At 37.3% G+C, this 252,040-nt stretch overlaps 4 protein-coding genes and 1 pseudogene across 7 annotated transcripts; 2 read left to right on the top strand and 3 right to left on the bottom strand.

Annotated features, from left to right (window-relative positions):
* Nucleotides 1-43,054: 43,054 nt before the first annotated feature.
* LOC110742099 (syncytin-1-like) lies at nt 43,055-47,811 on the bottom strand. The gene is given in 4 exon segments (XM_021932498.2): nt 43,055-43,605; nt 43,608-43,766; nt 43,769-44,480; nt 44,482-47,811. Coding segments are annotated over 4 exon segments (1,620 nt in total). The 5' UTR covers nt 44,725-47,811; the 3' UTR covers nt 43,055-43,099.
* A 258-nt stretch (nt 47,812-48,069) lies between these two features.
* RBM41 (RNA binding motif protein 41) lies at nt 48,070-106,306 on the bottom strand. Of its 2 annotated transcripts, XM_021932499.2 has the most exons (8): nt 103,117-106,305; nt 100,329-100,445; nt 99,549-99,741; nt 99,027-99,231; nt 97,076-97,147; nt 74,557-74,960; nt 55,501-55,648; nt 48,070-53,918 (listed from the first exon to the last, which is right to left on the bottom strand). In XM_021932499.2, the coding sequence occupies exons 1-8, from the start codon at nt 103,407-103,409 to the stop codon at nt 53,752-53,754; spliced, it is 1,599 nt and encodes a 532-aa protein (XP_021788191.2). In that variant the 5' UTR covers nt 103,410-106,305; the 3' UTR covers nt 48,070-53,751. The 2 variants fall into 2 exon arrangements, with proteins under 2 accessions (XP_021788191.2, XP_021788192.2); XM_021932500.2 differs by lacking the exon at nt 97,076-97,147 and having other exon boundaries at nt 103,117-106,306.
* Nucleotides 106,307-108,022: 1,716 nt separating this feature from the next.
* LOC103880839 lies at nt 108,023-118,279 on the top strand (annotated as a pseudogene).
* Nucleotides 108,127-228,892, bottom strand: NUP62CL (nucleoporin 62 C-terminal like). 3 transcript variants are annotated; one of them, XM_021932501.2, is made up of 10 exons: nt 228,787-228,892; nt 224,745-224,803; nt 154,681-154,785; nt 146,991-147,126; nt 139,808-139,958; nt 139,166-139,215; nt 138,886-139,020; nt 136,727-136,838; nt 133,699-133,765; nt 129,393-132,953 (listed from the first exon to the last, which is right to left on the bottom strand). In XM_021932501.2, the coding sequence occupies exons 2-10, from the start codon at nt 224,746-224,748 to the stop codon at nt 132,943-132,945; spliced, it is 771 nt and encodes a 256-aa protein (XP_021788193.2). In that variant the 5' UTR covers nt 224,749-224,803; nt 228,787-228,892; the 3' UTR covers nt 129,393-132,942. The 3 variants fall into 3 exon arrangements, with proteins under 3 accessions (XP_009196337.1, XP_021788193.2, XP_021788194.1); XM_009198073.4 differs by lacking the exons at nt 129,393-132,953; nt 136,727-136,838 and adding an exon at nt 108,127-108,971 and having other exon boundaries at nt 228,787-228,879; XM_021932502.2 differs by lacking the exon at nt 136,727-136,838 and having other exon boundaries at nt 228,787-228,881.
* On the top strand, nt 190,491-228,075 carry PIH1D3 (PIH1 domain containing 3). The gene is made up of 7 exons (XM_003918099.4): nt 190,491-190,721; nt 198,679-198,819; nt 202,473-202,545; nt 204,738-204,843; nt 208,749-208,845; nt 222,731-222,816; nt 226,990-228,075. The coding sequence occupies exons 2-7, from the start codon at nt 198,682-198,684 to the stop codon at nt 227,117-227,119; spliced, it is 630 nt and encodes a 209-aa protein (XP_003918148.1). The 5' UTR covers nt 190,491-190,721; nt 198,679-198,681; the 3' UTR covers nt 227,120-228,075.
* Nucleotides 228,893-252,040: the final 23,148 nt, after the last annotated feature.

Below are 252,040 nucleotides of genomic sequence, written 5' to 3'. Positions count from 1 at the left end.
AGGATGCTGCCCGGGAAAGAATGAGACCCTGACACATGGTTTGGGGCTATCTAGATTGATGCTACCAAAATCTTGAATCCTTAGATTTCCCTGAACCAGCTGAGCCCATAGAACTGGTGCAATTTCCCTATTGGTAGTACCCACGCCCGCCCCATCCTCTTGCTTGCAGACATGCAAAGCTTCTCGCCAACAAGACAACATGTGCTTTCCCCTCCCCTCCATGCCATTAGGCCTATAACAAGGGCTAAGGCACAGCATGGACATGTGAGACCTGATCAAGGAGAAGAGCGATTGTACGTCAAGAAGCTGCAAGATACCCAGCATGGATCGGCAGGAACTGGAAGGGTTCACATGGAATTGAATTCTGAGACTGCTTGATCAAGAGAGCTAGACTATAAGGTGGGACAACAGGCAGTTTATCAATTTTGGAGCACTACTCTGGAATACAGGATTTAACGCTCTGGAAAGGACCACATGAGGTAAAGCAGTCTCACAATTAGATGACCCCTTGAAATACACAAAAAGTGATGACCAATGCTAAGTGAGGTTGAAATGCCAGCATTGCTGTGATAGTAGTAGAAGAAAGGATGAAAAGATTCAGAAGTGAGCCTACTGTAGTGGATAGATCAAACAAGCCTGGAAAACTCAAACAGAAAAACCCAGGATACACCATTTATCAAGGCGATAAGGAATGTGCTAGCAAGAAGGGCACTAGCACCACTGAGAAATTCACTGGTGGCTCTCTCTGTAGGTCAGGCTTGATGGTGGAGAGACCCTTCCAACTACGTTCATTATAGCAGGACTCTGAAATGGTAGAGATCCTATGGCTGAGTTCACTATCTAAAGTCAGGTAGGGGCATGATCATAATGAGTGGCAAGATTGAAGGAGCAGCCAGAGGAGACTGAAGTACAGTTATGGAAATGGTAAATAGAATATGGCCTCCCTAGGGGAAAAATAGATAGGCAGGGATAATAAGTGTCTATTCTGGAGAAGTTTAAACCAGAACCCTTATGTCTGGATCAAGCATTCATAGTCTTCCTTGCAGAGTGACCCACTGCCATTTCTTCCTCCCTAAGCACAGCACAACATGTTGAAAGCTTTACTTAGCCCTCACTCTTGTTTGACTCAAGACTCTTCACCTCTAGAAATGCCCATTTACTGCCTTCAAAAAGATGTGCTTGCATGGCCTGTCTTGCTTGCTGTCGGGCATGGTGTATCAGCGTGTTTACTATTATACTTGTGCGATTTGGTGTTTAAACAAAAGCTTTGTACCCACCTGATTGGCAAGTGAGGTCAGAGCCCCCCTCTCGGCTCCTCTCCAGCTCCCAACGACAGAGGCAATTCTGAGGGGCCAAGGCAGCTGCTGAAAGTCCAGGGTTTGGCCTTCCCAAGGTCCTGCTGCCACTGCCCAGCAATAAACAGAAGCAGCAAACAAATCAATACAAATCCATCACTGTGGCTCCACGGGACCCTAAAAAGGCCATAATGCAAAGTTCCTCATGCTTCACCACCAAACAGGGCTCTAACAGCAGCTGGCACATCTGTGAGGGAGGATCCCAATGAACAGAACCTGGAAGTTGGTTCAGCATGGGGGCCTGTGGTGAAATCCTGAGTTTTCTGCAAAATGAGGAGCAGGGAAATGCTTCAGCAGGGTGTGGCAGAGCCCTCTGAGAATCCCTAGCATGACTCTGCCTTGGGGCAGAGCTTTGGACCTCCAGGCCAGCCTCCACTACCCCTGATCCAGGGCCTTGGGTCTGAAGCACTGAGCTGTCTGTATTATGTTTTTATTTCAAGCTGTCCCTTCTCCTAGGCCAGGCTGAGTTCCCTTAGCTACACTCCCATTACCTGTGGAGGAACCCTGGAGGAGCTGCAGAGGCGCTTGGAATTTCCTCCTGGTCAGTTAACCCTGTAACAAGTAGCTCCAGTTGTTTGACACATGCATGTAATCAGTACGACGCAGACCGTTCCAGCATGTGTTTGGGGGGGCGGGTGTTTCTCCTAACACCTTTTGACCCACTGGGGAAGTGTCACAGGCCACGTTCCCAGGGAAGCAGGCTCTGAGAACTTCATGGGTAGGAGGTTTATTGGGGAACACTGTCAGGATCAACAACTGTGGGGAGTACAGAAAGCAGAACTGGGCAGAGGAGGAAGTGGGACCGGAATGCAGCCATGACAAAGGCCTCAGGGGATCCCAGGAAAAGCTCAGAGTTTCCCAGAATTGTGGCAAGGGGCTAGGCATTTATGCTCCTCCATCAAGCAGTCATGGGATGCAGGCCACCAGCTGGGAAGGATACATGACCTTCGACATGGCGGCTGTCTTCAGTCAAGGGCCATTCCCAGAGACGGGCACAGCTGTGCGCTGTCAGCCATCAGTGCACCCTACAGCTGGGAAATGATACTTCAGTGCTCAAGGGGAGGGGTGGAGGCGGGCAGTGCCAGGCATTCAGTTCAGCAAGTTGCTTCCCCTCTCTGGGTCCCAGTTTGTCACCTGTAAGTTAAGTGGCAAGGGTGAACTCTAGGATCCCTTCCAGTTCCAGGGCTCTATGAATCCACTGGCCATCCCCTCTGGCTCCACTACCACCCCCTTCCTAATAAGCTGTCCCCAGTTTGGCATCCCACCTCGTCTTACATGTTTGCAGCAGCTTCTCATTGATTATGACACAGTCCAAATTCATGAGGTGACTTGCAAGGCCCTCTACAATCTAGCCCAATGCTTCCCTACAGCCTCCTTCCTCATTACTTATTCTCCACTGTGAACATTGTGTTTCCATCACGCTCTCCTCTCCTTTTCTCTGCTCTTTCAATAAGGATGTGTCTTTTATGCATTCATGAACAGGGTATAATGGAAAGAGTTTGGAGCCAGACCTGGGCTGGAATCCAAGTCCAGCTCTCATAAGCTGTGTGAAATTAGGCAGGTCACTTAAGCTCTCTGAGCCTATTTCCTCCTCTTCTGATGGTTGTTTCAAGAAGCAAATGAGATAATGTAGGTGAAGTGCCTAGCACAAACCTTAGTAGAGCTCAATAAATGTGAGTTCTCTTCCCTTCTCCCTTTGTTGAAACGGTTGAACCTAAACAACATCATCCAATGATTAGTTTCAAAAATATTTTAGAAGAATAAATGCTGTATGTAATTTGGTACCTTTCTTGCTAATCCTTCACTCAAGAAAAATCAAGTCACTCTGAATTCTTAGTCTGGCACCAGATAAATTCCCAGACTATGTTCAAACTGCTCGCTGGACTGCAACTGTCAGTGTCCAAGCCCTCTCGGCCCTAGTCATAAGAACATGAGAACATAGATGCCTTTTTATTCCTTTTGCTAAGAAGCATCAGCCGGCATTACCTGGGAACTTGTTGAAAATGTACATTCTCAGGCACCATCACCCCAGACCTGTGATCACAAACTCTGGGGATGCACCCAGTAATCTGCATGATATCCTGGGTGATTGTGATGCTCGCTGGGGTTTGAGAACCGCCACTGGTCTAGGGCTTGGGGCTCATCTTGGGCCACGTGCTCCAGGGTTCCCTCCACCACCCTCTCCCCACCCAAGAAGAGGGAGGCATGTCAGCAGAAGCTGGAGAACTCCAGAGGAAGTCGAGCTTTTGTCAGGAGACCTTGGGGTAGCCAGTGCTCTTTGACAACTGTAGGAGCCTCAGGAACAGGTTGTGGAGTGCCACCCATAGCCCCGCCTCCCAGAACTAGAACCTCCTCCAGGTCACATGGTCAGTCCCCACCTCTGCACGAGGCCTCGCAAGACCAGAGACCCCTGACCTTTAGGCCTACTCTGCACAGCCCCTAAAGCACTAGTTCTCAAAGTGTGGGCCCCAGACCAACAGCTTTCCACCATCTTCCCACCTGGGAAGATGTTAGAAAAACAAATTATCAGGCTCCACCCCAGACCTACTACAGGTGATTCTGATAAAGGCTCAAGTTTGAGAACCACTGGCCTAGACTTTGCAAATGAGTTTAACTTAGTTTGCTTTTTATGCCAGATGCTGTGGCTCATGCCTGTAATCCCAGTACTTTGAGAGGCCGAGATGGGCAGATCACGAGGTCAGGAGATCAAGACCATCCTGGCTAACATGGTGAAACCCCGTCTCTACTAAAAATACAAAAAAATTACCTGGGCGTGGTGGCAGGCACCTGTGGTTCCAGCTACTCGGGAGGCTGAGGCAGGAGAATGGTGTGAACCCAGGAGGTGGAGCTTGTAGTGAGCCGAGGTTGCGCCACTGCACTCCAGCCTGGGTGAGAGCGAGACTCCATCTCAAAAAAAAAAAGAAAAGAAAAGAAAAGAAGAATACCCGAGTATGGTGGCATGCACCTGTAGTCCCAGCTACTTCAGAGGTTGAGGTGGGAGGAGTGCTTCAGCCCAGGAGGTCGAGGCTGCAGTGAGCAGTGATCACCATTGCACTCCAGCCTGAGCAACAGAGCGAGACTCTGTCTCTTAAAAAATGCTTTTAAGACCTTCCCATTCTCTGGCTACTTCTTCTTTACTACACAGGAGATAAAAAGTAAGACAAAGACTTGCTGATGAGAGGATCTAGAAAGCTGTGCTTCCTAATTAGGCGAAACTCCCTTTCCACTCTTCTCTTTGGATTTGTCTATTCTGTCCACTTGTTTTGAATGGGACCTGTGGCTGGTCCAAGTTGATTTGTACTTGATACTTATTTCTCCAATGGCTTGTTGCTACTGGTAAAAGCCTTGGCACACAACACAGAACACTTGGACTATAATACAAACAAGCATTTCAAACAGAGATTTAAACCACTTTCATGACATCCACTGGCATGGTATGTTTTACAGCTCTGATTTCAGTTCCAGTTGTGAAGACTCAGGGATTTCAGAAAATAAAGAAAATAAGGGGCAGAAGTGGGGCGGCCTACTCCCCAGCTGGCAGATAAATTAGAGATCGAAACAGATCCAGGGAGCTCAATTAGTCAGGCTTTCTTATAGTGAAGGGGACAGGGGATGGGGCTTGGGCATGATTCAGCTGAGGAGCCCTTGCTGAGGAAGGAGAAGAGTGGGACATGGCCGGGCTGGCTGAGGGCATGCATAGGAGACACTGGAGCCTCAGGAGAGCTCTGTGGGTGAAGCCAGGAGGGCAGAGCAGAGCCAGGGTCTCAGGCCTAAGGTCTGAAAATGTGGCCTGATAAAGGACTTCCCTCCCCAGCCAGAGCAATGGCTGCATGAGAGCCAAGTGGGCAAAGGTGTGCCCTGAAAACAGAGGCAAAGGCTTACTGGGGGAGATGTCAGAACTCACCCTGTGTACCTGCTAGTCTGAGGGAGATGACAAGAGCAAAGTACTAGTCTCCTTCACTTCCTCTCAGCACCCTTGTGCCCCAACCAGGTCTGCGTGCGCCCCTTCCCTTTTCCCACTTGGAAGGAAACTATCACAGAGACCAAGATGAACCCCTGGAGCTCCACACCACTATCCAGCTCAATGCCAAGCATAATGCCTTCCTAAAGAAAGCCACTCTCCTGTTTGAGTTTTGTTTGTTTAAAAGGAACTCTCCCTGTCTTTCTCTTCCTAGAGTCTCCTCAGGGGCTCGAGTGGACCTGCCACAGGACATGGGCCTTGGCTCAGCACAGAGCATGCGGGCTCAGTGGTTTCTGTTTTCCCATCTTGACACATCTGGGCGGCCTGCCTCCTGGTTCTTACCTGACAAAGATCTCAGAGCATCTCAGGGGGAAGAAAAGGGAAGCCTCAGCTACCATGAGGGATGACGGGACAGGCAGAAGAAACCTATGATAGAGAGAAGGGAGGTGCAGACCAGGCAGGTATTCTGTTAGCTCACTACAAGCTGCTGTCCCTGGGAGTCCTTCTTCTTGGTGCCAGCCGGCCACAGGTGTCAGCCTTCTGCAGTGAATCAAGGAGATATGTTCTCTGGGTGCACAATGTTCAGAGGGAAGAAGGCACTTGTCTCACCTATGCACAAAGGACTAGATGAGTAGCTTGTTAGCTCATCCAGGTAGGGCTTATCCCAAGTGCAAGTGTGCGTGTGTTTCAGTGGGGGTAGGGGACATTTAAATGGTATGATACATTGATTGTATGCATTTGCCAAAGTCATCAAATGGTACACTTAAAATTTATGCATTTCATTGTGTGAAAATTTTTACCTAAGAAAAGAAATGCAAACGAACATTGATCTCCAATGATATGCAGACTAAAGTGTTTCCAGGAAAGTGTCCTCATGTCTGCAACTTATTTTGAAATGCATCAGAAAAGTAGGTGAGCAAATCAAAACCACAATAAGATACCATCTCACACCAGTTAGAATGGCAATGATTAAAAAGTCAGGAAAGAACAGGTGCTGGAGAGGATGCGGAGAAATAAGAACACTTTTACACTGTTGGTGGGACTGTAAACTAGTTCAACCATTGTGGAAGACAGTGTGGCGATTCCTCAAGGATCTAGAACTAGAAATACCATTTGACCCAGCCATCCCATTACTGGGTATATACCCAAAGGATTATAAATCATGCTGCTATAAAGACACATGCACATGTATGTTTATTGCAGCACTATTCACAATAGCAAAGACTTGGAACCAACCCAAATGTCCATCAATGACAGACTGAATTAAGAAAACATGGCACATATACACCATGGAATACTATGCAGCCATAAAAAAGGATGAGTTCATGTCCTTTGTAGGGACATGGATGAAGCTGGAAACTATCATTCTCAGCAAACTATTGCAGGGACAGAAAACCAAACACCGCATGTTCTCACTCATAGGTGGGAATTGAACAATGAGAACACTTGGATACAGGGTGGGGAACATCACACACTGGAGCCTGTTGTGGGGTGGAGGGATCAGGGAGGGATAGCATTAGGAAATATACCTAATGTAAATGATGAGTTAATGGGTGCAGCACATCAACATGGCACATGTACAGATATGTAACAAACCTGCACATTGTGCACATGTACCCTAGAACTTAAAGTATAATAATAATAATAATAAAAGAAAATTAGATGAGCTGTTGGATGGATAGAAGAATGGATAAATTTGTAATAAAGCAAATACAAACTATAAACTTTAGCATCTAGTTGGTGTCTATATAGATGTTGGGTATATAGTTATTTCAACTTTTCATAAGTTTGAAAATTTTCCATAATGAAATATTGGCAAAAATAATATTGTATTTGTCAGGTGGGTGTGGAAATTAGTATCATTCTTAAAGAGCTAAGTATGGAGGGGTGTTAGATCTTATTATAGCTACTCTTAATTTACTAATCTGACCCCCAGAAAAAAAAATCTTGGAAAATGACAGAGTACTGTAAATTTAACAAATAGTGGTCCTAATTTCTACCACTGTGCTTAATGTGGAATATTTTCTAGAGCAGATTGACATAGCCTCTGGTATAAAGTATGCAGCCATTAATTCGGTGACTGTGTCGTTTTTCATACTATTTGAAAAAGAGGGTCAGAAAAAGTTCACATTCATATGGGACAGACAAGAATATATATTAGTCATTTTGCTACATGGCTGTGTTAACTCTGGCCCTCTACCATAATACAGAAGAGATCTGAATATCTCAATATCTCACAGAACATCACCTGGATTCACTATATCACAGAAATCATGCTAATCAGAGCAGATGAGCAAGAAGTAGCTTGCACATTGGTGGCCTTGGCAATGTGCACTCACTCACAACATGGGAGATAAACCCTATGAAGATTGAGGGGCCTGGCATATAAACACATTTTTTTAGGTTGCCGTTGTTTAGGGGCACACAAAGCAATCCCACCCATGATAGAAAATAAATTATCACACCTTGCACCTCTCACAACAAAGAAAAAAAGTGCAAAATCTGGAAGGCCTCGTTGAGTTCTGGGAGCAGTATATTCCTTACTTGCTAATACTGCTCTGAGCCATACACTGGATGATGTCAGACAGCATATACTGGCTGACAGTTTTGAGTGGGAATCAAAGAAGTGCTCTGCAGCAGATTTATACTACAGTCTAAGCAGCCATGCTTCTTGGGCCATATGACCAGAATACCCTATGGTATTAAAGGTAGTAGTGGTGGGAGAAGATGCTATGTGGAGTTTATTGCAAACTCCACATAGTTTGCAATAATGGGATAATCACAATGAAGTCTGCAAGGCCATGCCATCTTCAGAGAATTAGATGCCTTTGAAAAAAATCCTCTGGTATGTTTTTGGGTCATAGTATAAATGTGGCAAAGTGATGATGGGACATTATGTAAACATGTAGCCACAACTACCCATCATGAACTGGGTTTCATCAAACACACCAAATCTGAAAGTGAAATGGGCCTAGCAATAAGCTACTCTAAGGAAGTGATATATTCAGCACAAGCAGGACCAAAGGACGCAAGCAGCCAAATGAGCAGGTGGCTCAGTCCCCCATGTCATCCATCACGATTTCACCAGTATCTCTTCCTAAACTCATACTTATGATATATGGGGGCATCCCTCATGACCAGCTGACAAAGGAGGAAAAGCCTGCATTTAGTTCATGGATGGATTTCCATGGTCCATGGCTGTAAGCCAAAAATGAATGACAGTCACATTACAGCCCCACTCTTGATGACCTTGAAAGAAGACGATGAGAGAGAACTCTAAAGGCCACTCTAGCTGAGACTGTCCTTTGAGCTTGCATCACAGATTTAATTCTCCTTCCATCCACTCCTGCTTCCTTCATCTCTCTTCAGTAGGTGTTGAACCAAAGGTTTCTTCTTAATGAATCATTATGTTCATTAACACCATCTCAGAGTGCTTCCTACTGCAACAGTGCTAGTTTTTCTTTACTTCTCAATTTGTAAAATCTCTTTGTATATTAGGAATGTTATTAGATGTGGTAGAGATATTTTCTATTAGTCTTTTGACTCTTTGTTTACAGTTTCATTTGCAAAACAATTCATTTTTTTGTAATTGAATCTGTTAACCTTTCCGTATATCTACCAAAAGATAGTGACTTTGGCCGAACATGGTGGCACATGCCTGTAATCTCAGCACTTTGGGAGGCCAAGGCTGGTGGAACACTTGAGCTCAGAAGTTCAAGATCAGCCTAGGTAACATGGTGAGACTCCCGTGTCTACAAAAGGTACAAAAAAAAAAGAAAAAAAAGATAATGACTTTGATGTATAGGCACTAACCTGAAAAGAACCATAGTATATTGTTAAAAGAAAGTTGCAGAATAATATATTTAGCAGCACTTATGAAACTCTTCTGGTTATAGGACTTACTAAATTTCTTCTTTGAAAACTCAGTTTCAATAAGCAGAGGGTGGGGCCCAGGATTCTGTATTTTGGTTTCTTTGTTTTATTTTGTTTTTGAGATGGAATTTCTCTCCTGTCGCCCAGGCTGGAGTGCAATGGCACGATCTTGGCTCACTGCAACCTCTGCCTCCGGGTTCAAGTGATTCTCCTGCCTCAACCTCCCAAGTAGCTGGGATTACAGGTGCCTGCCACCATGCCTGGCTAGTTTTTGTATTTTTAGTAGAGATGGCATTTCACCATGTTGGCCAGACTGGTCGCGAACTGCTGACCTCAGGTGATCCACCTGCCTCAGCCTCCCAAAGTGCTGGGATTAGAGGCATGAGCCACCTCTCCCAACCAGGAATTTATATTTTAACAACTACTCAAGGCAATCATATGATCAGATAAGTTTGACCACAAAATATCACTCAATTTTTGTAATTTAAAAAAGGGGAGAAGGAATTCTCTATGTATGTGTGTGTGTATTTGTACATACTACAGAGGAAAGTGTGTAAGAATACACATCAGATTAATATTGCTTTCCTTAAGTGGATGGAACCAGAAGAAATTAAAAGATTATGTCTTTACTTTTATCATTTTGTTATTTTTATTACAATGGGCATGAATTACTATAACTTTTTTTAATCTAGTACATTTTAAAAGCCATTTGAAATTGTCTTTTTTTCTTTTACAAGAATAAAATAAAGGCCGGGTACAGTGGCTCACGCCTGTAATCCCAGAACTTTGGGAAGCCGAGGTGGTTGAATCACCTGAGGTCAAGAGTTCGAGACCAGCCTGACCAACATGGAGAGACCCCGTCTCTACTAAAAATACAAAATTACCCGGGTGTGGTGGCGGGCACCTGTAATCCCAGCTACTTGGGAGGCTGAGGCAGGAGAATTGCTTGAACCTGGGAGGCGGAGGTTACAGTGAGCCAAGATCACACCATTGCACTCCAGCCTGGGTGACAGAGCAAGACTCCATCTCAAAATAAATAATAATAATAATAAAACAAAAAAGAAAAAGAAGCTTTCAGGAGAACTGTCTTGATTCTTGGCTAAGCCTTCTCTGCCAGTTCCACCACAGCATCAGGAATTCTCCTGTATCAAGGGAGCTACACCTGGCCAGTGGTTGATGAGTTTTACACCCATGTGATCATGAAATAGTTAACAGAGTTTCTACGTTGTTAAAATTTTGGTTCACACCAAAAATAGTTTATACAGGTTGTGTAACAGCTGCTGTTGCAATTATGTCTAATGGAAGGTTTTGATTCACACCAAAAACACTTACATGTGTTTTGAGTGGCTAAAACTTCTGGTTTCCTAGGAACTAACTACACAAGTCTCCCCTGGGGACTCTGAAATCATCCTTCTTACTCTTGCCTGGTTCACTGCCTTGGAAACACTCAAAACAGATTGCTGATCTTCTAGGCACTGGGATTATAAGACTTGCTTGTACCTTTTATTTAGAAAAAAAAGTTTTTTTCTGATTATACAAGTAATTACAAGCTTACTGTAGAAAATTGTAAAAAGATAGAAAAGTATAAAAAGAAACAGAAAAAGAATCACTCATAACCCTACCACTCAGAAGCAGTTATGCTTTCGACATATTACCTTCCAGTTTTGTTTCCATGCACTTTTTACATAGTTGAGCTCATCCTAGACATATAATTTAATATATTGCTTTTATCATGCAATGTAATAATATAAGCAAGTTTTTATAAACCATGCTTTTATAACATTCCACTTTATATAGATGCACTCTGATTTACTTTATTATTCCCCTTTTTTATTCACATTTAAGCTATTTCTATGGTAAAAGAAACATTGAAGCTTATATATTTGGGAATAAAACTATCTGAATTGGAAACCGTCTCCCATTTCTAATGCTGGTGATAATGTTGCCTAACAGCTGTACTCCAAAAAGGTACTCACGAATTTTCATCTTGTAATCATCATAGTGAATTCCAGGATATCTTAAGCCCACTAACTAAGAGGTAGCTCTCCTGAAAATATAGAACAAGGGAACAAGTGAAATCGTAGCTCCAATGACAGGGAGGACAGTCATGTTATCCTAAAACTCCAATATACCAAACTTCCAGAACTGTGACAAAAATGGTGTCCATTATATTTAGCCAAAACTCCTATGTATCTATTTCTATGTTGTGCTTTGTTCTTACCTGAAGTTAAAAAACCTTTTCCACTTTGTTTGTTCTGGCAGAACTCTTTTAAAGGGAGAAGGTCCAGAAGACACCTTGTCTAGCTGAGCTGTGTGTTGCCATAAGAAAAATTACACTAAAACAGAAATAGTGGGCCGGGCGCGGTGGCTCAAGCCTGTAATCCCAGCACTTTGGGAGGCCGAGACGGGCGGATCACGAGGTCAGGAGATCGAGACCATCCTGGCTAACACGGTGAAACCCCGTCTCTACTAAAAAATACAAAAAACTAGCCGGGCGAAGTGGCGGGCGCCTGTGGTCCCAGCTACTCGGGAGGCTGAGGCAGGAGAATGGCGTGAACCCGGGAGGCGGAGCTTGCAGTGAGCTGAGATCCGGCCACTGCACTCCAGCCTGGGCGACAGAGCCAGACTCAGTCTCAAAAAAAAAAAAAAAAAAAACCAGAAATAGTGTTTTTGAAAATCACACTGGCAATTTATTTAGGGCTAAAGACTCGTGAAGTTTAGAAGGACATATACTTTCTCATTCTAACTTTACACCACTTCAAACCTTTCTCAAAAATAAGACCATAGGTGCTTTAAAATACTCAAGAAAAAAAGGTGTGGCTGTATGAAGAAGTAGATGAGACAAGATTAGTAAAATGGTGTAATTTTTGAAACTAGGTGATGGATATAGATTCCACTATTCTCTCTACCCTTAGGTATGGTGAAAATGTCCGAGAGAGAGAGAGAGAGAGAGAGAGAGAGAGAGAGAGAGAAATGTATAAGGCATTTAAAATTAAAAGTTAAAAAAAAAAAACCAAAACAGCATGAGACCCCATATGAATTGTAACATTTCACCTTGTTTGGACTAGAATTTTCTTACCTGAAACTTACTTTCTAAAATAACTAGGAAACCACATAACAAGTTTTAAGGGACACATTTGGTTATGTCGTTTCTTGCTTATAATAATTTAGCTGTCTGTAACAAAATCCTGTTGTTCCCTAAATAATTGATGAACTGATATTGCATTGGCTTAGAAATTGTACTTCAGTTAATGACTACTACCTTTCACATCTTGCCTAAGGAAAAGGTAGATGAACACGACTGACTTCACAGTTTTTGAGAAACCATCTCACCACCATCTATTGCACACAGAAAGGCAGATATTCCTGCAGCATGGACAAAGCATGGCCTTTCTGTGGTCTGTGGTGCATGGTCTCCATTTGATGCTGGCTCCTTCAGCAGAACAAGTCATTCTACCCGGTTTTCCCAAGTCTCTCTCCCAGCATCCAGCACATATATTATGATATTTCTCTCTACTGGTCTTTCTTCCCCTCTACAATGCCAATTATTTCAAAGTCAAGGCTATGTCTTATTCTATTTTTGTTTTCATAGTAGTTGGTACAGTCTCTGGAAAGTGCTAAGGAATATAAATGTATAATAAATGAACAAAGGAATAAATATACAAAAGTACTGGAACTGGAGTATGCAAAAGTAAGGTTAAGATCTGGCTCATATTTCTTAGTTGTTACAGTCTTAAGAAAGTTTCTTAACCTATGTGACTCTCAGCTATGAAATGGAATTACAACGCCAAACTTTTCTACTTCACAGTGTTATTTCAAGACTCAAAATCAACTTGAAATAGTGCATATGAAAATATTTTGGAGGCCGGATGCGGTGGCTCATGCCTGTAATCCCAGCACTTTGGGAGGCAGAGGCGGGGCAGATCACAAGGTCATGAGTTCGAGACCAGCCTGGCCAATATGATGAAACCCTGTCTCTACTAAAAATACAAAAATTAGCCGGGCATGGTGGCATGCGCCTGTAATCCCAGCTACTCAGGAGGCTGAGGCAGGAGAATCACTTGAACCTGGGAGGCGGAGGTTGCAGTGAGCTGATATTGCACCACTGCACTTCAGCCTGGGGGACAGAACGAGACTCCATCTCAAAAAAAAAAAAAAAGTATTTTGGAAACCAAAAGGAGGGGAAGGTCACCTGTGTTGTGTTAAGGAGAAAGGCAGCATCTTGTGGTGTTTATGGCCCCTCTCATTGAGTTGCTATGAGAATAAAATGAGGTGATATATGTAAAATACTTAGAAAAATACCTGGGACAAAGTAACCTTTCCGAAACGGTAGTAGGCCTGATTATTCTCTTGTATGTGAAAGAGTTCAATTAGCTGGGGGTGATGGGATTATATGGGAGCCAGCAATATGGACCAGATGTCCTTTAAAAATTTAAAATGACCACTTGACCTCCATGATGTCATGGTGGGCAATTTGGAATCCTTGTGTAAATAACATCAAACTCACACAGTCTGTGTGAGTCTGTATGACTGGCTCATGCCCTCACTGGGCCTGAGACTGGCCCCTCCATGTATGTGTATGCATACATGTATATGTGTGTGTGTGTGTATATATATATGTATATGTGTATATGTGTATATATATATGTGGGTCTGTGTGTGTGTACATGTATCTGTGTATATTTGTGTGTGTTTCTATGAAGGCATTGTGCTGGGCCTGAGTATGTCACCAAATGAAGTGCACATATCTCTGTGTTTGTCTCTGTGTACATGTGTATCTTAGTCTGTTCAGGCTGCATTAACAAAATACTTTAGACTGGGTAATATATAAACAACAGAAATTTATATCTCACAGTTCTGTAGGCTGGGAAGTCTAAGATCAAGGCACTAGTAGATTGAGTGTCTGCTGACGACCTGTTTCTCATAGATGGCACCTTCTATGAGTCCTCACATGGTGGAAGGGCAAAGGGACTAATAACCTCCCACAGGCCTCTTTTATAAGAGTACCAATCTCATTCATGAGAGCTCCACCCTCATGACCTAATCACCTCCCAGAGGCCCCACCACCTAATTCCATCACCTTGGTGATTAGGTTTTCTCTTAGTCTGTAGTCCTGTTCAGTGTTACTATAACAGAATACCTGAGACCAAGTAGTTTGTAAAGCAAAGAGGTTTATTTGCATTTGGCGAGGGCCTCAGGCCACTTGAACTCATGAAGGAAAGAAGGGGAAGCTGGTTTATGCAAAGACATCACATGGCAAGAGAGGAAGCAAGATGGAGGAGGGGAGGTGCCGGTCTTTTTTATTTTTATTTTTTTTGGAGACAGAGTCTTGCTCTGTCACCCAGGCTGAAGTGCAATGGCATGATCTTGCTGCAACCTCTGCCTTCTAGGTTCAAGTGATTCTCTCACCTCAGCCTCCCCAGTAGCTGGGATTACAGGCACCCACCATCATGCCCAGGTGCCAGGCTCTTTTTAACAAACAGCTCTTGAGGAAAGGAATAGACCCAGAACTTGGTCACTACCCCCATCCCAAGGCATTAATCTATTCATGAGGGATCACTCCCATGGTCTGAACACCTCCTACCAGGTCCCATGATACAGTTTGGATCTGTGTCCCCCTCAAATCTCACTTTCAGTTGTAATCGTCAGTATTGGAGGTGGGGCCTGGGGAAAGTGATTGGATCACCTTCTAAGGGTTTAACACCATCCCCCTGAGTGCTGTTCTCATAATAATGAGTTACTTCTCACCAGATCTGGTCGTTTAAAAGCATGTAGCACTTCCCCATCTCTCTCTTCTGCCTGCTATGGCTGTGTAAGACACGTCTGCTTCCCCTTCATTTTCCACCATGATTGAAAGTTTCCTGAGGCCTCCTCAGAAGCCATCATGCTTCCTGTACAGCCTGTAGAACCATAAGCCAACTAAACCGATTTTCTTTATGAATTACCCAGTGTTGTGTATTTCTTATAGCAGTGTGAGAATGGACTAATACACTCCACCACTCAACATTGCCACATTGGGGATCAAATTTCAGCATGAGGTTTAGAGAGGACAAACATGCAAAACATAGCACTCTTCCCCTGGCCCCACAAAACTCAAGTTCTTCTCACATGCAACATACACTCACTTTATCCAAGAATCCCAAAAATCTTAACTAGTTTTAGCATCGACTCAAAAGTTCAAAGTCTTATCTGAGGCTCGAGTTAAGTTCCTTCCAGCTATGAGCCTGCAAAATAAAAAACAAGTGATTTACTTCCAAGATTCAATGGTTTTAAGGGCATTGGGTAAACATGCTTACTTCCCACAGCGAGAAATTGGTCAAAAGAAAGGGGTAACAGGCCCCACACTATTCCAAAACCCAGCAAGGCAGACATTAAACCTTAAAGCTCCAAATAATCTCCTTTAACCCTATGTCCCACATCCTGGGCATGCTGGTGGGAGGGGTAGAATTCCAAGGCCTCAGGCTGTTCCCTTCCCACGACTTTGCTGGACACAGCCCATGAGGTCACTCTCTTAGGGTTGGAATCTAATGCCAGCAACTTTTCCAGGCTGAGGTGGTATGCTGCCAGTATTTTACCGTTCTAGAGTCCCGACAGAAGCCCCATCCCTGCAGCTCCACTGGGCCTTTACCCAATGGGGACTCTTGGTGGTAGCTCCACTCCTGGGACAGGTTTCTGCCTGGGCACCCAGGTTTTCCAATACACCCTCTAAAATCTTGGTGGAGGGAGTCACATCTCCATAGCTCTTTCATTCTGTGGACCTGCAGAATTAACTCCATGTTGACATTATGAAGTCTTATGGCTTGTGCCCTTCATAATGGTAGCACAAGTATCTGGGGCCATCGGGGCCATCTGAGCCATGGCTGCTCCTGCCAGAGTGGCCCAGATTTTGGGGTCATTTTTTACGTGCTCTTGACTATTAGCACCTGGATCCCATTTAGTTTTGCTAATCTCTTTACTAAAGGGTAGCTCAGCTGCACCCTCAGCTGTACCAAATGGCCACTGACTATCTTAAATTCAATCTTGCATATCCTCCTTTGAGTCTGCCTTATCATCATGCTAATTCCCTCAGTAATAATTTGAATAAATCTTTGTATATGCCCACTCCTTTTTTTTTTCTTTTTTCTTTTTTTTTTAAAGCACTGAGCCAGGCACGGTGGCTCATACCTGTAATCCCAGCACTTTGGGAGGCCGAGGCGGGTGGATCACCTGAGATCAGGAATTCGAGAATGACCTGACCAACATAGTGAAACCCCATCTCTACTAAAATACAAAAAAAATTAGCTGGGTGTGGTGGCGGGCACCTGTAATCCCAGCTACTCAGGAGGCTGAGGCAGGAGAATCGCTTGAACCCAGGAGGCGGAGATTGCAGTGAGCCGAGATTGCGCCACTGCACTCCAGCCTGGGTGACAGAGTGAGACTACGTCAAAAAAAATAATAAATAAAAAATAATAAAATAAAGCATTGCTTAGATAATACTGGGTATGTAGATTAACTTGACGTGTCTGGAACATGAATATATGAACATCTGTTCTACAAGTAGATGACTTTAGTAAATTATTATGAGATGTTAAATGACAGAAAATAACTATAGATTTAGTAACTTGTCTCCATTGAAAAATTTGTAAGGTACTCAGTTTTATAAATTTTTTTAAGAGACAGGATCTTGCTCTGTTGCCCATACTGGGTGGTGCAATCATAGCTCACTGTAGCCTTGAACTCCTGGGCTCAAGCAATCCTTCTGCCTCAGCCTCCCCAGTAGCGAGACTATAGGCACACACCACCATACCTTGCTGATTTTTAAAATTTTTATGTTTTGTAGAGACAAAGGTTTCACTATTTTGCCCAGGCTGGTCTTGAACTCCTGGCTTCAAGAAATCCTCTCACCTGGGCTTCCTAATTTATAGAGACAGACAGTACATTATTGGTCGATTAGGAGTGGATGGTCACATGGGAAGAAAAGTGAAGTGACTGCTAATGGATATAGGGTTACTTTTAGGGAGGATGAAAATTTTCTAAAATTACACTGTGGTGATAGTTTCTCAACCCAGTGAATATATTAAAAACATTGGCATGTACGTTTTAAATGGGTTAATTTTTTAATGTGAAATACATCTCCAAAAACTTAAAAAACAAATTTGCATGATGCTGACATGATCCTGAGGCTAATGGAACAAGTCATATCCAATATGATGTGACTACAGATATATCTATTAAAATAAAATAATCTCTTCTAGTTTATAAGAGAAGGAAACTTACTGTATTAATTCAGTGTTTGCCCTCCCATCTATGTGTAATGAGTATTTAAAAATGCAAAGCACAGCTAAACAGATAGGTAAGTGAAACAGACCCTATTTGGGTTTTGAAAAGTTGCTTGCTCTAATGAGCCTGGTGCTACTTGGGAATAAATAGGCACTCAAATCTCCCCTATGCCATACTTTAAAGGGTGTGTAAATTCAAGTACAAATAGTCATCAGCAATTTTTCAGAGCTATTTTTGCTTTGTCTTACAGAGGGGGAAATGGAACCCAATAATATATGCTATTTATAAGCACTCTTTTTTTCCTCTAATGGACATTGCTAGGTTTTCTGCTTTTGCACTCTATGTTTCCCCCACTTTGCTGTCTTACTCTGTCACCTTTCTCTAATCTTTTCACAGTCATGTTATGTTATAATAGCACCTTACAACAACCTTGGGCCCAGATTTGTGCCCCTTGGTTCCTCTTAGTTACTTTTCAAGCACACAGTGAACTGCTGCAATCAAGTGGTTTTGATTTATTTTTTTCTACCTCCTTTGCCATCTGTTTAATGCTAGTTGGTTTGTATTATTAATCTTGTAATTAAAATCTTCCTTGGCTGGGCACAGTGACTCACGTCTGTAATCCCAGCACTTTGGGAGGCCGAGGTGGGGAGATTGCTTGAGCCTAAGAGTTTGAGACCAGCCTGGGCAACAAAATGAGACCTCCATTTCTCAGTTTTTTTTTTTTAGTTAGCCAGGCGTGGGGTGTGAAATGATACTGTCATGATAAGCCTTTTATATAGCCTATAGTCCCAGCTACTTGGTAGGCTGAGATGGGAGGATCAATTGAGCCCACGAGATCGAGGCTACAGTGAGTCGTGTTTGCACCACTGCACTTGAGCCTGGGCAACAAAGGCTGTCAAAATAAATAAATAAATAAATAAATAAATAAATAAATAAATAATAAATAAATAAATGAAACAAAATCCCCCCAAACCCTCCTTAGTCGAATTCACAGCCTCTGCACCTCCCTGAGCAGTATGTTCTTTCTGATAACTTGAAAGAGATTTTCCTTGATCTGTAAGTCTCATATCATTCCTAAACCTTGATCCTCAAAAATTGCTTTTAGGTCCACCAGCTGGGAGTTGGAAGGGCGGATACTGTGGTATCTTCCTAGGACAATTTCAAGGCTAGAGCCTCCAAGAAGAAGAGCCACTTTCAAGCTGTATGTTTGTTTCTTTCGATAATAACAGTGTTATAATGCCGGTTAAAATATATTCAGCATAATAACAATAGCCACCAATATGTGACAGGATCCCCACAGGCAGCCCTTGCTCTTGCTCCAGGTCCATGCGTGCATCCCCTAAATAAATGTAATCCAGGGAAAGGGTTTATATTATGCATCTTTATGAAACTTGATAGTTGTCAAACACCCTTGTTTTTTTTTAATATTCTTCTCATCCCTTAGCAATCCTTTCTTCTCCGTCTTCATGCAAACTGTTTCTCAAGATTATCCCAATTATCCAGAAATACTCAACTTTTACCTTTATCTTGGCACCCCATTTAGCAAAAGAAAAGCCTAGTGATCAGCAAGGAAGCAACAATCTTAGAAGCCATGCCTCATGAGAATGGCTTTCCCTCACCCTACTGGCTTTTCAAAGTACTTTATCCCAAAAAGATTATTCTCATATATCTTACACATCATTTTGTTGAAATGTTACTGCAGTGATAGGCCTTTTATATACGTTTAGAATATTTATATGTTCAGTTTTAGTAGAGACTGCCAAAAGCTTTTCCAAAGTGATTGTATCAATTTAAAATTTTTTACCAACAATATATGAGAGTTCCTTTTGTTCCATATCCTCATAATTTGCTATTGTTAGTTTAATGTCCACACAGATGTGTAGTGGTTTATCATTGTGGCTTTAATTTGAACATACTGATGATTAATGACATGGCCCAGTTTTTAATATGTTTATTGGCCATTTGTATATCTTCTTTTATTAAGTGCCTCTTCAAGTCTTTTGCCCATTTTTCTATGGAGTTTTGCCTTTTATTTATCTATTTTTTGAGATGGAGTCTCGCTCTGTCATCCAGGCTGGAGTGCAATGGCAAGATCTCAGCTCATGGCAACCTCCACTGCCCAGGTTCAAGCAATTCTCCTGTCTCAGCCTCCTGAGTAGCTGAGACTGTAGGCTCCCGCCACCATGCTTGGCTAATTTTTGTATTTTTAGTAGAGACAGGGTTTCACCATATTTGGTCAGGCTGGCCTTGAACTCCTGATGTCAGGTGATCTGCCCCCCTCGGCCTCCCAAAATGCTAGGATTACAGGCATGAGCCACCACGCCCGGCTTCTGTCTTTTTCTTACTGATTTGTAGTTCTTTATTTTGTATAGTATATGAGTACTTTGTCAGCAATATATTTTTCAAACATTTCCTACTCTGTGGCTTGCTTTTTCACTCTTGTTGTTGTTGTTTTGTTTTTGTTGAGACAGAGTCTCGCTCTGTCGCCCAGGCTGGAGTGCAGTGGTACAGTCTTGGCCTACTGCAACCTTCACCTCCTGGGTTCAAGTGATACTCCTGCCTCAGCCTCCTGAGTAGCTGGGATTATAGGCATGTGTCACCACGTCCAGCTAATTTTTGTATTTTTAGTAGAGACAAGGTTTCACCATGTTAGCCAGGCTGGTCTCAAACTCCCGGCCTCAAGTGATCCACCTGCCTTGGCCTCCCAAAGTGCTGGGATTACAGATGTGAGCCACTGCACCTGGCCAGCCTTTTCACTCTCTTACCAGTAGGTATAATTTGATGGTCAGAAGTTCTTACTTTTAATATATTCCAATGTATTAATATTTCCCTTTAATGGTTAGTGTTACTTTTGCCTCCCATTTAAAAATATTTGTTATTCCAAAAATCATGAATATATTTTATTATGTTATGTTCTAGAAGCTTTACTGTTTTGTCTTTCACATTTAGATCTACAATTCACCTTGAAATCATTTTTGTGTAGGTGTGAGGTTGTGGCCAAGATTCATTTCTTCCTTCATTCCTTCTATAGACCTAGCACAATTAATTTAAAAGAATTCCTTTTCCCACTGCTCTGCAGTGTTATCTTTGTCATAAATCAAATGTCATATGTGTGTGGACCTATTTCTGGACTGCGTTCTGTTCTATTAGTCTATTTGTCTGTCCTTTTGAAAAGGCCACAGTCTTTATTAATGTAGTTTTATAAGTATTGCTATTTGTGTTAATCTTCCCTTTGTTCTTCTACTTTAGGATTGTCTTGGCTATTCTTGGCCCTTTGCATCACTTTCTAAATTTTAGAGTGAGAATGTCAATTTCCACTCCCTGGATAAAGAATGTGCTGAGATTTTAATTGGACTATATTATTGGATTATATTATGTTTATAAATCAGTTTGGGCAGAACTCACATCTTTGCAACATTGAGTTCTTCACTCCATGAACTTAGTAAATTCCTCCATTTACTTACATCTACTTCAATTTCTCTCACTAATATTTTGTAGTTTCTTGTGTAGAGGTCTTGTTAGACTAATTCGTAGGTATTTTATGTTATTCTAAATAGTATTTAAAAAATTTTTCATTTACAATTACTTGTTGCTAGTCTATTGAAATAAAATTGATCTTTTACATAATGACTTTCTATTTAGTAAAATGGCCAAATTCACTTACTAATTATAGCTTTTATTTGTAGATTATTTTGTCTTTCTATATACATACTCACGCCGTCAATACACTTTTCCATGAATATGTGTGCCTCTGTATATGTATGTGAAACAAATGTCCACTGGGAGCCTACAGCAAAGAGATGTCTCTCATGTGACTATAAACTAATTTATCCACTGTAGTTATCACTGAGCATTCACCCTGTTCTTTTCTCCTTTTCTGAATCCCATTTGTCTACAACTGCTGCCTGACGAGCTAGTCAGAAAAGCATTACCACTGATACCACCTATAGTGTCAAGTAAACTGTCTCTGCATGCTTCAAAAATGCTCACTCTTTAGGGTATCAAACCAGTACTGGGTCCCAAGAAGAGGCAAAAAGGGCTTTTCCTATTCTGTATTACACTGTGTTGACTTAGATCTAAAGCTAATCCACTTATGCCCAGAATGTCAGGGCCTTTCTTGAATGTTCCCTGCCATTTCTGGTTCGTTCATCCTTCTCTAACCACAAGGGGTCACTCAGTATACAGGGCTGGGGACACAGCCATATTATCATCTCTGTTCTCTTTCTTCATCTCTTCTGTTTCCTCTCCCCAGAATAAACAGAAAAACACACACTTCTCATAGTTTATGAATGGTAACAAATGGATATTAGTGTGTGGAGAGTGGAGGGTAGACAGAGAGCTCATTACACTAGCTGCAGCCAACACAAGAGTTCCCACTGTACTTTAGCAATAGTAAAATATTTGCAGTCTTTTGATTTAATTGATCCTTCCTTAAAATGGTGTATGTGTGTTGGGTGGGGTTGCAGTCACAAATACAGGCATACCTTGCAGATATTGTGGGTTCAGTTCCAGAGCACCACAATAAAGTGAATGTCACAATAAAGTAAGTGACACAAGTTTTTTGGTTTCCTAGTGCATATAAAAGTTATGCTTGCACTATGCTGTAGTGTATTCAGTGTGCAATAGCATTATGTCTAAAAAAAAAAATGTACATACCTGAATTTAAAACACTTTATTGAGCCGGGCGTGGTGGCTCACGCCTGTATTCCCAGCACTTTGAAAGGACAAGGCCGGCGGATCACCTGAGGTCAGGAGTTCAAGACCAGCCTGGCCAACATGGTGAAACCCCATCTGTACTAAAAATACAAAAATTAAGGCATGGTGGTGGGTGCCTGTAATCCCAGCTACTTGGGAGACTGAAGCAGGAGAATCTCTTGAACCTGTGAGGTGGAGGTCGCAGTGAGCCAAGACCGTGCCATTGCACTCCAGCCTGGGCAATGAGTGACATTCCATCTCAAAAAAAAAAAAAAAAAAACTTTATTGCTAAAAAATGCTCACAATCATCTGAGCCTTCAGCTAGTCATTATCTTTTTGCTGGTAGAGGGTCTTACCTCAATGTCGATGGCTGCTGACTGATCAAAGAGGTAGTTGCTGAAGGCTGGGGTGGCTGTGGCAATTTCTTAACATAAGATAAGAAATGAGTTTGCCCCATTGATTGACTCTTCCTATCATGAAAGATGTCTCTGTAGCACACAATGCCATTTGATATCATTTTACCTACAGTAAAACTTTCAAAATTGGAGTCAGTTCTTTTAAACCCTGCCACTGCTTTATCAAAGTTTATGTAATATTCTAAATCCATCGTTTTCTTTTCAACGATGTTCACAGCATCTTCACCAGAAGTAAATTCCATTTCAACGAACTATTTTCTTTGCTCATCCATAAGAAACAACACCTTGTTTATTCAAATTTTACCATGAGATTGAAGCTATTCATTCACATCTTCAGGCTCCACTTCCAATTCTACTTCTCTTGCTATTTCCACCATATCAGCAGTTATTTCCTCCAATGAAGTCATGAACTTCTCAAAGTTGTCCATGAGGGTTGGAATAAACTTCTTCCAAACTCCTGTTAATATTGATATTTTGACCTTGTTCCATAAATGACAAATGTTCTTAATGGCATCTAGAATGGTGAATCCTTTCCAGGTTTTCAATTTCCAGAAGGTTTTCAATTTCCAACTTTGCCCAGATCTATCAGAGGAATCACTGTCTGTGGCAGCTATAGCCTTATAAAATGTATTTCTTTAAAAAATAGAAATTGAAAGTCAAAATTACTCCTGTAGAATGGATGCTGTTAGCAGGCATGAAAACAACATTGATTTCCTTGTATATCTCCATCAGAGCTCTTAGGTGACCAGGTGCACTGTCAATAAGCAGTCATATTTTTAAAGGAACCTTTTTTTCTGAGCAATAGGTCTCAACAGTAGTTTTAAAATATTCAGTAAACCTATAAACAGTATAGGTTTATAAACCTATAAACAGTAAAGCTATAAACAGATGTGCTGTCATCTAGGCTTTGTTGTTCCATTTATAGAGCACAAGCAGAGATTTAACATAATTCTTAGGGCCCTAGGATTATTAGAATGGCAAATGAGCACTGGTATCAATTTAAAGTCACCAACTGCACTGGCCCCTAGGAAAAGAGTCAGCCTATCTTTTGAAGCTTTGAAGCCAGGCATTGAATTCTCCTCTCTAGCTATGAAAATGCTAGATGGCATTTTCTTCCAATAGAAGGCTTTTTTCCTGCTACATTGAAAATATGTTGTTTAGTCACTTTCGTCAATGATTTTAGCGAGCTCTTCTGGAAAACTTGCTACAGTCCTGGATTACATAGGGCATATTATGCCACAACTGGAGATGATCACAGATTTTCAGAAGATTTTTGTTCTTATCAACTGGCTTTGTTCACCAATAAATTAATTAAGGATGTTCTTGGGGTTCAATGGGCATTATAGATTTCTGAAACTCCTTTATGAATTGACTTGGAGTTACTAGATTTAAAATGGTGTAGTTCAATGACCAGATAGCCAGGTCATTCTATCCCTTTAGGGATTAGCCAGAAAAGGCCTATATGGTCAGGGATGGTGGCTCCTGCCTGTAATCCAAACACTCGAGGTCAGGAGTTCGAGACCAGCCTGGCCAACATGGTGAAACCTTGTCTCTACTAAAAATACAAAAAAATTAGTCAGACATGGTGGTGGGTGCCTGTAATCCAGCTATTTGGGAGACTGAGGCAGGAGAATCACTTGAACCCGAGAGGTGGAGGTTGCAGTGAGCCAAGATAGTGCCATTGCACTCCAGCCTGGGCAAGAGTGAGACTCCATCTCAAAAAATAAATAAATAAATAAAAAAGAAAAAAAAAGCCTATAGATAGGTATTTCAATCCAGGACTGGTAGAATTGGCATTTGCCAATGAATACTTTCAGGCTTGCATTTTGCAAAGGGTTCCATATTAAGAGCAGTTATCATTAATTCTACTCCAAATTCCTGGCAAATATAATTATACCAAATATAAATATAATAGAGAAGGGGGTTATTTGAATGTAACTGTAAACACAGACTGGGACTCATCTTACCCTAACAAAGTTTAAAAGCAAGCCTCAATAATATTCCATGATTTTCCAAGTAATTTAACAACACTCCTAGACAAAACTCAATAAATAAAATAAAATAAAGACATTTTAAAAATCCATTACTCATCAATGAAATATTCAGAATGGCTGACACTTAAATTAAAAAAAGTTACTTGGGGCCGGGCGCTGTGGCTCAAGCCTGTAATCCCAGCACTTTGGGAGGCCGAGACGGGTGGATCACGAGGTCAGGAGATCGAGACCATCCTGGCTAACACAGTGAAACCCCGTCTCTACCAAAAAAATACAAAAAACTAGCCGGGCGAGGTGGTGGCCGCCTGTAGTCCCAGCTACTCAGGAGGCTGAGGCAGGAGAATGGCGTAAACCCAGGAGGCGGAGCTTGCAGTGAGCTGAGATCCGGCCACCGCACTCCAGCCTGGGCGACAGAGCCAGACTCAGTCTCAAAAAAAAAAAAAAAAAAGTTACTTGGCATGCAAATAAGCATGAAAATGCAACTCATAATGAGAATAAAAGTGAATCAATAGAAAGACACACTAAGGAAGCATATGATAGAACTACTGGGCACCGACATTGAAACAGCTATTATAACTATACTCCATACATTCAAAAAAGTAGAGGAAAGTGTGAACATGTTAAGAGACATGGAAGACCCAAAGCGCACTTTATCAGAAAAATACAATTTCTGAGATGAAAAATACCTAATAGCAGATTAGATATTGCAGAAGAAAGATTCGTGAATTTGAAGACATAGCAAAAGAAAAAATCGTAATACAGAGAAAAAAGAGACTAAAAAATTGATAGAGCATCATTAAGTTCTGTGGGACAATTTAAAGCAGTCTAATACATGTGTAATTAGAGTTCAAGAAAGGAAGAGAAAACTATTTGAAGAAACAATGGCAGAAACTATATGATAAAAATCTGTAAGTTCACAAATCCTAAAAGCTCAATGAATCTCAAACACAAGAAATATGAAGAACAATACACCAAGGCATATCTTAAACTGCTTAAAGCCAGTGATACAGGGAAAATCTTAAAAGCAGTCAGAGAATACATTACATTCAGAGACACATTATTTACACAAGAATAAAGATAAGAATGACAGTAGATTTCTCATTGAAAACAATGCATGCTAGAAGAGGGAGGATAAATATATTTAAAGCAGTGAGAAAAATACACTCTCAACTTATACTTAGGCAAAATGTCTTTCAAAACCAGAACGAAATAAAAATGTTTGCAGACACACAGGAGCTCAAAGAGTATGTCATCAGTCAACCAAAAGTTCAAGAAAGATTTTGCTTCCATCAGATGGGAGCAAAATGGCAGAGGAGGCACCTCCAAATACCTGCCTATTCAGAGAAACATTTTTTTAAAATGCAGAGTTGTCAGAATCAACTTTCTCAGAGCTCTGGAAATCAGTCAAATGTTTATAGCAACCAACCAAACACTGAATCAAGAAAAATATAACTTTAAAATGCAAGGAAACACTTTTGGTGTTTTTAATTGCCCTTGTCCTGCCCGCTTCCCTGCTCCACAGTGGTGTTGAAGACAGCAGCTTATGGTTCCATGCACATGCCAAAGACAGGACCATGCTCAGAAAATACCTGACAAGACCTTGTTTTCAACACTGGCTGATCTATAGGCTCAGTGTAAGTGAAGTGAAGGCTGAGGCAGAATTATAAATCGCCTAGCTAAGTTTTAAAGAAGGGTCCAGCACAAAACCAATCTATTATGACTGGGGAAGGTTTATTTTTGTTTTTTTATTTTTTAAACTCCTGGTATTCAAGAAAACTTCAATCAAAACATATGGAATACAACTAAAGCCTTCAATAATCAAGATTAACAAACCCTGGGGAAGAGGGAGCAAATCTGATTTCCAGAGCTACCACATTGTGATATTTGAATGTCCAGTTTTCAACAACAACAAAAAAACACACACAAAGCATACAAATAAACAGGAAAGTATGGCCCATTCAAAGAAGAAAATAAATAAACAGGAATTGTCCTTGAGGAAGCCCAGACATTGGACTTTGTCTTAGTTCTTTGGTGCTGCAAATAAATAAATAAATAAATAAATAAATAAATAAATAAATAACTACTACAGACTGGGTAATTTATAAACAGAAATTTATCTTTCACAGGTCTAGAGGCTGGGATGCCAAGATCAAGATACCAAGATATCAGGTGAGGGCCTGATATCTTCTTGTTGTCCTATACTCCAGAAGGGAGGAAAGCTATGTCCTGACATGGCAGAAGGGCAGAAGAGAATGAATGCACTCTCTCAAAGCCTTTTATATTGGCCTTAATCCCACCCATGAGGGCTTTGCCGTCATGAGTTAATGACCTCTTAAAGGCCCCACTTAATACTATCACATTGGCAATTAAGTGTCAACATATTAATTTGGGGGAGATACCATTATTCAAACTATAGGAGGCTTACTAGACAAAGATTTTATTTTTTTAATTGACAAAATTGTCTTTATGATGTATAACATGATGCTTTAAAATATGTAAACATTACAGATTGGCTAAATTGAACTAAGTAACATATGTCTTACCTTACATACCTATCATTTCTTTTGTTGTGAGAACACGTAAAATCTACTCTCTTAGCAAGAGACAAAGGAGAAGAACAGATACTTTTGAAAAGAAGACATTCATGCATCCAGCAAGCATATTAAAAATGTTCAACATCTCTAATCAATAGAGAAATGCAAATCAAAACCACAAAGAGCTATCATCTCACACCAGTCAGAATGGCTATTATTAAAAAGTCAAAAAATAACAGATGCTGGCAAGGTTGTAGAGAAAAGGGAATGCTTATGCACTGCTAGTGGGAATGTAAATTAGTGCAGCCATTGTGAAAAGCAGTTTGGCGATTTCTCAAAGAACTTAAAACAGAATTATTATTTGACCTAGCAATCCCATTATTGGGTATATATCCAAAGGAATATAAATTGATCTACCATAAAGATACACGCACATGTATGTTTGTTGCAGCACTATTCACAATAGCAAAGACATGGAATCAACCTAAATTCCCATCAGTGGTAGACTGGATAAAGAAAATGTGGTACAGGCTGGGCATGGTGGCTCATGCATGTAATTCCAGCACTTAGGGAGGCCGAGGCAGGTAGATCACCTGAAGTCAGGAGTTTGAGACCAGCCTGGCCAACATGGTAAAACTCCATCTCTACTAAAAATACAAAAATTAGCCAGATGTGGTGGCATGTGCCTGTAGTCCCAGCTACTCAGGAGGCTGAAGCAGGAGAATCACTTGAACCTGGGAGGCAGAGGTTGCAGTGAGCCAAGATCACGCTATTGTACTCCAGTCTGGGCGACAAGAGTGCAATTCTGTAAAAAAAAAAAAAAAAAGAAAAGAAAAGAAAACAAAGAAAAAAAGAAAAGAAAAGAAAAGAGGTACATATACACCATGGGATATTATGCAGCCATAAAAAAGAATGAGATCGTATCCTTTGAAGCAACACAGATGGGGCTGGAGGCCATTATCAGCCTAATAGAACTAATGCAGGAACAGAAAACCAAATATTGCATGTTCTCAAGTATAAGTGGGAGCTAAACATTGAGAACATATCGATACAAAGAGGGAAACAGCAGACTCCGGGGCCTACTTGAAGGTGGAGGGTGGGAGCAGGGTGAGGATCGAAAAACTACCTATTGGGTACTAAGCTTACTACCTGAGTGATGAAATGATTTGTACACCAACCCCCATGACATAAAATTTATCTATATAGCAAACCGGCACATGTATGCCAGAACCTAAGGTAAAAGTTTTAAAATATATATAAATAAATAAATATATATTCGATATAACAATTATATATATACTGTGAAAAAATCTACAAAAATGTGTTTTTAATGAGGCAACGGATAACAATATAACATGGATTGTAAGTAATAGTTAGAAATGTATTTTGAGTTTAAAATTTAAAAAATAGAAATTAAATAGCACACTTCTAAAACAATAGGTCAAAGAAGAAATCACAAGAGAAATGAGAAAATACCTTGAGGTGAACACAAAGGAAAACACAACATAACAAAACTTATCGGATGCAGTAAAAGCAGTGCTCAGAGGAAATTTAAATGGCTATAAACATCTACATTAAAAATGTAAAAAAACAGCTGGTCATGGTGGCTCTTACCTGTAATCTCAGCACTTTGAGAGGGTAAGGTGGGAGGATCACTTAAGGCCAGGAGTTTGAGTCTAGCCTGGGAAGCACAGTGAAATCCCATCTCTTAAAAAAAGAAACAGAAAAATTATCCAGATGTGGTGGCGCATGCCTGTAGTCCCAGCAACTCAGGAGGCTGAGGTGGGAGGATTGTTTGAGTCCAGGAGTTTGAGGCTGCAGTGAGCTAGGATCGTGCCACTGCACTGTAGCCTGGGCAACAGAGCAAGACCCTGTCTCTTAAAAAAAAGGAGAAGGAGAAAAAGAAAGATAAATATTAAATCCATAACCGAACTTTAACAGCTTAAGGAACTAGGAAAAGAAGAGCAAATTAAATCCAAAACCAGCAGAAGGAAGGAAATAATAAAGATTAGACATGGATAAATGAAATAAAAAGAACAGAAAAACAATAGAGAAAATAAAAAAAAACAAAAGTTAGTTCTTTAAAAAGATGAACAAAATTGACAAATCTTTAGCTAGATTGACTAAGAAAAAAAGAGAAAAGACAAATTACTAATATCAGAAATTAAAGTGGAGATATTACTACCAAATTTATAGAAATAAAAGTACTATAGCAGAATACTATGAACAACTATATAGCAACAAATATGATCACCTACATAAATGGACAAATTTATGGAAACATAAACTGCCAAACTGACTTAAGAAGAAATAGAAAATCTGAATAGAGATGTAATAGGTAAAGAGATTGTATCAGTAATCAAAAATCTCCCAAAAAAGAAAAATCTAGAGCTAGATGACTTTACTGGTGAATTATGTTAATACAAAACATGTAAAGAATTAATACCAATCCTTCTCAAACACTTCCAAAATATTGGAAAAGAAGAAACATTCCCAACTCATTCTATGGGGCCAGCAGTATCCTATTACCAAAGTCAGAAAAAGACACCACAGTAAATGAAAACTACAGACCAATATCCCTTATAAATTTGCATGTGAATATCTCAAGAAAATACTGGCAAACTGACTGAGCAGTATATTAAAAGGATTATACATCATGACCAGATGGGAATTATCCCAGGAATGCAAAGGTCATTCAACATAAGAAAATCAATCAATATAATAAATAACATTAATAGAAAGATAGGAAAAACCCACATGATCATCTCACTTGATGCAGAAAAGTCATTCATGATAAAAACACTCAGCAAACTAGGAATAAAAGGAAACTTCCTCAATATGATAAAGGGCATTGTGAAAAGCCTGCAGCTAACATCATACTCAATGGTGAAAGACTGAAAGATTTTTCCCTACGATCAGGTACAAGACTAGGCTGCTTGTTTTCATCGTATTTATTTATTTATTTATTTTTAGACGCAGTCTAGCTCTGTCGCTCAGGTTGGAGTGCAGCTGCATGATCTCGGGCTTACTGCAACCTCCACCTCCTGGGTTCAAGCAATTCTCCCACCTCAGCCTCACCAGTGACTCCAGTGACTGGGATTACAGGCATGTATCAACAAGCACCACGTACTACGCCCGGCTAATTTTTGTATTTTTAGTAGATACGGGGTTTTGCCATGTTGGCCAGGCTGGTCTCAAACTCCTGGCCTCATATGATTCACCCACCTTGGCCTCCTAAAGTACTGGAATTACAAGCATGAGCCACCACGCCCGACCATTTTCTCTTTTTTTCTTTCTTTTTTTTTTTATTTTTATTTATTTATGTATTTTTATTTATTTTTATTTTTTTGAGGCCACTTCTATTTAACATTGTACTGGAAGTTCTAATCAAAGCAATTAGGCAGGAAATAAAAAGGCATTCAAAGTAGAACCAAGGTTAAACTGTTTCTATTCATAAACAGCATTATATTTTTATTTTTATTTATTTATTTATTTATTTATTTATTTATTTTTGAGACAAGTTCTCTGTTGTCAAGGCTGGAGTGCAATGGCAGAATCTTGGCTCTTCACAGCCTCGACTTCCTGGACTCAAGCAATCCTCTTGCCTCAGTCTCCTGAGTAGCTAGGACTACAGGTGCATACCAACTATTCCTGGTTAACTTTTCTTTGGTAGGGACAGGGATTTGGGGGTGGAGGTAGGGGTTGACTAGAAAAAGCAGCATGAGAGGACGTTTTGGGGTTGCTGGAATTTTTATGTATCTTGATTGTGGTGGTGGTCACAGAACTTGTGCATATTTATTTAAACTCATAGAACTGTACACCAAAAAGAACGAATTTTACTGGGTGTAAAATTTAGAACATGGAAAAAATATACTTTTATGAAATGAAAATGCAAGTCACAATTTGAGAGAAAATATTTGCAAAATATTATCCATCAAGGAGCTTCTTTCTAGAATGTATAAAGAATTCTTACAATTTAATAATAGGGAAAACAATACAATTTAAAAACGGGCAAATAATTTGAGTAGACCCGCAACTAAAAAGATACAGTTGAGTGATGAAAATGCTACAGCGATAGCTGTACAACTTTGTAAATACACCAGAAACACTGAATATATTTTAAAGGGTAAGTTTTATAGTTTGTGAATTATATCTCAAGCAAAAAGAAAATATTCAAATGGGAAATAAGCACATGAAAAGATACTCAATACCATTAGTCATTAAGACACATGCAAATTAAGACCACAGTGAGATACCACTTCAAACCCATTAGGATGGCTAAAATTAAAAGGACTGACAATACCAAGTGTTGGTGAGAATGCAGAGGCAGTGAAAATCTCCTACATGGCTGGTAAAAATGTAAAACTACTTGGAAAAGATGTTTGGCTTGTTTTTTTTTTGAGACGGAGTTTCACTCTTGTTGCCCAGGCTGGAGGGCAATGACGTGATCTCGGCTTACCACAACCTCCACCTTCCAGGTTCAAGCAATTCTCCTGCCTCAGCCTCCTGAGAAGCTGGGATTACAGGCATGTACCACCATGCTGGGTTAATTTTGTATTTTTAGTAGAGACAGGGTTTCTTCATGTTGGTCAGGCTGGTCTCGAACTCCTCACCTCAGGTGATCTGCCCCTTTCGGCCTCCCAAATTGCTGGGATTACAGGCATGAGCCACCGCGTGTGGCCGGCATATTCTTAAAAAGTTAAATATATACCTATCATATGATCCAGCCATTCTACCCCTTAGGTACCTAGACAGTAGTACTTAAGTACTGTTTAAGTTACAGTAATAATAATTGTGTGGTAGTAACAAAAGGATAGACATCTGTTTAACTACCTAAGGAGTGGAATGCTATCTACAGCACTGGGCAAGCCATGCTTTGCATATCACCTGGGCCAGGCACATGACTGCTAATGTTTCCATAAGTCTTTCAGGAAATTTTCAGCTTTAAAATAATATGACTCAGATTTGTGTCATCTGTACACAAAATATATAGTACCCAGTTAGTCAATTGGATATTGGAAGGCAACTGGCAAACTCATTTTTGCAATCTTTTGAAACTTTTCAGGATGTTCTCCAACTGTAATGTATCAAAACTTTGAGCTGTATGTAACGGAAAAGTAGAAATAAATTACCTTAAATAATAAAGATAACTTATTGTTCCTTGTAACCAAAAAGTCCAGAGTTAGGTGAGGTTTCAAGTGAGGCCTAATTCAACAGCTCAGTGATGTCACCAAAGACCCAGCATCTTTTCATCTTTATTTGCTGCGTTCATTGATATCCACTTCACTTTAAGGCTGCTATCTATTCCCTCCAAACTGACTTCTGGAGGCTTTGTTTCCTCATTCACATCCAAATGAAAGTCAACACTTCCTCCTTTTCACCAAGGGAGTTTTTTATACTGAAGCCTCCAGCAACTGTCTCCTTAGACCAAATTAGCTTAAGTCAATATAGAATTGAATCTGGGCATGGAATCATTTCCCCTAAACCACATGGTCTGTGTTGGGTAACAAGGGATAGCTACCTGAGTGAAAATCAGGATATTATTACCAAAAGGATAGAGAGATGGATGCTAGGTAGATAAAAACAGCAAATGTTCACTACAATTGGGAAAAATACAGATGGGATTTTATTATCAGTATTTGTACATAAGCTCATCCCCTGCCTTTAGTAGGCCAGCTTACTTTGTGGGATCCTTGTACCTCTTTATCCAGTGGTTTTCCTTTTGAGGGATTATAAGAGGACATAGATTTTCTTTTTCCTTGAAGTTTTCATCATTTGTACCAGTCTCTATAGTCACTTCAGTTGTTTGAGGGCTTCTCTTTTTATTGGCTTAGAAGCTTAGTATTTTCGTTATTTCTTTTCCACATCATATGCAACATGGGAAGGAGTAAGAAGTGTCTGTCCTTGGTTGGAAAGCTAGAGCTTTAGCAGCGTGACTCTAGGATAGCCTCTGCCTTCACTAGCTTGATGTGGGTCTGATCTTCATTATCAATCGCTCCTCTTCTTGGTTGTCTTCAGCAGGTATTTCCAGCCTTAAACTTAGTAGATATCTTTTTTCCCATACTCTGCTAAGTAGGAAGGAGTGTACTCTGTGCATCCCTGTGGCTCTTAATGCTTTCAAATGCCAGCTCATGAGTCTTCAAACTTTTGGTCTTTCTAACTGATGCTTTGCTTCCCTGGAGAAAACTAATTACTTTATTATTTCTTTTCATCATTGTTCTTCTTGTTTCTACATCTGTTATATGCCAGTCTTGCTGCAGCTCAGTAGCATGTCCCAGTCCAAGTGTATTAGTCTGTTTTCACGTTGCTGATAAAGACATATCTGAGACTGAGCAGTTTACAAAAGAAAGAGGTTTAATGGACTCACAGTTCCACGTGGCTGGGGAGACCTCACAATCATAGCAGAAGGTGAAAGGTACGTTTCACATGGTGGCAGACAAGAGAAGAGAACTTGTGCAGGGAAACTCCCTTTATAAAACGGTCAGATCTTGTGAGACTTATTCACTATCATGAGAACAGCAGGGGAAAGACTCGCCCCCATGATTAAATTACCTCCCACCGGGTCCCTTCCATGACACGTAGGAATTGTGAGAGCTACAATTCAAGATGAGATTTGTATGGGGACACAGTCAAACCACATCACCAAGTTTCTATGCTTTTTCCCATATGCTGGTATAGGGCTCCCTTGAGAACACCCTCAGTTCACTACTAATGGTCCACAAGAGGTTAAATTGTTTTCCCCACCAACTGTTCAGCAATTGGGCCATTTTTTTTTTTCAGATGGAGTTTCCCTCTTGTCACCTAGACTCGAGTGCAATGGCATGATCTTGGCTCACTGCAACCTCTGCCTCCCAGGTAAAAGTGATTCTCCTGCCTCAGCCTCCTGAGAAGCTGGGATTACAGGTGCACACCACCATGCCTGCTAATTTCTGTATTTTTTAGTAGAGATGGGGTTTCGCCATGTTGGCCAGGCTGGTCTTGAACTCCTGACCTCAGGTGATCCACCTACCTCAGCCTCCCAAAGTGCTGGGATTAGAGGCAAGAGCCACCATGCCCAGTCCAACTGGGCGATTTTTTCATGTGAAATGACTAGGGTTTAAACTGTAGAGGTGTTTTTATACCCAAGAAATCTGGGCACATGCAAGAACATCTGTCCTTTTCTTTCTAGGCAAAGACTCAGTCTTTTAAAAATCTTAGAGCCCTGAAGAGGAGCCCTAAAAATTACTTGCCATGTACTCCACTTTCTCCCTTTCCTTTTCTGATATTTCCCAAGGTTTTCAGAATAATACCCTCAGGAAATGCTAGTAAGACCGCATACACATACTCTTCCTTCCTGAATAATTATCAGGCACTATATATTTGCTGACAAAATAAATGCGTGAATTAGTGAAAATATACTAGTTATATACCAAATGAAAAATCAAATTATGAGACATATATAATATTATTCCTTCTCTGTAAAATGTAGCATATATTTGAATAAGCCTACCTACATAGAAAAGTCTGGAATTATACATAAAAATCTATAAAATAGTTTACTTTTGAGACTGGGATGAAAATTTTTAAAACTTAGTTATTTTTGACAATGATTTTTAATTGTTTCCTTCCTTCTTTTCTCAATTTATTTCCCTTCTTTATTCTTTCATTTACTTATTTTTTTCTTTGCACCACAATCATATATTATATTCTTTAATACACTTTTTACTTTGGAATAATTTTAGATTTACAGGAAAGCTGCAAAGATAGTACATGGTTTCAGCTTCCCTTTATGTTATCATCTTACATGGTACACTTGTTTAAAGTAAGAAACCAACATTGGTACATTATTAACCAAACTCCAAACTTCAATCACATTTGATCAATTTTTCTTTAATTTCCTTTTTTCCTTTCTAGGGTCCAATCCAATTGCATTTAGTTGTCATGTCTCTGTAGTCTGCTCTGTCCTGTGACAGTTTCTTTCCTTGTTTTTTTTTTTTTTTTTTTTATGAACTTGATAGTTTTGGGGTGTACTGGGCAGGTATTTTGAAGAATGCCCCTTAATTTGTGTTTATCGGCTATTTTTTAAAATTAAACCAGGGTTTGAGTTTTTGGAAGAAATATGATAGAATTGATGTGTCCTCTTTGCATCATGCTGGGGTACATGATAACAACATGACTTATCACTACTGATGTTCACTTTGATCACTGGGTTAAGGTGGTATTTGCTGTTCCTCCACATTCAAGTTACTGTTTCTCCCTTTCCAGCATGTATTAGTTTAATGATAAAATAATAACATATTTTTATTTATTTTTTATTTTTATTTATTTTTTGAGATAGAGTTTCATTCTGTCGCCCAGGCTGGAGTGCAGGGGTGTGATCTCGGCTCACTGCAACCTCGGCCTCCCGGGTTCAAGTGATTCTCGTGCCTCAGCCTCCTGAGTAGCTGGGATTACAGGCGTGTGCCACCTTGCCCGGCTAATTTTTGTATTTTTAGCAGAGACAGGGTTTCACCATGTTGGCCAGGCTGGTCTCAAACTCCCAACCTCAAGTGATCCTTCCGCCTCAGCCTCTCAAATGCCGGGATTACAGACGTGAGCCACTGCACCCAGCCACTCATAACATATTTTTAAAAGTAGAAAAATTATACCAAGGACCAGATGACTCCCTGCATATCAGTGGCTTCTTTGAAAAGATCAAAAATATTCTTTTTTCCCCCCCCAGAGAATAGAGGAAGATGACCTACTGGAAATTTCTTTTTTATTTACTTTCCTGACAAATTCCACTCATATCCTTTCCATCTTTCTTCTCAGGAATATAGGACTTAAGTTTTTTAAAGCAGTTTTAGTGGTAATGGAAACAGAAAGTTTCCACTTTGTTTTCCAGCAATCCAGAAAGGAATGACTTGAACTTGATTCTTTGAAGTAGCTCGAAGTATTCTAGGAGAAGCCTAGAGTACAGCTGCACTGACTGCACCTCCACATTCAGGGTTTGGTATGATAGAACATTTTTCTGTTACCTTCACAACTGAAATGACATATCAAGACCTCATTCTGGTCGAAGTTTAAACATTTAAATAATTAATGCCTTTGTGAAGAAATTCCCCCGCTTTCCTAAAGGAATGTAGAAAAGTGGCATTGTTGCTCAGGTACTGCGAATCTTTCACTTCATTCTTGAAAAAAATGATCTGTGTTTTTTTTTTTTTTTTTGGCACAGAATACTATATAGTAGTTAAAAGTTTAAGCTTGTTCTGGATACATTATTTACTATCTTTGTAGGTCCCTTAATCTTTCTGAGACCTCGATTCCTCATCTGTAAAAATTAGAATAATTAAAACTATGACCTACCTCATACTATGAGGACTATTGTCTTTCTGTTAAATTAACTCTTTTAAAAATTTTTGTAGAGATGGGGTCTTCCCATGCTGCTTCAAACTCCTGGGCTCAAGTGATCCTCCCACCTCAGCCTCCCAAAGTGCTGGGATTATAGGCGTGAGCCACTGTACCCGGCAGACCCTTTCATCATTATGAAATGTGCTGGTGTTCCTTATCTCCGGTAATACTTCTTGACGGAAAGATTACTTTGTCTGACGTTAGTGTAACCATGACAGTTTTACTGTTGTTGTTGTTAGGGTTTGTATGGTATATTTTTCCATTTTTGTACTTTCAATCTGTATCTTTATACATAAAATGTGTCTCTTGTAAATGGCATATAGTTGGGTCTTGATTTTTTCCAGTCAGACAATGTTTGTATTTCGTTGGAGTATTTTGTTTATTTGTATTAATATGACACATGATATACAGCCATGCATTGCTTAACGACAGGGACATTCTGAGAACGGCATTGTGTGAACATTATAGAGTGTACTTACACAAACCTAGATACTATAGCCTACTATATACCTAGGTTATATAATATAGCCTGTCGCTTCTAGGCCACAAATCTCTACAGCATGCTACTGTTTACACCAGCATCACCTTAAACACATGAGTAATGCATTGCACTATGACTTTATGATGGCTATGACATCACTAGATTATGGGAATTTTTCAGCTCCATTATGATATTATGGGATCACCATATTTGCAGTCCCTTTTTGACTGAAATATTGTTATGCAATTCATGACTATAGCTGCAGTTAAGCTCACTAACTTGCTATTGTTTTCTAGCTGTTTAATCTGTCAGGTGTTTCTTCCTCTTATGCTACCTTATTTTGGATTAATTCAGTTTTTCATTATTACAACTCCATTTTGAGTCCTCCATTAACGTTTTGTTTATACTACTTTCCAATGTTTTCAGTGGTTATTCTAGAGCAATAGTTCTCAAACAGGAGTGATTTTGTTAACCAGGGAACATTTGACAATGTCTAGAGATATTCTTGACTGTCACATTTTGGGGGAGGTGCTACTGGCATCTAGTGGGTAGGGGCCAGGGATACCACTAAACAGCTTAAAATATAAAGGTTAGCCATACACAACAAAGAATTATCCAGCCCCAAAAGTCAAAAGTGACAAGGGTAAGAAACCTTGCTCTAGAAACCCTTCATCCTTAATTTATTACAGTCTTCCTTACTTAGTACCTTACCACTTCATAATGCAAAAAATTATACAAGAGTAAAGGTCCATTTATCTGCTCCCATCATTTCTACTATTATCATATATTTTACTTCTACATACAACTCCACAAGGCATTGTTATTATTGTTACTTTAAATAATACATAATCTTTTATATTTATGCACATGTATACCCTTTCTGATGCTCTTCATTTCTTCCTGAAGTGCTATTCTTTAATGTAGTATCATTTTCCTTCAGTCAGAAGGAAAAAGTATTTCTTACAGTGCAATTTTGATGGCAATGAATTCTTTCAGCTTTCGTTTGTCCAAAAAAATCTTTATTGAATCTTCATTTTTAAAGGATTTTCACTGGACACATAATTATAGATTAGTGATTTTATCTTAGAGTATTTTAAACATGTGATTATACTATGTTCTGGCATCCATGTATTGTGCTGTGTTGGAGTTTGTCGTTAGTCTTATTTTCATTTCTTTAGGATCATTTGCCTTTCCCCACACTCCTCTGGCTGCTTTTTTTTTTTTTTTTTGAGACAGGGCCTCACTCTGTTACACAGGCTGGAGTGCAGTGGCATGATTATGGCTCACTGCAGCCTTGACCTCTCAGGCTCAAGCAATTCTCCCACCTTAGCCTCCCACAGGTGTGCACCACCACACCTGGCTCATTTTAAAATTTTTTATAGAGACGGAGTCTCCCTGTGTTGCCCAGGCTGGTCTTAAACTCCTGGGCTCAAGTGATCCTCCTACCTCAGCTTCCTGAAGTGTTGGGATTACAGGCATGAACCACTTCATCCAGCTCTGGCTGCTTTTAAGTTTTCCTCTTTATCCTTGGTTCAGAAGTTGGACTATAATGTGCCTAAGTATGGTTTTCTTGTTTTTATCCTACTTTGGGTTTACTGAGATTACTGGATCTATGGGTTGAGGTCTGTCATTACTCTGGGGAAATTCTTTGAATAGTTCTTTTTCTGCCTCATTCTCTTGCTCTTTTCCTTCTGAGATTTTAGTTACACTTATATTATACTGGCTGACAATCTCCTACATAACTCTCATGTTGTTTTCTCTTCTTTACATTATTTTTTCTCTATGTACTTCAATTGAATAGTTTCTATTCCACTGTCTTTGAGTTCACTACTCTTCTGCTGTGTTCAGTCTACCGATAAACCCATTCAAGGAATTATTTTAAAGTGAAATACACAAACGTAAAATTAATAAAGTATAAAATTCAGTGGCATTTAGTACCTTCACAGTGTTGTCCAACCACCACCTCTAGTTCCAAAAAATTTTCAGCACCCCTAAAGTAAACCCTATATCTGTTAAGTACTCACTCCCTATTCCCTTCTACCCATAGACCCTGGCAACCACCAATCTGCTTCCTGTCTCTATGGATTTATCTATACCGGCTATTTCATATAAGTGGAATAAAAAATATGTGACCTTTTGTGTCTGGCTTCTTTTATTTAGCATGTTTTTGGAGTACAGCCATGCTGCATCATGTATCAGTATATTCAACATCTGGATCACTAGTGGGTCTACTCATACTGACTGTTCTCATTTTGATTATAGGTCACATTTTCCTGTTTCTTCATATGTCTCATGATCTTTTGATATGCTTGTTTTGCAGTAGACAAGTCCATGCAAACCTTTCCCAAAGTCCCAGAAAGCTGAGAGGCTGAAGAAAGAGGCTGACAAATCCAGTTTCTTAGAAAGAAACATTTAACAGTGACTTATGAACAGAAGCCATGTCTGTCTCAGGTGGCGATGAGACAAGATGGTGGATTCCTGTGCCATTACCTCTTAGATCCAGAGTTTATATACCACAGGGGAGGGGGTGGTTCAGAAGGGCTATGTAGGACAGTTGAAGTATAATAACATCAAAGTTGTTTGACCTAAGGACAGGATTTATGGTTAAGAACCTGCTCTTAAACAAGGAACAATAGATAAACTGGAAATCTTGGAGGCCTTCCTGGAACAGGGGTTAATTGGAAGCCAGCATGGTGGATTAGCTTCCATGATGGAGTTGGTTTAGCCTCCAGAATAATGAAAATTGTGCAAAAGTGACTATAGATTCTGATATCAGTGATTTTTTTTTCCTCCTAGAGAGAGAAGACTCTTTTGTCAGGAAAATGGGTGAGGAGTAATCACTTAAAACCAATTAGAAACAGAGCTAGGTTGTCACAGGGTTGTGGGTTTAGTTCCACTCTGTCCTAACTGAAATTCTTGAGGGCAAAATCTGAAAATAGATTCTTCCCTTTTGGGAGATAATCTTTTCCATACCCAGACTTTGTCTCCTATAAATCATGAGACTGCAAGAGATTTATCTCTGACTTTCCAGCCCATCCTCTGAGGCTCCAGTGCTACTCCAGTGCGCAAGAAGAGTCAGTGGGGAGAGACCAAGGTGAAACCTGACTTCAAGTTTGAGGCTTCTCCAAATTCTGATCTTTCATGTCAGCTCATGAGGCTGTCAAAAGTTCTACTGCTTTTATCTCCTGAGCAGAGTCTCTCTGCCTATGGCAAAAAACAATTACCAGCCCATACCCAGACTCGGCAGATGCCCATGGAAGGAAAGTGGTCATTAATCACATAGAAAGGACTTCACCCCACCCGCTCTCTCTCTCTCTCTCTCTCTCTCTCTATGTATATATATACACACACACATACATATATACATATATTGTTATCACAGTAGGAGGGAGGTATGTTCCTATCTTCTATATCCTGCAGGGTTGCACTCCATTACATCAAGTAGAAATGGGCTTATGAGAATTGTATTAATTTTATTAATTCATTCAATTAATATTTATTGTTCACCTTCTATGTGTCAAGTACTGTTCTAAGCACTACAGTTGTTTCAATATTCTTACCTTTAGCAGTCATGTGAATAGTTGGATCATTTAGGGAGGTGTAACATTGAGAACGGAACCAGTTTTTGAATAGGAAGCGTATCAAGATTTCTGTTTTGGATGAGCTCAGTTTGACATGTGTATTAGGCATCTAAGTGGAAGTATCATGTAGGCAGCTAAATATACACGTAGATATACAAGACTAAAGTGTAACAGTAGCCAGGTGAAGAAAACATTTCAAGGAGGGAGTGATCAACTGTGTTGAATACTTCTGATAGGTTAAGCGGGGACAAAAAGACGGCCATTACATCTTTTGGCAACTGGTGGCCTTGAAGAGTTGTTTCAGTAAACTGGTAGGGCCAAAAGCCTCACTAAACTGAGTTACGGAGGAAAATTGGAGATAAAGAGGTTATACTAGGACAGATGCCTGGATGACCTCAGCCAACCTAGTTCTTCCCACTCTTCCTCTTAGTTGAAGTGTGAAAAAATCTGAGCTATGTCTCTGTTTTGCAACATTTGTGCTCAGTGGGACAAGTGGCATCCAGAATATATAAATCCAGAGCAGAGCACTTTCGGGGTCACTCAGCTGTTGTGCAATGTAGGGTACGTGCAGACAAGACTCCAACCACCTTGGGCACTTTCCTGAGCCTTTGAGAGACCGGCTCACCCTGGATCCTAGGCTTCTGTTTATCCTTGCTGCCTATCTTTGGGTAGTAAGGCAGCTTTTCTTGACTTGTGCAAGTGTCTTGTCTTACTAGACTCATGCAGGTGGTAGAAATACTGGGGGTCCTTTTGCTCCTCGCAGCTGTTTTCATGTTATTGGAACTGCTGTTGCAATTGGGTCTACTCGAAGCCCCCGCCAGACTTGTGAGCCTTTACAAAGGTATAAACAACTCTGGATAAATTTTACTATTAAAGGGAGTATACAAATGGGATGCCAGCTGGGAGGACATCAAGGGAGGGTTTTTGTAAAAACGATGAGATTGTATGATATACTTATATAAAACATGTTAGCATAGCAATGGTAAGTAAATTGTTATGCTTACTATTATTATCTCACTGCAAGAATCATTTGAACTTTTCAAATAGTAGTCCATATAATGCTAGGACTTTTAGGATTCATATTCTGATTCTTTAAGTTTGGGCCAAAAAGGAAAGTTAAATTCTCAGAGAGAAAGTCAAAATCTTGTGAGTGTACTTGTGACTGATGACCCTACTCACTATGGACAAGCTTATTCCACCAGAGAACAGAAGACATCCATGGTTGCTCAGGTATTACAGGATAAATATTTTTTGGCATGTAAGTTTTTCACTATAATTGTTTGAAGAGGGAAAGACTGTAAGAATTAGCTAATGTGTCAAGTGTATCTTCTCATTCACGAATTCAACAATTGTTTATTAAGCAACTATATGACACCATTCTAGATGCTTGAAACATGGCAACTAAAAAATATTTTTACTTTCTTGGAGATCATATCCTTTGTTTTTTTTTTTTTTTTTTTTTTTTTTTGAGACAGAGTCTCACTCTTCACCCAGGCTGGAGTGCAGTGGTGCCATCTCGGCTCACTGCAGCCTCCACCTCCCAAGTTCAAGTGATTTACAGTTAATTTTTGTATTTTTAGTACATACAGGGTTTCACCATGTTGGCCAGGCTGGTCTGAAACTCCTGACCTCAAGTGATCCATACGCCTCAGCCTCCCAAAGTGCTGGGATTACAGGTGTGAGCCACTGCATCCGGCCTCTTGGAGGTCATATTTTAATAGGGGAATAGATAATCAAGTATGAAAATAATTGGTAAGATAATTTCACATAATGTTGAGTGGTATGAAGGATATACACAGGGTCATGAGACAGAAAGTGACTGAGAGGGGAGTTGGTGAAATTCTATATAAATAAGGTAGCCAAAGAAAGCTTTTCTAAGGGAAGTGACATTTGGCCTGATGAAGGAGGCAGCCATGTGTACATATGGGGTTGTGGGTTGGTGGGGGGCAACTTTCTAGGCAAAGGGAACAAAGATGCTAAGGTAAGGAGAAGCTTGACTTCTTAGAAAAGAAAGAATGCCAATATGTCTGCTGTATGTGTAAGGGCAGAGTAGTATGAGAAGAGGTCAGAGAGGTGGTCAATAGCCAGATCTGGTATAGGGCTTTGTAGACTATGGTAAGAAGTTTGCTCTTTTAAAAAATGTGGACAACACACATAACATAAAACTTACCATCTAGACAATTTTATTTTATTTTATTATTATTATTTGCAGTTGCAGTATTTAACAGAGTGAAAACAGAGCTCCCATACAAAGGGAGGGGACCCAAAGAGGATAGCCATTGCTGGCTCAAATGCCTGGGTTTATATCCTGATCATTGTCCCTCCCGCTGTGCTCTCAGGTGATAGATGATTGGCTATTTCTTTACCTCCTGTTTTTGCCTAATTAGCATTTTAGTGAGCTCTCTGATTGGTCAGGTGTGAGCTAAGTTGCAAGCCCCGTGTTTAAAGGTAGACGCAATCACCTTCCCAGCTAGGCTTAGGGATTCTTAGTCGGCCTAGGAAATTCAGCTAGTCCTGTCTCTTAGTCCCCCCCTCAACAGGAAAACCCAAGTGCTGTTGGGGAGGTTGGTTGATGACCGCTCTAACTGCTTCCTGCTGAACTGGGGCATAGTAGGGGTTGTGCAGTTGAGATTTCCTTAGGAGGGGTGCCTTCAAGGTCATTAACATCAGAGCATGGGCTAGCAGGCCAGTCCAGGGGTCCGCAGTAGATTTTAGTCATGGACGGCATCTGGGGCTCCATCTGAAGAACGATTTGTAGCTTTACAGCTTCGATTCTGGAAGAAACAAACTTAACAAGGAGGTTAAAGATACAGGGTCCAAAGAGGAGTAACAATATTATACCTGCTAGAGGTTCTAAGAAGGGGAGAATCCAGGGCATCCATTGGCTGAGGAGGTCCCAGGGTCCGGTGTTTTGAAGCTCCTCTGCTCCACATTGTATTTGATCTTCAATTTCTCTAACTTTCTCAGTGACGATTCCAGATTGATTAACATAACAGCATTCTTCCCCTAAAAATAAAGAGGTTCCCCCTCTTTCAGCAGTTAGCAAGTCTAAAGCTCTTCGATTTTGAAGGACTACTGCTGCTAGGGGTTAAGTTGACCTTGCAAGGTAACCAGGGAGTTGGCAACCCGTTCCATGTCACCATTTAGTTCTTGAGATAATTTGTAGTAGAACTGAGTAGGGGTTGTGATACCACCAATGCCAGTACCTAGCCCACCTAGCACTCCTGCTCTGATAACAAAAGGAAGAATGGTACTCTTTTGTTGTGGGGCTTAGGAACGACATGATTGTATAAAACCTGTTCAGTGTAGATGGTCACAGGGGGCGCTAAGAATGAGAGGAAGCACATAGATTCTGAAGAGCCATTCAAACAATAGTCTGAGATACCACAGACAAAAAATATTCCTGAGGGTAGGCAGACTATTCGTGTGGGAGGAGTTACCCACCTGATGCACTGGGAGTTGGTTGTGTCTATAGTATTGTTAAATTTTACACAGGTGAGGTTTGAGGTATGGGTTATTTCCAGATTGGAAACAAGAGGTCCTACTAAAACGGAAGTGGTATTTATTTCTGTGCTGAAGTTGTTCCATTGTTCAGGTACAGGGATTGAAACGTACGGCCTGAAGTGCAAGGGGAGGCACATCCAACAGTTAGTAGGGTTTTGGGCTGAGAGCTCATGGAGCCCAGTAAGGGTGGTATTAAACAGGTTCACCAGGCGAGTATGGGTACAGAGGGTTTCATGTAGTTTTGAGAGATCTAGTCCTTTGTTGGGGCTAGGGGTGCTATGCACTCGGGTCAGTTGGGAGAGTACTTCTTTTACATGTTTTTCTCTTGCCTGATCTTGAACTCCACCCCCATCAGACATACCGGTATGGGTGAAGTAAGTCCAACAGACAGTGGCTCCAAGTCCTCCAGGACAATTAGGATTAATCGTTTTCCCTGTCCAATAATGAGTATTTGCTTGCATGCATGCAAAGAGTGGCAGAGTTATAGTAGTTGCGGGGCATATGTGTGTGGGCAGTGAAGGTGGGGTTTCTCTTAGATAAATTCCTATACGATGGGGCATCAATATTTCCAGGAAGCCGCATTCTCCATAGAAACTCTTGGTAAGGGGAGCTACTGGTCATACAGCGGCATGGAGGGGGTGCAGTGAGAGTCAAAGGGGGTAAGATAACAGTAAAGAGAAAAATATGATAAGGGAGGGCCATGGGGATTTATGATTTTAATTACTTTCCTCACAGTTGTCTGACAGCCACAAGTCTCCTTTAGCAGTGAGTATGCTGTTCACATCATGAGATTCCACACAGCAAGATCTCTTCCCCGTATTATTTTAACTGCTTCAGATACTAAGACTGCTACTGCTGCCACTACCCGTAAATAATGAGGCCAACTCTTTGCCACCACATCAATTTCCTTACTCAGGTATGCCATGGATTGCAAGCTCATCCTTCGGGCCTGTGTAAGGACTCCTAGAGCTATTCCTATTTTTTTCTGTGACATATAAAGAAAAGTCTTGCCCCGTTGGCAAGCTTAACACTGGGGCTTGGGTTAGGGTCTTCTTCAGGGCCTGGAAAGCCGCTTCTGCTTCAGGTGTCCATCTTACTAAGTGAGTATTGGCTTTCTGAGTTTCCTTAATTAGTGTTTATAACGGTCTATTTCGCCGTACCTGGGAATCTATATTCGGCAGAAACCTGTTATGCCAAAGAACCCTCTTAGTTACTTTAGGGTTTTGGGATTAGGATAAGCCAGTATAGGCTGGATACATTCTTCACTCAGGGCCCTGGTACCTTTGGATAATTTTAGCCCTAAGTATTTAAACTGCTGTGAGCAGAGCTGAGCCTTTGGTTTGGAAACCTTGTAGCCACAGGTAGCGAGGAAATTTAAGAGTGCTTGGGTGGCTCAGTGGCACAAGGTTTCTGAACGGGCGGCTAAAAGTAACCATCTAGACAATTTTAAAGTGCACAACACATGGACACAGGTAGGAGAGCAACACACACTGGGGCCTGTGGGGTGGGAGTTGAGGGGAAAGGGAAGGAAGAGCATCAGGATAAATAGTTAATGCATGTGGGGGTTAACACTTAGGTGATGGGCTGATAAGTGCAGCAAACCACCATGGCACATGTTTACCTATGTAACAAACCTGCACGTCCTGCATATGTATCCTGGAACTTAAAATTAAATTAAATTAAACAAACAATGAGGAAGTTCTCGTTTGACTGCCAACATGATATTTTATTGCACAGTTGTACCTAATTTTAAACCAATCAGTTCCCTATTGATGAAATTTTGTTTCCAGGTTTATGCTATTATAATGATGCAATGAATATTCTTGTGCCTATCTCTTTGAACACATGTAAGTATTTCTACGTAATAGAGATCAAAAAGTAGATTTTCTAGATCTACATACTTAAAATTTTAATAGATACTGCCAAATGCCCTCCCCAAAGGTTATACTTATTTATACTCCCATCCAAAGTGTACAAGAGTGTCTATTTTCCATACCCTTGGCAACATTTAGTGTTATCAAATTTTATATCTGACACTCTGACAGGTTAAAAAATGGCAAATCAACATCTAGTGCCCAGATCTTGGTTTCTAAAAATCATTTCCCAATAAAAGGAAGTAGGAATCAATGCAGAAATGATTAATTCCAGTGCTAGGGTAGGGAAAAAACAAAATGAGCCTGGAACACCTTGTGGTGCCACAAAACAAGGAAGTGGGCAGAAAATGGGATATGTTTAAGAATAGAGGGGCCAACCTGAAGGAGCTCCTAATGGCCAAAGGTAGAAGAATATTAGGTTATAAGCCATAGAGTAAAATAAACATCCATGCTGATATAAATACATGAGAAAATAAGCAGGAGATGGGACATCTTCCTTAAAGAATTTCAATATAGAGAGTGAGAAAAAAAAGAAAATCACTGCTGTTGTCTGAATGTGCCTCCCCAAATTCATATGCTGAAACTTAATCATCAGTGTGATCAATGTGATAGTATTAAGAGGCAGGTCTCTAGGAGATGATTAAGTCATGAGGGTAGAGCCCTCATGATTGGGATCAATGACATCATAAAAAGGGGTTTGCCCTTTTTACCCTTCTGTACCTTCTGCCATAAAAGGGAGCAGCGTTCTTCCCCTCTGGAGGACGCAGCAACAAAGTGGAAGGAGAGAATAGCCTTCAGCAGACACATTTTGGAAGGAGAGAATAGCCTTCAACAGACACTGAACCTGCCAGCACCTTGATCTTGGACTTCCTAGCTTCCAGAACTGTGAGAAATAAATATCTGTTCTTTAAAAATTACCCTGCCTCCATTTTTTTTTGTTGTTATAGTAGCACAAACAGACTAAGACAATCCCCACTAGGTAAACACTACCTTAATAATTGCTGCTATCAAGAACCATTGATGAATGCTAAAATTAGTGGGCAAAAGTATGATGGGAAACAGAATATCTGAACAGTCTCAATGCATCATCCAGAATATATTTAGTAATTGTAAAGAGGAAAACTGTAACTTTACAGTAAAGAAATCCAGCAAACACCCCTTTAACCAAATGATCAAGGTTAACATCACCAGTATTAAAAATTATCATCAAATACGTCCTGATATAATGCACTAAAAAGGGCTAAAAATCACTTTGGTGGCATTCTCACCAAAAACACAAAACATGAAAAAACATCAGACAGACCCTCATTAGGGACATTATACAATATAACTGACCAGTACTCTTTAAAATTGTCATGGTCATCAAAGACAGACTGAGAACTGTCACAAATAGGAACAGAATAAGGAGATAACAAAATGCAATGTGGGATCCTAGATTTGATCCTTGATCAGGAAAGGACATTAATGGGACAACTGGCAAAATTCAAATAAGGTCTAATATAGTTAATAGTGTTGTATCAATATTAGTTTCCTGATTTTGATAATTGCACTATAGTTAAGTAAGATGTTAGCATTAGGGGAAGTTGAATGAGGATATATGAGAACTCTCTCACTATTTTTACAACTTTTCTATAAATCCAAAAGGCTTTTTGAAAATGAGAGCCCACTGTCTTAATTTGCATTACTACTCTGAGCATTTGTCTTAGTTTATTGGTCATTTATATTTTCTTTTCAACAAATTTCCTTTTCCCACTTTTTTATTGGATTTGTTTTGTATACTAAAAAGTTATATACATTGTACACTAAGAAATTAGCTCCTTGTATGGGATAAATATATTTTCCAGCTTGTCTTTTTATTTTTTAAAACGGTGGCCTTATATGTATATGTGTATACAAATTTTTTCCTTTCTTTTTTTTAGAGACAGTCTTGCTATGTTGCCCAGTCTGCTCTTGAACTCCCAGCATCAAGTGATCCTCCCACCTTGGCCTCCCAAAGTGTTGGGATTACTCGCATGAGCCACTGTGCCTGGCCTATGGATGTTTCTAACTGATGATTTCTGCTGACCTGTGGACAGAAAATAAGAAAAGTAGCAAAGTGGCTTTAAGTTTTCAACTGTAAACAAAAGACCACAGAATAAAAACACTACTTAATAGAAATGACTGTCTCTCCAAGTTTTTCTTTCCTCCATAAAAATAACATTTATTTTTAAAAAGTACACACAGTAAAATTCATCCTTTTTAGTGTATAAGCCTATGGGTTTTGACAAATGCATACACTTACATAACTACAATTAAGACACAGAAAATTTCAATTATTAAGACAAATTCCTTGTGCTACCACTTTGTAGTCAAGGAGCATTCCAACCTTAACCCCTGACATCCATTGAAGTTTTTTCTCCATTCCTATTGTTTTGCTTTTTGATAAAATAATATGAATAAAATCAAACAGTAAGTAGCCTTTTGAGTTTGGCTTCTTTTACTTAGTAAAATGCATTTAAGATTCATCCAAGTGGTTGCATGTATATTTCATTAGTTTTTATTGCTAAGTAGGATTCCATTGCATGGATATACTACAGTTTATCTATGCACCAGCTGAAGGATATCCTTCATTTTTATGTTCCTCAGTTGCAGTGGTCTGTAGGTCTAGTAAAAAGCAGAGGTGAGATTTTCTACCTAACAGGAAACAGTTCCTTCTAAAAAGTCCAGCTTAGAAGTATGCCCCTGGTAACATGCATCAGAGGCTGTATCAGGATAATTTATTCCTTGTCACTTAACTATGTCTGAAATTGGACTGTTAATCCTAAGTGAGCAGTATATCAAAGGAATAGGAGTTTGTCCTGAGTATAGTCAGATGATATCCCCAGAGTAGGCCTGAAAAATATTCTGGAAGCCATGCCATTGGCAGAATTTTTTTTTTTTAAATTTCTTTTTAGTTAAAAAAAAAAAAAAAAACAACACTGAAAAAAGTAAAAATCACCCCAAAATGACACCACTTTAAAAATTTTACAAAGTAAAAGTCCTCCTTCAGCCTATTCAATCCCACTTCCAAAGGTTTACAACTTTCTATGTCTATTTCCCAGCTTTTTCGTAAATTTATTCAGAAATTCTTATATACATACATACAATACATAAATGAATGCTTTTGCATAAAAATGTATTTGTACTATACATATTTCTGCATCTTGTTTTTTAACTTAATACACAACCTTGGACATGAGTATAGGTCATAATATATTCATAGATACACTTCACTATTTTAATGGCTGCATAGTATTGTACTAAATAGACGTACCATAAGTTATTTACCCATTTTCCTACTGATGGACATCCCTACTTTCGTGAGTTTTATTGAGATATAATTCATAAACCACACAATTCACCCATTTAAAGTGTACAATTCCTGGTTTTTAGTATATTCAGAGTTGTGAAATCACCACCATGACCAATTTTAGAACACTTTCATCAACCTCTAAAGAAACTTCATACACTTCAGCTGTTACCTCCAGCCCTTCCCATTCCCCCCAACTCTGTGCTAGCCCTAAGCAACCACTAATCAACTTTCTATCTCTATGTATTTGCCAATTCTAGACACTTCATATAAATAGTATCATATAACATGTAGTCTTTTGTGACTGGCTTCTTGCACTGAGCATATTCTGAGTTCTTCCATGTTGTAGTATGTGTCAGAAGTGTTCACCACTCTTCTACTTTTTGAAAGAGTTTGTGAAGAATTTGTATTAATTTTTCATTAAAAGTTTTGTAGAATTCATTTAAGAAGCTATTTGAGCCAGGGCTCTTCTTTGTGGGTATCTTTTAAAAAACTCATTTAACCTACTTACTTGATATAGGTTTATTCAAGTTTTCTACTTCTGAGTTGGTTTTGGCAGTTTGTGTCTTCCTAGGAATTTGTACACTTCATCTATGATAATTTATTGACATAAAATTAATCATAATATGCTTTCATAATCTTTTTTATTTCTACAAGTTCAGTTGAAATGTTCTCTCCTTCATTTCTGATTTTAGTAATTTGATTCTTCTTTTTTCCTGGTCAATCTAGCAGAAGGTGTGTCAGTTTTATTGATCTTTTTATAGAATCAACTTTTGGTTTCATTGATTTTTCTCTAGTTTTTTTTGCTCTATTTCATTTATACTCATCTAATCTTTTGTATTTCCTTCTTTCTCCTGGCTCTAGGTTTAGTTTGCTCTTCTTTTTCCAGGGTCTTAAAGTGTAAAATGAGGTTAGTGCTATGGTCTTTCTTCTTTTTTTATTTTTTTTGAGACAGAGTCCCGCTCTGTTGCCCATGCTGGAGTGCAGTGGCGCAATCTTGGCTCACTGCAAGCTCCACCTCCCAGGTTCATGCCATTCTCCTGCCTCAGCCTCCCGAGTAGCTGGGACTACAGCTGCCCACCACCACACCCGGCTAATTTTTTGTATTTTTAGTAGAGGCGGGGTTTCACCGTGTTATCCAGGATGGTCTAGATCTCCTGACCTCGTGATCCGCCTGCCTTGGCCTCCCAAAGTGCTGGGATTACAGGCGTGAGCCACCGTGCCCGGCCTTTCTTCTTAAGTATAGGCATTTACACCTATACACTTCCCTGTAAACACTGCTTTAGCTGCATCTTGTAAGTTTTGGTGTGTTGTGTCTTCATTATCATTCATCTCAAAGAATTTTGTAATTTCCCTTATGATTTTTTTGACAGTTTTTTTTCTTCTTTTTTTTTGGTAATGACAGGGTCTTGATGGGTTGCCCAGGCTGGTTTTGAATTCCTGGTCTCAAGGGATCCAAGGCATCCTCCCACTTCGGCCTGCCAAAGTGCTGAGATTCCAGGTGTGAACTACTGCACCCAGCCAGTCACTTACAAGTATGTCTGATTTCCACATATTTGTGAGTTTCCCAACTTTCCGTTGTTTTCTAACTTTGTCCCATGTGGTCAGAGGACACGCTTTGCATGATTTCAGTCCCCTTATATTTATTAAGGCTTGTTTTATGTTTTAACTTATGGCCTACTTTGGAGATGTTTCATATGCACTTGAGAAGAATATGTATTCTGATGTTGGGTGGAAAGTTATATAGATGTCTTTAAGGTCAATTTGCCTTACAATGTTGTTCAAGTCTTCTATTTCCTAGTTTATCTTCTGTCTAGGTGCTCTATTATTGAAAAAGGGGTAATGAATATTCCAGCTCTTTTTATGGACTTATCTATTTCTTCTTTCCTTTCAGTTTTCGCTTCATGTATTTTGGGCTGTACCGTTAGGTGCATATATATTTATAGTTGTTACATCTTCCTGATGGATTGACCCTTTTATCATTGTAACATTTTACTCTTTATCTCCAGTAATTTTTTTAAAAAGTCTATTTTGTCTGGTATTAGAATAGCCACTCCAGCTTTCTTATGGCTGTTGTCTGTGTGATATATTTGTTTTCCATCCTTTTACTTTTAATCTATCTTCTAATCTAAAGTGTGTCCCCAATAGATGGCACGAAGTTGAATCAGACTTGTTTCTGACATCTCTGCCTTTTATAGTATTGTTTAATCCATGCACATTTATTGTTATTTTGATACAGGAAGATTCATGACTGCCATTTTGTTGTTTTTGATATGCCTCAAGCTTTTTGCTTCTCCATTCCTTCTCTTGCACTGAGTATTTCATAATGTGATATTTATATTTCTTTAATAATATTTTTGATTTTTAAAAATTATTTCCTTAGTGGTTGCTCTAGGGCTTACCATACACATCTTAACTAAACTGAATAGGCTTCAGATAAATACTAACTTAATTCCAATGTAACAACCCTATTCCTATATAAACCCATCCCCCGCTTTGTGGTATTATTGTTATACAGGTTATTTCTATACATTATAAACCCAACACACATTATTTTAATTACTTAATATAATTTTACATCTTTAAAAGAAGCTGAGAGAAGAATAAGTATATGTTTATAGTTTTTTTATATTAAACTTCTTATTTCCTATTTCACATTCTCTCCATTTGTTACTGTGGATTTGTGTTACTATCTGGAGTCAGTTCTTTAGTACAAGACAGTTTTGCTTCCATTCAGCTTCTTCGTCCTGTTATTGGCAAATATATTATATTTTATATGTTATAGGCCAAACAATGCAACTATATACATATTGTTTTATACAATTGTTTTTTACATTAGTTAAGAGAAAAAAGAAAAATGCATAGATTGTTTCTGATAATTACATAATTATTTTTGCCTGTGCTCTTTTTCTGCATGTGTGTAGATTCAGATTACTGTCTGAGGTCACTTGCTTTCAGCCTGAAGAACTTCCTTTTGTATTTCCAGTAAGTCAGGTCTGCCAGCAACAAATTCTCTTGGTTTTTGATTATGAGAGATGTTTTATTTCACCTTCATTTTTGAAAATCAGTTTTATTGTATATAGGATTATTGGTTGACAGTTATTTTCTCTGAACACTTTGAATGTGTTATTCCACTGCCACTGCTACTGTTTCTGAGGGAAAGTCAACTGTTAATTTTATTTGGGTTCCTTGGTAAGTGATGGCTCATTTTTCTCGTATTGCTGCCAAGATTTTCTTTTTGTTTTTGGGTTTTAGCATTTTTCTTATGATGTATCTGTTTGTAATTTCTTTTTCTTCTGGGATGTATAGGTTAATGTCTCTCATCAAATTGGGGGTATTTAGAGCCATTATTTCTTAGAATATTTTTCTGCTCCTTCTTTTCTCTTCCTTTTTTCCTATACTCCTATTAGAAATATATAGGAATGCTTAATGGTGTCACACGGGTTCTATACTCTTGTTTAATTTTATTCATTTTTTTTCTTTCTGTTCTTCAGCCTGGATAATATCTCAGTTCATCTTCACAACCCAATGAGGTAAGTAGCATTATTATCCTTATTTTACAGATGAAAAATGGGAGGCTCAGATTAAGTGACTTGCCAAGGTCACACAATGTTAAGTGTGGCTGTACAGGTCTGACTCCAGTTTGTACTACTTCCTCTCTGCATAGTCTTTTTATTTTCCAGCAACCATAAACAAACAACTGGGGGATTTGTGACTGGCATCCTCTTTTCTAGAGAACTCTTTCTTTCCATTTCCCTTTGGTATTCTTTGCTAGTATGTTCCTCTTCTAAAATTCATATGCCTAATATTTAACATATATTAGACACTTAATCAATGTTTATTGCTTTGAATTCAATGGCTACTCAATGGTTGGTAGCTTAAATGGCTATGAGAACAACAACATTTTGATCTAAAATATTTCACTAGAAAAATATATAGCTTTTTGAAGACTGATAACTTGTGGAGGAAGCATTCATTAAATATGTCCACTGACTTATGAAACTACCTACTATTACTGCTGATAGTTCTGACTTAATAGCATTTGTTGATGCTTAGGCCTGGGGTCCTGCTCTTTTATTTACTAGGTGGATGAAATATGGACAAATGGCCTCTAGTAAATAAATATTTCAACATTTAATTAGTTTTTTGTTTCTGCATATAGGAAGCAGTCTAAGAAAGAATGTTATCTCTAGAGACAAATACTGAGGACCCCAGAAAAATTATAAAGATTTTTAAAAATCCTTAGGAATAATCCCTTTTAATTTATCCTGAGAAAATAATACTCTTTACACTCTACCCTTCATATTCAGCATATCATCTGTCCTATATAGTCTTCAATTATATAAAAGAAAATGTTTTCTACCAGTTCTCTCCAAAAGCTGAAAGGGGTTGTCCTAATTACTTTTTTTCCCCTCCCTCAGTTAGTTTTTCCTCTTCAACTCCAAACAAACTGGTGTCTATACATAAATCCTAGATCCAAGATTCCAATTCAAGAAAGACCATCCAGGACCCACAACTATATATATTCTAGCTACCACTGATTTCTGTAGTGCTACCTGTAGCACATGATATGAGAGAAGTCGCTTGGAGATTTGACCGTTGCTTTTTGTTCTTTCCAAACTCTATCACCAATATTTTCCCACGTAGTTTATATCCATTTACTAGATGCAATGCTTGCCATGCTATCTCCTTATCTAAAAGAGAAAGAAAAAATTTCAATTTACATAGGACTGAACAATTCAATTCTATTCCAGGTCTAGTTTAGGTTATTTTGCCTTGGAGTTAAATGTAAGCTATAAGGCCATATAGTCATTTGATTTTTATCATTTTTTCTATAATCTCCCATTTGCATTATTCAGCAAAATTAAATTAATGACTAAAAATAATAATAATACTACTAATAACTCAAAATGGGTGTTTGAGGGTGTCTCCTAATTCAAAGAAATAAGTAGAGAAACAAAGATATAGGTAGTGTGCTAAAGAAGTCTAAGTTATTAGTAATTATATATAAGCCTCTACCTTAGGTAACAGATTATAGGTATTATTAGAATCAATCATTTTCAAAATGAGTAACGCAAAAAAAGTTATCATGTTATTGAGAGCACTTTGCTACTTCTATTTTTTTTTTTTTTTTAGTGGGAGAGTGGTTCTGGGCCTCCTTATTGGGATAAATAAGTATAAGAACCCTTGTAGGCATATGGAAGGTTGAAATGTGAGAATATATACATATGCCAGGAGTATTCAACTTATGGGTCTAAGAGTCTGGATGTAAGAAATAAGGAAGGGATGATTTATGGCCAGGAGTTTGTGGAATCATAAGTAGACAAGTAGACTGAACCAATTTTGTTTCATATATATATGTACTACAAATTTTTTTAAGTGTATAGCTTTCAAGATTAGTAAAACAGCTATACATTTTAAAGTACTTGCTTTAAAAGCCTTTTTATTATGTATTTTTTCAATTAATACATCATATTATGTGGGGCGCCCATAAACTGTTTTTTAAATTTAAAAGGGGTTCTTACACTTGAAAAGACTGAAAACCACAGTTACAGAGCATTTAGAAACTTTCAGTATGATAGGAAAGATGACACAAGACTGTATGAAAACAATGGAGGGGAGTTTAGCAGTACTCATGTGTAAAACCACTTGCCTACATATAGATTAATAGGCTATTTAGAAATGACGATACTTTAGGGACAATGAGAGGTACAATGAAGGCTACAAAGCCTTCCCCCAAAACAACATATTATCTGGTCTGTCACAGAAACTGAAATTCTTATATTATTCTTCCCATTGGATTAGAAGCTATGCATTAATTAATATGCAAATAATACTTAGAAGACTATATCATCATCTACTAATTATGAATAAGTAATAAATTAGTATATTAGCTTGTGCTCACTTAGTCCTAAAGGAACAGTGCATAAGGCAAGTACATGTGTTCTGATCAGAATACTAATACACTAATTAATGAGTAATCTAATTATAACTTGGACCAGAAATACTGTTGTCAGTAAAGGGAGTACAGATTTTGGTAGGGTAAGAAGGAAGTACCAAGACTGGGAAAACCTGAGGACACTGGGGTAGTGTGGCCATGCACTGTCAATGGAGGAGAGGAAAGAGAAAGAAATACTGAAAACATATTTTTTGTTTCTTCTCTTGTTCTCACATGCTGTGGAGAAATCAAAGTACTATATCTAAATTAGAGAGGTTATAGGTAGTCTCTAGCGAACTGAGGGGCAACTGAGTAATCATCTGGATGAAACTACTTACTGGGAAAGGTGACAAAAGCCTGGCCCCTCATTCGTCCAGTCATCATTCGGAATTGAATTGGAGGTCCTTTTTTCTCCTGGAACCGAGCGAACAATGACACAAGATCTCTTTCAGTCACCCGAGGGCTAAGGTTCTTCAGGTATAACACCTAAAACAAATTGAGAATCAACCAAAATATCATAAAAAGGAGGTAAGGCAATTCTTTTTTTTTTTTCTTTTTGAGACAAAGTCTCACTCTGTCACCTAGGTTGGAGTGCAGTGGCGCAATCTCGGCTCACTGCAATCTTGGTCTCTTGGGTTCAAGCAATTCTCATGCCTCAACCTCCCCAGTAGCTGTGATTACAGTCATACCTGGCTAATTTTTGTATTTTTAGTTGAGATGGGGTTTTACCATGTTGTCCAGGCTAGTCTCGAACTCCCAACCTCAGGTGATCCACACGCCTTGGCCTCTCAAAGTGCTGGGATTACAGGCGTGAGACACCATGCCCAGCCGTAAGGCAATTCTTTCATTATGATTACAATTACAATTAGTTTCACATAAAAATGGTGGATTGAACACATTCATTTAATTTCATTCCATCCAGAAAACTCTCTAAAACTATGGGCACTTAAAAAAAAAACAAAAAACACAAACTAACAAGGTCAGGAGGAACAAGAAAAGGAGACAACAGCAATAATAATCTGGAAGATGAAAAATAATTGGATGAGCAGGAACCAACTCAGCACACTGAAGAAAGTTGAATTTTAAACTGGTAGTGGAGAAAGCCAAGAACACACCTGTCACCACTTAAGAATCCTTAAATAGTTCAGGAACCGATAATTTCACTTACTTTCAGAAATAAATGTGAAGGGATGGGGTTAAAATAAGGCAGGTCAGTTGAAAGCTGTCTAAAAGCCAATATGATTTTTAAATACCCTCCCTCACAACATGCTATGGGGTAAAAGATAACTTGCCGATTCTGGTAGAATACTTGAGGCTCATTGTCAGAAGATGGGGAATGCCATACATGGCTGAAGATGTGAACCCTGTTTCTGAAAGCAAGGAGACTAAGAGAACGAATGCATACTAAATGTTGAGGTCCTCCCAGACCTTTTCTGCCATTTGGCTCCTAGAATGCTGGTAGTACCCTCATAAGAAAGATTTTGGAACAGTCTTCTCTGGGAAAACTGGTAAGTCCTAGGAGGAAAGATATAAAAACACGGACTTGGGATAAGGAATTTATCTAACAAATGGTCCAGCCAGACCACTTTAAAGTAAAGCTCAAAGTCAACAAGTACCACTTGTGTGCTCAGAGATTCCAATCTGCTTTTTAGTTCCTACTTATAAAGTTGGGCATCGATTATCAGGCATCTTAGGAAATCCTCTAATGTGAAAGAGAGAACACAACAAACAAAGAAAAGAAAGCAAATAGGAAAAAACTTCAACAAACCATAACTAATATCCTCAGAAAAATAAGAGAAATTATTCTACCTATTAGCCATGGGAGGGTGGGTGCGGTGGCTTACCCCTGTAATCCCAGTGCTTTGGGAGGCTGAGGTGAGAGAATCACTTGAGTCCAGGAGTTTGAAATCAGTCTGGGCAACACAGTGAGACACTGTCTTTACAAAAGAGACAGAGTGGCATGTGCTACTTGTGAGCAAACAGCATGCACCACCACACCTGGCCAATTTTACAAGTCCCAGCTATTTGGGAGACTGAGGCAGGAGGATTACTGGAGCTCAGGAGTTTGAGGCTGCAGTGAACTACGATCACACCACACCACCACACTCCAGCCTGGGCAACAGAGTGAGACCCTGTCTCAAAAACAACAACAACAACAAAAAAAAAAAACAAAAAAACAATTCAAGAGAACAAAAATGAGCTCTTATATGTGATTGAACTTAAGATGTTATCAGCTTAAAACAAATTGTTTTACCATGACCTATACCTATAAAAGACATACAGAGGAAAATGGGAAAGATATAAAAGTATATCACTACAAAAAAACCCCAATGAACCATAAAGGAAGACAGCTGAGAGGGAGAGACAAAAGAGGTACAAGAGAGACAGAAAACAATTAACAAATGGCAATAGTAAGTCCTTTGCTAGCAATAATTACATTAAATATTAATAAACTCCCCAAAAGACAGAGTACCTGAATGGATAAACAAAATCCAACTATAAACTATATGCTAGCTATTCTATAAGGCCAGGATTACCCTGAGACCAACCTAGACAAAAACATTATAAGAAAAATACAGACCAATATCCTTAATAAACAGATGTAAAAATCCTCAACAAAATATTACCAAACCAAATTCAACAGCACATTAAAAAGATCATACACAATGACCAAGGGGGATTTATCCCTGGGATGCAAGGATGATTCAACACACAAAAATTGATCAATGTAATTCAACACATTAACAGAACAAAATATAAAAATTACACGATCATCTCAATAGATGCAGACAAAGCATTTGACAAAATTCAACACTGTTTCATGATGAAGACACTCAACTACTAATAGAAGGAATTTACCTCAACATAATAAAGGCCATATATGTAAAGTCCACAGCTAACATAATATTCAGTATTTAAAAACTGAAAGCTTTTCCTCTAAGATCAGGAACAAGGCATGGATACCTACTCTCACCACTTCTATTCAACATAGTACTGGAAGTTCTAGCCAGAGCAAATAGGCAAGAAACAGAAACAAAATGCATCCAAATCAGAAAGAAAGAAGTAAAATTATCTCTGTTCACAGTGAAATGATCATCCATGTAGAAAACACTAAAGATTCAACAACAACAAAAAATTAGACATCAGTAGAATAGGGAAAAGCTGAAAGTTTTTCCTCTAAGAACTGGCAAAAGACAACAATGCTCACTCTCACCACTCTTATTCAACACAGTAGTGAAAGTCTTAGCTAGAGCAATTAGACAAAGGAAAGACATAAAAGGCATCCAAAGTGAAAAGGAGGAAGTGAAATTGTCCCTGTTTGCAGACAACATGATCTTATATACAGAAAAACCTAAAAATAACCTAAAAGAGTCTACCAAAAAGCCCTTAGAACAGATATACAAATTCCATACAGTTGCAGGATACAAAATCAACAAACAAAACTCAGTAGCGTTTCTATATACAAACAGCAAACTAGCTGAAAAAGAAATAAAGAAGGCAATCTCATTTACAATAGCTACAAAAAGCAAAATAAAATGCCTAGAAATGAATTCAACCAAGGAGGTAAGAGTCCTCTACAAGAAAAACTACAAAATACTGATGAAAGAAAAGTGAAGAGGACACAAACAGAAAGACATTCCATATTCATGGATTGAAAGAACATTGTTAAAATGACCATACTATCCAAAGCAACCTACAGATTTAATGCAATCCCTATCAAAATACCAATTACACTCTTTATAGAAAAAGAAAAAAAATCTTAAAATTTGTATGAAACCACAAAAGACTCTGAAGCCACAGCAATCCTGAACAAAAATAACAAAGCGGGAGGAACTGCACTACCAGACTTCAAAATGTACTACAAAACTGTAGTAACCAAAACAGCATGATACTGGCATAAAAGGAGACACATATAACCATGGAACAGAATAGGTAACTCAGAAATTGACCCACGTATCTACAGCCAACTAATATTTTAATAAAGGCACCAAGAACATCAGTTGGAGAAAGACAGTCTCATCGATAAATGGTGCTGAGAAAACTGGATACCTATATGCATGAAGAATGAAACCAGACCCCTAACTCTTACCCTATACAAAAATCAACTCAAAATAGATCAAAGACCTAAACGTAAGACCTGAAACTATAAAACTACTAGAAAAAAACACAGGGGAAACATTTCAGGACACTGGTCTGGGAAAAGATTTTATGAATAAGACCTCAAAAGCACAGGCAACAAAAGCAAAAATAAACAAATGGGATTATATTAAACTAAAATCTTCTGCAAAACAAAGGAAACAACAGAGTGAAAAGGCAACCTACGGAATGCAAGAAAATATTTGCAAACTACTCACCCAACAGGGGATTAATATCCAGACTATACAAGGGACTCAACATCTTAACAGCATCAAAACAAACAACCTGATTTAAAAATGGGCAAATGATCTAAACAGCTATTTCTCCAAAGAAGACATACAAATTGCCAACAAATATATGAAAAAATACTCAACATCACTAATCATCAGGAAAATGCAAATCAAAACCACAATGAGGCATCATCTCATTCCAGTTAGGATGGCTACTACTGGAAAGACAAAAGTTAACAAATGCTGGTGAGGATGTGGAGAAAAGTAAATTCTTATAGACTGTTGGTGGGACTGTAAACTTTTACAACTACTATGGGAAACAGTATGGAGGTTCCCCAACAAACTACAAATAGAACTACTATACGATCTAGCAATCCCACTACTGAGAATTTATCCAAAGGAAAGGAAATCAGTATATTGAAAAGACAACAGCATTCTCATATTCATTGCAGCACTTTTCACAACAGCCAAGATATGAAATTAACCTGGGTGCCCAACAATGCGGTATATATACACCATGGAAAACTATTTAGCCATAAAAATAATGAAATTCTGTTATTCAGAGCAACATGGACGGAACTAGAGAACATTACGTTTAGTGAAATAAGCCAGGCACAGAAAGTTAAACACTGCAGGTTTTCACTTATATGTGGGAGCTAAAAAGAATTGATTTCATAGAAGTAAAAACTAGAACAGAGTATACTAGAGGCTGTGAAGGGTAGGAGGAAGGAAAGGATAGGGAGAGACTTGTTAAAGATGTAAAATTACAGTTTGATAACAGGAACAAGTGCTAGTGTTCTATACCACTGTAGAATGGTTATAGTTAACAATAATATATTATATAGTATCGAATAGCTAGAAGAAGGATATTGAATGTTCCCAATGTGAAGAAATGATAAATGCTTAAGGTGGTAGAGAAGCTAATTAACCTGATCTGTTCACTATATATTATATGCATCAAAACATCACTATGTACCCCATAAATATGTACAATTATTATATGTCAATTTAAAAACTTTAAAAAGAAAATAAATAAAATAATAAATCAAGGTTCACAAGTGCAGCAATCAAGACATTAATTTTTCTCCCTTGGGTACTTTGCAGCTGAGACAAACTGCCACCTGGTGAATGGTGGTACCATGTTTATTTGGCCCATAGTTCAAACAGCTTCAATGGAAGACCTCTTGAGAACATCACTTTTCTGTTTTAATTATACCATTTTATTATTGGCATGGAATTATGACTATATTAATGGAAATAATAAAGAAAAAAATTAACCAAAAAAGTTAGAACGAATTAACAAATTCAGTAAAGTTGCAGAATAAAAAATCAACATAGAAAAATTCAGTTGTGGCTTCTATACACTATCAATGAACCATATGAAGAGGAAATTAAGAAAGATATCCCATTTACAATGGTATTGAAAAGAATACAATACTGAAGAAAGAACTTAACCAAGGAGGTAAAAGACTTGTACACTGAAAACTACAAATGTTGCTGAAAGAAATTAAAGAAGACACAAATAAATGAAAAGGTATCCTGTGTTCATGGATTAGAGGACTTAATATTAATATATCCAAACTATCCAAAGCAGTTGACAGATTTAATGCAATCTCTATCGAAGTCCCAATGGCATTTTTTACAGAAATAGAAACAACAATCCCCAAATTCATACAGAACCACAGATGATACCAAATAGCCACAACAATCTTAGGAAAGAACAAAGCTAGAGGCCACTTTCTTATTTCACAGCATATTACAAAGCTACAGTAATCAAAACAGTATGGTACTGGCATAAAACTGGACACATAGGTCAATGGAACCAATCTGAGAGCCTAGAAATAAACCCATGAAGCTACAGTTAATTGATCTTCTACAAGTGTGCCAAGAAAACAATATGAGAAAAAGATAGTCTCTTTAACAAAATGAGAAGACAAGACAGCAACATGCTAACTAATGAAATTGGACCCTTATCTTATGCCAGACACAATAGTCAATTCAAAATGGATTAAAGATTTAAATATACGACCTGAGACTGTAAAACTCCTAGAAGAAAATATAGAGGAAAAGCTTCTTCACATTAGTCTTGGCAATGATTTCTTTGATATGACACCAAAACCACATGCAACAAAGCAGAAATAGATAAGTGGGACTACATCAAACTAAAAAGCCCTGCACAGCAAAGGAAACAATAGAGTGAAAAGGCAACCTATGGAGTAACAGAAAATACTTGCAAACCATATTTAATATCTAAAATATATATGGAACTCTACAACTTGATGGCAAGAAAACAACCTGATTAAAACATGGGTAAAAGACTTAAATAGACATTTCTCCAAAGAAGAGATACAAATAGCCAACAGGTATATGAAAAGATGCTCAATATTACTAATCAACAGACAAATGCAAATGAAAAACACAGTGAGATACCACATACCTGTTAGGATGGCCATTATGAAAAAAAAAAAAAAAAAAAACAGAAAATTACAAATGTTGGCAAGGATATGAAGTTGGAACCCTTGTGCACTATTGGTGGGAATGTAAAGTGGTACAGCTGCTATGAAGAACAGCATGGAAATTCCTCCAAAAACTACAATTAGAACTATCATACAATCCAACAATTCCATTTCTGGGTATTCATCCAAAAGAGCTGAAATTTGTATCTCAAAGAGATATATGCATTCCTACGTTCACCCAAGCAATATTCACAATAGTCAACAGTTGGAAAAACCTAAATGTCCATTGACTGATGAATAGATAAAGAAAATGTGGCATATAAATACAATGGGGGCTCGGTGTGGTGGCTCACGCTTATAATCCCAGCATTTTGGGAGGCTGAGGCAGCCAGATCATGAGGCTTTGACAGCAGCCAGGAGTTTGAGACCAGCCTGGCCAACACAGTGAAACCCCATCTCTACTAAAAATGCAAAAAATTAGTTGGGTGCAGTGGCGAGCGCCTGTAATCCCAGCTATATGGGAGGCTGTGACAGAATTACTTGAACCTGGGAGGTAGAGGTTGTAGTGAACTGAGATTGGGCCACTATACTCCAGTTCAGGCCACAGTGCCAGACTCTGTCTCAAATAAATAAACAAAATAAATACAAGGGAATATTATTTAGCCTTAAAAAAGTAGGAAGTCCTATATGTCATTATGCTATACCACGAATGAAACTTGAGGACTATAGGCTAAGTGAAATAAGCCACTCACAGGACAAATATTGTATGATTCTACTTACTGAAGTATCTAAAGTAGTAAAATAGAAAGCAGAATGGTAGTCACCAGGGCTGGGGGAAGGAGGAAATGGGGAGTTGCTGTTCAATAGGTATAAAGTTTCAGTCATGCAAGATAAAAAAGTTCTACAGGTTTGCTGTACAACATTGTGCTGATTGTTGACAACATTGTATTGCACGCTTAAAAATTTGTTAAGAGGATAGATCTTGTGTTTTTAAAACACAATTTAAAAAAAATGGAGGAGGAAAAAAAAACCTCATACATTACGTAGCATTAGTTATATCCTTTATAGCTTAAAGGAATTATGGAAGAATTCAGACAGAAGCAGCAAAAGCAGAGCAAGCAAATATACCTCTCTTAAATGACTTAAGTACTGAAAGGTATAAATAAATATATTAAATATTGTTAACAAGCAGTAGAATCTTTAAGTCTCAAAATCTTTAAAACCTGGATATTAACATATTTAGCATTTATGTATGTTCGTATCTTAAAGGCAAGGGCATAGAATAACTGACTTGCCTATGCTCTCAAATACTAACCATGAAAATACCAAATTAAATAACCATAGAAAGGGGTATGTGAAAACAAACTTCAAGTTTCTCATCCATTAGGAAAGACCCATACTAAGACTGTTCCCTTTGATATTAATTTTTTTTTTTTAGACGGAGTTTCACTCTTGTTGCCCAAGCTGGAGTGCAATGGTGTGATCTCAGCTCACTGCAACCTCCGCCTCCCAGGTTCAAGCGATTCTCCTGCCTCCTGTTATCCCCAGTAGCTGGGATAACAGGTGTGCGCCACCACACTCAGCCAATTTTTTGTATTTTTAGTAGAAATGGGGTTTCACCATGTTAGCCAGGCTGGTCTCGAATTCCTGACCTCAGGTGATCTGCCTGCCTCGGGCTCCCAAAGTGCTGGGATTACAGGCGTGAGCCACCACACCTGGCCAATATGAACATGTTTTAAAAAATAAAGAGGACTTCTGGTTGAGGTGGCTCTGTCAGTTCTTGCTGGGATGCATCCCCTCTGCATACATACACACATAAGTGCAGACTTGTATGTATGTATGAATGTATCCACAACATACATAACACACACACACCCACACACCCACACACACATACGCACACAGATACAGCTAGGTTCAAAAACAAGATAAAGCTGTGAAAAAGAAAAACAGAGCCTCCAAGTGATAATAGAACATAAAGCTCTTCCTGGTATCCCTATGCAATACATGGTATTATTTTACATGTTTTCACCTTTATATAATATAGTCCTTTATATAAACAATATGCATTCTTCTACAGCTACATTTTTAAAAACTTTAAAAATGGATTTTAAGTTTAGAACAGTTTTGGATTTATAGAAAAACTGAGAATACAGAGAACTCCCATCTACCCCATGGTTTTCCCTGTTATTAATATCTTATATTAATATGTTCATTAATTGTTACAATTAATGAACCAGTATTGACATATTATTATTAACTAAAGTCCATAGTTTAGATTTCCTTAGTTTCAACCTAATGTCCTTTTTCTGTTCCAGGATCTAGGTTACATTACATTTAGACCGGGGTTATGGATTATTGGGAAGAAAACCACACAGGAGAAGTACAATTTTGATCACATAATGTTAAACATACATACAATCAATATGATTCATCAATATGATTAACAACTATTGATATTGGCCTTAATCACCTGGCTTAGGTAGTGTTTGTCAGGTTTCTTCTTGCAAAGTTACTCTTTTTTCCTGCTTTCCCTTCCTGTACTCTTTTGGAAAGAAGTCATTATGAGCAGCTCAAAACTAAGCAATGGGGAGTTATGCTCTCCCTCCTTGAGGTAGAGTATCTACACAAATTGCATGAAATTCTTTTTTAAGGGAGGTGTATATTTCTTTTCCTCTATATATTTGTTTACTCAATCACTTATTTATATCACCTGGACTCATGGATGTTTATTCTATACACTGTATTATCCAACATTATTTTAGTTTATTGCACAAATTGTTCCAGCTTTAGTCATTGGAAGCTCTTTCATTTGGCTCCTGTATTCCTTTGCAATACCAATGTCAAAAAACAACATAAAATCACGTCAAAGAACAATAAAATAATGATTTTAAGATAATGATTTATTTTATTTTAGTTTGTTGCACAAATTGTTCTGGCTTTAGTCATTGGAAGCTCTTTCATTTGGCTCCTGTATTCCTTTCAAATACCCCAATGTCAAAAAACAACATAAAATCATCATGTCAAAGAACAATAAAATAACGATTTTATACTGTTGTTCTTTTTAGCACTTCCTTACTTTCTGGCACTACAAGATGCACAAGGCTCAACTTGTATATTTCCTGCCCCAGTATTAGAAGCAGTCATTTCTCTAAGGAGCCTTGGTTCATTTTATTAGAGAATGGTATTAGAAACCAAGATAAGGGTGCCGTGCAAGCTCATTGATACTGGTGTGTCCTTTCATTTGTGTCCTTTCAGCTCACAGAACAAAAAATATGTATTTATACTAATCCATGTATATATAAACACATATAAATATTTCTATATGTAACCACTTATATCTATATTAAGTTAAACATGAGTTCATCCTGATGTCTCCAACTGTAAACCATTATCACATGGATCATTTCAGCATCCTCCCTTTACTTATCTGTAGATTGCAACAGTGAGAAACCTGGCTCCCATCATCTGCCATCCATTTACTTAATTGCTCCATTCCATTATGCATGTATAACAGTATCAGAATTGTTACTCCCTAAGTAACCAGTACCCAGGGACATAACCTTATCAACAAGGATACCGTGCTTATGTGAAGTTCCATTTGCTTTTAGTCTTTCAGACTCCACGTATTTCCAAAGATGCTTAGTTCAGCGTCTTTTCCCCTATCCCTTCAACGAGGTTGTTTTACATGTATGTAATACAGTTTGACTCTCTTCTTGCTGTCTGCATCCTTTCCTAGGGTCCCTCAACCTCCTAAATGAGTTTTTAACATTTGTATACATTAGGTGTAACTCTCTGTGCTATATAGTTTAATGGGTTTTGACAAATGCATGTCTTGCCTCTACAACTACAGTATTATACAGAATAGTTTTACTGCCCTAAAGATTCCCTGTGTTTCATCTATTCCTCCCTTCTCCATTCCCCTCAAACCCTTGGCAGCCATTTATCATCTTACTGTCTAGCTTTCCCTCTTCCAGAATGTCATATAATGTAATCATACAATATGCAGTCTTTCCATACTAGCTTCTTTCAGCTATTAAGATTAATATTCATATTAATCTAAAGTTCCTCTATGTCTTTTTGTGGCTGGACCGTGAATTTCTTTTTATTGCTGAATTATATTCCATTGTATAGATCTGCCACAGGTGAATGTATCCATTAACCTATTGGAGGACATCTTGACTGCTTCCGGTTTTTGGGAATTATGAATAAAGCTACTATGAATATTCACATGGCAGTTTTTGTCGAACACAGGCTTTTCAAATCAACTGGGTAAATAAGTAGGAATGCAGTAGTTGGACTGTGTGGTAAAATAATGTTCAGCTTTGTAAGAGGTGGCCAACCTGTCTTCCAAAGAGGTTGTATTCCCACCAGCAATGAATAAAAGTCCCAGACTTCATGACTATGAAATATACCCATAAAAAACAAACAAACAAACAAACAAACAAAACACTGCAGCTGGGCACAGTAGCTCATGCCTGTAATCCCAGCACTATGGGAGGCCGAGGCAGGCAAATCACTTGAGGTCAGGAGTTCGAGACCAGCCTGGCCAATACAGTGACACCTCATCTCTACTAAAAATACAAAATTAGCTGGGCGTGGTGGCTCGCACCTGTAGTCCCAGCTACTTGGGAAGCTGAAGCAGGAGAATTGCTTGAACCCAGGAGGCGGAGGTTGCAGTGAGCTGAGATTGCACCACTGCACTCCAGTCTGGGAAAGAGAGAGAGAGAGAGACTCTGCCTCAAAACACAAAACAAAACAAAACTGCACTTGTATCTTCTACATCTGTAATTTTTTTAAAAAGTTCCTGTTGCTCTGCATCCTGAACAGAATTTGGTATTGTCAGTTTTATTGTGGACTTTAGCCATTCTAGTAGGTGTTTAGCGGCATTTCTTATTTTTCAGTTCTCTGATGATAAATAAAGATGAGCTTCTTTTTGCATACTTATTTGCTATGTATATATCTTCTGTGGTGAGGAGTTTGTTCTTATTTTTACCCATTTTTTAAATTGAGTTGTTTTAATACTGTTGAATTTTGGGAATTCTTTGTGTATTTTGGATACAAGTTTTTTATTAGATGTGAGTTTTGCAAATATTTTTCTAGTCTGTGGCTTGTCTTTTGAGTCTCTTAAAAGTGTTTTTCATATAGCAGTTTATAATTTTAATAAAGTCTGACTTATCAATTGTTCCATAAATTGTACTTTTGGTGATATGTCTGATAAATACATTATCAAACACAAGGTCACTTAGCTTTTAATCTTTTTCTTCTAGAAGTTTTATAGTATTGTGTTTTATATTTAGGTCTATGACTATTTCAAGTTAATTTTTATGAAGGATGTAAGGTTTGTATCTAGATTCATTTTTTTTTTTTACATGTGGATATTCAGTTGTTCTAGCACCATTTGTTGAAAAGACTATTCTTTTTCCACTAAACTGTCCTTGATCCCTTGTCAAATATTAATTTACTATATTTATGTGGGTCTAATCCTTGGGTCTCCATTCTGCTCCATTGATCTGTGTGTCTTTTTTTCCCCCATCAACACCATGCCACGCTACTTGATTACAGTAACTCTTGAAGTTGGGTAGTGTCAGTCTTCCAAATTTCTTCTTCTTTTTCAGGGGTGTGTTACATGTTCTGGGTCTTTTGTCTTTTCATATAAACTTAGAATCAGTTCCTAAATATACACAAAATAACATGCTGGGATTTCGTTGGGATTGTGTGGAATCTACAAATCAATTTGAGAAAGAACTAATATCTTAACAATATAAAGTCTTTCAATCCAAGAACACAAAATGTCTCTGTGTTTATTTATATCTCAATTTTTCATCAGTTTTACACTTTTGTGCATATAGAACCTGTACATACTTTGTTAAATTTATACCTAAGTATTTCACTCTTTTTTGGTGCTATTGTAAACAGTGTTGTTTTTAATTTCAAATTCCAGTTGTTCATTTCTGGTATAGAGGAAAGCAACTGACTTCTGTGAACAAACCTTGTAACCTCCAAGCTATACTAATCTACTAGTTCCAAGAGTTGTTTGTTTGTTTTTTGGCTGATTCTTTGGGATTCTCTACACAGACATATATGTTACTTGTGAACAAAGAGAGTTTTAGTTTTTCCTTCCCAATCTGTATTCTTTTAATTTCCTTCACTTGTTTTACTGCTGTAGCTGGTACTTCTAGTACGGTGTCAAAAAGAAGTGGAGAAAGGGGACATTTTTGCCTTTTTTCTGATCAAAGGGGAAAGCATCCAGTTTCTATTAAGTATGATGTTAGCTGTAGGGTGTTGTAGTAATTTTTTATCAAGTTGAGGATGTTATACTCTATTCCTAATTTGCTGAGAGTTTTTATCATGAATCGATGTTCAGATATTTCAAATGTTTTTCTACATCAATTGAAGTGACCATATGATTTTTCTTCTTTAGTCTATTGATGTGGTGGATTAATTGAATTTCAAATGTTGAACCTATGGTGGATATCTGGAATAAATCATACTTGATTATAGTATGCAATTATTTTTATACATTATTGAATTTGATTACCTAACATTTTGATTTCTCAATCAATATTTAATCAAATGTTTTGATTTTCCTAACATATAGGATTTTTGCTTTTATACACATGAGGGATACTGTCTGTAGTTTTTTTTTCATCGTAATGTCTTTATCTGGTTTTGGTACTAAGCTAAGGCTGGTCTCATGAGTTAAGAAGTGTTCCCTCTGCTTTTGTTTTCTGAAAAAAGATTGTAAAAAATGAGTATTATTTTATATGCTTCCATTTTCACCCTTCTCTTAGCCATAACAATTGTACTTCTTTATATAATTTTTTTTTAGTAATTGCCTTAGAGTTTGCAATATACATTTACAACTGATGTAAGTCCACTCTCAAATAAAACTATACCACTTCATGGATAGTGCAAATACCTTATAACAAAGACAAATTTGTATTTATATATACACTAATTCTTGCAACCTATCCCTGATATCACTGTTACTCATTTCACTTATCTGTATACTATAATTATCCAACACATTCCTATTATTACTTTGAAAAGTTTTATTCTGGATTGTTTTAAAATAAGAAAATAAAAGATTTTATTTTACCTTAATATATTCTCCTATGCTCTTTCTTTATGCAGATCTGAGTTTCTGACCTATATAATTTTGCTTATCTCTGGAGAACTTTTTTCAAAAGCATTTTTTTTTCCTACAAGGTGGGATTTACTGATGAAAAATTCCCTCAGTTTTGTTTGTCTGAGAGTCTTTATTATTTTTCCTTCACTTTTGAAGGATTTTTTTTTTTTTTTTTTTTTTTGCTGGATAAATAATTCGAGGTGGGTGTTTTCTTTTTACTTTTGACACAAATATTTCACTGTACTCTCTTGCTTGCACAGTTGCTGATGAGAAATGTAATTCTTATCTTTGTTTTTATATAGGTAAAGTGTTTATTTTCTCTGTTTTTAAAATCTTTTCTTTGTCTTTCTGTAGTTTGAACATGATATGCTTAGGTGTAGTTTTGGTATTTATCCTGCTTGGTGTTCTTGGAGCTTCCCAGATCTGTAGTTTTTTATCTGCTATTAATTTTGGAAAATTCTCAGCCATTACTACTTCAAATATTTCTTCTCCTTTTTCTCTTCTCCTTTTGGTATTCCAGTAACATGTATGTTATACTCTGAAATTGTCCCATAGTTCTTGGATATTCTGTTCCTTTTTTTCAGTCTTTTTTTTCTTTGTATTTCAGCATGAGAAGTTTTTATTGCCATGTCTTCGACCTTACTGATCCCTTCCTTGGCTGTTTCCAACTTACTGATGAGCCTATCAAAGGCATTCTTCATTTGTTAGTGTTTTTTATTTCTAGCATCTCCTTTTGATTCTTTCTTAAAATTTCTCTCTGTTTACATTAGCCGTCTGGTCTTGCATGTTATCTACTTTTATTCATGGCCTACTTAGTATATTAATCGTGGTTATTTTAAATTCCATATCTGATAATTCCAAAACCTGTGTCATATCTGAATTTGGTTCTCATGCTTGTTTTGTCTTTTCAGACTGTGTTTTTTTTTTTCTTAGCATACGTTATAATTTCTTTTGCTGAAAACTGGACATGATCTATCAAGTAATAGGAACTGATCCAAAGAGGCCATTAGTATGAGGTTTTATGTTAATCTGGCCAGGAGTTGGGCTGTGCTTAATGTTTGCTGTAGCTGTAGGTGTCAGAAGTTTCTGTTTCTTCTAGTGTCTTTTTGTCTCCCTTGTTTCCTTCAGATTTACAAACAAAACAAAACAAAACAAAAACACCTCTTTAAATAGAGTCTGATCCTTGCAGGTCTTTCAGCTATAATCCATGGTTATTATACTGAAGCCCTGTTGATGTAGTAGCAAGGTGCGGAAGGGGAGGCATTCTCTAATCCTATGATGAAGTCTCAATCTTTTAGTGTGCCTGTGTCTCCAGCCTGTAACCTTCACAAGCATTTAACAGCTTTTTTTCTCTCTTAGATGAGACAGGAAAGCTAGAAGAGCCTGGAGTTGGATAAGGCTTTGGTAAAGTTGTTTTCCTTGCTGGGTGGCCCTTTGCTAAGTAGAAAGTTCTGGATACACTTAAAAATCATAATGTTTCCTCTCTCCATGCCAGAAACAGATATTTTTTCTTAGCTCTTTACCTTGAACCTTATGGGGTTCCTGGAAGCAAACGAAACCTCTAAGACTGTGGGCCCCCAAGAGTTTTGTCATTCCCACACTAGTCTACACTCTGACTCCAGCAATTTGTCAAAATTACCACCTAAGTGTTTCTACCAGTTTATGGCTCCAGTGCCTTTTGCTCCTGATAAGCAAATCTGGGATGTGATTTTCTGTAACTGCCTGTTTCTTCAGATTTCAGGATTACAGTTTACCCTGTGACTTAAATTTTCTGCTGGGTCTAAGAAAAGTTATTAGTTATTGATTTTTAGTTTGTTCAACTGTTTTTCTTATCGTAAGACAGGAGTGACGACTTCCAAGGACTTCACATGTTGAAGCTGAAACTAGAAATTTGCAACTAGCTATTTTTATTCAAAATTATGTTTGTGAGTTTCATCCAAATTTATACCTATAATTCTATTTCATTCATTTTCTCTACTGTGTAGTATTCCATTTTATAAACATACTATGTTTTATCTATACTCCCGCTGATGAACAATGCTACAACAAGCATCATTATAACATCTCCTAATGTGCATGTCTAAGAGTTTCTCTAGGATAGATAATGAAGAATGAGACTGCTGACTTACAGTGTATGAACATCTTCAATTTTACTAGATATTGCCATGATGTTCTTGGAAGTGGCTGTATTCATTTATATTCCCCCAGAGGTATATTAGAGTTCTTATTGTTTCTTTCTTTTTCTTCTTTTTTTTTTTCTTTTTTGAGACAGAGTCTCGCTCTGTCACCCAGGCTAGAGTGCTGGAGTGCAGTGGCATGATCTTGGGTCACCGCAACTTCCGCCTCCTGGGTTCAAGAGATTCTCATGCCTCAGCCTCCTGAGCAGCTGCGATTACAAGTGTGTGCCATCAAACTCAGCTAATTTTTAGCATTTTTAGTAAAGATGGGTTTCGCCTCATTGGCCAGGCTGGTCTCGAACTCCTGACCTTAGGTGATCCATTGGCCTCGGCCTCCCAAAGTGCTGAGATTACAGATTTCTTATTGTTTCATCTGCTCACCAATACTTGGCATTGTCAGGCCTTTAAATATATGCCAGCATTCTAAGTACAAAATGTATATATCATAGTATAGATTTATTTTGCATTTTCTTGATTACTAATAAGATTTCTTAAGTTTATTGGCCACTGGTGTTTTTGCCTCTGTGAATTGCCTGTTATATCTGCTTTTATAAACACTTTCATTTTTATTGCGTTGTTTGTATTTTTCTTATTGATCTGTAGGGAAGGATCTCCTTAAAATGATTCAAAAAGCACAAACCATTGAATAAAATACTGATAATCTGATAACATTAAAATGAAAAACTTTTGCTCAACAAAAGACATCAGGAACAAATTTAAAAGGTAAGTCATCCAGTGGGCGAAGATATTTGCTAAACAACAGAAAGGATTCATATGCAGAATTTTGAAATAATCCCTATAAATATGAAAAAACAAATGATTAAATATTCAGCAAAGGAATGTAACAGGTAACTCACAGAAAGTTCCTGAAAGGCTAATAAATGTTAAGAATACATGCTTAACCTCACTGGAAATCAGAAACATGCAAATTAAAACAGTGAGATATCTTTTCAAGCTGATAAGGCTGGCAAAATAGTCTAATGCTCCAAAGTTTTGGCAAGAATGTGAAGAGGATCTCTGAAACCTTGTTCCATTAGAAATTGAGATATACACACCCTATATATCACAGCAATTCCACTCCCAGGTATATAACCTAGAACGATGATTCTTAAATTGTTACTCTCAGACCAGCAGGATCAGAATCTCTTGGGAACTTGTTGGAAATGCAAATTCTCAGGCCCCACTCCAGATCTACTGAGTCAAAAATTCTGGGGGTGGAGTCTAGCAATCTATGCTTTAATAAGCCCTCCAAGCAATTCTGATGCACACTAACATTCGAGACACTGTAATAGAATGACACCTTCCCAACACTTTTGATTGAGATCTACAGGAAGAACTGCATTCTTCATTGTGGTCCCACACACATTATCTCACATATACACAAACACATATAAAATAAAAGCTTTAAGAAACAGTAATTACCCTAACATACTGTATGGAACACTTTTTGATATTTTCTATTCTATTCCATTTCATTAACAAAACCCCATTGGTTGTAACCTACCAATTGTAACCTAAGTTTGAAAAACACTGTCCTAGAAAAAGTCTGGCATATGCACAACAAGAGATGTACAATAATACTTGTTGCAGAATTAACTGTAACAGCAAAATAACAGAAAGAACAAATCTTCAGGAAAATGGATAAATATAATAAATGATGGTCTATTTCTACAATGGAATACTACATAGTTCCTTGTATCTTTAGAAATAAATTTCAAAAGCATTATGCATATCGAGTCAAAAAGGTTGTAGAATGATAGAGTATGTCATTTATATACTTTTAAAACATATAAAACCGTATGTTATTTGTGAATATATGGCTATGTAGTAAAAATATAAAAATGGGCATAGGAATTATAAATAGCAAATTCAGGATAGTGGTTACATCTGGAAAGGATAAAGGAGAATGGGATTGGTGAGGAATATGTGGAAGTCTTCAGGAATATCTATAATGCTTTATTTTTTTTAATTAAGCAAATACAGAAAATATTAGGACTTGACAATGATTAATAAAAGTTGGCTGGCTACACAGGTATTTGCTATATTATTCTATATCACTTTTGGTATATTAACATTTCATAACAAAAAGTAAATAAAAACCAAGCTATTCTTGAACTAATAGCATAAATACCCCTGAACTATTAGAAATTCAGTCAGTCAAATAAACTGTTTTAATATCCCTCATCTAGAATGATTTTTTTTTTAAATTCAGAGACAGTCAAAAACTAACATTATATTTTTGGTTTTGTTTTTTAAATTAGACACAACAAACTATATGCTCCAGGGGCTTGTGTTGTCTCTTTGGGTAACACAGTAACGAAGAGTTTTCCATTCCAGATGTAACATATAACATGAATGTGAAATAATGATTTGATCAATAAAATAAGAATTATTTACAACGTTATTTAGTTATGCATTGGACAATTTCTTTTTTTTTTTTTTTTTTTGAGACGGGGTCTCGGTTTGTTGTCCAGGCTGGAGTGCAGTGGCATTATCTTGGCTCACTGCAATCTCCGCCTCCCAGGTTCAAGCAATTCTCTTGCCTCAGCCTCCTGAGTAGCTGGGATTACAGGCACGCACCACCACGCCCGGCTAATTTTTGTATTTTTAGTAGAGATGGGGTTTCACCATGTTGGTCAGGCTGGTCTTGAACTCCTGACCTTGTGATCCGCCTGCCTCAGCCTCCCAAAGTGCTTGGATTACAGGCATGAGCCACCACGCCCAGACTTATTGGACAATTTCTTAAAGCTTATAGGACCTTTTTCACTTTGCTGCTTTGCCAACAGCAATTTAAGTCATATGTCATATGAAAGCCAGGTAGAGCATTCTGAAGAGAAGACTCATGTGGTAGCATATACCCTACTCACAACCAGGCAGTCAATTATTGGCTAATTCTAGAGGCACCATGGCTACCAGCTATGGTGGTCCTATGAACACTATTTTATTATTACATCGTAGGAAATTGGAGGTTACTTTTCCTTCAGTTCAGGGCTTCTAATGGGTATGGACTAGAGTCTTATCAACATTTCTTTAAAACGCTAAGGGTAATTCAGGACCTTAGCAAAGTACCAAGAACCTTATAGGAAATATGCTACTTATATAGTATGCAGAGAATGAATAGTCAAGGTCAAGGACAAACACAATCACTGTGCCTATATCATGATTCTTTGGTATAATCAAAGCTAATTTAAAAGTATTACTTTAGGTAGAGGTAAATAAAAGTGAAATCAACCCAGGTTGTTTTACTTGGTTTGGCCTATACCTTGTTTGGTTCCCCTGGATTATATGAAGAAAACATAGGAATTTTTCGGATCTCTTCCTCTGACAAACGATTTCTCTGGATTTCATCTTCTGGGACAAATTCTATTGGCTGCGTCAGCTTCTTAGGCCCAGTCCAACACTGCTCAGGTGAAAAATCAATAACATTTGCCACATGGAGACTGGGGCCTTTACCCTGTGCTGCCTGTTTTCCCTTGTCCTGGAGTAATGATGGGCTCTCAGCTGTGACTCTATCACCCACTGATGTAGCTGAGACCAGTGAGTGGGAAGCAAAGGGTTCACCTCTCATAAGTTGGAACTCTTCAAGACGTTTTTTCATTATCATCTCTTGGTAAAAACTTTCCAGGTTGTTCATGGGATCACCTTTGTTCTTCTTTTGGGGTTCATCTGGATCAAGACAAAGAGATAGGGAAGTTCTACAAAGCCTACCAATACAACTTTTGACAAATTAATAAAAATTAAATCCTGGACCTCAGATAAAGAAACACTGCTGGGGCAGGTCTTTACAACCTGTGACAAATGACAATGGTAAATAGTTATCTTATTACAGTATATTTCAAGCAAAACTATAGGCCAGAACTATGGTGAGGCAAGTGAGGCATCTAGGGTCATGCAAATATATGTACCTCTAATTGATAAGGACATTTAAAAAAATATAAGCAACATAGCACTACACTTCACAAAATTAATAATTCCTTAGTATCATCTAATACCAATGTTATGTTCAAATTGTCCTGATTCCGTCAAAGAATTTTTTTATACTTGTTTATTCAATTCGAAATCTAAAATAGCCTCTGGCTGTTATATCTCTTAAGATTCTTTTATTCTAAAACAGTGTCTCATCTCTCCCACCCCTCTATTTCATTTTCTCACTCATCCATTGATTAAATAAACTACATTTGTTCTATGAACAAATGAATTTGACTAATCATTTTCTGATGGTGCTGTTTAACTTGTTCCTTAATCCCTTCTATTTCTTGGCAGATAATCTGTAACTATGCTACCTGATACAGTAGCCACTAGTCACATGTGTCTATTTACATTAATTTTTAAATATCAGTTCCTCAACTGAACTTAACAAATTTAAAGTGTTTGATAGTCACATGTGGCTAGTGGATACCATATTGGACAGAACAGATAAAAACTATTACATCATTTCAGAAAGTTGCACTGGACAGTGCTGATCTAAAGGTTTGATTAGGTTCAGGTTCAATATTTTTAGGAAAGAATCCTTTATAGATAGATATGTACTTCCTATTGTATCATGTCATAAGACACATAATGTTTGGTGGTCCCATTTTTAGTGATACTGAAATTGATCAGTGGATTGTGGTGGTAGATGGTATTAGTCTCATCCCTGCATTATTAAATTTTCCCATTCACCTTCCACCTAATGGGTTTTTTACATCCACTGATGACCATTACCTAGTTTATTAATTTATTAAGAGTTGCAAATCGTGGCTTTCCTAATTCTATTATTTCTTTTATGCTTATTATCTGTAATTCTATAATGAACTTACCGTCATCAACTATGTGGTTTCCCTAAATGTAGATCATATGGGAATGGCAGGATAAATGCTTGATTCTTTGCCATTATTTACCAATTATGAGAGTAAGAGTTGACACCTTAGAAATGTCTAACGGAGGCCAGGCGCGGTGGCTCATGCCTGTAATCCCAGCACTTTGGGAGGCCGAGGCAGGCGGATCACAAGGTCAGGAGTTTGAGACCAGCCTGGCCAACATGGTGAAACCCCATCTCTACTAAAAATACAAAAATCAGCTGGGCATGGTGGCGGGCGCCTGTAGTCCCAGTTACTTGGGAGGCTGAGGCAGAATTGCTTGAACCAGGGAAGCAGGGGTTGCAGTGCCAAGATCGCTCCATTGCACTCCAGCCTGCGTGACAGAGTAAGACTGTCTCAAAAAAGAAAAAAAAAAAAGAAAGATCCAGTGGTGAAGAATGGTTATTTTTAGTATAATAATGAAATCGTGTATTTTCATATACTTTATTTGTGTCAATGAAACATAGTCATTATTCTTTTTAGTGGCCAAATTATCCCACTTAGGACCAGTGGGAGCCCCTGCAAATCGGCTCCTGTATTGCTTCCCGGCTTTCTAGCACAGCCAAATATCCTAAGCTCATCTTGCATACCTCCTAACTCAAACCTGGAATATATTTGTAAAGATCCTTGGTTCCTTTTAGTAGGAAGTGGCATTTAGAAACCAAAGTGTGTTGCTGGTGTGTGCAGAAGCAACTTCCAAGTTGTTGTTTCCAGGCCTTTTCAGTGGACAAAAGCTAGGACTTTTTTTTTTTTTTAATGATCCACTAGAACGGTTTTATTTTATTATTTTTTTAAATTTTACTTTAAGTTCTGGGATACATGTGCTGAACATGCAGGTGTGTTACATAGGTATACATGTGCCATGGTGGTTTGTTGCACCTATCAACCCATTATCTAGGCTTTAAGCCCTGCATGCATTAGGTATTTTTTGTCCTAATGCTCTCCCTCCCCTTTCCCCCCATCCCCCCGACAGACCCCAGTGTGTGATGTTCCCCTGCCTATGTCCATGTGTTCTCACTGTTCAACTCCCACTTATGAGTGAGAACATGCGGTGTTTGGTTTTCTGTTCCTGTGTTAGTCTGTTGAGCAAAAGGAACATTTTTTAAGAGAAAAGTAAACCATGAGTTTATGTTAGTATTTCCAACTCAAATTTAAGATAACAAAATTTTTACTTAAACTCCTTTATTTTAGAGTTTTATCTCCTCTCATCTGCTTAAAATAATATTAGCAAAATTATTCATTAGCTTCTTCCTACAATATACTTACAGAATTTTAAAATGTCAATAACAATACTATCACCAATAAAACTGCTGAATATAGTTTTATGTTTCTTTGCAGTTACTTGTGCCCTTAGAATATGGGTACCATTGGAAATATACAAATGTTTTAAAGTCACTATAAGTAATTGTTTTCTTTTGTTTTCCAATTGTGTGGTTATGCTACTAACTTTATCATTAGGCTCATTTGCTTCAGGTTGTTTTTGAATTTTAGGGATTTTTACCTTTTTGATTAAACTTTTAAATGATGCAAAATATTTATATGGATCTAAAGTGAAACTGGTATAAAGCACTTTCACAGAAGTCTCACTTCCATCTCTGTCCCCTTTATCCCATTCTCTTCCTTCCCCATAAATAACAATTTTTTATTAGGTTTTGGCTTATGGTTCCATTGCTGCTTCTTTGAAAATACAAGCAAATAGGCATGTACACACATACATATAATTCATTAGTTATACCTCTCTCCTACATAAAAAGTAACTTACTATAAGCACTGGTTCTACAATTTACATTTGTGCACTTAACAATATATCCTGGAGATAGTTCCATATTAATGTGTAGAGCTCTTCTCATTCCTTCTTATAGCTGCACAGTACTCCATTGTGTGGATGTACCATAGTTTATTTAACTATTCCCCTCCTGACACACGTTGGTCTTATATCCAGTCTCATACTGTTAGGAATAATGTCCTGACAAACAGCTTTGTGCATACAGGATTTGGTATTTTTCAAGTATATGTTTGAAATAGATTCCCTGAAGTGAAACTGTTGAGACAAAGAGTAAATGTGTATGCAATTTTTCTATGTATTGTTAAATTTGACTCTGTAAGAGTTATACTATTCTATATTTCCACCAGCAAGGCATAGGAGTAGTTATGTAAGTATTTCCTAAGGCACAAAAAGCACTATCCATTAAGGAAAAGATTGATAAATTCAACTACATTAAAATCAAGAACTTCTGTTCATCAAAATGTCATAAAGAGATGGACCAAAAAAAAAAAAAAAAAAAACCCCACAGGATAGGAAAAGATATTTGCTACACACAGAATTATCAGAGAACTTAAATCTAAAATACATGAATAACTTCTACAAATCAATAAGAAAAAGATGAACAACCATTAGGAAAATGGGCAAAATACTGAAGAGATGCCTTACAAAAGAGGAAATACACATAGCTAATAAATATATGTGGGCCAGGCGTGGTGGCCCATGCCTGTAATCCCAGCACTTGGGAGGCTGAGGCAGCAGGAAAGTTCCTTGAGCCCAGGAGTTTGAGACCAGCCTGGGCAACATGGTGATACCCTGTCTCTAAATTAAAAGACAATAATAAAATAAATATATACAAACGTGCTCATTCACATTAGAATTCAGGGAAATGCAAATTAGGAAAGGAACAAGATACTAATAGAAAACAAACATATTGGCAAAAATTAAAAAGAATGCCAACACTACATGTCAGTGAAGTCGTAGTGCAACTGGAACCCTCACATATTGCTGGTGGGAATGTGTACACACAGTGCAAATCAACATGACATCATTTACTAATGTCAAAGATACGCTCAACATACAACCCATCAATTCTACTCCCACGTATATACCTTAGAAAAATGTAGGCATATATGCACCAGGACACGATAATAAGAATTTTTAGATCATTGCTATTTATAATTGCCCAGAGTTAGCAAAAATACAAATGTTCATCTAAGAAGAATTAATTATAAAATTCTGATATGTTTATATGATGAAGTACTATTATCCAAAGAAAGTCAACAAATTTCAGCTACATATGTCCAAGTGGACGAACTAATTAATACACTAAAAAATAATTAGGGATGCATCAATAAATAAGGATTCCTCCCTTTGTAGAGCTAAGTGAATTACATGGCATGTTAGAAGGTAGGAGTGCTATAAAAAAGAAAAAAATACAAGATAAGATTAGAAGAGCTATGGGGTGGTTGTAATTTTTAATGTTGGTCTGGATAGGTCACATTGAGAAGGTGCTATTTGAGTGAAGATCTGAAGAAAGCAAGGGCATCTATCATACTGATATTAGAGTGAGGTCTGAAGGTAGGAGTATGTCTCAAAAAACTAAAAAAGACTGAAATCATATAAAGTATGTTCTGTAACCACAACGGACATACATTAGCGATCCACTACTGTAAGAAATAGGGGAAAACACAAATATCTGGAAATTGAACAACAAACTTCTAAATAACCCATGGGTCAAAGAACTCATAAAGGAAATTTAAAAATATTTTGACCTCAATGAAAATGAAAACACAACATATTGAAATTTATGGATGCAGCTAAAACAATGCTGCATCCATATGACAGACACTTATAGCTTTAAATGCCTGTATTGAAAAAGAAGAATGGTTTCAAATTTAAAACCTGAGCTTCCAAGTTAGGAAACTAGAAAAAGAGTCAACTAAACACAAAGCAAACAGAAGGAATAAAACAATAAAGATTAAGAAATAAATCAATGCAATAGAAAATGGAAAAATAAAGAAAAATCAACAAAACCAAAAGCTGGTTCTTTGAAAAGTTTAACAAATGACAAACCTTTACCTAGGCTGAACAAGGAAGTAAGAGAGAAGACAAAAATGACTAAAATCAATAATTAAAGAGGAAGCATCACTACTAACTTTAGGGAATGAAAAACAATTATTTAGGAATATTATAAATAACTTTAGGCCAACAAATTAGGAAACCTAGATAAATGGACAAATTCATAGAAAGATACAAATTACTAAAGCAGTCTCAAAGAAAAAATGAATAACCAGAGGGTGAATTAGTACTCAACAAACAACCCACAAAGAAAAAACCCAGGTCCAAATGGCTTCACTGGTAAATTCTATCAAATACTTAAAGAAATAATACCAATCCCGCAGAAACACTTCAGAAAAGGGAAGAGGAGGAAATACTTTCCAATTCATTCTGTGATGTCAGTATTACACTGATAACAAAACAAAGATAAGAAAACCACAGACCAATATTCCTCATGAATATAGATGTAAAAATACCTAATAAAATACTAGCAAGCCTTATCCAGCAACATACAAAAGAATCACACACATGTAAGTGGGATTTATCTCAGAAAGGAAAGATTCGCGTAACATCTAAAAATCAACAGATTAAATCTTAAATCACATGATCATCACAGTAGGTGCAGAAAAAGCATTAAACAAAATCCAATACCCATTTACAATTTTTTAAAAGCTCAATTAACTGACACTAGAAGGGAATATCTTCAACCTGCTTGTAGTAGGCAGAATAATGGCCCCACAAAAATGTCCACATCCTAATCCCTGGAATCTGTGAAAATGTTAAATTATACTGCAGAGGAGAATTTGCAGATGTGATCATGTTAAGTTTGAGACAGGAAGATGATTCTGGATTATGCAGGTGGGACCAATGTAATCATAAGGGTCCTTATCAGAAGGAAGCAAGAAGGTCAGAGACAGAATGGGAGATGTGATGATGGACGTAGAGGGTAATGTGAGGAAGGGGTCAAGAGCCAAGGAACGCAGGTAAGCTCTAAAATCTGGACAAGGCTCAACCAGAGCCTCTAGAAGAAATGCAGTCCTGTTGACATCTTAAGATTTCTGACCTGTAGAACTATAACGGCAGAAATTTATAGTGTTTAAGCCACTAAATATATGGTAATTAGTTACATACTAATTCCCTTTCTTTTCATAGGAAAGTAATACACTGCCAAAGAACATGTGCAGAAAACCCAGAGCTAAGATCATACTTAACGGTTAAAAACTGAATACTTTTCCCCTAAGACTGGGAACAAGGCAAGGATGTTAGCTCTGATCACTTCCATTCAACATTGTACTGAAGGTTCCAGACAGTATAAGGAGGCAAAAAATAAAAAATAAATAAAAATAAATAAATCTCCAAATTGGAAAGAAAGAAGTGTCTTTATTCACAAGAAATAGGATTGTCTGTGTAGAAAACTCTAAGATACTATAATAGAACTATTAGAATAAAAGAGTTTAGTCACAGGATACAAATTAATATAGAAAAATCAACTTTAGGCCAGGCACAGTGGCTCACGCCTGTAATCCCACCACTTTGGGAGGCTGAAGACAGAGGATCACCTGAGGTCAGGAGTTTGAGACCAGCCTGGCCAATATGGTGAAATCCCATCTCTACTAAAAATACAAAAATTAGCCAGGCGTGGTGGCGCATGCCTGTAATCCCAGCTACTCAGGAGGCTGAGGCAGGAGAATCGCTTGAACCTAGGTGGCAGAGGTTGCAGTGAGCCGAGAACGTGCCACTGCACTCCAGCCTGGATGAAAAGCGAGACTCCATCTAAAAAAAAAAAAAGAAAAAGAAAAATCAACTTGACTTCTATATAATTGCATGCAACAATTGAATGAAATGTGAAAACAATTCTATTCATAAGAACATGAAAATCATTAAAATGCTTAGAAATAAATTCAAAAGGCTGGGCGTGGTGGCTCATACCTGTAATCCCAGTGCTTTGAGAGGATGATGTGGGAGGGTCATTTGAGGCCAGGAGTTTGAGACCAGCCTGGGCAACACAGTGAGACCCCATCTCTAAAAAAAATTTTAAAAACAATTAGCCAAGCATGGTGGCATGCGCCTGTAGTCCTAGATATTCAGGAGGCTGAGGCAAAAGGATCCTTTGAGCTCAGGAGTTGGAGGCCGCAGTGAGTTATGATTGTGTCACTGTACTACAGACTGGATTACAGAACAAGACCCTGTCTCTAAAAAATAATAAATAAATTCAATAAAGCATAAGATTAAGTTTGATAAAATAAATGTAACTAAAAACTACAAAACAATGCTGAAATTGTAGAAGAACTAAACAAAGGAAGAGACATTCTATGTTCTTGTATTAAAAGATTAATGATTAAAGATCAGTTTTCTCCAAATTGAATTATAGATTCAACTCAATCCTTATTAAATTCCAGCAGGCTTATTTTTCTTAAAATATTGGTAAGCTGCTTCTAAAATTTACATGGAAATGCAAAGCACCTAGAATAGAAAGAGTGATTTTAAAAAAGAGAAACAAAGTTGGAGGAGTCATACTACCCAATTTCAAAACTTACTATAAAGGTACGGTAAAAAGATTTAGAGTATAAGGATAGGCAGATAGATCAATGGAACCAAGCTGAGTGTCCAGAAATAAACCCTTACATTTATGGTCAATTGATTTTTCCACAAAGGTGCCAAGACAATGGGAAAAATAACAGCCTTTAAATAGTGCTGGAACAACTGGACATCCATATACAAAAATATGAACTTGGACCCTTTACACATAAAAATCAACTCAAATGTATAACATATCTAGATGTAAAATCTAAGACTATAAGTATTCCAGAAAAAAAATAGGAGAATATCTTTCTGTCCTTCAGTTTAGCAATGATTTCTTAGATATGATACCAAAAGCACAAGCCATAAAATAATGAATTGAACTTCACTAAAATTAAAAACTTCTGTGCTTCAAAAGACACCGTTAAGAAAATAAAGACAAGCTACAGACTAGAAGAAAACATTTGCAAATCATACACCTTATAAAGGACTTGTATTCAGAATAAAGAATTCTTATTCTCAGAAAACAACCCAATCAAAAAATGGGCAAAAGACTTAAATAGACATTTCACCAAAAAAGACATATTGATGGCTAATGAGCAGATGAAAACGTATTCAAGATCATTTGTTATTACAGAAATTCAAAATAAAACTACAACGAGCTATCAGTACACACACTGAAATGGCTGTAATAAAAGACAGGTAATAACAAGTATTGGCAAGGATGCAGAGAAATAAGAACTCATACATTGCTGATGAGACAGTAAAATGATACAACCACATAAGGAAATAGTCAATTCCTCAAATTAGTTATACACAGAATTACCATAGGACACAGAAATTCTACGCATTCAAGAGAAATGAAAATATGTTCACACAAATGTTCACAGCAACATTATTGATAACAGCTAAAAGTGGAAACAACCTAAATGTCATCAAGTGGTGAAAAGATTAAACAATGTGGTATATCTATTGACATAGTTTGGCTCTGTGACCCCACTCAAATCTCATCTGGAATTGTAATCCCCATAATCCCCACATGTCAAGGGAGGGACTTAGTGGGATGTGACTGGATCATAGGGGCGGTTTCCCCCACGCTGTTCTTGTGACAGTGAGTTCATTCTCACAAGATCTGACGGTTTTATACACGTTTGACAGTTCCTCCTTCACACACACACTCTCTCCTGCCACCTTGTGAAGAAGGTGTCTGCTTCCCCTTCTGCTATGATTGTAAGTTTCCTGAGGCCTCCTCAGCCATGCAGAACTATGAGTCAATTAAACTTCTTTCCTTTAAAAATTACCCAATCTCTGGTATTTCTTTAGAGCAGTGTGAGAATGGACTAATAAAGCTATAAAATAAAAAACAAGCAATATAAAGGAACAAATTGCTGGTACATGCCACAACATGGAGAACCTCAAAAACTTTATGGTTCCTGAAAGAAGTCAGATTCAAAAGACCACGTATTGTAAGATTCCATTCATTATGAAATATCTAGAAAAGGCAAATTTGTAGAGACAGAGGCTTGGGGTATATGTGGGAGTCATTTACTGCAAATGAGCCCTAGGGAATTTTGCCAGGTGATGGAAATGTCCTAAAATTGGACTCTGGATTTGATAGCACAATTCTATAAATTTACTAAAAATCACTGAATTAAACACTTACAATAGGTGGATTTTATCATGTGTAAATTATAGACCTCAATAAAGCTGTTTAAAAAGAAACAAATTATTCAGAATCACAAAAGGTGAGAAGAAATAGAAAACAGAAAATGTACTGAAGGTCATTAAAGGATAATTAAATTAATGGAAAGGTATCATGTTCACATTTGAAGATTTGAAGACTCATAGATATGTCAATTGACCTCAACTGACTTAAATGCTCGATAGAATCCCAATCAAAATCATATAAAGGTATGTGTACATGTGTAACTTGATAGATTTTCAAATTTACATGGAAAGGCAAAGTGTCAAAAGTAGACAAAACACTTTTGAAGAAAAACAAGTTGGAAAGAATTATTCTCCAGATTTTAAAACATCATAAAGCTAGACTGTATGATATTGATTCTAAAATGGCCAAAAAGACCAAAGGAACAAAAGAGAGAATAAAAAGAATTCATTCAAATATGAACACCTGATACTGCAACACAACAACAGTCTAGACATTTTCAATATTTGGTGTTAGGATAGAAGACTATCTACATGAGGGAAAAAAGGAACGAGAACCCTACTTTATATTATATACATAAATCAATTCCAGGTGGATTAAAGACTTAAATGTGAAAGGCAAAAAACATAAAGCTTTTAGAATAAAGAACAGTATCAGGGCCGGGTGCGGTGGCTCATGCCTGTAATCCCAGCACTTTGGGAGGCCAAGGAGGGCAGATCACCTGAGGTCAGGAGTTTGAGACCAGCCTGGCCAACATGGTAAAACCCCACCTCTACTAAAATCACAAAAATTAGCTAGGTGTGGTGGCGCATGTCTGTAATCCCAACTACTTGGGAGGCTGAGGCATGAGAACTGCTTGAACCCAGGAGGCGGAGGTTGCAGTGAACCAGGCCACTGCACTGTGGCCTGGGTGACAGGGGAAGACTCTTTGTCTAAAAAAAAAAAAAAAAAAAAAAAGATTTATTAATCAAAGAACAAAACCACTAAGTATAAAGAAAAAATTAATAAATTTTATTACATAGAGATCAACAACTTTTATTTACCAAAAGATACCATAAAAGCAGTGAAGTGACAAACTATAGAATTGGAACATACATTTTCAACATATATTACCAACAAAGAACAAATATCCATAATAATAAAAAGACTGGTACAAATTTATAAGAAAATGCACCTAAGATTAGAGAAAAAATGGAGACAGGGTATTCAAGATGTATAACCTCAACACTTTCCTACCTCCTTCCTTCCTGTAGAGAGGTAGCAATAACTGAGATGTGCTATATCTTAGTGCTTTGGTGTTTACCCACTGGTTATTTTGTTTTTAAAATTATTTATCTGCTGAATTCAAGACTCACAAGCTATTGTTTTGATAGATGCCTAAAGTGACCTCTGAACCAACACTGCATCTGGACAAAGATCTGGACAAAGATACAAACAGATGGAAAGACATTCAGATAGTAAATAGGCATTTTCATATTTGCTAAATGGGCAAAAGAACTGAATAGCCATTTCACAAAGCAGACTGTCCAAATGGCCAGGCAATGTGTAAGAAGGTATCTAACATCACTAGTTATCAAGAATGAAATTAAAACCACAATGAAACAAACAAACAATATAGGCTGACTCTTAAAATGACATCCTGAAGGGTACACACACACACACACACACACACACACACACACACACACACGAACAGGAAGGCAGGGGAACTGTTTGGGGAACTGTCCTAAAGCAAACTAAGTGTAATGTGTGATCCCTGATTGTATTCTGGATTTATAATTGAGAAACCTGATTGCAACATTAGAGAAGCAATGTTAAATTTCTTGAGTGATCATTATTCTGTGATTGCACAGGAGAATGTCTTTGTTCTTAGGAGATACTTAATTAAGTATTTAGGAGTAAATCCTTCTTATGTCTGAAACTTATTCCAAATAGTAAACAAACTATATACACACACACTCATATGGAGGAAGAGAGAGGTAAAGTAAATGTGGCAAGTTGTCAATAGTTGGTGAATGCAGGTGAAGGGTGTGGGTGTATTCTTTCAATTTTTCTCCATATTTGAAATTTTCCAAAATAAAAGGTTGAGGAAAATAACACTTGACTAAATGCTTTTAAAAAGGTGACATAAATTGGCCAGATGTGGTGGCTCACGCCTATAATCCCAACACTTTGGGAGGCCAACGTGAGTGGATCACTTGAGGTCAGGAGTTCCAGACCAGCTTGGCCAACATGGCGTGTGCCACCATCCCTGGTGAACATTTTGTATTTTTAGTCTCTACTAAAAATACAAAAATTAGCCAGGGGTGGTGACAAACATCTGTAATCCCAGCTACTCGGAAGGCTGAGGTACGAGAATTGCTCAAACCTGGGAAGTGGAGGTTGCAGTGAGCTGAAATCGTGCCACTGCACTTTAGCCTAGGCGACAGAGCGGACTCTGTCTCAAAAAAAAAAAAAAAAAGGACCATAAATAAATGTTAACTAATAATAAAGGGAAAAAAGCACAACAAAATACAAGTAAATACTCATCAGATTAGAGTCTGACGATACCCGTTGTGGACAAGGATGTAGAGCAACCTAAACATTTCCACATGGCTGGTGGAATTTTAACTTGGGTGTTTCCCTTCAGAAATTAGTTAACAGCTATTAAAGTTGAAGACATGTGAACACTTCACCACTCAATTCCACTCCTAGATATATACCCTGAGAAACTCCTGCACATGTGTTCCAGAAAACATGTACAAGAAATATCACAGTGACAGAAGTGATATACATAGCCCCCCAAATGGGAACACCCAAATGTGCAACTACAGTAGAATGGATAAACTATGGTATGTTCATATAAAGGAATATTATACTATACTTCAATGAAAATGAACTATGGCTACACATAGCAATATGTACGAATATCTCAAATATAATTGCCAGAAAACACCACAATATTGAGTAGAAAAGGAAGACCCAGTAGAATACATACAACATAATTCACTGACACAATGCTTAAGCACAGGCAAAACTAAACACTGTCTAGTGCTGCATGTACCGGTGGTAAAGATATAAAGAAAAATAAGGAAATTATCACAAGTTAGGGCAGTGGTTATATCTAGTGGGAAGAGGGTTGTGATTTGTGAGGGGCATATGGGGATTTTTTGGAGTATTGGCATGCTCTATTTCTTGATCTGATTAAAATGTTTTAAGCACTGTTTGGCATGATCTATTTCATTATAAAAAGATGGTTTGCAAAAGAGCGAATGAGAGGTGAACAAGTGGCAATAAGTAAATGTACTGGGTTAAATAGAATCCTCCCAAAATTCATGTCTACTCAGAACCTCAGAATATGACCTTATTTGGAAATAGGCTCTTTGCAGATATAATTAGTTAAGGTGAAGTCACAGGGTAGGCTCTGAGTCCAGTGACTGATGTCCTTATAAGAAGGACACGTGAAGATACTGAGACACACACAGTCAGCAACCAGAATGCCATGTGATGGCAGAGGCAGAGATTGAAGAGATGCATCTATAATCCAAGAACTGCCAGCAAACACCAGAAGCTAAGAGAGAGACATGGAACAAATTCTCCCTCAGAGCCACTAGAAGGACCCAACCTTGCCAATATCTTGATTTTGTAGCCTCCACAACTGTGAGAGAATAACTTTCTGTTGTTTTAAGCTATTCACTATAACCAGCATCCTACTTCCCGGTACCAAAGTCTGTATTAGATTCCTAGGGCCGCCATAACAAAGTTCCACTGGTACTGGGAAGTAAGATGCTGCTTTAACAAATACCTAAAAATATGGAATTGGATTTGGAATTGGGTAATGAGTAGAGGCTGGAAGAATTTTGAGCTGCTTGATCGTAAAAGCCTGTATTACATTGAGGAGATTGTTGGTAGAAATATGGATGTTAAAGGCAATTCTGGTAAGGGCTCAGAAAGAAATAAAGAGACAGTGGACAAAGCTTCTATTATCTTAGAGAATATATGTGTTCATGATTATATACATGTAATCATGAACAAATTGTTGCTAGACGTATAAATGTTAAAGGTACTTCTGGTGAGGCCTTAGAAGGAAATGATGAACATGTTATTAGACACTGGAAGAAAAACAATATTTGTTATAAAGTGGCAGAAACTTGGCTGAATTGAGTTCTGTTGGGTGAAAAGTCTAACTCAAAAGTGACAAACTGGTATTTCGCTAAGGAGATGAATGAGCAAAGTGTGGAAGATGCAGGCTAGTTTCTCCCTGATGCTTATAATAAAATGAAAGAGGAAGGAGGAAAATTGAAGAAGGAACTGTTAAGAAAAAAGGGGACAACACTTGATGATTGGGAAAATTCTCAGCCTATACAGATAGTGTGCTCTGGAAACAGGGCCAAGGGTATAGATGGACAAACTTTCATTGAAGAGATTAAGTGTTAGGGTGTCAGGATCTAATCAACCATCTCAGCAGAAGCCAGGAATACAGATGGGGTTATCTAGAAAGAATCTGTAAAGAAACTTCAAGTCTAATGGTGTAAATCTTTTGACATATATGAGACTGACAATGTTTTTGAGAATCTTATACCAGCAAAAACCACCAGTGCCAGCCTAGTGTGAAAGAGACGGAGACAGGACAAAGGAAGGATGATTACAAGAGCAAAGCCACAGACATAGAGGCCAGAGAGGATGGGGCTATAGCTGCCCTGATAGACTGAGAATATGGGCCCAGTGGACAAAGCATTGAGCCCAGACTATGACTCATAGGCCTTGAAAACTAATAGAATTTGCCATGCTAGGCTACAAACTTGCTTCAGACCAGCAACCCCTTTATTCCCTCATTTTTGCATTTTCAGAATGGGAATGTCAATCTTACGCCTGTCCCACTATTTTAAATTGGAAGCAGATAACTCGTTTTCTAGCTCCACCAGTCTCTGCATGGAGAGAACTTTTGCCCCAGGATGGACCATATCCAGAACCTCACCCATACCTGATATAGATGATTGAGATAATAAGACTTAGGACTTTTTGAGTTGGTATTTAGATATTTGGGACTTAGACTTGGTGTTGGAATGGGTTAAGACTTTTGGGGATGTTGTTTGTTTTACACGTGGATGGATGTGAATTTTTGGCACCAGAGGGCAGACTGTACTAGGTTGAATAGTATACCTTCAAAATTCATGTCCACCTGGAGCCACAGACTGTGAACATATTTGGAAACAGGGTCTTTGCAGATGTAGTTAAATTAAGATGAAATAATACTGGATTAGAGTGGGGACTAAATCCAATGACTGATATCCTTTCAAGAGAGCAATGTGAAGACACAGAGACACAGATACATGAGAATGCTATGTGATGACAGAGGCAGAGACAGGAATTATGCATCTATAAACCATGGAACACCAAGGATTGCTAGCAACTACCAGAGCTAGAAGAAGTAATGAAGGATATTCTCCTAGAGAGAGAAGAGAGAGCATGGCCCTGTTGACACCTTTGATTTTAGACTTCTAGTCTCCAGAACTATGGAGATGATAAATTTCTGTTGTTCTAAGCCACCAGATTTATAATAATTTGTTACAGCAGCCCCAGGAAACTAATACAGTAATTATAGAAAACTCTTCTAAGAATTGTGCTGTAGAAAGGGCAAACTATTGATACATACAACTACATGAATGAATCCCAAAAACATTATGCTGAATTAAAGAAACCTTACACAAAGAACATATACTGTATCATTCCAGTTATATGAAGTTATAGAACAAGCAAAACTAATCTATGGTGAAAAAAAAATCAAAACACTAGTTGCCTCTGAGAGGATAGGATGGGAATTACGGGAAAGAAGTAAGCTGAAACTTTCTGGGGTGATAATAATCTTCTGTGTTGATAGGGGTTAAGTTACACAGTGTGTCCTGGAGATGGTCCGATGATTGTCTTTATTCCTAATTTCATGTTCAGTGATAACATATTGGTAGCTTGAAACTGGCTATGGTGGTAATATGTACACCTTAGAAACTGGCAAATGATACAAATCAGGGCCGGTTTTCCCCGCCCCTCCCCACCCACCTGCCGCAGAGTTAGTTGTTAAACATTTACCAGTATATCACTACACAGATTTATACACTGGTCAAAAGTCAACAAACGAACACTTAAAATATCTTTACATTTAACTGCTTGCAAATTTTGCAACAAAAGAAAAATCATTAATAAATATTTAACTCTAATTAACAGTATACATGCTGAAGTATTTGGGGGAAGGAATTTACATCAGTGGTTTTCTAAAACACATTAATAAAGATGGATTGATAGATGGGTATGGGTATAGATAGATATGTGATAAGGCAAAATATTAATGGTAGATTCTAGATGGTAATATAATGGTTCTTTGTGATAAAATTCTTTCAACTTTTCTGTGTGTTTGAAAATTTTCACTGAAAACAAAGAATAGAAAAAATCTTTTCCCATTAGGATATCAAAAATATTAACATATTATATTACCTATTTAATATTATCTTTTTAGGATTTAAATTTTTACATTTCACTTTTTAAATGAACTGCTACTTATTACGGTATACAATAGAAGAAGAAGATCTAAATGTATTATTTGTTCAAGTAGCTAATGAATTGAAAGACATTTTTCATTTTTATCATTTTCTTTAGATAGTTCATGGCAGGCATATGTAGACCATGGAGTCTGACAAGTGATACAAGTCATGTTAAAACCCTAAAAGGAGATAAGCAATACTGGGGATGACTGAAGTTCTTTAAAGATAAAAGGGATAGGATCCAGCACAAAATTATACAAATTAGCCATAAGCTGGAAGGACTTCCCTAGCACTGAGTCAAGAGGGAAGAAAACAAGGATGAGGATACAGAAATTAACAGAGCATGAAGCAGGAAATGGATGAAAGTTCTTGCCGATGGCAGTTTCCTTTGAAATAGGATGGAAGACTGTTAAAAATGACAAAATAATAGGAAAGGAAAGAGTAATGAGGATCTAAAATCGTATTTATAAGGAATGAAATAGTGAGCTGACTAGGGAGTAGGAGATAGATTGTTGAACAAGGGAGAGGCTCTAACCAATAACAGAGACAAGAAAGTTGTAGAGGCAATAATCAACAAAGTTATGATTTCTTTCTAGCAATGCCCAGAAGCCATGATGTAGAAATAGAGAAGGCAATTAGTTTGGTTGATTTGAGTTTGAGGTTTTGCTGAGTACATGTGATACATAGACAAGGAAGCAAAGAGAATGATTCATTGTCAAGATGGGCGGTTAAATAATGGATGATAGAGTCTAAGCGAGATTTGAAAGGAAGAAGAAACAGAAAGGGATTGACAGACTGGGAGAAAATAAAAAGGTCAAGGAACCGGACACGTAAACAGGATTGAAGAGATAGTGTGTGAATTAAAGAGAGTTATGCGAGCCAGAAGGATAAGAAAAAGGTTGTAGTCACAGAGTACCATACTATAGTTGAAGATTTCAGAGGAAATATATTTCAAGAGCTAATATGTGTTTCTTTCTCACTGATTCAAGGTTAGAAAATGGAATATGTATAACTCCAGAAAAGTTTGTCTCGAGATACAGTAAAATCACACTTAATAAACCAATAAATCTTTTCCAATCACATATACAAGTGCTGTGGACAAAAGTATAGACTTTTGTGTAAGGACAGACATGGATTTAAGTCCCAGCATGGCTACTTTGATCTTAAGAAAATCACTTATGCCCACTGAAGCTCAATCTCATTTTCTGTAAATTGTATATAATACTGTACTATCTCATAGAGTGCTGTACGGTTTAAATGTGATAATTTACAAAAATACTTAGCACAAGGACTGGCACAAATAAGTCCTCAAAATTAGTAGCTATTAGGACTTGTTTCTGGGTAAGATGAAGTAAGCACACTTCACTCTGTCACTCTCATTGAATAAAGTTATAAAACCTGGAGAGAATGTGTGGTACATTTAAATGTTACGAAGAGTAAATGGTAGCAGGTGGAAGGGGTAAGAAACCAAGAATTTGAAATAACAAAGAACTCATGCCCAGAAGAGACATGGCATAATCAAATTGCTGAAAATAAAGAGAAAAAAAATTTTTTAAAGCCTCTTACATTTATGGTCAATTGATTTTTCACAAAGATATTAAGACAATTCAATGGAAAAGAATAGTCTTTTCAACTACAGGCACCAGGACAATTGGCTATCCATATGCTAAGAGATGAATGTAACTCAAACAGCCAGGTTTGTAGCATTTCAACTTTCCATCATCCCATTTCCCCTTCTCTAGCTTTGCAGTAGCCTTGAAAACCAACAACCTCGCAACAACAGAAGCTGCAAAAACCAGCGGCCTATCTGAAACTGGAGTGGCAGACCAGTTCTGGAGCACCACAAAAGCACCATCCTTGGAGAATTTTCACTATTTTACCTGGATGGAACTATTTGACCTGCCTGGCACTTCAATGAAAAGCCACATTCTGAGATGTAATTGGTATGACAATTACAGTAGAAAGTATGGGAGGTAGAGAACAGCTAAACAAAGTTTTTTAATATAATTGAAATTAAGTTGGTTTTAATACAAATTAATTTATTTAAGCCAAGAGGTTAATTGTAATCCCCAGAGCAACCACTAACACACACACACATACACACACTAATAGTAAAAGAGGCAAGAAGTTAATTAAAATGGCACATTGGAAAAATCTATTTAACATGAAAGAAGGAATAAATGGAGGAACACAGGAACAAAAAAGATACAAGAGAAACAAAACAAAAAGTAAAACAGCGGATGTAAATCCTTATTAACAGACTAATTAAATACATTAAAATAAATGAACTAAACTCTCCACTCAAAAGGCAGAGATTGAAATAATTGATTAAAAGGAGAAAATATAATCCAAACTATTTGCTGTCATGAGACATACTTTAGATTCAAAAACACAAATAGATTGAAAGCAAAAAGATGGAAAAAGATGTTCCATACAAATAAGAACCAAAATAGAGCTGAGTTTTAGAAATTTGAGTCTTCTTTCTGTTTAACTTCATCAGTCTAGCTAAGGGATTGTAAATTAGTTGATCTTTTCAAGAACTAACTTTTGGTTTTGTTGATGTCCTCTATTTTTTCCTCTATTTCATTTATTTTTGCTCCATTTTTTATTATTTCTTTTCATCAGCTTGATTTGGATTTAGTTTGCTCTTCTTTTTGTAAGTTCTTCAGGTGGAGATTTCAGTTATTAATTTGAAATCTTTCTTCTTTATTAATATAGGCACATATAGCTATGGGCATTACAGCTAAATACCCCCCAAACACTGATTTTATTGTCCTCCATAAGTTTTGGCATGTTGTGTTTTAATTTATCTCAAAATACATTCTAATGTTCCTTTTGATTTCCTTTTAATTCATTGATTGTTTGGTAGAATGTTAATTTCCACATATTTGTAATTTTCCTAAATGTGCTTCTGTTATTTATTTTGAATTTCATTCCACTGTGAACAGAAGTGGAAAGAGTGGACATCCTCGTGTTATTTTTGATCTTTGGGGAAGAATTTCAACTTTTCACCATTAATTATGAGGTTAAGTATTAACACACAAATGTGGCCAATTGATTTCTGACAAAAATGCAAAGGCAAGTAAATGGAGAAAGGATACTCTTTTAACAGTTGGTTCTAAAACAACAGGACATTTGAAGCCAAAAAAAAAAAAAAAAAAAAAAAATTAGTGAACTTTAAACTAAACTTCATACCTTAGATAATTATCAAGTCAAAATGGATCATAGATCTAAATGTAAAAAGTACAACTATATAACTATCAGAAGAAAACACAGGAAAATATCTTTTTCATGAACAGGTAGAGTTCTTAGATACATATAAATGCACATACATAAAAAGCAACCCATGAAAGGATCAACTGATGAACAAGATTTTAGAAGACTTGAAAACATTTTCTCTGAGGTAAAAGACTTATACACTGAAAACTACAAAATGTTGCTGAAAGAAATTAAAGAAGACACAAATAGACATCCCATGTTCATGAATTAGAAGACAATATTGTTAAGACGTCAATACTAACCAAAGTGATGTACAGATTCAATGTAAGTCCTACCAAAATGTCAATAACATTTTTTACAGGAATAGAAAAATCCATTCTAAAATTCATATGGAATCACAACCGATCCCTAAATATCCAAAACAATTTTGAAAAAGAACAAAGTTGGAGTTCTCATACTTCCTGATTTCAAAACTTACTACAAGGTTACAGTAATTAAAACAGTGTGGTACTGGCATAAAGACAGGTATATATAGTCAAATGATTTTTGAATAGGGTGCCAGGATCATTCAGTGTGGAAAGAACAGTCTTTTTTCAACAAGTGGCACTGGGAAAACTGAATATCAACATGAAAAAAATGAAGTTGAATTCTTACCTTAATACCATACACGAAAATTAAATCAAAATGGTTCAAAGACCTAAATATAACAGCTAAAGCTATAACACTCTCAGAAGATAACATAAGGAAAAGCCTTCATTTCATAACAATGGATTTGGCAATTATTTCTTGGTATGACACCAAAAGCATAGACAAAAGAAAAAAATCGACAAATTGGACTTCATTGAAATTAAAAACTTTGTGCATCAAAGGACAGAGTGAAAAGGCAACTCTCAGAATAGGAGAAAATATTTGCAAATCAGGTATCTTATAATTATCAGTGTATATATTGATATACTGAATATATATAGAACTTCCACAACTCAACAACAAACAAGTAACTTATTTTAAAAATGGACAAGAGATTTGAACAGATACATCTCCAAAGAAGATATACAAATGGCCAAAAAGCATACGAAAAGATGCTCAACATCACTAATCATCAGGGAAATTGAAACTGAAATCAAAACCACAATAAGATACCATTTCACACCCACTAAGACGGCTATTATTTTTTAAGAAAAGAAAATAATAAGTGTTGTCAAGGGTATGGAGAAACTGGAACTCTTATCTTGTGCATTGCTGGTGGGAATGTAAAATGGTACAGTCTCTATGGAAAATGATATGGCAGTTTCTCAAAAAATTACATGTAGAATTACCATGTGATCCAGCAATTCCACTTCTGAGTATATACCCACAATAATTGAAAGCAGGTATTCAAACAGATATTTGTACACCCATGTTCATAGCAGCATTATTCACCAAAGCTAAAACATGGAAACAACTTAAGCATCCATCAACAGATAAACAAAATGTGCTATATACATACAATGGGATATTATTCCACCCTAAAAAGAAAATTCTGACACATGCTACAACTTAGATGAATCTTGAAGATATTATGCTAACTAAAGCCAGTCACAAAAGGACAAATATTGTATGATTCCACTTATATGAAGTACCTAGAGTAGTCAAATTCATAGAGACAGAAAGTAGGATAGTGGTTGCCAGAGGGTGGTGGGTTGGAGAAAACGGGGAGTTAGTATCTAATAAGTACAGAGTTTCAGTTTGGGAAGATGAAAAATTTCTGGAGATGGATGGTTGTGATAGTTGCAGAACAATGTGAAAGTACTTAATGCCATAGAACTACACACTTAAAAATGGTTTAAATGGTAAATTTTATGATATGGATATTTTACCACAATAAAAAAATTTGCTCTGCAAAAGACACTGTTAAGAGAATGAAAAGACAAGCTACAGACTGGGAGAAAATGTGTGAAAATCACATATCCAACAGAAGATTGTGTTTAGAATATACAAAGAACTCTCAAAAGTCATCAGGAAGAAAATAAACAACCCAATTATAAAACAGCAAAAGATTTGAACAGACACTTTAGCAAACAGGATATAAGGATGGCAAATAAGCACATGAAAGATGTTCAACATCATTAGCCATTAAAGAAATGCAAATTAAAACTACAATGAGGTACCACTTCACAGCTATTGGAATAACCAAAATAAATACTGACAATACCAAGTGCTGACAAAGATGTAGAGCAACCAGAACTCTCATACATTGCTGGTGAAAATGCAAAATGGTACAGCCAGTCTGGAAAATGGTTTGGCAGTTTCATATAAAGTTAAATGTACACTTACCATATGACCCAGTAATCCCACTTCTAGATATTTACCTTAGAGAAATAAAAACTTATGTTCACAAAAAAACCTGTACAAGAACGTTCATATCAATATTATGCATAGCCATCATAACCTGGAAACAACCCAAATGCACTTCAATGGGTGAATGGATAAACAAACTTTGGAATGTCCATATGATGAAACGCTACTCAGCAAAATGAATGAACTATTGATACACGCAACAACTCAAATGAGTCTCAAAGGCATTATGCTGAGTGAAAGAAGCCAATCTCACAAGGTTACATGTTGTATGATTCTGTTTACATGACATTTTCTAAAAGATAAAACTACAGTGATGGAAAACCGTCAGTGATTGTCAGGAATTATGGTGGGTTGAGAATGACTATAAAGGGACAGCATGAGGGAGTTTTTTAAGGTGATGAAGCTGTTCTCTTTCTTGATTGTGGTGGTGGTTACATGAATCTACATGATTTACAATTCACAGAATTGTACACCAAAAAAGAAGAAGCCCCATGCAATTTTATTGGAAGTTCATTTCAAAAGTAAGAAAATATTAGCTATCATATCATCATCAATCATTATACTTTACTGATTAACAAAAATATTCAGAATTATTTGTGAAATGGGATCTAAAAATCATTAAGGTCAATTTATGTCTGGTACAACAACTTAAATGTACAGAGAAAAAACAACAGCACTAAATGTAAAAGCTTTAAAACTTCTACTAACTCCTCTCTTTAATATTCTGTATCAGGATAATATGCTCCTTCTGGATCATTGCCTATAAACATTGTCATATACTGAATATGGAATTAAATAAGTGCTCAACTGGGACCCTAGGTTACATTCCTAAATCTAACACTGTAAGAAAACTCTCGACTTGCCTTTTGTGCCTAATTTTATCTTCCTCTTCATTGAGGTCATGTACTTGTCTGCACTTGTCTTTTTGTGGTATGCTGTGAAGGTTTAAAGCAAGGAGTTTCAAAGATAGGAAACAGAACAGATTCATACACCACCCGCCCTCCACCCCAAATACCAGGTACTGCTCTAAGTGATTTACATGTATTATCTCACTTAATCCTCTTAATAACCCTATAACATAGCTACTATTAATATTCTCATTTTACAGATGAAGATACTGAAGCATAGAGAGGTAACTTGCCTAGCATCTCATAGCTAGTAAGTGGGGGAGCCAGGATTTTCCCAGGCAGTCTGCCTCCAGAGTCCATGTTCTTAATCTTTATGCTAAATGTCTCTCCACAAAAGGCTATTCATTTGTTCATTCATTCCTTCCTTCACCACTGCTCTGCCATGTCTATAGTCTTTCTATTTCTAACAAATCATTCATCTATTCTCACGGCCTTAACATGTCATCTAAGGAGAGTTGATTCCCAGTTCTATATATCTAGTTCTGACCTCTCTCCTGAGCTTCACTGCTGCATTTCCAACTGTCTCCTCAACATCTGCATTTGATGATCCTGCTATTCTCACAAAGTCAACATGTTTAAAATCAAACTCATCATCCTTCCTCAAAATTTCCCCATAAAGGTTTTCTTAAATTTGCCAATTGGTAAGTCACACAGCCTTGAAACCTCTGGATTATCTTTGACACATACCTCTCCATTGACCTCCTTCCTTCATTTTCAGTCAAGAAGTTTTATTAGTCCTTCCCTTATAAACCTACCTCTCTCCAGTTTCACTGCTATCACTCTAGACCAAGTCTTCATGCCTAAATGACTATAATATCTCCTATCCATTCTCCCTGCTTCCAGTTCTTCCTCTCTCTAATCCTATGTATTGACCACCAGATTAATAATTTTCAAATATGGCTTTTATCATGTTACTTCTGGTTCAAAAACCTTCAATCATATTGAAACTAACTGATAACTAACTCTGTATAGGTCTATACTAGTCACCAAATACAGTTCAAAATTTTTAGCTACCTTTCTAACCTTGTCTCACATCTCCTCCATAGTAAGCACACTACGCAGTGCTCACACCATCTGTTACAATTGAAATGTCAGTACCTCTCTTTTCTAAAGAATAGGTAGTACTAAAAGAACATTTAAATCTTACCTCCTCTGAGAGGCCTTCTTCAATCACACCAATACACAGTGGCCTTTGCCTCCTCTGAACTCCAACAACACTTAGCAAATGTATCTAGTATTGTCACTAAATGTTACATGTTTCTCTCTCCAACCAGACTATACTTGGCACAAGGTGAGGAACCATTTCTTAAACTTCGATGCACCTTCCACAGCGTCTAGCAAAACTTATCTGTCAAACTAAATCCTTCTTGTTAAGACACATACTATTTATCTATATATTTTGTGCTAATTTGTAGTTCAGCCTAAAGACCCTTCACAACCTAGCTTCGCCTCCTCTTCCTTCCAGTGTCAACTCCTGTCATTCCCTGCCACTCCTTCTACTCCTGCCACATTAAACTTCTCATTATTCCTTAGACACACCAGGTTCTTTCATAATCCTGTTGCTATTTACTATCTTTTATGTCCATTCCCCTTTATTTACCTGACAAATGCCCATTGATCCATCAGGAGTTAGTATAAATGTCAACTTCTGACTCCCCCAACTAGACTTAGATGCTCTGTATTCTGCGCTACCTCAGCATTTTATTCAAATCTCTGTAATAGTTTCCATGTTGTCATGCAACTAACTGTGCACATATTTGTCTCTCTTATGGTACTATACATTCCTCAAAAGTAGTGACAGTTTGTCTTTCCCCTATTCCCTTCACTAACTCTTCATATTTAATGCCCTGCTGTTTAATCTTTCTCTCAGTGAAAGAATATATCAAAGTCAGTGGGGATCACATACCTTGGTAATAAAGAGCCTTAAGGAAGGAGTGACGATCAGCTCCCTGAAATAAAGACTTTTCTATTTCCATTTCTCGCCGGGTCAGCTGTTTGCTCTTTGCAAATCTCTGTGGCAGGCAAAGAATGCGCTGACGCTCTGAGATCCTTTCTTCAATATCTTGAAGACGGTTCTGTATTGCTTCAGGAGTTGCCCTCAGTCTTGTCTTCTGAAACCAGAGGAATGAGACGGCATACATCATAGAGGACACAACCTGAACCTGACGATCTGGTATCTCAAGTAAAAAGATGACCTGGGCCCAGAAATGAGTGTTTACGGAAAGTGTTAGCTAAGAAGTCAAGGAACAGCTTCTCTTTTACCAATGTCTGCATTCTAAAAATCAAAGAAGATTCAGACACCAAGCTCAGTTTTGTGAGAACTAAAAATGAAAAGGCTCTCAATGCTAAAATGAAGAGATTTTGCTGTTTCCTCGAGGAGAAAAACAAACAAACAAACAAACAACAACAACAAAATTACCTCACTCACCTTTTCACCTGAAACATGGCTCTTCCAGATCAAGATTTCTGTTTCATTAAGCCCTAATTCCCTGAGAGAGGCAGTTTCCTGGTCCTTCTCATGCAGTGTCTGGAATTGGGACAAAGTCATAGTCCCAGCTGCTTCCTTCCCAAAGGGCTTGTACATAGTACCAGGAGCAAAGCTCTCTTTCTTAGACATACATCTGCAAAACATGCAGGAGGAGAGTAAGAACATCTTGAGGTTACTACCATTCACAAAAATGGAGGTTCTATACTGTAAGAGGTACAGTGAAACTCACTAGCAAATTTTCTTTTACATCTTATTTCTAAGCGACTGCAACAAAATGTAACTCCATCAATAGTCCCCTCATCCAGGAATAATAAACTAAATCAAAAAATATTTATTGAGTACTTACTATGCATCAGACACTCTGCTAGATACTAAGGATTTAATAGCTTTAAAAAAAAGATAAAAATGGCTCCTGCTTTTGTGGAAAAACAGTGAAACAGAGGCAAGTAAACAGGCAATGATAATATTGGGTTACAAGTGCTATGTTAAGGGAAATATGGGATGCTGTAGGAGGACATAAAATAGGTACTTGGCCCAGACTTAGTGAGATATGGGAGGCTTCCCAGAGGAAAAGACACAGAATCAAAACTCTGCCTAATACATTGAAGTCTGACAAAGAAAGGGAGGTGGGAGAGGAACATTCCATCTAGGCTTTAAGAGAGATCTGTCACCTGGAGGTGAGACTCTATGATACTCTCCGTTCGCAAAATCAATACCTACTCCTCAATGGAGACAGAAGTATCAAGTTGATGCAGAAGGAGGCTTTTCAGCTGCCTCTCCCCTTCTGTTTCCAGCTCCTCCAGGACATGCTCATCACTCTTCACACAGCTGTTTACCCTGGAGTAGATATAAGAATATATACAGAAAACAGTAGAGACTGTGAGTCTCAAAATATATTCCTTATCTATATTATCTACCATTAGAGACCCCATTTATTCAAAGACACTTCTCCAACAATTCATTGCCCTTTACCATTTAGTCCATGAACACTTACTAAATACCTGTCTACACAGAATGCGCTATGCTAGGTACTGAGGGAAGTCAAAGGTGTTTAAGACATAGTCTCTATCCTTAAGAAGGTCACAATCTATTTAGGGAGAAAAAACATGTATGTACGTGTTGTGTCGGCGGTGGGAGGAGAGAATAATAACACATAGAAGCATAGGCCAAATTAGTAGAAATTCACAGAAGAGAAAATTGGTAGAAAAAGGTGGTAAAGGAAGACTTCAGAAAGGTGCTCTTACGCTGACATTGAAAAGTGTGTGATGAAGAAAAGGAAAACAGGAAAAGAGAGTACAAAGGGACAGTAATATATACTGAAGGATAATGAGAAGTAGTAATTTATCAAGCAGTTAAGTGACACAGTGCAAGTGATGGTTTAGACAGATGAATGTGGTTATAATATGCCATAGAGATTCAACGGGAAGAAACAAGAACTAGTTATGAAACTAGTGAAGTACACAGTGATGAAGGTCTAGACTGAAATGGTAATAGTGAAAATGGAAAGAAAGGGTTAGATGAGAGAGGACTTTTGGAAGCAGAGGCAAGGAAGTCAAAGATAATCCCAAAATTTCAGTCTGTGTAACTGAGAGAACAATGGTACCAATGAAGGAAAGCCAAAGCTCTAGATGGAATAAATGATCTGGGAAAGGGAAAGTCAGTATTGTTTTAGTCATGTTGAGTCTAGTACCTTTTACAATAGAAACGCCAGCATGAAGTATCAGGAGTACTTCAAATACATGATTCTGAAGGGACAGCATGAGTGACTGGCTAAAGGGAAAATGAGAGATGAGAGTCCGAGGCTGAATGTATAAATCTTGAGTCATCTGTGATAACAAGATCTGGAGCTCTGAGGAGGAGATCTCCAAGGAGAGAATACAGAAAGAAATATGAAGATGGTCATAACATTTTTATAGCCTGGGCACCACTGTGTAGAAATCTAGGCCATGGCAAGCATGATCTAACTAAGTAATTAAAAACTCTTATTAGAGTGTAAAGAAATAACAGGGCCATTTAAGCATGAAACAAGAGATTATTTTTAAAAAATACAAAAAATGAATTAACTCCAGGAAAAAAACCAAATATCAAATACTTTCCTTATAAAATAGCTCTTTCCTAGTGAGGTTATGATAAAGTCTAGAAAAACTAACATCCATAATTAAAAACAATATTCCCAGGCTCTAGAAAGACTTGGCCCTATTTTGGAAAATTCTAAATTATCTTTAGGCCCAAGGTGTTAAAAAATTCATTTTAAGTATCTCAATTTTTTATTACTTAGAATCCCAAAACTTCTTACTAAGTTTAAAGTTTCTAGACATCAACACACATGAATCTCAAAAAGAAATGTTGAGTAAAAAAATAAAGCAAGTCACGGAAAAATTAATATATGTGTCCATTTGTATAAAGTTGAAAAATAGATAAAACTAGGAACATTTTGTTTAGGGATAAATTCATATGTACTAGAAACTATTTGCTTTTTTAAAAGCAAGGGAATCAGTAACGCAAAATTCCGGATAGTGGTCACCTCAGAGGGGAACAAAGGGAGGGAAAAGACACAGTAGACTTCTAAGGGACTGGCAATGTCCTATTTCTGAAGCTTGCAGTGGATGCGAACCTTTATTATTCTTTAAGCTGTATATATACATTATACATTATTTTGCATGGATGAGATACTGTTAAAAAAAAAAAAACGTTAAAGGTTAGTTTCAGGCAGGGAAAGTCAAAAACGGTTTTTTAAAAGATGCAAGGCACTGACAGTGCAGGAAAACATATCAGTAAGAATTTTAAACGCACTGCACTATTCCAGAGTGATGATTCTACTTGCAGCGTGAATCTAAAAATTAATTTAAGCCTGTCAATAGTTGGGAGGCTCGGGCCATTTAGGCTCAAGTGGCCATTTACCTCAGGGCCAGTAAGGGGAACTGAGCCCAGCAATGCCTTCCACCTCCCCTTCCCCCATCCCAAAAATCCAACCGCTTTGGTGCCCTCCTTCTACATTTAGAAACAAAGTACCGCTCCTTTACTTTAAGATTGGAAAGCGCTATATGGTTTCCGGGCCCGAGCAAGTAGTCTCCAACACACAGACGTTGCAAATAAATACGCTGGCCCCGAGCCTTTCTCAGGTGGAGGTGGCGGTAGGGGAGGACGAGGAGGGGTTGGCCCGAGGTACCTTCATCTCCGGCGCTGGGAATTGGTCAGCCTCAAACCCTTTTGCCTAGCTGGGTCCGTGTGAAACGACGAGGCCGCAGCACCCGGCCAGCTCCCGGGGCCCATGCCGGGAGGGCATACCCACAGCAGCCGGGCCCGGTGGCAGCCCTTCCTGACCTTCGCTCTGCAGGCCTGTTCAGCCCGTCTCCCCTCCTCCTGTCTCCTTTGTCGTCTTCCCGCTCCCACGAAATCGCATCCCGAGAACGTGCAATACCCAAACCAGAAAGCAATTGAAGCCATTTTCAAAAGAAAAAGTAGAACAGAGCTCCCCTTGCCGCCTGCTCTTCAGACAAGTCCTTACCTCTTCATGTTTCCACAGGCCCCTACCTCCAACTTGCGTAAATAGGCCGCGGACCTCAAGTCCCAGAACTCCGCGCGGCGGACTCTAAGGGGATTGTGATGGAGCATGGGGCTCTGGGAATTGTAGTAGCACAGAGCTATGGCGACAGAAAGAGAAAGTAGGTCTCCAGTGATAGGTATGCTGAACATTGTCCAAATATTGATTTTGAATTGCTCATCTAGGTTCAAAAGAAGACCCAAAATATCCAGCTCAAAAAACCGAGTCACCTTTGACTTTTTGATTCTCTCATTCATTACCACTAATTCCTGGCTCTTCTGTAATTTCCTTTGAACTTCTTATCAACACTGCTTTTCTTTCAAGGATTTATCCAGCCTACCTACCGTTTCCAGTAGAGCCTCTGCTTCATCCTTCATGACGTAGCCAGAGTCATCAGACACGAGTCTGACTATATCACCTGTATTAATGGTTCTCCTCTATCTGTAACAGAGACTTGAGAGTTTTGTCCACTTAGAATCAGAAGTCTGTGTGTATTCAGGTTCACAAATGTTTTACTGATAATTATGGTGAATCAAGAAAGAGGTATAGTATAGTGGTTAAAAGCATGGGCTCTTAGTTCCGAGAAATGGAAATGTAAATGTCTTTAAGTGTATGAAAAGATGTCCAATCTCACAAATTTTAAAGTGCACTGACTACCAGTACTCCTTAAAAATAGCAAGGTCATCAAAAACATGAGAATCTGTCACAGACAAAAGGAACCAAAGGAGTCATGATGACTAAAGTAATGTAGTATCTTGAATGGGATCCTGGAACAGAAAAAAAGACATGAGGTAAAAACTAAGGAAATGTGAATGAACTATGCTCTTTAGTTAATAACAAGGTTCGTTAGCTGTGACAAATGTACCAGAGTTATGCAAGGGAAACTGAGTTGCAGGTATGTGGAACTTTGTACTATGCAACCTTTCTGTAACTAAAACTGTTCTAAAACTTGAAGTTTGTTTTTAAAAGTACACTAAAGTACCATTTTTCACCTAACAGACTGGGAAAGATCCAAAAGTTTGATAACACACTTGTTTTATTGAGATTGTGGGGAAACAGGCGCTCTCAATACACTAGTGGTAGGAATATAAATTGGTACAACATCTATTGGGGGCAAATGAGGATACTACTAAAATCATAAATGTACATTCCCTTTAAAGCAGCAATTCAGTTATGAATAGAGTCCTCAATACTATATATCCTCTAACCTACTATCATTCCTTGCAACATTGTTTATAAAAACAGAAATGAAAATATCCAAGAACAAACTATGAAAATATATCATTCAGTGAAAAACTATGCAGCAGTTATAAAGATGACAAAGTTCTCTACGAACTGCTACTGAACAATCTCCAAAATATAGTTAGTGCAATAGCAAGATGCAGAACCATGTGTATACTATGCTTCTATTTGCATAAAAAGGGGAGCTCTAGTCACTTAAAAACTTACATATATGTGTTTTCTTGTATATGCACAAGATATCTTTGGGAGAACTTACAAACAAATGATGAGTGAATGCCTCCAGGTAGGGGAACTGGATGGCTGAGGGACAAGGGCAGAAATAATTCTTCATTGTATCTTTTTGTGCCCTTTGAATTTTGAACCCATGACTACATTACCTAGTCAATACCTTTTTAATTAAAGAGAAACCCTCTTACATCTCAAGGAGCCAAAGAAGAAAAGATTGTAGATAATGGTGGGGGGCGGGGCATACTACTTGGATTTGAATCTCACTTCTCAGTTGACAGTATAGCACAACAGGGTTTTAGAGGCAATCTGGACTTGAATTTTTACTCTGGTAAGTTACTAGACTGTGGGTTTCAGTAAGTTTCTTTAACTGGTCTAGGCCAGTTTTCTCATCTGTAAAATGGGGATACCTCCTAAGAATAGGGTGACTGTCAAGCACATACAAAGGTATGGCTTTAAAGTTATTCCATGATTGAGTGGTAATCTATGAGTAAACAGTCAAATGTTAATCAGTAGATTTAGACTTATTCAAACTGCTTTGTATTGCCATGCTCAAGTTAGAGCAAAGGACCAAAAAGCAGCTACTGAAAAACATTGTAGAATTTCCTGTCCTGAGAACTTCTATCAGATTGAAAATGTCATGGTGAGCTACCTAAGACCTATCATATGCAAATAACTGTGCTCTTGAAGCATAAAGGTGAATGACTGCAGGCATAACATGTACCACTTTGTAGCTTTGGCACAGAACATGAACTGAATATAAGTATAAACAAAATGGGGGTCACATCATCGCCTGCACCAGGTAAATCCTATACGGTGGTAGAGCTGAATTTTGTGGCTCAACCAATCTGTGTAAATTGACACATTGACAAGGAATTGACAAGGAAATGGAAAAATACACCAAGGTTGCTAGTGTGCTTATCCTCTGGGACGGTGGCAAAGGGTGGAACAAATATTATACCAACCATCACACCAAACTTGTGTACAACTTCTAATAAACATATAGCCTATTGATATTGAAATGATACACACTACATTGCAAATCCACTAGGTGGAATGAGTGGAAAATGAATAGCTAAGATACATATTCACATAGCTGTGGAATTGCAACTGGAAAGCAAGGTCATAAGAAGTACTCTACATACCTGTGTATAACTGTAACCAGTGCAAGTGATAGGTACAAAAAGATATTCAGAAAATTATACTAAAAAGAAAACCAGGCCATTTCTAATTCTGCCAAACGTGTTAACTGTGTAATAATAGCTATTCTGTTTCCCCCAACATCCTTCTCCCCAGCTTAGAAGGACATCAGACAGTGTATACAAAGCCTTGGAGATCTCTAGATGTTATACATGGGCACAGAGATCTTACCTAATTTCACAATTTTACCCCTAGAAGAATTTATGACAAACCGAAAAATATGCCTCATTTGTCTTTCTGACAATTTAACAAGGTTAGTTTAATTAATCCAGAAGCTCATTCTTAACAGAGACACATTTTTTGGGTTTGTCCTTTTTAGGTGCTTTGTTTGTGGCATGCTTCTGAAGACTACATTATGAAGCAGTTATGATTCCAAGATATGGAAGATGTTAAAACCAAAAATCTTCTCTTGAATCTACTCACCATCTAATATCAAGAGTAAACTGGGCCGGGCGCGGTAGCTCAGGCCTGTAATCCCAGCACTTTGGGAGGCTGAGGCAGGCGGATCACGAGGTCAGGAGATAGAGACCATCCTAGCTAACATGGTGAAACCCCGTCTCTACTAAAAATACAAAAAATTAGCCAGGCGTGGTGGGCGGGCATCTGTAGTCCCAGTTACTCGGGAGGCTGAGGAAGGAGAGTGGCGTGAACCCGGAAGGCGGAGCTTGCAGTGAGCGGAGATCATGCCACTGCACTCCAGCCTGGGCAACAGAGCAAGACTCCGTCTCAAAAAAAAAAAAAAAAAGAGTAAACAACTGTGCAAGTCTTTCAAATTTCCCAAACGAAACAGCATAAATGCTGTTATAGAAACAAATACAGCATCTTTTCAAAGGATTAAAAAATGGGTATGTACTGGGATAGTGTCAACACTTTAAGAATTCTTCAGCTAATATGTCAGCTGGTTAACAATGGTTACAAGGGGCTGAAGACTCCAGTGCCTAACATAAATGGTGCTTTAACATCACTGGTAAAAATAGCTTATTTCTGTATTTCTGACCTTTTAATTAAGATTTGTTCAATGTGGCTGGGCACAGTGGCTCGCACCTGTGATCCTGGCACTTTGGGAGGCCAAGGCGGGTGGGTCCTTTGAGCCCAGGAGTTCAAGACCAGCCTGGGTAACATGGCAAAACCCCGTATCTACAAAAAAACTCAAAAATTAGCCAGGTGTGGTGGTGTGCACCTGTAGTCCCAACTACTTGGTAGGCTGAGGTAGGAGAATCGCTTCAGCCCAGCAGGCAGGGGTTGCAGTGAGCTGAGATCATGCCACTGCATTCTAGCTTAGGTGACAGAGCAAGACCCTGTCTCAAAAAACAAACAAAAAAAAATTTGTTCAACAGTGTCATTTCTTTACATGTTAGAAACGGTCAGAAAGAATCTTAGAGATGATTTAGTCCCATGTACAATTCCAGACAGTACATTGAGATCACCCTGTAAGTCTTAATAGCATTACTAGATCAATCTAGAAGCCAGTTGCCATCCTCTGGCATCTTCTATGTACTGGGAAAAACACTAGAACTCCCACTGAAGATAATGTAACAATAAGATAGTATAAGCAGTATTGTAGTTTCCTTTTTCTTTATTTTACTTAGGAAATATAGAATAAGCACTCTACTCACAGTGAAAAGACATAAAGGAATCTCAAAACTTCAGAGAAATGAAAACCAGTTTCTTCTCACCAAACAGTTTGGGAAACCCTAATATGATGCAACTTTTTCATTTATGGACAAAGATAATGCCCAAGATTAAATTATTTGTCCAGTTAATTAGGCAGGAACAAGACTAGAGTCACTGTTTCCTGTGATACACTATATTCTCATTACTGAATGTAGAACTTGTACACAGGCTACTTTACAAGAGTTGAATCTCCAAAAGCAATGGGAAAAAATGTCTTTAGTATTACTATTATCTAGGGTATAAGAGTAATAATACTGAACTGAAAAATTAGAGAGTACTAAAGATTATACTTAAAAGTTGTGTTTATCTACAGAAATCATCCACAAGATTATACGAGTTCTGTATTACTTTCACGTTCTATAATTCTGCGTGGTTACAAAAACTTACTGGATAAGAAGCTGCTGCTTGGAAAAGTTTGAGTAGAAAAAAAACAGTGCATGTCAATTTTGGCATTTAGTCTGCTCATAAGACTGATCATGGCTAATATTCATTTCAAAAATATTTCTTCGTGTAATGTGTACCTGCCAGGATGGTCGCGTGCAATCAGTACAACAGCAAATTTAGCTCAGTAAATTCTAGGTGACTGAGCTCTATCCACTTAAAAATTTTAATAGTTAACTTCAGTATTACATGTTTTTTTTTTCAGGACATTACCTTTATTTATGACTTAGGTGAAACATGAAACACAGGAGAACAGACTGTTCCAAACCTAAGAAGAAGGCTTATTAAAAAAAAAAAAAAAGCAAACAAATACACAGAAATCACCAACTATAAATCATATGCTAAAACCAAATAAAATGCCGGTATAGCCATACATTAAAAATAACCGAATTCCTTGAAACTTACCTTTCCTTAACCTTTTAATAATAATCTACCCTAACTTGTCCTCCCTGCTCTGAATCTCTATAACACACTTTCTATAACTCATACTGTACTTCTTTATATTATCTATATTGTTTTTATACAGACAAGCATTAATTATATCTCAAACTAGAGAGGAGGTTCCTTTAAGAAGAAGAGACTTTACAGTATCTAGCACTATATATGTTGGCATGTACTTTTGGCAAACATCACCCTATGATTCAACTGGAGTGAGAAGGATGATGTGTACTGATGCCAGGGAGAGTAAGACATAAATTACACATACAGGGTCAACATCTAAGAGGTTGCTGTCTGGACAAAGGGGTTAGTATAATTTTGATTTTCTAATACTAAAAACAAAACTAAGGTATAATTCTCAACAGTACAATATTTAAATGAAAAAAAAAAAGGATGCACAATTCATTTACGATCAAGATGAAATATTAAGTATAAATACTACTCTATTTAACATCAGAATTTGTAGGTAATAATCCAGAAACGACATGCTGAAGATACGGTCATTCAATGAAAAGCAGTGTTGACATCGCGTGCATGCTCCTTGTGAAGACGATCCTCAAAAACCTGTGTTACCTCTTCTACCTTCCTTCGCAGCATGTCTATAGGAGAAAAAGTCACACAATCATTAATCTAAGGCCAAAATATCCCATGAACATAATTTACGTATTTCTTTCAACATATGAATAACAAAACTTTACATAGCAATTTCAATAGCTTTAAGTTTTAGAAAACACATAAGAAAAAAACACTCATCTATCTGTTTGGAAACTCTGAAAACAATGGACAAGACTTTTGTTTGTTTGTTTGTTTTGTTTTGTTTTTTTCTGCTCTCCCTAGCTTTCAGGCAAACAACTGTGTAGTTGACATTTATGTTTTGTTAGAATGAGGTGTTAACTGCTTTTTGACTTACTACACCCTAAAAGTGACATACAGGGTAGTCATTAAATTGGGAATATAGGTTTTGGTGGGTCTTAGCTACCTATAAGCAAATGAGTGCACTGAGTATATTTACATTTCTGTTCTTTTCTAATAATGATTTATTGAACTTGGTGGTTCTTAAATTTTCTCAGGGGCCGAGTACCACAAAATACCATTAATTTTACCATATGAAACAGTAAATTTCTGCTAGTAAAACTAAGCTGTTGAAATAAGCATGATACTCTGAGTTTTTCTATTAACATGCACAAATAAACTTGGTCATTTGTTTAGTGTCCATTAATGGTTACTAGTGAATAAGCCATAACTGGTGCCCAAGAAGAAAAAGAATTTACAAGAGAAACACTAAAAACTTTAAACAATATACAGTTGACTCTTGGACAACATAGGTTTAAACTATGCAAATTCACTATACATGAATTTTCTTCCACTTCTGCCACACTTGAGACAAGACCACCCTCTCCTCTTCCTCCTCACCCTGTTCAACATGAAGATGACAAGGATGAAGAACTTTATGATGATCCAATTGCACTTAAAAACTGGTAAATTTTTTTTTCTTCCTTTCTTCCTTATGATTTTCTTGACAACATTTTCTTTTTATCTAGCTTACTTTATCATGAGAATACAGTATATAATAATACATATAACATGCAAAATACGTGTTAATCGACTATGTTAGTGGTAAGGCTTCCATCAACAGTAGGCTATTTGTAGTTAAGTTCTGGGGATTCAAAAGTTATATTTGATTTTTTACTGTGTGGGGATTAGTACCCCTAAACCCTCCATTGTTCAAGGGCCAGCTGTAATATACTTAAATTTTCTTCACCTAATTAGAAAAACCCTAATGTTACTCAGTTTTTAAAGTATAATACCTCATTTTATCTTATAAAGACATTCTGCAAGATCATGCTTTAAGGACAGTGATTTCAATGCTGGCTGTCTACAAAAGGCCAGAAAAACAGTATGTTGAGCCTGGCAAAATATATTTCCTTTTTGTTGTAATAACTAACTGTGGGGTGCAATTTTTTCCCCTAAATAACGTTTTTAATATGATGGAAGCACAGATGAGCACTACAACAAACCATTAACTTGAGATCAGAAGTGTCAACATAAGCACATTCTAGTAATTTGCTGATTGATACATATTAAATGCAAAGGGGTACATTTATAACGATTTTAAAAAATCAATAAACTATCAAGAAATACAAGTCAGCAATATTAAGAGAGCCTTAATATTAGCATTTTGTCATGTCTTCTCATTGAATTCCCAGGACTATATCTGTATTAACATACTTTAATTTTTTAAGACTTTCATTCTTTAAGGGCAAAATCTGCACCTAGATACTTAATGCCCAGAATTTTGTTCCCATGGCAAGCATCAGTGATTGACTGGTTCCTGCTAGCATATTAAATATGGCATACACATATGGACATTATTAAAAAATAATTGTACTAAACAATATGAAAATAAGAAAGCAATTTCATTCACAATAGCATCGAAAAGAATTATAATACTTAGGAATAAACTTAACAAATGAAGTATAAGACCTGTACATTGACAAAAAAAATTGCTAAGAAAAACTAAAGAATATCTAAATAAGTAGAGATATATTCCATGTTCATGGATTGAAAGACTTGCTATTGTTAAGATGGCAATTCTCCACAAACTGATCTACAGATTCAATGTAATCCCTATGAAAATTCTAGCAGGTTCTTTTTATAGAAATAGACAAGCTTATTTTAAATGTATATGGAGAGGCAAAGGATCCAGAAAAAAACAATCTTGAAAAATAAGAACAAACTGTAGGACTTAACACTATCTGATTTTATTTTATTTTATTTTATTTATTTATTTATTTTTGATGAAAGGGAGCTTTTGTTTTTATTTTAAAAATAAAAACAAAATAACACTATCTGATTTTAAAACTTAATCAAGTAACCAAGACAGCATGATATGGGCATATAATAGCCATAGAGATCAATGAAACAGAAACAAAGTCCAAAAATAAAACCTTAAAAGGTACCAAGGCAATTCAATGATAGAAATCATAATCTTTTTCAACAGATGGCTCTGGGACAACTGGATATCTACATCCAAATGAAATCAAACCCCCACCTTTAACTATATACAAAAATCAACTCAAGATGGATTATCAATCTAAATGTAAGCACTAAAACTATATTTTAATAACAAGAGGCTGGGTGCCGTGCTTCACACCTGTAATCCCAGCACTTTGGTGGGCCGAGGCAAGAAGATCACCTGAGGTCAGGAGTTCGAGACCAGCCTGGCCAACATTGTGAAACCCTGTATCTACTAAAAATACAAAAATTAGCCAGGTGTTGTGGTAGGTGCCTGTAATCCCAGATACTCAAGAGGCTGAGGCAGGAGAATCATTTGAACCCGGGAGGTGGAGGTTGCAGTGAGCCGAGATTGTGCCATTGCACTCCAGTCTGGGTGACAAGAGAGAAACTCCATCTCAAAAAAAAAAAGAAATGGTCCTGGGAAAATTGGCTAGCCATAAGTAGAAAGCTGAAACTGGATCCTTTCCTTACTCCTTACACGAAAATTAATTCAAGATGGATTAGAGACTTAAATATTAGACCTAATACCATAAAAACCCTAGAAGAAAACCTAGGTAATACCATTCAGGACATGGGCATGGGCAAGGACTTCATTTCTAAAATACCAAAAGCAACGGCAACAAAAGCCAAAATTGACAAATGGGATCTAATTAAACTAAAGAGCTTCTGCACAGCAAAAGAAACTACCATCAGAGTGAATAGGCAACCTACAGAATGGGAGAACATTTTTGCAATCTACTCATCTCACAAAGGGCTAATATCCAGAACCTATAAAGAACTCAATCAAATTTACAAGAAAAAAACAACCCCATCAAAATGTGGGCAAAGAATATGAACAGACACTTCTCAAAAGAAGACATTCATACAGCCAACAGACACATGAAAAAAACACTCATCATCACTTGCCATCAGAGAAATGCAAATCAAAACCACAATGAGATACCATCTCACACCAGTTAGAATGGCAATCATTAAAAAATCAGGAAACAACAGGTGCTGGAGAGGATGTGGAGAAATAGGAACACTTTTACACTGTTGGTGGAACTGTAAACTAGTTCAACCATTGTGGAAAACAGTGTGGCGATTCCTCAAGGATCTAGAACTAGAAATGCCATTTGACCCAGCCATCCCATTACTGGGTATATACCCAAAGGATTATAAGTCATGCTGCTATAAAGACACATGCACACGTATGTTTATTGCGGCACTATTCACAATAGCAAAGACTTGGAATCAACCCAAATGTCCATCAGTGACAGACTGGATTAAGAAAATGTGGCACATATACACCATGGAATACTATGCAGCCATTAAAAAGGATGAGTTCATGTCCTTTGTAGGGACATGGATGCAGCTGGAAACCATCATTCTCAGCAAACTATTGCAAGAACAGAAAACCAAACACCACATGTTCTCACTCATAGGTGGGAATTGAACAATGAGATCACTTGGACACAGGAAGGGGATCATCACACACCAGGTCCTATTGTGGGGAGGGGGAGGGATAGCATTAGGAGATATACCTAATGTAAATGAAGAGTTAATGGGTGCAGCACACCAACATGGCACATGTATACATATGTAACAAACCTGCACGTTGTGCACATGTACCCTAGAACTTAAAGTATAATTAAAAAAAAAAAAAAAGAAATGTTCATCAACTGATGAATGGATAAACAGAATATGGTATGACTGTACAATGAAATGATACACAGCAATAAAAGAGAATTAAATACTGATATATGTTACAACATAGATGAACCTTGAAAATATGTTAAATGAAAGAAACCAGACACAAAAGGCCACATATAATATGATTCAATCTATGTAAACTCTCCAGAAAAGGTAAATCTATAAAGACAGAAAGTAGATTAGTGGTTGCATGGGGTTTGGGATAGAAATGGGGAATAACTGCAAATGGCCAAGAGAAAATTTTGGCGGTAACAAATGTGTTCTAATACTGGATTGTTTGATGTCTGTACAACTCTATAGGCCTAACTAAATGGCTATTGGTTAAGGTGGTATATTTGTGTATTTAAAAATATTTTAAAACAATTATTTGTTATTCTCAAAAGATTTTGGTGAAGCTGCTTCCAGCCAGTGTCATTCTGTTTTGGAGACAGATGTTTTCTTCAACTTAGCCTTTTGCAAATACTTTAGGTGAAGATTCAAAAAAGATTATGAAAAGAGATTTAGTCATTAAACCCAGACACAGATTTCTAGAAACTGTAATTAATGCTTTAAAAAAATTTTAAGTTATACATATAAAAATTATTAGATGAGATTAAATTCATTGTCAAAGAATACAATGTACTTTCATAAGCAATGCTATATAGTATATCTCTCATTTCTCCTAGAAAATAATTGAGGCAGTGAGAGAAAAAAATATCCTGACAGTAAAATAGTTAAAGACACAAATAGGCACCTTATAAAATGACACACAAATTATTTATAAACATTTTAGAAATACTCAACCTCAATAGTAACCACAGGAATGCAAATTCAACCAGGAATATATTATTTTAACCCATAAATCTTGGCAAAGAATGATCATCATGGTGGTGGTGGTGGTGGTGGTGGTAGTGATTACAGGAGTGGTACTGGAAAGAGTGCAGAAAAATGGGTCCCCGCTAATGAATTTCTGGTGAAAATATAAATTAGTACAACCTACCTGGAAGGATATATACCAAAAGCTTTTAAAACAGACATTACTACTGATTTACCATTTTAACTTCTAAGAATTTTATTTATGTCCAGTAATCATGGATGTACACCTTAAAATTTACCTCCAGCTAGGTTTTTACTGCAGCATGATTTAAAACAGCAAAAAGTTTGAAACATTAACTAATACCTAACAATGGGCTATTAACTAAACAAACTACAGTATATCCATATAATGCAATATTTAGCAGCCATTAACATGTAGAATGTTTAATAACATGGAAAGATGGTCATGTACACATGTCTGTAGCTTTGTATCTCTTTCTCCACCAAAAGCTAAATACAGTATGCTGTGTAAATATCAGGCGACAAATAAATTGAAACCATATATTGGACCCCAAGCTCATGCCGGGCATTGCTAAATTCTGAAGATACAAAAATAATTAAGATATTATCTCTATCAAGAAGCTCAAATTCCAGTAAACAGACATGTAAATAAATAACTAAAATGTTATATGATAAATGCTAATACTACATTAGGTAGAACACAGCATGGATACAAAGAAGGGGATAAACAACTATTAGAATGATGAGCCAAGGAAGTCAAGGAAGGCTTCATAAACCATCTTGACATGGAAGCAGCTACCAGGCAGACGATGATGGGGTAGAGTACTCCAGGCAAAAGAAACTGAACATCCGAAAATACAGAAGAGGAAATAACATCAGGCGTTTAGAAAACCATAAATACTTCTTCGAGATGAGGCTAGAGAACCAGGTAGGGGTTAGATTATGCAGGGTACTTTGTATATTATGCAAAGAATCGAATTTATCATTGGGCAATGGGAACTAGTGAAGGGTTTTAATAAAGAGATGACTAGAATAGAGTGTGACTTTATCAAGATCATCTTGACAGTATTGTGAAAGTGAATTAGAATGGGGGGGGAGGAGACCACTAAGGTCACCAGTTAGAGATCAAGCAAATGCATTTACCACTGCTCCATTTCAAAACATTTGTAAAATAGCAGTAAAGATATTTTTAAAAGAAGAAGAAAAAGACAAAAACATAATATCATGAGGACAAAAACAAGAAAAGGAGACAACAAAAAAACTATGAAATTTGCAACTGGATTTGTACAAGAGAACCCTAGAAAGAATATGGAATTAGTAGAGCTAGGTAATTCAAAGTGGTGTTGAAAGTGGAGCTAAAAACAGAACTGGGAAAAATATAAGAAACAGACCCCTCCTCTCTTCCACATCCTACATCTGGGCAATTCTCCCTACCCAACTCCTGGAGATAATTTTCCTTTGGAGAGGGTAAACCAAATAAGCTGTGGATCAGGGACACCAGGCAGAGCAGAGGGCAAGTATTCTGTACCAAAACAGGAATTAAGTCAAAGTTATACAAGGGATAAAGTGAAAGCCTACAAACTGAACAGAGCCTGCAGTCTCTTCTCCAACAGTTCTCAGAACACTGGCTTAACACCAGGCTTATCTCTAGCCAGGAGCTGGAAGTTTCTTCCCCAGAGAATTTGACCAGCTAAAGAGATAAATCCTGAAGATAACAGTTAGAGGTCCCCCAATGAAAAGGTCTAGACAAATTATCCTATAATAGTAAGTTAACAAGCCCCACCTACAAAACTTTTCAGTGTATCATTCTTGAATATAAATGGACAACCAAGAATCACCAGATATTTGAGGAAAGCCTCTAACAGGAGAAAGACTGAAACAAAACAGAAATATAAAGAAAGCTAAAAGGTATACTCCAGAAAGAATAAAATATACATTTTAAAAATCATTAATATCCTCAAAGAGATAATACTGAACTCATGAAATAAGAACAGGATGCTATTTACAAAGTACATATACATAATCATAAAACAACACAACAAGCTCTCGCAAGATTAAACTTATAGCAGAAATCAAAGATCTGTAGAAAGACAAAAACTTGAGTACATACCCCAGAAAATTTAACAAAAATATAACAAGAAAATAGGAGAGAAATTAAATTTAGATCAGTCCACGGCATCAAACATTAGAAAAAGAGTATTTCCAGAAAGAATGAGCTAAAACTTAATTCAAGAAAATAGACCCAAACTGAAAGAAATGAATTCCTTGAATCAGCAATAATGGGCTCAGTGGATGAAACAGATCCACACCAAAACACATCATCTGATACTTCAGTATTTTGAGGAAGACCCTAAAACCTTCCACTGAAAAACACAATGGAAAGTTCACATGAGGTTCAGGAATCAAAACGGCCTTCAAAGTTAGAAAACAACAGAACAACTTCTTCAAAAGTTCCAGGGAAAATTATTTCCAAGCTAAAATTCAATACCCAATATTATCTATTAGATGTGAGGGTAGAATAAATACCTTTTCAGACAGGCAAGGTCTCAAAAAGTTTACTTCCTATGCACTCTTTCTGGAAACTGCTAAAAATGTGCTATATCAGAAACAAGGGAATAAACCAAGAAACAGAAGTGTAAGTAAGAGCCATGAAACTGGAGAACCAACAAAGAGTAGAGGCAATACAAGAATGCTATAGAAGGGAGACCATAGCCGAGCAGCAGACCAAGAAAGCAACAATTACGGATTGTAATATAGAGATTACAGGACTCTGGCACAGATGAATCAAAGATGCAACTGATAGATTTAAAGTAAAAGCAGGGACTTAAAGAACAAATTATTGAAAGTATATAGAACACTAAGCAAATAAAGAAATAAGATTCAAAGGAAAATAAAACTTGTAAAAGGAAGAAGACATAATATAGTATGCTACATGGCCAGGCTGCAAATAACATTTATGCAATCATAATTCAACTATTAAATATTGCTCTACGTGAAATTTATAATATATACATATTAGGATGAGGAAAATGTGTGTGTGTGTGTATATATATGTATATATGATATAAAAGAGTTAAATCCTCCCCTCCACCCATTTTGGAAAGTCAGTAGAGAAGGCCTAATATGGAAAAACTAAAAAGTAACACTACATGATGTTTTAAAATATACAAATAAATAGTTGCAAAATTTAGCTAAAATAATTGAAAGTGATTGCCCTAGGGAGTAAGAAAATAAGGTATGGACAAGGAGCTGATGTTTTTCATAAACCTGAAAAAAATTATATTTTCAAGGTGGGAGACAAAGAAAGCCTGAAATAGGGATGTGGTAGTGGGAAACTAGTGAAGACAAAGGATTCAAGAGCCATTTAAGCATTATAATCATCATCACTTACTGAATAAATAGAAATAGCCTGCTTTAGATTCCTGAGTAAATAGCAGTAGTCTTTTGCTGAGAAAAAGAAAAGGAGTTACAGATCTGGGAGAGCCCAGAGAATATGAAAATAATGAGTTTAGTTTTAGACAAGTTTAATTTGAGCCTTTGGGATATCTATGTACAGATGTTTGTTAACATGGAGCTTTATAATGGATAGTAAAAGAACCATTAGTGAAATTGACAGTTGGAGATAACAACTAGGGTTTTTAAATTGCTGATTATCAGAAACGCCTTAAAAGAGAATGCAGGGCCCGTACTCAAGATGGTGGCTCCGGGAGGGCGTGGCCAGTGACTAGGAGGCGAGGCAACGCGGACCAAGGCGGCGGCCAACTAGCGGGGTCTGGAGGACGGAGAAAAGGAGGAAGACGAGGAGCAGTTAGTTCTAGTGGAATTATCAGGAATTATTGATTCAGACTTTCTCTCAAATGTGAAAATAAATGCAAGGTTTTGGGCACTGACACTGAGAGGCCCATTCTGCAAGTGGACAGCTGTGTCTTTGCTGGGGAGTATGAAGACACTCTTGGGACCTGTGTTATATTTGAAGAAAATGTTGAACATGCTGATACAGAAGGCAATAATAAAACAGTGCTAAAATATAAATGTCATACAATGAAGAAGCTCAGCATGACAAGAACTCTTCTGACAGAGAAGGAAGGAGAAGAAAACAGGTGAGGTGGAATGGCTGCAAATAAAGGATAGTGATTTCTCCTATTGACCCAACATGATTTGTAGCTTTCTACATGAAAATGAAGACAAAGAAGTGGTAGCTTCAGCCCCAGATAAATCTTTGGAATTGGAACGGGAAGAGATTCAAATGAATGACAGTTCAAACCTGAGTTGTGAACAGGAGAAACCAATGCTCTTGGAAATAGAAGATTCTGGTCCTCTTATTGATATACCTTCTGAGACAGAAAGTTCTGTTTTTATGGAAACTCAAATGCTGCCTTAGAAATCATTCCTAGATGAAATGTTTCTCATAACTTGTCAATAACTTTTTAGAGTTCTTACATAAAAATAATTGCTGTGTAGCTTTCAGTCTTTTAATATTTTATTGCATTTTATTGGCTATACACACATATCCAGTCATAATACAACTTATTTTACCAGAATCATTTGGGACCAGGCATGAATTAGACTTTTAAAATATAGTTTGGGCCGGGTGCAGTGGCTCACACCAGTAATCTCAGCACTTTGGGAGGCCGAGGTGGGAGGATCACTTGGGCCTAGGAGTTTGAGACCAGTCGGTAATGTGGAGAGGCCCCGTCTCTACAAAATTTTTTTAGAATTAGCTGGACATAGTGTCATGTGCCTGTGGTACCAGCTACTAGGCAGCTGACCTGGGAGGATGGCCTGGGACTGGGAAGTTGAGGCTGCAGTAAGCTGCATTTGCGCCTCTGTACTCTCACCTGGGTGACACAGTGAGACCCTGTCTCAAAAAATAAGTAAAATGAAATATTTGTAAATGACTTTAGGGACCCTTCTGGGTCCTTTAAATTTAAGGTTTTCTTAAGGTAAGTATATACATTTTCCTTTGAGGCTGTTACAAATTACTACGAACTCAGTGACTTAACACAAATGTATTGTCTTATAGTTTTGTAGGTGAAAAGTGTGACACAGGTCTTACCTGGCCTAAATTCAAGGTGCTGGCAGGAATGCATTCCTTTATGGAGGTTTTGGGGTGGGGGGCAAATCCATTTCCTTGTTTATTTAGTTGTTGGTAGAATTCAGTTCTTTGCAGTTGAAGGATCAAATTCTCCTTTCCTTGCTGTCTGTTAGCTGAGGGTCAGATCCCCTTTTCTTCAGAACCTGCAATAGTGGTGAAGTCCCTCTCCCATTTTGAATAATTCCTGTTACTTCTTCCATCACCCCTCTCTGACCTACCCTGCTGTCTTCCATTTCCACTTTTAAATGTCTATTTCATTACTCTGGGCCCACTTGGATAATCTCCCTATTTCAAGGTCGATAACTTTTTTTTTTCCCCTTTGGGACAGGGTCTCGCTCTGTCGCCCAGGCTGGAGTGCAGTGGCATGACCGTGGCTTACTGCAGCCTTGAACTTCCGGCCTTGGGCAGTCCTCCCGCCTCAGCCTCCTGAGTGGGTGGGACTGCAGGCACGCATCACCATGCCTGGCTGTTTTTTTACATTTTTTTTTTTTTAAGAGATGGGGTCTCATTATGTTGCCCAGGCTGGTCTTGAACTCCTGGGTTCTGGTGATCCTCCTGTCTTGGACTCTCAACGTGCTAGGATTGCAGGCGTGAACCACTGCACCCTGCTGAAGGTGTATAACATTAATTCTGGCTGGGCACAGTAGCTCACGCCTGTGATCCCGGCACTTTCGGAGGCGAGGCGGGTGGATCACGAGGTCAGAAGTTTGAAACCAGCCTGGCCGACATGGTGAAACCCCGTTTCTACTAAAAACACAAAAATTAGCCAGGTGTAGTGGCACACACCTGTGGTCCCGGCTGCTCAGGGGGCTGGAGTGGGAGAATTGCTTGAGCCCAGGAGGCGGAGGTTGCAGTAAGCCGAGATTGCGCCACTGCACTCCAGCCTTGGCTAGACTCCATCTCAAAGACAAAACAGAACAAAACAAAACAACATTAATTCCACCTGCAAAGTCTCTTTTGCTAGGTCATTTAACATACACAGGCATAATACTAGGGATTAGGGCATGGAAATCTTTGGGGCCTATTTTTAGTCTACTATAATAAGTATTTTATCTAGGAACAGAAAAAGAATTTTGAAGTGCTTAAGGATAAAGGAACAATTCCAAATATTCCAGATGTAATTTTGCTCCTTTCCCACTTGAGAAAGATTATTGAAATTCAGCTGTATTAGTCATTTTATTATGGCAGTAAACTAAATCTGTGCTAGTTTATATTTTTTAAGTAAATTATTCACACCCTTTGATACTTTTTTACAGGTTGAGCTGTGTAAAATTGCCAATATTTGATTGTTTCCAACTACAAAAAACAGCAATTTCCTATAGTTTAACCTAGTACCAGTAAGTTAAAACATACCTCATGTTAATTACATCTCACAATTGATGGAGATAAAACTATTTTAACAGAGTAGAGAGCTAATGTTCTAGGGCGAATAATTTTTTAAAAAATCAAGCTCTGGCTCTGTCGCCCAGGCTGTACTGCAGTGGTGCAGTCTGGGCTCACTGCAACCTCTGCCTCCTGGGCTTAAGCCATCCTCCCACCTCAGCCTCCCTAGTGGCTGGGACTACAGGCGTGTGCGACCATGCCCAGCTTATTTTTGTATTTTTTGTAGAGACGGGGTTTTGTCTTGTTGCCCAGGCTGGTGTCGGACTCGTGAGCTCAAGTGGTCCTCCTGCCTCAACAAGGTGCTATAATTACAGGTGTGAGCCATCATGCCTGACCCAAATAATTTTTTTCTTCCAAAAATTTAATTGGAAAATGACTTACCTTGATAAAAAGCATTTTCAAATCATAAGCAGATGATTACAAGCAATAATCTACATCCCAATGTCTATATGACTTTTTACTTTTTTTATTTTTTGATAGTCTGTCACTCTTGGTGCCCAGGCTGGAGTGGGGTGACACGATCTTGGCTCACCGCAGCCTCCGCCTCCCAGGTTCAAGCGATTATCACGCCTCAGCCTCCCAAGTAGCTGGGATTACAGGCACGTGCCACCATGCCCAGCTAATATATATGAGGTTTTTTAGTCTCAGCTTTTAATAAAAAGCTTATTGTTCCCCCCATATGTATGTATAGGAGAGAATGCTAATTGCCTGGCCCAATTATCTGTTCTCCCTTTTTTGCTTTGTATCAGAATCCCAGAATTTATTCAGGTTAGCAATGTGCCTAGCTTTCCTTGCAGATACATGTGGTCATATGACTAAGTTCTGACATTGACATGGAATAAGAAGTGCTGAGTGATGGAAAAAAAAAAGAAAAAAGAAAAAAACAAGTGCTTAGTGGTGCTTCTGGGAAGTTTCCTTAAACTTAAAGGCTTAAGAAGAAGCAGGTGGGTTCATCTTCTGTTCCTGCTGGAACATGGATGTGGTAGCTAGAGCTCTAGCAGGATTCTTGGACTTCAAAGTAACCTTGGAAATAGAAGCCATGAATAGCAGAGCAGCAATACAGGAGACTGGGTCCTGATACTGTGAGATTACCCTGGACTGCTATGAGTAAAGGGTTAATAAAACCTTTTCTTTCTCCCTGGTGAAATGATCTCAAGTTTGGCTTTCAGCACTGTTTCTCTGGAAACCTACTAGGCAAGGTAATAATGGAATGTCAGTTGTAATATTAGGCAATATTGTTTATGATTAAAAATGAGCCCTTAGCAGGGCACAGTGGCAAAAAATAAATAAATAAATAAGGAGAATGCAGTAGTCCTCCCTTAGGCATGGTTTCACTTTACGTGATTTCAGTTACCAGTGGTCAACTGTGGTCAGAAAATGTTAAATGAAAAATTCTAGAAATAAACTATGTATAAGTTTTAAATTGTGCACCATTCTGAGTAGTCTGATGAAATCTTACACAGTTCAGCTCTGCTCCACCTGGGATGTGAATCATCCCTTTGTCTAACACACCCATGCTGTATATGCTACCCTCCAACCCATAAGTCACTTATTAAAAACCAAGGAGAGTTTACAAATCAATAATCTAAGTTCTTACCTTAAGAAAATAGAAAAAGAGCAAAATTAACCCAAAGCAAGCAGAATGAAGAAAATAATAAAGAGTTGTTATCAATGAAATTGCAAACAGAAACATCACAGAAAAACATTGAGACAAAAAGCTGACTCTGAAAAAAAATCAATATAATTAATAAACCTCTACAAGGCAGAAAAAAATAGAGAAAACACAAATCACCAAAACCAGGAAACAGGGTATATCACTACAGATCCTACTGCCATTAAAAGGGTAAAAAGGAAATCCTATCAACAGATTTATACTTGTAAAGTCAACCACTTAGCAGGAATGCACGAATTCCTAAAAAACTACAAACTATGAGAACTCAACCAAGATGAAACAGATAATCTGAATAGTCCTAGAAACATTAAAGAAATTCCATTTGTAATTTAAAAGCTCTCAAAAACAAAATATCCAGGCCCAGATAATTTTACTGGAAAATTCTACCAAGCACTTAAAGAAGAATTAATACCAATGCTTCATAAATCCTTCTAAAATATAAGGCCAGTATTATACTATTACCAAAACCTGGCAGAAACAGTAAAAGAAAACAAAACAAAAAATGCCCCAAACTACCAATCAATACATATCATGAATACTTGAAAATCTCTCATACATTTAAAAATCCTCAACAAAATACTAGCAAACCAAATCCTACAATGTGTAAAAGGAATTATAAACCCTGACCAAGTAGAGTTTATTCCACATATGTAAAGCTGACTCAAGATTAAAAATATATCAACGTAGGGTGGGCATGGTGGCTCATGCCTATAATCCCAGCACTTTGGGAGGCTGAAGCGGGTGGATCACCCGATGTCAGGAGTTCGAGACCAGCCTGACCAACATGGTGAAACTCTATCTCTACTAAAAATACAAAATTAGCTGGGTGTGGTGGCACATGTCTGTAATCCTAGCTATTTGGGAGGCTGAGGCAGGAGAATCACTTGAACCTGGGAGGCGGAGGTTGCAGTGAGCCGAGATCGCGCCATTGCACTCCAGCCTGGGCAACAAGAGTGAAACTCTGTCTCAAAACAAAAAACTATATATATATATATATATATATATGTATATCAACGTAATCCACTGTATCAAGAGTTAAAGAAGAAAAATCATGATTATGTCAATTGCTGCAGAAAAGGAATTTGATGAAATCCAGTACTTGTTCATGGTAAAACAAACAAACAAACAAACAAAAACTCCCAGAGGGGAATTACAACTTGATAAAGGGCATCTACAAAAAAAATCTACAAATAACATCATACTTAAGGTGAAAGACTGAAGACTTTCCACAAAGATCAGGAACAAGGCAAGGATGTCTGCTCTTATCACTGCTACTCAACATAGTATACTGGAAGTTCTAGCCAGTGCAAAAAGACAAGAAAAAGAAATAAATGACATACAGATTGGAAACGAAAAAATAATACTTTATTTGCAGATGACATACCTGCCTATAAGGAAAATTCCGAGGAATCCACACAAAAAAAAAACCTCCTAGAACTAACAAGTGAGTTCAGCAATGTCAAAAGATATAAAATCAACACACAAAAGCTGTGTGTTGATTTTACACTAACAAAAACATGTGTAACATAATACCATTCATAATCAACTACAAAATAATAAAATACTAAGGTATAAATCTAACAAAACCAAAACATGTATGTGATGTGGGTAATGAAAATTACAAAATGCTCATGAAAGAAATCAAAGAACACCTAGATAAATTTTAGGACATATGTTCAACACAGTAAAGATGTTAATTCTCCCCAAATCGATCTATAGGTTAAACGCAATTCCTATCAAATCCTGGGAAATTTTTATGGAAACGAAAACAATCTTGACAGAGAAGAATAAAGTGGGAAGAATCATTCTACCAGATACCAAGGTTTCTTACTGTATTGGCTATAGTAATGAAAGCAGTGGGGGAAAGACACATAGACCCATGGTATAGAGACCTCAGAAAAAGACCCACGCAAATATGTCAAACAGGTTTGTTTTTTTTTTAAGGCGCAAAAGCAATTCAATTGAGGAAGGACACTTTTTTCAAAAATGGTACTGGAACAAGTGGATATTTGTAGGAAAATGAAGAAGAAGAAGACAAATCTTAATCTAAACCTCCTATCTTATACAAAAATTAAATCAAAATGGATCACAGCCGTAAATGTAAAATGATAAAACTTGTAGAAAAAAGATACAGGAAAAAATCTTGGGGATATGGGGCTAGGCAAAAAGTTCTTAGACTGGACACCAGAAACATAATCCATAAAATAAAACTGATCAAATTAATTGCATCAAAATTTAAAAACTTTGTTCTGTGAACAACTCTACTAAGAAAATGGATAGGCTACAGACTACGAGAAAATATTTGCAAACCACATATGTGACAAAAGACTTGCATCCAGAACACATGAAGAATTCTCAAAACGCAACAGTAAAAAACAAACAATTTGATTAGAAAATGGACAGAGGACATAAACAGGCATTTCATTGAAAAGTTTATACTGATGGGAAATAAGTACAGGAAAAGGTTCAACATCATCATTCATCAGGAAAATGCAACTTAAAACTGCCATGATATCACTACACCTCCATTAAAAGAGCTAAAATGAAAAATAGCGAAAATAATAAATTCTGATGAGGACACAGACAAACTGGATCACTCATACACTGCTGGGGGACATGTAAAATGGTATAGCCACTCTGGAAAAGAATGTGGCAGTTTCTAAATCCACAACTACCATATGATCCAGCAATTGTATTCCTGGACATCTATCCCAGAGAAATGAAAACTCATGTTCACAAAAGAACCTGTACATAAACGTTCAACAGCAGTTTTATTCATAATGTCCTAAAACTGGAAACAGCCCAGATGTCCTGCAACAGGTGAATGGTTAAACCAACTGCAGTATACCTATACCATGGAATATTGCTCAGCAATAGAAAGAAGCAAACTATTGATACACACAGAAATGCAGTGAGTCTTTGGAGAATTATGCTGAGGGGAAAAAAGTCAATCCCAAAAGGTTACATACTGTATGACTCTATTTATATATTTTGAAATGATAAAATTTTAGAAATAGAAAATAGATTTGTGGTTGCCAAGGAGTTAATTAGGAAATGCGGGTAGAGGGGTGGGTAAGGGAATTTGGCAGAAGGGAGGGAAGGTGGATGTTGTGATAAAAGGGGGAACATGAGGAAATGTGGTATGAAATTGTTCTGTATCTTGACTATGGTCGTAGATATACAAATCTACATGTGATAAAACTGTACAGAACTAAATACACACATACACAAGTAAAACTGGGGAAATCTGAAGTAGATTAGATTTTATCAATGTGAATATCCTAGTTGTAATACTGCACTACAGTTTTGCAAGATGTTGCCTCTGAGGAAAACTAGGTAAGGAATTAACATGACTTCTATATTATTCTGCAACTACCTCAATAGAAATTTCAATTTAAAAAAAGACCAACACACATAAATAAGTTTTGATTCCCAACCTCTTTTCCTACAACTGCCAGCTCAGTAGCCATATAATATGACCCCCAATTTATGTTAGGCAACAGTTTTACCAAATCTGTTCTAACTGCTTAATATGGCTGGCCGTCTTTTCAGCCTTCACTGTATGTTTCCTCATTGTTGCCTGCCTTCTAAGCCAGTGCCACATTCTAAGGTTTCAGTTATTGTCGAATCTACCTTCTATGTTAGTTAGGTTGTTAGTTAGGCTGTTTAAAAGCAACCTTGAAATCTTAGGGGCTTGCCATAATTAAGGTTTATTTCTCATTCAGAAACGGAGGAAGGGAAGGACACAGGGAGAGGGAAGAGAGAAGAGGATGAAAGAGAGAGAATACTGTCCTCTCACTATTCATAGCTACTTTTAAGATACCCAGTTTATTAAAATCAAAGTTACACTCAGAATAAATGTACCTGAATTCTTAGTGCTAAGTATATCTGATGGGAAAAAGAGTATTTACAGAGATGTACAAAGCTCCATTTCTGCCATGAGAATACACATACTAGTCTTGCCACTGATTAAGGTGGTGACAAGACATTCTGCTTGTGTATAGCACTGCCCTTCACACAAAATTAATAAAGAAATAGATTTCAAGGAAGAGTGTAGAAAGAAAAGATGGTGAAAGGATCCCGAATTCATGGAGGCAGAGGAGAAAAAGGTAGTAGAATTATTATATCTTAAGTGATCTTTATTCAGTCATCCTGTTGAAATTATTACTTATTCAAGTCTCATTTCAAATTCTACCTTTTCTAGGAAATCAACTGAATATTATGTTCTTCTTCCTTTACCATACCCCTACCCCCTCACTTTGTATCTGTTCAAGGCAGAGGTGCCATTAATATTTATACCTCCTACACTGAGATACACAATGACTTGGCATATAGTAGATGCTTTGTATTTAGAGTCACAACTGCTATGTCATTTCAACTAGCATCTAAAAGAACATCTTCCAATTATATAGCCTTCAGTTTTCAAAATGTCAATATATATTACCCCATTTGATTCCCACAATACCCTGGGATGGAACAAAGAATTAAAAACTCAAGAAGGTTAAGTTACCTCTCAAAGGCCAAAGCTAATGAATTTCTACTATGACCTGTATCTTTAGATTCCCATATAATAGTGCTTTTTCTGTTACAGTGCACCTGTTTGCCAAATGCTGTGAAATTTTTTAATAAAAAGTATTATGCTGAGCTAATAACTGGCACCGCAGCAAATACTATTTGTTGTCCCTTCAAACACTGAAGTGCTCAGAACGCGGCTGGCCTATCTCAATCCCATCTGGCAAAGTTTAATTGGTGAAATAACATCAGTTTATCTTATCCTTGAGGTGGCCATTGAGCATGGGCCCCAAAAAAGCATTAGAGTAAGACTCCAGTGTACTGTGTTTGTTTTTTGGCCAGTAACAGAAAGAAAATTGCTTTGGAGAAAAATCCGTCCTTCTCACAAACAATATAAATTCTGCTATTTGGAAGTGATTTAAATTATGTTACATATTTCATCTGGGGAGTCTCTCCAGCTTGAGGAAGTTCACTTGGGCACAAAATGTACATAAGTAGATTAGTGAGAAATCTAATTTTGCAGATGTATTGAGTGTATTTCAAATCTGGATTTACATATAGAAAAGGAAGTTTGGGAAGTGGAGGTCTGAGAATGTTAACCATCACATACATGCGCTTTCCTACAGGAGCTGAATACTTGCTCAATTCTCATTTTAGTACCTTAATCAAACCTACAAGAAGTTCTTTAGAATCAAGAGACAAAGGTGTGACAACAAATCTGTTTTGTCTGTAAAGGGGAACAAAGATGAGCAAGTGGCTAATAAACAGTGGAAAGACATAAAATACCTTTCAATTAACTCCGCTGGGAACAACCAGGTGTCTCTGTTGAGGTTAAGAGATGCTAAAAGTGAACCTCACAAACAGAGATGTCTTTGTGTTGCTACCACATCTCTGGCAGAACAAGGGCATTCGCTTTTCAAGTATGTGAAGTGGAACATTATACTCAAGAACGCAAGAGATGACCTCACCAATCAACCAATGCCACCAAGATTTCCCAAAGAATTAAAGAAAAAGACGAAGTAAATGAAACAACCTTGCTCAGTAAATCAGATTCTATTCTAGAAGACAAAACAGGAAGAAGGCACTTTAATTGGAAATCAGAGGCATCTTTTGGCATCTCAGCATCTGACACTCTTCAGATATGAGAGGGATGAAAGTAATTAATAAAAATATTTTTAGGCCGGGTGTGGAAGCTCATGCCTGTAATCCTCACTTTGGGAGGCTGAGGTGGTGAATCACTTGAAGCCAAGAGTTCGAGACCAGCCTGGCCAACACCATGAAACTCTGTCTCTACCAAAAAATACAAAAATTAGCTGGGCATGGTGGTGCATGCCTCTAGTCCCAGATACTTGGGAGGCTGTGAGGCAGGAGAATTACTTGAACCAGAAGGCAGAGGTTGCAGTGAGCCAAGATCATCCCACTGCACTCCAGCCTGGGTGACAGAGTGAGGCCCTGTCTCAAAAAATACATACATATGTATTTTTTAAAAATCTTCCTTGTCTGGACCAAAGCTTCTTAAAAAAATCCAACTCCAAAAAATCTCATTTAAAACAATACCCTCAGACAATAAATATTAACAGTGGATAAATATAAAGTATGATTATGATATACCACACAAAACTGCTTCTCTAAAATGATCCTATGACATTTTTTGCAAGAGTTAGTCAAATCATGAGAGACAACTAAGAATGTTTTACATAAAAAAAAATAAGGTGTTCATAGCCATTCGGCTTCGTACTAATGGGACTGTATTTTGGAAATATTACAAAATCCCTTATGGTGCTTATAGTAAGGAGTAACTCTGCCCTGAACAGCAGCCTAAATGTTGTGAGCAGCTATTAAATAATTATGCAGTTCTATTCCTTAAGAGACTGCAATAATTATGGATGAAATATATTTTCATCTTGAAGCTTTGGGATACTTTATGAAAGAAGTAAAATGCCATGAAAATACTCAGTGAACTTTCAAATAATTACAAGTATAAGATTTTTCCATTGCCCACTCCTTTATTGGGGTGTTTGATAAATATTACCAGACATGATTATGGTTTGGTATATGAAGAAACAGAAAATGCCTATCCCTCACCCCATGTCGCCTCTAGCACCATATACTTAAAACTAGTAACAAATTGGCTCAGATGGATTGCCAATTCTGTCGTAAGTGGTCCCAGAAGAACTGGAGTTGCTGCAGTTTCAGTGACTACCAACTCAGAAGACAGATGTGTGACTGCAGCATTGCCATCAAGTCAACCTCAAAATAATGTTGAAAATTTTTACAAAGAGAATAACAAGAGGGGAAACTGGTATTCGACTATAGTACTACTAACTCCCAATTATCTAGACTGATCGGGAGAAAAAAAGGCATAGTTAATGTTAAACAAAGGAGGGAAATATCAAATGTAAAAATTGATCATTGCCTACACATGTTCAGACACTCCTTAATTCAATTATCTAGTACTTTGACACCTTTCTAGTTGAGTCCCATCACTTATCTAACCCATCATATAAGTTAGAGAAAGAAAGGGGCCTGGTTCTCTGTAACTTATTCATGGATATTGAAAAGTTGACTGGACTTTTATGTAATATTTTAACATATTTAAAGTGCAATGTTTCATTTCCAAACCACGTTTTCTTTTAAACACAGTCTCACTGTCACTGAGGCTGGGGTGTAGTGATGCAATCATGGCTCACTGAAGCATCAAACTCCCAAGCTCAAACCTCCTACCTCAGTCTCCCAAGTAGCTGGAACCGCAGGTGTGTGCTACCACACCCAGCTATTTTTTTCTTTTAAGAGATGAGGTCTCACTTTGTTGCCCAGGCTGGTTTTGAATCCCTGGGCTTAAGCGATCCATCCTGGGATCGCTGAAGTGCTGGGATTGCAGACATGAGAGACACTGCCCAGCCTCCAAACCACTTTTAAAGAGCCAACTTTTTAGTTAAATATGTGATCCTCTTAGTGCAACAGTTGTCATGTTTTATGATGGAAAAAATGTGTATTAAAATTAAAGATATTAAATTATCAAAACATTTCCCAGAATCCTTTTAAAATAAAGATTTGACTATATACAAGTTGAAGATTTCTCTTTAGTAAAAAACTATAATATTTGTATTGTTAAAATAACACATCTATTATTTTTTCTATAACTATTATTTGAGTAGGAATAAATGGATTCATTGAGCTTACTCTTAAAACTTTTCAGTCCACAGATCATTTTAGCATAAATGATCCAATTAACTACTAAAAAACAAAATAAAATAACAAAAAACAACCTCTGTTAAGACAGCATAATTAAACCCTGCCACTCTCAATTTCTTCATCTTGTCATTTCCTGATATGAAAAAGAAAGGCTTCTTGGGTGGGAATGGCAAAAAGGAGCCCACAGAGTCAAGAAATACCAGGCTTATTTTCTCATTCTTTATCATGGCCTCCTTTGTCTCAGTTGAGAACCAATATGAAATCTCATCGCCTCTCCAGCTCAAATGAATTTTTAGCAAAAAAGTAACTCCAAGTAATCATTACTCTTCATTGTTTTTCTCTTTTTATCCTGTGTTGACTTAGAACTTTCCCCAGATACCTAGAACTTATATCCTATCCAAAGTACTATCATACTTTGATAACCTTTGTCCTCTACTATTAGGTACATGACTAAGATTTGTTTTTATATTCAGTGGTCCTACCTTACAGTTGTTTTAAGAGCATACCAGAAGAAAGAACACCATTCTGATAATAAGGAAGTCTGGATCCTGGTCCTAGCTCTACCATTAATTAGCTGTGTGTTCTTAAAGAAGTCATTCAACCTCTCTGAGCCACAGTTTCTCCATTTAAGTAAAGTAAGTCCCTTTCAATGCTAACAATCTTAATTTTATTAAGGAAACACTGGCTGAAAGCCTTGAGATTTCATTTATGATAAAGAGAATCCCTGCCAAGAGAAAAAAATCACTATAATTTTTCTCTACAGCCCAAATTACTTTTGAACACCTTCCTCAACTCTACCCAAGAAGCACTGATCACTGTAGAAAAACATGCTACAGGAAGACAACTAAGCCAAGCATTGTTTAATCTCATTCCTCAGTGTTTTCTAGTTACTGACACTCTCACATCTCAGCAGTTCTTATAACTTGCCTAGGTAAGCCTAGGTAACTGGTTTTTGGTGATAATCTACCTGGAACTGCCTTCTCTAGATTCAATTTAATAGCTATCTTTTGAATCACATGACCCTTCTTTTCTCTTACCTGACCTCATAAACATAGTAAATTCTGAATCAGTAACCAGTTCTGCCACTACCATTTACTGACATTGCTTCTTTTAATCCTTACAGAACCCCTAACAGGTACATATTATCCCTCATTTTAAAAATGAAGATACAGACTCAGAGAGATTAAGTAACAATTAAGGTCACACAATAATTAAGTGGTAATGCCTTGACTTGAACCCATATCTATCTGACTTAGAAACCTCTCCCCATCAGGTAGTTTTTAAAAATATTAAAGTGATATAGAATTTAACCTCCCTCTGATAATTCAAAACAGTTTCGAAATGGATAGAATATTTTTTCCTTAACACAGGAGAGAAGGAAGTAAAGATGAATGATGATATAGGTATGTCTGAAAGGTAAAGAAGCTGAAGAAGTTCATGGTTGATGACCTCTATTAATGCAGAAAATGAAAAATCTAGAATGCCAAATAATAAAATTTGTATTATTTTAAGGCCACGTCTTTAAAAGTAGTAACTCTGGTTAATCAGCTCCTATTTGTCTTAATTCCTTAGGCTTCATTATATTCCATATTTAAGCAAAGTCTATAAAAATGATTTCTGCCCCCCAATTTTTAAGTCCATAGGAAAGTTGAGAGAATAGTAAAAAACACACACATGAATGCCTTTTACCTAGATTAACCCACTGTTAACATTTTGCCACAAATTGCTAAATCTTTCTCTTGGCAAATTTTTGCTGAAAGTAAACTACAGACATGAGAATTCTCTAAATAACATAGCCTGAATCTTCTAAGAATAAGGATATTTTCCTACATAATCATAATAACTATCACATCTAGTAAAATAAACAATTCCTTAATATCATTTAATATACAGTCCATATTCAATCCCCCAATATTCTAAACAATATCTTTTTAGTTTTGATCAGTACCTAATCAAGGTTAACAAGGCAGACTTGAATGTTATGCTTCTTTTAATCTAAGACTATCCACTTATTTTTGTTTGTTTCAAATTTTTTTTCTCATAACAAACTTTTTGAAGAATCTAAGCCAATTATCTTTCAGAATGTCTCACACATAGAATTTGTCTGATTATTTTCTAGAGATTAGATTCAAGTTAAACATTTTGGGTAAGAATATTACATCATCTTTCAGAATGTCTCACACGTGGAATATCTGATTATTTTCTTATGATTAGATTCAACTTAAACATTTTTGATAAGACTACTACATAAATGATATTGTATACTTCTTATCATGTCAGATCAAGGGGCACATAAAGTCAAGTTATCCTACTATTGGAGAGGCTAAGTTTGATCACTTCATTAAAGTGGTACATGTTAGGTAGCTGTTGTAAAGGCACATTTTGTCCTTCGTAATTTTTCAGTAATCTACGGAGTGATATTTTTGAGACCACATAAATATCCTGTTCTCCAACAATCTTAAACTCAATGGTTTTAGCATTCACTGATGATCCTTGCCTGAATCAACTATCGTGCTGGGGTTGCAAAATGGCTCTTTTCCTCATTGAATTGTACAATTAAAATAGGTGAACTTTATGGTATGTAAATTATGCCTCAATAAAGCTGTTTTGAAAAAATTAACTCAGCAACTTACAGACTGTATTTGGTCCATTTTCTGCTATCATATTTTTCTGCCAAGAAATGACAGTTTGAACATTTTACAAATAAGGCAGGGTGTCAAGATGAGGGTGAGCTTAATGAAAGTGTTCTGTTTAAAGTTTTATTAATGGTAGTTTTCTAATTTTATCATTCCTTTTAATAATTAGCTGGCATGCTTCTGTAGACTTTCTCCTGTACTTCCTTCGTTTTTTGGAGTATCATTATAGATTCATGAGATTTTATTTTCCCTCAATCTATTATAATCTGTTACTATTACTATTCTTTTTGATGTTCAAACCATCTTAATGTGGCCAGTGGGAGTCCCTTCAAGCACAATCTTGTGGCCTGATATAACCTTATTAGTCACTTAACAATGATTGCTTTCTTGCACAAGAAGTCCCAAGCTCACTCTGTACTTTCCCAGCCTGAGGCATGAGATTAGACAGTTCCCCAAGAAGACTTGGTTCCTTTCAGTGAGAATGGCATTTAGAAACCAAGATCTAGCTTCTAGGTGTGCTCATTGCCACTGGGGTATGTCTGTCATTGCTTCTAGGCCATTTCTGTGTATAGAACAAAGGAACAGGAATTAATTACTGATATCTTACATTCAAATTTATAATGAAAATACAAAAGAAAAGGAAAAATAACTTTTATCTCTGTGACTTTCAATGAAAATCTTGACTTCTATTATCACTAATATGCTTTGCTTGATTTCTCAATATATGTGAAATGGTAGTAATACTGGTATTATCATTCTGAAACTAATAATAAACCTATTAAGAGAAAGTTTAAAATTTCCTTGAGGTTCCTTATATCCTTAAGATGACATCCTAGAAGGATGCATCATCAAGAACACTATGTTCAAAAGTTATCTGAACTGGGTGATCGTTATAAATTAGTTATGTAGGTTTGTTTAGTTTCAGTATGTATTCAATTTTAGTATTTGTCTTCCTTCCCATTATTTTTTACTTAATTCTAATTTTTTGGTATGTAAAACATTTATATGGTCCCCAAGTCAAAACTGTATAAAAAGGCATATTCATAGAAGTCTTGCTTCTATCCCAACTCTATGTGCCCCATTGCTATCCATCCTCTATTTTCATTAATTTCTAGTTTATCCTATGTGTATTTCATTTAAAAAAATAAGGAATTACAGTTTTTCAGAACTAAAATACACATACTGTGAGTTAAGCAACACCCATACAACAGCTTTTATATGAGTTTGATCATGGAGCATACAACTGACATGTATCACATTTTCTACTTGCAATAAATACACAGAGTGGCATACAAGCAAACTCCCACCTGAATTCCGATCAATCCACTGCAGAGACTCCATATGGGCATTCAGAATTCTGCAGATCTGGTGGAGCTGAAAACACATATAAGACTTTTAGATTATGATTATTCTGAGGTGGTAAATAAAAAATAAACATAAGAAATTGACATTAGGAAGTGACTTTTAATTTCTTCTGGTAAGAAATGGACTGAGAATTACTAATTCAGTGTTTTTTTTGCTAATTCATATTTGCAATGTTCATTATCTTTATATATTGGTTCAAATTAATTATTTGTAAATATCAGGAATTGGATACCTATAATTTAATAAGAAACTGACTACCCCAGTATAATGAACATTAAGACACATTTCACAAGACAATGAATTCACATAAAAAATTAAAAATAGCACCAGTTGTCAACCAAATCAGCAATTTTTAAAAAATGGTCATACTCAGTTATCGAGTGCGTGGGAAAAATAGGTACATTCATATATAGCCAATAGTAATATAAATTGACCCAACCTTTCAAAATGTAAATTTTTATGATACATATCAAAAGCTTTAAAATATTCATACCGTTTGACTCAGTCAGTATATTCTATTTCCAGGAGCCTATCCAGAGTAGATAATCAAATCTAAATGTAAGTGGTGATTACTGGACTATTTTATATTGGCTAAAGATTGGAAATAATATCTCTACCAAGCAAAAAATGATTAAGTATATTATGGCAAAGTCAACCCTGATGAAACACTGTAGTACCATTAAAACTTATGTTTTCAAAGAATGGTTAAAATTTTGGGCAAAGACCATGAAAGAATGTTAAGTGAAGACAGAATACAAAAAGTTATTTAGTTTTCAGTACTCTTTAAAACAAAAGAAGTATTTTTAGCAGCATAGCAAAAAAGACTAGAAAGAAATACACCAGTATATTATCAGGGTACTGGTAATATAGGTGACTTAATTTTCCTTATGGATTTTGTAAGAAAATGTGACTGAATAACACAGTGCATAATATGAACTTACTTAATAAAACTTTTAGACATTAGGTGGTCTTTCCCATTGCCGCTCACAAAAAAGGGGGGAATAAAAAAGATAAATCTCATCACCGTGAATACTGGAACACATAGCTCCTATTTTTCTTCCCTAGTATGTGACCCAGAGTAATAAAGCTTTGTTAATCTGGTTACAATAAATTATCTACAGGAATATTATTGTTCAGAAAATGTTTTTCCCATTTCTTGTCCAAGGATTTATGCTATCTGCAAAAAGGGCTGTCAGTGATCTCTTTCTTCTTTTATTCTGCAATCAAACAGCAATTACCCTTTAATTGACTCATCTTAAACATTCCAATCACCCCTGCCAGGAAAACAAAAAGACTCAAACCATTTACTACTCACTACTAAAATAAAACAAAACAATCCAGGGCGAAGTAGAGAAAATGGACAAAGACAGAATTATAATCTCCTTTTACTTACTTGTTTGAGAACACTCCACTTATATTAATTCAACATGGAGAAACTAGAAATCAGCTCTGCTGAGTGTCTAAATCTGCATATATTTACCTATGCATCAAAATTCTATTACAACAAAACAATTTTCAATTTTGGAATTACAATGGTAATCTAATATTTAGAAAATCTGTATTTTGTAAACTCTTGATCATCTGTGTGAACACAGGGACATGGTGTCATGAATAATTTCAGACTAATTTATATTTGTCTTTGTTCAACTTTAGATTCACCCAAAGTAGAGAATGGCATAATTTTTATAGCCGGAAGGGACTTAGGATCATTTAGTCTATCCTTGACATTTTGCAAAAGAAGGAGCCAAGACCCAGAGAGATTAAACGACTTAAAATTCTAATACTTTCTCAGCTATAACACACTGTATCTTTATAATTAAAAAATGGTAATGTGTATGTAGATGAAGAACTGTCTGTATATAATTGAACAAAGAGCTTACTAAAGAATAATCACCACTTATATATATGTCATTCATCTTCACCTACCCGATCCTGGCCTCACTCCTAATTATATTTAACTGATAGAAAGCACAATGGGAGATCCCTCTTACTATTACTGCCACAGAGTGGGAATGGGAAAACGAGGACTCCATTTAGCTGCTGAGACAACAGGGAAAGGTACAGGAAATAAACTCTGATCAGAGTATAGAGAAAGAAAAAAAAAAAACCAATTCTTTCTTACTGCCAAATTAATTCACAGCACCTTAACTCTAACTGGAGCCTCAGCTGTAATTCCACTGATACAATACATTTATTATGAGCTAAGTAGTATTCTATGGGGGCAGGTATAAACCTAATAACCATATTTCACCAAGTTTCTATAGAAAAATGTAAAGTCTCAAACAGTCAGCCTAACAAATGTTAAAATACAATCTAATCATAAATTAAGGATTGCCTGGTTGTGTTTAACAGACACAAGCATACCTACTAACACTTACATGAGTATGTAAACAAATATGTAAAAAGAAGAATGAACTGGCTAATAAGTGAACAGAAAAATAAATACAGGTACATACTTAGTTATGTGAAGAATAAGGGAGAAAACCATGACAGCTTAGGGAAGAGTAATATTTTCACCTTCCTGGGAATAACCACAAAAAGCTCACAACCTTTCCTGCTCCACTAACCACACCCAAGGGGCTTCATATCTCTAGAGGCAAGAAGAAACACTATAGAAGATGGATGAAAGGGACTAGCTTAAAGGAACCACAGAATGCTAATTTCTTTTTAGAGACAGGATCTCACTCTGTCACCCAGGCTAGAGCACAGTGGTGCAAGCATAGCACCTCAGCCTCCAGAGTAAGTAGGACTGTAGGTGTGTACCACCATGCCCAGATAGATTTTTTCATTTTTTATAGAGACAGAGTCTCACTATATTGCCCAGGCTGGTCTCAAACTCTTGGCCTAAAGCAATTCTCTTGCCTCGGCCTCCCAAAGTGATCGGGTTTTAGGCATGAGCCACCATACCTGGCTGAATGCTAATTTCATACTAAATCTTGGTTGTCTAAGTACACAAAGCAGTAAACACACCAGATCAGTAGTGTCAGCAGAACTTTCAAATGTATTCAGGTGATTAACACCATCCTTGAGATCTTGGGCCATTTGTTTCAGCTGAGCATCTATACGCTCTGCTAATCTGTAACTGAAAAGGCAAGTAAAATAAAGGGATTAACAAAAAGTGTTTTCTCCACTACCTATTCTTGTTGACATATAAACATGACACTGCTAATTGGATTTGCCCTAATTCCCCTATCTTTTCAGTGGAGTTCAATTATGACCACTGATATATTTTCATGGATGCAGCATTTGTGAACTTATTATTACCATATTCTAAAAAGACTCCAAATGAGAAGGCTTTTATCTACTTTGCCATTTTTATCATCACCTATTTATCCTCCAGGTGAATACCCTGGGGATCTGTAGAGCAAATGAATCCTTTAAGGTGTCAAAATACACCTACAGGACATTTACATACAAAAGAGAAGTTATTTAGGGTTTGGCAATATTCAATAAATGCTGAGATGTCTTCAATGATCTTGAATACACAAATTTGCTAAATTAAACCTCATATAAATATACTCCATCAGGCAAAAAAGATGTTTTGAGAAATGAGCTTCATGATAATCAAAGATAGACAAATCTGCTAAGTTCACTAGTTGCCTAAATTCTCAAGATTTCCGCACAAACTACATACACGCGCGCGCGCACACACACACACACACACACGACCCAGTCAATAAATATGTTTATAAGAATTAAAGTGGCCAGAGGATTTTTCAACCTTAATGTGTATAAAGATTTAAAGAGTCAATTAGATTTGTAGGTAACAACTATCTACTGCCTTTCTATGGCATAGTACTTATGCCATAGAATTGGTTGCCTAGATTGTTGAAGATTCTGGTAAATATTTCATCACAATATAAATCTGGGCCGGGTGTGGTGGCTCATGCCTGTAATCCCAGTACTTTGGGAGGCCGAGGAGAGTGGATTATGAAGTCAGGAGTTCGAGACCAGCCTGGCCAACATGGTGAAACCCCGTCTCTACTAAAAATACCAAAAATTAGCTGGGTGTGGTGGCACATGCCTGTAATCCCAGCTACTCAGGAGGCTGAGGCGGAAGAATCGCTTGAACCCAGGAGGCAGAGGTTGCAGTGAGCCGAGATCGTGCCACTGCACTCCAGCCTGGGTGACAGAGCAAGACTTCATCTTGAATATATATCTGACTACAAAAGAGCAACTGGAAAGGAACTAATGTCATGAAGATTTCTTCAAACTACAGTTAGGATCTTATGGCCAAAAATGTAACTCTATATGTTTCAAAAAAATGATAGAATGCATAGAAAGCAATACAAAGAAAAGAAAAATTCACAAAGGTTGAAATACAAAAGCAGAAACTGGTTTAGGTTAATACAGATTAGTTGTACTTACCACATTTAATGCTCCTACAAAAAAGTTAACTTGCAAGCATGTTAAAAATAGGCCCAGTCTTAACTCATAATAAGTCATTGATAAAATGTGTCCAATTTAGTCTCAGTCTAGATTATGTTGTTCATTCATACAAATTCTAATACTTAATAAATTGACAGACTACCAAACCTCAGTTCCAGAGAAATAAAGTTACTTTGGAAACATTGGCACTGTACTGACAGAAGGTAAAGACTGAAGAGTTCACAAATAAAATATAGCCCTCCTAATACACTGACAAAATCACTCCATTTTTGAAAGCTATACAGTTTGCCTCCAGATTAACAAATTGCCTTTAAAATAGCAAATGATTTATCACTAAAGCAATTGCATGAACATTAGTTTTAGCAGAATCAACATAAAGAGGATACCACAAATATCCCACAATACCATGACACCACACACATAAAATTTGTACTTCTAATTTAAGAACAAATTTGACAAATACAAAACCTTTACAGTGAACATGCATAAGGTTGACAGTAATAACAATAAACAAAATGCTATAAAACAAAATTGCCAGAATGATTTCCTCATTTACAAGCATCCAGAAAAGATAAGCAGAAAACAGTCAAACAAATTGATAAATGTCAACTACAAAAGCTTGTCCCTTTCTACCGATTTGTATTCTTTGCCTTCCAATTCGACTTTTCCCCTCTGTTCCTGGAATGCTCTCATAATATGTAAGTCCTGCCCCATTCTTCAATCTTTATTCAGTTACTTACGTCTTCACACGCTCCTCATCTGCATCCTGCAGATAATGAAGTCCACTCTGGTTGCTCGTAGCCTCCTCTAAATAAGTCAACAGAAATTCTAGTTCCTGCTGCTCTGACAGGATAAAATCCAATTCTTGTTCCAACCTGAATAAAGTAAGTTAATAAAAGGGCTGATGAAAGGAATTTGGAGTGACAAAAAGAAAAGAGTTAACAAACTACAGAGGGAAAAAAAACACTGAATAAAAAGATAGGTCTTTAATCTTTCAACCAAGGAAATCTAAGGTTCTACCTTTTCTGATCCAGTTTCACTTTGTTCACTTCTCCATGTAAAATACTAATCTATAAAGAGAAATATGAATACAACAATATAAGTATTTGAATTTATATAACAATTTTAGAGCAATATTAATTTTCTCAAATACACTTCAAATATGAAAGATTTCCTTTTATTCAGGGTACTTATTACCTAAGGAATATATTTTGAACTGCTCACCAATATTGGAATAGAAAATTAACCACAGGGCTGGGTATGGTGGCTCATGCCTATAATCCCAGCACTTTGCGAGGCTAAGGCAAGAAGATCACTTGAGCCTAGGAGTTTGAGATCAGACTGGGCAATGCAGTGAGACCCTATCTCTACTGAAAAAACACACACATCATTAGCTGGGGGTGCTGGTGTGCCCCTGTGGTCCCAGCTACTTAGGAGGCTGAGGTAGGAGGATTGCTTGAGCCAGGGAGATTCAGGCTGCAGTGAGCTGTGATTGCACCACTGTGTTCCAGCCTAGGTGATACAGCAAGACCTTGTCTCAAAAAACAAAAACATAAACAAAACAACAACAACAAAGAAAACCACAAAACACAGGTCTATGTTCTTATGTTCATCTGTAAATACTTGCACAATATAGGTAGATTAATGAAAACATCTTCTTACCATCTCACCATTCTCAATCAATGTACGGTCCCAAGCATTGACCTGAGTGGCCTGGAGAAGAAAGTACTTCTCTTGATCTTCCAGCTCAAGGTTCCACTCATTTATAAGACCCTCCAGGTGACCATATGTCATCACAGGAGTTGCTACTACACTAAAACATAAAAGGATGCAGGATGATCCAATAATCATACTTTAAAAAGTGTGATCAGATTTTAAAAATGAACTCAGGAGGACTCTGAGAAGAAAACAACATGTAAGGAGTTTCCCGTACCTGCACCCCAAGAAAACAAACATAACTGGTAAAGATGATTTAAAAAAACAACCCCTCAAAGTCACTTGAAATTATCCTAGAGGAATATAGTAAATAAAGATTTATTAAGAAACCTACTAAATCACAGCAAGAATAGCTAAAGTCTGTGCCATAATCTGCTCTTTCTCTTCCCCTCATCCCAGCTCGGCATGACAGAAGCTCCTTTCTGGGTAGGCATAGGTAAGGAGATAGGATTCTCTCTCCCCCAGCTCTTAGTCAAAGTGACCCATTCCCTGTCTGAGTAGTATCCACAAGAGAGTGGGCATTCCCCACTGGGCAGAACCATGCAGAACTCTGATTCCCCTGCCAAGTGGTATCAAAAAAGGCTCAGTAACTAGCTAATCTTTGATCCCTTGGCCAGCAGAGCCAGTCAATGCTGATTCCTCTGCTGTGGCAGTGTCAGCAGGGCTCAGTGGGAAGGTAATCATCAATTCCCTAAGTGGAAGACACAGGCACAATTCCAGTTCCTCCACCAGGGTTCTTTCTGTGGGATCCAATGACAAGTTGAACCTAAATTCCTACCCAGTAGCAACAAGGCTCAATGAGGCAGAAGAGGCAGGGTTTAGTCACCATTAGGCTTCACCTCTTGCCTCTGGTGTCAGAGAGACCCAGTGGGGAGCTGAATCTCTATACCCACCCAGCATCATTACAACTGAACAAGGTAATTCAAGTTAGGACCTGTAGGGATCCCACTTCCTACCATCCATGGGGTCAGCAATGCCCAATGAGAAGCTTGACCTCCACATCCACTGGCAAAGCCAAGACTAAATGAGGTAGGGCAAAGAATGCCTAGTCAGTACTTTGTCCCCCTTCTCCCATGAGCCTGTGTCAGCTGGGCCCAGTAGAGAGCTAAGCCTTCATACCAACCAAGGAGGCTGAATGAAGTGATATGAAACAGAGTAGTTGACATCATGCTTCTTCCCTCCCCTTGTGTCAGTGGGGCCAACAGGAAGCTTAAATTCTGCCTCCACCTGCAGCAACTAAGCAGTGTGAGTCAGTCCTCCACTTCCCCTTGATCTGGGGGCTCCAGGGCCCAGCTGGGAGCTGAGCTTACATCTCCACTTACTGGCAATAAAGTGGTAGCATGCAACGTTCGCCTTTCATGAGCGATGAGTCAGTGAGGCTAAGCGGGAAGCAGAGTTTCCAAACCACCCATCTGCCTTGAGACAGCGTGTGAATAAGTGCTCCACTTTTGCTGGAGTGCTGTAGGTAAGGTCCAGTGGGAAGTTGAACATACAAACACACACATCCCTTGTACTACATGTCAATAAAGAGATGCTTGATGAAAAAAAAAAAAAGATGAAAATAGGACCTAGACTTTCCTAACATAATAGACAGAATGTCCAAGATAAAATTTTAAAAATTACCCATCATATCAAAACCCAGAAAACCCACTACTTGAAAGAGAAAAGACAATAGATGCCAACACTGAGAGGTATCAGATATTGGAATTATCTGAAAAGAATTTTAAAGCAATCATCAAAAAAAGGCTCAAACAAGCCATTTCAAATTTTCTTAAAACAAATGAAAAAATAGAAAATCTCAGCAAATAAATAGAAATTATGAAAAACAACCAAATGAAAGATATAGAACTGAAATGTAAAATAACTGAAATAACAAGCTCACCTAAGGAGTTTGATAAGAGAATGCAGTCAACAGAGGATGGAAGAAGAAAACTTGATGACAGACAAATAGAATTTACAGAAAAACAAAGAAAAACTTTGCAGAAACAAATGAAAAAAGTCTCAAGGACTTGGAGGACAATAATAAAAGAAGTAACATTTGTATGATAAGAGTTCCAGAAAGAGAGGAAAGAGAGAATGGGACTGAAAAACGTATTAAAAAAAAAAAAAGATTGAAAACTCTCAAAGTTTGTCAAAAGATATAAACCCACAGATTCAAGAAGCTGGACAAACTCCAAACAGAATAACTCAAATCCACACTAAGACACAAAATAATTAAACTTCTGAAAACTAAAGACAAAGAAAAAAAATCTTGAAAGCAACCAGAAAGAAAAAAATGCATTACTTAAAAAGGAATATCAGTTTAGATGACAGTAGATTTCTCATCTAAAACCAAGCACTGAATGAAAAAAAAGTGTCAACAATGACTTCTGTATCTGGTGAAAATGTCCTTCAGAAATGAAGGGGGAGATAAAGATATTCTCACACAAAGTCAAATCAAGATAATTTGTTGCTAGCAAACCTACCCTTGAAGATTAAACAGAAAGGAAATGAAAACGGAAGACTTGGAACATCATATAAAGCAGCGATCCCCAAACTTTTAGGTACCAGGAACTGGTTTTGTGGAAGACACTTTTTCCACAGACGGTGGGAGGGGCCTGCAGGAGGATCATCAGGCGTTAGATTCTCATCCGGAGTGTACAACCTAGATCCCTTGCATGTGCAGTTTACTATAGGGTTCACGCTCCTATGAGAATCTAATGTCTGATCTGACAGGAGGCGGAGCTCAGGCAGTAATTAATGCATGCTCACCTGCTGCTCGCCTCTTATAGTGTGGTCCGGTTTCTAACATGCTACAGATCAGTACTGGTCTTTGACCCAGGGGTTGAGGACCCCTGATATAAAGGAAGGAATATCAAAATGGGTATAGACAAGGGTAAATATACTATTCTACTTCTCGTTTCTTAAATCATTTGATGGCTGAACTAAAAATTATAACCCCATGTGATGTGATATTCAATGTACACAGAAGAAATGGCTGAGACAACCATACTTAAAAGCTAAGAAGGGTAAAAGGAATTAAATGGAATTAAGGTTTCTGTATTTCACCCACACAGTGTAGTGGTATGACTACACTGTTGTAAGTAATGCATGTATCTGGAATACCTAGAGCAACCAGTAATAAAACTATACAAAATAATGTACTTAAAAACACTATTAACAGAACAAGATGAAACCCCCCAAAAATATTCAAACAACCGACGGCAGAGTAAAAAAAGGAAAGAGAAGAACAAAAATCAGAAGCAACAAATAAAATGGCAGATTTAAGCTCTAACATATGAATAGTTACCTTAAATATAAATGTGCTAAGCATACCAATAAAATACAGAGACTGGAAGAGTGAATAAAGAATGATCCAACAATATACTGTTTATAAGAAATTCACTTCAAATACAAGGATATATTAATACACAGTTTGAAAGTAAAAGAATGGAAAGAATGCAAGCTTCATTTTTTAAAAAGAAATGGCTATATTAATATCAAATAAAGTGGACTACAGAGCAAAGAAAATTACTAGAACCAAAGAGAGACATTACATAGTGATAAAGGAATCAAGGCATCAGGAAGGCTAACAATCCTACATGTGTAGGCGACCAAACAAGAAAGCCTCAAAATACATGAAATAAAAACTGATAGAGCTAAATGGAGAAATAGAGAAGTCCACAATTAAAGGCGGAGATTTCAAAAAGCCACTCTCCACAACTGAAAGAACTACTAGACAGAAAGACTCCAATAATACAGAATCTGAAATTACAGTGAAGCAACAGAATCTAATTTACATATATAGAACATTCCACCCTACAGCAGAAAACACAATTTTCAAATGTCCATGGAACATTCATCAAGACAGACTGTATACTCACCCACAAAACAAACCTAATTAAATATAAAAGAACTAAAATCATACAAAGCATATTCTAATACCACAATGGGATCAAAGTAGCGATAAATACAGAAAAAACAACAAGAAAATCTCCAAACACTTGGAAATTAAACAACACACTTCTAAATGATAAATTAGTAAAAGAGGGATTCACAAAGGAAATTTAATAAGTATATAGAGCTGAATGAAATCACAATATAACATAATATGTAGGTCACAGTTAAGGAAGTGTTGAGTGGGGTATTTATAGCACTAAATGTGTATGTTAAAAAATAGGAAAAGTCTCAAATCAATAGTCTGAGTTCACACCTCAACAAACTAGAAAAAGAGCAAAATGAATGCAGTACAATCAGAAGGAAGGAAATAATAGAGTAGATATCAGTGAAATTGAAAACATGAAAAGAATAGAGAATAATTAAACAAAAGCTGGCTCTTTGGGAAGAGATCGATAAAATTGATAAAAGAAAGACACAAACAACTAATATCAGAAATGAAACAGGAATATCCCTACAACCATTGAAAGGACAATAATGAAATACTATGAACAACTTTATACTCACAAATTTAACAACATAAAAAATGGGCCAACTCTTTAAAAACCACACATTCATCAAAGATTAACTAGATAACCTGAATAGTTCTAGAACCACTAAAGAAATTGATTTGTAATTTAAAAGCCCCTTTAGCCTAAAAGCCCCTTTAGTCGAGCATGGTGGTTCACGCCTGTAATCCCAGCACTTTGGGAGGCTGAGGCGGGCAGATCACTTGAGGTCAGGAGTTCGAGACCAGCCTGGCCAACATGGTGAAACCCGTCTCTACTAAAAATACAAAGATTAGCTGGATGTGGTGGCAGGAGCTTGTAATCCCAGCTACTCAGGAGGCCTCGGCTGAGGCAGGAGAATCACTTGAACCTGGGAGGTGGAGGATGCAGTGAGCTAAGATCTTGACACTGCACTCTAGCCTGGGCATCACAGTGAGACTTTGTCTCAGAAAATAATAATAAGAAGTAAATAAATACCCCTATTTACATTATTTCTTTTAGAAAACAGAAAACAGAATACTTTTAAGATCATTTTATAGAGCCAATATTACCCTGATATCAAAACTAGAGACATAAAAGAAGAAGAAAACTACAGACTAATATCTCTCATGAACTTAGATACAAAAGTTCTCAAACAAAATACCAGGAAACCAAATTTTTAAAAATGTATCAAAAAATTATACACCATGATCAAGTGGGATTTATTTAACATATGCAGGGCTGGTTGAACATCTGAAAATCAATCAGTGTAATCTACCACTTCACCAAGATAAAGAAACAGAATCTTAAAAGACTATCAACTGAGGCTGAAAAAGCATTTGACACAAATTGATTTTTGACAAAGGTGCAAAAGCAATGTGGGGGGAAGACAGTCTTTCAATAAATGATGTTAGAAAAACTCGACATCCACAGACAAAAAAAAATTAATCTTGACCTAAACCTCACACCTTATATAAAAATTGACTCAAAATGGATCACAAGCTTAAATGTAAAATGTGAAACTATAAAACTTTTAGAAAAACACAGAAGAAAATCTTTGGGATCTAGGGCTAAGAAAAGATTTCTTATAATTGACACTAAAAGCACAATTCATTAAAAGAAAATGTGATAAATTGTAACTCATTAATTAAAGGTGTTGATACAACAAAAGGACCCTGTTAAGAGGATGAAAAGCCAAGTTACACAGTTAAAGAATATACTTATAAGCCACATATCTGACAAAAGACTGGCATATAGAGTACATAACAAACTCTCAAAACCAAACAGTAAAAAAATCAAATAATCCAAATAGAAAATGGACAAAAGATATGAACACACATTTCACCAAAGAGGCTCTACTGATGGCAATAAACATGTGAGAAGACTTTCAACATCATTAGTCATCAGGGAAATGCAAATTAAAACCATAATGAGATATCACTTCACATCTGTCAGAAGGGCTAAAATAAAAAATAGTGACAACACCAAATTCTGGCAAGAATGCAGACAATCTGGATCACCCATACATTGCTAGTAGGCATGTAAAATGGCACAGTACCCTGGAAAAGAATTTGACAGTTTCTTAAAAAACAAAACAAACAAACAAAAAACATGTAACCACCATACCACCCGACAACAGCACTCCTAGGCATTTATCCCAGAGAAATACTTATATTCATAATAAACATGTACACCAATGTTCACACCAGCTTTTTTCATAATATCAAAAAAACTGGAAACAGCCTGTATGTCCATCAACAGGTGAATGGTTAAACAAACCATGGTGCATCCAAAATACCATGGAATACTACTCAGAAATAAAAAAGAACAAACTATTGATGCTCATGACAACTTGGGTGGATCACAAGGAATTATGCTGAATAAAAAATCCAATTCCCAAAGGTCACATATATATGACTCTATCTACACAACACTCTTGAAATGTCAAGATTATAGAAATAGAGAACATTAATTGTTGCTCAGGGTCAAGGAAAGGAGGGGAGTGGGTGTGGCTATATAAGGGCAACAGGAGGAATCCTTGTAGTGATAAAACTGTTCTGAATTTTGACTGTAGCAATATCAATATCTTGGTTGTGATATTATACTATATTACTGTTAAGATGTTATCACTGGAGGAAATGATATAAAGACCATACAGAATGTTGTGTATTATTTCTTACATATACATGTGACTCTACAATTATCTCAAAATAAAAAGCTTAACTTAAAAAATGAACAAATACTATAGAGAAACATCATATACAGGCTCCAGAGCCTGTATATCCAGAGTTTGACTGCCTGAATTTTAATCCTGGATCAACCATTAACAAGTATGCAACTATGAGCAGATTATAAAATCTCTGTATGCTCTCGTTTTCTCACCTACAAAATGGGAATGAAAATACTGCCTACCTCATAGGGTTACTGTGAGGATAAATGACATGATGCTTGTAATGCATTGTCATCTTGCCAAACATACAGTAATTGCACAATAAGTGGTAGCTATTATTCGTAATAGTAATGATTCTATTATAATGATATTCAGAAGGCAAAGGTGTGCTGTTAGTTATTCAACTTCCTAAGCTACAGAAATCTTTCTCTTAACTGTTCCCTCAACTCAATCATTTAGCTAACTTTCAAATATTATTCTAAAGTTATCCAAGCAAATGTCTTGTACATGATAAATAAAATGAAACACATGCAAGTTTTTAAATAAATAGGCTTACCTAACAGTTGAAGTATAAGGTACAAGGTTTTCAAACCCTCTTGATGACAGTTGGTTTTGGTTCACAGTAAAGCCACTGGTGATTGTGGTAGTAGTGTTGGTGGTGAAAGTGGTGGTGGTAGTCGTTGAAGTTGTAACTGGAAAATAAAGTGTATAATGTTAGTAAGAAATGAGAAATTGTTTCATTTAAGCCTTTATCGTTCAGATTTAAAATTATGGAGGCATTTTTAAAAATACAAATTTGAACTCAAAGATGCAGATTTGAATTTAACACTGTTGTAATATGAAATAATAAATGGCAGGCCAGGTACCTGGATTAACTTTCCAGCTGAAAACTAAAAATCCTGGATAAATTCATAGAAAAATAAAACTTCTAACCAGCCCAATAACCATGAAAGAAATCAAATCAGTCTTCAAAATTCTTCTCATAAAGAAAACTCCAGTCCCAGATGTCACTGCTGGTAAGTTTTATGAAACTTTCAAGAAAAGAATAATTGCAATTTACAAAAGATCTCTGTACATCTATATCTTTGCATACTTACATGACTGTATCTGTGTAATTAATTCCTAGAAATAAAATTTCTAGATCAAAGTGTCAGCATGCTCTAAATTTTAACATAACTTGCCAAATTGCCCTATCTAAACGTTTGATTTTGCCAGTTTATGTCCCTATCAATAGGAAAGAGTGCCTATTTCTTTATACCACAGTCAATACTAGGCATGCATTTTTGCAAACCCTAGTCAAAAGCCTCTCAAAGCTTTATCTACAGCCCAGACTCTCTCTTATGTGTCTTTTTCTGTTACACCCCTATTAGAATGTCCTGCTCTCTATAGATAAAATCCTAAGTATCCTTCATGGCTTGACTCAAATTCTTTGTTCCCCATATTTATCACCTACTTCTCTCCTACTCATAGTTTCCTTTGGTTTTCTAAATTTCTGCAGCACTTTTGGGTCTTATTACACACTGAGCACTTAATGAACAATACACAGAAAATTGTGGCTGCTAGGGAACTGGGAAGGTTTTATTTTCTTCTTTTTGGTCTCGGTATTTTCAAATGTTCTTACAACTAGTAAATGTTGCTTCTGTAACAAGGAATCTGTTATGAAAATATAATGTACATGATTGTTTGTTTTATGTTAGCTTTGCTTTCCAAATTAGCAATAGTTTCAGATTAATGGCCACACCAGATAAATTCATAAACCATGGTGCCTGCTACAACCACTGACTACTCTGACGGAGGCTGGCCTGAGGGAACATTCCTGCTGAGGGAACAAGCTCAAATACCCATTCTTTGTTCCAGATAACTGTCCTTTTTGTTCCTGGTTCACAGTTGACTGGGCAGGATGGCCAACTGAAGGATGGGAAGCCATCCAATGTACTACTAGCAGCCTACCTGAGGGTCTGGCACAAAAAGCTCTAGCGAAACAGGATTAATATGAGTCAGAGTTTCATTTCCAAAAATTTAGCAATATGGAAAAAATCTGACTCTAGGCAGATACTGGGAAATATTTCCAAAAGTATAGAAAGAATCCAACTATAGGCAGAGAGACTTGATAGGACTGACAGAAGAAAGAGATGAAGTAGAAGTAAGGGACCATGAGCAAGTCACAATTAAGGATAAGGTAAAGCAGGAAGGCAGAGAAAGAGGTAAGGAAACCAATGAGAAATTTAAAAAAAGAAAAAAGTAGACAAAGGGAGAATAACTGAATTATGCCTATGCAATATTTGATTTGGCAGGTCCCTAAAGGTGCCTTAAGAATAATCTTAAGTTCCAATTTCCTTAAAGTAACAGTGTCATGGCAATGACTTTACTTGAATTCCACGAGACTCCATTTCCTTTTTGGCCACAAAGGTTCTCATGATAATTCCCCATTCTTTATGTTAGCCCTTGTGAGGGTGAAATGTGCACCACAGAGGTAGACCATGTCCAATCACAAAGAAGCCCAGGAGTCACTATGGTTAGAACAGTGGAGAGATTACAGATTGGATCTTGCGTGATATTCTTTACAACCATAAGTCATCATTTTATTCATCTGAGAACAAAAATCTTATCTGAAAGGAAAACCTTCCTCAGAAATGCTAAAAATTAATGATAATGCCAATAGACTCCCTTTATTGATTAATTCACCCAAACACTGAGTAACTACTGCATTCAAGACAGAAATAATTTTTTTTTTTTTAAATGAGCCCTTCTTGTAAAGGAGAATATCTTCACCCAAAGATGGTTTTCTAATAAAGTAATCTGTATTTCCTAACATGGATAGGTATTCAAAGATGTATAATTGGCTAGGCAGGGTGGCTCACACCTGTAATCCCAGCACTTTGGGAGGCCGAAGCAGGTATATCACTGGAGGTCAGGAGTTTGAGACGAGCCTGGCCAACATGGTGAAACCCCATCTCTACTAAAAATACAAAAATCAGCCAGATGTGGTGCACACCTGTAATCCCAGCTACTCAGGAGGCTAAGTGAGCAACAGAGCGAGATTCTACCTCCAAAAAAAAGAAAAAAAAAGATGTATACTTAAGAGGAAACAGCAAATTCTAAGAATGTGTATACACACACACACAGAGTATGGTACCATTTTTATAAAACAAATTTAATGTATGTCTGTATATGCTTAGAAAAAAAGTCTAGAAAGATAAACTGTTCTCTCTAGAGGGAGTGATATGTATATATGCACGTATGTATTGTTTTTACCTATAAGCAGCACAAACATAAAGGAATCCTGAGTCATTTTAAAATGGTATGATTATTTTAACTTCTTTTGTTTGTTTGTTTTTGAGATGGAGTCTCGCTCTGTCACCCAGGCTGGAGTGCAGTGGCACGATCTTGGCTCACTGCAACCTCCACCACCCAGGTTCAAGCAATTCTCCTGCCTCAGCCTCCCAAGTAGCTGGGACTACAGGCACGTGCCACCACACCCGGCTAATTTTTTCTTATTTTTAGTAGAGATGGGGTTTCACTGTGTTAGCCAGGATGGTCTTGATCTCCTGACCTCGTGATCCGCCCACCTCAGCCTCTCAAAGTGCTGGGATTACAGGCGTGAGCCACCACACCCGGCCTATTTTAACTTTTTATACAGTTTTATTTTTGTTATCTTTCATGCTATTTTTAAAGGCATAAATTAACTCTGGCATAGTCAAATAATATTTCAATTAATACCTAGTAAAGGAATGGGTTTGGAAGTTGTATCACAGTCTGATTTTGCAAATTACAACTTTAGTCTTAACCAGTTAATACAGTCAATACTACATTATCTGTGTAGTAAAGCGGAAGTATGGTTCTAAAAATAATACAAAAAACTACATACCAAATTTGAACTCACATTTAAATAAATCTCATTCTGATAGTCTTAAAAATCATTGCATAAAATAGTGAAAATAGTCTTTAAAATATTCTACTATCCAGTTTTCCTATCCTGTCCCTGATCAACAACTATACATCTTATTCCATGCCGGAAATGGACATCATCACCTTCCCAGACTATAAAAAGCAAACTTCTCTTAAAATTTGGTGATTATACCTAGGGCAGAGAGTAATCCCAAGTGGCTGTAAATCTGCAGATACAAACGCTTGAAAGCTGCTCTGCAAGACTGGTTAGTGAGATGAAGAATCTGAATAAGTAAATACACTTGAAGAGAAAGAAAGGTAAGTAGGGAAAAAGAACACCCCAAATTGGGGCTGTCAGGTTGAGACATACCTAATGGGGAGAAGGGTAAGTGCGTTAGGTCCTGGTGGGTGAAATGATGTGTATTAGTCTGTTCTCACGCTGCTAATAAAGACATACCTGAGACTGGATAGTTTATAAAGGAAAGAGGTTTAATTGACTCACAGTTCCACATGGCTGAGGAGGCCTCACAATCACGACAGAAGGTGAATGAGGAGCAAAGTCACGTCTTACATGGTGGCAGGCAAGAGAGCTTGTGTAAGGGAACTCCCGTTTATAAAACCATCATATCTTGTGAGATTTATTCACTATCACAAGAACAGCATGAGAAAGACCCGTCCTCATGATTCAGTTACCTCTCACCAAGTCCCTCCCACAACACATGGGAATTATGGGAGCTACAATTCAAGATGAGATTTGTGTGAGGACACAGCCAAATCATATCATGGTGCTAAGGGATGGGCTAGTGGCAAAAGTAGTATTTGTACGAAGGAATTTGAGACTTATATAGATAAGGGCTGGATATGACAGCATCATCAAAGAGGCTGCCCATTCATATTTCAGTGATTCAACCCATAACTAAAAGAACCAGGTTTTATTTTGTCATTGTTTTATGGGGAAATAATGTGTTACATTTTTTGCGAATATGGTAACTTGCAACGTTCTTATGACACACCCTTCACAAGTCTCATACATTGGCCAGTTAGCCTGCTAAACAGTAGAAACTCATAAGGTCATGTAAAAGAATAAATAAAGAGATGAGGCCAGGTGTGGTGCCTCATGCCTACAAGTTGAGCACTTTGGGAGGCCAAGGTGGGAGGACAGCTTGAGCCCAGAAGTTTGAGACCAGCCTGGACAATGTAGTGAGACCCCATCTCTACTAAAAAAAAAAAAAAAAAAAAAATCAGCCAGGCATGGTGGTGCACACCTGTAGTTCCAGATATTCAGGAGGCTGAGGTGGGAGGATCACTTGAACCCAGGAGTTTGAGACCAGCCTGGACAATATAGTGAGACCTCATCTCTACTAAAAAAAAAAAAAAAAAAGTTAGTTGGTCATGGTGGTGCATGCCTGCAGTCCCAGGTACTCAGAAGGCTGAGGTGGGAGGATCACATAAATCCAGGAGATTAGGCTGCAGTCAGCTATAATCACGCCACTGCACTCTAACCTGGGTGACAAAGTGAGACTGTATCTTAAAAAAAAAGAGAGGGATGATATACATGTCTGTTTAGGAATAATTATTTTAAGCTTAAAAGGGATTGACTTTTAGTTTAAGCCAGATTAAAAAAGAGTCATTTCATCCCTAAGTAAACTTTTTAAAGTAAAAACAAATAAGACTGCTCCAAAATGGAGTATAACTTAAAAGACAGGTTTAGGTAGAAGACCCCTTATCACCCAGCTCACAATAGCTATGGGGCAATGGATAACCAAGTCTTCTTCCACCTACAACCTAACTAGCTCCTAACTGGCAGAAACAAATTTAGAATAGGTCTAGAGAAACTCCTGTAATCAACTTTAGAAGAGGGTCAACTTTAATAGAGGTCAAAACTTAAATTAACTTTTAGAGAAAAAAAGAAAACTTTATCAATCTCAACCAGCTAAACACTGTGATCAAGAACAAAAATTCTTAAGTTTGATGGTTGGCAAGAATTTGGCAGCTGTTTTGCCTGTAGTCATCTCAAAGAAGTAACATCATTGATATCAACTGTCTCATTCCACTCTTTGGCAATCATCTACATAAACATATTAGTGTACCTTTTGGATCCTCTGATGAGATGGTCAAAACCACTTAGCCCTAAAAGCCATAGAATGAACTTACTGCTTGTTATAAAGCACATTTCCAGTGAGAGCCCCAAGACATCCTGATACTTCTAAAATTTTATTAACTACAGTAGGAGCTGCTCCACCTGCTCCAGGGAATTTTAATGCAAATCCCAAGGTTATAATATTAAATGTTCTAGCCGAAGTTGTTGGAGCACCAACAGCAGAGAACAACATAATATTAACTATTACCCTTTAAATCAACAACAGTGAGAAATTTATATAGTCTTTTTCATCTGAAGAGTCCTTTAGAAACTTTTGGTTAAACTTCAAAATACCGTGGTCAATCCATTTATATGAAATGTCCAGAAAAGGCAAATCTATGGAGATGGAAAACAGATTAGTGGTTGTCTGTGGCTGAGGGATCTTATTGGAATGATATAAATGCTCTAAAACTAAATACAGTGATGGTTACACAATTTGATAAACTTACTAAAATTTCTGGATTGCATACTTAAAGTAAGTTAATTTTATGATGTATAAGTTATAATTCATTAAAGTTAATTAAAAGATATTGTGGTCCCAATATATTTTCATTTTGTAGACAAGGACATCAGAGGGAGATAAGTGGGGGAACCTGTCAAAGGTCAGAGAGCAAGTTTTGACTGAACAATAATTTTAACTCCAAACCTTGGACATGGTCATATTCATGAAATCTATCATAGTTGAGAAGGATACTGCTTACATATATCAAAGTGGTTCCAGAATCATAGTCATGTCTCAAAATTGAAGTCTAAGTGGTAGAAAATATAAGTCACGTGGTAACCAATCTTAACTAATGCCTAACTATGCCAATAGCACAAGAGGATGGTGATGGTTAATTGAGCATTATTCATGCTCAATTAAGCATCAAACATTTTCTGGCTAGTTTTATTCCCAGGAATGGAGACAATCTTACTGTCATAGAGCTGGGGAGGGGGGCTATTACAGCTAGGATTACAACAAAATTTAATGATGAACATTATGATATTGTGAAGAAGAAACTTTGAAAGAAGTCAGTTTATAGAGACCTGTAAGAAAAAATTGCCTAAGACCTACAACTTTCTTTCTTTCTTTCTTTTCTTTCTTTCTTTTCTTTCTTTCTTTCTTTCTTTCTTTCTTTCTTTCTTTCTTTCTTTCTTTCTTTCTTTCTTTCTTTCTTTCTTTCTTTCTTTCTTTCTCTCTCTCTCTCTCTTTCTTTTTTTTCTTTCTTTCTTTTTCCTTTCTTTTTCTTTCTCTCTCTCTCTCCCTCCCTCCCTCTCTCTCTTTCTTTCTTCCTTTCTTTCCTTTTTTTTTTTGTTTGACAGGGTCTTACTATGTCACCCAGGCTGGAGTGCAGTGGTGCAATCTTGGCTCACTGCAGCCTTGACCTCCTGGGCTCAAGCAGTCCTCCCACCTCAGCCTCCCCAGTAGCCGGGACTACAGGCACGCACCACTATGTCCGGCAAATTTTTGTATTTTTTGTAGAGACAGGGTTTCGCCATGTTGCCCAGGCTGGTCTCAAACGCCTGGGCTCGAGCAATCCACCTGCCATGGCCTCCCAAAATGCTGGGATTACAGGCATGAGCCACTGAGCCTGGCCTGAATTCAATATTTCCAACATTTGCTATTACTATACTAATGGAAAATGTGTAACAAAGAAGTTGAGGTTACAAGATAATGTCTCACATCTCAGCTCAAAGCATCCAGATAGATGGTCCTCTTCAAGGGGAGAGGTCACAAGGCATCACACAATGTCAATTAGAACCCCAAAACTACAGCTGGCCCTTTGTCATGTTCCACTTCTGATAGGTAAAATGTAAGGACCACAAACCAGGTCGGTATGGAAAAACACACTATAGGAAGGCTCCAACATTTATTTCCCATTTTATCTTAGTCACATGGATAAGGACTTCTTCCCTTCAGAAATACTTGGCAAAACTCCCACTCTCCCTACTGTTAATAGCTTCAAGAAGTTGTTTCAAAGCATCACAATATTAATGAATTATATGCTTAAAGTTAGCATTTTAAGCTATAATAACCATGTTAACATAAAAAAAATTCACAGCTAAAGCCATGAGAATTAGGTTCTTAAGCAAAGCTACTATTGATATCAGCAATTATAAATGGGTTCAAGAATAATGATAATTTCTGAGACACAGGAGATCTGTAGTATATACTGGCAAATTGAGTAAGGTGGCCTCATGAGAAATTACAGTATTTTCTTTGGAATTAGTAACTTACATGAGAGCCCAATAGCAGCAGTGGAGGTCAAAGCATTTGATATTGAGGTAAACTGCATGGTGCTTGAACTAGTGGTGGTGGCAACAGCAGCTGCTGGAGCCAAACCTAAAAATCAAAGTAACAAATGGAAAAATATGTCACTAAAAATAATTTTTAAAAGTAAAACACCATTATAACAAGGTTCATCAATATGGAGAAATAAAAACAAAGCAAGGAAAAGCAGGTATCCTGAAACCTAATCAATAAGACAGAGTAAAAGCTTGATTAAAAAAACAGTTCATTGGTACTACTTTAGTATAGTCAGTCTTCTAGCATCATCATAACAAAGAAATTCTACTTTACTGAAAAAGAAGTCCTAAGAGGGGGGATCCACTTCCAGAACTGCAGCATAAAAAGTCCCATGAACCTGTTCCAAGTAAATCCATAACCAGCAAAAAGTTCCAGCAAAAAGTTGGTTTTTTTTTTTCTTTAAATTGGAAATGGCTAGAAATTGTTCTAAGAGCCCATAGCAAATGAAGAAACATTTATTCAAGAAAATCTGCTAAAACTCAGTAATCTAACAGTGACAGTCTATGGCATATGAGCCACAAAGCACTCCTTTCCTTTCACCATCCCCTTGTCTACCTTGACAGAAGCTACTCCCCAGGGAGGGGTAGCCAAAACTGGACTCCCTCTGCCCCCAGCTCCCAATCAAGGAATAGAGTATCCCAATGGGAGAGACAAGTAGCCAGCATTTCTTATCACTTCCAACACAGAGTTGAAGGGGCGAAATTCCTGTTGAGTATAGCCAAGAGTTCAAGGGCTCCCTTCCTTTACTCACAGGGTGGAGACTCAACCCCAAGCAGAGAAGGCTGAGAATACTGAGGCCCCAATCACCCTCACCCTGATTATCCCAGCCCAGTTCTCTTGCAGGGTTAAGGTCCACACCTGAAGAGGTAAGCAGGAAGACCAGTGGCTACTGTCACTGCCCAGTACCCAAAGCACTGGCTGAACGATTCTGCCCAGGGATAAAGACCATTCATAAGAACAGAGAGCTCTCAAGCCATCCCTAAAAGAACCGACTTTATTGAAACAGAGTGTGAGGACATTCAAGTCCAAAACCTTACTCTAAAAAATGGAGATTTGGGAGGTAAACAATTAAGAGGAGGCAGGGAGCTTTATAAGAAAAATAATTTAGGGTGTAAGTCGGCTAGTTTATCAGCGATAACCAGGGGGAAAGAAAGCTGAAAAGGGCTGTCTTGAAATCAGAAGAGTTAAGTACTGATGTACACTACAACATGAATGAATCTTGAAAACATTATGCTAAATGTAAGAAGCCAGACCAAACAAACAAACAAACAAAAAAGCTTCATATTGTGAAATTCTATTTATATGAAATGTCCAGAATAGGCAAATTCATAGACAGAAAGTATATTAATGATTCCCAGGGGCTGGGAGGAGTAGGTAATGGGGAGTGACTGCTAATGGGTATAGGGTTTTTTGTGGGAGGGCGATGAGAATGTTCTCAAATTACATAGTGGTGATAGTTGTACACTATGGGACTATATTAAAAACCACTGAATTGTATACTTTAAAATGGTGAATTTTAAGATATGTGAATTATACCTCAATTATGCTATTATTAAAAAAAACACATTATCATCTCAATAGAAGCAGTAAAAGCATTTGATAAAATCCAATACCCTTTCATGGCACAAACACTCAACAAATTAGGAAGAGAAGGGAGCTTCCTAAACAGGATAAAGGGCACTAATGAATAAGCTATAGTAACATCACACTTAATGGAGAAAGACTAAATACTTTCCCACTACCATCAGAAACAAAACAAGGATGTCTGCTCTAACCACTTCGATTCAACAATACATTGAAAATTCTAGCCAGGACAATAGGCAGGAAAAAGAAATAAAACGCATGTGGATTGAAAAGAAAGAAGTAAAACTATCTCTATTCATAGATGACATGATCATGAACACAGAAAATTCTAAGAAATAAAAAATCTACTAGAACAATAAACAAGTTCTGTAAGGTTGCAGGATACAAGATTAATATACAAAAATAAATTACATTTCTATATTATAACAATGAACAATACAAAATGAAAGAAAGTAAGAATATAATTCCATTTATGATTGCTCACAAAGAAATACTCAAGGACAATTTTTAAATTACATAATGTACACAAAAATATGAAACATCATTTGAAGAAATTAAAGATGTTCTAAATAAATAAAAAGATATCATGTTTACGGATCAAAAGACTTACTATTGTTAATATGGTGTGAGAGACAGAAAACTGGTCCCCAAAGATGGCCTAATACCTAGAACCTGTGAACATATTGCCTTACTTGATAAAAGGGACTTTACAGATGAGATTAAGGTTAAATACCTTGAGATATCCTGAATTATCCAAGTGAGAAAATTTAATGACCCCAATCCTTTAAAGTAGAGAACCTTTCCAGGATGTGGTCAGAGATAGATGTAACTACAAGAGAATGGTCAGAAAGACACAAAATTGCTGATACAAATGGCCAAGAAAGCACAAGAAAACATGCTCACTATCCTTAGACATTAGGGAATTGCAAATCAAAGCCACAATGAGATACTGCATTATACCCATTAGGATGGCTATAATCAAAAAGATAGATCAAGTGTTGATGAGGACGTGGAGAAATTGGAATTTTTTTACACTGCTGTTGGAAATGTAAAATGCTGTACCTTTTTGGAAAACTGTCTGGCATTTCCTCAAAGGGCTAACATAGTGTTACCGTATGACCCAGCAATTCTACTCTTAGGGATATATATATATATATATATATATATATATGCTAAAAAGAGATGAAACATATATTCACACAAAAACATATATGTGAATATTCATGGCAGTATTATTCAAAACAGACAAGAGGTAGAAACCCAAATGCCTATTAACTGATGAATAGATGAATAAAATACAGCGTATCCATGCAATAGAATTGTACTTGCCGTAAAAGAAAAAGTAGTAATACATGCTACCACATGAATGAGTTTTGAAAGCATGCTAAGTGAAAGAAGCTAGTCACAAAAGACCGAATAATATATTATTCCATTTATTAAAAATATATGATTCCATTACAGAGACAAAATGTAGATTAGTGGTTGCCAAGGACTGGGGAAAAGGAGGAATGGGCAATGACTGCTAATGGGTAGAGAGTTTATTTTGGGGATGATGAAAATATTCTAATATGGCCTGTTGTAATGGTGGCTGCATAGCTCTGTGAATCACTGAACTGTACATTTTAAACAGGTGAACTGTACAGTACGTAAAGAATAAATGAAGGTCTGGAATAAATTTTCAGAAAACAGATTACCTGCCTCTTTAAAAAGAAAACTATAAGAATAAATTAATGCATAACGACACAAATAAGATTAATGAGTTACTTGAAAGCAAATTTCATATCTTTTCATCCCCACTACAGATCAATGCACATGGCACATAATAGTAATCGTTCAATAAGTGTTTCTGCTGAATTGAACCAACTTTTTCTAGACTCTAACACACAATTACAGATATTCTATTTCACCTTTAAAAGGAAAAGGTGCTTAATAAGTAACTGTACTTGCATCTATTATTGCCTGCATTCAACTGTCATGGTGACAAATGATGTAAGATTCTGCTATCCAAAACATCTAGGTCCTCTGGGGCTGAAAGAGACAGAAAGGAGATATGGGGAAGGAATTGGAAACTTTACCACATACAAAAACTACTTAAAATTTATACAGCGCAATACTCCTATGTTTCATTTAGGAGAAGAATCATATGTATACTTTAGAGAAATAACCAATTGTACTTTGGGAGGCCAAGTCGGGAGGATAGAGGTCAAGAGATAGAGACGATCCTGGCCAACATGGTGAAACCCCGTCTCTACTAAAAATAAAAAATAAATTAGCGGGGTGTAGTGGTGCACGCCTGTAGTCCCAGCTACTCAGGAGGCCGAGGCAGGAGAATCGCTTGAACCCAGGAGGCAGAGGTTGCACTGAGCCAAGATTGCGCCACTGCACTCCAGCCTGGCGACAAAGCAAGACTCCATCTAAAAAAAAAAAAAAAAAAAAAAAGGAAGAAAGAAATAACCAATTGTATAGCGAAGGCATTTATATTTACAATTCATTACCTATCTGAGAGGTTGAATTTTTTTTTTATTATTATTATACTTTAAGTTCTAGGGTACATATGCATAACATGCAGGTTTGTTACATATGTATACTTGTGCCATGTTGGCATGCTGCACCCATCAACTCATCAGCACCCATCAACTCGTCATTTACATCAGGTATAACTCCCAATGCAATCCCTCCCCCCTCCCCCCTCCCCATGATAGGCTCCAGTGTATGATGTTCCCCTTCCCGATACCCAAAGGATTATAAATCATGCTGCTATAAAGACACATGCACACGTATGTTCATTGCGGCACTATTCACAATAGCAAAGACTTGGAATCAACCCAAATGTCCATCAGTGACAGACTGGATTAAGAAAATGTGGCACGTATACACCATGGAATACTATGCAGCCATAAAAAAGGATGAGTTTGTGTCCTTTGTAGGGACATGGATGCAGCTGGAAACCATCATTCTCAGCAAACTATCGCAAGAACAGAAAACCAAACACCGAATGTTCTCACTCACAGGTGGGAACTGAACAATGAGGTTGAATTTTTAATATGGGTTTCATCGGTACTTCAATTTTTTTCATTTGAAATTGCCTATTCATGTCACCTGCCCATTTTCACATCAAAGAATACTGTCTTATTACTGATATTTTCAAATTTTATTTTAAAATTACATAGATATATTGCATAATAGTGCATAATAGTGGGGGTTGGGCTTCTAGTATACCCATCAGCCAAATAGTGAACACAGTACCCAATAGATAATTTTTCAACCTTTACCCCCACCCCCAACTCTCTCTCTTTGGAGTCCCTAGTGTTTATTATTTTCATCTTAACGTCCATGTGTACCTACTGTTTAGCTCCCACTTATACATGAGAACATGTGATATTTGATTGTCTTTTTCTGAGTTACTTCACTTAGTTAGGCCTCTGGCTCCATCCAGGATATCGCAAAGGATATGATTTTATTCTTTTTACGGCCGCATAGTCCAATCAACCACTTATGGACATTTAGGTTGATTTCATGACTTTGCCATTGTGAACAGTGCTGCAATAAACATATAAGTGTAGATGTCTTTTTTATATACTGGTTTCTTTTCCTTTGTGTAGATATCCAGCAGTGGAATTGCTAAATCAAAAGGTGGTTCTATTTTTAATTATCTGAGAAATCTCCATATTGTTTTCCATAGAAATTGAGACAATTTACATTCCTACCAACGCTATTACTGATTTTTAATAAAAGTGTATATCAAGGCTATTTATTTTGTCATATGTTGCAATAATTCCTCTACCCCAGTTTGTCATTCAGTTTTTATTTTATTTTTATGTAGTCAAATCTTTCCAACAGTTTTTTTCTGGTCTATGTCTCCATATAATAGTCTGTGTCTTCATATCATGTTTAAAAAGACTTTTCTCTTAAACATATGAAAAGGTGCTCAACCTAATTTTTAAGAGAAAATTGCAAATTATAACTACATTGAGAATAATTTCATTTAACAAATGACAATAAGTCAAAAACTAAACACACTCTGTTAAGGACACTATAAAGAAGCAGGCAGCCTCACAGGTTCCAAATGGGGGAATAAATTGGTACAACTATGGGAAACAAGTGGTCAATGTTTTAAAAATTACAAACGCATCTATCTTTTGAAACAGCCATACTTTTTCTGGAAATTTAGCCCCAAAAATATACTTGCATACCTGTAAAATGACACGTAAAATGATACCAATTGCATCACTGTTTGTATTAGTAAAGGATTATGTAAACAACCCAAATGGCCATCAGCAAGGGACTGGATATATAAATTATAGCACATCCAGAGCATGGAATACTATGATCCTATAAAAAATACTGAGGAAAAACATACTGAGGAAGCTCTCTATGTACTGACTAATGTGAAGACATTCCAAATGTATAAAATAAGCGTATAAAGTTTTTAAGTTTAAAAAGCAAGGTACAGAATAGTGTATAGAGTATACTATTTATATCAAAAAAGGCAGAGGACTAAGAATACGTATTTTTATTTCTCAACAAACTCATGAAGAAGCTCTGGAAAGACATATACAATTACAGTGGTTAACTGAGTATGGGAAGGGGCAGGGGTAATAAAGATGCAGATGGGGAATAATATACCTATTTGTGCTATTTATAGTTTTATTTTTGAACCATTTGACTATATTATTTTAAACTCCTATAGAAATGCTTATCTCCTCAACTCCAGAAATATTATTTACATATTTTCATATTCACCTATGCTTTAAAAAAAAATTATGGTTTCGCTTTTATTTATTTTTTTTTTTTGAGGCGGAGTCTCGCTTTGTCACCCAGCTGGAGTGGTGCAGTGGCACGATCTCGGCTCACTGCAACATCCGCAGTGAGGTTTTTTTTTTTTTTGTAGTGACGGGGTTTCACCATGTTGGCCAGGCTGGTCTTGAACTCCTGATCTCAAGTCATCCACCCACCATGCCCTCCCAAAATGCTGGGATTACAGGCATGAGCCATGAGCCTGGCTATGGTTTTACTTTCTACCTTACCCCCAATAACTGGTTAGCCAGCTACTGCAATTCATTTATTCACTACTGTATTCTCTATCTCACAAATTTGAAATGTCACCTTCACAAGCACAGGTTTGTTTCTGTATGGTACTATAAAATATTTCACTGATTTTTCTTTCTATCCCTGTTCCATAGCACTAGAATTATTTTATTTTTATGTTACATAATATTTTAAATTTACAGGAAAAGAATAAATTTATAATAATTTTCACATGTTTTCTTGCAAGTTCTCATTACTTTCCTTAAAAAAAAAAAAAGAGGTGGCTAGTCTCATGCATTTATTCCCCCATATAAACTCTGAAATCTTGTCAAGTCCTTCCCTCCTTTCCTTCCCCCAATGATTCCCATTATGGTTTTACAAGAATTGCATTAAATGTATAGATTAATTCAAAGATAAATGACATCCTTATCTTATAGGGTCTGAGCATTCAGTGGGTCTTTTCATTTATTCACATCCTCTTTTACATTCATCAGTAAAATTTTGTGGTTTGCTTCATCTAAGTCATGCACATTTTTAAAAGTTTACTCCTATGCATCTCATTCTTTTGGCTGAAATTGTTAATTAGACCTTTCTCCACTATATTTCCCAACTGCTATTGCTTAAACATGGGAAAGCTATTGATTTTTGTATTATTTATTTTGTAACTGGTCATATTACTGAAACCTCTTCACTATCTCTAATTAAATTTACACTTGATTTATGCCCATATTTTAAAATCTTGATCATTTGTCCCAGATACTGGCATAATTTCAGGGGCCTGACCTTAAATCACATACCTAAAGATAACTAGGGGAGCAAATACCACTTAATATGATTTGCTTTCAAGTTAAATGAATCTTAGAAAAGGATTTAAAAGCCAAAAATCTTAGCTTCCTAATCATAGGACAAGATCAGAGTTGTTCGACATTACCAAATAAGTCTTTGCTGTGGGGGACTGAACTGTGCGCTGTAGGATGTTCAGCAGCATCCCTGGGCTCTCATGCCGGTAGCATCTCCCTAGTCTTGACAACCAAAAATGTCTCCAGATTTGGTCAAAATTCACCCATGGTGGGGCCAACTGTCTCCAGTTGACAACTACTGAACTAGAAGAAGGGTTCAATATCACAATTTCCTCCATCTAGTGCTATAAGGATCCCCAAATCAGCCTTAATTCCTTTATGTTTAAGAACTTAAGAAAATGCCAACTATCTTAATAAATAGTAGGACATAGAAAATAGTAATTTTTTAAAAAGAGAATAGAGGTAGTGGCCTTACACTACAAGATAGGGGGGCATGCTACAGTAACAAAAATGGAGATACTAGAATAAGAAAAAGAGATCAACAGAACAGAATAGAAAGTCTAGAAGCAGAGTCAAGCCAAGTCAAACAATAATTTGGTGTATCAGGAAGGCAGCAATTTCAACTAATAGAGAAAGGATGTCTATTTAACAAAATACAATGGTTCAATTCACTAATCACTTACGGGGAAAAAAATTAAGATTCTTAAAAATATAAAACACAAAATAACCAAAAAAAAAAGAATATTGAGATGGAAAGGCCTACATAAATAAGCTTTGAGAGAACCCCTAAAAAATGAAAGTTTTGACAACATAATAACTAAAATCTTAGGCTAGGTGTGGTGGCTCATGCCTGTAATCCCAGTGCATTGGGAGGCCAAGGAGGGAGGATCATTTGAGGCTAGGAGTTCAAGACCAGCCTGGGCAACATAGCAAGACCCTGTCTCTAAAAAGAAAAATATTAGCCAGGCATGGCAGCATGTGCCTGCAGTCCTAGCTACTCGAGAGGCTGAGACAAGACAATCACCTGAGCCCAGGAGTTTGAGGCTGCAGTAAGCTGTGATTGTGTCACTGCACTCCAGCCTGGGCAGCAGAGTGAGACCATGTCTCTAATTAATTAAAATCTCAAGGACTTCCATTTCAGGGCAGACGGAGTAGCTGTACTTCTCCCTCTTCTTCCCCCTAAATATAACTAAAACCCCAGGACATTATGTATAAAATAGACGTAAGAAGCCCAGGAGTGGTGGCTCACACCTGTAATCCTAGCACTTTGGGAGGCTGAGGTGGGAGGATCACTTGATCTCAAGAGTTCAAAACCAGCCTGAGCAACATAATGAGACTCTGGCTCTATTTCTTAAAAAAAAAAGAGAGAGAGAGAGAGAAAAGTAAAATAAGATAAAAAATAAATAAACCTAAGAAGATCCTGAAAGGTGGAGAGAAGAAGGCAAACTGGCTAGGGATTCCAAGATCAAAGGAACAATATGTGGTGAGTTCCCTAGGTTTTCTTTTTGCCTCATATTTCCCAGGCTTGGAGTTGAACAGGCTGGCAACCCAGAAATGACAATGGGTATAAATTTTTCAAAAAGTCCTAACAAAAAGGTCTGCTTTTTTAGACAAAGGGCAAGGAAGGGCAGCCTAGCAACTCAGAAAACTTTTACACGATAATCACTCTAACTATAACCAACCACCAGAGAAAAATCTGTGGTCCTATCTGCACTCAGGCCAGCAAACACCAAGTGGACAGCCTAGACACCCACCCTTGTGAGGCTATAAAATGGCATCCCAACACCCTCACCAGGGTGGTGTCAAAGAAAGCCAAATTCGAAGCCAGGTTTTTCATCCCTGCCAGCAGTTAATGAACTCCATTCTCACCTTGTCAGTAGAAACCATATTGGGGGCAGGAATCCCCACTCCACCTAGCAGTAACTTGGAGATCCTCATTTCTGGTGTCCACTGAGACCACATATGGAAACTGAAGTCCTACTCCCATTCTCCAGTAAAAAGGCAGCATTTTTACTGCCAGAACAATGTCAAATAAAGTCAGCCAAAGCAAAAGGTTTAAATCAGATCCAGAGTCTCATAACATAGTATGAACATATCTAGGTTTCAATTTTAAAATCACAAAGATTTTAAAGAATTCATGTAAAACAAATTCATCAACAAACAATTATAAACACACTTCAAACAAATGAAAAAAACTGCCTCAGCACAAAAAAAGAGAAGAAAGAAAGAGAGAGAGAGACAGAGAGAGAGAGAGAAAGAAAGAAGGAAGGAAGGAAGGAAGGAGAAAGAAAGAAAGAAAGAAAGAAAGAAAGAAAGAAAGAAAGAAAGAAAGAAAGAAAGAAAGAAAGAAAGAAAGAAAGAAAAGAAAGAAAGAGGGAAGGAGAAAGAGAGAGAGAGAAAGAAAGAAAGAAAAAGAAAAAGAAAGAAAGAAAGGAAAGAAAGAAAGAAAGAAAGAAGGAAACTCTTGGTAAAGAAAGAGAAGTTATAAAGAACCAAGCAAAAATTTTAGAATGAAAAATTTGTAATAGAAGAAATGCAAAGGTTGGTAGAAGGAACCAGTAGTAGAATAGAAGGAGAGTATAGAAATAAGAATCAATGAACAGGATGATAGAATAATAGAAATTATCCAATCCAAACAACAGGGAAAAATAGACTGAAAAAAAATTAACAGAGCATCAGGTCCTGTTGGACTATAAGCAAGAACTTAACTTTCATGTCATCAAAGACAAGAAGAGAAAGAGGGTAGCGCTAAAAAGTAAATAATAGCTGATAGAAAAAATAGGTGCAAATGTCCCAAATTTGGAAAGAGGCATAAATGAACAGACTCAAGAAGCAGAGCGAACCCAAAAAGGATAAACACAAAGAAATTTACACAAAGACACATAACAATTAAACTTCTGAAAACTAAAGACAAAGAAAAAAACTTGAAAGCAGTAAGAGAAAAATGGCATCTAACCAAGAGAGAAAAGACTATTTGAATGACAAGAGGATTTCTCATCAGAAAGCAGGAAAGCAAGAAAGAAGTAGCCCAATACTTTTCAAGTGCTGAAAGAACTGTTAACTCAGAGCAAACGAAAATATCCTCCAGAAAAAAGAGAGGAAATCAAGGCATTGAGAGATGAAGGAAAGCTCAGAAAATCTGTTGCCAATAGACTACCGTAAAAGTAGTCCCAGCTACTCGGGAGGCTGAGGCAGGAGAATGGCGTGAACCTCGGAGGCACAGCTTGCAGTGAGCCGAGATCGCACCACTGCACTCCAGCCTGGGCGACACAGTGAGACTCCGTCTCAAAAAAAAAAAAAAAAAAAAAAAAAAATGGCTAAAGGAAGTTATTAAAACAGAAAGGAAGTTATAAAAGAAGGAATCTTGGAACCTCGGGAAGTAAAAAACAACAAATAAAAGCAAAAATATGGGTAAATATAATAGGCTTTCCTTCTTACTTTCAGTTTTCTTAATTATGTTTGAAAGCTGAAGCAAAAATTATAAACCTATCTGATATGGCTCTAAATATATGTAGAGGAAATATTTAAGGAAATATTACATTACAAATGGAGAAGGGTTAAGGGACATACAGGGAGGAACAATTTTTAGACTTCACTCAAACTGGTAAAACAGCAATGCCAGTAGACTGTGATAAGATATATATACTGTATATAATATCTAGGGTGACCGTAAAAGCTATACAAAAAGATACTCTCAAAAACACTATAGACAAATCAAAATGGAATTCTAAAAAATGTTCAAATAACCAATAGGAAGGCAGAAATGGAAAACAGGGAAATGAAAATCGTAATTTAAAAAATGACAGACTTAAGCCCTAATACAGCAATACAATAATTATAGTACATGTAAATGGCCTATACATACCAATTAAAAATTGGTACAGGGAATTAAAAACACAACTCAACTATATGTTGTCTGTAAGAAAGTCACTTCAAAAGTAATGATATAGGCAAGTTGAGTAAAAAGATAGGAAAAAAATATACCATGCAACAGTAAACAAAAGAGAGTAGGGAGTAGATATATTATTAGCAGACAAAATAGACTTCAGAACAAAGAAAATTACCATAGACAGAGGAGGATATTTACACAATGATAAGAGGGCCAATCCTCTAAAAAGTCTTAGTAATCATATGTGTATGAACCAAACAACAGAGCTTCCAAATATGTAAAGCAAAAACTGATGAAACTTACAGAGAAATTCACTATTACACAGTTAGAGATTTCAATACCCCTATCTTACCAACTGATAGAACTTATCAGAAAATTAGCAAGGATACAGAAGAACTCAAAAGCATCATGAACCTTCAGGATCTAATTGATATTTATAGAACACTTCACCCAACAAAGCAGAATACACATACTTTTTGCTTTTAAAAATCAATTTATTGGGTATATTTAATATATTCAACCTAATGTTATGGGATACATATAAATAATAAAATAGTTACTGTAGTTAAGCAAATTAACATACCCATCATCTTACATAATTATCCATTTTTTGTGTAACAGCAAAAATCTACTCAGTTTTGCAGATACTCTTAATACAGCACAATTTTGTTAACTATAATCCTCATGATGTTATATATTAGATCTCTAGACTTGTTCATCCTACATATCTACTACTTTAAAAAAATGTCAATAGCGTTTGGGGTACAAGTGGTTTTTGGTTACATGGATGAATTATATAGTAGTAAAAAAAAAAACACATACTTTTCGAGCTGGGCATGGTGGCTCATTCCTGTAATCCCAGCACTTTGGGAGCCGACGTGGGCAGATCACTTGAGGTCAGGAGTTCGAGACCAGCCTGGCCAATATGGTGAAACCCTGTCTCTACTAAAAATACAAAAATTAGCCGGGCATGGTGGTGCATACCTGTAATCTCAGCCACTTGGGAGGCTGAAGCAGGAGAATCGCTTGAACGTGGGAGATGGAAGTTGCAGATCATGCCACTGAACTCCAGTCTGGGTGACAGAGCTAGACTCTGTCTCAAAAAAACAAAACAAAACAAAACAAAAAAAAGAATGCACATACTTTTCAAGTGCCTATGAAAGAAATACCGAGATAGATCATATATTTAGCCATAAAACAAACATCGACAAATTTAAAAGAATTAAAATGATACAGAGTGCATTCTCCAACTACAATTGAATCGAACTAGAAAGATAACAGGAAAATCTTCAAACATTTGGAAACTGAACACTTCTAAATAACACATGGGTCAGAGAGGAAGTCTCAAGAGAAATTTAAAAATACACCAAATTGAATGAAAATGAAAATACAACTTATCAAAATTTGTGAGACACAAAGCAGTACAGACAGGGAAAGTTATGGCATTAAATGCACACATTAGAAAAGAAGAAAAGTCTAATCAATAATTTAAGCTCCCAACGAAAGAACCAAGAAATAAGATAGCAAAATAAGTGCAAAGCAAACAGAAAAAAAGAGCAAAAACTCAGTAAAATTAAAAACGAAAACAATAAAAAAATCAATCGTACAAAGAGCTGATTCTTTTACTTATTTATTTATTTTTATTTATTTATTTTTTTTTTTGAGATGAATTCTGGCTTTGTCACCCAGGCTGGAGGGCAGTGGTGCAGTCTCGGCTCACTGCAACCTCTGCCTCCCGGGTTCAAGAAATTCTCCTGCCTCAGTCTCCCAAGTAGCTGGGATTACAGGCACGCACCACCACGCCTGGCTAACTTTTGTATTTTTAGTAGAGACAGTGTTTCGCTATGTTGGCCAGGCTGGTCTTGAACGCCTGACCTCAGGTGATCTGCTCGCCTCAGCCTCCCAAAGTGCTGGGATTACAGACGTGAGCCACTGCACCCGCCCAAGAGCTGATTTTTGGGAAGATCTATAAAATTAACAATTCTAGTAAGACTGACAATAAAAGAGGGAAAACACAGATTACCAATATCAGGAATGAAACAGGGGATATCATGACATACCCGGCAGACATCAAAAGAATACTATGCCCATGAATTTAATAATTTAGAAGAAATGGACCAACTTCTCAAAAAACATAAACTACCACAATTCATCAATATGAGAAACATCATTTGACTGGCCCTATGACAATTAAGGAATTTGAATTCATAAATGTGAAAACTCCCAAAAATTAATCTCCGGGTTGGGATGATTTCACTGGAAAATTCTACCAAACGTTTAAAGAATTTCTTTCAGAAAATAAAACAGGAGAACTCATTTTATGAAGCTAGTATTACTCACTGACCCAAATCATTTTATGAAGCTAGTATTACTCAGTGACCAAAACCAGACAGACAATAGAAAAAAGAAAACTGCAGACCAATATCCTTCATGAACATAAATGCAAGAATTCTTAATGAAATAATAGCAAATATAATTCAACAATATATAAAAGAACTATATACCATGACAAGTGGGGTTTATTTCAGAGATGCAAGGTTGTTAAATATTTAGGGCCAGTTGATGTAATTCACTGTATTAGCGGGATGATGAAAACAAATCACAGGACCATATCAATTGACACAGAAAAAGCATTTGAAAAAATTCAACACCCAGTCATGGTAAAAACTCCCCGCCACCCCACTAAAAAAACTGGAATACAGAGAGGGGAATTTCCTTAACTTGATAAAGAACACCAACAAAAAACTGCAGCTAAGACTATACTTAATAGTGAAAGACTGAATGTTTTCCCCCTAAGATCAATAACAAGGCAACCTTCTCTCACCACTCTTATCCAAAACAGTGCTGGAAGTTCTAGTTATTGCATTAAGGCAAGAAAAAAAAGGCAACCAGATTGGAAAGGAAGAAATGAAACTATCTATATTTGCAAGTGACATAATTACCTATGTAGAAAAATCATAAGAAATTTACAAAAAATCTCCTAGAATAAATGAGTTCTTCAATGTTTCAGGATACAAGATAGACATACAAAATCGACTGTATTTCTATATACTAGTGATGAAAAGCAAACACAATATCATGTACAATCTCTAAAAAAAAGAGAAATACCTAGGTATAAGTTTAAAAATAGAAAAAATCACAAACAGCATTCTATCTTTTGTAAAATCATATTATCCACTGACATTACTCAAATCCTCATGCAGAAAGGACCCATATAATACATTGCTATTTTGGATGCTTTTTTTCTCACTAAAAAAAGACATGAACAGATAAGATATACAGATGACAAATAAGCACAGGAAAAGATGCTCAACATAATTAACTATCAGAGAAACTGTAAATTAAAACTATAATTATGATATCACTATCTACAAAAATGGCTAAAATAAAAAATAGTAGTAACACCAAATGATAGTGAAGATACAGAGAAACTAGATCTTGTATACATTGCTGGTGGGTATCTAAAATGGTACCGCTAACATGGAAAAGTTTGGCAGTTTCTTATAAAACTGAATATGCAACTACCATATGACCCAGACAATCCACTCCTGGGTATTTATCCCAGAGTAATGAAGACTTATGTTCATGAAAAAAATCAGTACACAAATGTTCATAGCAGCTTTATTCATAATAGCCAAAAAGTGGAAAAAATACAAATATCTATTCATAGATAATATTTTTTTAAAAACTGTAATACATCCATACAATACAATAGTATGCAACAATAAAAATAAACAAGCAGGTCAGGTACAGTGGCCCATGCCTGTAATCCCAGCACTTTGGAAAGCCAAGGCAGGAGGATTGCTTAAGCTCAAGAGTTCGAGACCATACTGGACAACATGGTGAAACCCCATCCCTACAAATAATAATAATAATACAAAAAAATACCCACAGGTGTGTGGTGGCATGTTCATGGTCCCAGCTACTCAGGAGGCCGGGAGGAAGAATCACTGGAGCCTGGGAGGTCGAGCGGCAGTAAGCCGGGCGATGGCCACTGCACTCCAGCCAGAGGAGAGTGAGACCCTGTCTCAATGAAAGAAAGAAAAGAAAAGAAAAGAAAGAAAGAAAGAAAAGAAAAGAAAGAAAGAAAGAAAGAAAGAAAGAAAGCAAGAAAGAAAGTTGGAAAGAAAGAAAAGAAAGAAAGAGAGAGATGAGAGAAAGAGAGAGAAGGAAGGAAGGGAAGGAAGGAAGGAAGGAAGGAAGGAAGGAAGGAAGGAAGGAAGGAAGGAAGGAAGGAAGGAAGGAAGGAAGGGAGGAAGGATACACACAACAATCTGGATGAATCTCCAGAAAATTATGCTGAGTGAAAAAAGGCATTCCCAAGAGATTATATAGTATATGGTCCAGTGTATATAACATTTTATTAACTGCATTTTGGTTTAGCAAGATCCTGAATGTCTTCTCATTAATGGTGAATACAGGTTAAATGTATTTTACTGAAACCTAATTGGAAACTGGTTACCCACATATAGTATATAAGATGTCTCCACTAGCCAAAATATTTTAGCAAGAATATACCATTCCCCAATCATGCCATATAACTGACTTATTGCATCATATAATATTCTCTAAAATGTCATACTACCCTAAATATATGCTTTCTTGTTCTATCGTTCCTCCTGATAAATTTCATTTCAGAAGTTTTAAGAGAGGAAGAAAAACAATCACCAGATTGTGAACAAGAAATACTTGTTAAACATAAGCATTAAACAATTGAACAAAACATTTCAGGATAACTCTGATTACTATATGCCAATTTGTCTAGACTACTGGTTCTCAGGAGTTTGTTGCTTTTTCCAAAACAAAGATTGATTGGTTCTAAACCTAAAACTATAGCCAGAAGGGGCACTTTGTATTTAATTTCTGCTATATTCATCAATAACACTAACCTCCAACAAGAGAAGTGAGCACATTTGGATTTGAATCAATCAATTAAGAATCTCAAAATCAATCTTGAATACTGTGCTTCCCCGTTAGAGAGCAGAGTTCAAACCTTACTTGTGGACTGTCTGCCAAGGATGAAAGGAGCTGTTGGTTGTACAGCAGTTGTGCCACTAGATGCCTAAGTAGCAGGAATAAGGGGTAAGTCTACAAACGCTGTTGGCTGAGCTGCATGCCTCATGGAAACAATATTGAGACTGGTGCTCCCAGTCTGAGGTGTGCCTCCACCGATGAATGAAAAATCTGAGTAGCAAAGGAGGGAGCAGAGCCAAAAGCAAAAGGAGTGGATGCTGTCACCTCATGTGACAGGGTATTGCTAGTTACAGCATTAGTAAAGGTGCTGGCACCTACTCCAAAAGTCCTTGTAATCACTGTAGGTTGTGTGGAAGCAGTGTTGCCCAACTTTTTTTTTTTTTTAATTGTTGTGGGTTTAGTAGGTGTATAACTTTACGGTTACATGAGATATTTTAATACAGGCACATTCTAAATAGAAAAAAGGAAACAAAATCAACATAATAGTTATCTGACATATTAAAAGGCAACTAGATAACAGATAACACAGCTCCTGTCAAATGAAATTTTAAATGTGAAGGTTTTGTTCTATAGGTTATTTCATCTCAATACAGAAAGATAACCAGATATTAATATAGGAATACATGTACAGAGCTCCATATTTCTCATTCATAGATAAAGGTTACCTAATTTGATCCACCTTAAGGGGAAAAACATTTTAAAATGTTTTAATGGGGAAAGAGTAGTTCAGAAAATTTTGTCTTCTGTGGAGACAAAAGGACTTGTATGGCTGGGCACGGTGGCTCACACCTGTAATCCCAGCACTTTGGGAGGCCAAGGCAGGTGGACCACAAGGTCAGGAGTTTGAGACCAGCCTGGCCAAGATGGTGAAACCCCATCTCTGCTAAAAATACAAAAATTAGCCGGGCACAGTAGCGCATGCCTGTAATCCCAGCTACTCAGGAGGCTGAGGCAGGAGAATCGCTTGAACCCGGGAGGCGCAGGTTGCAGTGATCCAAGATCGCACCACTGCAATCCAGCCTGGCCACAGAGTGAGACCCCATCTCAAAAAAAAAAGGACTTATACTTCCTCTTTCTGCCAGTCCAGCACTTTATTAAACAACATAAGTTTTTGTTTTAGACATTAAATCAAACAACACGCATCTCTTTAAAAGAATTTTTAGAGATTTTTTATATTTTTTTCCACACTAACCAAACTTGAGAAAAGTTTAGAAATTTTTAAATGTATTTCATGACCCATGACAAAATACTTCAATATTTAAATTAATCCTCCTAAGAAAGATTATTTAGCATTCAATTACAAGTTATTAGATAACTATAATAAGATAAAGGAGAATTCCAGGGGTAAATACCCTTGCTTTCACCAGGTTCTCAGGTGCTACTAAAAGACATGAGGCTATCAGTGCTACGAAAAACCAAATGGATTTACCTAAAAAGGCATAAAATGAGTATCTCCTTTAAAATTCTGAGATGCATAAAGGAAAACTATATAATGAGTTCATTACAATGACCAATAGAAAAATATCTCTCTAAAGAGTCACTTACTCAGCAAGTAGCCTAATTTCAAGATGATACATTTCCAAAACTCAGTGAGTACTCCTCCTATGGTTCACATAAAATGAATGGAGACCACAGATCAGAATTCAGTGTGCCTTGTGCCTCAAATCTGAGATGCCTTCAATTTGGTAGACTACCTTGGGAATGAATAGCATAATTCCAAATAGATTTTTATTTTCGAGACAGCATCTCACTCTGTCAGGCTGGAGTGCAGTGGTACAATCATGGCTCACTGCAGCCTTGACCTCCCGGGCTCAGGCAACCCTCCCACCTCAACCTGCTGAGTAGCTGGGACTACAGGCACGTACTACCACACATGGCTAATTTTTTGTAGAGACGGAGTTTTGCCATGTTACCCAGGCTGGTCTCAAACTCCTGTGCTCAAGCAATCCGCCTGCTTCGGCCTCTCAAAGTGCTGGGATTACAAGTGTGAACCACTGTGCCCGGCCACAAATAGTTGATTTAGAAATAACATACCATTTCTTTACCCAGTTTGTCTCTCAGAGACAATTACCTTTGTATCCACTAAAAAAATCAGAAACTGTATTGCTCTTACACTAAGGAAAATCCAGTTGCTACTGGGGCAGGAGTTGACACAACCAGTGTTCCAAAAATGAATCCTGTAGTCTGTGTAGCTGGAGCTGGATGTGAATAAGCCAGTGGAAGATGAAGATGTACTTGTAACTGTTTGGGACAAAACCCTCAAATTGAACCCTCCTATACCAGATGTAGAGAAAATAAACCCTGTAGTGGAAGTAGTCACTGTTGTTTTCGCAGAGCCAAAAAATGAACCCACCTGTAAAGTTCCTCCAAAATTAAACCTGCTCATGACTTCAAACCCTAAAAAAGGATAAGAGAAGAATGGGGAAAAAAAAATAGAGCTCTCAATGAGACCTCAAAGAAAAGATGGTGGACAGAAGCCACGCTGGAGTTGCTCCCTCGTACTCCAAACTTCTAGAAATACCAGTTTACTGGAAGCATTTCCCTTGAAAACTGGCATAAGACAGGGATGCCCTCTCTCACCACTCCTATTCAACATAGTGTTGGAAGTTCTGGGCTAGGGCAATCAGGCAAGGGAAAGAAATAAAGGGTATTCGATTAGGAAAAGAGGAAGTCAAATTGTCCCTGTTTGCAGATGACGTGATTGTATATTTAGAAAACCCCATCGTCTCAGCCCAAGATCTCCTTAAGCTGATAAGCAACTTCAGAAAAGTCTCAGGATACAAAATCAATGTGCAAAAGTCACTAGCGTTCTTATACACCAATAACAAACAGACAGAGAGCCAAATCATAAGTGAACTCCCCTTCATAATTGCTACTAAGAGAATAAAATACCTAGGAATATAACTTACAATGGATATGAAGGAACTCTTCAAGGAGAAATACAAACCACTGCTCAATGAAATAAAAGAGGACACAAACAAATGGAAGAACATACCATGCTCATGGATAGGAAGAATCAACATCGTGAAAATGGTCATACTGCCCAAGGTAATTTATAGATTCAATGCCATCCCCATCAAGCTACCAATGAGTTTCTTCACAGGATTGGAAAAAACTGCTTTAAACTTCATATGCAACCAAAAAAGAGCCCGCATTCCCAAGATAGTCCTAAGTAAAAAGAACAAAGCTTGAGGCGTCACGCTACCTGACTTCAAACTATACTACAAGGCTACAGTAACCAAAACAGCATGGTACTGGTACCAAAACAGAGATATAGACCAATGGAACAGAACAGAGCCCTCAGAAATAATACCACACATCTACAACCATCTGATCTTTGACAAACCTGACAAACACAAGAAATGGGGAAAAGATTCCCTGTTTAATAAATAGTGCTGGGAAAACTGGCTAGCCATAAGTAGAAAGCTGAAACTGGATACTTCCACCTTATACAAAAAATTAATTCAAGATGGATTAGAGACTTAAATGTTAGACCTAAAACCATAAAAATCCTAGAAACCTAGAGTAATACCATTCAGGACATAGGCATGGGCAGGGACTTCATTTCTAAAACACCAAAAGCAACGGCAACAAAAGCCAAAATTGACAAATGGGATTCGAAATTAAACTAAAAGAGCTTCTGCACAGCAAAGAAACTACCATCAGAGTGAACAGGCAACCTACAGAGATGGGAAAATTTTGCAATCTACTCATCTGACAAAAGGGCTAATATCCAGAACCTACAAAGAACTCAAACAAATTGACAAGAAAAAACAAACAACCCCATCAAAAGTAGAGCCAAAGGGAAATGAACAGACACTTCTCAAAGAGACATTTATGCAGCCAACAGACATACATGAAAAAATGCTCATCATCACTAGCCATCAGAGAAATGCAAATCAAAGCCACAATGAATACCATCTCACACCAATTAGAATGGCAATCATTACAAAAGTCGAAACAACAGATGCTGGAGAGGATGTGGAGAAAAGAACATTTTACACTGTTGGTGGGACTGTAAACTAGTTCAACCATTGTGGAAAACAGTGTAGCGATTCCTCAGGATCTAGAACTAGAAATACCATTTGACCCAGCCATCCCATTACTGGTATATACCCAAGATTATAAATGTGCTGCTATAAAGACACATGCACATGTATGTTTATTGTGGCACCTAATTCTAATAGTAAAGACTTGGAACCAGCCCAAATGTCCATCAGTGACAGACTGGATTAAGAAAATGTGGCACATATACACCATGGAATACTATGCAGTCATAAAAAAGGACATGAACTCCTTGTCCTTTGTAGGGACATGGATGCAGCTGGAAACCATCATTCTCAGCAAACTATCACAAGAACAGAAAACCAAACACCACATGTTCTCACTCATCAGTGGAGTTGAACAAAATGAGAACACTTAAGGACACAGGAAGGGGAGCAACATACACTGGGGCCTGTTGTGGGGTGGGGGAGAGGAGGGATAGCATTAGGAGATACACCTAATGTAAATGACGAGTTAATGGGTGCAGCACATCAACATGGCACATGTATACATATGTAACAAACCTGCATGTTGTGTACATGTACCCTAGAACCTAAAGTATAATAAAAAATAAAAAAAGAAATACCAGTTTACAATCATTTAATAAAAACTTTTTTTAAAATACAAAGCAAAGTTTTTCCAGAAAGAAGGACAATTTTCCAAGTGTCAGACAGAAAGGGAATTCATACCCATGAGCAGAAGTTAATGTTGCTTAGCCCAAGGTGATACCTTGAATGAGATACACGCCTTAATAGCTGGAAATACAATGCTGAATTTGGGGTATGATTTAAGGCTACCTGGTAAGACCACAGGCTCCTGAATCAGCAGAGACCTAGTGAAGTTTAAATCTGGGAAACATCTACAGGAAGATGGAAAAGACAATAGAGACATGTGAGAATCCCAAACTGCTACAGAAGATATGCATAGATGGCTCAAATTCAATTTATCTTTATTTGTGATATAGAAACTTCGGGATAAGATGTTATCATAAAAACTGGTTAGGAGTTGATAAAACCTTCAAGGTCCAGGCAGGTTGCCTATGACATTACTCAAAAGGGACATCTCCACTTCCTAGGTCACATATAGTCAAAAAAGCCCTCAGAAGATTAACTCACAGACAAGAAATACAAAACATCTAAGTAAATCATCTTTAGACCTAAGAAAATGAGAGAATTCTTATCCAAGAAATTAGAGATAAAAGCACAATCTGAATAGCACATCAAAATATATGTTTGATATGTTCAAAGAGTTCAAGAAAGAAATAGCATCCGTAAAACTAAGTGAATGTGAAAAAGAACCAAGAGGAAATCCAAGAAACGCATATCAGTATTAGAAATAAAAATGCTCAAAAGACAGATTTAAGTAATAGACTACACAGTTGAAGAGAAAAAAATAGCAAATTAGAAGAGAGAACAGAAAAAAATCTGCCAGTACTAGAGGGCAGATAAAAATAAATAAATAAAAAAGATGGAAAGGGCAAGAGAACTAAGAGATAAGGAGAAAAAGAAGCTCCAATATATATCCAAAAGGAATGGAGAAGGAAAAAATAGAATGGCAGAGGCAGTATTCAAAGAGTTGATAAGTGAATTTCCTAGAAGTGAAGAAAAATTAGTTCTCAGATTAAAAAAGCCACCAAGTACAAGCAGGCAATCCCTCCTCACCACCATACAAACACACATACCCGTTATATACAATATATTGAAACCTTATAGAGAAAAAATTCTCATAGTTATCAGAGAGAAAAAAAATCAAATTTACCTAATAAGGAACAACAACTAGATTGATAGCAAACTCCTCATTAGCAATAATAAACATTAGAAAACAATGGGAAAATATCTTAAAATGTTAAGGGAAAAATCATTGTGAACTTATAATTCTATCCCAGTCAAAATTAATAAAATGAGATGACTAAAAATTAGTTTTTAACACAGTAGCTCTGAAAGGCAATTCTAACAAATCAGTTTCAAAAATATTTCATTAAAGCTAACAGTAGCATTACTTTATGCATCACTAAGAAAGGAAGGGAGAAAAAACACCAACCTGTCATAATTCCTTATTATTTAATTTTTTTTACAGTTTAATCAAACGTTTATTCATAATCATGCAACTCATTATCTATAGGAACATTACCTTTTTTTTATTATACTTTAAGTTCTAGGGTACATGTGGATAATGTGCAGGTTTGTTACATATGTATACTTGTGCCATGTTGGCGTGCTGCACCCATCAACTCGTCAGCACCCATCAACTCGTCATTTACATCAGGCATAACTCCCAGTGCAATCCTTCCCCCCTTCCCCCTCCCCGTGATAGGCCCCGGTGTGTGATGTTCCCCTTCCCGAGTCCAAGTGATCTCATTGTTCGGTTCCCACCTATGAATGAGAACATTCGGTGTTTGGTTTTCTGTTCTTGCGATAGTTTGCTGAGAATGATGGTTTCAGCTGCATTCATGTCCCTACAAAGGACACAAACTCATCCTTTATGGCTGCATAGTATTCCATGTATATGTGCCATTTTCTTAATCCAGTCTCTGTCACGAAGGACATTGGGTTGGTTCCAAGTCTTTGTGCTATTGTGAATAGTGCCACAATAAATACATACGTGCATGTGTCTTTTATAGCACCATGATTTATAATCCTTTGCATATACCCAGTAATGGGATGGCTGGGTCATATGGTACTTCTAGTTCTAGATCCTTGAGGAATCGTGGCCATACTGTTTTCCATATAATGGTTGAACTAGTTTACAATCCTGTCCTAACAGTGTGCAAGTACTCTATTTCTCCACACATCCTCTCCAGCACCTGCTGTTTCCTGATTCTTTAATGATTGCCATTCTAACTGGTGTGAGACAGTATCTTATTGTGGTTTGATTTGCATTTCTCTGGTGGCCAGTGATGATGAGCATTTTTTCATGTGTCTGTTGGCTGTATTAAATGTCTTCTTTTGAGAACTGTCTGTTCATATCCTTGCCCACTTTTCATGGGTTTGTTTGTTTTTTCTGTAAATTTGTTTGAGTTCTTTGTGTGGTTCTGGATATTAGCCTTTGTCAGATGCCAGAGTAGATTGCAAAAATTTTCTCCCCATTCTGTAGGTTGCCTGTTCACTCTGGATGGTAGTTTCTTTTTGCTGTGCAGAAGCTCTTTAGTTTAATTAGATCCCATTTGTCGAATTTTGCTTTGTTGCCGCTGTTTTGGTGTTTTAGACATGGTCCTTTGCCCATGCCTATGTCCTGAATGGTATTACTCTGGTTTTCTTCTAGGTTTTTATGGTATTAGGTCTAACATTTAAGTCTCTAATCCATCTTAAATTAATTTTCGTATAAGGAGTAAGGAAAGGGGATCCAGTTTCAGCTTTCTACTTATGGCTGAAATTAATTTTCCCAGCACCATTTATTAAATAGGGAATGCTTTCCCATTTCTTGTTTTTCCAGGTTTGTCAAAGATCAGGTGGCTGTAGATGTGTGGGTATTTTTATTTCTGAGGGCTCTGTTCTGTTCCATTGGTCTATATCTCTGTTTTGGTACCAGTACCATGCTGTTTTGCTACTTCGTAGCCTTGTAGTATAGTTTGTAAAGTCAGGTAGCGTGATGTCTCCAGCTTTGTCTCTTTGATCTTTAGATTGTCTTGGCACGCGGGCTCTTTTGGTTCCATATGAACTTTTAAAGCAGTTTTTCCAATTCTGTGAAGAAACTCATTGGTAGCTTGATGGGGATGGCACTGAATCTATACACCACTCCTTTGGGCAGTATGGCCATTTTCAATGATACGACTTTCTCCTATCCATGAGCATGGTATATGTTCTTTCCATTTGTTTCTCCAGGTCCTCTTTTATTTCATTGAGCAGTGGTTTGTAGTTCTCCTTGAAGAGGTCCTTACACCCTAGTAAGTTGATTCCTAGGTATTTCCCATTCTCTTTTGAAGCATCAGAATGGAAGTTCATTCATGATTTGGCTCTTTGTTTGTCTGTCACTGGTGTATAAGAATGCTTGTGATTTTTGCACATTAATTTTGTATCCTGAGATTCTTGCTGAAGTTGTTATCAGCTTAAGGAGATTTTGGGCTGAGACAATGGATTTTTCTTAAATATACAATCATGTCATCTTGTACCAGGACAATTTGACTTTTCTTTTCTCCTAACTGAATACCCTTTATTTTCTTTTCTCTTGCCTGATTGCCCTAGCCAGAACTTCCAACACTATGCTGAACAGGAGTGGTGAGGCATCCCTGTTCCAGCCAGTTTTCAAAGGGAATTTTCCAGTTTTTTACCCATTCAGTATGATATTACATATGGGTTTGTCATAAATAGCTCTTATTTTGAGATACTGCCCATCGACAATCAATTTATTGAGCGCTTTTAGCATGAAGGGCTGTTGAATTTTTATTTCAAAGTCTCCTTTCTGCATTCATTGGATAATCATGTGGTTTTGTCTTTGGTTCTGTTTATATGCTGGATTACGCTTATTGACTTGTGTGTATGTTGAACCAGTCTTGGTATCCCAGGGATGAAGCCCACTGATCATAGTGGATAAGCTTTTTGATGTGCTGCTGGATCCGGTTTGCCAGTATTTTATTGAGGATTTTTGCATCGATGTTCATCAGGGATATTGGTCTAAAATTCTCTTTTTTTGTTGTGTCTCTGCCAGGCTTTGAAAGAGCTCTTTTCAATGTAGACATAGATTTTAATCAAACATGCATACATTAGAAAAACGTGTAAGCAAAGAAACTTGGTTAATGTATCTCTAAAATTCACACTGAGTCCAATTTTCTTTTCTTTTTTTTTTTTTTGATGTGGGGGGACAGTCTCCCTCAGTTACCAAGGCTGGAGTGCAGTGGTGCAATCTCAGCTCACTACAACCTCTGCGTCCCGGGTTCAAGCGATTCTCCTGCCTCAGTCTCCTGAGTGGCTGGGACTACAGGCGTGTGCCACCATGCCTGGCTAATTTTTGTATTTTTAGTAGAGACTGGGTTTCACTATGTTGAACAGGCTGGTCTCAAACTCCTGACCTCAGATGATCTGCCCGCCTCAGCCTCCCAAAGTGTTGGGATTACAGGCATGAGCCACCGTGCCAGGCCCCATTTGTCAACATAAATTTCTTGATAACTTCTATGCCACCAGGAGCACTGTTAAAGCAGCATTTTAAAAAATAACTTACAAGAGAACTAAAAGCCCATTTTTGCTATGCTCTTAAGTCAGCTTTGCAAATATGTAGACTAGCTTCCTTTTGTCTCCCATTTCAGCATATTGATAACGAAACCTGATTTACTATCTCCTCCATTCTCTCCCCACAACCACTATTTTCTAAGAGTTGAAGGTGATCCTCCATTGTCTCAGGGATTTTTCACTTCAGTCATCCATTGTGAAAGTTTTGATCCTAAAGATTTTGATATTATCTGTGCATGCAGGGACAACTATCATGTCACAACTGCCACCTGGCCAAAAGATACCATTCAACTGTTAGACTTGCCTCCATTTCATAGATGTTAAGATATGAAAAAAATGTACCTCTTTAAATGGCTGAGATACAGCATCTTAAATACTGTTAGTGTCATGGGTATAAGGGAAAACTTTCCCAAGAGTAACTGTGAAGGACAACATTTATCTGAATGTGTTAGTTACAATATGCTTATTTTTAAGTCTTATACGCATCTTAAAACTTTTTAAATGTGAGCTCCAAATGGTGATTTCAACTGTAACAACTCAATCCTGGAAGGCACAGAAAGGGAGGCATTATGAACTTAGAATAAGAGCATTTGCTGTGTTTAGTTTTATATTCCCAAGTGTACCACTTTCCTGAGGTTACAAGTGCTATGTTGTTATAAATTATGATAATATTATTATAGGTTTTATAACATAATTATTTATGTATTATATGTTTTAATATACATGATGATAATATAAATATTGATAGAAAAATTCATTGTTGTCAAACCATAGTGGGTGTTTATCCTGTAAAAGAAATTGACAAACACTTCCAGATTTAGGTACTGTCATCAATGTCATATTGCAGACAAAAATAAAGTTTTCTGGTAGCCATCAAAAGGTGGATTTTTTTTCCTATGCCCTTGCATTTATGGAATTTCTGTTCTTTTGGAAATAATTTAAGAATCTTCCTATTAAATGTAGCACATACCTTTAATTTTTTTCTGCCTTAGAAATTTGAGAAATAAAACAAAAAAAAAACACTTTTTGCACTAAAAGTACATTTTTGTCACTAAAAATTTGGAATTAAAGATGCTTGCCCTTCCATTTCATTTAGATCTTAAAATCTTTCATATCTTTAGCTTTTTTATTTTTTAATCTATTTTGCTTGACCAGTTTCTGACAAAGGTGTTTAAAAGCCTCCAATTATTATGAATTGTAAATTTCTCCCTATAATCCCATTGCTGTTTCCTTTATATATTTCTTTTATTTGTTTGTTTTGAGATGAAGTTTCACTCTTGTTGTCCAGGCTGGAGTGCAACGGCACAAGTTCGGCTCACTGCAACCTCCTGCAACCTCTGCCTCCCAGGTTCAAGTGATTCTCCTGCCTCAGCCTCCCAAGTACCTGGGATTACAGGCATGTGCCACCACGCTTGGCTAATTTTTTTTTTTTTTTTTGTATTTTTAATAGAGACGGGGTTTCACCATGTTGATCAAGCTGGTCTCAAACTCCTGACCTCAGGTGATCCACCCACCTCAGCCTCCCCAAGTGCTGGGATTACAGGCGTGAGCCACCACACCCGGCCTCCTTTATATATTTCAAGACTGTATTGTTAGGGGCTTATATGAAGTTCACAGTCAACAGACTCTTGGTAAATTTTCTTTCTTTTATCAGTGTGAAGTAACTAATTATTACTAAACTGCCTTAAATCATATTTTGTCTGACACTGATGTTGCCTCACCATTTTTCTTTAGGTTGGTATTGGCCTAGTGTATCTTTTTCTATTCCCTTGTTTTCAACCTTTCTGTGTCATTTTAAATGTGTTTTTTGCAAGTAGCATAGCCGAAATATTTTAAATTCAATCTGACAGTCTCTTAGTGAGTTTAACTTACTTACATTTATTGTGACTACTGATACTACTGAATTTTTCTTCCATCTTACTTTGTGTTTTTTATTTGCCAGGCATTATATATATTTTATCTTTTTTCTGCATATTTGGATTGATGAGATTTTCTTTATTCTCTTAATTTTTCCCAGGTGTGGAAGTTACATATTCTATTAATTCACATGCATTATCTTGAATTATTTCTTTTAACACAGACTTAAATTTATATTTTTTAAAACAAAGTCTGAAATTAATCAGTATTCCCTATCCTTTTTTAAGAAACAGGAACTTAGCACACTTTAGCTTCCCTATGCATATCATTACTTTATTAAAAAATAGGAAACAGCTCTGTTCTCCCTATCTGTGGCAATCAATAGGAATACTCTATCTCTGCCTTGTTGGGTTTCTCCAGACAACCTCTCTTCCTCTTCTAAGTAACCTATCCTTATCCACACTGCCTAACTACAGGAGCTTAAAGCTGACAAAACTACAGCTTTGTATGTTGAGCCCAGCTTAGTCTCGCTTGGGTGACTCAATGCAAGCACACATATTCAAAGAAAGAAATACTAGATGATAAAGGCCCTCAGCAGAAAGCCTACTAGGCCCCCAAAAATCATCAGAGCTCACTGGAAGGGCTACTATAAATGAGTAGAATGTTCCCCACCTGGCAGTCCAATCTAAATGGGGCTTACTGCATTAACTAAATGGCTGGAGAGAAAGAAAATAACTGAATGAGTGTTGATGCCCACTAGACTGTTCTAGTCATTTAAATGCATTTGAAGCCTCGGTTTCCTCACTTCTAAAATTCTCACGGTTCCATTAAGTGAATAACCAAAATATTATTTTAAAAATAAGTTTGCAAAGGACTCTTCACATATATTACCTTGTCTAATTTAATTTTATGTAAAGTGCTATGTGAAAGCTTTCCAAAATATAATGCTGGGGTTATCCTCACTGCTGGTGAAGAACCAGCAAATCAAAGATAATTATAGAGCACTATTGAGAGGTGAAGCCAGCTGGGATTCTGGGTCGGGTGGGGACTTGGAGAACTTTTCTGTCTAGCTAAAGGATTGTAAATGCACCAATCAGCACTCTGTGTCTAGCTAAAGGTTTGTAAATGCACCAATCAGCACTCTGTAAAAATGCACCAATCAGCGCTCTGTGTCTAGCTAATTGGGTGGGGACCTGGAGAACTTTTCTGTCTAGTTAAAGGATTGTAAATGCACCAATCAGCACTCTGTGTCTAGCTAAAGGTTTGTAAACACATCAATCAGCACTCTGTAAAAACACACCAGTCAGCGCTGTGTCTAGCTAAAGGTTTGTAAATGCACCAATCAGCACTCTATAAAATGGAACAATCAGCAGGATGTGGGCGGGGCCAAATAAGGGACTAAAAGCTGGCCACCAGAGCCAGCAGCAGCAACCCAGTCGGGTCCCCTTCCATGCTGTGGAAGCTTTGTTGTTTCACTCTTCGCAATAAATCTTGCTGCTGCTCGCTCTTTGGGTCCGCACTACCTTTATGAGCTGTAACACTCACCACGAAGGTCCACGGCTTCACTCCTGAAGCCAGCGAGACCACGAACCCACCAGGAGTAATGAACAACTCCGGACGTGCCACCTTTATGAGCTGTAACACTCAACGCAGAGGTCTGCAGCTTCACTCCCGAAGCCAGTGAGATCACAAACCCACCAGGAGGAATGAATAACTCCCGACACGCTGCCTTTAAGAGCTGTAACACTCACTGTGAGGGTCTGCGACTTCACTCCTGAAGTCAGCAAGACCACGAACCCACCATGAGGAGGAAACTCTGGACACATCTGAACATCTGAAGGAACAATCTCCGGACACACCATCTTTAAGAACTATAACACTGGGCCGGGCGCGGTGGCTCAAGCCTGTAATCCCAGCACTATGGGAGGCCGAGATGGGCGGATCACGAGGTCAGGAGATCGAGACCAGCCTGGCTAACATGGTGAAACCCCGTCTCTACTAAAAAAATACAAAAAACTAGCCGGGCGAGGTGGCGGGCGCCTGTAGTCCCAGGTACTTGGGAGGCTGAGGCAGGAGAATGGCGTAGACCCGGGAGGCGGAGCTTGCAGTGAGCTGAGATCCGGCCACTGCACTCCAGCCTGGGCGACAGAGCTAGACTCCGTCTCAAAAAAAAAAAAAAAAAAAAAAAAGACCTATAACACTGACTGTGAGGGTCCGCAGTTTCATGCTTGAAGTCAGTGAGACCAGGAATCCACCGGAAGGAACCAACTCTGGACACACTATCAGCTGGCCCAGACAGTGAACATAAACTGGATTTCAAATTATAATTTTAAAAAATTACTATTCATCTAGTTCATGTATCAGCATGCAAATTATCTGCTCTGTGTACTACCTACCGTTATTTCTTGATTCTGGGAGTGTTCTCGGTAGTAGGAAACCTGATCTAGAATCAATAAATGATGGTAGGTCATTTCAGGACACACCACTTTACCACTCAAGTTCTAGACTCTCTTATGTAATATAAAGGGAAAAAGATAAAAGGAAGCACTTACTGAAACTGAAACCCCTTACCTTCATTACCTAACAACAAACCAAAAAGGTATTTTGATCTCCATTCTATAGCCGAGGAAGCAGAGGCTCTGAGACACTAACTTTCCTAGGGTCAAGCAACTAGTAAGTGAAGGAACCGGACACAATTCTTCTATTTTAATACTAGCTTAAGCAACACATCATTAGGAAGATAAATCTACGTGTGTCAAAAGGCAGAAACAAAATCAGTTCAAGCCTGGGTACCTATTATAAGCCATTTCAGCATAATGTTTAAGGATTTCTGTCTCAAAAGTATAAATGATTTTGAGAGTAATGATTAATTCCCCCACATTTACTTTGAGAAATGACTGTCAAGAGGTGACTAGCACAGAAGCTTAGCCATATAATTTATTAAAAATTGTTCCTAGTTTCTTAGAAGCAAATAGACTATTCTTCTTTAGAGGCAACATTTTCCCTAAACTGCCTAGTTACTTGACAATCATCAAGTTCCACGAAGGCACTCAACCTTCTCAAGAACATCATGACTGAGAGATCTGGCCTGAAAATTCACATATGATCAGTCATGTTATAAAACCATTTCTATAAATAGCAACCTCTGGCAATACATATGATTGTTTAACACATCATTAATTAGAGAGGCAGAGACGCAAAGGAAGTACAAATTCACAGAAGAAACCCCTTGCACCACCAAGATATAAAGTCTTCCAGAAAAAGTACTCAAGAAGAAAGTAGAAAAATCTAAGCCTCAAAGCACAGTAATGACCCTATTTGTCAGTAATAGTTATGCATGCCAACTCTGGAAGTAAAAACTGAATTACTAATGTCTTACTCTAAATGTTTCTGTTCCCAGAGAGAAATTGATAGGGAGAGGTGAAGTTAGCCCAGGCATTTTGAAGGAAACAGAGAGGGATCAAACTTCAAATGGTAATCATCTTATGTCAAAACAAAATATAGGGCTTCTGAAAATGGTGCATTGGTTTCAAGTTCATATCAAACATCTTAAGCAGTATAATTTGCTGATTATCTTTCATATTAAGTTCTTTTTTCCCCCTTCATACTATAGCTTCTCAAAGCCTTAAGGTCAGAATCTAATTTTAAGACCTAGAAAAAGTTTTTATTTTAATCCCAAAACGAGGATCAATTCTTCAAATGTTAAAAGTGTGATATTGCTGAAGACTGTAAATTGCTCATTTTCAGTGAGAGACTTTAGCAGTTACAAAATTGGAAAAGGAGTGAGTGGGACCAAAGCCAGAAAGAATCAAGAGAGGGAGAATCAGGCCGAGCATGGTGACTGACGGCTATAATCCCAGCATTTTGGGAGGCCGAGGTGGACAGATCATAAGGTCAGGAGTTCGAGACCAGCCTGAGCAACATGGTAAAACTCCGTCTCTACTATAAATACAAAAATTAGTCAGGTGTGGTGGTGAGTGCCTGTAATCCCAGCTACTCAGGAGGCTGAGGCAGGAGAATCGCTTGAACCTGGGAGGCGGAGGTTGCAGTGAGCCGAGATCGCGCCACCGCACTCCATCCTGGACAACAGAGCGAGATTCCGTCTCAAAAAAAAGAAAGAGAGAGAGAGAGAATCTTGGAGGAGCTGAGAAGGACCCAAGGGAGGGCAGAGCGTATGTGTGGGCATGAAGACCTAGGAAGAGGTATGGCTGCTTGGAAAGGGGGTGGAGGAATGCAAGAGAGGGCAGGGAATAGCGGAGGGTAGGTGAGGGGAGGAGAGTGAGTAAAATACTTGAAAGAACTAGCTAAGGAAACTAACTGGTGAATAGCAGTCAAATGCAAAAGACAGCCTCAAAGGTATGCCCATATTTATAAGAATCTTCCCCAAAACTCCGGAAAAGTAGAGCAAAAAAACCCTCAAAAAACAAAAAACTGGAGAATTCTGAAGAATGATAATCATAAAAACCTTTTACAAACATACAAGTAAGAAAAGCTGTCATATAAAGACCTCAAAAACTATTATTTACAAGGAAAAACAGATCTGGCTAATATAACTTGAAGTTTATTTTTTAATAGGATGTTCGCTTTTTTCATGGCCTCACTCCACAGAAAATAAAGCAATTAAACATATGCTTCTGAAAAAAAAACATAATTCTTATGTTTCTAATTTTTAGTTTTTTAATTGTGGTAAAATACATATAATACTTGCCATTTTACCCATTTTAAAGTGTACAATTTTGGTAGTATGAGGTACACTCATGATGTTATTCAACTGTCACAACTATCTATTGACAAAAATTTTTCATCATCCTGAACAGAAACTCTGTACCTACTGAACACTAACTCCCTTTTCCTCCGTCTTCCAGCCCCTGGTAACCTCTATTTTACTTTCTGTCTATGAATTACTCTATTCTAGGTACCTCATGCAAGTGGAATCATAACAATATTTGCGTGATTTATATGAATCTTACCTGTATATTTAAAACAACCTAAATGTCCAACAGCAATAAGGGAATGGAGATTTTTTTAAAAGTGGTTTAGTCATATATTGGAATACTACATAGCAATAAAAAATAACTTTATTTGCATTTAAAAATCTCAAAAACACTGCTGACCAAAAAAAAAAAAAAAAAAAATGCTGCTGGGCCAAGCACAGTGGCTACACCTGTAATCCCAGCACTTTGGGAGGCTGAGGCAGGTGGACTGCTTGAGCCCAGGAGTTCGAAACCAGCATGGGGAACGTGGTAAAACCCAGTCCCTACCAAAAAAGAAAAAAAAAAATTAGCCAGGTATGGTAACATGTGCCCCAGAAGTCGAGGCTGCAGTGAGCTGTGATCATACCACTGCACTCCAGCTGGGGCGACAGAGCAGACTCTGTCTCAAAAAACAAAACAAAACAAAACAAAACAAAAAAGTAAAAAAGTATATTCAACCTAACTCATATGTATAAAGGACACCAGGGCTGATCACTGCCTGCTCTAGCACATAGAAATCTTGATTGTCAAATTCATACATCCAAGAGGGGCAAAAACTCCCAGCTCAGGCCCAGATCTAGATCTGGCCTTCCTGTTAGGCTTCCTATTGAGCTCACTGTTACGTAAGATACAGTTATAGAAATGATTTTAAATAACCCAAGACATCATGGAATAACTATATTAGCATATCTCACATCTCCCTTTACTTTTTTTTTTTTTTTTTTTTTTGAGACAGGGTCTTGTTCTGTCACCCAGGCTGGAGTGCAGTGGCGTAATCACAGCTCACTGCAGCCTCAACCTCCCATGCTCAAGCAATCCTCCCACCTCAGCCTCCTGAGTAGCTGGGACCACAGGCACATGGCACCAAGCCTGACTAATTTTTTAATATTTTTTATAGAGATGGGGGCTCCCTATGTTACCCAGGCTGGTCTTGAACTCCTGAGTTCAAGTGATTCTTCTGCCTCAGCCTCCCAAAGTGCTGGGATTACAGGTGTGAGCCATCGCACCTGGCTACATCTCCCTTTTCAAAGCACACATAGTGTCTTATTTTCTGTTGTTGGTTAGTTAGGCTAAGTAAATTATAGCCAACTCACTCTATGAAATATTAGGTTGCTGCTAATAATGCAAAATATAAAGACTATCACAACATGGAAAAAAATTTCCAAAACAATATTAAATAAAAATAACAAAAAAGTACACGAAAAAGGATCACAATCATGTAAAAACATAGGTACATATGGATAATGATAGGAGGGGAACAGAATTATCAGTTATATTATGGTAGCAGAATTGAGTGATTTTTCATCTTTAATTTCTTTCAATGTTGCATTAATAAATTATTTAACCAGTGTTTTAAAACACTCTATATATTATAAAAGAATTAGCTAAACTATATCCATTTTTCATAGCTATAAATCCACAGAAACCTTTGGGTGTATTCTAAAAAATATTTTAGATCTCTCAAGTTTCATTACTTTAAAACCGAATTAGGAGTCAAATTCAGTTGTCTCTGCTTACCGACAGCACGGTCCTGGGAAAGTTACAGAATCTCTCTAATCCTTGTGTTCCTCAGCCTCTGAGCTTCTGTATTTCCAACATTGTTCAGGGAAGCCAACTGCTTAAAGATTAATCTCAGATCCTGGACCCATCCCCCACCCCACCACTTCCTCTACCTGGGGAAAACAGTTCTTAGTATTGGATGCCACCTTGCCAGAGACAGATGAAACCTTGAAGAGTTTATTATATCCCTAAAGATAAATAACATTTGTTCCCCAAGAAGAAAACTAATATTCACTGAACACCTGTGCACCCGACACTGTACCAAGTATTTCACATATGCTATATTGTATACCTTCCTGGGTCCCACTAGACCACAGAACCAATTTCTGGAGGGAGCCAGGGCAATCTGCATCTTAAATAAATTCTTTATTTCAATAAATTTTAAATAAAGTGCACACACAAGTTTGGAAACTAAAGATCTAGGAACAAATCATTAGGGGGTTGTGGTGTACATTTTTTAAAACGTAATGGAAATTATCAGAGTATATTGCAGGTAGTAAATGTTAAGTGTTGTTTCTGTAAAAATGGTTGTCGGTTATATATTGTCTACATGTGTACTAGGCCACAATATAAAATTTATTTCTTACTGTTGGTCACAGTCAAAAGGTCTGAAAAACACCGGCTGAGTATTAAAGACTTAGAATAATGCACAATGAGGCAGAATAAAAACAAAAAAGCAAGAAAAAGGAGATGGCATAATATCTATAATTTAAGCTCCACAAGTATCTAAAGAATTAGCAAAATGTAAGACACCTAAATTCTGATCATTCACAGTAATAAGGGGAATTAAGGTATTGGTAAGTTGGCTAAAAGGCCAATAACGTTGCTTTAGCCAATAACCTTATTCTATCCCCACTTTTTGTTTACCGTAGATAATAACAAGTAGAATGGACAAATTAATCAAATCTCACTATCCCCTATGCCAGATGGGATGGTCGTTAAGAAATGCATGGTATAAAGAAAGAAAGGAAGCAGTTTAGTTCATTTATAATCAAATTCCAATACCTGAATAACCAAAAGTAACCATTCATTAAAACCATCTGTGGGGTCCTACTGTTGATCATGGCTAATCAGTCCTAAGTACTGTAAATATTTATTACGCCATCCCCCCGCCGCCCCTTTGTTTAAAACCAAGCCACGGAATTTATGGGAAACTAGAGTAACAACTCTATCTCTAAGTGAACTTAAGACAACCAGATTCCCTAGCAGTGGCAAGCGAGCGGCGCGCCTGCTTTTCTCCACTCCGAGGCGGGAAAAGCAGAGCTCCCGGAGCCGCGATTTTCCCTAGAGTGGGAGCGACGCGTAGCTCAAGCCAGTGCCCCACAGGAACCAGGTGGCAGTTGACCAGGTGTTCCCCCGGGAACTTGGGGCCCGGAAGGCTTGCCCACAGAGAAGAATAAAATGCGATCCCACCTGCACACATACAAACACGATCGCACGCGCCAAGCCAGGACGGAAGCACAATACGTGTTTCTGTCGCGTGGGGGAGACGCGAAAGGCGGGGGGCGTGGAGGACGGTAGCAAACCCTTCTCAACCCCCGGCCCACTGCCCCTACCCTTCTGCCCCCGCCTCTCCAGATTGGCTGGAGATCGAGTCCTCAGATCGGGAATTCACGCGCGGGAAAAGCGTAAAAGAGAGCGAAGCGTGCTGACGAACGGGACAAATGAAAACCCCACAAACTTACCTTGGTGGCAGCCGCCGCCGCTCGCTGTCCGGCCCTGAACTATACGAGCAAGCCTCCGAGACTGCGTAGCCGCCAGAGGGGAGGGTCCGGACCTGCTCGAGCCGGAAAGAACCGGCCTCCGCTGTGGGCAGGTTCCCGCTGAAGCGAAGCTAACCCAGACTGAGGCTTAAAAGGGGTCGACCTGGTTAACTAGAAAGGGCGACTAGTGACCCTGACCTGGACGCGCTCGGATTGGTCGATTCCAGTGTTGTCTCAGATGAGACTCTTCTATGATTGGCCAGAAAAGTCAAGCGGGAACCCGGAGGTTGGCAGGTGGGGGGCGGGAACAAAACAAAGTTGTTACCCTAGCAACAGAGAGACGCCGCGCTCTCCACAGTCTTTTCGGAGCCTAGCCTGAGACCGGAAAACTGACCAAGGTGAGGAAACTCGAACCTTAGGAGGGGAAAAGACGGGGTCCTCAGATGCCATGGCTATCAGAAAAACTAGGGAAAACTCTAGATATTCATAACTCTGAGAGATACCCCAAAAAGCCACAACTTGAACAAGGTAGAGGAGACCCGTTCCCTAAATCCCGCTATCCTAGACTCTAGAAGCAGGACGCTGCTTTAACAAAACTCAGTTTTACAGGGTGTGAGTGAGAGATGGGTGCTGATCGACTGTCAGAAGGCAAAAATGAACATCTGAAGGTTTCTCAACTGGTCTTCTCTCAACTCTCACATGCACTTATTGATTCTCCCTTACCATTAATAATGACTAATTTGGGAATGTAAACCATATTCTCTTATAGGAGGATCTGGGTGCTCCAAACTGGAGCAGCCACTGTACCCTTCTGTTTTATATGTGCAGGCACGATTTATCCTGGCCTAGCATGCCTTGGTTAGGAAATGTTTTGGGGGATATAACACTTCAGACTGGGAAAAAAAAAATGGCCCCAGTACTCACTATGTGAATAATGTCCTTTGTGCGACAACTTGAACGCTGTGGCCTGAGAGTTCCAGTGTTGCTTGGTTAGATAAGCTGAGGAGTGAGAAGTGGTCAGACCTTCACTTGGTGGGCCCGAGTGTACTGTGCAGAGACTACTTGTACCTACAAAACCTACTACTCGCCAAGGGCTGATTGGGAAAGTATTCCATGTCGTTTGACTGTAACTGTCAAAAGATGAGGAAGTATGACCAAAAAAATTAAATCTGAGTGAAGGGAGAGAACCTAGTTTGACCAAAGAGGGAGGAGTCATCACTCCTTAAGAGCTTCTTGTGATAAGGATTCAGAACAGAGACTGTATTTCCTAAAGAAATAAAAAAAATAGGACTCGGGGAGAAAATTTAAAGCACAGCAAGAAAATTTGCCGGGCCAAGCGCGGTGGCTCCTGCCTGTAATCCCAGCACTTTGGGAGGCAGAGGTGGGCAGATCACTTGAGGTCAGGAGTTCAAGACCAGCCTGGGCAATATGGCGAAACCTGGTCTCCACTAAAAATATAAAAATTAACCGGATGTGTTGGCGCCTGCCTGCCTGGATGCTGAGGTGGGAGAATCACCTGAGCCCTGGAGGTCGAGGCTGCAGTGAGCCGTGATGGCGGCACTGCACTCTAACCTGGGCGACAGTGAGACATGGTCTCAAAAACAAAAGAGGTCTCATACTCCACCTCTATCTAAAAAGAAGTCCCTCCAACTTCCTTTTAGATAGAGATGGAGTATGAGACTTCAGATAGATAAACAAAGAGGAAAAAATATTAAGTGTATTAAGTTTGTCTGAAATGTACTATATAGCATTCGATAATTCAGGATGGGTCCTACAGAAACCAAGGATTTGCCTCTCCATATAAAAACTAATTTTTTTGTAATCTCAGCACTTTGAGACTCCTAAGCGAGGGATCGCTTGAGCTCAGGAGTTCGAGACCCATCTGGGCAACACGGTGAAGCCCCATCTCTAAGAGTAATAACAAAAATTAGCCGGCGAAACCCCGTCTCTACAAATAATACAAAAATTAGCCGGGCACACTGGCGCAGCCTGTAGTCCCAGTTACTTGGGAGGTTTGAGGTGGGAAGATTACTTGAGCCAGGGAGGTCGAGGCTGCAGTGAGCGGAGATCGTGCCACTGCACTTCAGCCTGGTCTACAGCAAGATCCTGTCTCCAAAAAAAAGAAAAACAAAACAAAACAAAAACAAAAACAAAACTCACTTTTCAAAAAGAATTGGGATGGTACAGACTCCTCATGAATAAATGACTAAAATAGAGGAAATCTGAAATCAAAAGGTGCTTTTTTTTTTTTTTTTTTTTTTTTGGAGACTGAGTGTCGCTCTGTTGCCCAGGCTAGACTGCAACCTCCACCTCCCGGGTTCAAGGGATTTTTGGCCTCAGCCACCTGAGGAACTGGGATTACAGGCGCGCGCCACTATGCCTGGCTAATTTTTGTGTTTTTAGTAGAGACGGGGTTTCACCATGTTGGCCAACTGGTCTCAAACTCCTGACCTCAAGTGATCCGCCCGCCTCGGCCTCCCAAAGTGCTGGGATTACAGGCGTGAGCCACCGCGCCTAGCCAAAATACACTTTTTTTAAATTTAATGATCAATAACTATTTAATTTCTTGACCTCTTTTTCTATGAAAGATTCCAGGTACTTTCAAAAAGCATCTTCCTTAAATATGTTTTAAATTTGAAACGAAAACTGTTAAGTTCCCATAGTTACTTATGAGTTAGTACATTTTATGGTAGTGAAAGTTAGAGACAGGAAAAAGAAACCATTCTTAGTATTGTAACGATACATTCAAAATGAATTATTTTTAATAGGTGGGAAATCATTGATGAGTATAGTTATCAAATAATGCAAAGCAGAAAGCAATTAGTCAGTATATTATAATTTAATTCAGACATAGGCAGAGATGATGTCACTTTTGTGTTCTCAGGAGAATTTTAAAGGAGGAATTGCTAAATTAAGGCACTATATAAATAAAGTTGCTTCAATTTAGGAAAGCTGATTGAAAAAAATAAATAAAAAATATGAAGTTGCAGAAGAAATGCCAAATTTATTTAGAGAATAAATAGATTTTCAGTACTTTCAAATCATTGTGTTAAAGTCAGTATTTTACATAGGGATATATCTATTTACTTAAACAAGTTCCAAAAGGATATTGCTTGGTGAATTTTTTTTTTTTTTTTTTTTTAGATAGAGTTTCTCTCTGTCACCCAAGCTGGAGTGCAGTGGCATGATCTTGGCTCACTGCAACGGCCACCTCCAAGGTTTCAGTGATTCTCCAGCCTCAGCCTCCCAAGTAGCTGGGATTACAGGCGCCCGCCACTATGCCCGGCTAATTTTTGTGTTTTTTAGTAGAGACAGAGTATTGCCATGTTGGCCAGGCTGGTCTTAAACTCCTGACCTCAAGTGATCGCCCACCTTAGCCTACCAAAGTGCTAGGATTACAGGATGAGCCACCTCACCCAGCCCTGCTTGGTGGTTCTTTATCACCCTGATTTTATTTACTATATATACTTTAATTAATAAAATTTACTATCTATTTGAATAGTCTGTAATTCAGAGTTTTCACTAATTTACCTAGACTTTTCTACAATTAACTGATGTCAAAAGCCATTTTTATTGATACTGTGGATGGAGGCAAATAAAATAGAAAGCATGATCCCAGCCTTACAACCAGTCTGACTTTAACTCAAGGTTACTGATATTGCTTAAGTGCTGTGGGTCTGGAGCCAACCTGGTTGAACTTTTTCAGCCCCTGACTGGCTCTAGTGTTAGGTTAATGAGCTGGTTCTGGAGTGTCAGTTGCTTTAGCTCATTGTGGCTAGTAGATGGTCCAATCATGCTTCTATTTATGAAGACCCCAAGTACTCAGGTTAATGTGGGAAAATCAAAGGCTCTATCTGGAAAATGTTGCCATTAGCATTGGCCTAGCAAAAGAAAATGAAAGAAAGAAAAACAAAGAGCTTAGAAAATTTATTTTCTAAATGACCAACTCTCAAATAAAAGACAGTAATATATTTTGTTTTTACTGAAACGCTTAAATTTTCCTTAGTTTAAATTTATTCTTGGCCTATGTAAGTGACAGTGCCAGATTCAAACATTTTAGGCAGTGTGGCTCCAGAATCTTCTTTTTTATTTTTTATTTTCATTATTTTATTTATTTATCTATTTTTGAGGCAGGGTCTCACTCTGTCTCCCAGGCTGGAGTACAGTGGCCCGGTCTCGGCTCTTCCATCTCTGGGACTCAAGCTATTATCCTGCCTCAGACCCCTGAGTAGATGGGACCACGAGGGCACGGCACTGCGCCCGTCTAATTTTTGTGTTTTTTGTAGAGTCGGCGTTTCACTATGGTGCTCAGGCTAATCTCGAACTCCTGAGCTCATGTGACCCATGAACTCACCTTGGCCTCTCAAAGTGTTGGTATTACAGACATCAGCCACCACACCCGGCCAGAATCTTCTTTTTAAAAATCACTACACTGTACTATCCAAGTAGTCAGGGCAAAAGGAAGAATACACTCCAAGGTACAAAGGCAGGAAATGATAGAGTATGTTTAATAAGCAGTTTAGTTTTTAACACAGTATGTAGGAGAATAATAGGAGTGAAGGACAAAAAATTACGTTGGGACTATATCCTGAAGGACCTTGATTGCCAGACTCAGGATGAACTTAAATGTATATCACATTTAGAAATAAAAGATAGACCTATAAACTAACACTGCATAGTTCATTGTAGTAAAGATAGTTCACTACAAATAGTTCATTTGTAGTTCCTAAAAAGTCCTCCTGTTTTAGTTTTTCAACTGTGATCTACTTGTGTCAAATGAACTTTAATAAATGTTTTTAATCAAGTTTAGTAAGTTATTCTTAGTATGTTAGACTTCTTAAAAAGCTATTAGAATCTTCCTTTCCATTGAATTTAGAATGCTTTTTTCTAAAAATTCACAAATTGCTTTTCTCTTTTGATACTTTGAACCATTTAACTAGTTAGTCACAAAATGTTTGGGATTCTTTTGTTTCTCAAAATACAATATCAACAAACTTTTCATGATTTATTTATTTTTGTTTTCAGGATTTATTAATTTGTGTTTACAGATTATTATTACATTTGAAGGTAAAAATACTTTGGCTAAAGTGGTAATTTTATTTTTATATTTCTATTTCAATTGAGCTATAGTGCAAATCTATGGCATTTTATTCTAGCATGATTTGGAAGTCCAACTGGACGTCAAGAAGTCTAATTCCCAATATGCATCAAATATATAAAGTGTTACTAAGAATCATTGTGAATAATTTAACAAAAACAAATGTACACATTCCAAGGAGGACCATCCCCTTCAAAGTAGTCACTTTTGGAGGCTAATCTATTTATTCTAATGTGGTTGTTATTGCTAAAATTGCTTTTGAAACTTCTGTTTTAGAATCACCTTGAGGCATGTAGCACATTCTTTTGAATATCCTCAAAAAAGAAAATCTTCATATTTTGAAAGTAGGCATGATATCTAAATATATCTAGAAATCACTTGGGGACAGATCTGATGTGTAATCAAACCAAATGATACCGTAATGATACCTATTTTCTTGGTGATACATATGAAGGTAATTCCAAATAAAAAGAAAAATCCCAAAATATTTTGAGCATTGATAGCATAATTTATATCAGTGTATAACCTTCCAAATGACTATTTTGAAATATAACATTCAGATGAATTTAATCATGCTTCATTTAGTATTAATCCACTGCTGACTATGTGCCGGCTCCAGTTATTAAAGACACTAAATCTACAGGTATAGCTTCCCACTGCTCACACTGGCCTACTTCCCACCTAATGAGAACCAGGCCAGAGTTCTTTTCCAACTAACTGGTAGTGATTTAGAATTAATCTGGTTTTTCTAAATCCAGTATCCAATGTACCAAAGGAACCATAACATTCCTTCATAACCTCCACTGTGGGTACCTAGGTGACATGAGAAAGCCACCGACGCAGTACCTGGTGTGTTTTCTCTTTTCCAGCTGGAAGTTTGAGCCCTATTCTGCCCTATTCTGAACCTTCATCTCTAGCAGTCAAGTTGTGCACAGTCCTCGAGAACTGTACCCCACCTTCTATAGGCCAGCGTCCTTCTTCACCCTAAATAGTTCTACCTGTAACCATTACTTCAACCTTTCTGCCCCGAAGCACTGCTCATGTCCAGGAACTCCTGCTGCCATGTCTCTGCCAAGCAGATAAGACCACATAAATTGTAGTTTTGACTACTACCTCAGACACAATATTTGGAACTTTAGAATACCTACTTATGGGTTAGCTTTGCTGGTCCCAGTTTATTCTTCTTTCATTGGCCTACCATTGAACTTTCACATATCTCATGATCAAATATCTGTGGGTACTGATACTATGTGTCAGATAATGATATTTTTATATAGCATTTCATATTTTAGTAAACTCACCTGCATTGCATAATTTGATCATCAAAACAATTTTGTAAAAGTATGTAATACTGGTATAATAAACAATTTCTACTATATTTGTTTTTTAAATATCTCATTTGCACCATCTCAACTCAAATACCAATTATATAATTGCATCAGATACCTGGATGCATTTTTTTCTTTCATTGTCAAAGGTTGAAAATGTTACAATAAATTTTTGCTTTTAATATTAGGTAAATATTTAATGAACACATAATCAACTAGGAATTTAAAAATATAAACAGGATCCTCTTTGTTTTATTTGTGTCAATTATTCATTTCCATTGCAGACTACCAGATTGTACTGTGAGAGAAAATTATTTTATTACCTTTTATTTCACTTTTCCAGTTTAATGACTTTCCAATGTAATGAGTTTTATCATTAACTTATTCCACATCATTATTAGACATGATAGTCATACCCAGCAAAATAAAACTTTTAAATAACTAATAATAACCAACATATGTTGAGTGCTAACTTTGTGACCAGCACTGTTCCAAACTCTTTTACTTGTATTAAGCTACTTAATTCTTGTAACAACCCTAAAAGATAGACACTGTTATTATCTCCATTTTATCAATAAAGAAAATTAGATAATCGGAGTTTAAATAATATGCTGAAAGTCACAGAGCTAAGAAAGTAAATGATGGATACAAATCCAAGCAGTTGACTCCAGAGCCCCTGCTTCTAACCGCTATGATATATTGCCTCTATGCTACAGGTACAGGGCAATTTAATATTTACTTCATACCCTCAATGTCTTTGATAGATACTAGGATCAGTTTTCTATTTTAAAAAGAAAGTCAAAATAATGGCAAAACATAATTTAAAAAACCAGAAGATTTGTAAAACACTATCTGCATGCAGATTGATTTTGACAGTACCAGCACACATTCGAGAATCCTTTTGTATTACTGTTCTAGGTACAAAGCAAAAATTTTGGAGATCATTTAATAAAAGTACTAAAGAAATACTTCCCATGAGTTAATTTTATTACCATGTTTTCAAAATGTCAGCAGAAGTGTAAAAAAAGATTCCTATTATATTTATGCCCAAATCACTACCAACAGATCTAATTCTACAGTCTTTATTAAGGTTATTCATAAAAGTCTGACACCTCTAACATTTTTAAAGATCCTGAACTTCCTACTCCAAATATAACTGCAGAGATTATTAAAAAGACTGCTGTCTGAATGGTAGCATTATAGGTAGTTATACTTTTCTTATTTATACATTTAATGTATTATTTCCTAAAAAGCCCACAATAGACATTTATAGTATCACTGTTATAATCAGAAAAACAATTTTTCATTGAAAGTCAATGAACTAACCCATTGGAGCTCTCAAATGGCAATATAATGCTAGGCATCATCAAAGGTTAATTAAGAATTGAAATAAAGCAGAAGATACAGGCCTGCCTGAGGCAAAAAAATGTGAAATGAATACAGATCATCAGGGCATGTACCTCAAACGACATATTTTTCAGTTCACTTAGTAGAATACACAGCCTAAACAGCGTACATGAGACAAATAAAAAGACAATCTAAAAAATATGTTCCCAAATGATGATACATAATGTATCATACACTTTTTCTAGAGGTAGGGCTTAAGAATCTACATTTTAAACCAACTCCCCCAAGTGATTATTAAGCACATTAAAACCCAAGAACCACTATAGTAGGTGCTCGATAAGTGCTTGTTAGCTTGAGTATGACATTTTAGTAAAGCAGGCTGAATGTTTGAGTTTACTTGGTGCTCCAGGTCTGTGAGTTAGCAAAATACATATATTTGAAGGAGTTTAAAAGGATTTCCAAGGAAGTATAAGAACCAATGGAGTGACCGAGGGAAGAAGGGAGATATGACAATAAAACATCTTCATGTCTTAAATAAAACAGAAAAGTAAAATACCTCTTTCTGATTATCTTTTTCTTCAGATAATGGAATCTGAAAATATGGATTCTGAAAATATGGAGACAAAAAATATGGACTTTGAGAGTGTTTCTTCAGTTACAGCTCTGGAAGCCCTCTCTAAGCTACTTAATCCTGAAGAAGAGGATGATTCTGACTATGGACAGGTGGTCATATACTTACAGTTGAATTAGTTTTGTTTATGGGAAGTTGTGGAATCATATTTGAACAACCTGTTCCCACCTAGCTGTGGGAGCAGAGCTGTGTCATTTGATACATTCATAGGAAGCTACAAGGCTGATTATGCATGACAATGTAACCTCTAGTACATTTCTAGCAAACATAATTATATTTTTCTAAACCACCTGAACACTGAATAAGAAAATAGTTCTGTAACTATGGTAGCAATAGCCACATTTCAAAATGTTGTCATTTATATTTATGGCTAAAGAATGCCTGACAACCATTGCAGAGTGGTAGCTAGGATTGTTTAAGCCTAGACGATATTTCTATAAGACAAATATTTTCAGTTATACAGTATTAATTGGACCCCCAAGTACCAGTCCCTTAATTTTCTAATTTGTCTACACATTAACGCAGAACAGAAAGTTTTTGAGCCAAATAATAGGGCAAACTAGCTTCAGTCTACCAAGATTGTCTTCCCAGTAATGCACAAATAAAGTTGTGGAGTCTAATTAGTTGAGTAGCATTTGGGGTCAGGATAAGTAATGCCAGCAAGGCTTGCAGTAGCAAGATGGGCTTCATTTTTGGTAGAAGAGTTCCTTGAACTGACCTTTTACCACTCCAAGGTTACTGCCAGTATTCCCAGAACAATTAAAACATGTTTATATAACTCCCCTCTCTCCATTCTCCTATTTCTTAACTATCAGTGAGCCTTGGCTATCAGATTGCCTATGATAGGGCAAACAAAATTTGGGGCAAAAAATCCCATAGTATAACAGACTATGTCAATTTGCATAAAATTATTTTAATGAAGTGTTTTGTTATATGACAAATTTACCATGAATAAATCATCTTTCACAAACGTATGTATCAATTTACTCCTCCCAAAATTTATTTTTGCCACAATGTGGAGAAAAAAGCAAGCTATGAACAGGCAGCAAATTCAGTGGCTCAGACTGACACTGAACTGAGGTACCACCCTAAGGAAGAGCTTAGGTGGAATAGGGCAGAATAAATAAGAGGTGAAATGGAAACAAAATTTGTAGAAGAACTGAGTCAACTTGGAGCCAGGATCAGGAACCAGGAAGTTTTAGTGAGGGAAAAGTCTTAGTAGAGGCTGAACAAAGAAACATCAGGACGCTAAGGACAGCATTGGCTATACACAACAAACAGGACATAGGAGAAAAAGTTAGGAACAATATATCAGTGAAGTTGGGAAGGCAAGCTCATTTTTGCTACCTTAGTTGAAGTAGCAGAATAATAATTTTCTGGAGCCTACATCCTAGGAAAGGTAAGGTTATGCCATATAGAAAAAGTATATCAAGTATTTGAGAAACAGTAACCTTGAATATAGTGAAGTGGAACTTGTAACTGTGACAGATTCAAATATAAGGATTTACCCTGGTTACAGAGCCTATTCCATTTGGTGTTTATGGTTGGAGGTGTTTATTTGCATCTAGAGGTGTTTCTAGGAGGAAAGATGAGTGCTTATGAGAATAGAGACTAACATAATATTACTGAGTTGTACAGTTTATAAAGGAAAATTACTATAATAATGTATGATTCTGTATATCTGGGTTATAAGCAATTTTGAGATAATTGGTCATTCAGACACTACAGTACAGATATCATTAGAGGACACAGAATTAGAGTATCAGAACAGTGGGAGAATAATTAATGTTTCTAATGAACTATTACATTTTCCAGGAGAGAAACTGCTTTTCATTTTTTAACATGTATTAATCTTGGGAACTGTGGGATGATTACAAGAGTGATGTGTTTTTGAAAATATGCTCTCTGAAAACAGCAAGAGAACAGTTGCATACACATTGCTTCATTTAAACTATCCCTTTTCTATATGACTTGTTAAGAATCTGGGAGATTGGGGAGAGAGTGTGTCTGTCATTTTTCAAACCCATGAGGGGATCTTAAGGCCTGTGGGAAATAAGGTTCACTGCTCTTCACAGACATTATAATGAGGATGTTCTGTCTTACATATTACAAAGTGGCATGAATTGCAATGATAAATTGCTCAGATAATTGGCTGTAGATTAATGGTAAAGGCTCAAATGATGTTCTAATAGAAAACAATTGCCAGATGGTTTTTAATGTTTTTATGATCCCATTCCGTCTTTTAACTTGAAATTTTTATTTTTAATCATTTATTTTCATTAAATTAATAAATTGAAATTCCTATGTGTTCTGAGCCAATCACCGTCCATGGAGAGTATACCAATTTTTGTCATGAATGTCCAAGATTTTTTTCTACTGCTTTTAATTTTACGTGGAAGGCAGCACTCAACAAGAGGCCCTCATGTTCTGAGAAATGCTTTACTCTGATTGACTATTAGTGTTCTGATGATTAATAATTTAAGAAAAGTACTACACATTTATATGGCATTAGTGATTAAAAAGAGGGAAAAAAGTCCCAAATATTATCTTGGGATTTTCACATAAAAATGCCTGTAATGCCTTAACTGCAGACACAGCACTTTTGGAACACCTTTTGAAAAGGAATAGTTACTGTCTCAGACACTTTTGAGATATTATAGATTAATTTCTGATTTGTAACTTTTGGAATAGTTTCACATAATAAAGACCCATGTGAGCTGTTCCATCAGCTTTCAAGGACAGACACTACTCTCCTTGCCCAAACAAGACATTCTAACTTTTGTACATGTCTAAAGTCTTAGGAGATGAGGACAGGGGCCTGAAAAAAGAGAGATAGAGGTGCTAGTTGGCCAGTTGGCAAGAAGATAATAATTTTTTGACTGCCAGCAGTGGAGTGAGTTGGTGCTGCAGGGCATGACATCAGCAAAAACAATAGTAAGAAATTGGGATTTTCTTGAAATATCAAAGAATCCCTGAGACAGGCCAATGAGGTGGTGTCGCTATAGCAATAGTGTAATATGTGTTATACTTAGTTGAAAAAACGAAGATTGCTTGTATTGGTGAATCAGGGCAAGTCCTTTGGGGATGTGCATGCTTGTGCAGAAGATGGAAAAATAAACTTTTATGAAGACTGAAGTACATCAGCATATATTAGAGAGTATTAATTTGTGGTTGCTGTTTAAATCCACTAGTTCAGTGTCATAAGGCGGTGGGACAGGGAAGTGTTTCATACCTATAGTGGAAAAAAGTAAAAGCAGTTATCAGGGCTTTTGAATGATTAATTTGAAGTCTGAACACTTAGCTTCTGCTTAGTGTTAGTTTTTATTTCTATAAAACTTTCACATACTCTGTCCTCCATCTGACTACAACCAGACACTGCTAAACCCCAAAAGTGTCAATGCCTTTATACTAATACTTGGTTCTAACCTTCATAGAGATGAATGTGGCTCATTCCTCTATCCCCAGGGATACATGAGTCACTGAGCTGGAACTAGGGATTTAGCCTGACCAAATATCAATTCTGCCCTAGAGTCTATTAAACCAAAGACTTTTTGAAAGAACAAGGAAAGCATATTCACAATAGTACTTGGCATCTGTCTTTCTGTTGTATAACAATGATGGGTAATTAAACTGGAAAGCTCCATGAGTTTTTTTGATGGAAATCCTATCAAATTTGAAGTATCACTAGTCATATAGGTTATACAAGTATTAATTATAGAATAGTGAACCTTTTCTCCTCCCTCAGACAAATGGTTTATCTACTATTGGAGCCATGGGTCCTGGGAATATTGGACCACCCCAAATAGAAGAACTCAAAGGTAAGTTATTTAACAAAGCAGTATAGATCAATATAATATTTTCCTTGGTAGAAAAATTATAGGGAGAGTAATACATACTAATACTAGTGTTTATTAAGATGAACTAAATAACAATGTATTGTATACTTGGAAATTGCTAAGATAGTAGATTTTAAGTATTCTCATCACAAGTAAATGATAAGTAGGTGAGGTAATCCATATGTTGATTAGCTTGAGTTAGTCATCCACTGTGTATATGTATTTCAGAACATCATATGGTGTATCATAAATATATACAATTTATGTTTGTTCATTAAAAATGGAGGAATGAATAAATAATTTTTAAAAAGAGAAAAGGTGAACTAAAATAATCATGGAAATGATGAATAGCCATTTACATATAAAGATGCTGTTTTTACTCTACTACTGCAGGTAAATAGTTTTTCTAATAATGGAAAATATATTTGCCTTGAATTATCCACATTCCTTGCATATTTTCTGAGATAGAAGACCAGGAAAGTCATGTGTGGTTAGATCATTTTTTATTTTTTAGGGTCTATTTACCAAGATGCTTAGCTTCTTTACCTTCTACCTTCCTATATTCTAGCAATTTCATGGAATTCATTCGTTGAGTTATTTAATAAATATTTATTGAGAACCTATTATGTATCAGGCAGTATGACCATCTCTGAGACTACAATGCAGATCAAAACAGAAAAAGTCCCTGTTCTGATTGAGCTAATAGATTTTTGGAGAAGACAATAAAACAAGCAACTACACAATTTTATCTTACATTAAGATGCTTATACATTAACGTCTTTGAGTTTACTTATTAAAAAAAAACAGGTCCAATAAATGAGGCTAAATAATATTTTTACATTTCCCCAGCATTTTGAGTTATACATTTTTAGAGTTGAACATTTTACAAATCTTTAAAAATATAAAAAGCTTTAATTCTGTTGGTCATGATCACCATTAACCAGAGGATAAGAAGGGAGAGGAAGTGAATTTCATTCATCATTTTAGTTAATTGCAAAAGATTTGCCTGGACAAATGTTTAAAATAATGGCTAAAATGAGGTCTAAGGATGGTTTTAAAATTTCAGTTATTATTGCTATACATACTCAAGAGGCTATTTGCCGTACTTAAGAGATATTCGCTCCATGGCAGACTAGTTCACATTTCATGTATTTCTGTGCTGCCTGTATTTCTGATAATGTAGGTCTAATAATCTTTAAATTCTGAAGGCAACGATTCATATGTAAAATGTTACATATAAATCTGTAGTTAGGCTTTACAAAGCCCATGCTAGATAGAAGCTGATAATTTCAAAAGAATTGCCAGAACTGAAAACCTGACAATTGGGTACATTTCTGAGAATGCTTAAAATGACTCAAAGCAGTGTTCTGCACCTAATGCAGGTCTCCACTGGATACTACAATAGTTAAAACAAATGTAAGCTGTGTTTTTGCGTGCCTATGGAGCCTATCCACTTTTAAACATTTAAAGATGACATGCAGAAACCCAACCTCATGCTCAGCTCTGCATAAAGGACAAGTGGTAGAGATTTTCTTTAAAGCTTGTGTCTACATGAGGAAAATCCTGGACTAAAAAATGATCATTGTATCCACTGCTTTCAGTTTCTTTAATTGATATTATTATTTTGAGAATTATGTCATGCTTGCATGGAAAAGATATCAAGGGGTTTTTGTATAGTAAAAACAATGCAAGATAAGACATTTCTCTCCACATCCGATTGATTGTAGTTGTGATTTTTTCTTTTACATAAAAATATTTTAAAATATAATCCTATTTATGTTTCTATAAAAATGTATAATATTTCTTTTCATGTGTATACGGAGAGAGAGAGAGAGAGAGAGAGAGACTGGAATGATACACAACAGAATACTAACCAGAATACCAACATTGATCATCTCCAGGCAGTTGGATTGTAGATTATTTTCTTCTTTTTGTTTATGTGTTTTTGCCAAATTCTCTACAGTTATTATTATAATTCTACAATGTATTGGTTCTGTATTGATAGAAACATTTAGTCAGTAGTTACTAATTTAGCTTGTTTTGACCAGAAAACAAGCTAGTGATTACAAATAATGTTTTATTTCAATGATCCCAAACTGAATGTGAAGAAGAACAGGAGCAATTTAGAGAAGGAAAAAGCATGAGCTTCAGCTTTATCTTCCCTTTCTTCACAGTTATCCCTGAAACCAGCGAGGAAAATAACGATGACATCTGGAATTCAGAAGAGGTTCCAGAAGGAGCAGAACATGATGATATGTGGGATGTTAGAGAAATCCCAGAGTAAGTCAAATGAAGCCGAAATGTCTTTAGGAGTTTAAGTTAGCTGTGTCATCTGATAGCATTTTATTTTTTACAAGATTCATAAAGTAACATACCACATAAAAGATAAAACTACAGTGACACACAGAAAGCATCTGTAATTGATGATTTTTTTCCTTCTAGAGCAGAAACAAGTAATAAAGCATAACACCTTCCTTTCAGTTATTATCTAGCAAAAAATGAAAAATATAGTCATTTCCATTATACATTTATATTTAATGTCAGTTTGTTGTATAATGTGGAACTAGCAGTTGGAGAAAGCCAGCCCATTAAATTGCAAGCATTCATACAAACTAAATTACAATGCCATGTTTATTGTCAAGGACTTGCTTTTAATTACTCAATGTTCCACAATTTTGGTAAAAGGCTATGTTCTCTCTCCAATTATCAATTATTACCCAGACTTGTTTACTAGATATTCTAAGATTATGTTTAGTATTCAGTGTGTTTTGGAAGCAGGGTTCAAGACTTGCTTTGTTGCCTTTCCAATACAATCAAGTTATAAATATGAAATTTATAATTACTATAAAAAGCCTTTTATTATGATTTTAAAAGTACTCATACTTTTAATGAACCTTAAAATATATTTATATACATAGATGAAATTATTGGTCAAATAGACTAAGCTTTACATATATGTATTTTGAAATAAAATTTGGATTGACTATTTAGAATAGCAGGGTAAAACAAAGCCAACACTTACTAAATTATAATGTACTATATAAATTCTTAAAGACTTCTATGGCAAGTGATCTGACAAGTTTTCTAATACTGAATACAAAACTATCCAGTATATATATATATATATATATATACACACACATTTTTATATATTTATATATATTTATATATTTTTTATATTTATACATATTTTATATATATTTATATTATATTTATATATTATATATTTATATATCTATTTTAAATATTTATATATTTATATTTTATATATGTATATATATTTTTTGAGACAGAGTCTCCCTCTGTCGCCTAGGCTGGAGTGCAGTGGCACGATCTCTACTCACTACAACCTGCGCCCCTCCTGGGTTCAAACAATTCTCCTGCCTTAGCCTCCCATGTAGCTGGAACTACAGGCACATGCCACCACGCCCAGCTAATTTTTGTATTTTTAGTAGACATGGGGTTTCACCATGTTGGCCAGGCTGGTCTGGAACTCCTGACCTAAGGCGATCCGCCCGCCTCAGCCTCCCGAAGTGCTAAGATTACAGGTATGAGCCACTGCTCCCAGTCAAAATTGTCCAGGATAAAACAAACAAACAAAAAACTCCGTGCTTCCATCTTCTACATAAATTCTGAAAATAGAAGCTGTGGGAGACTGCAGATAATTAACTAGAAAGAAGTATCCAGCTTTCAAATAAACAATGTCAAGACCATAAACCTCATAAAAAATCAAAGGAGATTTTAAAACATTTCTTAGAGAATGAAGAGAGTAAATTTGAGGTTATGTTTATATAGTGCCCACATATCCATATGAAAAGTAATAATTAAGTCACTTGTTTGTCATATTGTCTAACAAATGTCAAATATCCATATGCAGCAAACTTCAAATTTGAGTAATTTTTCCCTTTTCATCCTGATGTTTGATGTTAGGTAGATAGAACATCCATGAGAGCTTTAAATGAATAATAACTTCGGGTTATTATGAGGAAAATTGCTTTATAAGATTTTTAAAATCTTTATCTTCTACCTTATGAAAATACATTTTAAAATTTCTCAATGGATACAGAGGAAAATAGTAAAGAATATGAACAAGCATTTCAAGAAAGAAGAATCACAAGTTGCCAAGTAAAAAATAACAAGGAGCTGAGCTAAGGCACTGGCCTTGGGGAGAAGTATGAGGGTCTTTATTTGAGTGAGTTTTGAATGAAAAGTTGGTATTTGGTTAGATAAAATGGATGAGAGGAGTGCATCAAAGATGATGCTGAAGTTATTAGCTTGGGTGACCAAGGAAATGATAATGCCATTAACTTTGATAGGAATTATAGGTTAAGAAGAATCTGTGAGTTTGTCCTTCCTTCCTTCCTTCCTTCCTTCCTTCCTTCCTTCCTTCCTTCCTTCCTTCCTTCTTTCTCTCTTTCTTTCTGTCTTTCTTTCTTTCCTGAGACAGAGCCTTACTCTGTTGCTCAGGCTGGAGTGCAGTGGTGTGATCTTGGCTCACTGCAACCTCCGACTTCTGGGTTCAAGCGATTCTCCTGCCTCAGCCTCGCAAGTAGCTGAGACTACAGGTGCATGCCACCAGGCCTGGTTAATGTTTTTTGTATGTTTTTGTAGAGATGAGGTTTCACCAAGTAGGCCAGGCTGGTCCTGAACTCCTGGCCTCAAGCAATCCACCTGCCTCAGCCTCCCAAAGTGCTGGGATTACAGGCGTGAGCCACAGCGCTCAACTAAATTTGTTTTTTTTTATTCGCCAACACCCCACCCCCCGGCTCCGCCCATTGTTCACTGCAGCCTCAACCTCCCGGGCTCAAGCAATTCTCCCACCTCACTCTCCCAAGTACCTGGGACTACAGGTGCACACTTTATTTTTGTGAAGACTGTGTCTAACTGTGTAGCCCAGGCTGGTCTCAAACTCCTGGACTCAAGCAATCCTCCTGCCTCAGCCTCCCAAAGCACTGGATTACAGTTGAGAGCCACCATGACTAGCTGGTTTTTGATATGTACACTTTGAGTTCTCTTTGGGACATCCAGACAAACCCATGTAGTAGGCAGTTGGAAAATTGTGTCTAGAGCTCAGGATAAGAGCAGGAGCTTGAGCAAATCCATTTAGGAGTAATGAACATATAGATCAATCCCTTCTGTTTGTTTTAACCTGGCTTCACCTTCATAAACACTTGGTAGATGTTATAGCCTATTAAGAGAAAAGTGCCCCATAGCAAATAGTTGCTTTTTGTTAGCCATGTTCAAACTCAGAGAAATCCCTTCTTTATTTTTGGGCGTTCCTATTGGCAAATGGTCAGAAGTTCAATCTAGTCCTTTAGTCTTACTATCCAGAGATTTACAATTTCTTTGTTAAGGTAGCATTAAGCAAAATAATAATAATAATAATTTGTAAGTATTTGTTTCATTCTATCCGAAGAGATGGGGTACCTTGTGGTGGATGCTTCTACAAACCATTCTATTCCTGGCCCAAATTTGGGAGGGAGGAATGATTTGTGAATTGTCATGCGAGCGGTGAAATATCAGGAAAATCTTTCATTAAATTCAGAATTCTGTAAGACTAGATTCTAAGCACTGTAGTGTAGCTGTGCTGACTACATTACCAGTGTTTCTATTGTAGAATTTTAGCCGTAGAAATCATTTAGTTCAAATTCACCCCTCCCTCCCATAAATCATACAAATGTAGAAACTGAGACCCCATGAGTTTGTGACTTGACCAAGGTCCACAGTTAATGACAGAAACAGTACTAAACCTGAATTTTCTCCTCTGCTCTGTGGTTTAAACTTAGCAGAGGAAGGTTTCTATCAATCCCTAGATTATGGACTCAGTATTTTTCTGAGACATTGTTTTTCAGGAACAGACTTTCCCTTTTTTCTTCTACTTTGAATCTTATTAGAATCTTATTAGAAGTTCCCTCAATCTATTTTATTTGTCTAGCTCTAAAACAGTTAAAGGTTTATTTTAGAAAATAATAGCAATCCTGCTTTTCAGTGTTTATTTTTGACCACATTTCTAGACTTCTTTTCCTTTATGCTCTATTATATGCCTGAAGACCTGCAACCATTTTATTTATTTAGTCTTTGTATTTTTTCTAATAGCATGTCCTCATAAGTTTCTAGTTTTCTGTTCTTTGACAGGAAATTGCTCTTTCATCTGAGTCCCTATAATCATTGATTTTTTTTTTCAGGTATGAGATTATATTCAGACAGCAGGTGGGAACTGAAGATATATTTTTAGGGTTGTCAAGAAAGGACTCCTCAACAAGTTGTTGCAGTGAACTAGTGGTAAGCCTTTCCTCCCCTTCTTCATTTTCTATATGACCGTTGTAGCTAAATTGACTGACTATTGTATACATAATATTGTAGGCAAGGTTGTAAACTCTTTAAAAATCGTGGTTGCCATGTTTCAGGTACTAGGGGAATAATGGGATAGACAGTTTAAAATTGTTAACCTGTACAAAATAAACTAAGTTTACACATTTGGATGAGATTTACAGATAAACGTAATAGAATCATATGACACAATGCACAATTTCTAATTTTATTGCTATTAAAACTTCCCAATTGGATTGGACTGGATTTTCTTTCATCCTAGTTCCGTCCCATGCATGCCAACGGATTGGTTATTAACTTCTGATGAATTGACAGGCAATCAGAATGAAATATCTCCTTCCCCGCATCTGTCTTATCTCTTATTTCTGTATTTCTTGTAATGACTAAGCTTACAACGTGGTTAAATCCCACAGAAAGGGATTTTCTTAATTTTGGGATCTGACTTCTGATTAAAAACATTAAGAAAGACATCTAAAATGTTACTTTGCTTTCTTATCTGAATGACGCTACAGAATGTTGGAGAGCATCCTTTACCAGGTCACTGTTTCTGTATAACAGTTGTAGCAATACCAACAATATCAATGATACCACCTTACTTTTGCTTATTTCATCCTCATAATGACCTTGTTGAAAAATCTGGGCCTAACCTAGAATGCGGAATTTGATTCATTTTAGCAACATTAACAAGTAATTCTTGTGTTAAAAATTTATTTTTTGAGATCAGGAACTAACTTTGCTTCTATTTTTTTTTCCTCCTTTCTTACAATACATTATAGAATACTGTGGTGCCCATGGGAGATGCGTAATATTTTTTCCTTAAGCAAATGATAAATAGAATTTCTCTTTTGCATGAATTTCAGGTTTTCTCTTATTAGCAAAATCTAAGACATTCAATTGAATCAAGTAACATAATAGGAATAGTGACTTTAAGTACCTCAGGAGATTTTTCAAACTCTAATGAGTTAAGGTTTCAAGTAATCTTGAAGTAATTAGCGCCCAGGGTTTTACCAGTAATATTGAAATTCCTCTCTCTTAAATTATTGTTAAATTGTGTTTTTGATGTGTAGTGTTGGGGATTGCTCTAAATTCTGGAGGAATTCTAGGCCCTAAATAAATAAAACTGTTGCAAGCCTTACCGTTTCTCTCATGCAAAAATTGCCTCTAGTTTTAATAATAAAGGTATCCTGAATGAAGAATCTCAGAAACTAAATCATACCTCATAATAGAAATATATGGTTTATCTAAAACTCAGTAAGTGTATACAGAAGACTTGGTATTTCTCTCAAATGAATTTATAATCAACTGGGGAGACAAAACTAACAAAAATGAGCTAATTTTATTATTAAGAATTAAACTCAGTGTAAACAATTATAAGTCTACTAGAAGTTCAGAAGATTGGGATAAGTCATGGACACCACTGAAAGGCAGCAGCAAATAACACATTTGTTGATGCTATGGTACTTTGTCACGTGTATACTGTTTCTTTTCTCTTTCTTTCCTTTATTTCCCTTTGTTTCTTCATTTATTAAATCTTTAAACACTTAGTGAAAGTTACTACATACCACAGACTATCCTAAGTACTAGAGATACAAAAATAAATGATAAACAATCAATTGTCCTCAAGGAATTTACAGTAAAGGAGATTGACACCTAATAAATCACTGTAGTTCAGTATGGTAAGTACATATTTAGAGGCAAATACCATGAATAGAATGATGGTTACCAGAGACTGGGAAGGGTAGTGGGCAGTGGGGAGGTGGAAATGTGGGGATGGTTAATGGGTACAAAAATATAGTTAGATACAATAAATAAGATCTAGTATTTGATAGTACAACAAAAGGATAACAGTCAGCAATAATTTGTTGTACATTTTAGAATAACTGAGGGAGTACAATTGGAATGTTCATAACACAAAGAAATGGTGAATGGTTTAGGTGATAGAAACCCACCCCATTTACCCTGATGTAATTATTATACACTATATGCATGTATCGAAATATCTCATGCACCCCATAAATATATATTTCTATTATGTACCCATAAAAATTAAAGATAGAAAAATAAAGGCATATATCAGGTACATAGTGACATAAAGCAGGAAGGGATCAACTTCAAGTGGATAATATTTCTACAGTGGACAACATTCTAAGAAGGGCATTCCAAGCAGAGGTAAGAAAGAGCACATGGAAAGGTATCCAGGCATGAAATAGCATGGCATATTTGAGTAAGCAGAGAATATAACAAGAATAAAGAGTAAGTGTGGGTAATAATGGACTAATAACCTGACTCTCAAAAAAGATAAAAGCTTGTAGCTTTTATTTGTAGCTTGAATGTTATCCTATAGGCATACTAATGACACCATCCACTATCATTGCTTACTCCACTGACAAGACTCAGAGTAAATAGGTTGTTGAGCCCACCTGAAGTATTTCTTGCTCAAATGTATATGCTTATCATTCTTGTTGATAATATGGTGTTTCCTTGAATCTAAGACATCATGAAATTGTAAATGCGCCATTTATTTAACAATAACAATGTTTCAGAGGAAAATAGGTATAATACCATATTACACCACCATTGATTGTGCGGTGCATCTCAATATCAGAAGCATTAAAATGTGGGGAAAATTGTACCTGAGAATTGCCTGAATATGTTATTTGAGTCCTGGACCTGGTCTATATGTAACAATCCAATCCAAAAACTTTAAGAAGAAAACCCTTACTTAAACCGAGTAAGGCAATAGGAGTACAATCTGTTTACGTACAAGAAGTGATTTAGGGTTTAAAAATTCACAAGGGCCATCCTTTCCTTTACCCTCCCCAGACTCCAAATAAGAAAGCAAGATTTATGAATGCTAAGTCAAAGCAACGGTCCTAAACAAAATTCTGCATTAGCAATGTCTTCAGCAAACCCTTCGAACCTCAAACCCAAAGAGCCCCATTATCCAAATACTCCCTGCCCTATTGTTATCCTCTGCAACTGCTTTACTCCTGAGTTTGTAGCCACCAAGTTTCCCTTGCGTTAATCTATATTTAGGTATTTTAGAGCTAGAGCTAGCCAGTGGTTTACAGGTTTGTTTTGTTTCTAGCTGTCAAGCTTTTTTTTTTTTTCCAAATAAAATTCTATGAGTAAGCCCAGTGTAGTAAACATAAAAAGTACCACTGCCTTGTTTAAAAAGGTACTATCACCCATGAGGCAGCTCTTAGGAGAATGGCTGAGGCTCCTTGGAACACAGTTTGCAAGATGCTGATCTAATTTCTCATCCTGATTACAGTTGATAAACTAAGGTCAGGCTTACGAGGTTCCAAATACTCATATACATTAATGGAAAAATAATAAGAGATCTAGAGGGCTTCTTTTTCCTAGGTGACATATATGCTTTTATTTAAACCCCACGAGTGGAAGGCCCTAGCTTATTTCATTTTGTTTTGGTTTTTAATTTTCTTTTTATCCTCGCTATATTCTCCATCCCTCTCCCTGAAGCTCTCACTGTGATGGGTGTGATATTATGTTGGTGCAAAAGTAATTGCAGTTTTGCTATTACTGACTACTGGTTATTGCTAGACTGACTGAAGTACTGGACCTCTTGGGTGCTAGTTGAGAGTATGGAAAAAGGAACTATAGGTATCAAAATATGTAGCAAGATACCCTAATTTTCCATAGGATTATTTGTGGCAGGAAATGGGATGGGTGTATTGGAAAAATAGGTCAGGAGATTCTCATTTTCACCCATGGTGCCAAAATCGGAAAATGAGTGGGGCTAAGGTTATTGGTATTCTGCCAAATTACGTATTGTTTGTTCTAGGAGAGGGGAAAGGCAGCTTGCAGACAGCTTGATGCTCTTTGACCTAGAATTAACACATATTTTGATGTTTTACTTTGATAGATCTATACTGATAAGGGGACATTCTGATATGACCCAAGAAACAAGCCACTAAGCCTATTTTTTCCCCAACATCACCTCCTCCCTAGGATATGATCCTTCCCCCATCTTTAAATCTCACTGAGAATAGGATGAGAGTCAAGGATGGGATAGAAGTCAGTCACCATCTGGCAGACAGACACAACCAGCAGTCACATGTTTATCACGCATATTTATCTCAGAAAGTGCTATCAATCATTTTGAGCAAAGTATTTGCTCATCCTCTAAGAAGTCACTTGCTTCCTGAATGGTCTGCTCTTCAAATCCTGATTGCTTTCTTAAGGTTAAAACAGTGACATTTGTTTAGTTTTTGTTTGTTTGGTTGGTTGGTTGGTTTTTTTTGGACAGAGGCTCACTCCGTTGCCCAGGCTGGAGTGCAGCCTTAGCTCACTGTAGCCTCTGCCTCCCAAATTCAAACCATTCTCCTGCCTCAGCCTCCTGAGTAGCTGGGATTCCAGGCATGCACCACCAAGCCCAGCTAATTTTTGTATTTTTTAGTAGAGATGGGGTTTCACCATGTTGGCCAGGCTGGTCTCAAACTCCTGACCTCAGGTGATCGGCCTGTCTCAGCCTCCCAAAGTGCTGGGATTATAGGCGTGAGGCACCATGCCTGGCCTATATTTGTTTACTTTTAATGAAGAAAAAATGGATTTGGCTGCTTGATAATGAAATAGATTTTGTTTTCCATTCTATTCCATTCTAGAGGATGGACCTAGTTTTGTTTGTTTGTTTGTTTTTTGTTTTTTTTTTTGGTAGGCTTCCTGATTGTGTTAACCTTGTTTGATTGGTTGTATACCAGATCATGTGGCAGAGGGAAGGATATTTGATCTGTAATATGATTCCTTATTATCAGTTCGAGGCAGCACAGTAAACCTTCAATTAAATTTCTAATAGTTGTCTCAGTAATATATTCATAATATATACATTTATAGTTAATGTCATAACACTCCTTCATAATGATGGTGGTTGTGGGACATGGTAACAAATACTTCCTTAAAAGCTAATCTAATCATATAGACAGTATATTTCTGATTATGAAAGTAATATATATGTAAAATTTTAAGCAATACCAAAATTAGTAGAGTTGATGATAAAAGTTCCCCATAGTGAGATGGAGAAAAATTGAGAGAGAGTGTGTGTATATTTGAGATAGGCTATGGTCAAGGATGGAATAAAGGTAAAGGATGTCATATATATATTACCTGATATATGTATCAGTAATTTTACATTTTGATGATGTCATTTTGAGATTTCATCAAAATATCTGAATCACATGGTCTGGAATCCTTAAGCTGGACCTGGCAGAAACTCCTGATTCCATGCAAGCAGATTCACAGATTGACCTTGGAAATTACCAATACTTGAGGGATGAACAAAGCTAGAGGAACTGAGACGGATATTCAGAGATGGGAGGGAAACCATAATAGTATTGGTTGCTGTCAACCATGATTAGGATGTAGAAGGAACTTTGAGATTTGTCAATTAAGAAGTCTTTGGTGATCTTTGGAAGAGAGCAGCTTCAGTGGCATGGTGAATACTAGATTGAAGAAAGCTGAGAAGAGAAGAGGAAGTGAGGAAGAGAAGCCAGCAAATATAGATTGTTCTTTGAGGAAGTTTAGCGGTGAAGAGGAGGAGAACAAGGAAATGATTATTAAGAAGGAGGCAAGATTTAGGGGAGTTTTTTTAAGATAGGAGAGATTTATGTATGCATTTCAGCTGATGACAAGAATCCATACATTCATCCATGTAATATTTATTTAGTTCCTACTGTGTGTCACTAGAGCTAATGAACAAACAGTGAAAAAAAAAAAAAAAAAGTAGTCATGGTATGGGCCCCTCGGTGGAGGCATTTTTGGTTGTCACAATGATTACAGAATTTTTTGTTTTTTTGAGATAAGGTCTTGCTCTGTCACCCAGGCTGGAATGTAGTGGCTTGATCTCAGTTCACTGCAGCCTCGACCTCCTGGGTTCAAGCCATCCTCCCACTTCAGCCTCTCTGGTAGCTAGGACTACAGGCATGCGCCACAATGCCCTGCCAATTTTTGTTTTTTATTTTTTGTAGAGACAGGGTCTCATTATGTTGCCCCAACTGATCTCAAACTCCTGGGCTCAAGCAATTCTCTCACCTCGGCCTCCCAAAGTGCTGGTATTACAGGCATGGGCCACCATGCCCAGCTGATTGCAGGATATTATTGTCATTTAGTATTCAGGGCCAGGGTTGCCTTAAATCTTGCAATAAGAGATATAGTCCTCAAGAATGAAGAATTGTCCTACACAAAATGCCCATATTGCTTTCCTCTAGTTTAAAAACACTGCTTAGATAAAGAGGGATTGAAGATATGAGGGTGCTGCTACTCAGCAGCATTCCACCCTGTTGACTACTCTCTTTTTGTTTTTTTGTTTTGTTTGGTTTTGGTTTTGGTTTTTTGTTTGTTTGTTTGTTTGTTTTTTGGAGACAGAGTTCCGCTCTGTCGCTCAGGCTGGAGTATAGTGATGTTATCTTGGCTCACTGCAAACTCCGCCTTCTGGGTTCAGGCTGTTCTGCCTCAACCTGAGTAGCTAGGACAACAGGCACACGCCACTACACCTGGCTAATTTTCGTATTTTTAGTAGAGACAGGGTTCCCAGGCTGATCTCGAACTCCTGGTCTCAAGTGATCTGCCTGCCTCGGCCTTTCAAAGTGTTGAGATTACAGGCGTGAGCCACTGCACCTGGCCTGCTCTCTCCTTGAAACACAGTTTTCTCTTTACTTTAATGACCCCATTCTCACTAAGGAGTGAGGAAAGACTTCACTCTTTTCTTCCAAAATCACTAGGCATTCCTCCTCACTTTCGCTCCCAAATCACTGGCTCTTCCTATTCTGCCTTAGGTTCTCTGGAGATTTGACCTATGTCTTTTTTTTCCTCTACCTATTCTCTTTTCACCTAGTCTCATAGCTTTAAATATCATTTATCTCTATAGTTCTGAACACTTCCATGAGCTTTGGATTCATATAACTATTTACTTGGCATCTCTTACTTGTTTAATAGACAACTCAAACCTAACATGTCTAAAACAGAACTCTTAATTGTCTTCTATAAACCTTTTTCTCATTCATCTTCTTTGTGGCAATAATATTCACCCAGTTGTTCAAGCTAAAAACCTAAATCATCCATCATTCCTCTTTCCTTTATACCTCATGTCTAATCCATCAGCAAGTATTACTGGGCTGTACCTTCAAAATATATTATAAATCCATCTAATTTTCATTACCACTGCAATTGCTATCATGTTACTAACCATCATCATCTCTATCTGGACCATTATGAGTCTCTAATGACATTATCTCCCTGCTTTGACTCTTCATTCCCTATAGCCTTTCCACACAGAGTGTAAGAGATTCTTTTTAAAAGTAAATAAGGGCCGGGCGCAGTGGCTCACGCCTGTAATCCCAGCACTTTGGGAGGCCAAGGTGGGTGGATCACCTGAGATCAGGAGTTCGAGACCAGCCTGGCCAACATGGCAAAACCCTGTCTCTACTAAAAATACAAAAATTAGCCGAGCGTGGTGGTGCACTTCTGTAGTCCCAGCTACTTGGGAAGTTGAGGCAGGAGAATTGTTTGAAACTGGAAGGCCGACAGTTGCAGTGAGCCGATATCATGCCATTGCACTCCACCCTGGGTGACAGAGTGAGACTCCATCTCAAAAAAAGTAAATCAGACCACATCACCTCTTTGCTTACAGCCCTCAATGGTTTCCTGTTGCGCTCATAGAAGAAAATCCAAACTCCTTATCTTAAAAGTAAGGAAGGGCCCTGTGTGATCTGACCCTTACCTACTTTTACTGTTTCATCCAATGTGACACTTTCTTCCTTGTTTGCTATGTTTTGCTTATCCTGGCCTTCTTTTTGATCCGTCAATATGCCGAGTTATTTCCCAATTCCTTGTTATTCATTCCACCTGGGTATTCCACCTAGTCCCTCAGATAATGAAATTTTACTTCTTCCTTTCCAACCATTTTAACCTATTTCTTGTTTAATTGCATGTTAGTACCTCCAGAACTATATCATGTAATAATAGTGAATACTGAACTTTATTTCTTATTTCTCACTTTAAATTTTTAAAAATTAAAAAAATATGGGTAAGTAATAGAGATACACTATTCAGCCATAAAAAAAGAGATCCTGTCATTTGAAACAACATGGATGGAACTGGAGATCATTATGTTACGTGAAATAAGCCAGGCACAGAAAGACAAACATCACACTTTCTCACTTACTTGTGGGATCTAAAAATCAAAACAATTGAACTCATGGACATAGAGAGTAGAAGGATGGTTACCAGAGGCTGGGAGGGGTCATTGAGGAAGGGGAGGTGTGGGGTTGGTTAATGGGAACAAAAATATAAATTTCTCACTTTAATTGGAATGGTTCTAGTGTTTCTTCATTTAGTTAGATACTGACTTTTGGGTTATGTGTTAAGGATCTGTTCATCTATTCTGATTTTAAGAGTTCTAAGCAAGAATAGATGATGAATTTAATCAAATGCCTTTTTACCATTTGTGAAGATCATATGATTTTTTAGTTTTTATCTATTCGTAAATTATATTAGCACATTTCTTAATATGGAACCATCCTTGCATTCATTCATTCATTTACTCAACAAATATTTGTTGAGTGCCTATGATTTGCTACCAAGTATTTTATAAAAACTCTCATGAACAACGATAAGCTATAGGAAAATGAAGAAAAAAATTAAAGGTGATGGGTCTCTGTTTTGAAATTATAAAAATATTTACCTCTGACGTATAAAAATGTAGAGGTATGTATTGTCCAAAATTAGGGCAAAAAAACAGTAGGTCATCTTTTTAAATTGATGGGTAAATTTTTCTTTTCTTTTCTTTTTTTTTTTTTTTTTTTTGAGACAAGGTCTAACTCTGTTGCCTAGGCTAGGATACAGTGGTGCAATCTTGGCTCACTGCAACTTCCACCTCCTGGGTTCCAGCAATTCTCCCACCTCAGCTTCCTGAGTAGCTGGGATTACAGGTGCACGCCACCATACCTGGCTAATTTTTGTATTTTTTCTAGAGATGTGGTTTCACCATGTTGGTCAGACTGGTCTCAAACTCCTGACGTGAAGTGATCCACCCACCTTGGCCTCCCAAAGTGCCAGGATTACAAACGTAAGCCACTGTGTCTGGCCAGATGGATAAATTTTGATAATGCTACCATTTTGAAACAGTCCAGTACTATATTACCATACCTGTCATTTAAAAAATAGTTCACAGATGCATGACTCCTCTCCCATCACAGGAGTCGAGTCGTCAGAGGCCTCTTATGGCTTTCCACAACTTATTGTCCCATATTTTTACGGCCAGTTTATGCAGGCACCCCATAAGCCTTTTTCCCAACATATTACCATACCTGTCTTTTTAAAAATAGTTCATAGATGCATTACTCCTTTCCCATCACAGGAGTCAAGAGGTACTGTTCTAAGTATAGAGGATAGCAAACAAAACATAAACATCACTGCCTTCACAGAGCTTACCTTATTGTGGAAGAGACAAATAAAATAAACACATAAATTGTATTGTATATTAGAAGGTTAAAATGCTCTGAAGAGAAAAGGAGGAGGAAGTGACAGGGCATACTAGAGTTGGTGGTGGCTGAAATTTTTAATAGTGTGGTCACGAAAGCCTTCACTAAGAAGGCAATATTTGAGTGAACACCTGAAAGAGATGAGGAAGTGAGGTTCCAATGTTAGAAAGGTTTTTTTTTCCTTTGAGACAGAGTCTTGCTCTGTCACCCAGGCTGGAGTGCAGTGGTGTGATCTTGGCTCACTGCAACCTTGACCTCCTGGACTCAAGTGATCCTCCCACCCCAGCCTCCCAAGCAACTGGGAGTACAGGCGCGCACCACCATGCCCAGCTACTTTTTATATTTTTTGTAGAGATGGGTTTTTGCCATGTTGCCCAGGCTGGTCTTGAACTCCTGAGCTCAAGTGATCTGCCCATCTCAGCCTCCCAAAGTGCTGGGATTATAGGTGTGCACACCACACCCAGACTAGAAAGGTTAATCTAAGTGTATATTTAAAATGTCAAGATTTAAGACAGGAGGTAATCTTAGAAATATCAGTAAAGAACAAGTAACTATTCTTAGAGAAATCAGGGGAATTGTCCCAGGAATTAGTAAACGATTCCAAGTAATAGGTGGTATAGCTTAAGAACATGAGTTTTTACGTTGTATATATTTTAGGTGTAAAACAGGATGTTTTGATATACATATTCTCAGTAAAGTGATTACTACAGTCAAGCTAATTAATATATTTATCATCTCAGGTAGCATCTTTTGTGTATGTGGGGGTAAGAGCACCTAAAATCTACTCTTTTAGAAGATTTCCACTACTTGGTATAATATTAACTATAGTCCTCATGCTATCCCTTAGAGCTCTAGATTTATTCATCCTAAATAACCCAAGTTTCCATCCTTTGACCTGCATCTCTTCATCTCCCACCCCACCTCTAGCAACCACCATTCTTCTATTTCTATGTATTAGATATTTTTTAGGTTCCACATTTAAGAGAGATCATGCAGTATTTTTCTTTCAGTGTCTGGCATTTTTCACTTAGCATGATGGAGGACATGAGATTTTTTTTTAACTGGAAGTAAGGGACAGGCCCAGTGTTATAAAGGAAATGGGAGGAAAAAATGAAAACAGGCACCAACTGAGAAGACTGTAGGGGAAGCAGTGTAGTCGAGGAGATCCCGATTTCAGTTAGATTAAGAAGTTGAGAATATTCAAAGAGGCTTAAGAGATAAGGGATGATGTACTATGTATTCCAGAGGAATAAGTGGCTGGGCATGGTGACTTACACTTGTAATCCCAGCACTTTGGGAGGCCGAGATGGGAGGATCACTTGAGCCCAGGAATTTGAGACCAGCCCGAGCAACATAACAAGACCCCATCTCTACAAAAAATAAAATAAAATAAAATAAAATAGCCAGGTGTGGTGGTGCACACCTGTGGTCCCAGACACTCAGGACGCTGAGTCAGAAGAACTGCTTGAGCCCAGGAGGTCGAGGCTGCAGTGATCCATGATCACACCACTGCACTCCAGCTTGGGTGACAGAGTGAGAACCTGTCTCAAAAATAAATAAATAATTTTTAAAAAGTAACAGAAGCAGAATTTAAATGTAAGTTTGATTTCAAAGGTTGAGTTCCCAAAAGGTTAAAAGTTTCCCAATGAATTTTTAAAGTTTTCCTTAGTTTACCTATTAAAATAACTTATTCTTTAAAACAAATTCAATTTGCACCCTGTGTAAAGAAAGGAACATCAGTCCCTTTAAATTGTTTGGTCAGTGACATCATCCTACATTTACTAATGTTTAACAAGTTAGGTCTTGAGCGCAATCAGTTAGAGGTCAATTAATATCCATGTCTATATTCCAGGTATTTGTTTAAAGTATTGCTGAAGAAATCTCATGCATGTGTCAGGAGTTGTTTTTCTGTTGAGATTCCTCATTGAGTCTTCTGTCTTGCAAGATATTAATGTGTGCGATTCCACCTAATTTGTCCCTTCTCTTGTCTCTTCTCTGAACCACTGTAGTATATAATTTTAATTTCCTTAAGAAGAAAAATTAGTGAGTTGTTTCTGAATTGCCCTTCACTAGAACAGCAAATGATTTTAAGAACCACTTTAAAGTTCTACCCAGAAATTGTATTTAAATTTTGCATGTCATAATTTTTTCCTTTCTCAATTGGCATTTTAACCCTGGAAAAATAATATTTTGCCATGAAAATTCTAAACATTTCAGACTAAAGAAACAAATATTTGTATCTCTTCTTTGAGGTGACATGAGTTAACATGTGACGTTAAAGAAGATCTCAATTTGACCATCAGACCTGATTATTACAGTAAAAGTGGGTGGAACTTTCTTTGTTGAATGGAATGCTTATTTACTTTGAGGCAGAGCATCTATAACTACCCCCTGAGAACCATACGTCTCTCACTTGTAGCATCTCTGATTATGAAGATCCGAATTTTCAAAATATAAATTAGGAGGCAGTTTTTTTTTGAGTGAAAATGTTAACCATAGTATTTAGATAGTAGCACCTGTAGAGCTCTATTTACAAATCTTTGTTTATATACAGATTTAATAAAGTAAAATATAACTCACAAACATGTATTGCTCCAAACACATTATATTGCAAAAACACAATTGCCTACTTTAAGCTTCTTACAAGAAATCTCGATTTGTCGCATTATTTATTTATTATGTATTTTCCTCATAACTTACTGCTTTCCCTCTGGCCATTCGAGCCATGAATTCACCAGATGTCCAATATTTCAAGTCTTCTATCTCATTTTAGAGAAAATGTCATAATTTACCTGAACCTTAGGCTGCATTTTCATTTCTTTGTTTATGGAAACCATATGCCACGCTATCCTATATATAGACATCAACTTCCATCAAAAAGAGAAAGCATGTAGAGTAAGAGATAGACTTTGTGTTGTGGTAAAAATACACATAGCATAAAATTTACCATTAGTGACATTTAGTATATTCACGATGTTGTGCAACCATCACCAGTATCTAATTCCAGAACATTTTCATCAACCCTAAAGGAAACGCTATACCCATTAAGCAGTTACTCCCCTCTTCTCCATTTCCCCAGCCCCTAGCAACCACCAATCTCCTTTCTGCCTGTATAGATTTGCCTATTGTGGGCCGGGTGCGGTGGCTCACGCCTGTAATTCCAGCACTTTGGGAGGCTGAGGAGGGCAGATCACAAGGTCAGGAGACCGATACCATCCTGGCTAACACGGGGAAACCCCATCTCTACTAAAAATACAAAAAATTAGCTGGGTGTGGTGGCACGCATCTGTAGTCCCAGCTACTCGGGAGGCTGAGGCAGGAGAATCGCTTGAACCCGGGAGGCAGAGGCTGCAGTGAGCCGAGATCGCCCTATGCACTCCAGCCTGGCAACATAGTGAGACTGCGTCTCCCACAAACAAAACAAAACAAAGATTTGCCTATTGTGGACATTTCATATAAATAGAATCCTATAATATGTGACATTTTGTCCCTGGTTTCTTTCACTTAGCATAATGTTTTCAGGATTCATCCATATAACAGTACTTTATTCCTTTATATGGCTGAATAATATTCCATTGTATGGATACAACACATTTTGTTTTGCTATTCATCAGTCGATGCACATTTGGGTTGCTTACACCTTTTGACTATTATGAATAGGACTCCTATAAGCAAAACCATTATGTACATGTTTTTGTTTGAAAACCTGTTTTCAGTGTTCTTGGGTATATACCCAGAAGCGGAATTGCTGGGCCAAGTGGTAATTGAGATGAGACATTTAAAATGAAATCTTACTAAACCATTAAGTTGTCCTTTTGGGGAGGTGGGAGTCATATTGTTATTTCTCTTTTGTTTTGATAACACCTGAACTCCCACACCTCCCTAGAAAATGTGGTATGGAAATTTATAACAGAAGACTATAAGACGGCATCACCAACTCATACCCAACATGAGAACTAAACATTTTTTTATACAAATTGCCAACTGATATAAAGGCAGTTGAAGGTCCCCAACTCTAACAGGCATACTGCTATGTACCTTCAGAAAATGAAGGTTACAGTCAAGTAACCAAAGTGTTTCTGTATAGCTTTGGAGCCAGAAACCTTAGTCAGATTACGGGAGGTTGCCCTTGGACCACTCACTAAATTTCTCTGTTGTAGTTTCTCCATCTGTAAAATGGAGATAATAATCTCTGCTGCTCAAGATTGACATAAAGATAGGGCATAGCCTGGCACATAGTTGACAGTAAATATTAGTCTCTTTTCCCCATATATTCTTATATTCTTCAAATTAATTGTTCTCCAAGATAACAGCATTTTTCTTCTCATTTTCTCTTTCAGGCTAAAATTAAACTGCCAAATACAAACCCTTCTGATATTCAAATTGATATCCAGGAAACAATCCTTGACCTTCGTACTCCTCAGAAGTGAGTAAAACTTAGAACTGGAATAGTGTATTATAATATTAATGAGTCTTCAGTCAATATTATCTTTTAAAATGTACATTTTGTATCACCCCTAAAGTCTGAAGAAAAGTGGAAAATTTTGTTAATCATTCAGATGTTTGATCTACATTAATATAAATATGTTTGGAAATACTTGGGCTTTTTTCTACTTTGCATCCATACATTTGGAGTGGGTTAATGCTATCAAAACACAATTCTTGACACCCAGATACAGTTTATTTATCAGAAAAAATAACTAGAAATGAAAACGCCATTAAGTTGTAAGTCTTATATGTGGTTTTTGTACATTGATTACATAAGGGAAGCAATACCTTTAAACATTTTTCATTTTGTGGGGCTCTAAGGTTAAATTTGATTGTTTTCATATAAATCAACAAAAACATCTTGCCATCAATTACTATCTAAATACCTCACTGCTTTGTGCACATCTTATCTGGATATAAAGCAGTGAGCACATATTGGTTCACTGCAGTGGTCCTAACTCTGTAACTCATGAACATTTCAAACTGGATTTGGGAGGCAGGCGGTTGCTGGCACGTTTTCTTCCTTCCATTATCAGTACCTATAATTCTCCTTTGTTGAGCTTAGAACTTCAAGAAAATGACAAGGAGATCCCTCCTACAAAAGATTCCTATGTGTAAACAACCCAATATGCATATGTAGCTTAATCTTGGCTTCTGTAGTAAATGCATTTAACCCAAAATGGTCTACATATAAATATATATCAAATATTTTCTCATTATTTACATCATTTCGAAAATGTATCCTCACAGAACAATCATCTCATGTTATAAAAATTATATTCACTATTTCTGCTGTTTACTTCAAGGAGTATTGTACCCTTTTTGTTGCATTTTATACACGAATTTACTCTTCCACATAACCTTTACAAGGAAAATTGGTTAAATGAACATTCAATCTTCCATGATATTTGCAAGCTTGTTAAGAGCACACACATGTCTACACACCATGGAGTTAATTTCTGTTTCCCTAGCAGTTCTCACTGTCCGTGAGACTTTCATTTAGTGGGTTTTGATAGATATCTGTAATGACAGCAATGCCATAGCAGCTACCTAAAGATTGATGGAGACAGCAGAAATAGTGAATACAATTTTTATAACATGAGATGATTGTTCTGTGAGGATACATTTTGGGTTAGATGTACTTTTCCACATAGAACATGGGCTACACTAGGTCCTTTGGATCATAGTGTACTTATATATTAAATGTGCAGTGCAGAGAGGTACCATCTCTTAAGAAAACCTGCTTAACTAAGATAGAAGACAGAAGATAGAATTAAGGTTTTTAATCATGTTTCCTGAATACTTGAGAATCCTTTAGAGCCATACTTTTCTCTGAAATTGCATTATCAGGAATATGTCTTGTTTTCGAGTTTATTGATATTCACACCTACTTTCTTTAGTTTCTAACTTTGACATCATATAACGCTATGTTTATCCAATCTGAGAAAGATTTGAGAGGACATTCTGTTCTTGTTATCTATAAGGCAGAAACAAGCGAATTTATTTTAACTGAATTGACCAGTGATTTCTGTCAAACAATAGTCAATTGCATTCAAATTATCAGTAAAACCCAGGTATTTAGCATTATATAACCAAAATAAATAAAGCAGTTTACCAAATTCTTCACTTTTTTCAACTGGTTGTTTTGGCGTGTAGATTCCCAACATGGAGTAAATGGAGAGGAGGAAAGATGGGGAAAATTGGATAATTTACCATGATCTCTTAAGTCTTCATATGAGATTTCATTATTTTTCTAAGTGAATTCTAAGAATTTCATAAATGAATACCTTGAATGTGATAATAAAAACACATTCTAAAGACAAATGTAAGCTAATTTTTGGTTGAGTGTTACTTTAGATTACTCACACATTTGCTGTGCTCCTTTAGTTCAGATTGGGAGTTGACTGATTTTCAAAGACTGATACCTAAAAAAGAAGTTTTCTAAATGAAATAATTGACTTGCAGCTCAGTAGCTATTTCTGCACTTTCTTTGAAAATAGTTACGTCTCTTTCAGTAAACCTTAAAAAGGTTTTTAACCCAGATATGTAAGTCAAATAATTTTGTTAATTATATAAGATAAAAATTTCATTATGCGAATATGCTGGAAACCAGGATGTCCTTTGCTTAAATCTCTTGTGAGCAACATCAACTTAAACTCTCTAATATAAATATAAGCATGTAAGTCTCTAAACTTGAGTTCACTGTAGAGATATTTTTTGTATTTATATTCATGTATTATTGTTGCATTTAATTTCTAATGAAAATTAACACTGGATGAACCTTTGATCACTGCCTAGACTATAACTTCTGAAAATGCAAATACATTGTCAATGTAAAAGTAGAGGTATTGGGTTTAAATGTTTGTTCATATCTTATAGTACTAATCTATGGTAATTATTCAAATGTTATTTTGTGGTGACCTGAATACTTGCTTCATTTATTTACTCACTCATTCATTTATTTATTCACTCAACATTTATAAAGTCTTCCACTAGACACTAAGGGAGCACCGAGATAAGATACATTTCTGTCCTTCAATGAATTGTACATGGATAAGTATTTGGAGAATTTTTATTTTGTTTAAATATAAATCTCAGTACAGACAATAAGACAATAAAACAGGCGACGAAAATATTTCCCTTCTCCTAAGAGCCTAAATCAGTTGTACAGTTCTATTGTTCAACATTTTATTATGTGAAGCCATACTACTTAGAACTAGACAGAAATGCAGGCATAGATGGATCATTCCAATGGCCACTAACTGTCTCTTTTGAATTTATTTCTCTCTGGACAGAGAAGTGCACATTATCATTGGAACTCCTTCTTCAGCTGATTTATAGTTGTATTTTCGTGCAATGAAGCTACAATACTAAGCTTTGCTTTCTTTTAACAGTGAATATATTATCATTTATAGAATAAAGTATAAAGGAAATCTAAGTTTAGCACAACCTATATTGTAAACAGCTTTAAAGGATGGACTCTAAACGGTTTTTGTACTCACTTTTTTTTTCTGAGATGCCAAATATTACAGTCTACATTAAAATGCATTGCCACTTAATGGCAACGTGTTCAGGTGAAGTGTTTCTCCTACCCCACATGGAATGGAACAAGAGTCACAGAAAATTTATCCTTCAGGTTCCATAAATGTGTAATAAATACTTTTAATGAACCCAGTCTTCTGAACTTAGGTTTTTGCAAAGGAATAAAGAAGGAATTGATTTTCAAGCGTTTTGTTTTCAAATACAAACTAGTTCTCAATTCAAGAACCCAGTAAGTGCCCCTAAAAATACCATATTCCTTTACTTATTTGGATATTATACCTTCTAAAAGAGCATCCTGTCCACCTTTTATAGAGATACTCAGACCTTCTCTACTGAAAATGCGAGGTAGCAAGTGTTTCATGCATTTAATTTTCTTCCAAAACCAGCATGTGCTGACCCTATGCATAATTTAGATTCATGCCAATACGGCAGAATTATGGATGTCTCATCCCAGCAATGTATCTAAAGCATAAAACTATCCAGCAGCTGAACCATAAACCACAAAATAAACCTAGCAATCTATCACAGGGAAGTTTTGTCAATGTGTAGTAGAAAGAATCAGAAGTAAGGAGAGAGAAGCACTTTCATTGACTTGGTATTGAAATCATTCCCAGCCTCAGTTTCAAAAACTACACCCATGGTAGAGACTCTGCTTAAATCTATGTTAGCAGAAATGTTATAGAGCCATTCCAGTTTTCAAATTTGTATCCGTTGGCCACATTCCATCTATACATAAGTATGAGTGGCAACAGATCTGTCCAGCAAACTTAAAACTAGCATAGTTCTATTTCTATGCCTGTAAACATAGCCTGAGACTATGTAAAATGAGGTCAATTCGGAGAAAAATAGGGGAGCCAAAACAACTGCTCGGATTTTTAAGTCCAAAAAAACCGGTATACTATTTGCATTATTTAGGCATATTTTTGATCCAATATTTACACTATCTAAATATTGGGGGGGGGGTTTGGTTTCTAACATTCTAGTGGCATATGTTGTTTGTGATTGTCTTATTGAAAGTGATACATCATTTTAGGAAGCTAAGGTTTTATTTTGTTGTTGGTTTTTTTAGGAAGCTTTTGATAACTCTTCCTGAGCTGGTGGAATGTGCCAGTGCCAAGGCATTCTATATCCCAGAGACTGAAACTCTTGAAATCACCATGACTATGAAAAGAGACTTAGATATTGCTAATTTCTTCTGAAACTGCATGAAAAAGATAAAAAGTGGTAAAATGGCATTGGTAACAATTAAAAAACTTCGGAAAAAAATAATTGTTTTCTATATTCTCTTTATTATTCTGACATATTTTGGAAAGGGACAAAATTCAATTCTAGTGATATTGTGACCATTTACAGTAATTTCAACTACTCTGTTAGGAAATATATTTCCTTGGCCAGGTGCAGTGACTCATGCCTGTAATCCCAGCACTTTGGGAGACCGAGGCAGGCAGATCACTTGAGGTCAGGAGTTCGAGACCAGCCTGGTCAACATGGTGAAACGCCTTCTCTAATAAAAATACGAAAATTAGCTGGGCGTGGTGACAGGTGCCTCTAATCCCAGCTACTCCATCTCAAAAAGCAAGCAAAAAAAAAGGAAATATGTTTTCTCATATAAATAAACTATTCCATTTTTATAGTGATAGCTGAGTAGAATATTTACAGGTTTAAAAAGTTAGACTATTTCATGGTCAATTACATAATTGAAATATGATCATGAAATGGTTGGTCCACTTATTTCAGTAGTCTGAAAAACGTATGCTAATTATTTACACTTACGCTGTGATACAATCAGTTGCATAGCAATTGGTCATTATTATTACCAGAGAAGTTTATTTGGTTGCTTTTTCATTGATTTGATCAAATGATTTACAGTGTTCTCTGTTTAGGCTCTCACTATTGTTCTGGAATATGCAGGTAATAAATAGTTTCATGTACTGTACTATCAACATATTTACTTGAGTAAGGAACACTTTTGAGCATACAGTATTATAGTTGGCTTCTTCAGTTGTGCTTTTAATGCTTGGATATAGTTAGGTTAAAAACATTTTTTATATGCACTAATAATTGTTAGCATTGACTTTTTGGGTACTGTGTTTATATGTAGTCAATTGAAATCCTTGACTTTAAAATAAATATAAAGAAAAGTGTGGCACATTTACAAATTCTGTTTGCTCCCATTTCCTATCTTTCTTCTTAAATAGACATATCTATTTTAGGAATTGTCTCAATGTCCTCTTCTTCTTCTATACTGTACTGTTTATTTCAGAATTATTTATGAATAAATTATAAAGCTTGTGTGACTTTGCTTCATACATTATTGTAGAACTGTGGACTTACCAAGGAGTAAATTTTGAAAAGATGAACAATGAAAAGATGTTCATCACTTCTATATGAACTATTAAGGGAATAAATACTCTAGCAGATATTTTCTAGAGTTAATTATATATGTACAACTACCAAGCATCTAGTTTGTGACTAGATGAAATGATGAAATAGAATGAAAAGACTGAGATTTTGGGGGAAAAAAAATGGTTGTGTTAGAACACTAAGCTCTTACAGAAAATTTGACATTTAAGCTACCAACACGACTTTCTTCTGTGGGGGCAAAAGTTGAGGGTGGGATTAACTGAAATAAGCTAGTGTTTGTGAATTTAGGTCCATGATGTTGCAGGACCTAAAAAGCGTCCTACTTTGCTTTTTTAGCATCTTTTTAAAAGGCTATATTTTAAGAATTAAAGTTGATGCCCTAAATTTAAGCTATGGGGCAAGTCTAAGCAGTAACTGTATTAGTCAGGGGTCTCCAGAAAGACAGAATCAATAGGATAGAGAGAGATATATGGAAGGGAATTTATTAGAGGGATTGGCTTACCCAGTTATGGAGGCTGAGAAGTCCCACAACAAGCTGTCTGCAAGCTGGAGACCCTGGGATGCTGGTAGTGGCTCAATTCAAATTCACAAGCTCCAGAACCAGGGAAGCCAGTGGTGTAACTCTCAGTCCAAGGTCGAAAGCCTGAGGGGAGGGGATGGGGGTGAGGAGGGGAGGTGCTTGTGTCCAAAGGCTGGGAGCCTGGTGTTGTTGTCCAAGGACAGGAGAGGAAGAGTGTATCTCAGGTACAGCAAGGTGGATGAACACATTTGCCTTTTCTCTGTTTTTGTTCTCTCTGCACCCCCAGCAAATTGGATGGCACCCACCTACATTGAGGGCAGATCTTCCCAACCTAGTCCACTCAAACTCACATGCTAATAATCTTCTCTGGAAACATCCTCACAGACATACCCAAAAATAATACTTTGCCAAGTGTTTTTTTTTTTTTTTTTTTGAGAAGGAGTTTCACTCTGTCTCCAGGCTGGAGTGCAGTGGTGCGATCTCAGCTCATTGCAACCTCCTCCTCCCAGGTTCAAGTGATTCTCCTGCCTCAGCCTCCCAAGTAGCTGGGATTACAGGCATGCGCCACCACACCCAGCTAATTTTTGTATCTTTAGTAGAGACGGGTTTCACCATGTGGGCCAGGATGGTCTCAATCTCTTGACCTCGTGATCTGCCTGCCTCGACCTCCCAAACTGCTGGGATTACAGGCATTAGCCACCGTGCCCAGCCTCTAGGCATTTCTTAATCCAGTCAAGTGGACACCTAAAATTATCCATCACAGTAATCAGTACTTTTTTCTTCTCTAGAGAGAAAAGAAAGTTGGTGGAAAATGTATCTTTTTCCTATGTCCTGGCCCTAATTACAAAGACTATTCGTACCCAAGTTGACTAAATGTGTACAGATTGTTCCCGGAAGAAGAGATAGAACATATCCAAGGCAACCTGAACTGGGCTTTGGTTATGTGGTATTGTATCAATTATATAATGAAACAGCTTTGAGAACAATGAAATGTGATTCAGTGACTTATATCCATCTAGAAATCATCCTGGGTCACTGTCCTTGGCTTCAGAAGTAACAACTATAGTAGTTATTTTGTTGTTTTGTTTTCAAGCTAATTCACAGTGCTTTCTTCTCTTAAAGAGGAATAGTCCACTAAAGCAAATGGAGAAAAGAGAATACAAAGGGAAATTTATTTTGCCAGCATTTATTACTGAATCTTAGCCATTACCAGGAGAACTGGAAGTTAAGCCACAATTGTGGCATAGTGTAGGCTACATATACATCTTCTTCATGAACTCCTTTATCTCATTTTTTGTTCCATCATCTCCGGTAGCATTTGTGGGGATTCAATAATTCATTTATTCATTCATTCACTCATTTATGCATTCTTTCAACAAATATCCACTGAGCACTCACCACATGCTTAGCACTGTATTCGGTGCTGGGCATATAGATGTGGTCCCTGCTCTCATGAAGCAGACAGTGTAGCAAGGGAGACAAACAATAACCAAACAAACACACAAATATCTATGTTCAAATTACAATTGCTGCTGTGAAGAAACAGAACATGTACCTAGAGAATATCAGAGAACCAAACCTAGTCTGGGGAGGGGTAACAGAAAAGGGTTTCTTAAGGATGTAAGATTTCAGCTGAAAAATAAAGAATACCTGGACTTAGGTAAAGAGGGTGTTGGGGGAAGGAGAGCAGTAAGGTTTCTGGGTGCAAGGGGTAGCAAATATGAAGACCCAGGGTGAGTACAGCTTGGGGAGTTCCAGGAAATGAAAGTCAGTGTGCCTAGGGTAAACCTGGGGGAGGTCAACTAGAGGTAAGGTTGGAAATGTAGGCTGGAGCAAAGTCATGTAGAATCTCACAGGCTAAGGTTGGGAATTTGGAATTTATTATAAGTGCTTGGAGGAAGAGAATATATTAGGAGACAAGAATGGAAAAGGAGAGATAAGTTAGAAGGCTATTGCAATAAGGTAGGCAAGTTATTATTCTGTATGTTAGCCTAAATAAAATTTATTACTGATTTTATTCTAATTAGAAAAAATACATAGTGACTGCTATGGTTTGAATATAGTATGTTCCCACCAAAACACATGCTAAGGCTTGGTTCTCAATGCAGCAATGTTGGGAGGTGGGGTCTAGTGGGAGGTGTTTGGGTCATGGGGGAAGATCCCTCATGAATAGATCAATGTTGTCTCGCAAGAGTGAGTGCTCACTCTCATGGGATTGGATTACAATGCAAGAGTGGATTGTTATAGAATGAAGTTGCTCTTCATGTTTTCTCTCTTTGCACATGCCTGCTGGCCCTCCCACCTTTACACTGTGAGATGAAACAGCACCTGGCCCTCTCCAGAATCCAAGTAGATGCTGGGCCCATGCTTCTTGGACTTCTGACCATCAGAATCTTGAGCCAATTAAACCTCTTTATTATAAATTACCCAGTCTCAGATATCCTCTCATAGCAACTGAAAACGGACTAAGACACTGACATACTCCAAGCAGGAAACTTTAACAATAGAAAAGCTCTTTAAAAATGAAGCAAAATTTAAAATCACCTGTAAGCCAACAAACCATAAATAACCACTGCTACCATTTTGATGCCTCTTCCCAACCTTTTATTTTCAATGTGTAACATTGATGTTATTTTTTCCCAAATGGGATGATATTGCACACAGTGGTTTTATAATCCACTTTAATTTCCAAGTGTATTCCTTTTTAAAACATATATTTTTTTCCTGAATTCTAATTGTATCGCATTGTGGTAAAAGAATGTGATAAATAATCTGTGTATTTTAAAAGACAATCTTGTGTAATTGTTGGGTACTGAATTCTACATATGTCAATTCAAGTTTTTTGTTCACATCTTCTACATTCTTGATCATTTTTGGTCTGCTTTATCTGCCAACACTAACAGGTATATTAAAATTTACCACTGATTACAGATTTGTCGGTTTCTCCTTGTAATCCTGTCCATTTTTGTTTTATATATTTTGAGGTTATATTTTTGGGTACAGACAGATTTAGAATTGTTATATCTTCCTAGTGGATTACTCCTTTTATCAATAGGCTGTGAAACTCTTTAACCCTAATAAGTGTTGTTTTAATGTATGTTTTGTTTACCATTAACATGGCTGTATCATTTTGGTTAGTATTTGTCAGGCATACTTTATTTTCTATCACTTTCCATGTTTTCCATGTTTTTAGATAAGATTTTTATTAACAGCATGTAGCTAAATCTGGGATTTTAAAATTTAACCAAGATTCTGTCTAAACTCACAAGTTTTAGTCCAGTTGCTTTTATTGTGATTAATGATACATGTGGCTGTATTTATATCATTTTATCATGAGATTAATCTTTTATTCTTCTTTTTCCTCCTTTCTTGCCATTGGTCAATTTTTAAATATTTTTTCCTCTTACTGGTTTGAAAATTATATATTCTGTGTTTTTTTTTTAACATAAATGTCTAAAGTTTCTCAGTAGTTCTACCCTCCCATAAAATAATACAAGGACTTAGTTTTAACCCAACCACGCCTCTCTCACTTTGTATGTTACCGAATTATTCATCATCATTATTGTTTTTAACAGTCAGTGCTTGTCTAGATTTACCCATGTGTTTACCAGTATCTTTTTTCACCATCCTTTTCCCACATCAATGCTTCCTTTCTGAATGTACACACTTTAGTGTTTCCCTTAGCAAAGGGAGTTCTTTATTTTCTCACTTAATTTCTGAAAATATTTTTATTTCTCTCATTCTTGAATACTAATTTAACTGGGTTTAGAAATCTAGGTTGACAGTTATTTTCCCTCAGACAGGGAATTTCTCTCAGACAGTTATTTTCCCTCAGAACTTTGAAGATATTATTTACCTGTATTCTAGCCTATACTGTTGTAATGTAAAAGTCTTTTGTCTGTCTTGTTGCTTTGTGGATAATCTGTCTTTTCTCTCTGGTAGTTTTAAAGATTTTTCTCTTTTTTTTTTTGTGTTCTACAATTTGACTATAATATGTTTAGATATAGATTTATTTATATTTTTTTTAAGTTGGCACTTGTACTTCTTAAGTCTTCCACCAATCCATGAAAATTCTCAGCCGTTATCTCCTTGAATATTGCCTTTCTCCCATTTTCTGTATTTTTCTTCTGGAAGTCCTCTTAGGTAAAGGTTGAATCTTTCATTCTATCCTCCATGTCTTTTACCCTCTGTCATATTTTTCATCTCTCTTTGTTCTTAATACTGGGTAATTTTCTCAAATCTATTCTCCAGTTTAATAATTCTCAGGATTCTGATCTTGCCAGTGATTATGTCCACTGACTCCCCCTCATAGTGAAATGAGATAGTTCCCTTTACCCCTTCGCAGGACTCGTGAAGGTGTTGGCTCATTTACTCAGCCTGCAGCTCTCAACCCCTTGTGGGAGGGGGGAGCACACAGGTCAGCAAGTGCAGAGGCCAAGATGAGCACTTCTGGGTAGCTGGCCTGAGCAGAGCTCTGTGCAGGCCTGCAGCAGCGTCTAGGGGTTGCCCATGACCCCTGGAGCCCCAGAGGGAATGTATTACAGTGTGCTCTTTTAGCTTTGCCATCCATAGACAGCTTAAGTGTTAAACAGTTCAGTGGAGGGTCAGTGTGCCAGCCTCTTACACCTGCACCTGGGCACTTGTCCAGTGTCCAGGAAGAATCAGGTTGCATGAATTAATTGACGAGTGGTGAATGTGGAAGATTTTATTGAGCAGTGGAAGTGACTCTCAGTGGGATGGGGAGCTGAAAAGGGGATGGAGTGGGAAGGTGGTCTTCCCCTGGAGCTCAGCCATTCCTGGACAAACTCCTCGCTGAGGTCCTGCCATCAAGCCATTCCTCTGAAGTCAGATTGCTTCTCTCTGACATCCAGCTACTTCTCTTCTCTTCTTCTCTGCTACTCTGCCACTTTGCCAGTGGGGCCTAGGGTTTTTACAGGTACAGGATTGGGGGGGGCAAGGTGAGCCAGGGTGGTTTTGGAAAAGGCAACATTCAGACAAGAAAACAGGAATGCATGTTCTCACTTTGGGCCATGGGTCCAGGCTTGAGGGTGTGGCCCTCACTGGGGACTGCCCTCTTCTACCCAGTGTTTCCCTGCCCTCTGTTGATATCAATAGTAGGTAATTTACTCTTGTATTTTTTATTATGATATCCCTTTTCATGGGGCTTTAAAAAAATCTGTGAAAATCTCTTGTGGTCTCTGTTATGGGAGCATCCTTCCAAAGCAGTTTTACCTTTGCTTCTGCCAAAAAACCTCAGAGTTAATGTTCCCAGGCCATTCAGGTAGAATAAATTAAAACGGAAACCCTATTTGAGTTCCAGGCCTGTGCTTTAATTCTCAGAGGAATTTTTTTCTTCCACCTGAAGCTTAGACAGAGACAGATAAGATTCCTTGTTGTTTCCCTGTGCCGAGATGCACAGAATCTGAGCTTTATGATAGGCCATGGCCTAAGACATCTTCTGTCTCTGTGCATGTTAAAAATTGAGACTCCCTTACCAGGGCAACCACAACTTTCACAAGATTACCACTCTGGTTTTCAGTTTTCTCCTCATTTTTGGCTTTTGGGAGTTTTCCCTTATTTATTGGGGGCTCAGTTATTCAATTAAAAGAAATTTTGTATATCTTACCTTGTGCTAATAGAAGTTTATATCAAAAAGTAATTAGTTGACTATATTGCTGCACATGGCTGGTGTGCTTTCTTAACTTAGCAATACATTTCAAATATCTTCTCATGTTGATATTCTTCAACATGATTGTTATAGATTGAATTTCCTAGAGAGCAGACTCCAAGTCAGACAAAAAGTTTACTGGGGAGTACTCTTGGAATCAACACTTGTGGGGAGAAGAAAAGGAAGCAAAATTGGACAAAGAGGTTGAGCTATGATGCAGTCATACCAAGGCCTTAGCAGACCACATGGGGAGCTCTGAATCTGGAATAAACTTCCAGAATTGTTTCCATTTGGAGCATGGAGGCTGAGACTATACTCCTGCACCGACTGGCCATTGAATGCAAACTGCACCCGGGAAGGAGCATAACCTTAGGTTAGGTCACTCTCTTCAGCCAAAGGCAGAGAAGAATGACAGCAGAGAGTTGTCTGCCAGCAGCCCTCTCAGTATCTGGGAGAATAAGCCCTTTGTCTTGAAGCAGAATATGGATGACACAGAATAGTGTCCACAACAATGATTTTAAATGGTTTGAAGTCTCATATATATATATGAACTCTGAATATCCAATAATGATTATTTCTGTTTTTTCTATATGAATAATATATGAATAAGACTGATATGAGCATTATTGTACATTCTCTTTGTCCGCATCTTCTATTTTATTCCTCAGGTTAAAGTCCTAGAAGTGAAATTGCTCTATATGCACATTTCTAAATATTTTGATAAATTTAACCAAATTGCCTGTCAAACGGCTCATATTAGTAAGCATTTCTCTACACCCTAAGAAACCCTGAATAACATCATCCTTTTTAATGATTTACAGTTTAATAAGGAAAAATAACATTATATCATTTTACAAATTATATTCCTTGACATACTTAGTGAGGTTGAACAATTTATCATACATTTATTGGCTATTTATGCTCTTGTTTTGAGGTCTATTTATTCTTGTCTTTTGCTAATTTTTCTATTAGAGTATTTAATTTTTTCTTACTGATTTGTCAAACCTTCTTATATATTAAGAATAGTAAAGTTAACTATCTGTAACATATTTTACAAACATTTCTCACAGGATTTTTTGTCTTTCAATTGTGTTTAGTATTTTTAATAGGAAGTTTTTATGTTTCATAGCATATTCTTAGGTTATTCACTTATTTTTATTCTGGTGGTATTAAGATTTCATCTTTTACTTTTAACTGTATCCAACTGGAATTTATTTTGGAACAATTAATTTTTGGCTTTTTAACTCTAGAGCTGAACATTATAAAATATGTTTAAAACATTCACTGTCACACTCTACTTTCTCCCATTTAATTTTACTATGAAATCATCCACAAATTTTGCTGCTAGAAGAGCAGTTGATGATTTATAATATATTATAAAGCAATGGAATTTGAGTGCAATGCATTTTTAGTCAATTCCCCTGACAAGATAATTTTTAAATGTTTCTATTTGACTTTAAAATACATTTCACATATGTACATTTCACACATACATGAATAGGTCTTACACTAAATTTATACCAGTCCAAATTTCCGAAGCCTCATTATGAACATCCAACTTGAGAGGTGATGGGAAGCAACCAGTTTTCCTTATCCTGCTAATCCGTTTAAATGCCTTTTTGTTTCTTACTTACATGCAGAAAATGACTGTATCACCTGTGAAAGGAAAATAAATATCGGTACCCCCAAATCACTAAGCCAAAGGGAAAAGTCAAGCTGGGAACTGTGTCAGGCAAATATGCCTCCCATTCTATTCCTAAATAAGATAGCTACAAAGATAAAAAAGCTACATACCTCCCTCACAATTTGCCCATGAGGAAATTCCTTGTGAACAAAGGATAGACAGAACTCAAAGTTATCCCTCTGCTCATGTGAGACAAATGCATACCTGACTGCTTCCTTTGCCCTATTGTTTCACTAAGCCAGACTAAGGCATAAGCGACTATTCCTTAAATTGTGCATTCAGTGAAAAGCTAATCAGAAACTCAAAAAAAAAAAAATGCCACCATTTGTCTCTTATCTACCTGTGACCTGGAAGCCCCCTCCCTGCTTTGAGTTGTCCTGCCTTTCCGGACAAAACCAATGTACATCTTACATGTATTGATTGATGTTTCATGTCTCCCTACAATGTATAAAACCAAGCTGTGCCTCGACCACCTTGCGCACATGTTGTCAGGACCTCCTGAGGCTGTGTCAGGGGCACGTCCTTAACCTTGGGAAAATAAACTTTCTAAATTCGTTGAGACTTGTCTCAGATACTTTTTGGTTTACACATATTTCAACCTAAGCAGTGCTTTTACCTAAATACATTGAATATTCTCACACTCAGGAAGGGGAATTGAATGGATGAGTAGTGTGTGAAAGGTAATTTTTTTTCTTTGAGATGGAGTTTCACCCTTGTCACCCAGGCTGGAGTGCAATGGCATGATCTCGGCTCACTGCAACCTCCACCTCCTGGGTTCAAGCAATTCTTCTGCCTCAGCCTCCTGAGTAGCTGGGATTACAGGTGCCCACCACCATGCCTGGCTTATGTTTGTATTTTTAGTAGAGATGGGGTTTCGCCCTGTTGGCCTGGCTGGTCTCGAACTCCTGGCCTCAGGTGATCCACCTGCCTCAGCCTCCCAAAATGCTGGAATTGGCGCCACCACACCCGGTAGAAAGATAATTATTTCTGTTTAAAGCATTTTCCATGTGCATAACGCACAGTACAGGGAAAGGCAAGGCCAAAGGTGACATGGAATCTTTATGCCAATAAGAAAAGCCCCACCCTATTGAAGAAAAGGTTAAAAAAAACAAAAAAAGGCATCCGTCGTAAACAAATTACAACCTCCACCACTACCCCAGGTAGATAAATTAGGAAAAGGCCTTCAACATTGCTATGTTGACTTTTGGCTTCAACTTCCTGCCTCTTTCTCAAATGCCTTTGGGCCTATACAACCTTAGGCAGTACCTTCTCTCATCCTCCTTTTTGTTGTCCTCTTCAATTCTTGCTATACTACAGGCTTTAACGGTCAGTTAAGGAATCCAAATAAAGTCTGTAATTTAGTTAATAATGTTATACCAATGTTAACTTCTCAGTTCTGATCATTGTACTATAGTTATGCAAGACATTAACATGAGGGGAAGCTGAGTGAAAGAAATACGAAAACTCTGTATGATTTTTGCCACTTCTCGTGGGTCAAAAATTATTTTTTATAAAAAGGTTGTTTAAAAAAGTCAGTAGAGAGGGCAGAGTGAGATGGCAGTGTAGGACTCTCCATTAATCATCCCCCCACAAAAACATCAATTTGAACACATGAAAAAATCTTTACAAGAGCTAAGGAAACAAGGTGCAAGATCACAACACCTAATTTTAGCATAATAAGACACACTGAAGAGGATGGAAAGGGCAATTTTACATTACTCACTTCACCCCTCCCCCAACCCCAGGCTGCATGGCTATAAGTAAGTTTAACCAGGGAGGTGAAAGAGCTATACAATGAATAATATAAAACACCAATGAAAGAAATTAAAGAGACAAATAAATGGAGAGATACCCTGTGTTCATGGATTGGAAGGATTAATATTGTTAAAGTGGCCATACTACTGAAAACAATCTACAGATTCAATGCAATCCTTATCGAAATACCAATGACAGTCTCCACAGAAATAAGAGAAACTGTACTAAAATATGTATGGAACCAAAAAATACCTGGAATAGCCAAAACAATCTTAAGCAAAAAGAACAAAGCTGTAGGCATCACAATACCTGATTTCAAAGTATGTTACAAAGCTCTAGCAACCAAAACAGCATGCTACTGACATAAAAACAGACAAATACACCTACAAACTAAAAATAAAATCCTAAGCCCCCCCACTCTCTGAACAGACCAACTATTGGCCAAAGGGATCCCAGAAAAACCTTAAAAACTGAATTATTGCTTATAACGGGAAGGAAGGTTAGATGTGCCTTGTTATACTCCCTCCTTTTTGGAGATTATGCACAACTGACCAACATTAATGTTAAAATAGAGATCATAAGACTAACAAAACAGACTTTGTGACAATAAGATAACAAATTATAAACAGGACCTAACTCCTGATCCAGTGTATTGGTTAACAGATATATCTATCTTACCTTTGTGAAAGGAAAATAAATCTTGGGGCCCCAAAATCACTAAGATAAAGGAAAAAGTCAAGCTGGGAACTACTTAGGGCAAACCTGCCTCCCATTCTATTCAAAGTCATTCCTCTGCTCAAGGAGATGAATGCATATCTGATTGTCTAAATTGACTGACACCTATCTCAGGTTTTGGGGGTCCACAGGTGCCAAGAACACACAAATGGATAGATTCAAGTGTCTTGAATCAATGGTGCTGGAAAAAACTGGGTATCCATATGCAGAATAATGAAACTAGACCCTTATCTCTCATCATATATGAAATTAAACTCAAAATGGATTAAAGACTTAAATGTAAGACCCCAAACTATGAAATTACTGGTAGAAAACACAGAAAAACACTTCATGATGTTGGTCTAGGCAAGGATTTTTTTTGGATAAAACCTCAAAAGCACATACAATAAAAGCAAAACTAGACAAATGGATTACATCTCACAAATAAGTTTCTGCATAGCAAAAGAAACAATTAACAGAGTGAAAAGACAGCCTACAGAATGGAAGAAAATATTTGCAAACTATATATTGACAAGGGGTTAATATGCAAGATATATTAGAAACTCAAACAACTCGATAACAACAACAAAAAACCAATTGAAAAATGGGTGCATTACCTGAATAGACATTTCTCAAAAGAAGAAATACAAATGGACAACAGGCATGTGAAAAAATGCTCAATATCGCTAATAATCGGGGAAATGCAAATCAAATCCACAATGAGATATCACCTCACTCCAGTTAAAATGGCCACTATCAAAAAGAGAAAAAGATAATAAGTACTGGCAAGTATGTGGAGTACTTACACACTGTGATGGGAATGTAAATTGGTATAACCATTATGAAAAACAATATAGATGTTCCTCAAAAAAATAAAAATAGAACTACCATATGATCCAGCAATCCCACTATTGGGCATATATCCAGAAGAATTGAAATCAATGTGTTAAAGTGATATCTGCACTTCCATGTTTATTGCAGCGCGATTCACAATAGCCAAGATATGAAATCAGACTAGGTATCCATCAGTAGATGAATGGATAAAGTATAGTATACATACAATGGAATATTATTCAGCCTTAAAACAGAATGGACTCCTATCATTTGTGGCAACATATGATATGTGACCTGGAGGTCATTATGTTAAGTGAAACAAGCCAAGCACAGAAAGACAGATATTGTTTGTTCTCACTCATATGTGGGAGCTAAAAAACAAACAAACAAACAGAAAAAGTGGGACTCATGAAGATAGAGAGTAGATTGGTGGTTACTGGAGGCTGTGAAGGGTAGAGGAGAGGGGAGGATGAAGAGAGGTCGATTCATTGGTACAGATATACACTTAGAAGAAATAAGACCTGGTGTTCGATAGATCAGTATGGTGACTATAATTAACATGAATTGATTGTACATTTCAAAATATCTGGGAGAGAAAAATTTAAATATTCATAGCACAAAGAAAAGATAAATATTTAAGGTACTAGATATCCCAATTACCCTAACTTGATTATATGAATATATTAAATTATCACATGTACTCTGAAAATATGTACAGCTATTATGTATAAAACAATTTTTTAAAGAAAAAAATTAATGTAAAAATAAATTTAGAAAAGAAAATGTGGTATATATACACAATGGGATGTTACTTAGCCATAAAACGAATGAAATCCTGCCATTTGTGACAACATGTATGAGCCTGGAGGACATTATGTTAAATGAAATAAGCCAGACACAGAAAGACAAATACCACGTGATCTCACTCATATGTGGAATCTAAAAAAGTTGATCACATAGCAGTAGAGAGTAGAATGGTGGTTACCATAAGCTGGGGTCATTAGCAGTGAGGATGGGGGATGGAGAGATGTTGATTAAAGGATACACAATCATAGTTAGAAGAGGAATAAATTTTAAGAGAAACACAGCAAGGTGACTGTAGTTAATGGTGACATATTCTTAAAAAATGTAAAGAGAGTGAATGTTATGTACTCTTACCACAAAAATAGCTAAGTGAGGTAATGCATTTATTAATTAACTAGATTTAACCATCCCATGATGTATATGTACTTAAAAACATCATGTTGTACACAATAAAAACATAAAATGTTATCTGTCAATTTTTTCTTTTATTTTTATTCCTTTTATTCTTTTTCTTTTTTTCTTTGTTTCTTATCTGTCAAATTAAAATAATTTTTTTTAAAGTCAGTCCACGGGAAAATCAGCTACGGGGATTTTGATCCTAGCCCCACAGCTCTGTCTTCCTTTGCAGCTCTGATCTTTCTTTATTTTTTGTCGTCCACACCTGTGGTGTGCTTCCAATTTTGCTGGATATATTGCACAAAGCAGGGAATCTGTTTGTAGATTACAGCTGGTTTTCTTTCCCAAATACAACCTGTTCAACATAAAGACATAAACAATAAGCTCAATCTCAATTTCAATAAAGTTGATTAATCAACTTCTTTGCTAGGCACTGTGGGGGTGGTATACAGAACTATACAGTAAAAAATTTTACAATTAAGTTTAGAAGACATGAGTAGCACACATAATACAAAAGAAAACATGTAAGTGACAATATGTAAGTCAGTTAAATTGTGTACTTCAGGACGTTAGTGAAAATGGGGGGATCAGAACTTGCAAAAATCCTCCCCTCCATAAAGCAACAAGAACATTAAGTGAAAACTCTAAGAATTAACTTTTCCAGAACCTAGAAATGTAACCAAAAGCTTACAACAATCAAGGATACATTTATTCGACAGAAATAACTGAATCTGAGTAAAAACAGCAAAATCTGTGGCATTTCAACCTACCCTATTCCCATCCTAATTCCCTTCCCAGTTCTACAATAGCTTTGAAAATCAATAGACTTCAATCAGAGTAAAAACAAGAAGCTGGGGAAACAGTAGAGGGAGCAAAATGCAGTTAGAGCTTCTTCAGAGTTTCATGCCCAGAATTACTCTGCTACCTAAACAAGAAAAACACTCAACAAGAAAAGAAAACTATCGACCAATATCTCTTGCAAATATAGATTCAAAAATCCTCAACAAAATGCTAGTGAATGAAATCCAGCAACATAAAAAAGGATCATACACCATTACCAAGTAGGATTTATCCAAGGAATGGAAGGTTGGTTCAACATATAAATATCAATCAATATAATATACTATATTAATAGAATAAAGGACAATTACTTCATGATCATCTCAATAGATACAGAAAAAGCATTTGACAAAATTAAACATCCTTTGCGACAAATATGCTCAAAAAATTAAAAATAGAAGGGTATTTTCTTACTCTCTATATTAGGCCATTCTTGCATTGCTATAAAGAATTAACTGAGGCTGGGCGCAGTGGCCCACGCCTGTAATCTCAGCATTTTGGCAGGCCGAGGTGGGTGGATCACCCGAGGTCAGGAGTTCGAGACTAGCCTGGCCAACATGGTGAAACCCCGTTTCTACTAAAAATACAAAAATTAGCTGGGCGTGGGGATACACGCCTGTAGTCCCAGCTACTTGGGAGGCTGAGGTAGGAGAATCGCTCGAACCCGGGAGACGGAGGTTGCAGTGAGTTGAGATAGCACCACTGCACTCCAGACTGGGTGACAGAGCAAGACTCTGTCTCAAAAAACAAAACAACAACAAACAAAAAAAACGGAGACTGGGTAATTTAATAAAGAAAAATGTTTAATTGGCTCACAGTTCTGCAGACTGTACAGGAAACATAGCAACATCTACTTCTGGGGAAGCCTCTGGAAGCTTACAATCATGGAGGAAGGCCAAGAGGGAGCTTGCATGTTACATGGTGAAGGCAGGAGCAAGAGAGCCAGTGGGGAGGTACTACACATTTTTAAATGACCTGATCTCATGAAAACTCTCTCTCTACCATGAGGACAGTACCAGGGAGAGTAGTGCTAAGCCATTCATGAGAAATCTGCCACCATGAGCCAATCACTCCCCACCAGGCCCCACCTCCAACATCGTGGAATATATTTCAATGAGATTTAGGCAGGGATACACATCCACACTATATCAGCTCCCTACCCTTTGCTCATTACCACTGTTCTTTTTATTGTCTCTATGTTTTGCCTTTTTCCAAATGTCATATAATTGAAATTATACAGTATATAGCCCTTATGAGAGTAATATAGTGTGTCCCTGCCCAAATCTCATATTGAAATATAATCCCCAGTGTTGGAGGTGGGGCCTGGTGTGAAGTGATTGAACCGTGGGCACGGATTTCTCATGAATGGTTTAGCGCGATCCCCCTTGGTACTGACTGGCTTCTTTCTTTGTCCATTTTTAATTAAGTTGTTACTTTATTATTCAGTTGTAATGCTTCTTTATATATTCTGGATATTAGTCCCATATTAGATATATAGTTCCAAAATATTAATATTTTCTCCTATTCCATGCATTGTCATTTTACTTTCTTGATAATGTCCTTTAAAGTGCAAATATTTTTAATTTTAACAAAGTCCAATTTATCTACTTTTTATTTGGTTGCTTGTGCTTTTTGTGTCATGGCTAAGAAACAGTTGCCTAGCCCAGGTCGTGAAAATTCATACCAAATCATTGCCTAATCTAAGATCAAAAAGTTTTATACCTATGTTTTCTTCTAAGAGTTGTAGTTTTAGCTCTTACATTTAGGTATTTGATCTATCTTTAAATAATTTTTATATATGAGATGAGGTCAGGATCATGTGTATGTACAGTTGTCCTAGCACCATTTGTTAAAAAAAAGATTGATGCCCAACATTGAAGAGTCTTAGCACCCTTATTGAAAATCAATTGGCCATAAATGTATGGCTTTATTTTTGGACTACCAATTCTATCCCATTAATCTATATTACTATCCTTATGCCAATACCACATGCTTTTTTATTACTGTACCTTTGTAGAAAGTTTTAAAACTGGGATGTGTGATTTCTCCAACTTCGTTCCTCTTCGTTCATCTTTTTCATGATTGTTTGGACATTTCCAGGTCACTTGCATTTCCATATGAATTTTAGAATCAGCTTGCTGATTTTAAAAAATGAAACCAGTTTGGATTTTAATAGAGCTTGTGTTGAATTTGTAGATTAATTTGTAGTATTTCTACCTGACCAATATTAAATCTTCCAATTCATGACCATGAAATGTCTTCTCATTTATTTATGTTTTCTTTAATTCCTTTAAACAGTATTTTGTGGTTTTCCATGTACAAGTCATACTGTTTTCTAAAAAAATTGTTTCTAACTTTTTTATTTTTTAATGCTATTATAAGTAGAATTGTTTTCTTACTTCATTTTCAGATTGTTCATTGCTACTGTATAGAAATACAAATTATTTTTGTATGTTGATCCTGTTTACTACAATTTTGCTGAACTTGTTTATTGACTCTAAGAGCTTTTTTTGTTTTGTTTTGAGATGGAGTCTTGCACTGTTGCCCAGGCTGGAGTGCAATGGCGTGGTCTCAGCTCACTGCAACCTCTACCTCCCAGGTTCAAGCAATTCTCCTGTCTCAGCCTCCCAAGTAGCTGGGATTACAGGTGTGCACCACCATATCTGGCTAATTATTATTATTTTGTATTTTTAGTAGAGATGGGGGTTTCACCATGTTGGCCAGCCTAGTCTCGAACTCCTGACCTCAAGTGATCTGCCCCCCTCAGCCTCTCAAAGTGCTGGGATTACAGGTGTGAGCCACTGTGCCCAGTCTCTAGCTCTAAGAGTTTTTGAAGCATTCTTTGTGGTTTTCTTTTTCTTTTATTTTTGAGACAGGGTCTCACTCTGTTGCCCAGGCACGATCTTGGCTCACTGCAACATCTACCTCCTGGGTTCAAGCAATTCTCCTGTCTCAACTTCCTGAGTAGCTGGGATTACAGGCTCGGTCACCATGCCAGGCTAATTTTCATATTTTTAGTAGAGACAGGGTTTCTCCATGTTGCCCAGGCTGGTCTAGAACTCCTGGCCTCAAGTGATCTGCCTGCCTTGGCCTCCCAAAGTGCTAGGATTACAGGCATGAACCACCATGCCTGGCCTCTGTGTGTTTTTCTTTTTCTTTTTTTTAAATTTATTTGTTAATGTTTTTCTATACACAAAATTATATTATGTGAAAATAGAGTTAGTCTTCCTTTCCAATCTAGATGGTTTTTATTTCTTTTCCTTGCCTAATTGCTCTGGCTAGTGTCTCTAGTAAAATTTTGAATAGAACTTGTAAAAATGGATAAATAAATATTGGAGTATAACTCATTAAAGTATAAAATTGTGTTCATACTCATATAAATAAATAATTAAATAAATAAACAAGAAGAGACAAGTCTCCTGTGCAGAATAATTCCAAATAATTTATGTAGATAATCTACTCTCAAAAAGGTGGAGCTTAGCTCCTCACTCCTTAAGTACGGGCTGTGCATAGAGGCTTCCTTTCAGAGTACATTACAGAAAAGGAGAGACAAAGAGTGACTTCGCAGTGGAGAAGCTTGACGAACACTACTTCAGCCAGATGATACAAATCAACATCGACAGTGACGAGTCATGCTCACAGTAAGTACCCTCACCCCTGTCTAACAATGAGAAATATGATAAATCCCAATAGCAGGACATCCTGGAAAACACGTGCCCAGTACTCATCCAAATTGTCAAGGACAGTATGAGAAACTGTCATGCCAAAAGGAGCTTAGGGAGACATGATGGCTAAATGCAATGTGTTATCCTCAGTGGCATCTTGGAACAGAATAAAGACATTAGGTAAAAGCTGAAGTATGTTTTTTGAGTTGCGGTCTCATTCTGTCACCCAGGTTGGAGTGCAGTGGCGTGATCACAGCCCACTACAGCCTTGAACTTCTGGGCTCAAGGGATCCTCCCATCTCAGCCTTCTGAGTATCTAGGACTACAGGTGTGAGTCACCATGTCCGGCTAATTTTTTAAAAAATCTTTTTGTTGTAGAGATGGGGCTCTTGCTATGATGCCCAGGCTTGTCTTGAATTCTTGTCCTCTCTCCAAATGAGATACCACTTCACACCTAATAGGCTGGCTATAATAAAAAAGATGGAAAATAATCAATGATGGCAAGGATGTGGAGAAATTGGAGGCTTCATATTTTGCTAGTGTAGTAAAGTAAAACGTAAAATGGTGCTTTGGAAAATAGTCTAGAGGTTCCTCAAAAGTTTAAACGTATATTTTCTATAGATCCAGCAATTAGTCTTAGGTATGTACAAAAAAGAGTTGAAAACATATGTCCACACAAAAATGTGTACATGAATATTCATAGAATTATTATTCATAACAACCAACATGGGGAAAAACACAATTGTCCATCAGTTGATGAATGGACAAACAAAACATGGCAGATTCTTACAGTGGACTGTTACAGAGTCACACAAAGGACGGAAGTACTGACACATGCTGCAACATAAATGAATCTCAAAAACATTACGCTAAGTAAAAGAAGCCGGAGGCCAGTTGTGGTGGCTAACAACTGTAATCTCAAAACTTTGGGAGTCTGACTGGGGGAAAATCACTTGAGGCCAGAAACTTGAGACCAGCCTGGGCAATATAGCAAGACTCTATCTCTACGAAAAAATTAAAAATTAGAAAGTAGCTGGGTGTGGTGGCACACATCTGTAGTCATAGCTACACGGAAGGCTGAGGCAGGAGAATGCCTTGAACCCAGGAATTTGAGGTTAGTGCAAGTTACAATCATACCACTGCATTCTATCCTGGGTGACAGATTGAGACTTTGCCTCTAAAAAAGTAAAAATAAAAATAAAAAATTTTAAGGGCTGGGTTCAGTGGCTCATGCTTGTAATACCAGCACTTTGGGAGGCCAAAGTGGAAGGATTGCTTGAGTCCAGGAGTTCAAGACCATTCTGGGGAGCATAGTGAGATCCCATCTCTATAAAGAAAAAAAAATTATCAAAAAATTTTTAAAAGAAGCCAGACACAAAAATAAATAAGTAAAAATAAATAAACAAAAAAAGAAAAAAATGAGAAAAAAGCAAGAAAATAGAAAAAAAGAAGTCAGACACAAAGGCCATATATTGTATGATTCTCATTGTATGAAATGCTCAGAATAAGCAAATTCACAGTGGCAGAAAGCGGATTAATGGTTGCCTAGGTCTGGGAAGAGGAGAGAAGTGAAGTGTTACAGACTAAATATTTGTGTCTCCTACAGAATTCAGAAGTTTAAACCCTAATTCCAATGTGATGGCAATAAGAAGTGGGTCCTTTGGGAAGTAATTTGATTATGAGGGTAGAGCCCTCACAAATGGGATTAATGTTCCTGTAAGGAGAGGCCGCAGAACTAGTTAGCTTCCCTTCCTACCTTGTGAGGATACATGTGAGGAAGTCAGCAGTCTGCAGCCTGGAAGAGGGCCTTTGCCAGAATGTGACCATGCTGGCACTCTGATCTCAGACTTCCAGCCTCCAGAACTGTGAGAAATAAATTTCTGTTTTTTATAAGCCACCACTCTGTGGTACTTTGTTATAGTAGCTCAAACTGACTAAGACGTGGAGTGACTGCTCATGAGCATGGGGGTTGTTTTTGGGGTGATTAAAAGGTTCTATACACAGAAAAGCTGACACGGCAGGGTGCAGTGGCTCGGGAGGCGGAGGCAGGAGAATCACTTGAACCTGGGAAGCGAAGGTCAAAGTGAGCCAAGATTGCGCCACCGCACTGCAGTCTGGGCCACAGAGCAAAGCAGAAGAAGAAGAAGAAAAGAAAAGAAAAGAAGAATAGTTGATGGTCTGTGGTGTAAGACCTAAAATTAAGGTTCAATATTCTGTGCTGCTTTGACGTCTGAAATGGGAGGGAGGCTGTGGCTGTAACGGTTCAACTGCAAGCATCCTTAGGCAAAACTGCTGCAGCAGATTTCAGGTCCCTACCAGTATGTGGAATTATTCAAACAAGCCAATCACATCCTTTCATGGAAACCAAGGGTCACTTTGCCCTCTGGATACTACAAAACCTACCTTCCATCTCACCCACTTGATCTCTTACTCTGTTCCTGAGTATAACATCTGTGTGGGCCTGTATAGCACGCTGTGTCATTCTATGGGCTTTGAGTATCTGTGATTAATAAACTGCTATCAATCTCATCTGCCCGTGACAGGTGTCATGTGTTTGGCCATCCCCATAACCCTAGGATGGGACTCTCTCCCTCACCAGTGGGTGAAGAGCAGGCAATCAAAACATGGTTGCACATCTTTGTGAATATACTAACAACCACTAAATTGTATACTCTAAAAAGGTGAATTGTATGTTATGTGTATAACTCAATAAAAAATCTTTCTTTTCTTTTCTTTTTTTGAGACAGTCATGCTCTGTCGACCAGGCTGGAGTGCAGTGGCAGGATCTTGGCTCACTGCAACCTCTTGTCTCCCAAGTTCAAGCAATTCTTGTGCCTCAGCCTCCCTAGTAGCTGGGATTACAGGCATGCACCACCACGCACTGCTAATTTTGGTATTTTATGTAGAGACAGAGTTTCGCCATGTTGGCCAGGCTGGTCTCAAATTCTTGGCCTCAAGTAATCTGCCCACTTCGGCCTCCCAAAATGCTGGGATTACAGGTGTGAGCCACCGTACCCAGCCTGCCATGTTCATTTCTAATTCTGGGCCTTCATTTACCTGGAATTCTCAAATCTTAGCCATCCTTCAAAGCCAAATCAAGACCTAGCTATACGAAGCTTTCCTTGATCTCTTATTGCTCTGAACACCAACAGAATTTGTCATCTGTAAGACACAATTTTTTCATCTTGTTTTTTAAAACTGATTTTTTATTGGGCCAGGAACAGTGGCTCACGCCTGTAATCCCAGCACTTTGAGAGGCCGAGGCGGGCAGATCACTTGAGGCCAGGAGTTCCAGACCAGCCTGGCCAACATGGTGAAACCCCATCTCTACTAAAAACACAAAAATTAGCAAGGTGTGGTAGCGCATGTCTGTAATCACAGCTACTCAGGAGGCTGAGGCACGAGAATTGCTCGAACTTGGGAGGTGGAAGCTGCCGTGAGCCAAGATCGCACCACTGCACTCCAGCCTGGGTGGCAGAGTCAGACTCTGTCTCAAAAAAAAAAAAAAAGAAAAAATTAGCTAGATGTTGTGGCTGGTGCCTGTAATCCCAGCTACCAGGAAGGCTGAGGCAGGAGAATTGCTTGAACCCAGGAGGTGGAAGTTGCGGTGAGCCGAGGTCGGGCCACTTCACTCCAGCCTGGGCAACAGAGTGAGACCTTGCCTAAAAAAAAAAAAGAAAAGAAAAGAAAAGAAAAAGAAAAGAAAAGAAATGGACACGGCAGATTTGATGCACAGTATGGAAACTGATCTGACTAAATTGCATGATTGCTTTAGGGGTTATCAGAGAATAAGACTGGCTAGGTAGGTGGAGGAAAAATTAAGGCGGAGCTTGAAAGACAGCAGAGAAGTTTGGTCTTCATCCTGTAAATCCAGATTTTTATCAGAGAATTGACATGATACAGAGACAAGAGAGGCAGTATATAACCTAGTAATTAAAAAACATAAGCTCTAGAGTAAGACAGACCTAGAACTCAATTGTGGCTCAGACTATTTTCATCATGACTACTGTACCTTTACTATTTCACAGGTTTGAAGCTATTATCTTTGAATCCTGGTATGGCAAGGCATCACTGTCACTTTCTCTCATTGACTGTGCTAGCATTCTCCCACTTCCTACTTGTTCTAACTATTCTTTTACTTATTTATCTTTTAAATCCAGGACTGATTGAGCAACCAGGCCCTAGAAAAGCTTGCTAGCATAATCCTCAGGTACATTTAAAATACTTGGAAATTTTCATTGTTTTCAAATAGTTTGACTTGAACTAAGCTAAAACTTACCTTCCATTGGTTTTCTAGGAAATAATGTAAACAAAACTATATGGTGCCTCAACATATTAATAAATTGACTTTGTGAAGACTTCAGCATGTATATTGTTTTAATGTAAAAGGTAGGGCTACATATAAAGAGCTCTTTATTTTTTATTTTTTTGAGACAGAGTCTAGCTCTGTCACCCAGGCTGGAGTGCAGTGGCGTAATCTGGGCTCACAGAAACCTCCGGCTTCCTGGGTTCAAGCAATTTTCTTGTCTCAGCCTCCTGGGTAGCTGGGACAACAGGTGCAGGTCACCACGCCTGGCTAATTTTTATATTTTTTAAGTAGAGACGGGGTTTCACCACGTTGGCAGGCTGGTCTCAAACTCCTGAGCACAAGTGATCCGCCCACCTTGGCCTCCCAAAGTGCTGGGATTACAGGCTGAGCCAGTGTGCCCAGCCCAAATAGCTCTTCATTAAAGGAAGCCTAGCAATAAACCTTTTCAGAAAGCCTATGTTAATTAAATATAAAATGTTAGCAACTATATTACTAAAACTGCATGAAGTTATAAAAATGCATTTTAATTGTATTTTATATAATTATGATGTATAAGGCAGCTTTTGCTGCTGCTTCTTCCTCTTCTACTTCTCCTTCCTCTTCTTGTTCTTCCTCTTCTTCTTCCCCTCCCCCTATTACTTTTCCTGCCCCTCCTGTCTATGACCTTGTTAGCTATTTGTATGTTTCAGGAATATCTGTCAATCATCTGCAGGATGCATGGAAGTGGGCAGATACAGAGATTCTGTTATAGGAATCCAAGAGTAACGTTAAAAGACGCTATGGATTCTATACATTCTAGCGCACCAAAGCTGGCTTGCTTGGCATAGCTTTTACAGGTTTTACTTAGGACTGAGGCACTAAATTTGCCTCCCACTAACAGGACTGGAACAGAGGTATAACGAAACTAGTGAAAACTATGAGACATAAGATGTTCCACACTCCCTCGAGTGCAGACAAGCAGCTGAAGACTGACCCCTGTCCCAATAAAGGAGCCAGAATGAAAACATAGGAAGAAATGGGCAAAGACCCAGAAGAAGTTAGTGTTAAGAGAAACCAGGTAAAGCCTATTAGATATTATAGTGAGATCAGGAGAATGAGAACTGAAAAGGTTATTTGAATTGAAGAATTAGGCCATTGCCTTACAGCAATGTTGTGGGCAGGTAGAATCTAGATTGGAAGAGATCAATGAGTAACAAAAGGGAACTTTGGAGAAATTTGGCAGGAAAGGAAAAGATAGACTAGCAGTTTGTGGGAGAGAGTGGTATTAGGTTTTCTGTTTGGTTTTTGTATTTTATTTTTACTTTTCCTTTTGTTTTTGAATTTTTAAAGATCTTCATACTTGAATGAGTTTCAGGCCAAGGGAGAAGAGTCAGTACTAAATATTTAAGGCAGGAAATCATTTCAGTACAAATAATAGAAGAGATGGGGTCAAGAGAGCACAGGTTAACACTGGTATTGAGGACAGACACATGCTTTAAAGATAGGAGTAACGGGGTAATTATGATGATGGTGATGATGATGATGAGGCTGATAATGATGAGGCTGATAGTGAAGATGTATTGAAGAAACTGTTCTAAGAGCTGTACATGGATTATTTTATTTAATCCTTACACTGATACTTTGAGAATGAGAAAACTGAGACAAAGTGAGGGGTAAATTGTTCAATATTACGCAGCTAGTAAACATAGATGCAGGAATTAAATCAAGGCAGGAATTAAATTAAGGAGGTTTGACCTCAGACCTCCACTACTAAGAGAAATACAAACAAGATACAAATAGATTTTGAATTGTGGAATTCATGAGGACAAAGTGAGACAGACAGGAATTGTATGTAAAACTTGAGGAGAGTGGAAGAAATTTGGAACAGCTACTTGTAGTCAATAGGGGAGGAATGGAAAGACTGCAATGTAGAGAACATAACTGAGGTGGAGAGCATAAATAAATAATAGAACCTGACCTTTACCTGTTTGCAACTTTCTCTAGCAGGGTCCCAGGAGCAGAGGTAGAATTTGATGTTGGGGGTTAGGGAAGTCAAGGGCAAGGGATTCTAAACCCGTTACTAAGTGCATTATTAAAACATTCGCTGGAGTGATGTTAGTGAAAATAGCAAAGAAAGGAACTCCAAATTTCCACTTCTCCATTAAAACAATGAAAAATTGACAAAAACAGTCAGACTCAACTGTTTCAGAACTCTGGAAATTAACCAAAGTCTTGCAACAACCTGGGAAGCACATATTCAAAAAAAGTGGCTGAATCTTAGAAGAGTGAGCTTTGTGATATTTTAATGTGTCCCATTCCACTCCCTCCTCCCTAGCTCAGCAGTAGCTTTGAAAATAAAAAGTTACATTCCCAGTACTGAGGGGAGCAGAGAAGAACTCATTCTCCCCAAATTGTCATTATTTGATTTGTTCACAGGCTCCCTGGACGACTGGTTTGAAAGGCGTGCCTTTATCAGGAACACAGTGCTAACAGCTTTTCCCCAGGGGGGATTTCTCAAAAACATTCAGAGGCAAATGTTTCATTTTACTTTTCTTTTTTTTTTTTTTTTTTTTGAGATGGAGTCTCAC

Source organism: Papio anubis, chromosome X (assembly GCF_008728515.1).
Source record: "Papio anubis isolate 15944 chromosome X, Panubis1.0, whole genome shotgun sequence".
Taxonomy (NCBI): Eukaryota; Metazoa; Chordata; class Mammalia; order Primates; family Cercopithecidae; genus Papio; species Papio anubis.
This window is presented reverse-complemented; position numbering and strand designations above follow the sequence as displayed.

What these genes read in the sequence shown, in the direction of transcription:
- RBM41 (XM_021932499.2), bottom strand. Translation starts at nt 103,409, where the DNA reads ATGAATGAGAGAATCAAAAAGTCAAAGGTGACTCGGTTTTTTGAGCTG. An exon ending in GATAAAATTAGGCACAAAAG is followed by an intron (nt 74,961 to 97,075) that starts GCAAGTCGAGAG and finishes GTCTTGATCCAG; the next exon opens with ATGAACCCCAAAAGAAGAAC. An exon ending in GGCTTTTGTCACCTTTCCCA is followed by an intron (nt 53,919 to 55,500) that starts GTAAGTAGTTTC and finishes TTTCTCTTTTAG; the next exon opens with ATAAGGAGATAGCATGGCAA.
- PIH1D3 (XM_003918099.4), top strand. Translation starts at nt 198,682, where the DNA reads ATGGAATCTGAAAATATGGATTCTGAAAATATGGAGACAAAAAATATG. An exon ending in GATGTTAGAGAAATCCCAGA is followed by an intron (nt 204,844 to 208,748) that starts GTAAGTCAAATG and finishes TTTTTTTTTCAG; the next exon opens with GTATGAGATTATATTCAGAC. An exon ending in GACCTTCGTACTCCTCAGAA is followed by an intron (nt 222,817 to 226,989) that starts GTGAGTAAAACT and finishes TGGTTTTTTTAG; the next exon opens with GAAGCTTTTGATAACTCTTC.
- NUP62CL (XM_021932501.2), bottom strand. An exon ending in CCTTATACTTCAACTGTTAG is followed by an intron (nt 139,959 to 146,990) that starts GTAAGCCTATTT and finishes TTTATGTTTTAG; the next exon opens with TGTAGTAGCAACTCCTGTGA. An exon ending in CTGCTGACACTACTGATCTG is followed by an intron (nt 133,766 to 136,726) that starts GTGTGTTTACTG and finishes ATGTGTTTTCAG; the next exon opens with CTCCACCAGATCTGCAGAAT.